At 41.1% G+C, this 288,358-nt stretch overlaps 1 protein-coding gene across 1 annotated transcript; it reads right to left on the bottom strand.

Moving 5' to 3' along the window:
* Positions 1–90,082: 90,082 nt before the first annotated feature.
* Positions 90,083–286,408, bottom strand: PRIM2 (DNA primase subunit 2). The gene is made up of 14 exons (XM_063441129.1): positions 286,159–286,408; positions 271,472–271,621; positions 269,325–269,428; positions 249,425–249,516; positions 246,484–246,604; positions 217,121–217,216; positions 214,710–214,847; positions 144,366–144,433; positions 136,895–136,967; positions 134,631–134,816; positions 101,645–101,771; positions 100,175–100,257; positions 94,539–94,607; positions 90,083–90,977 (listed from the first exon to the last, which is right to left on the bottom strand). The coding sequence occupies exons 2-14, from the start codon at positions 271,611–271,613 to the stop codon at positions 90,777–90,779; spliced, it is 1,500 nt and encodes a 499-aa protein (XP_063297199.1). The 5' UTR covers positions 271,614–271,621; positions 286,159–286,408; the 3' UTR covers positions 90,083–90,776.
* Positions 286,409–288,358: the final 1,950 nt, after the last annotated feature.

The raw sequence follows: 288,358 nt of genomic DNA, 5'->3' as shown, positions 1-288,358 counted from the left end.
GACCTCCGCTCAGACTTTCACAAACTGGCAGCAGACATAAGAGCTGACATACAAGTGCTGGGGGACAGGACTGCACATTTGGAGGAGCAGGCAGAAGGATTGCAAGAAGCCCACAATGCCCTTGCAGAAGCCCATACTGCACTAGAGAATAATGTATCCTATTTAGAAGGGAAAATAGCTGACAATGAAGACCGGGATAGAAGAAATAATATCAGAATCCGCGGCATTTCTGAAAACATCAAACCGCAAGAACTTGCGCAGTATGTGCAAACGCTATTCCAAACTATAATCCCTACACTAACGAAGGAGGACCTTTGCCTTGATAGGATGCACAGGCTCCCTAAACCAAAGTACTTACCTGCAACTACACCACGTGATGTCATCACCAGAGTTCATTACTTTACATTAAAGGACCAGATAATGCAATCATCCAGACTCAACGCGGAACTGCCGGGCGACTATGCAGGCATCAAGCTCTTCATCGACCTCTCAGCGACCACCATGTCCAAACGACGGTCATTTGCTCCCATAACAGCAGCACTACGCAACGCCAATATCCTGTATAAATGGGGTTTTCCTACCAAGCTCGTTGTAAGAAGAAACGGAGTGGACCGGACCATCATGTCGCTGGAAGAAGGCCTAAAGCTCCTAGGGGACTGGAATATCTCAACTCCGGTGTTAGATAATCGCAGGCAAGACCTACCACCGCCACGCAAAATGGCGAGAGACTGGCAACAGGTTCCATGGAACAGAACGCCACCACCGGACCGCAGAGACCCTGCTATTTAAATCCTCACAGACTGTGCGCCCAGACACGTAATTCACACAACGTGTTCATTATTGTATTGCAAAAATTGCAGTTGTTTATGGTTGAATGTTTTATTCCTGTGTATCATGTTTTAACGTGCTTCAGTATAAAATGGCGGCCAATAGTTAAAGGCCTATGGCCGGCGCTGAGTCACTGCTCACTGCTGTGCTGCGACTCACATTTAAAAGTGTACCTACACAGCTTACCTATAATTTGACTTTACTTGCGTTATCATAGACGAATGAGGTACGCATTGGTTATTGGTTATTGTATCCAACACTTCTCTACCACCCACCCCCACACTAGGCTTATAGAGTAGGCCAACATATATCCGTCTGCATAACCTTGCAACAGGCCCTACAGGCTAACGGATTTCTGTACATAGTTTTCTTCCTCCCACATCCCCCACTGACCTGCCCAACCGGGAACGACCTTCCATAACACCGAAAATACCCACACCCACTAGGACTCCCCCACCCGAGCCTAAATTTGAGTGGTTGCCATTTACTATATCGCAGTTTTTTCATCCGACATGGCCGTCAAATTCCTATCACTCAATACGAAAGGTTTAAATTCACCCAACAAGCGCAGGTTGGCACTTCAGGAGGCCAAGAGACAGGGTGCCCATGTAGCTTTCTTCCAGGAAACCCACTTCAAATGGGGTGCGAAACCCAGATTCGACTCTCCCTGGTTCCCAATATCCTATCATGCGTGCTTCCACAAAAAAAAAAGAGGTGTCTCGATACTGATTAGTAAAAATTTTGTCTTTGAATTACTACGTAAGATAGGTGATAGAAAAGGGAGATATCTGCTATTACAATGTTGCATCAATAATCAACCGTTTACACTAATGAATGTGTATGGTCCTAATGCAAATCAACCAGTGTTTATAGCTAATGTGTTCTCTCTTCTATCGTTGCATAGCTTTGGGGAGGTAATTCTTGGAGGCGACACAAACTTCCTTCTCGATATCAACATGGACTCCTCCGCCACAAAAACGGTAACCACGACAACAACGAAACAAAGACACACACAAACAGCCAACATCTGTCGCACACTGCAGACACATAACTTTGTAGACCCCTGGAGAATAAACCACCCAGCGGAAATAGATTACACATGCTATACCGCTGCACATAACAGTTATTCTAGAATTGACAGATTCCTACTTAAAAGTACGTCCCTAGAGAAAGTAATTGACACAGAGATAGGCGTCATTTCCTGGTCAGACCACGCTCCTATCACGATGTCTATATCTGAGCGATTCTCCAGGGAAGATAGAATTCCTTGGCGATTAAACGAATCGTTACTTAACGACCCTATCATAGTATCCCACATCACAACGGACCTCCAAAATTACATTACTGACAATTTACACCCGTATACGTCCCCAGACTACCTATGGCTTGCACATAAAGCAGTAATAAGGGGCAGCTTCATAAAGCACGCCAGTGAAGCCAAAAAGGCACGCCAAGCCACGTACACAGAACTAATTTCAGAAATTACTTCCCTAACTCATAGAAACAAAAGATCACCGTCACCGACCACGCAGACCGCTCTACTGAAAGCCCATACCAAATTACGAAATTTTGAATGAGCTAAAACCACATATCTACTACAAAAACACAAACATAATTACTTTGCCTCTGGAAACAGAGCGGGAGCTAAATTGGCTTCCCAGCTCAAACAAAGATCACCCGCCTCCAGGATTGCCTTCTTAAACAAACCGAACGGTCAGAAAATCATTGATCCGAAGCAAATTGTAAATGCATTCTCGGACTATTACCACAACCTATATAATCTCAAAGACGACAATGAGACAAAGGTCCCCACATTCTCAGATATTGACAATTTCTTAGATCATATACACCTTCCGACTCTATCGCCCGATGACATACACCAACTATCCCAACCACTATCCGGAGAGGAAATATCTAAAGCCATAGCTGACTTGCCATTGCACAAATCCCCAGGGCCAGATGGTCTTCCCAATAAGTATTACAAAGTCTTCTCATGAGTATTGACCCCTCACCTACTAAATTTATACCAACACAGTGTTCAAACGGGTACGCTCCCCTCGGAACTACTACTAGCACATATTTCCACACTGCCCAAGCCAGGCAAACCTCCCACCGCCTGCAAAAACTTCAGACCTATTTCCCTCTTAAACGGAGATGCCAAGCTCTACGCTAAAATATTAAGTAACAGACTCACACCCGTGATAGGTAACTTAATCCACAATGACCAAACGGGATTCGTCAAGGGTCGTCAAGGCTCGGACAATACCCGTAAGGTCCTCAACATCTTGGCGACATTAGAGAAAGGATCGGGCGGGGGCCTCCTCATGGCACTAGATGCAGAGAAGGCCTTTGACCGACTCAATTGGGCATACATGCTACGGGTGCTGAAAAAATTCGGCTTCCCTGACGACCTCACCAAAGGCATTATGGCATTATACACGACCCCAGCGGCTAAAGTGGCCCACGGAGGCTACATCTCTGACCCCTTCCAAATTTCCAACGGTACGAGACAGGGTTGTCCCTTATCGCCCTTACTCTACATCCTTTCTCTCGAACCCCTTGCACAAAAAATAAGGAACGATCACAACATACAAGGCATGACTATCTTAGGACGCGAATATAAATTAGCATTGTTCGCAGATGACATCCTATTGACTCTAGGGGACCCGCAATCTTCACTACCACACCTGATGGAGGCCCTACAGGAGTTTGGAGAGGTATCACACTACCGCCTAAACCAAGACAAAACTCAGGCATTGCCCATAAAACTCCCTCCTCACATTACGACCTCCCTGAAGGAGCGATATGTGTTCGATTGGAGGTCATCTGCACTAACTTACCTTGGTGTAAAGATTGCACCTTCCATAGCCGAAATGCAGAAACTAAATTACCTCACCCTGCCACAACAGTGTAAAAAGGACACACACAAGTGGTCGCAGACACATATCTCTTGGCTGGGCAAAGTAAATGCATTCAAAATGATGATACTACCCAAATTACTTTACATTTTCAGAATGCTCCCCATTTGCATCCCACAAACACTTCTAAAAACGCTCCAGGCTATATGTAATGCCTTCATCTGGGGTAACAAAAAACCACGCATAGCCAGATCGACTCTGTATAGACATACGAAACAAGGGGGCGTAGGGTTGCCCAATATAGGCCTCTATTACAAAGCCTCTGCGTTGGCCACAGGGATACTAATGCACACCAAGGAGGGCACCACACAGTGGGTGGACATGGAAAAAGACCAATTCAAGGACAATCAGGCACTAGCATACCTCTGGACACCAAACACCTTTAGGACAGCGCAGCCGCACCTACTAGCCACTACAAAACTCACTATCCAGTTCTGGACAGCATACTTGGAGACTATAGGGAAAAAACAATCATTCCAGGATAGGGCCCCTCCACTAACCCTTAGATCCATCTCACCTGACATACGCCTCAAGAGCTGGGAGCAGGTAGGAATAACGCACATATACCAGTTACTCCAACCCCAAGGGGTGATACCATTTCCGGAACTACAACAGAAGTGGAGCCTACCCAGCAACGCTATCTTCACATACTTACAACTCAAAGGGATCATCTCAGCACATGTGCATAACAAACACACAAACCCCAACAGCATTACACTACCAGCAAAGGCAATACTTGACCGATGTTGGAAACACCCAACAAAACCAAAAGCTATTTCCTTGTGCTATGCGGCATGGGGGCACACGACACCCAATAACACACCACACTGTAAAACACTTTGGGAAAAAGATTGTGCCATTGCTCTCACAGATGAGGAATGGATACAAGCACTGAATGATCTGTCTAAATGGATAAAATGTTACTCGCACATAGAAGCACACAAAAAGCTTCTATATAGGTGGTATCTAACCCCACACAAACTCCACAAAATTTACCCGACCACCCCCTCGCTCTGTTGGAGATGTTGCGAAGCTGTTGGTACCTTACTTCACGTCTGGTGGACGTGCCCTAAAATCAAACCCTATGGAATGAAGTGCGCAATACACTACAAGCCCTCAAACTCCCGGGCGCGCAAAGCACTCCTGAAATGTACCTGATGCTGAGATTTCCACAGGCATACACGTACTCGCACAAACAACTAAGTGCCATCATAATACTGGCTGCCCGCAATCTTATAGCCTTAAACTGGAAGTCAACAAGATGCCCTACCAAAACCCAGTTGTGGGACAAAATACAGCAATTCTACATCCCCGAAAAAATGTCTACACCTAATACCAATTCTGCACAATTGCTCCACACCACCTGGTCCCCATGGGTAAAAATGTACGACCAGCAGATAGCTGGATAGGAACGTAATCAGTATTTAACAAATCGAACCCCCAGACCTAGTTCTAGATATCTAAGACTAACGTTAAGTTAGCTCTATATACGTAAACCTTCTTGAAAAAATTGTTCATTAATTCATGGTACCTCGGTAACCCGAATCCCCCCTGTACCCTAACCCTAATGTTTCACATGATTACCCAAATGATGTTTTGTCACAATCCATGTATTGTTCTTGAAATGTATCATAATCTGTTTATGTACTTATGCTTCAAAATCAAATAAAAAGTATATTGTAAATAAAAACAAAAAAACTATTTCAAAAAAGTAGACGCTAATAGCTATGTCCTGTATAACAGTGGTCACTATACTCACTGGTTAAATAACATTCCAAAGGGGCAATTACAGAGGATAAGAAGGAATTGTACCGACAAAAAAATATTTGAAAAACAAGCTCAAACAGTGATAGAGAAATTTTCACAAAAGCAATACCCTAATAACATACCAGATAAGATATATGAAGAAATAGAAAAATTAGATCAGAATGAATTAGTTTTTAAACAGAATAATGTAAATAATCAATAGGACAAGTTTAATCAGTTACCTTTAGTTCTAAATTTTAATAGGGATTCCAAAAAAGTTAAGTCAATTACCAATAAACACTGGCAACTTCTAAAAAAAAGATAGGGAACTATTATGCCAGACAAATATTTTATTACATTTAGGGGCGCGCCTAGTTTAAAACAAATTTTAACTTTTAACCATCCCAAAAGAGACATTCCAAATACTTTTCTTAATACAAATAAAAAAGGTTTTTATTCATATGGGAAATGTGCCGGCTGCAAGTGCAGTAAAAATAGGACATTAAAGGGTATCAGCAAATTCAAAACTAAGTACAAAGCAGAAGAATTTATTATTAAAGATTGTATCACTTGCTTTACTAAGAATATCATTTATCTTTTAATATGCCTGTGTGGGTTCCAATATGTTGGTAGGACCATTCACCCTTTACATAAAAGGATATATGAGCACATTAATAATACCTGAAAAGGTTTTGATCAACATAGCTTCTATGCACACTTTAAGAAGTACCATAATAAAGATTCTAGTGGCTTACCTTTTTTAGGGATACAAATAGTTAAAAATAATCCTGGCAAAGAGGAAATTATATTCAACAGATAGGGAAAGAAGAGATGAAGTGAGTACATAAATTAGAGACTTTTGAACCTAAAGGACTTAACATAGAATTGGATATATATAATTTTTTTATGAAACTAATATTTATTGTATTTTATATCATTGTCTACATTTTTAAACACATAGGATATTATACCATTAGGTATATACTGTTTGAGATTTTTTTTTCTCCTGTTTAGTAGGTTTCTTAGTGTTTATAGTTTTTTATTTACATATTTTATTATGTGCTTATATTAGTTCTTTTATATTTTGTCTTTCTCTATATATATATATATATTGTGTATTTTCATGTAACTTCTGGGACACTTCATTGTTTCATGATTTTCGTCAGATACAATGTTTAGGTGATATGCCAGAAAGTTGTTGACTTTTTATATTTGCATTAAAACATGCAGTCACTCGGACTTTAGGTTTTTAATAAGAACCAATGATGAAGTGACTATTACAAACCACGCCTATTATGGCGGTTTTAAAAAGAACAGGACGGCTGGATTGTGACGTGATCTGAGGAAGCCACCCAGGTGAAACGCGGCATCACGTCTTTGTGCGTACAACGTCATCACGCCATCATGCCATCATGTGGTCGTAAGAAGCTCTGGTTCCCGGAAGAAATCCCTACAGTGCTGACACCTTTGAAAAACTGCTTTGCCAGACTGTACAAGTGAGGGGTATGAACTTCAATAAGAGATAAAGAGCTGTATCACTTACATGTGAACTTTTAACTCAAGTGGAAATAAAGCATACTTTTGTATTCAGCTGCCGTCCTGGTTACCTGCCAATATCCAGTCCTGTACCTAGGACCAAAGCCAGAAAAGTTAGAGCAAACTTTTACTGCTCTCTCCTTGTGAGTCTTATTGCATCTATTTATTTACTATTTTATTCTATACAGTATTATACTATATTTTCTAGACATGTGCAATTCGTTTCGGTCCGAATAGGAATTCGGACGAATTTTGGACAATTCGGACATTCGGGTATTTCCGAATGTCCGAAGTGTCGAAGTGCCGAATTGCTGAAGTGGCGAATTGCCGATGTCCCGAAGTTCTGAAATTACCGAAGTGCCGAAGTGCCGAAGTGCCGAAGTGTCGAAGTGCCGAAGTGCCAAAGTTCCGAAGTTGCCGAAGTGTCAAAGTGCCGAAGTGCCGAAGTTCCGAAGCACAGTATTGCCTAAGTACTAATATACTTATCCAGTGAAAGAAGAAGAATGTTACATTGTATACAATTTTAAATAAAAAGTATAGCCAGGATTCCCCTGTAAGCATTTGCAACACTTACAACAATCAAGTAACATACATTCATATAAAATGTAAGTTACTTGGCCAGTCAGTTTAATGACAGGAATGAATAAGTAGTATTAGGGAGCTATCTACTACACGGTATTAGGGAGCTATCTACTAAAAGGCTGAAAGACCTAAATTGGTCTTTCAGCCAAATTTACTAATACTAAGTAAAGATTACTTAGTATTAGTAAATTATGCCCCTACTCGCTATAGCGCGAGTAGGGGCATGTCTATTAAACAGTGAGTAGCCTTTGGCTGCTCACTGTAACCAAAAAAAAATAGGCCCCCCGGCCCCCACCCCTGAGCGGTGGGTGGGGGCCCTAAACTATAATAAGGGGGGGAACCTAATGTCCTCCCTTCGGGCCCCCACCCCTGAGCGGTGGGTGGGGGCCCTAAATCAGAATAAGGGGGGGACCTAATGTCCTACCCCCTGGACCCCACCCCTGAGCAGTGGGTGGGGGCCCTAAATTATAATAAGGGGGGGACCTAATGTCCTCCCTTCGGGCCCCCACCCCTGAGCGGTGGGTGGGGGCCCTAAATCAGAATAAGGGGGGGACCTAATGTCCTACCCCCTGGACCCCACCCCTGAGTAGTGGGTGGGGGGCCTAAATTATAATAAGGGGGGACCTAATGTCCTCCTCCTGGCCCCCACCCCTGAGCGGTGGGTGGGGGCCCTAAACTAGAATAAGGGGGGACAGAATGTCTTCCCCCTCGCCCCCACCACTGAGCGGTGGATGGGGGCCCTAAACAAGAATAGGGGGGGACCTAATGTCCTCCCCCCTGGCCCCCACCCCTAAACGGCGGGTGGGGGCCCTAAATTGGAATAAGGGGGGACCTAATGTCCTCCCCCTGGCCCCCACCCCTGAGTGGTGGGTGGGGGCCCTACAGTAAAATAAGGGGGGGACCTAGTGTCCTCCCCCCTGGCCCCCACCCCTCAGCGGCGGGTGGGGGCCCTAAATACTAATAAGGAGGGGGACCTAAGGTCCTCCCCCATGGCCCCCACCCTTGAGCGGCGGGTGGGGGCCCTAAAAAATGTCCACTCCCCCCCTGGTGACTAGGGTTCCCCAAACCCCTAGTCACCCCTCCAATAAAAATTATCCCCCTACCTACCCCCTACCCTAAAAAGTTAATTCTGTAAAGAACCTGTAAAAAAAAAAAAAACTTACCATGCGATGTTTTCTTTCTTCTAAAATCTTCTTTTTTCAACCCCAAAAAAGGCCAAATAAAAATACATAATAACCGACGCAATTCTAAAAAAAAAAAAAAAACGAGCGAAATAAATAAATCCATCTTCACCCATGCAGGGCTCCGCGCAGACTGAGCTCTGCAGGGCAGGGGAAGGCTTATAAAGCCTTGCCCCGCCCTGCAATTAGGCTCAGAGCACTCTAGGTCCCCCGCCCTTATTACAATTTAGGGCCCCCACCCATCGCTCAGGGGTGGGGGCCAAGGGGGAGGACATTAGGTCATCCCCCTTATTAGTATTTAGGGCCCCCACCCGCCGCTGAGGGGTGGGGGCCAGGGTGGAGGACTCTAGGTCCCCCTTTATTCTTGTTTATGGCCCCCACCCACCGCTCAGGGGTGGGGGCCAGGGGGGAGGACACTAGGTTCCCCCCCTTATTCTAGTTTAGGGCCCCCACCCATTGCTCAGGGGTGGGGGCCAGGGTGGAGGACATTAGGTCCCCCTTATTAGTTTTTAGGGCCCCCACCCGCCACTCAGGGGTGGGGGCCAGGGGGGAGGACATTAGGTCCCCCCTTATTAGTATTTAGGGCCCCCACCCGCCGCTCAGGGGTGGGGGCCGGGGCGTGGCACTATTTTTATTTATTTATTTTAAACAGTGAGCAGTCACAGGCTGCTCACTGTTTACTAGACATGCTACTCGCGGTATAGCGAGTAGGGGCAAAATTTACTAATACTAAGTAATTTTTACTTAGTATTAGTAAATTTGTCTGAAAGACCAATTTAGGTCTTTCAGCCTTTTGGTAGATAACTCCCTGATACCGTGGGAACTAGGGAGTTATCTACCAAGCTGCTGCAAGAGAAGTCCTGAGGTGCTGAAGTCCCGAAATTCCGAAATGCCGAAGTTCCGAAGTGCCAAAGTTGCCGAAGTTCCAAAGTGTCGAAGTTCCGAAGTGCCGAAGTTCCGAAGTGTCGAAGTGCCGAAGTTCCGAAGTGCTGAAGTCCCGAAGTTCCGAAGTTGCCGAAGTTCCAAAGTCTCGAAGTGCCGAATTGCCGAAGTCCCTAATTGTGAATATCCCGAATTTCGGAATGCCGAACCGAACCGAATTTTTTTCCCATGCACATGCCTAATATTTTCCCTTTTTTCTCTTTTACGTATTATGTTCCTACATATCCCTGGAAAGAATATTGTGATACTCCAATTTTAGGAGATTATTAGTAAGTTTCTCTAGTAGACTTATCACTTAATGCACTTGTGAATTTGCACACTTATTTAATTTGTTGATTTTGTATTGCTTGTACTTCATTTTGCATTGCACTGACACTTTTCACTGTGTTGCACTTTTCAGGTGCACATTATATAGTATTTTAAAGGTATAGCGCACTTTTTTTTTATCTTTTATTGATTATATACCAAAATAGAGAAAAAACACAATTTTATTCCAATATTTAGCAGAGATTGGCGATGAAATGGCTACGTAAAAAGTGTCAAACTAACATTAGGTAAATAGACAGTGATGTCTACTGTTATATATATACTTTTGTGTGGCAATTTTGTTTTCTGTGATGGTGTTACGTATCCTTCATATCCATATGGCAAAAACTGAGATAATTATCTCCCGAAGATCGAGGGGAGTGCAGTTCGGCGGTCTTCTGCCATGATGCCTAGCTTGTGCGGCATGTCAGTGCACGCTGACTGCTGCGGACCCACACAATTAGATAGCCCCACGTCTGTCCACAGTAAAGATGACGTTGAGGTGCGGGTGATGTCACACAAAAGATGCGCATGCACGTTTTGGGGTCAAAGGCTAGGTACAGCCAATCGGATCTGCAAGGGCGTTATTTAAACTCACTTATTCCTTAGCTCATTGCCCTGTCATGGTTTCCCTTAGATGGTTATATGAGAGTGTGTTCCTGATTGTGTTTTTCTGGTTTTTGATTTTGTCTTCATTTGACTTTCCTGATTTCTGGCCCTTGACTCTTGGCTTTTCCTTATCGCTGTATCTCGTTCTGTGTCCCTGACCTCGGCTAATTTTCTGACTATTCTCGGGTATTAAAGCCCTGTTTGTGGTGTATAATATGTGTTGGTGCAATAAATGACAGAGATGCAAATTGCATTTGAACACAAACAGCAAAAAATGCAAAAATGGCTTGTGTTCTTCAGGGTAAGACAAGCTTTTGAAGCTGTGTCCTTAAGGGGTTAAACACAGACAAAGCCATCATTGTTGATAGGTTGAATGACAAATAATGTGTTATTCAAAACATTAAAGGAAAAGAAATATGTTGCAAAGAAGGAACAAACAGATGCTATTTGGGAAACCTGTCTAAAAAAAAAAAAAAACATTTAGATAAGGAAAAACAGTAGGCAAACCAAACCTAGGAGAAGACTCTGAAAGAAAAAATTACCTTAACAACATAAACAAAAAAAACAACATATGAGACAAAATTGTACATATAAATATATATATATTAAAAAAACAATGTTAATAAATATATTAAATACATATAAAGTGACAATGACCTCAGTCCCAAATCCATTAATCTAATCCAAGGGGAAAAAAAATAAAGATGAAGTCAGAAACAAGCACAATATCAAATAATACAATTTAGTAGAACAAAGCAACAGGAAAAAAACACATATTAGAAAATAACATGTACTAGGACAATTTAAGGGAAAGAAAAAAACACATTATAAAAATAATTTGTATAGGTTATAGAGCAATTCAGTAGTAGATAGCGCACCAAATAATTGAGAAAGGTCAATCGACCAAATACAACTAGCTGGGGGTGAGCTATGAAGATAAAACAGATGCTAATCTGCTCTGCTTTTAAGTATACCCTTAAAGGACCACTCTAGTGCCAGGAAAACATACTCGTTTTCCTGGCACTAGAGTGCCCTGAGGGTGCCCCCACTCTCAGGGACCCCCTCCCACCGGGCTCTGGAAAGGGGAAAGTGTTTAAAACTTACCTTTTTCCAGCGGTGGGCGGAGAGCTCTCCTCCTCCGATCCTCCTCTTCTCCTCCCCGTCGGCTGAATGCGCACGCGCGGCACGAGCTGCGCGCGCATTCAGCCGGTCACATAGGAAAGCATTCAGAATGCTTTCCTATGGACGCTTGCGTGCTCTCACTGTGAAAATCACAGTGAGAATCACGCAAGCGCCTCTAGCGGCTGTCAATGAGACAGCCACTAGAGGAAATAGGGGAAGGCTTAACCCATTCACAAACATAGCAGTTTCTCTGAAACTGCTATGTTTATGAAAAAATGGGTTAACCCTAGAAGGACCTGGCACCCAGACCACTGCATTAAGCTGAAGTGGTCTGGGTGCCTAGAGTGGTCCTTTAACTTACAATATCGGCCCAGACTTCGATAGCTATCTGTCTGCCCTGACCCACCTGATGACTTTTTCTTTCAATTTCCATTCTAGTTTCACTTCCTAGCTGCCATGGTTACATCTCCCAATGCCTGGATTTACACTCTGCTCTTTGGTCTGGTTTCCTGTCAGCCTACTAAAAGAGACCTTGGTATTTTATTCTCTCCTATTGTGTTGAGTTCACTGTACCTGATGTTGGTGAACCTTTCTGTGCAGTCTACAATTATTATTATCTATCTCACTAGGGTTCTTAGTTTGACATTTATATAGTTTATGCCAGCTTGTATTGTTCTCTAGTTCAGTTATCATGTAATAACCAACTCATTGTTTGTTTGTATTTGATTGCCTGCCATTTTGCCTGTTCTTGATAATGATACAACACCATCTATCTAGCTTTGATCCTTCATTATCTGATTCTATGTCTATCTGTTGTACGAAGTGATTTGTTTATGTATCGGACCACCTGCAGACTTGCATTACTTTGCATTATGGACACATCTTTATTTGGGTTTGCATGTCTTGATTTGCCTGCGTGTTTTTTCTCCAGCCTCTATGGAGGTCCACTAGAGGATCATCACATTGATTCCTTAAAACCAGATGGAGAATGAGTGGTTTTAGAAGCATCAACGATGAAAATGAAACAAATTTAAAATATAGTAAGTTTTGACCAACACTTATAGGGTCATTCCTAAAAGTGAGAATTCAAAGAGAATGTTGAATGTAAGGCAAAAGTGCCAAAATGGAAGCATAGCAGAGTTAGGTATGTTTCCAGATATTTTGCCATTCAATTTTAAATTCACTTTGAATTGTCACTTTAGTGCATAACCAGGTTCCAATGTCAATTTACCAAATGTAACACCCGTGGCAAGCTGAGAAGTTGTGCTGCATGAAGAAAATACAAACTATTTTGTTTGTACACATTTATCATATTTGTTAAAAATCGCTGGTAATTTTTCTTGTTTGTTTTGTGCTTCTGAATTTTGTCCTTGCTTCTGCCCACTAGCAAGGACAGTGTTATTTAGATCTAGACAAAACCTTTATTTCTGTCTCACAAAACAGAATGCTAAGCAAGTTATATTGCTCTATGAATAAAAAGCAGGTTTGTTAAATATACAAGAAACAAGTCGAATAATAGAAGGTTGACTGGCTAAATTAAGAAGTTTAAAAGATAGCAGGCAAGAATCTTGTAAAAATGTGTAGTAAAGGCAAATGTTAAATGTTTTCAATAATGAAAAGAATAGCAATTTGTATATAACTTTCCTGATAATTGTAGATACAAATATCCATGTTGCTATCGATCCTAGCTGTTCATATAAGGGTTAATTTGAACCAAGAATAAATTTGGCATTTTATCTCCTATTCTCGGAAATAGGATTTATATAAAATCCTAGTTACAGGAAAAGTACTGATTTCGAAATAACTTGTTAATTGTCCAAGATATCGGTATTTGTAAATATCTGGTTTTAATCAAATGTGTAATGCGTTATGTAACGAAAGATTATAACTAGAAACAGCTGTTTATAACTTGTGAAAAACAAATTACGTAATTAATGCTCATGACCCCCACCGACATGAAAATGGGGTATAAATGCTACTGACGTATAATTAAAATTTGAATTGGTTATTGAACAAGTCTCTGCTATTAATTTCCAATTTCCAGAGCTCTGAATGAGTTGGCAAATATCCATCATCCACAAAGGGTCCGGGCTGATTTAATCCCCAACAATAATGAATTATGACAGTAAAATAATCTGCACTATATAAATTGCCAGGATTAACAAACATTATGGCTTTTGTTAATATACATGCAGTGCAGTGTATTTATCTGTGAGGACATTGATAATATAGAGCTTCAAATAAGTGGATAAATAAACTGAATTCTTAAATGTAGATAATATGTTTACCTGATCCATCTAAAAAATAATTTGCCAACACAGTTTACAGACAACATGACATAGGCATCTTCTAGTTAAAAAAAAATAAAAAAAAAAATAAAAAAAAATAAAGCAGGTGCTGTATTAGAGCCTATGTATCTATTCATTAGACAGTTTTAGATCATGGCTTAAAATTTCAAGTCCCACACTATTAGCCATGCCTTAAACATTACTTGCCACTGCAAGCCTGGATTTTCTACTTTCCAGGGCTGAATAGACCACCTATCATGGTAAAACACATTGTTCAGAAAATGAAGATAATACAAATGCATCTGCATATCTAGCAGAAATGATAAGGTGCCTCCCCAGCCTGTTACCAATTGTTGAATGACAAGGAAGAAGTGACACAGGAGAGGTACTCCTGCTCTCCATCACAGCAACTACTACAGCTGTGCTGTAGGTGCCAGAATTAGTCCTTTATGTTGCTCTTGTTTGAGGGGTACACAAATAGTGACATCTCTCATGCTAATGCAGAGGCAAAGTAAGCATGTTGACTTGATTGCCATTTATGGTAAAATGTTTCCAAGCAGGGTAAATCAAATAGGAGGGGGTTGGAGGGTTCAAAGGAATAGGATCTCTCTATGGTGGCTGGGCTGACGTGTTGGTGTTTGCAGATGACTAGGTAAGATAACACAGTCTGAACATTACTTAATTTCTCTACAATGGGATTTTGACAAATTGTGGGACTGGGCATGCAGGTGGCAGTTTAGATTCAATGCAGACAAATGCAAAGTCATGCATTTTTCAATAAGGATTGCATTAGAGATAACATTAAATTAAAAAGACTAAGGAACAATTATAGATAAACTCGCAAATAGTGTGTGCACACATCACCATGGCAATAAGATATAAGTAAACAGACAAGATTAAGACCAAAAAATTAAGTAAGGCACCAATTGCCAAATGGGCAGCAATTGCCTAGAAAAACTTAATACTGGCCAATAATATAGATAAATGTAAAAACATATAGTGCATTGCTGTTTTATGTGCATGTTGCAGACCGTTCATAGTGCCCAAGATGATCCCTGTCTACTGCCAAAAGTGCCTTTAATGGGAATGTGAGCATTAGAACTGGTCAATGAAACAATGGAAGAAGGTTGCCTGGTCTGATGAATTTCATTTTTTTTTACATCAGTTTGATGGCCGGATGAGTGTGCATCACTTACCTTGGGATAAAAAATGGCAACAGGATGCACTTTGAGACGAAGGCAGGTTGGCATAGGTAGTGTTATACTCTGGGCAATGTTTTGCTGGGGAACTTTGAGTCCTGGCATTCATACTGATGTTACTTTGATATGAACCACCTACGATTATTGATTATAATTATTAATCATTATGATTATTGCAGACCACGTACAACCTTTCATGGTGTTCCCACACAACAAAAATTGTTCAGGAATGGTTTGAGGAACATGACAAAGAGTTCAGAGTGTTGCCTTGACCTCCAAATTCCCCAGATTTCAATCCGATTGTGTTGGAATAATAAATCCGATCCATTGAGGCCCCACCTCGCAACTTGCAGGACTTAAATGATTTGCTCCTAATATCTTGGTGCCAGATACTATAGGACACATTCAGAGGTCTTGTGGGGTCCACACCTCCATGCATCAGAACTGTTTTGGCACTACACTATATTAGTTAGATGATAATAATGTTGGGGTTGATTAGTGTATGTTGCCATTTACTTTGGATTTAACCCCTTAACGACACATGACATGTGTGACATGTTATAATTCCCTTTTATTCCAGAAGTTTGGTCCTTAAGGGGTTAATATGCTCAATAAATCTTATTATTTAATGACAAATGTTTGTTGTTTGCTATTCTATACATCCCCATGCATGCTGTGTTACTGCCATTATTTATTTTTCCCATTCTTATTCTCTAAAACATACTGCATGTTTTGTTTTTAGTAGGCTCCAGTTTTCCAAGTAAAAGCTAACATTTATTACATTACAGAACTAGAATTGTTCTGTCAGATCTAGAGTTATATCATGCTTATGGTTTTATGTGTCTTACATTAAAGCAGGAAGAACCATCCATATTGCATTTACTATGCATAAAATAATTTTGTAAACTAAAGGTCAAATGTTGTAGCAACTAACATAATCACCTTCACTGACGACATAAGGGCAGTTTGGTTCAAGTACATAGTTTAAATTAATACAATCTCAATCTCATAAAACAGTTTTGATTAAAAAAGAAGAAAAAAGCATTTGAAATTCATTTCAATCAACCTAATAAACAAACTGTTCATTTCTAAACTAGATTTAAAAATGTAGCCAAATTACTTTATAATTGCCTTTCTAATGATTATTTTATACCTTATCAGACAAATTATATCTATTATTCATAAAGAATATCAGAACCTACAAATGTAGTTATATTTGCCCCCAAAAAGACGAGAGAAACAATTTCCTGCCAAACTATAAAATTATACAGTACCTGTTAATCAGTACATACGATCTAACCATTGCTCCTATTTGCCACACCTTTTTGTTAACTGTGCCCCAATGTTTTAGTCAGACTGGTTCTAGTTTGATGGACTGTGAGGTAAAAATTTAAGGGGAAATGAGCACCAAGATGAAAAAGCAGGAGACTATTGGGATAGATTTAGGAAGGGTTGGTAGAAAAGAAGGTAAGGGACAGTGCACGTTCAAGAGAATGTGTCCATTTCCAGGTGTGTACTAACCTTGTTGAAAAGCTTTGTGTTTGAAAAGTGTGTCCTCTTTTTTATTTTACAAAAAGTGCAGTTTTCAATAGAAATTGGCACTTATTTGAATTAACCTTGTTACACCCCATGGCTGTCGCTCAACCGGTCCTGTTACTTTCTGGTTTGGTTAGCTTAGTGAAGCTAAACTCAAGAGGCAGCAATTGCCCAGAACACCTGCCCTGCAAAGACTTCACATTGTGCTGCATTGCGAATTCTGTGATTTGATTGACAGCCACAGAAGGTTTGGGGCGTGGATTGTAGACGATGATTAGTAAAGGCTTCAGACAAGAGATCCTCAAATTTTGCAAGATGTTTTTAGGTACCTTTAATGAAAGAAAATTGCATAATTAACCCCTTAAGGACAGACGACGGATATATTCCATCATGATTCCCTTTTATTCCAGAAGTTGTGTCTTTAAGGGGTTAAATACATGTATGTTTTCATTGGGAGTATTACTAAACAGTGATTTGTATTTATTTTTTATAGATTTTGTCAAGTAGTTTAGAGAATGAAGCTATTTCAAGTTAAAAGAATAAACAACCCTCAAAGTTTTAAGTAAAGATAAAAATAATTGGACAACAAGAGCAGTGGTAGTTCTAACCTATGTGGATTATCACAAAGAGGCCATGCACCACCAGTAATAGAGACTGGATAAGGACCCTACTAGTACTTTTCATTTAAAACTATTAGCCAGTTTGGATGTAGCATTGGAAGTAAAGTTATGAGAATGCAGGAAAGTCAAGTAATGTCAGATGAAGAAAAAACCCTGTAAATAGCCAATCAGAGTTTACACAGACAGGGTTAAGCAGAATATGACCTAAAAACAAACAAAACAGCTAATAAATTATATACGAGAAATGCAGAACAAAATAAGAATTTACAAAGGAGTAGATTTACCGTAAGTACCCCTACTGAAGGAACAGCAAAGAGGAAGATGGTGGATGGTCAAGGACATTTATAGCCTCTGATCTACTGTGATTAGTTGATGTGACACACTGCTTGCACTTACAGAGACCTGGCTGTCCCCCTCTGATAGCGCTACTCCTGCCTCTTTATGTTTTGGTGGGCTACAGTTCTCTCACACTCCCAGACTCAACTGTAAAGGAGGCGGCGTAGGCATCCTTCTCTCCCCTCAATGTACCTTTCAACCAATCATAACTCCCCCTGCCCTATCCTTTTCTTCTTTTGAAGTTCACACTGTCCGCATATTTAAACCCACTCCTTTAAGAATTGCTATCATCTACCCCCCCCCCCCCCCCTCCCCCCAGTTATCCTAGACTATTCATTGAGCACTTTTCTTCCTGGCTTCCCCCACTTCCTCTCATCTAGCACTCCTTCCCTTATACTTGGGGATTTCAATATCCCAATCAATAACCCCAATTGCACTGATGCCTCTCGTCTGCTCTCTGTAACCTCCTCCTTTGGCCTTATGCAATGGTCCAATTTAGCAACCCATACAGCAGGAAACACTCTTGATCTTGCCTTCACCAACCTCTGTACTGCCTCTAATCTCTCCAATATTCCTTTTCCTCTATCTGACCACCATCTGCTGAATTTTGACATTGGCATACCAAAGACCCAATTGACACCACCGTCTGAACATCACTCTCACAGAAACCTCCAATGTCTTGACCTAGAGCATTTCTCCACTAATCTCCAAACTCTCCTTTTACCTATCTCAAACCTCACCTGTCCTAGTTCTGCAACCTCCTTCTACAATTCCACCCTCTCCTCTCAACTAGACATCATGGCACCTTGTACATTTAAACGCCGCAGGCCCCCCCAACAACAACCCTGGCACACCAAGCTCACTCGATACCTCCAAAAATGCTCCAGAACTGCTGAACGCTGTTTGAGAAAGTCTCACTGTGCATCTGACTTTCTCCACTATAAATGTATGCTGAGCTCATACAGCTTGGCTCTTTCCTCTGCAAAAGTTAATTACTTCAACACCCTCATAACCACACTCTCCCGCGAACCCAAACAACTATTTCACACATTTAACTCTCTTCTTCGCCCTGCTGTTCCTCCTGCACCTACTAACTTGACCGCCTCAGACTTTGCAACTCACTTCACTGACAAGATCTCTACAATCAGAGAAGAGATCTCTCATCTTTCTTCTTCCCCTTACAATATTTCCCCTAACTTCACTCCCTCTGCTGTTCTATGTTCATTCACACCCGCTACATTGGAAGAGGTTTCTGCTCTGCTCCAGTCCTCCTGCCCCACCACCTGGTCCCTAGATCCAATTCCTGTCAGGATATTTATATCGGCAGACATTTTGTGCTAAGATAGAAATGAAAAGTGTATATTTTCAGGATAACAAAGACACATCATTTCCTTGCTTTCAGTAGCCACTAAGCCTGAGCTAAGGAATGCATTATATAAACAAGTCAAGTGATAAGCAATGAAGCAGGGGGATGGAATGTTCTGTCTAAATGTTAATGGAAAATAAATAATTCTAAACACAGACATTAGTGACAGAGAAGACTTAGTAATTAATTTTACTTTCTAAATCTTACAAGGTCCCATTGTAATTAAGGGGTGAAATTGAGTTTACAACTGTCAGTTTTAGAAATTACAACAGGAATTGTCGATGCACTGTCTGGAGAAAATCTAAACGCTTTGAACTGACAGTAAATGTAAGTTATGGTTGTCATTTTAGATAAGCCAAATGACGTCAAAATCGTCATCAGGAAAAGTTAACTCTTTCCTGTATAGGAAGGTTTAGTGAGGCGAGACTGCCCTCTATAGACCAAATACCTAAATTGCAATCTGAAGGTTGACCACACCTTCAGTTTCCTATTGGCCTTATCAAGTAATGACGTACAGAGAGTCTGGCCCTTTAAAAGTTAGGACAAAGGTTAGAGCTGAAGTTAGTAGTTGGAGTTGGAGTTTGGGATTTCAGATTCGGACATGCAGAGAGATCCATGACAGATATTCACTCTGGGACTAACACTCAAACTCTCTTGGACCAACTCAAGAAACACTCCTGGACACTTAGAATTTTACTCTTACTTTCTAAGTAACACTATTGTTTTTACTATTACTTACATACCTCCATACAACCAATCATACACGCATTTAAGTTCCTGGGACTGCCTACTCATCTGATGAGAATATCTACTTAACTGGTAATTATGCTGGTTTTATTTAATTCATCTAAATTAATTAAAATCTAATAGCATGATATATGACTGGATAAATCACGGTCAGATTTCAATATTTAGAAATCTTAGTTAACTAAAGAATATATAGTTATAAACATTCCATTCTGCAGGTGGAATTAAGAATAATTATATATTAGTGTGATATGATCACGTGTTAGCATACCGATGTTTTTATCCAGGTGTATTGATTTGCTCTAAATAAGATAAGATATCTTTTTAGGCAAATTAAAATTCGGCTTATAGAATCTGGTAGATTATTCTTATTGGATGGTTCCAGGAAATTATTAATGAGCTGGTTTGAATGTTATTTTATTTGAAAATTACATGAGAATAGGATATTATATGCCTAGGAGGATCTAGCCAGCATTGAAAGGATTACTCAGTTAACTGTTAGCCAAGGTTTTATGGCTTTTCGCTGGACTGTGTGAAGTTTTACTTTCTGTCTGTGAAATACCCTCATAAATCTAAAGTCTTGACAGTTGATGCTGTTAGCCATTGGAACATGTTTTAACATTGCCATTGTACTGCATATTTATGTTATACTAAATATTCACTGATCATTATCATGCATGCTGCCTAATATTATTATTATTTTATTTGTAAAAATAAATTATATCTATTTTTATAACAAATTGTGATTTTATTTGTATGGAATACATTTCACTTACATGATAACGATCTCTAAGATCTAAGAGAATTGAAATAGTGGGCAATTCTCGACTGTTTAATATTATCAGCCCCTAAATATCCCCACAATCCGTACTCTGTCTTCTTCTTTTTCTCCACCTCTAACTAAAATTCTCAATCTCTCTCTCTCCTCTGGAATATTTCCATTGCCCTTCAAACATGCAGCTGTAACCCCAATTCTAAAGAAGCCTAACTCCCCATCCAACTATTGTCCTATCTCGCTACTGCCTTTTGCATCCAAGATCCTTGAAAGAATTGTGTATGCGAGATTGACAGACTTCCTCGAGTCCAACTCTCTGCTACACCCGCTTCAGTCTGGTTTCCGCGCTAGACACTCTGTGGAAACGGCACTGACCAAAGTATCCAATTATCTACTCGCTGCAAAATCTCGTGGTCACTACTCTATCCTAATTCTCCTTGACCTGTCTGCGGCTTTTGACACTGTTGATCATCAACAGCTTCTTCTCATCCTCCGCAATATCGGTTTACAAGATATTGCTCTCTCCTGGTGCTCCTCCTACCTCTCCCAGCGCTCTTTCAGTGTTTCTTTCTCTGGATCTGCTTCTTCTCCCCAACTCCTCTCTGTTGGTGTCCCCCAAGGTTCAGTCCTTGGTCCCCTACTGTTCTCCATCTATACTGCCTCCCTTGGTAAACTCATCAGCTCCTTTGGCTTCCAATATAATTTCTATGCAGATGACACGCAAATCTACCTGTCCTCTCCTAATCTCTCCCCGTCCCTCTTGACTAGTGTCTCTGACTGCCTCTCTGCTGTTTCTAACTGGATGGCTGCCCACTTCCTTAAACTAAACTTGACCAAAACTGAAATTCTGTTTTTTCCTCCCTCGAGTGTTGTTACTCCTGTGTCTGTCTCCCTCCAAGTCAATGGTGCTACCATCAGCTCCACCACGCAGGCTCGCTGCCTAGGTGTTCTCTTTGACTCCGACCTCTCCTTCAAGCATCATGTTCAATCTATCGCCAAATCCTGTCATTTCCATCTCAAAAACATTGCACGCATCCACCCCTACTTAACGCCAGATGCGACTAAGGTGTTGGTCCATTCCACTGTCCTTTCTCGCCTTGACTACTGTAATCCACTTCTCAGTGGTCTTACGTGCTTCCAACTTGCGCCGTTACAGTCCATAATGAATGCGGCAGCGAGGCTCATCTTCCTGTCTGCCCGCACCTCCCATGCCTCACCCTTCTGTCAGTCCCTACATTGGCTTGCTATAAAATATAGAGCTCAATTTAAAATTCTGGTTCTTGCTTTCAAATCTCGACATAATGCTGCTCCCACCTATATATCCTCCCTTATACACAAGTATGTCCCATCTTGGCCCTTACGATCTGCTGAAGACTTACGTCTATCTTCTGTCCGTACTCCCACCTCTGATGCTCGCCTTCAAGATTTCTCGAGGGCTGCACCATTCCTGTGGAACTCTCTTCCCTTCTCCGTTAGATGCTCACCCAGTCTCCACTCCTTCAAAAAATCGTTAAAACCCCACTTCTTCATAAAAGCGTATCAATTAAACTGTTAATAGCTCCCAACTGATTCCTCTTCTGCAACTGTCACTAGTCTAATACTATCCTTACCTTTTGTGTCATTTTACCCCACTCCCTCTAGCATGTAAGCTCATTGAGCAGGGCCCTCAACCCCTCTGTTCCTGTGTGCCCAACTTGTCTGGTTACAACTACCTGTCTGTTCGTCCACCCATTGTAAAGCGCTGCGGAATTTGACGGCGCTCTATAAATATCATAATAATAATAATGTGTTGCCCTGTTATAATGTTATATGATGGCTCTTTATTTTTCCCTTTCATGGTTTTTGTGCTTATACTTTGCCTCTGAGAGAAATAAAGAAAGAGTGCAGCATAATATGAGCTTCTGTATTTTCTAAAAAAAAATTAGAGTTTAGGTAATAATCGCCCATTAGACTGTCATGTCAATATAGTATTTTTTTTTTTTTAAACGACAGAGATACGTAATATTTATTAGACTTCTGTCACAATACATATACCTTAAAAATGGTTAGCTGTGCCATTAAAAATTATATTTCAAAGAAATCTATTTTTTATTTCAGGTTTTAACACCACTCAAATGTAGAAACATCTAAGGGGAAGAATATGTAACTGTATGTAAAGCAGAGGACGTGAGATGGGTGTTATGGACCATACACCGTGGGTAAATGAAAATCATAACATTACGACTTGGTGCGCATGGAGTGGCTGACAGTGAACACGAGCTGGATGCCAGTAGCTGTGGAGAAAGTGCATGATGTATTTGGTATAATTTCTGCGCCTAAGAAGGGCAGAGGTAAAAAAAAAATATGAACTGATTTATGCTTTTTCTTTACCGAGCAAGTGTCACTTACATAGCGATAGGAAGCTTGTCCAGAGAGTCTGAGGTTAACACGCTGTGAGTGCTATGTCTGCTGACACCAGATACAGTAATTACACAAAACAGATATTGAGAGTCAGAAAGAGCTGGTTGGTTGACAGATCAGGATGATGGCCCTATGCACAGAAAACACATGTGTTTCCACTACAAAAAAAATAAAAAAAATAAGAGACAAAGACTAAAGAGACAGGACCATTGCACAATAATGATTTCACTAAGATGAATTGGCTTTGTTGCTTAGAGTATCCCTTTAAGGGAATGTGTTTGATAATGGAAGAAGCATGGGATAAAACCTGTAGCTACGTGGAGCCTATGGCAAGGACATCTGGTGGACACCAAGGGAGAGGTTAAAAATGAGAAAGTGTCAGAGATAGGGATCTTACTTCACTAATCTATAATAAACAATAAAATGCTATTATGCAGATACCATGTATGGTACAACTGGTTAATACTATTAGGTGGCAACAATTATTGTTTCACTGTGAATCTGCTATTCATGCTGCGTAGTTGGATCTGGTTTTATAAAATCAACTAAGCAAAAGCACAAACACTAGAAATAAAATAAATGGTTGTGTTTTGGTGCATGACACTTATTGAATAGCCTGTAGCTATGGCAGTATATTTGTATGACTTTTCATCATGTGTCAGATAATTCTATTTTTATTTGACATTTTCAAATGTGACAAAATCTAAACAGATTTCTCTGTGATGGTTTCAGGGTTAATGGTTAAACAGGGCGAGTAAAGAAGTCTTTTGAAGGCATGTTCTTGGTGTAACCTTTTTAAATACAGCAATTACACAAATGTAAATTTGTAAAAGAGGCATTGAGTTGATGAGACAAGCCAATTTTAACTTTTGATTACATTTTTATCAACAATGCAACAGATGTTAAGCCTCTGAAAAAGAACTCATAGATGTTTGATCTGCATGTTTTACAAACCTATGAACATAAGTACAACTGATAAAACTACTTATAGGCAAAAGATAGGAAATCAAGCTCGTTCTCCCATGTGAACCAGTGATAGCTATCGAGAGATGGTGAGAACTATGGCAGTTGTCGTCTAATTAGATGAATAACAGCTAAAGCATTTATTAAAAATGTTTATTTGCATCTAAATATTTATACAGTGAAAAATAAAACTGTGTATAAATATTATAAACACTGATGTTGACAGTAAATAGTTGGTAAGCAAGGACAAAAAAGTGAAGGGTGACATGATTTTAGGTAAAGGAGCACTCCAAGCACCATCGCCACATCATCTCAATGACATGTTTAAGGGGTCACCCATCTTCTACTTACCTTGTAGTATTAAACAGTTTTCAGATGGTTTAACAGAGATTAAATGTCCTCAGGTGCTGATCTGCTGCCTCTCCAAAAACATAAGCTTGAACAGCAGTGATGTGTTGAGAGCATAAGCTTGCAACGGCAATACAGTCCAGGCGTCTCTGGCCCTAAACGTGGACCAGTTCAGGCCAAGTATCGTCGATGGGATTCTTTGCCCTTAGCCTATACGTTTACCGCCAGTAAATGCAGCGTCTCTCCTCCCTGACAATTCAATCAAAGCAATACGGCCCTGGGTTCTCTGTTATCGAAGGCATAACAATTTAGACTTTGTATCACTTGAAGGAACTTCCGCTAGCTCACCTGGCAAACTTCTACCCTGAGCACTAGGACCCTGGTACTTGAGTTGCTAATCCCCCAGCAAATCAGGATACACTGCAGAGTATTACAGGATATTCTATCTAAATAAAAACTGCTGAGCTAGTTACAACACAGACAGAGACAAGGAAGCTTCTTCTTGAAGTAAAAGCAAAGTTTAATGGAGATAAGAACTTATAAATTAAATGCACTATGCAATAAGAAAAGCTAAGAAGAAATGTAATTGTTTTTAGTGTGTAGGGAGGGTATGCAAGTCAGACACACTCAGCTCCCAATTACAGCTCTCCACACATACACAACACTCAGCCACTACACACACTCTCATACACACAAAACACAGTCTCCCAGTCCACCACACACCCAACCCTCACAGAGAAAAGCACAGGGCTCTAGAAAGAATGTGGAAACTGGAATGTGTCCCAGTGTTGTCCTGACAGAAGTCCCCCTCTTAATCCTTACACTATACTAGCTCTAATCATTAAAGGACCACTCTAGGCACCCAGACCACTTCAGCTTAATGAAGTGGTATGGGTGCCAGGTCCAGCTAGGGTTAACTAATTTTTTTATAAACATAGCAGTTTCAGAGAAACTGCTATGTTTATCAATTAGTTAAGCCTTCCCCTTTTTCCTCTAGTGGCTGTCTCACTGACAGCCGCTAGAGGCGCTTGCGTGATTCTCACTGTGAAAATCACAGTGAGAGCACGCAAGCGTCCATAGGAAAGCATTATGAATGCTTTCCTATGCGACCGGCTGAATGCGCGCGCAGCTCTTGCCGCGCGTGCGCATTCAGCCGACGGGGAGGAGAAGAGGAGGATCGGAGGAGGAGAGCTCCCCGCCCAGCGCTGGAAAAAGGTAAGTTTTAACCCTTTTCCCCTTTCTAGAGCCGGGCGGGAGGGGGTCCCTGAGGGTGGGGGCACCCTCAGGGCACTCTAGTGCCAGGAAAACGAGTATGCTTTCCTGGCACTAGAGTGGTCCTTTAAACCCTACAACACCCTAACATTAATCATTAAATTAGATCTGGGGTATTTGCATATTTTGCAAATATCCCAGATGGAGACTGGTCCACTCACATTTCAGCAGTCACGTAATGCAGAGGAAGGTCATTTTTACTTACCTGAACTTGTCCCTCACGAGCACTGCCATCTTCTGCTGTGAGGTCCTTTTCAGCTTCTGGCACTTTGTCTACCAGGCCTTAGGGCGCATTGGCCCTGGGTGCGCAACATCAGGCTGACCGGAAGGAGGGAAGCGCACTGTGCTCCCCTCCAGCCGGTTACTAGTTGTAGCATGGCCGAGCGCAGCCCAGATCTTTCCGCCCGCGGAGTCTAGCCTCTGCCCGCCCACCTCCTACCCTGGTGTCTGCTGCAGGCTGTGTGGAGGGGGCAGGGATATGAATGACATCATATTCCTGCTCCCTGTGTACGACGCAGCGTGGCTGGCGGCCGGTGATGGGGTTAGGCTGCCGGACAGGACTCCACAGAGCCGGACAACATGCACCCCAGGGACCAGATTGAACTGATGTAAGTATGTAATTGTGAATTTCTTTGTATGTATGTCTCTGTATGTATGTATGTATGTATGTATATCTCTGCATGAATGTATGTCTCTGTATGTATGTATGTCTCTGTATCCATGTTTGTATGTCTCTGACTGTATGTGTCTGTATGTCTCTGTATGAATATTTCTGTGTTTGTGTGACAGTGTACCTGTATGACTTTGACTGTGTGACTGAAAAATGATGCCTGTGTGCCTGTGAGTTGGGAGGAAAGACACACATGTGAAGATGCATTTCTTTTTTTTATCCTAGTATTGGCCCTGCATGAGAGTACAACACTGATGTCTATGGAGGATCCTTCTAGACTAAGGGATCCTACAAGACCCTTTTTCTAGTTCGTCATCACAGCTGACAAAAGGTAGCTAAAAACACAATGTGACCGGTATAATTCATAATAGCAAACCTGCATTAGAGGAAAATAATGACATCACTGGTTCTAGAGACATTTATGAACCCCTCGAACTTTGGTCTTGTGATTTAAAATGATTTGATGTAGCCTCTGAATGTATTATATATGTATTCTCTATAATTATTATAAATATTAAAAAGTATTTAAAAGATATTACAAATATTCTTATTTTATCTATTCTCATCTATAATTTCTGTTAGAATTGAGCCATGTACAATATCACTAGGATAGATTCTTAAAACAATCCTCCATTTATATTGTTGTACTGTTTCCACTGCCTTTAATGCTTAGAGAATCCTCTGTGCATTTGTGAATTGTGTTTGCTTCCCTACCTAGTTATGGAATGCGTGTGTCTACAAACCAAAATACAATATGCATGAAAATTGGTCTCAGAGAGCTAATGAAAGCCTAAGTCATTGAGAATCAGACGAGTGAAAGAAATGCTTCCATCAGCAGTTATGCTACAGTGAAATTCACACTACATAAAATATATTATGCTTCATGCTGAGAAGAGCTGTTTGGCAACCTTTAACTTATTTTTTCATAAACACATATCATTAGAAGATTCAGACAATAATAGGGTATTTGCTAGGAAACTGTGTATGATCTCAATATTAGGCTAGTACGTGTCCAGTGTATCCATTGTCAGAATGCTGGTGTTTCACTTACTGTTATGAAGCATTTAATCGCTAAAGAAAGCACAGAGCTGGTTTGGTAATGGTGTTATAATATCCCATAGGTGCAATGTGAGCCATGAGGAGTACAATAACACGATCAGACCGTTCAATTTTGCATTTGTGGTCAGGATTGTCTTACATTTTGTAGTTGGTTTTTACATGTAAAATATCAATATAATTTGAATGGCACACAATTACTACTTCTATGCAACATATTACTATTTTTTAAAAATGTAACGATACATGCATTAAAAATAAATAATAGCACACACACATATATAGTGTTAGAGTGGAGAATGTAGCCATCTTAGTCCAGTGATGCAGGTTTAAATTAACATATGAAAGTAGTATCTTTAGTAGTAGCAGTATGTAATACCTTTTTTATTGGACTTACATAATTCTGGGATGGCAAGCTTTCTAAAGCATTTATTTTTATTTCATTACAAAATTATGTCAGTCCAATAAAAAGGTTTTTAATATATATAATTGATATATAATTTGCCCCAGCCACTGATCATTACTTTTTACTGCCTATATAGATATTACCAACAACTAACAACACTGACTCCTGGATTTATTGAGAAACTAAAATAGAAACATGGTCCTTCTAATACATATTTAATCATAGGATAAAGTGCATACCTCTAAGATACTTGTTATTGACACTAAATATAACATATTATGTTCTCTCTCATTTGTTTTTTGTACATAAAGTTATTCGGAAATGTAATCCAGTCTGAATACATCTGCAGTGAATGGGTTATATAATGTTCTAGTAATCTAGAACATCTGGTGCTTCAGCACGATCAAAGTATGACAAAGGCAGATAACATAATGCATCAGCAATATATATCAATAGCTGGTCTTTAACGCCATGGGCACACAAAATATTATTAACGGACTGTCATTCCTAAACATCTTGTGCATTGTGTCAAAAGTATTCCCCAGAAACTCATTTATCAAACATATGAAGCAGATACTTACAGATCGTTGTAAGAAAAGTGATGAAGAAATTAACATCATTATCATCGATTTTCTCCCCTCCACATTGTGTACAAGTAAACCAGAAGATCTTAAATCAGTTTTGTACCTGTATCTAAATTGCATATGCAGCATGAGTATATGGACTGGGAAATCATATTTGTCTTGGAATATCATGAAACAGTGATATTTATGCTTTTTAAAATAAAAATTAAAAAAAGCCATTATTACTAGTATACACAAAAAGAAATACACAAATAAGTCGTCGCAAATTAACCAGACAATATTTGACACAAAAAGATATGGAAGGGCTGCGCCAAATAAGGGTAGATAGTCCAGTAAAGGATTTATAGGGTACCAATAGATGGTCTAGGATACTTGATAGAGTTCCTCTGTGGATGCGTGTGCCACGCTCCGAGTTGAGCAACAATCGACCTATTTCCACCTTGCCTTTTTTGGCCAAGATCATCGAGAGAGCGGCGGTATGGCAGATTCAGCCTCACCTGGAATCTAATCACATTCTGGATGACTTCCAATCTGGTTTTCGACCTGGTAGAGGGACAGAGACTGCCCTGGTAAAAGTCCACGACGATCTCCTGTGGGCCTTGGACAGAGGGGAGGAAATTGCCCTGGTACTCCTGGATTTATCGGCGGCCTTCGATACCATCGATCATGATAGATTGATAGAGAGGCTACTTACTGTGGCTGGTGTGGATGACAGGGCGCTGGCTTGGGTGACCTCGTTTCTCCACGACAGGGTTCAAAGGGTAAAATTGGGAACATTTTACTCCTCTAACATCGCCCTGACGTGTGGAGTCCCCCAGGGTTCGGCTTTATCTCCAATCCTGTTTAACATCTATATGAGGCCACTGACCCATATCATCCGCCGCCACATGCTTCCCTATCATATCTATGCCGACGATACCCAGTTGTACTTTCGCCTGGCCAAGAAAAAGGAGGATCAAATCAATCTTTCTTCCTGCCTACAGGATATCCAGTCGTGGATGGGAGCCAATTATTTAAAACTCAATGGCTCCAAAACTGAATGCATCATCTTCAGTAACCAGGAGGTGAACAGTATCTTTCCCTCATGGCCGGACTCGTTTTCTCCATCTCCGAGTCCTGCCACCAAGGTCAGAGATCTGGGAGTCATTTTCGACTCTAGGTTGACACTGAAGCCCCAGATCAATCAGGTGGTAAGCTCTTGCCACTACCACCTGAAGCTTCTGAGGTCTATTTTTAGATTTATTGCCCCCTCCGATCAAATCTCGGTGGTCAACGCCATCATCGGTAGCCGATTGGACTACTGCAATGTCCTGTACCTTGGACTGCCTCAGAACATCATACACAAGCTACAGTTGATACAGAACGCAGCTGCAAGGCTACTTACGGGTGTGGCCCGCAATGACCATATCACTCCATCTTTAAAAGCCCTGCACTGGCTGCCCGTTCGTGAACGGGTTCTGTTTAAAAATGGTTGTTTGGTATATAAGGCAATCCACGGTATGGGACCAGACTATCTGAAGGATAAATTCACACGCTATGCTCCCAGTCGATCCTTGAGATCGGCTGATTTAGCCTTATTGAAGATTCCAAATTTTAAAAAGAAAAAGTGCGGAGGGAGGACGAGTGATGTTCAGGGAGCGCAATTTTGGAACTCCTTGCCTCTGACATTAAGACTTGAGAATGATCTATTGAAGTTCCGCCGGAGCTTAAAAACAGTTTTATTTGCTCAGGCATACGGGATGACATGAAATTTTTAACCTGGTTCAAATGCATGTGATTATAATGCTGTTGTGTGCTGGATATTGTTTTGCTTGTTTTTGATTTCTGGTATGCGCATCGAGACCCTATGGGTAATAAGACTGCGTTTCTTAAGAATTTTTAATAAATAAATAAATAAATAGTGTAGATATTTGACAGGCAGCAACCCTAAAAAAGGGAATCCCTCTAAACCCTTTAAAAGAATCAACGGGGGGGGGGGGGGGGCGGGGCCTGACTCTCAAGATGGCCGGACGCATTTGCTAGCAGTTCCGGCCACTGAAATCTTAAAACCGTCTTAAAATGGTCTAAACAGACTAAGCAGCAACGGAACTCAATCCAGAACACGAAACACTACCGGAGGGGACGTTTATAACCCTCAAAAATCCTAATCTGGAGCAGCAATCCATCGTCTGGCCTAAAGAGACTGTGAACCCATCAGTGAGGAGAGACGGCCGCTCTCCCACCTGGGGCCGTGTATCTCACAGCGACTCACTTCCCCCCCCCCCTCTGGACCGGTGGGGGATATCCCGGTCCCTGCTGGGGAACTCACCTCACAGCTGAGCCGAAAGAAGCTGATCCTGAGACAGCGTGGGGAGCTTAAGATGGCTGCCGACCTGCAACCCCCATCACAACAATCCATCCAGAGCACCAGAACTGGGCAGCTATGTTCGAGGCAAAGTTCGAGCAGCTATGCCAGGAATTTTGGCTCCGAATAAGCCAGCGCCCGCAAACACACACAGTGCCCAAACCACTCCTACGAGATCCACCCGGTACTGCAGCGACCATGAGTACTGGGAAGCCCCTGCCACACTCACCTAAGACGGCGGGAGGTCTCCTCCGGGGATGGCCGACCTCACATGGCAGAATGCCCCACACGAAGAAACGACAACTGCGGGGAGACCGAAGCGGGACCAGCGCCGTCGGAAGCCCAGCTGCCCTACCACACACCCAAAACACAATCTGCTTGTGGTCCCTATCCCCTCCATGGCCCACTCACCGGCAACACATGGCATGTGCAAGAAGCTGATAATCGACAAAAACGGATGGAGCTGCAAGTCAAATGACATGGTCTGGGGCAGGAGGGATGCCTTGCTGGGGACTCTGGAACTCTCACCTAACCTCTATCGGGTTGGTTTGGGCTGAAACTGACTGGCTATGGGACATTTGTATCTCGGCTTGTGTATTTGAGCTGTTGAAAGTTTCATGTTGTTTGGGGGACCCCAGCGGTTTCTATTCTTTCCACCCTTACTTTACCCTAACTTTCCCCTGCTACACTACTCTGTTAGAACTCTCCCTTTTATTTGGTTCTTGATATTCTGTGTAGTCTTAACATGTGTCTCCAATCAAAAACCTCAGTGTAACTTGCCTACTGGCAAGAATGACAGGTTTTCACGCATATATGACAGTCCCACTTAAATGGCACCCACCCTGCTCAGCGAGTTAAGCCTGATTAATATGTCCTCTAGTCAGCCTATACGTGACATACACCTGATGGCATGGTAGGATCACCAATCTATGCGCACTGAGGATCATATATCTTTGATAATAGTTGTATTACACAGGTCCTTAATCTACTCTCACAGTCCAGTTGGTAAACAAAATTGAGAATTTACTGCAATATAGCAATCTGGACGTATGCTAGCTAGCCTGTAGCAATCATCTTATTAACAAAAATGTGCTTACTTATCAAGACCATGAATCTGTTATGCATGTCTTCTCGTATGCTTGCTAATGCTATTGTGGCCTTGCAAAGCCATTTGTATTACTCTGCACACAAAAATAAAGAATTAAAAAAAAAAAATCAACAAGAACAACACAAAAAGTAGAAGAAGTGCTGCGCCAAACCAGACAAATTGATCAATTTGCAAAATAGTATAGGAAATAATTATAGACCCAATAAATAGTAGAGGTAAGTGCAATTTGAGTTATTTAATAGAGGGTAGATTTATTAAGTCTGGCGTAGATTTATTAAATCTCACGTTTGTATCTCAGAAGTCCATATATATATATATAAATATACAAAAAGACAAGAATATGAGAATCCAATAGTGCAATATGCCTAATATAGTAGATATAATAAAATAACGATATTTCACTCACATTTATTATAGCTATGACCTGATCTAGCGTGTAGTGCGTGCAGTGGTACAATCCCCACTTGTAGCATATGATGTGAGTGTCCTCAATGGTCGGGGTGCCAGGAGCTCAAGAAAAATATGAAAAGGAAACAATAGTGCTCTCAATAAAATAAATAAAATCATAAGGTATAATAAAATATACTCACAAAGATAGAGCAGGCTCACTGTTCTGTGATATTATCACACGACCCGACCGGGGAGGCCACATGCCCACGCCCGGCCAGCGCAACCGCATACCTGCGCCTGGCCAGTGTGATTGCATGTCTGTGCCTGAACACTGTGGACACATAGATAGTAAACTTACCTCTTGCAGGGTCTCCCTTTGCTCTCCACTCTACATAGCCGGACGTCGCATTGGCGTTTCCATGGACGCCAGACGCTTCCACAAGCCGCGATTTAAAGTAACAGACATCAATTGCGACACTGGTGACTCGAACGTGCGTGCAGCATCACGTCATCGACATGCACACGCGTTTTGGCGTCACCAGGTTCCAGCAACCAATGGGATCCATTTTTAGGCTATTTAAACTCACTTTAACAATTGTTTGATCCCCTGTCGTAGTTTCCATTTTGTGGTTAATCCGAGAGCGCGTTTATTTCTTGTATTTTCTGGCATTTTGACCTTGGCTTATCTTTGACTATTCTCCCTTCTGATTATCCTTGACCTTTGGCTTTTCCTTACGTTTATTCTGTATTCTGTATCCCTGACCGCGGTTTGTCTTGTACTATTCTTGGTGCATTTAATCCAGCCATTCTAAGGTCCAGTAATAGGCTTGTGGTTCTTTTAGTATTTGCTTTCCTTATATTTGCCTGTTGGATCAAGTCTGTCCATGACAGATATCAGTGTTGATGGTATGATCCCCACCTTAGATTTTTTGGAGTAGAGGATAAGTGGTAATATAATGCCAGGTAGTATGTTTAAAATTAGAATGAAAAATAACTTAAAAGTTATTTGGCACAGTACGCGAGTGCAGTGATCAAAAATCACGGTTAATCAATGGTTAAAATACAAGTACATAACATTCATTACGCGTTTTGCCAATGTGGCTTTTTCAAAATATGATGACATTGTTTACATGAGCTCCATTTGCCATCTCACAAATTTAGCCTCTTTCGATTGCATTGTTCATTAGTTCATGTTTGAGGCTCTAGCACTCAAATTTCTGCATGGATATTCTACATGAGCTGCTAAAGTGTAAGCGGTGTTCACCCGCTCTGTCAGATATTCCCTCAGGAAGTAATTGGGAGCTGAAAGGTTGGGCAAACATGGCAGACAATGAATATGAAAAGTTGTTGAAATTATTCACTTGCTGAACAGTTTTAAAAATAAAATTCTACTATTTTTACTCATTGTTCCTTTGTGAAATTACGATTCTCCCAAGACTCAGTTATAATATGTACCTGTAAAAAAAAAATTTAACTACTAACAAAAAAGTAATTTATATGCCAGACTTTCAGCATATATATATATATTTCTCCACTATAAATTTATGCTGCGATCCTACAGCTTGGTTCTTTCCTCTGCAAAAGAAAATTACTTCAATACCTTCATAACCACATTTTCCCACAAACCAAAATGTATATTTCACACTTTTAACTCTCTTTTTCACCCTGTTGTATCTCACTCTCCTACCAACGACCACCACATACTTTACAACTCCCTTTACTGAGAAGATTTCTACAATTAGGGAAGAGATCTCTAATCTCTCTCCTTTCCCTACCAATCCTTCCCCCAACCTGCTCTCTCTCCTCTTTGCTTGTTCTGCCTCTCACTAACATTTTCAATCTCCCCACTCCTCTTGCATATTTCCATCACCCTTCAAACATGCTACTGTAACCCTGATTCTAAAAAATCCCAAACCTTGAGAGAGTTATGTATGCAAGGTTGACAGACTTCCTCGAATCCAACTCTCTGCTAGACCCGCTTCAGTCTGGTTTCCACGCTGTAAACAGCTCTAACCAAAGTATCCAATGATCGAATCACTGCAAAATCCTATTGTCACTATTTTATTCTAAGTCTCCTTGACCTTTCTGCTGCTATTGACACCGTTGATCATCAACAGCTTTCTTCTCATTCTCCATAATTTTAGTTTACAAAATATGGCACTCTCCTGGTGCTTCTCCTACCTCTCCTAACACTCTTTCAGTGTTTCTTTCTCTGGCTCTGCCTCTTCCTCTCAACCTCTCTCTGTTGGTGTTCCCCTTGGTAAACTCATCAGCTCCTTTGGCTTTCAATATCATTTCTATGTAGACACACTAATCTATCTGTCCTCTCCTAATCTCTCCCTGCCCCTCTTGACTTGTGTCTCTGACTGAATCTCTACTATTTCTAACTGAATGGCTGGCCACTTCCTTAAACTCAACATGTCCAAAACAGAACTTCTGATCCTTCCTACGTCACGTGTTGCTACTCCCGTTTCAGTCTCCCTCTATGTTAACTGCGTCTCCATCAACTCCACCTCACAGGCTTACTACCGGGGTATTCTCTTTGACTCTGACCTCTCCTTCACCCCTCATGTCCAGTCGATTGCCAAATCCTGCCACTTCCATCTCAAAAACATCCACCCTTTATTTAACTCAGGATGCTTTTAAGGTGCTGGCCCATGACCCTATCCTGTCTCGCCTTGAATACTGTAATCTACTTCTCAGTGATCTTATGTGCTCCGAACATGCCCCATTAAGTCTTTAATGAATGCTCCAACCTACCTACCTTCTTTAATGCACAAGTATGGCCCCATCTAGGCCCCTACGCTCTTCCGGAAACCTAAGTCTTTTCTCTGTTTGTAATCCCAAGACTTCAAGACTTCTCTAGGGCTGCACCTTTCCTGTGGAACTCCCTTAGATGTTCACCCAGTCTCCACTCTGTCAAAAAATCATTGAATCCCAGTGCACAAAGCTCCAGGCCCAGGTCACTACTCCAAGGCTCTGACACTATCAGAAAAATTTTGAATATCTTAACCCACATGCATTCCTCACGTGGCAAGAGCCTTAGACACGCTTAACTGTAACTATGTACTCCCCTTTTTGAATAAAAAAAAATCACACAACCTGATTCGTATTTTGTCATTAAAAAAATAAATACACTGTTCTTTCGTGTATACTATTTTACCAAACTACTTTTCTACCTTTACCTTTTGTGTCACTATACCTCACTTCCTCTAGCATGTAAGCTCACTGAGCAGGGCCCTCAAACCCTCTGTTCTTGTGCGTCTAAGTTGTCTGCTTACAATTATGTGTTTGTTTGTCCACCCATTGTACAGTGCTGCATAATCTATATAAATAATAATAATAATAATAATAATAATAATAATAATAATATGCCAAACATTGCATTGCAGCCAGTATCTTGATATAAGCCTACTAGTGGATACATGTATCAAATTAATCTGTGTTAGGTGGCCAGTAAGAACAGCATCACAGATCTGGAATGATCTCTGGTATAGATAGTGGGCTTCCTGCAGCCTATATCAGTGTCATAGGAAATAGAGGGTAGACATTTAGAAGATGAATGAGTGGTTTGTATAGAAGCTTCAAAGATAGAGATAAGTCAGAGAGCCGTCCAAATAGGAGTGTATGTACTAACCAACAGAACACAAAAAAAGTTCTGTCTAATTTTCTATATATGTACTTTAACCATCAAAAACCAAGATAGCAAATGAAAATTGACTTGCAGCATCATTCTCCAATAAAGATAAGCAATATTGTTTTTGTGTGTGTGTGTGTCTGTGTGTGTGTGTGTGTTCCTTTTTAATAGTCTGGAATAAAAGTCATTTTTTTTTTATTTAGTCAAAAAATTGACTTGTGGTCAACCAACTAGGTAAATTAGTACTGATTTGTGAATACACTTCACAAGTGTAAAATACACTGAGTGAATACAGTGTAAAAACAACTGAAAATTCTATATTTTAGTAAAAAATTTATTACTAGTGCTGCTTATTCATTAGTACATGGCTTTTTTGTAGTCCTAAGAAAGAGGCATTGGGAGGGTTAAGGATGACCAAGTGGTAATATTTTTCTTGGGCACTTATGTGTGCATATTATTATTATTATTATTATTATTATTATTTTCCATTATTTTACAGAGAGCAAGGAGTGTAGAAAATCTCTATATTGATTAGATTAATGATGGAAAAGTACAAGTGTTTTACCTGCAAGAAACCTTTGAATGGATTTTTTTCTGTCTTATATGTTTCTATGGTTGGAATATTTAATGGTGTTTTAGTGGTTTTACCATGCACTAAGTCCATTGGTTAACTGCATGACAGTTCTCGATGTATCATTTTAAATTGTATGCTCAGTACTAAAAGCCAACATGCAACGCCAGTTCATTCACTGACAAATATGAGATGCAGGGGTTTTTCTTGAGGGAGAAGGGGGTTGCTGCAGATTAGTTCACTTTGAATATTTAAAAAGGACAATGGTTTGTGTAGGTGCTTCTGAAGGTAAAGTGCAGTAATACTACAATGTAAATACAATAGGTGTAAAAAGGTGTACTCCCTTATCACCTTACATAAAGATCAAGAAATATATAACAATATACACCCGATGTGAGTACACACTAATAATACTTATGTGTGTTGGGGCAGCACAGGTTCAATATATCTGAAAATACAGACAAAAATCAAAACGTAGTGCTTTCTGTATAATAACATAAAATATGAAAACAGAATGAATGGAATCAAACTCACAAGAATAGAGCCGTGCCAGGCTCTATGTAATCTGCATATAGGGTGCCCATATAGGCTAAAACAAATTAATGCCAGAACAGGATACCGGATCAAATAAAAAAAATGACTTTTATTCCAGACTATTAAAAAGGAACACACACACACACAGACACACACAAAACAATATTGTTTATCTTTATTGGAGAATGATGCTGCAAGTCAATTTTCAGATATCTTTTTTTCATCTCCTCTTCTCTACATGCTCAAATTAAACTGGGCCGTGCGTCTATCTAGAAAAATAATGCTTCTGTTTTATACTCCGAGTTGAGAGTTGGGAGCTTGAGGCTGCAGGAAAGCTAGTTAATTGAGAGGGAGTAAAGGGATGACAGATTGTGTCTTGCTGTATAAGATGGCAATATTCATTAGCTTTGAGGCCAAAATGGAGACCAACAGGTGTTTCAGACCACGCACTGTCTTTGAGTTCATTCTGAAGAAATCTGAAAAGTCATAAGATATGTGATTCTCCTATCTACAAAGAGCGTACATTTATTTTCAGATAAGATTACTTCTTTAAGTCCTGTAAAAATCTATAGTACAATAAATTATTCAGGAGACTGCTCAGCAAGGGCGGAGGGAATGAGAATTCTCCTTCAAAAAGAGGTGGAAAGAAAGTTGTAAATAAAGACAGATTCTTATTCCTTACACACATCTTCCCATAGCTGTAAAAAGACTTGCTATGGTTTCCTCTTTCTGATCCATAGTTTGATTGGAATGTTATAAGGCTTTCTTTCATTCCAAGAACCAATGGATTAATCAATCGTTTATTGGGTTGTGTATTATGCAGTAGGTAAAACATGCTAACTAAGCACACACTGCTTGAACAGGCAATCAGCATTTGTCATTAACTCTTACACACAATTAGTGTATCTTACATTGCATTTTCAGAATGTTGCTGTTTTTGTTAAATAACTATCAGTGTATAGTTAAAGGAACATTTACATTTTTTAATTGCTGAAAACAAAAGATTACATGTAATATAGCCACATTTTGCATTATTTTGTAATGAAAATATATGAGCTAAAGCAGGGGTTCTCAGTCCAGGATTTTTGGATTACCCTGTTGTGTCTAAAGTGTTTGTACCCCCCTCCCACCCTAAAAACACATTAGACACTGCAGGGAATTTCCAAATCCTGGACAGTTCGGGGGTCCTTGAGGACTGGGGTGCGAACCCCTGAGCTAAAGGGACACTATAGTCACCAGAACAACTATAGCTCATTGTAGTTGTTCGGTAAGTATAGTCAGACCCTGCAGGCATTTTCATAAAAACACAGTCTTTTCAAAGAAACATAGGGACACCTCCAGGTGCCACTCCTCAGATGGGAAACCATTAGATTGGCCAAGTTTATCAATTCTTATGATGTCAGCCAAAGATGTGGATCCGGGCCAGCGCCGGGAGACCTGCGCGGTCCTGGGAAAAGGTATATTTTAACCCTTCTAAGGGGGCTTACCCTTGCTCTGTGGAGTTGAAAATGTTTAGTCCCCTATGGCCAGAAGACCCACTAATGTCTAAGAACATCTAATTAGTGATGTCCCGAACTGTTCGCCAGGAACCGTTCGCCGGCGAACATAGCTTGTTCATGGCGAACATGGCGGACGAACATATGCGATGGTCCATCCGCCCCCTATTCGTCATCATTGAGTAAACTTTGACCCTGTACCTCACAGTCAGCAGACACATTCCAGCCAATCAGCAGCAGACCCTCCCTCCCAGACCCTCCCACCTCCATGACGAATAGGGGGCGGACCGACCATCGCATATGTTCGTCCGCCGCGTTCGCTGCGAACAAGCTATGTTCGCCGGTGAACGGTTCCCGGCGAGCAGTTCGGGACATCACTACATCTAATGCATTTGTGAGATTGAATGTGATACCATTATTGCTCAACACACAGTAGTTTTAGATTACATGCAGCATTAAATTTTGTATTTTTTTCTGTGTGCAATAAGTGGTTTGTAACATGGCTCAAATAACCACTCACTACTAACCATCGATTAGTGAAATTTCAGCCTTCTTGAGTAGGACTTAAGTCCTGCTGAGTGCGCCATGTTCTCTCCAGACTTGCAGTGGCAAGTAACAAACTGGACCTCTTTGTATTGAATGTGAAGTTTCAAAATTGAAAGTAGGAAATTGAAACACCAAGTTAAAATCTTCTTAACCCCTTAAGACCGGAGGGCATACGATTACGTCCTTTTAAAAGCGTCTCTAAACGCCGCAGGGCGTAATAGTACGCCCTCCGGTTTTTAGTAACTTACCCGGTCGCCAGCGGTCCCACGCCGGCGATCGCGGTTGGGGGGACTCCCAGGGAGCCCCCCCGCGGCACATCTTCCTCCTCCGGTCCCTCCCGGTCATGTGAGAGTGAGGTCCTTGCGAGGACCTCACAATCACATGGCCGGTATAGCTGGCTTCTGTATTGCCAGCAGGGGGACCAACTGTAATGACAGTTGGTCCCCCTGCTGGCTGAAAATCAAATAAAAATAATGTTAAAAGTGTAAAAAAAAAAAATTTATACTTAGATCATATATATATATATTATATATATATGATCTAAGTATATATATACACATATACATACACACACATACACCGTCTAGGTGTATTTTAATATTAATATATATATAATTATATATATATATATATTAATATCAAATTACACGTAGACTGATACTGATTAAATATATATATAATTATTGTTATATATATATTTATAAATAATATTAAAAAAATATGTAAATACGTAAAAAAATAAAATAAAAAAATAATTAAAAATAAAATATTAAAAAATATATAGATGTGTTTTATTTCGTTCTAACTGTATTGTGATATTAATATATATATATTTATATCAAAATACACGTAGAACGAAATAATATATATATCTATATACATAAATATCACTATATATATACCTATATATAAATAAAAATATTAAAAAAAAAATATATATATATATATATATATACGTATATATACACATATGTATATATATACATATATTAATTCTACACATATATTTATGTAATAATTTTACATAATTAGGTATCCTAATTAATTACAATTAGCGGGACCTGCCTGACCACCCATGCCGAAAGTATAGGGAATTTAATTTGCTAGCATTATATTTAACCCTATAACTTTCCAAGACACCATAAAACCTGTACATGGGGGGTACTGTTTTACTCGGGAGACTTCGCTGAACACAAATATTAGTGTTTCAAAACAGTAAAATGTATTACAACCATGATATCGCCAGTAAAAGTGACGTTTTTTGCATTTTTCACGCACAAACAGCACTTACAGGGACGATATTATTGCTGCAATACTTTTTACTGTTTTGAAACACAAATATTTGTGTTCAGCGAAGTCTCCTGAGTACAACAGTACCCTCCATGTACAGGTTTTATGGTGTTTTCAAAAATTACAGCGTCAAATATAAGGCTTGTGTTTAATTGTTTTCACATTAAAATTCGCCAGATTGCTTACGTTGCCTTTATGACCCTATGGTAGCCCAAGAATGAAAATTACCCCTATGATGGCATACCATTTGCAATAGTAGACAACCAAAGGTATTGCAAATGGGGTATGTCCAGTCTTTTTTAGTAGCCACTTAGTCACAAACACTGGCCAAAATTGGCGTTTTTTGCATTTTTCACACACAAACAAATACGAACGCTAACTTTGGCCAGTGTTTGTGACCAAATGGCTACTAAAAAAGACTGGACATCACTTATTTGCAATACCTTGGGTCGTCTACTATTGCAAATGGTATGCCATTATGGGTGTAAATTTATTTCCTGGGCTACTATACAGTCTCAAAGGCAACGTAACCAATCTGGTGAATTTAAATTTCAAATGTAACACGCTATATTTGACCCTGTAACTTCCCAAAACACCATAAAACCTGTACATAGGGGGTACTGTTTTACACGTGAGACTTTGCTGAATACAAATATGTGTATTTTATTGCAGTAAAAGCAAACAGTATTATGACATTGACAGTTAAAATGTCATGTAGAACGAAAAAAATAAAAAAAATCTTATTTTCTCCCATTTTTTTCATATTAAATTATGTTTCATAGCTAAATATTTGATATTAAATGAAAGCCCTGTTTCCCCTGAATAAAATGATATATAATAAGGGGGGTGCATTTAATATGAAAGAGGTGAATTACGGTTGGACAGACATATAGCGCATATGCCAGGTTTTGTTTACGTTTTGTTTCGTTCACAACTTGTACATTTGGCTGCGGTGTTAAGGGGTTAAACCGCTTGCAGGAGAAAAAAAAACATACTCAGAATTTTCAGAGAAATAAAAGGAAAAAATGCGTATGGACCAAAAAAGTGAAAACTTAATAAATTGAAAAAATCTGCAGTGCTAAAATAATGAGAAAAAAAAATCTGGTGTCACCCACAAAAAAATATATAAATCTTTATAAACTAGAGCAAATGTTTGTGCATATATTCTATTTTTGTAACAATATTGTCCCACTATTACCCCACATTATTGAAAAGCATTTACTGTTAATTTCAGTCGCACAAAGTATACATTCTATTGTGAAAAAAAACTTCAAATTGTAGCAAATTTGAATCCGAGTGGCAAAACTGAGCCCAAAATACCAAAATTCTCATAAAGGTGAAATTTTAGATTTTTACCAAATCTTTGATTGATATTTAATTTTTTTTATCTGGATTTTAATTTACTACATTTCACAATTTAGTAAATAGATCTGCTATTTTAGCATTACAGATAGTTTTTTTTTTTTTTTAAATATTTAGTTTAGTTATTTACAAAAAAGAGGGTCACTCACTCAAAATGTAAAATTCACTTTGAATTCTTTATCGTTTACAGTGCTTGACTTCTTAATCTTTTCTGATGTACCAAAATGCAATTCAAATAAAACACATGGAGAAGATTTAAACTTTTCTTTGTGACTCATACTTCAGGTATTACTTGTGTAAGACACTTTAATTAGATTATATGCAGTATAAGACGGTTCTCCATTTTACTTTGAAAGGAGGAGCTGCTACACTAACCCATTTATTGTAGGTAGTTTATTGGAATCTTATCATTATGATGTGTGGGTTCTAGATATTTGGATCCCATTCTTCTCCTCAAAGCTAGCCTTGCCTTATTGGCTGAGATAATCAAGGTTAATGATCTCAGCCAATCTAATACTCTCCCATAGGAAAGCATTTGGGAGGCTTGTGCACATGCGCTTCAAAATTATGAGACCATCTTATTGAAAAAAAAATTTAACTCAGATTTTTCTGCAGAAGCGCCTCTGGTGGATGTCAGTATGATAGCATTTAAACTCTGCAATGTAAAATATTGACATTGGAGCAGAATGTCAATGTTATGCATTGCAGGGATAAACCAAGATAGATATTGCACTCTGGACACTTCATTGAAATGGTTTGGTTGCCTACAGTGTCCCTTTAAGCATGATTTAAATACCACTTCTTTAGTAAAGAACCCTGTGAACGATATTCTTATTAGTGTGGATAAGCAATTATAGTGAAATATATACCTAGCAAAATATGGTCAACGCATTTTATTTGCTTATATTTGTTGAGCCCTCCAATATGTCAGCCATAAAAAAGGAAGACATAAAAATAAACACATACCCTATAAAAATTGCTTTCACGCTATTTTTCCTCGGTATATCAAACCATTTTTAAAACTAATTATATGCATTGCTCTGCTTTGAAAATCCAATGCTGTTTTGTTTGTAGATTCAGAAAGGTAAAAAAAAAAAAAGAAAATATATTTTCTGGGAAGAAGGTGTATTGTAATTTTATATATTTTTTTCCATAAGCTGATCTGCCTCAGAGGCTTGTGTCAGAAAGTAGAGCGGAAATTCATATGAGATGCTGATACATTATTTCTGTTTGAGGTTTAGTTTGAATTATGGCAGATTGTTCCCGTGTATCTAACACATTCAGCTCATCTGCAAGTCTCTGTGTGCCCTGTCATGGCAGCTTCTCTTCTGGAACTAGTATATCAAATGACATTGAAAGGTTACTGCCATTTGAAAACATGAACAGAAATAAAACTACAAGAAGATACTATTTGTATAATCCTTCTGTAATATCTGACAACACTGAAAGCTTATAGACAGGTATTCGGAGACACTAGCCCTTTGACCGCAAAGCATGCAAATTATTCAACCATTAAAGGGGATGTGTGTGACTGTGTGTCACGCTATGCGATGCAGGATTTTCAAATTATGATCTGCCATAGATCATGCAGAGTATATACATTTCAAACGGAAGATCATGTTTTCAAATCTTGTAAAGCACACTGGGTGACATCACGCTTTGCTCTAAAAACTGGTGGAACTATTCTTGTTTCCAGAAGAATTGCAATTCAGACAAAAATCACCTCATACCTCCTCCATTCATCCGAATTCTGAATCTCAAATAACGACACAATGGAAAAATGAACTAATGAGCTAATTGTGTGATGAACAAAAAATGTTTCCGTTCACGATTTATTCATTAGTTCAATCTTGTAAACCTTTATGTGGGATTACCATATTTTGGGTACCAAATAAGGTTGCTATTGTGATTAATAGAACGTTCCCTTATTCGGTATTCTTAAAGGTACACTATAGTCACCTGAACAACTTTAGCTTAACCCCTTAAGGACTGGACTTTTTTTGCGATGTTGTACATTTGCGACCAGGCATCTTTTTACACTTTTGTGGTGTTTGTGTTTAGCTGTAATTTTCCGCTCTCTCATTTACTGTTCCTATACAAATTATATATTGTTTTTTTCAGGACAAAAGGGGCTTTCTTTACATACCATTATTTATATAATCTCATGTAATTTAATTTTAAAAAAATGAAAAAATATGATGAAAAATTGAAAAAAATACATGTTTTTTGACTTTTATGTGAAAAATCTTTTATTCATCTACAAAAGCGAATGAAAAAAACTGCTAAATAGATTCAAAATTTTGTCCTGAGTTTAAAAATACCCAGTGTTTACATGCTTTTTGCTATTTTTTTGCATGTTATAGGGCTATAAGTACAAGTAGGATATTGCAGTTTCAAAACATACATTTTTAAAATGTATCAATAGTGACATTGTAACACTATTATCTGTCATAAATCGCTGAATAACACCCCACATGTACATATTTTTTTTAAAGTAGACAACCCAGGGTATTCAATATGGGGTATGTCCAGACTTTTTTAGTAGCCACTTAGTCGCAAACACTGGCCAAAGTTAGCGTTCATATTTGTTTTTTGCATTTTGTTACACAACAACTGCACTTTTACTGGTGATTTCATCGTCGTGATAAGTTTTACTGATTTATAACACTCCTATTTGTGTTCAGCAAAGTCTACCGAGTATAACAAAACCCCCAATGTGTTTTTGAAAGTGCTTCCAGTGCTCATTTTGGCTGCGGATGTACAGGGTACGTCAACAGTCGTCAACTAACGTTTTTTTGGCTAATGTACCTTGTACGTCCGTGGTCACTAAGGAGTTAATTTTAATAAATTAATATAATCATGATTCGGTACTATTATTATTATTATTATTATTATTATTGGTATTTATATAGCACCAACTAATTCCACAGTGCTTTACAATATTATGAAGGTGGGAGGGGGGGGATTTACAATACATGAGTCAATTACAAAGTGACACAGGAACAATAGGTAGATGAGGACCATGTTCAATCGAGCTTACAATTTAGGGGAGGTGGGGTACAAATACACAACAGGGCAGCAGGGGTGACAGCCACTAAACAAGGTGGAAAAGTAGCAGAGCTGGAAGTGAGGGTGGTGTATGGCTCTTTAGGAGAGCAAGAGACAGATATGTAATGCTTATAAAACTGATTTAGTGTATAATATGCCTGAGGACCAAATACAGGTTATTATAGATGAGACTGTCAATAAGACTATAAAAAGGCAATTTTTTCTGCAATGTTTAGCACGCAAGACAGTTTAACTTTCTTTAAAACTTTCCAAATGGCTTTAAATCAATCTAAAATTGGTGAATTTAGTTACAAGAGTCATTATTCTACTGATTCATTCTGGTCATGTGCACATTTTGAAAGAGATGATGCAGAAAACAAAATCCAAAAAGCCACTGAAAAGCGTAAACATATTGATCACGGTCCTATGAATTCTAATAAAAATAAGAGTTTACCAGAACAAGAAAAAAATGAAGGAATCAAAACCTAATAAAGTTACAAAAGAAGTGTGTGGAAAAAAGTAAAAAACTAAATTGAACGCTAATTTTGGCCAGTGTTTGTGACCAAGTGGTTACTAAAAAAGACTGGACATACCCCATTTGCAATACCTTGGGTTGTCTTCTTTCGCAAATGGTATGCCATCATGGGGGTAATTCTCATTCCTGGGCTACCATACGCTCTCAAAGGCAACGTAACCAACCTGGCCATTTTCAATGTAAAAATATTTGACCCATATATTTGACCCTGTAACTTTCAAAAACGCTATAAAACCTGTACATGGGGGGTACTGTTATACTCAAGAGACTTTGCTGAACACAAATATTAGTGTTTCAAAACTGGAAAATGTATCACAACAATGATATCATCAGTAAACGTGCTGTTTATGTGTGAAAAATGCAAAAAAAGTCACTTTCACTGACAATATCATCGCTGTGATATGTTTTACTGTTTTGAATCACTAATATTTGTGTTCAGCAAAGTCTCCCGAGTAAAACAGTACCCCCCATGTACAGGTTTTAGGGTGTCGTAGAACGTTACAGGGTAAAATACAGTGCTAGCAAATTAAATTCTCTAGACTTTCGGCCTGGGTTGGCAGGCAGGTCCCTTAAATTGCAATCAATAAAATAACTTCATTATGTAAAAATATTACATAAATACGCACGTAGAATTTAAATATATATGCATATTTATATATTTGAAGTCTACGTGTATATTTATATAATTATTTATGTCATTTTGTATATGGACATATGAATAGTTCGTATTCTTTTTATTTATTTATATATACATAGATATATATACAATTTCATTCTAAGTGTATTTTGATATAAATATATATATATTAATATCAAAATACAGTTAGAATAACATTTCGTATAGATATATAATTTTTTTTAATTTTTATTATTATTTTAAATTTTTTTAATTTAATTTAAATTATTTATTATTCGTATTTTATAATAAAATATATATATATACAATATATATATAGTTATTATATATATTATATATATACGTGTGTAAATTAATTATAAGTGTATTTTTATATTAATATATGTACATATTAATATAAAAATACACTTAGCATGACATTAAAAAAATGATATATAGACATATATTATATAGGTATAATATATGTCTATATATCATATATATATATATACACATATATAATAATATTTTTTTTTAATTAACTTTCACTTTAAATTTTTTTATGATTTTACAGTTGCAGGGAGACTGCCTGTCAGCACAGACAGTCCCCCTGCAGGCAGAGACTAGGACACCTATTGTGACCATGTGGTCGCCCTGTTGGGCGATCACATGGCCCCAGGGGTCCTAATCCGCCATGGGGAGACTGTCTGGGCTGCAGGCAGTCTCCCCACAACGGGAGCAACGCCGATCGCCGCCGGGGGAACGACGGCGATCGGGTAAGTACATTTTAAATTTAGGACGGTTCAGGACCGTCGTCGGTCGGCAAGGGAAAAATGCCGATGACGGTCCTGAACCGTCTTGCGTCCTTAAGGGGTTAATGAAGCAGTTTTGGTGTATAGAACATGCCCCTGCAGCCTCACTGCTCAATCCTCTGCCATTTAGGAGTTAAATCCCTTTGTTTATGAACCCTAGTCACACCTCCCTGCATGTGACTTGCACAGCCTTCCATAAACACTTCCTGTAAAGAGAGCCCTATTTAGGCTTCCTTTATTGCAAGTTCGGTTTAATTAAGATTTTCTTATCCCCTGATCTGTTAATAGCTTGCTAGACCCTGCAAGAGCCTCCAGTATGTGATTAAAGTTCAATTTAGAGATTGAGATACAATTATTTAAGGTAAATTACATCTGTTTGAAAGTGAAACTAGTTATTTTTTTCATGCAGGCTCTGTCAATCATAGCTGGGGGGGAGGTGTGGCTAGGGCTGCATAAACAGAAACAAAGTGATTTAACTCCTAAATGACAGTGAATTGAGCAGTGCAATTGCAGGGGAATGATCTATTCACTAAAACTGCTTTATTTAGCTAAAGTAATTTAGGTGACTATAGTGTTCCTTTAAATATAGCTATCCCACATAAGGGTACCACATTAAGAAGCTATCTACCTAAACAGCTCCCCAATTTGGCGCACTTAAATATGTCAATCCCACATAAGCATACCAATTTTATTTAGGGAGTTATGTACTAAACAGCTGAAAGATCAAGATTAGGAAAAGCCTTTTTCATAATTTTGGACTTTCAGGCATTTAGTAGATAGCTCCCTAATTTGGAATCTTAAATATGGCAATGTTACATAAAGGTACCAAATTAGGGAGCTATCTACTGAACAATTTAAAGGCTAAAGGTAAGAAAGGGGCTTTCGTTAATGTTACTCTTTCAGCAGTTTAGTAGATAACACATAAGTTGGATCCTTATGTGATGGGATTGCAATTTTAAGGATTCCAAAGAGGAGCTATAACTTCTTAATCTGGTGTCCTTGTGTGATGGGATTGCCATATTTGAGGATACCAAAATAGGAAGCTATTTACTAAACAAGCTCCCTTCCTAATTTGGGAGCCTTAAAATGGCAAATATGCACACCAAATTAGAGAATTATCTCATTAATTCATTATTATCTAATTATTTAATTACTCATGATCTCCTACTAAAAAATTCACTGGTTATCGCAGCATTTGATTCATCTGAATAGAAATCCCAAAAATGTTCTATATTTTTGTTCTAGTATTTTGAGGTTCGTTACAGGTGGAGAACCCAGATACCTGCACCAAACTACAGTTTGAGTGCCAACATATACTTATTGTTTTGTTATACTGCATTTATTTTGTCCGAAACAAATTAACTAGGGGATTAAATTAATTTCAGGTAAAACAGACTTTATTTTCGCTCAAATTCATTTGGACAATACGCCAGTTTCCGCCTTACACAAGTCTAATTCTTAATGCAGTTCTTAGAGATTAGTGGGAGTTACTCTTTCTGGCAGGAGTTACTGTTTTCATTTGCCAATGTTAATTTAGTCACTCTCCTAATCGTAAAAGCTCTGAGGACTGTGATTTTGTCTCCCCAATGTTAATCCTGGCATAGGGGTTTAAATTGTGCATTGCCGTTACCAGGGCCGGCCTTAGGCATTTAGACGCCCTGTGCGAAAAATCTTCACAGCGCCCCCCCCCCGTCATCCATGTATGCTGTTATGTTTGTGTTGTCTGTGTATGTAATAGTACGTGTGATGACTGTGTGTGATATGTATGCTATGTGTGATATTTGTAATGGGTATATTAACAGTGTGTGATATGCGTGTATTGGTTGTATGTGACACACACACACACACACACAGAGTCAGACGGCCATACACACACAGGAAGACATCCACACACACACAAGCAGACAGTCATACACACACACACAGGCAGACAGTCATACACACACACACAGGCAGACAGTCATACACACACACACAGACACACAAAGGCAGACAGTCATACACACAGACACACACAGGCAGACAGGCAGTCATACACACAGACACACACAGACAGTAATACACACAGACACACACAGAGGCAGACAGTAATACACACAGACACACACACAGTCATACACACAGAGGCAGACAGTCATACACACAGAGGCAGACAGTCATACACACACACACACACACACAGGCAGACAGTCATGCACACAGACACACAGAGGCAGACAGTCATACACACAGAGGCAGACAGTCATACACACAGAGGCAGACAGTCATACACACAGACACACAGAGGCAGACAGTCATACACACAGAGGCAGACAGTCATACACACAGAGGCAGACAGTCATACACACAGAGGCAGTCATACACAGTCACACACACAGAGGCAGACAGTAATACACACAGACAAACACACAGAGGCAGACAGTAATACACACAGACACACAGTAATACACACAGACACACAGTGGCAGACAGTCATATACACACACACACACACACACACACACGCAGACAGTCATACACACACACACACAGGCAGATAGTCATACACACAGAGGCAGACAGTCATACACACACACACACACACAGACAGTAACACACACACACACACAGAGGCAGACAGTCATACACACACACACACACACACAGACAGTAACACACACACACACAGAGGCAGACAGTCATACACATAGGCAGAGAGTCACACTCACCTGGCAATCACACAGTTACCTGTGGAGTTCATTGTGGAGGCAGTGCAGCTCCTGGTGACTGTTTGGTGGGGAAGCAGGGACTCCTTCCTGCTTCCCCTGCAGCAGTTTTCCGGCGCTTTTAGCTCCGCCCCCGCCGCACGGTAAGCTCCGCCCCCGCTGCAAATTTAAAAAAAAAAAAAAATTTTTTTTTTTTTTATTTTTTTTAAAACGGCTGTGCGGCCGCACGGCGCCCCCTGCTCCATGGCGCCCTGTGCGGCCGCACAGCTCGCACACCCCTAAGGCCGGCCCTGGCCGTTACAAATAGCAGCTGCTGTCTGAGAGTATAAAAATGTGTGAAAGAAAGCAAAACTAGATTATTAGACATATAGAAAAACATTGAAAACACAATAAATTCAATAAAAACCTGCTACAGCATTACACAAATTCAATCTCCAAACTGTCCTAAAAACTTATGTTAAATGTATTTTGCTAGAGAGCAATACAATGCATACAGATACTTTAGAAAATATCTCCACAGTAAATAACACATAGTAGTACGCTAGTCTTTGTGTGACTTTCACAGTGTGTATCTGTGCTCTCGAATGTATGCCTTCCAGGTAATGGCTTTTATGCATGTTGACAGCCTGTGGTCCTATGTGAAGAGTGATGCCACCCAGGGACGTACATGGTAATTTGATTGACAGAGATTGTGGCTGGGAGACATAATAAGGGAAAAAGAAAATATTTTCTTTTTATATATTACTATAATTGATTAGACAAAGAATTGCAGCATTCAATGTTTTGTTTAATAAAATGGAAATTGTGGTTCGCTGAGAAGGGAATTGCAAATTATATGGAGGGCAGGAGGTAAATATTATGCAGTCTTTCTCAAGTAGCAACAGGGTTCATAACAAATATAGACAGAAGAAGAAAAAACAGTGTAAAACCAAACATGCTCATAGGTAACAGGAACAGCCAATCAGCATAAAGTATAGACTATAAAACAGGTGATCCTTTTTTCTTTGCTGCTCTCTTGGACAATTAGACATAACATTTGTATGTACTAGTACTCTCAATATTTCTTGCTGGTAATTTTATCATTCACATTATAGATTATTCTATAGCATATTGATTATTAGACAGTCTGAAACCACCTTTTTGCCCTTTCACTTAGCTCTTTTTTTAATTTGCCATCATCTCACCCACGCTCGCCTGGCTCCCTTTGTTTACTCAGGCAGTTTCCTTTATTGTCCTCCTTCCCCTTCCGTGATTCTCAGTGAGAAAATCACATTGAACGCACGCAGCGTGAGTTCAGATCCCCATAGGAAAGCATTGAGTAATGCTTTCCTATGGGCGGTTTGAATGCGCATACGCGTATATGCATTCGTCTCCACTCGGGAGCTGACGTTGGCAGGGGAGGAGAGATCACCAGTGCCGATCGAGCCCGGCGCTGGATTAATGTAAGTGGCTGAAGGGGTTTCTACCCCTTCAGCCCTGCGGGAGGGGGGCCACAAGGGAGAAGGGGACCTAATAACGCTATAGGGCCAGGAAAATGGGTTTGTTTTCCTGGCACTATAGTGCTCCTTTAACTCAGTTTCCCTATTCTGAACCAGGGAAATTATTTTTTAAAATAAATTAGTAGATACATGAGCAATTTTTCTTGTTTAGACAAACATCCCTCAAAAAGGTTATTTTTAATCTAAGGTTTTTGGTAGGGCTGGGAAACTAAAGGGACACTTTCCAAATCTTACTTCTCCATCAAGACAATATTCTGGAAGCCCTTTCCAATCAGAGAGACAAGGGTATAATGCAGAGTTCTACCAGAGCCTTCCCTTTTTAGCATCACAAAGTCACCCGTTGAAGACCTGAAGACAATGTAGTTATCCCTGATCTAGACATTCAACAAGTAAACATCTCCTTTCTACCCAAATAGAACTAGGGGGAATACTTTAAAATTTCTTTGCACATTCAGGCTCTTATTACCTTGGATAACTGGGGTCTAAATACTATAGCTGGTTATTGAATATAATTTATTTATCCATTAATTTAAAAGACTCTTCATAATGCCATGAAAACTTTTCATAGCAGATCAAGAACTTTTTTTATACAGAAATGTCAGAGCTGAAGTGGTCTGTGTGCCTATAGTGTCCCTTTAACTCCTTAAGGACACATGACATGTGTGACATGTCATGATTCCCTTTTATTCCAGAAGTTTGGTCCTTAAGGGGTTAAGCACACACTCTGACAGTCACACACACACACACACTCAATGACAAACACACAGACGCGACTGACAGACAGACTCATTGATTTGGTACACACACATTCCCCAACAGACACACTGGCAGATACGCACTGACAGTCACACACACACTCAATGACAAACACAGAGACGACACTGATAGACACAGACTCACAGATCTGACACACACTCATTGACAGACAGACACACACACACTGACAGACACACACTTACAGTAAAAAATTAAAATCCAGCACACTCCCTATCTACTTAACAGCTACTTTGGTGCTGACCGATTTTGTAAGTTTTATTAAAAACACCTAATCTAGGCAAAAAACAATGGGGGTTTAGTTACGTTATATGATCATACATTGCATAAGCCTGCCACAACATCAATGTACCACAACTTTGGCAGGTCCTACTCTAACAGCCAACTGTCTGCTAAATGAGCTACTAAATCCTTCCACCTCGAGTCACACACACACACACACACACACACACACACTCAATAACAAACAAACAGACGCCACTGACAGACAGACTCACTGATTTGATACACACACATTGACAGACACACACACACACACACACTGACAGATGCGCACACTGACAGACACTCATTGACAGACACAAACTGATAGTCACACACAGACTCAATGACAAACACTCTCACTGATTTGACAGACACTCACAAACACACACACACACTGACAGACACACAGATACACTCATACACTCACATGCACACACAGACACATACATACACTCACAGACACACACATTCACTCACTAGTTATTAATATTATTAAAATACTTTACAAATTTACACCCAGCCTCCTTATCTGGAGAACTGGTGTGGATCTGTCCCTGGGGTCCAGTGGGGCTGCTGGGAGGCGTGCGGCTGTATTGGAATCCAAAGTGGCGAGGGAGCTGTGTTCTCCCTGCTCTGCTCCTTCGCGCCTTGCGGGCCGTCTCCTGATGCTGGGAGCCAGGATATGATGTCATATTTCGGCTCCCGCAGCAATCAGCAAACAACATGTGAGGGAGCCAAGCAGGGCGATCAGAGCTCCCTCGCCGCCTCGGATGTCAATACAGCTGCACGCTGGTGGGTCCATGTGGTAGCCAGCAGGCCAGATCTTGGACCCCCTCATTACAGGGGGGTTCAAAGGGGACTCCCAAGTGAGTGTTTGGCCGGGGCGTTTTTTGCTGCCCCCTGGTTAGTGCCTCCCTTACGCAAATGCCTAGTTTGCCTTGGGCTAAATACACTACTGCCTATCTTACACTCTATCCATCTTTTTTACCAACCTTTCCTGTAGTTTATATGGATGGTTCAATCATGGCAATTCACCTAACTCCATTTGGCCTTTCCTCATCAGTATTGTCATCTATTTTTCTATAAATTGAGCTATGTGGTATACTGGTATCCACTAATATGATCGTGGGTGTTTAATCCCTTTAGGATCAAAAAGTGGATTACCTTGCTCACCAATTAAATCTGTTGAGTCAGATAAATCCTTGTCATCAAAAAACATTTGAGATTTTCTCGAAATAGTCAACATTGCCCTCACTATCTAAAGTACAATATGAGTCTGGTTTGACTCTTTAAAATTATTTTTTTCATTGTCAATATCTTCTGTATAAAAGAGATCATATGGTATTTCACCTCTCTTTTGTAACTTTATTAGGTTTTGATTCCTTCATTTTTTTCTTGTTCTGGTAAACTCTTATTTTTATTAGAATTCATAGGACCGTGATCAATATGTTTACGCTTTTCAGTGGCTTTTTGGATTTTGTTTTCTGCATCATCTCTTTCAAAATGTGCACATGACCAGAATGAATCAGTAGAATAATGACTCTTGTAACTAAATTCACCAATTTTAGATTGATTTAAAGCCATTTGGAAAGTTTTAAAGAAAGTTAAACTGTCTTGCGTGCTAAACATTGCAGAAAAAATTGCCTTTTTATAGTCTTATTGACAGTCTCATCTATAATAACCTGTATTTGGTCCTCAGGCATATTATACACTAAATCAGTTTTATAAGCATTACATATCTGTCTCTTGCTCTCCTAAAGAGCCATACACCACCCTCACTTCCAGCTCTGCTACTTTTCCACCTTGTTTAGTGGCTGTCACCCCTGCTGCCCTGTTGTGTATTTGTACCCCACCTCCCCTAAATTGTAAGCTCGATTGAACATGGTCCTCATCTACCTATTGTTCCTGTGTCACTTTGTAATTGTCTCATGTATTGTAAATCCCCCCCCTCCCCCCTTCATAATATTGTAAAGCACTGTGGAATTAGTTGGTGCTATATAAATACCAATAATAATAATAATAATAATAGTACCGAATCATGATTATATTAATTTATTAAAATTAACTCCTTAGTGACCACGGACGTACAAGGTACATTAGCCAAAAAAACGTTAGTTGACGACTGTTGACGTACCCTGTACATCCGCAGCCAAAATGAGCACTGGAAGCACTTTCAAAAACACATTGGGGGTTTTGTTATACTCGGTAGACTTTGCTGAACACAAATAGGAGTGTTATAAATCAGTAAAACTTATCACGACGATGAAATCACCAGTAAAAGTGCAGTTGTTGTGTAACAAAATGCAAAAAACAAATAGAAATGCTAGCTTTGGCCAGCGTTTGTGACTAAGTGGCTACTACAAAAGACTGGACATACCCCATTTTAAATACCCTGGGTTGTCTACATTTGAAAATGGTATGCCATGATAGGGTTATTTCAGATTCCTGGGCTACCGTATGGTCTCAAAAGGCAACACAAACCCAGCAAACCAATCTGGCAAACTGAATTGGGCAAGCCCTATATCGACCCTGCAACTTTCCAAAACACCATAAAATCTGTACATGGGGGTATTATTATACTTGGGAGAGACTTCACTGAACACAAAAATGAGTGTTTAAAACAGTAAAACTTATCACAATGATGAGATCACCAGTAAAAGTGCAGTTTTTGTGTAACAAAAAATGCAAAAAACTAATAAAAACGCTAACTTTGGCCAGCGTTTGTGGCTAAGTGGCTACTAAAAAAGACTGGACATACCCCATTTTGAATACCCTGGGTTGTCTACTTTTACAAATGGTATGCCACGATGGGGTTAGTTTTTATTTCTGGGCTGCTATACAGTCTCAAAGGCAACATAGGCCCAGCAAACCAATCTGGCAAATTTCAATGTGCAAACATTGGAAACGGGGAAGTCCACATTTGACCCCTGTAAGTTTGCAAAAACCCATAAAACCTGTACATTGTGGGCACTGTTGTACTCGGGAGATGTTGCTGAACACATATTGTGGTGTTTTTTGTCAGCAACACTTAACAGGAACTGAGAATCCATGCCTCAAGTAGAATATGAGAGAAACACAAAAAAATGACTACCCAAAAGTTTGACAAAGACTGGTGGTAGAAGTAGTGCATGGAAAGTGTTTAAATCCCACCATTTGAAATACCCTAGGTGTCTATATTTCAAAAATATATGGTTTGATGGGGGTAAATTACATTAGCTGGCTTAAAAAATTTCCCAAATAGGACGTGGGTGCATGATGACCAGCTGTGAAACTTCCAAGTTGGAAAACTGGAATGCGCACCCTCCAAATAAGGTCTTTTAGCCCCCAAAGAACCCAACACACCTATACATGGGGGATATCACTGTACTCAGGATATGTTGCTGAACACATATTGGGGTGTTCCTTGGCAGTAACCCTTAAAGTTCTCCATACATGTATTCTTAAATTGTTATGTGTGTCAAAAAAATCAATTATTATTTTATTTTTTTAATTTGGCATAGATTGGTGGTAAAATGGTTGCATGAAAAGAGTCAAAACACCCCAAGTTTAATACCTTAGGTTGTCTTCTTTTAAAAAATATATACATGTGAAGGGCATTAGTGTCACAATGTAACTTGCGTTAATTTTGAAAAAAAAAAAGAAATAGTTTGGAAATAGCAAAGTGCTACTTGTACTTATGGTCCTATACCTTTCCAAAAAAAGCTAAGAACATGTTGACATTGAGTATTTCTAAACTCAAAATTTAGAAACTATTTAGCATGGGTGTTTTTTGGCGGTTGTAGATGCGTAACAGATTTTGGGGGTCAAAGTTAAAAAAGAAGTGGGTTTTTTTTTTACATTTTTTCATCATATTTTATATTTCTTTATAGTAAATTATATGATATGATGAAAATAATGATTAAGATGAAAATTACAGCTAAACACAAACACTGCAAAAATGTAAAAACAGCCCTGGTCCCAAACGGTAAGAAAATTGAAAAGTGGTCTGGTCACTAAGGGGTTAAACTAATAACCAAATATATGTGAATTCTAAATATCTTTATGAGGTAAATTTCAACATAGAATAAAATAAAAATGGATTTTCATAAATTTGCATAAATACTAAATTAAAAATATTAATATATGTATTAACTATCAAAGACAATAAACTACACTCAGCATTGCTGTTTATGTAAAATATATACCACTGTATAAAGTTTTAGTCTGATTATATCAGGCTTTTAAAGGCAGTTGAGAAGATGCACCCATGAGAGAAATTTCTCTAAAACAGGAGCTCTAACAGCTGTTTGCTCAAGCTCTTTACTGTTCTTATGCAAGAATTGTTAAAGCGCACATGCATGCTTAGCTAGTGCTTGGTGATTGGCTCCAACAAAATGGCCGCTCTGAAAACATTTGTGCCATAGGTAAGCAAGAAAAATATTAACTTTAACTGAATTCATAACACTAGGGCTCCCACTGCTAAAAAATAACGCCAAAGACTGAAAGTGAAATAAAAGCAAACCAAGCAATATTAGGAATAAAGAACATCCCAACAAACTAAATATACGTTACCACTCACAATCTGAGAAAAACTGAAAACACAGCAAAATCAATCTGTATCAAAAACATCAATTCCTCACACATCAAAAGAAACATGCAAAATAAGATCAAAGAAAAATAAATTTATTTAATATGTTTCCCAGTATATACAAATTATATGTATATTGAATTTGCAGGTACAAATGTAATAAATTAGGAAAACACATTTTTCCAAATTTAGTAATGTAATATAACTCCACCGAAATATTAGCATATATCTTTAACTGTCCGGAGGAGCAGCAAAGAAAGAGGAATAGAATGAGGATGCAGACATCATTATAGACTATGGTTGAATGTGATTGGTTGATGTTAATATTCCATATCAAGTTTGGTTGAGTTAATGTTGCTGCTCTTGAAGTTTAAAGGAAGATAAAGCATAATATGAGCTTGCTGTCTGAAATAAATTAAGAAAATCATTTGTGAATCCCATACGGTGTAGAACCTGCATTTTTTAACACCACATTTTCACCAGATTCACTTTATTGTGTTCTAGTAAAATCAGAATTCACAAACGAAATTCACCAGCTCTTTGCAGGCAAACATGCAGAATCTGCAATATTTACCCACTGACCACTCAAGTGATCTGCTATTAATATATGGCCTTTAGTTATATTTGCTGCAAGTGATGGCTGTTACCAATTCTTATTAATAAATTATGTTTTTCTTTCTTATAGCAGCCCTTTTTCCTGACTTTACATTGTTGTTGGGAGGACTCATAAAGGTTGCAGTAACATGGGAAAGTGTCGTCTATTTTTTAATTGGTATGTGGTACAGAAGTATTTTACAATTTATATATATATATTATTTTTCATCAGACTAAAGAAACTGTAATGTTAAATATTTAAAGAGTTGAGTGACTTTAACAAACCTGATTTACTTTTGATATTATATCTAACAACACTCTTGATGAATTTCCCACAGCTATGAATATTAGCAAGGTAATTATTCAATACAGAATTGCTGCCAAGTACCATTTTAAATGTTTCTCTTGTGACCAAGAATTCAGCTTACTTAGATGATCCACGAGAGGTCCATTCACCTTGATAGTTGACTTGCCAGATTATCAAAGTCTTAACAATAGGAAGAAGCAGCTTTCCATGTAGAACCAAATCATTTCATGCATTAATAACTACCCATCCCACTTCAATCGATGTGCACAGAAAAAGTTAGTTCTGCAGAATAGCATCAAGAAAATAATTAATTATATCCCTTTAACAGTGGCGGCTCTAGACTTTGTGAGGCCTTAGGCCTTAGGCAAAACTCAAACATGAGGCCCCTCCTCAACACTCAAAAAATATATAGGGGTTGCAGTTTGTGTGTATAAGGAGCTGTAGTTATATTGAAGGGCATTGTTCAGAGGCTTGCATTGTAGCGGCTCCCTGTGCCGCTCTGATCGTAAGCTCTCTGACTGTAGTTATGGCATAATTTGCTAACTAAATTAATTTGCAGTAATGCTGATCGTTTATACATGATTGCCGTAAATGGTTGCATAGTCTGGCAGTCATGTACACAGAATATAGAGGATGGTGACAGTGTGGGGGGGCACGGTGAGTGACAGTGTGGGGGTCAAGGTATGTTGGGGTCAGTTTGGGGTGCAGAGTGTGTGTCAGTGTGGGGGCAGAGTGTGTGGGAGACAGTTTGGGGGACAGAGTGTGTGGGAGCAGGGTGTGTGACAGTGTGCTGGGGCAGGGTATGTGGGGTCAGTGTGGGTCAGTGCCAGAGTATGACAGTGTGGGGGCTGGGTATGCGGTGGTCAGGGTGTGTGTCAGTGTGGGGGGGGCAGAGTGTGTGGGGGACAGTGTGGGGGCAGGGTGTGTGTCAATGTGGGGGGCAGGGTATGTGGGGGGCTGTGTGTGAGTCAGGGTGTGTGTCAGTGTGGGGGCAGGGTGTGTGTCAGAGTGTGGGGGGCAGAGTGTGTGGGAGACAGTGTGGGGGGCAGTGTGTGTGACAGTGTGGGGGAACAGGGTGTGTGTCACTGTGGGGGGGCAGTGTGTGTGACAGTGTGGGGTACAGGGTGTGTGTCATTGTGGGGGCAGTGTGTGTGAGACAGTTAATGGAGGGGACAGGGTGGGTGGGAAGCTGTGACAAGCCTCCACACACTGAAATAAAATGTTTTGAATGTAAGTCCCCGGTGGACCAGTGGTTGCATTCCCTGGTGGTCCAATGGTCACATTCCCTGGTGGTCCAATGGGATAACTAGCCTGTCTGCAGCTCTACCATGCGCAGAGCTGTAGACCCTGTTCTCACGAGTTCCACTCAGAGCTGCAGATCAGAGGCTTGGCTCTCTCTATGGGTAGACCGTGTGGAGGGGCCTGCACCCGGCGGCATACTGAGCAAGCTGTCAGACAATCAATTTAGGTGGCCGTGAGGCCCCAGTCAGCGCAAGGCCTTAGGCCTCCGCCTAAATCACCTAATTACAGTGCAACCTCTGTTCCATATTACTTTGGACTTACTATGCATAACATCAATCCTTAATGACAGCTAATGAAAAGAATGAGCCACCCAGCAACTCAGGTAGTTTATCTACTTGTAGCTCTCATTATCATCTTGTAGGATGACAATTCCAAGAGTGCCCTACAACATAATCCTTGGCATGTTGCACACTGCACTCGATTCACAATTTGGAGTTGAGCACATTGAGCATGTTGCTTGACATGCATCTTCGTAAAGTTTCTAACTTTTTAATGTTCCTAAGTTATTTTCCCTTGTACAGGTGGATGTCATCCACTACTATTATCATTTATAAAATGTCTAGCAAGTACAGTAAAGGACACTACAGGTAACAAACAGAACCATAAAGTACAATTTATTTTAATTTTCCAAAAACAAGTTCTTATACATAAAAACAAAACCATAAAAACAATACCTAATTGTTACTTTCAGTATATGTCAGTTAATATTTTCCTCACTCCAGTATAGTATATTGTACCATTTACTACTAGGGTGTGAAGTGAAGAAGTGATACACTGCAATCATTGGAATTATGTGTGATGACCAATTGGCAGCTCTAACATTATTATTCAGGAGTGGGGACCAATTGGGGCTCTCATTTTTCTTAAACATTAGGGAGGGTGGATATTCTATTATATAAAAATGAATGACCTTACCTACTCACCCTGATAATAGTGTTGTGGGGGGGCAATAAAACTAATACCTGTAAAAAAAATAATAATACTTAATATCAGACGTCTTTCCTCTAATTGTTCTTTTCTTCAGTCCGAAAGGCCAAATAAAAAGTAAAAAAATCCATAAATCCCGATGCAACTAATAAAAATAAAAAACAAAAAGGGTCAGCGCTAAGTAACCAAACCAGGATGGTAGTAGATAAGGCAGCAACACAGGGTAAGGGGTCCTTCAAAAACCCTTAGGGGTAGTCACAAAAGCTGGGTAGCACAAGCGTACAGAAGAACTGCGCAACAAACTATGAGTGAATAGTGGATATATATGTATATATATATATATATATATTTGTGTAAGGGGCAAATAGCCGTATATGGAGTAAGGATCCAGCATAAGCGTAGGATAGTATAAAGGGAGCAAGTCGGTTGTGGTGTGCCGCGACCGACGATACGGTAGGCCTGTAAATAAAGAGGGCCCACCAAGGAGTAAGAAAGTAAAGTAAATGGAAAGAAAAGAGAAAGTGTTGAAATGAGGAGTGGGTGGGAGGGTCATTCTGATGCTGACCTCAAGCGATATGAGTCAGGTAAGGGGTGTCCCTTATATAGGGGAGTGAATTAATTTAAGCCCCTCCCACAAATACAGGCCAAACGGCCTTAATACTTGTGTAAGGGGCAAATAGCCGTATATGGAGTAAGGATCCAGCATAAGCGTAGGATAGTATAAAGGGAGCAAGTCGGTTGTGGTGTGCCGAGACCGACGATACGGTAGGCCTGTAAATAAAGAGGGCAAAAATGAATAATCAAAGATTTAATACAGTCAACAAATATATACAAATTAACCAGACATTTCCTTAAATGCATTACAGTATTTAATTCCTGGAAGAATTTTGAAGGTAGGAATCTAGGACCGAAAGTGAACACCATTTGTTGTGGGTAGGATAGTATGTTATCTCTACTGTTGGTCCGTGTTGACTCATTTCGGAATGTGGTAGAGCCAATAGGTAATGAAATATGTGTTTACGTACGTGGGATCGTTGAAGACAATGATCTGTCTGAGTGGTGGTGATGGTAGTGAATTCTCTGGCCTGAGAGGCATAAAAGGCAATGTGCATGGCTGGTAATGGCCGACTTGGTAGTATAATTGAATGGTTGTAGATCTAATAGGTCCGATAAGGATGAAAAGTTGGATGGCTATTGGTAATCTCTGAGAGGAACGTGGGAGAATGGATTCCTGAAAACCTCTGAGTATATTCTTGTCTGGTATGATAGCATGAAGTTATGGTAGTTTTGGCCATAGGTTATCCTGTGTTGTTGAATGCCTGTAAACTATATAATTAATGGTGTGTGAGATAGTTTAAGGTGGCAAAAAGAAGCAAAACCTAGGAGAAATGTTATGACACAGGTTGAGCTATGTCGTGTTCCAATGAGATTCTTTAAGCCAGGTGAAAAGCTGTGTTATGTGTTCTACAAGTATGGGACGAAAGTGCTAGGTGGGATAGTGCATGCTATGCTGCATTAGTATGTCTAATCCATGATTTTGTCTCTGGAACGAAAGCGTGGCCGTGACTGTATGGGCAGCTGTAGGAAGCGTATGATGAACATGCCTGGAATATAAATGAGACAATTATCGGCAGGGATGTATACCCCGTCTGGTACATGAAAGTGAAATGTGATAAGTGGCCAACCAAGTGAGTTCCCCAGAAATATCATGACCTTATGGATGAGTAGTGGTGATTGTTGATGATATGACATGTGCCTAGTTGTCAGAGTAATAACGGATTGATGACCCTGACCATGATTTACCCCATGCCACAGCAGCTGCTACAATGGGGTAGATCTCCCAAAGGGGCTGAGGTGGTGGAAAAATTTCCAAACCTGGATGCCATGGCCAACAGCTCCAAAGCAATCGTTCCCGGTAGATCGCTGCCAAACCCGTGGTAGACGCCGCGTCTGACCATCTGGTTGGAGAAGTGTCAGACAATCCTGGAAGGAACATGCTTTTACCATGCCAAGTGGTTAAGAAATTCCCCCCCATTTGCAGGTCTGCTGTTGCTGAGGTGTCTAGGGACATCCTCTGATCATCATGTTGGAAGTGTGGAAAAAAGGGGAAAGTACTCTGGATGTGAAAGCGTGGTCTTGTGGTATGATTGGCATGGCAAAATTAAGGAACCTGGTAGGGATTGTAGTTCCTTGCAGTTGTAAGTACTAAGCAGGAGGTAGTGATTGATGTAGATGAGAATGTTCCCTATTTGTCTTGTGGTAACTTGCGTGTATGGATGCCGACTCAAGTCATATGCCCAGTAATGTGATGATAGTGTCTGGGCCTTCTGTTTCTTATGGGGTACTGGGACGCCCAAGTGGTCAACCAGACTAAGCTGCCGTGAGGCTTCTAGTGAAAAATATGTTATCTTTGATCAACAAGAGGTCTTCTAGATAGTGTATGACTGTAAGACCTCTGGATATGTTATCATAACCAGCACAGAGTATCTGCGAATATCGATAGTAGGCTAATCTGTAGCTCGAAAGTTGAGCGGGGAAAGGATTGCCCAATTTATGCCATGTAAGTGCCAGTGTGTAGGGTAGATGGTAGCCGTTTACTGCGTTGATGATATTGGTCTTACTTAACCAAGCTTCAACCCATGCTTGAGTGATAGCTGTAAAGGTAGATGAATGGTGTTGTATAGTAAGAAAACTCCTCGGAGGGTATGAGGGAGTTGAGACTTGGGGTAGCGGAGGTGTGTGGTGCCAATAAGTCTATGGTTAGTCTTTGTTTAAGGGAAGATTCCTTGTGACAATACCAATGTGTTTGTGTTTGGTGCCCTGCTGTAAATGGTGGAGATTGGAAGACCCCTCTGCAAATCTTGGCTATGAGTGTGTTTACAGCCAATGGTTTTGTTGTGCTGACTGTAAGTGAGGGCATGCTATATTCCTTGAAGGTGTGTTTATGATACCTGTATGGGAGCCCTTTGAAGCTCCAGAGCTTTAGTAAATCTACTACAAGTCTGGAAGGGTGATGAGTCAGTAGTGTTGAAAATGCATTGGTGTGTACAGATGGTGAGTACGTTATTTGTAAGTTGTATTGGGACACATGGTTTGTCATGTGCCCTGAACCATTTGAACATATATGCAACAGTCTATATGCAATGCCACTACTCATATCAATGGTCTCTGGTAGTTCAGAGGTGCTGGTACCTGGAGCCTGAGAGCGCTCGTCCATTTGTTTGGGACAAAATCCCTTCTGTATGGGTACCTGCAAAAATAAACATCTCTACATATTCCAATTGCCAACCCAACCAAGGGATGGTCAGTTCCCGATTTACCTGGAATCCCTGGATCTGACCACCACAGATACATCATCATACATATATATGCCTTGCTTCCCCAATGTGCTGACATCATACGTGCAGGGTTAACGTCTTGTGTGTCATAAGAATTGATTGTACCAGGTAACCGAGTTTTGGTTGGTGCTGGTTGTACAGTAGCGTGAGGCCCAGCCTTGTGAGGGCTGTGGTGACCAACTCGAGATTGCCAGTCTGTCATAATTTTTTTGGCTCATGAGTTTATGAGTGAGGCTAGTATAGCCTGGGTGTCACCTGAGTTGATGTAGCTGGGCCTTCCCCTGCCTCCGTGTTGTCCGTTGATGTATGGAGGAGTTTGAATAACTCTGCTTTCCTTGCTGTAGCAGGGTAGGGGATTTGTCACCTCCTTAGGTCGGTGGTAATGTGTGGGATCGTCCAGGATCTGATTGCTGCTGGACTAGCAACATCTCCTCTGCTTGAAGGTGTATCAATTCTAGCCGGGGTGCTATGAAGAGGTGATTCTTCACCATCTTTTTGAGAAATACTTAAATAACAATAAAGACTGCAATTATTATTTGTACCCAGGGTTCTTGTACTGGCTTGCTAGCTAAGCCGTAAGGTGAAACGATTAGGCTTGGTGTTTTTTGGTGACTGGTGAGGCCCTGCTAGTTGCCAAGTGGCTTGAGAGGCTCTATCTATGCTTGGCGCGAGGGGATTTTGAGTGGCCACCGAACGTTGTGGCAGGATGTTGGCCTCTCGGTGACAGTAACCAGAAAATAGGAAGGGGAGTGACAGGTGAGGCCCTCTCTATGATACAATGCGAGGCGGCTAGCTCACGAGTGGCCCGAGGGGTGTATGCCTCAGAGTGTGAGGCGGGGTGTTGGCCTCGCGGGACCACTAACCGAAGCATAATGCAGAGAAAAAAGGGGGTAATACCTATTGGGCCCTAGAACCCTAATTGCCAGTATACTATTACTATTCCAGGGAAGCTACGTGAGCAGGTGTATGTACTTGGTAGTATGGTATTGAACCTGACAATCCCTATAGGTTTTTTAGTAGTAACTGTAACCTGAATGGATAAAACTGTATGGCATAAGGAAATATGGCATAGACCAAGCTTATCTTAATACGTACAGTATATGTGAAAAGTAAAGTGCCGTGATGTGTAAATATTAAACATCGTAGCCATACTGGTTAAATATGTATCAATCTTAACCCATTAAGTGCCGTATGTACAAGTGAAAATGTGGTCTGTCTCCACCTTGTATGTTGTATGTCCCCTTGCTAGGGGAAAGTCTGTTGCGTGAGCAGCGTGCTGTGAAAAATGTATGTGAACTATATTACCAGTTACGTATATACAGATGCGTCTGCTATTGTGTAATAATATATGTATTTATACCAGATGTTGATATAGTGCTTCCTATGTGAATTGCTGGATGTCTTATTGAATGGTAGGGGTCAGTGAACATGGTGTTGCAAAATGCAAGTGCACTGGAGATCTGCCGAGTGCCCTATAGGTGGCAGTGTAGTTGGATACTGATTGGTATGTGAAATGTTGTTTGTCTGTTGACCTATAGGTGTCAGTGTTTTGGTGTTTGTAAAACCCCATGAAAATTGTCAATGTACTTGACAGACCTGTAGGTGGCAGTGTTGATAGAACCACTGTTGGTCTTGATGTGAAATGTAAATTATTGTGAATTAAACCTGAAGTTGAACCCGTGCTGGAGTTTAATTTATGGTTTATGGTTATGTTTAAAACAATCTTATGTGTAATTTATATTGGCTGGTAAATTGTATATGACATGTGAAGACTGTTTTGCTGTTGACCAGTAGTAGTCAGAAATGCTGATTGTATGTTAAAATACCCTTTAACCCCTTAAGGACCAAACTTCTTGAATAAAAGGGGATCATTACATGTCACACATATCATGTGTCCTGAAGGGGTTAATCCTACCGTTTGACAGATAGGAGTCAGTATAAAAGCGAAAATGCTGTAGTTAGTTTGTTTGCTTATGAAGTGAAATAAAGTCTGAGAAGCCTATAGTATACCGATTGACCGGTAGGGGTCAGCATGTAGGCGAAAATGCTGTGGTTAGTTGGTTTGTACATGAAGTGCAATAATGTCTGAGAAGCCTGTAGTACACTGAATGACCGGTAGGGGTCAGTGTGTAGGCGCAAATGCAGTGGTTCGTTGGTTTGTACATGAAATGCAATAATGTCTGAGAAGCCTGTAGTACACTGAATGACTGGTAGGGGTCAGTGTGTAGGTGAAAATGCAGTGGTTTATTGTTTTGTACATGAAAAGCAAAAACGTCTAAGAAGCCTGTAGTACACCGAATGACTGATAGGGGTCAGTGTGTAGGTGAAAAACGCAGTGTTTTGTTGGTTTGTACATGAAATGCAATAATGTCTGAGAAGCCTGTAGTACACCAAAAGACCAGTAGGGGTCAGTGTGTAGGCGAAAAAAGAGTTGTTCGTTGATTTGTACATGAAATGCAATAATATCTAAGAAGCCTGTAGTACACCAAAAACCGGTAGGGGTCAGTGTGTAGGTGAAAATGCAGTGGTTTATTGGTTTGTATATGAAAATGCAAAAAACGTCTAAGACGCCTGTAGTACATCGAAATGACCGATAGGGGTCAGTGTGTAGGTGAAAAATGCGGTGGTTGGTTGGTTTTTACATGAAATGCAATAATGTCTGAGAAGCCTGTAGTACACTGAATGACCGGTAGGGGTCAGTGTGCAGACGAAAATGCAGTGGTTTGATGGTTTGTACATGAAATGCAATAATGTCTGAGAAGCCTGTAGTACACCGAATGGCCGATAGGGGTCAGTGTGTAGGCGAAAATGCAGTGGTTCGTTGGTTTGTACATGAAATGCGATAATGTCTAAGAAGCCTGTAGTACACTGAATGACCGATAGGGGTCAGTGTGTGGGTGAAAAATGCGGTTGTTGGTTGGTTTTTACATGAAATGCAATAATGTCTGAGAAGCCTGTAGTACACTGAATGACCGGTAGGGGTCAGTGTGCAGACGAAAATGCAGTGGTTTGATGGTTTGTACATGAAATGCAATAATGTCTGAGAAGCCTGTAGTACACCGAATGGCCAGTAGGGGTCAGTGTGTAGGCGAAAATGCAGTGGTTTGTTGGTTTGTACATGAAATGCGATAATGTCTAAGAAGCCTGTAGTACACTGAATGACCGGTAGGGGTCAGTGTGTAGGCGAAAATGCGGTGGTTTGTTGGTTTGTACATGAAATGTGATTATGTCTAAGAAGCCTGTAGTACACCCAAAGACTGGTAGGGAGTTTAAACAAATGATATGCATGAACATGCAATAGTTTTAGAACAGACTTAGACAAAATGCAGCCGTAAAGTGAGGACCTGACCCGTGAATGGTGCCGTGGGACTGATGCCTGGCGTAACGGGTAGGTCGACTTACAGTTTGTGAGTCACTTGGGCACCATCCACGGCGATGGATTGAAGAAAGAAGGTGGTAGGCCAGAAAAGCCTGTGGCTGGATTCCTGACACAGCTCTGCTTAGAAAACCTCATGGAGTAATCAGGTAAAATGGTGTCTGGATGACCCGGAAGTGGAAATCATTCTGATGCTGACCTCAAGCGATATGAGTCAGGTAAGGGGTGTCCCTTATATAGGGGAGTGAATTAATTTAAGCCCCTCCCACAAATACAGGCCAAACGGCCTTAATACATATATATATATATATTTAAAAAGTCTGTTTAGGTCGAGTGTGTTTGGGTCGAGTGTGTTCTTTTGAGATTAGGAGGGTGCAGATGTTCACTTCTCAGCTGGCCGTAGTATACAGAAAGGGGCGACAAGAAGTGAAGAGGCTGGTAGTGCGTTAAATCTCACTGAGTATAGATATAGCATTAAAATAGTAGGGTTGCACTCACATGTGGTGGAGCTTAGGCCAGCTCTGGTGTGTATAGCATACAGTGATATGATCCCCACTGATGGATATAATGTGGGTGTTCTGGGACTTGAGGGATGTCGAGACCCAAAATGACAAAAAAGGCAGCAATAGTGCTCTCAATAATAAATAAGTAAGCAGTCACAGTGCTTATAGGGTAACACTCACATTTGTTAGAGCTTAAGCCAGCTCTGGTGTGTATAGCGTACAGCAGTATAATCCCCAATTGAAGGATTTGGTGTAAGTTTTCTTAAAGAACCCAAAAAGAAGTAAAAGGCAGCGATAGTGTTCTCAATAGGATAAATATGGTCAATAGGATAAAATGAGAATATATTCACAGATATAGAGCAGGCTAACTGCTCTATGGTGACAGCATTGGTGGATTGATCCCCACCTAGGATTCTTTGGAGAACAGGAAAAAAGTAATAGTTGCCAGGTAGAATAAAAATAAGGTATAAAATGATAAATGTGCATTTTTGTCAATTCAAAAAAAAACTGACAGCACTAAGTGATCTGAACTACAAAGCAAACTGCATTAGAAGGAGTGGACACCAGCAGAGACATATAGTAATTATATCACTACCTATTTGTAGTTTCTCTGACTGTCTGCAGCTATCTTGTGAATAACAAGTAGCTCACTCAGTGCTGTTGGTGTTGAGACTGTGTTAATATATTTGTAAAGGAAGTATTTCTGGCACGAGGGGTATGGCTAAGGAGGCAGGCTTGTGGTGCAGCATTGGTGCAAGGATTGTCCCTTTAAATGGAAACTATAGAGCTAGGAATACAAATCCCCGCCCCCTGCCTTGCACATCCCTCCCGGCTCCCTTGTAATACTTACCCGATTCCAGTGCTGATGTCCCTTGGCCCTGGTTCGGTGCTCCGCCTCCTCTGATGTAATCCGATGGGGGGGAGGGCTCTGGCACAAGCGTGACTCAATAATTTCCAATGGGGATTTAACTGACGCTGGTGTCCTCATGCAATTAAATCCTGGAAGCACCACTAGAGGTGGTCTTAGTACTGCAATGCAAACATTGTAGTTTCTGAAAAACTGCAATGTTTCACAGGGACACTATATCCAGACTATTTCAATCTGCTGAAGGGGTCTGGGTGACTATAGTGTTCCTTTAAGTTCCCTCTGCAACCAAGCCCAAATGTTGCAACAATTTCTGCGATCAAGTAAGGTATACTTCAATCAAGATTGAAATTCATGGCATTTTGTATATTTGTAGCTAATTAAACTACAATATCTCTTGTACTTATGTCCTACATTTGTATATGTATATTAATATTATATAAAAATAATAATGATAATAACTGTGTATGAACTGCAAGAAGGGCACATGGAATGTCCTTTATATTGTATTAACTCTCAGGAAAACACAGGAGGTGACATCCCTGTGGCTGTTTGGGTATAAGCTCTGTGTCAACGTTTATGATAGCTTAAATGAGACATTACCCTAGAGGATAGATGCACAAATGGAATGCAAGTCATTAATTTTTCAGTGAATGTAAAAATGCATCCTTGTCAATACTTGATACTTCAGCACATTCATTATTAATGAAATCAATAAAGTAACCTCATCAGGAAAAGTTACTAGACATTTGTGGCACCTGTTTATCTACATTGACATGATCTGATACAATCCTACTATTGAGTAACTCAGATCAGGGCAAAAATGTTTTGGATCCTGGAGGACGATCTTCCAAGAGATCATGATGTAGATGTAATATTTGCATTACAGTATAAAGTGGTGCATAAAAAACATCTACATAAAAAAAAAAGTGCAGGCAAGACGTTACACCTTTTGTTTATTGATATGTGTTTGAATCATGCAACTGTGTCCTTTCATGTCTTTGCTCTACCATATGCACGACGAAAATAAAGAATAAAAAAAAAAAAAAAAACATAGTAAACCATGGTGTAAACAAGTAAACTATATGCTTTCTAAAACTGGGCAGTGTTCCAAATGTAATATGCACTCTCTGTAAAGTAATGTTATCAATTACGGTGGCTCCTTTGGAATGATGGTCATCCATTTTACAAAGTAAACAAACAAATATGACTGTTGTCTGTGAGATAGGACATAAAAATAGTTAATTATATTGTGGGGCATACTTTTATACATTGCTCAGTAGCTTGTAGAATTCATATGTATGCTACAAAATCATGGCTATCTAGCAACCATAAATCCCAGGTTATTCCTAGCACCACACCTCGTCCATCAAGTGTATTTCAGCGACTTGCAAAATTGTATTCTCCATATCTTACCTGAAGCCTCAGAGTATCCAACTTCCCCATTATATTTTGTGATGGAAGTGGTGTTTCCAGTGCAAGAGATGGCACCAAAACATATACAGAAATGAGAAGGTAGTCCAAACATAAAGCAACAATGGAGGAATGAAATACCAAATTACTGGATCAGATTAACCTCTAGTTACAGAAACAAAAAAAGTGTGTAACCAAACATGATGGTATGTAACATAACACAACCAATCAGTATGAGGCATAGGTAATAAAATAAACATAAATGATGGATTACAATACAATCATGGAAACATGAGGTTCTGGTCTATTTAAAATGTTTTGAAAGTGAACTCTGAGGATCAGGCAGCAGCTTTAAGGATATCATAGAGAGTACCGCCTGCCTGAGATACTTAAGTGGACATAGCTCTTCTAGTGTAATTTCCAACACATTGAGAGCTGTCAATACCTGCCATTGACATTGTTTGCCTGACCCACTTTGCAAGAGTAGCAGATGATACAGCTAAGGTGGGTTTACAAAATGAAATAAGTAGTTTAGAGCAGGAATGATTTCTAAGATTTAAAGTATTTTGTTTGTTGGATTCTAAACAATGAACTATACAGAGATTACCATTACTTATGAAAGCAAGTTAATAAATTGATTTAAAGGGACACTATAGTCACCAGAACAACTATAGCATAATGTATTTGTTCTGGTGCGTATAATCATTCCCTTTAGGCTATTTGCAGTAAACACAGGTTTTTTTTTCAGACAGTGTGTACATTACAGTGTCTCCACCCTCTTCATGGAGACACTGAGCTTTCCTCATAGAAATTCAATGCATCTCTATGAGGAGATGCTGATTGACCAGGGCTGTGTTTGGATTGTGCCCATGATCTGTCTCCATGGCAGTCTCATCCACTTCTATAAGAAAGCATTGTGATTGGCTGAGTGAATCACTTTTGATGATGTCAGCCAAGCAGGCAGATCAGGGGCAGAGCCAGCAGCAGCTCAGGCGTCAGAGAGAATATTTCTTGAGAATGTAGGTCATAGTAGGGTGACCCAAGATCAACCATGCTACCAGGGAAAGTTACTCCTATTGTATTAGTGGTTGAGGATTGACAGCTGTATCTCGAAGGATGGATAGTGAAGGAGGTAGAATTCTCTGGAGCTCTGCGTAATCAACTGAGGGAACCATGATTAAGTTGGCCACCATGGGGTAATGAGTACTAAAGTTGGTATCTGGGTATACATCTGCAGTAAAACTCAAGATATCATCGCAAAGGGAGGGAAATGTATAAAGAGTCCCTGATGGCCAAATTTGGAGAAAAGCATCCATACCTAAGGCACTAGATCTGGATAACAACTGAAAAAATTTGAAAAGTTGTCGATTGAGACGTGATGCAAAAAGTTCTAACCAAGGAGGATCCCACAAAAATGTACACCTGACAAAAAATAATTGGATCCAGTTTCTAGTCGCTAAAATCGATTGAAATCGCAATTGTGTTCGAGAGACATGGAAGGTGTTCTGCTTTTAGCAAATTGTCTCTGCCGAGACAAAAATGCCAGACATCTTTTGCAATTTGGCCAGAATCTTGGATTTCATGCCACCTAATCAGTTGACATATTTAACTGTGGAGATATTGTACATCCACAGAAGGACACAACAATGACTTTGGTCTTTTGCTTAAATTTTCAGAGCAAATGAATCTGCTAATCTGCTAATAACTCTAAACAATTTACATGCAGGATGGATTCGTCTGTAGACCATTACCCTCCTGTGGATAGTAATCCTCATCTTGTGCCCCAACCGAGGTGACTGGCATCAGACTTGATTACAATATTGGCAAATTAACTGAAAATAGCTTTCCTGTTCGAACTCAGGATGTGTTGTAACTACGATAGGAGTTCCTCCCTATTTTTCAGAGTGAGAAAAAATTTGTTTGAATAACCCAAACATTCTCTCAATGGTTAAGCTTTAGACATTGAAGTGCATGATAGAGCAGCATGGCTGGAAAAATTGCTTGGATAGAGAAGACCTACAATTCGGTTTGTTGAACGTAATGATATTATGCTTTTGTTCAAAACCAACCGTATTTACTTACAAATTGGATTTAATTTTCTGCATAGTAGACTGAGAGTAGCATTCAGAGTTTTTATTAGAAAACCTATGAATTCTACTTCATGAGAAGGGGTTAACACAGTTGTTTATGTGATTGTTTATAAATCCTAAACTGGTCAGTAGTGACATTGTCCACTGCATATGAGCAGTGGTAGTTGGTGAAGTTTTAAGATGGTGGGGCACCAGACTCCTTCCCCAAAATGTTACTCCTCTCTATTCAGTACAGAGATACTCATACAATACAGGGATCTTTGCAAAATAGAGAAATGCCCATACAATAAAACAAACTGGGCACAGCATAAATATATCAATACAATACATAAGCTGAGTACAATATGTTACAAATCGCTATTTGTAACTGGCCCTTTAAATGGAAAATTGCCCTGCTTCCCTGGATTGTGGAGAAGCCTATTTGCCAGCCTCCTTCCTCATGACTATGGCCCCTGGAAGATTGTGCCCCTGAAAACTCATTAACTTTTATTGGGTGTGTATGGCCCTTTAAGAACCGTCTGGGGACATATTGTGACTTTGCTGAACAATGTCCCTTTAAGACTATGTCCCCAGACCTGTAAAATAACTTGCCCCTGGCTTTCTCCCACTTGGTTCAGTAAATAGGGCTTACTGAACCAAGTACCACACAGGCGGACCACCCAGAAGTTAAAGTGTGCAGGCAATTTACCTCCCAGGCTGTGAGGTTACTGCAGGTTAATTGCACATGGCGGCGGCCATCTTTGTTCAGTCGAACGCGGTCAGCGGTGTATGCTAAAGATTCAGTGGAACTGAAATCGGCTACACATTTTACCGAACACCGCTGACCCTTACCTTCTCCCATACTGAACTTGCAGCTCCAGAGACTAAGTCCCGTTCGTTTTTCGGCATGAAATTGACCGACCGCACAGCCCAAATCTATGGAACTGTTTTGGGCAGGAAATTGTGCTTGCGGTCGGTCATAAAGGGACCTCCAGCTAACTTTTGATCCGCTGGAGGGATTTGGCTGATTTTTGGAAGTGTTTATGTTTGATGTATGCTGAGTTCAAATATGGAGATTGAATGTATAGTTTTAAAGTTACAGTGTATGTGTGAAAACTGTATTTTTACTGTATGCTATAATTATGTTATGTGTTTATCTGAGGGGAGGAGACGTGGGGGTGGTACCATGTATGTGATTGGTTAATTTCAAACTCCCCCTGGGAGTGTCCTGTGTGTACCTGTTTGTAATAAAAAGCAGGCTGTGTGTCCCAGTCCTCAGTTCTTCTTGACCCTTCAAAACGTAGCCTTGTCTCGTTATTGGAGGGAATTGCTGTATTACACTGGGGATTGCTATGCTCTGCATATTCCCCTGAGCTTAATCACTTAGCTCTTTTAAGAGCTTGTTCCGGATACGCTCTCCTGGAGGAGAGGTCTTCCCCACACGGTCCTGGAGGACAGAAGCCGATCCAGGGTGGAAGGAAGACGGCGCGGCTCCAGTTAAGCTACGGCGGTTGTGGAGCCTGCGGTGGTTGTGGTGTCCAGTGCGGTGCTTGGGGTCCTCGGCGCAAGCTAGGAAGCGTCCATCAACGGAGGGTACTCGGTCGGAGTACACGGAGCTCCGTTACACAATACAATAAAGATATCCATACAATACATAAACTGAGTCCATACATCTACAAAATACATAAGCTGAGTACAATACAGTGATAGTCATACCACAAACTGAGCTGAGAAAAAAAAACCTATACAATACACAGAGCTGGACAGAATACAGACATACCCATATAATAGGTAGAGCTGAGTAAAATATGGATAAATAACAGTATAACACACAGTGCTGTGCACATTAAGGAGATAACATGCCTATCCCACACAGTGCTGTGCACATTAAGGAGATAACATGCCTATCCCACACAGAGCTACAATAGAGAAAATACCCACACAGTACGTGTCTCTGCAAAATAATTTAGCGCGCTCTCTCTTCCTAGCCCTGTCTTAGCTTTCCTTTACATGATCTACTACTTAAAGAATCACTTTAAGAAGACTGAAAACATGAAAATACCCCTGGTGTCCCTTAATAAATCTATAATGTAACCAATGACTTGAACTTTTTAAAAGAAAAACCAAAAGGGTTCTACAAATGTGGAAACTGCAGTACATGTAAATTGCAAACACAGAAAACAACAGTTTTTAAGAATTTTGTAATGAATGAAACTTAAAAAATTAAACATTTTATTAACTGTCAAAGTCAGAATGTAATTTATTCATCACAATGTAAATGCTGCATCCAATATGTGGGCAGGACCATTAGAAAGTTACATGTCATGATTTTACAAAATTTTAATGGTATTAATAGAAAGAATGGGAAACATAGTGTACCAAAGCATTGCAATGAATGTAAGGATATTTTTTATTTTTTATTATGCATGCATAAGAATTGATATAGTAATTCCACATTGGAAAAGAACCTCGCTAAGAAAGAAACATAATGAATTTACAATTTAAAAGCTTTGGTACCCTATGTCTTAATGTGGATCTTGATATCCTAGTTTTTATGGATTAGAGTTGGATTATTATATTGTTGTTTTCTAATATTGCAATACTAACACGTTTCTTTTCTTATATTTTTTAGGTTTCTTTGTTTTGACACAGTGTTATATTTTTTACATTTAATTGTTTACATCTATTTTTTACAAGGTCAATTTAATACATTTTATTTGTCTTAATGTTTTTTTTGTTTGTTTGTTTGCTTGTTTTTTTATTTTTATTTTTTTGTTGTGCAGGTGAGTACAGAGCAACATTAAATGCCACAACAGCCTACACGGATATATAAAGGCTAAACAGTGGCATAGGAAATTGCACCTTTTTTGTTTTATATTTGATAAACAGGCTCAACGTAATTGACATGTCTCAGTAGTGGCTAGATTAGTATTCAGGATTAGGGAGACAAGCATACGGTTATGTATAAGCTTGGTACAAATATTATTTCTATAAAGGAACAGTGATCAGGCAGAGAGGTCTGGTGATGCAGATTCCCCTACTCTGAAACTGATACACCAGAAAGACACTCCAGTGGTGTCTTGGGCCCTAACCCCTAATTGTTAACAAAAATAATAACTATGAAAAAGGTGAAAGGTGTTAACTGGAGAATAACACAGAATAAAATTAATGTATATTCTTCAATGATATGCTGCACACCACACTACACACCACGTGTGGAAATGGTCAGTGGGAGAGGGGAGGTGCCAAATATAGGATCCGCCCTAGGTGCCAAATGCTCCAGGTACGCCCCTGCTGATTAGACAGCATGATTATTGCAAAGGTGTGCCTTAGGCTGGCCACAATAAAAGGCCACTCTAAAATGTGCAGTTTTATCACACAGCACAATGCCACAGACAGTCCTTAGAAAGCATTGAGCGAGCGCATCATTAGACGCATTTATGCCAAGCTCAGGGTGCTGTCTGCATAGTATGCCTTTAGTTGGCCAGCCTGCATGATTGGCAGGCAGAATTACATGCATTCATGCAAGGCTGGTCTTACAATTCTTTTACCAAACATGCCCCCTTTTGGGGCATATTTGCCCCTTTTGGCAGGTTAGGCAGGTTACGTGATTTGCATCAGTGGCACACTCTTTTACCGCACCCATTGACTTCCTGCTTCACTGGACACTGCTGTTAGGGGTTATGGATTTACTTGAAAGATGAAAACATAAATTAAAGAGAGATTAGCATAGGGTATGTGTTTTCTTTCCCTCCAGCACCATCTCCATCAGATACATGACGCTTGGGAGTGTTTTAGTGTTTTTGGTCGATAAGATTCTGTAATTAGGCCCATCATCATTGTCAGCACCAGGCCCACTTTGCTCTTAATCTGTCTCGGGCCACAGATGTCGCAAGTTTTGAGGGAGCGTGCAATTGACATGCTGACTGCAGGAATGTCCACCAGAGCTGTTGCCTGTGAATTGAATGTTCATTTCTCTACTGTGACGAACTGAACCTCATCACGGGTGCTTGGAGGGGCCTACTGGCCAGCCTCTTCATCTGCGACTCAAAAGGAATTGTTCCTCTGTGGAAGACTTCATAGAAAAGGCTGCATCACTAAAAGCTAGATTCAAAGCCAAAGGCTACCCGAACAGATGCCTGAAACAGGCATATCAGAGAGCACTTCTAAGTGACCGCGAGGTCTTGCTTGATAACAGTCCTAAACCTTCCCCCCCTAAAATAATCCGCTGTGTGGCAAACTTTGACGCAGGCTGGGATGTATCCAAAAAAATCCTGGCTAGATTCTGGCCATTACTCACACAAGACTGACATCTCAAAGATGTGATCCCATCGCGTGTCTCCATAACAGCAAAAAGGGGCAAAAACCTCAAGGACATGTTGGTACCAAGCCATCTTTCAAAACACAATGAGCATAAGAAAAATTGGCTCAACGTTTATGGCACCTACCAGTGTGGACGCTGTGTAGCCTGTTGCTACATAGATAGAGATTCCAAGTCCATAACTGATTCCTCCGGTGTACATAAAACTCCAATCAAACAATTCTTCAACTGTAATTCAACGGGACTGGTTTATCTCCTCACATGTAAATGTGGTAAAAAATATGTAGGGAAAACAATACGTCCCTTTAAAAGGCGCATGATGGAACATGTCCACTCGGTTTCATCCGACAGAGATACTCCTGTAGCTAGACATGCTAGAACACACCATAGCGATACATCCAGATGCTTTAAATTTGCAGGGGTGGAAAAGGTTAATGTGGGCAAAAGAGGGGGAGACCTCGATCTAATCCTCAAGAGGAGAGAATGCTTTTGGATTCAGACATTAAACACCATGTCCCCAAATGGCCTCAATGAAGGCTTCACCTTCACCCCCTTCATTCTATAATGACAATCCATTTCACTATTACAAATCCTTCCTATGGGTTTATACTTGTTGTTTGTTAATGTACATAGTAACTGTATATATCATAACTTCATTATGTCACTATCATGAACCATTGTATTAGCGGCCAAACTAAACTACAACCATTCAGCAACCACTGCAACCTTGCTTGAAACACTATAGAATCCTTAACCTTCGTAGTCTGCTCTTTTATTAGGAGATTATGTATCATATATTATAGTAAGGCTTCTATATTATGTATGGGAATACCTTTTTAAAAATGTGTGCCTGTTTATTTCCAAGTCCGTCCTAAAAGGATATGCACAGGACTCTAGGAACTTGTTAAACATTGCAATATCTGATTATGTATTTCCCCTGTGTTTCAGTAAATCTTTACTCGGCAATTACGTACGAAAGGCATTGGAGCTGGTGCCCCTGTTAGCGCAGTACACATGCGTTTCAGAGTCTGCACCCAGCCCCGCCTTCTACCCGCTCCGATTGGTCTGAGCCCATATGATTGATGGCTCACGCACGTATCATGAACGGTGGGCGCACACAAATGAAGCGCCGCCCACGTTCATTGCTGATTGGCTCAATTTCGGCCGTGATGCATACTTAAACAAGAATACACGGGCATTTGCTCGTTGACAGCCTTTGAGAAAGGCGCTCTTTATAGCGCCGAAACGCGTTAGGCAGGCAGATAATGATTTTATAATCACGCCACGTTATTATTTTTTTTACACTGTTTGGGGTGTTTCACTAGGGAAAGAGGAGCTGGGGCCTGTATGGAGAAATCTTTAGGGAATGAGGGAGCCTTTCTAGGACTACGTTTAGCTGATGATTGACTGCTAGAAAAGACAGTGTGATACATGCTGCCACATTAGACTTATCTTGGTCAGTCAGTGTAGCCAACGCTGGGGCTGGATGGGATTAGTTGGACTCTTGCCATTGAGGATTTCTTTGGATTACTAGTCAGTATATATCCACTTGCTATACTGTTCTAGGAAGTAACCTCTTATACAGCCATTACTGGGGCACTAATACCTCCTTATTAGCTAATAGCAACTCTGCATTGAGGATCCCTCTGCACATTCTAATCAGTGAGTACTTTCTGTACCTTTCACTGTGAATTACATAAGTGGTTCGAGGGGTTCTCTAGCAGTTACTATGTCTTTGAGTTCCCTATAGCAAGAGAGCAATTATTAGGAGTCACCATGCAACACTGATTCAAGCAGTATCCTCTGGTAGAACTAATAGTGGGGCTTGAATGTCTCTTAATTCATAATTGGCATTTCTAAACCTGATGATTTTTCTGCACTACTAGTCAGTGTCTGAGTGTCTCTTTAGCACCAACTTTATATTACCATTGATGTCCGCCCTCTGTTGGGAGTCTGTTCAATTGGCACTTACTAATCAATAGGAGTTACTATGTAACACTGTTTGATGCAGTACCCTCCAGTGTAGCCATTCCTTGAGGCTTGAATGTCTCTACATTTATTATTGGCAACACTGTATTGAGGCTGTTTTTCTGCATACATTAGCCAGTGTGAGATACAAGTATACTCTACTTTAACCCTGATTAAGGTTTAAGTGTCTATTTATACACCAGCTGCTATCACAAGCAGATACTGGTCTCTCCCATTTATATTTTCAGTTGGCGAGGTACACATCTATACAGCCATATACTCATGCTAATACTCTTCCCGTAGCTCCCTGAGCTCCTTATATCTCCTCTCTCTCTTACTGAGTGGGTTATTTATTTATGTATTTGTAAATATTTTCTTTTTTCATTATCTTACTCTTCTGTTCATGATTTTGTATACCTAATAAATGATAATTAATTTTAACAGACAACTGAGATCTGTATCTCACCAGTGTTTCCTGGACGTTTGGTCCTTGGTTTACACTACCATTTCTTCTTTTTTTGTGGCCAGCCTCTTGCCAAAAGACTACAGGCCAAGTCAACGACTGTAACAATCCATATTTTATTCCCCCTGGTTCGGCACTTTCCATAGAACCGAAAGCTAGCTCCCTGGCGGCCATTTTCATGGACCAAAACCGCGAATAGACTTCAGGGGGACTTAGCCGCGAATGCTCTGGAACTATTTTCTTCATGAAGACTTTGCGATTCCTGGTCAGTCACCAGCGGCACTTAGCTGCGATTCTATGGAATCGTTTTGGGCATGGGACCATGCGTTCAGTCAGTAAAAACTATGACTTCCAGGAAATTCCTGAACCCCTGAACTGATCTGGGTTATTTTTTGGATATGTTGGTCCCCCAGATCAGGTCTATCAGGGGATGTAACTGCAGGGATTTTATGTGTTTTAAGGTATTTTGGGGGTTTTGTAAAAATGTGTGTTTTTTGTGTTTGGAGATAATTGAGTTTAGTATAGTGCTTGACTCAATTATCTCCTAAGTAAAGGGTAAGGCTTATTGTATTGTATATGTGAGTGTCATGCATTGTAACACTGTTAGTACTGGTCTGTGACTTTGTAACGGAGTTCCCCTCAAGGTCCATGTGGGAGTGCCCCTTGCATGGGGATTGTCATAAAAGGCCAAGTGTGGCACCATTAAAATCAGTTTCTCTTCACTCTCAACATAGAGCCTCGTCTCATGTGTGGAGGGGACAGCTATATTCACTCTGGGGATTGCTACACTCCTTATACTCCCCTGGGTTCTAATCACTAGCTCTTATAAGAGCTGTTCCTGCTATACTCTCTGGAGTATGAGAGGTTTACCCACTGGAAACTGGATCCTGGTCTTGGGTCCAGGGTGGGTGGAGGACGGCGAGACCCCAGCCAAGCTGCAGCGGCTAAGGGGCTACAGTGCTGATGGTGTCTGTTTCCCCCCCCCCCTCCTTTCTTACCTTTGGCTGGGAGGGGGTATAGTATTTCCAATCCCTGGTTGTCCGGTGGAATCCCTGGCAGTTCTAGTGGGGAGTGAACTCTAGCCTGCAGCTCCTGAGGCTAGAGTTCACTCTTGCGAGACTGGAGCATTGCCGTGGTAACCGCGGCAACGCTCCATGCTCGTGAGAGGAGACCCAGCGGAGCTGTAGGCTAGAGCTCCCGGGTCTCCTCTCTCCGTGCCAGCTGCCCAGCAATGTGCCTGGGGACCGGTGAGGGAGATCTTGGATAGCATCGGCTCTCTGGGGGGGACAATTGCCCCGTTGCCCCCCCCTGGATCCGCCACTGGGTAACATGCTCTCCAATTTGGCAGTGATGAAATAGTATTTCAGCTTTCATGTTGTAGATGTCATCCTCTCTTAGTTAGCATTACAAATGTTCAATTGCCAACATGGTCCTTTTACTTCTTTTGCCACTTTCACCTACATTTTGTTTATTGCACCATCTATATTTTCTCACTTCAGCTGGGCAAGCATAGCCTTGGTCCCCGAACACAAAATATATATAAATTATATGGACAAAAGTATGGGGGCACCTGACCATTACACCAACAGGGACATTTATGACATCACATTCTAAATACATGGACATTATTACATAGACATTAATACGTAGTGACTCCACACTCAACTATAAAAGCTTCCACTCTTACAGGACGGCTTTCTACATTTTCGAGTGTTTCTGTGATAACTGTTGTCCATTCATCAAGTAGAGCATTTGTGAGGTCAGGCACTGACTTTGGATGAGAAAGCCTGGCTCGCAATCTCTGTTCCAGTTCATCCCAAAGGTGTTACATGGGGTTGAGTTCAGGGCTCTGTGCATGCCCATCAAGTTCTTCCACAACAAACTCATCCAACCATGTCTTTATGGACCTTACTTTGTGCACTGGGGCACAGTCATAATGGAAAAGAAAAAGGTCTTCCCTGAACCATTTCCACAATGTTGAAAGCATAGCATTGTCTAAAATGTCTTGGTATGCTGAAGCATTAAGATTTCCATTAACTGTAAGTCAAGGGCCTGAATAACAACCCCCTACCATTATCTCTTCACCACCAAACTTTACAGTCTGCACAATGCAATCAGGCAGGCAACATTCTCCTGGCATCTGCCAAACCCAGACTCACCCATTAAACTGAGAAGTGGCATTCATCACTCCATAGAACATAATTCAATAATTAAGAAGCGTGTCCCAATGTTTTTCTTCAAATAGTGTATATATTCTCTATGTTTTTGACACAAAACCCATTACATGACTTCATAGAATCTTTATAATACCATATCCCACCCATTATCTCAATCCAACCGATAGGTCATCTGCAAGCTCAGTAAGCTTGATTATCCACTAAACCATCAACTTTAGCACATTAAAGGGACACTGGAGGCACCCAAACCACTTCATCTCAATGAAATGGTCTGGGTGCCATGACCCTCTAGTTTTGTTCCTGCAGTGTTAAACATTGCCATTATGCAGAATGACTCTAGTCACTCAGACAGCTTCCGACCATCTAATTGGCGCAGCAAAGCAATTTTCCACACATACGCATTAGTCTTTCAAATCTTTTCCATGGGAAAGTATTGAATAGGCTGAGACCATCGATCTCTATGATCTCAGCTAAGGAGGAGGGGTCATTCACAGACAGAGCAGGTGTGGGAGAAAAGGTAAGTTAACTTCATTTTAGCTCCTAACAAAGGAGGGGCAGAGACATAATCATTTAACAGGGCACTAAATCATTAGCAATACACATTTGTATTCCTAATGCTAGTAGTAGTGTTCCTTTAAATACGTATTGTCAATTTAAGGTAAAAAAAATAACTGCAATGGAACAATTACTCCGTTTTTGACTCAGTTTGTGCCATTTGGTTTTAATTTGCCAAAATTCTACGTTAAATGAATAATTCTGAAAACAACCCTCATCATAAGACTCTCAGGAAGGATAACACTGTGATACTAATTAGATATAGCACATAATAATAGCAGGCTTTAATCTGTAAACAGGTTGACAGCTAGAGACATAGAAATGGAACACAGCTGAGTAGTGAATGAACTGACCAGCAGCAAAAATGCTGAGGGATCTCAGACAGTTTCTCAGACAAGTCTGAACAATGCAGTCAGACAGGCAATGTTCTCCTGGCATCTGCCAAACCCAGACTAGAAAAGTTTGGTACAGTGGGGAGGATGGGGAAAGAGAGAGGATAATGTGGTAGAGGAGGGATAATTGAGAGAGACGAGAGGATGGGGAAAGCAAGAGGGTTGTTTGGAAGTAATAGACATTTGGGTGGTGGAGATAGAAGAAGAATAAAAGGGGAAAAGGAAAGAGAGGGAGGCATTAAGACAAATATTGTGGCCTACCTCTTCTGCCTGGAAAAGAGACAGAAGATGTGGTCTATTTCTACTACCAGCCTGGTTCTCTTCTAGTGAGTGGGGCCAGATTTGGGAAACAGTATACAGTGTCATATCCCCTTGCCCATTACATCAACAAGGTGACAGGGTGACTCCCAAATTCGATCCAGTGTATATGTTGTTATATTTTTCAGCCAAATAAAGTTATTTTGATTTGCAAATTATGTATAAATCGGATCGATAAACTGATGATTTATCAATAAAGGGAATAAAGAACATATTGAAAATGTACTCAGCTTGAAAAATCCACCAATGTTTAAAATGCAATATTATCACCACTTTATCCTGCTCCTATATTTTGGACTTTAAAAAGCCTAGCGATTAAAAAAAAAAAGCATTTTGCATCTGCAGGACACAGAACCATGTGATGCTAAAGAGATTAGACTATCTCATGATATCTTATCCAACCCTCTGTCTACTGAGATCAAATTTGCTGGCTTCAAGCTGACAGATGAATGAGACCTGCAGGGTCTGAAAAACCAGTCACTGTGATCAGAGAGCAGGTTAGTATAAACAGACCAGCTCTCTGATCACAGCATGATTACAATTCGGTGACAGGTCCACTTGGGCTGCCTCAGAGGTGGATAGAGGAGTCAAGTGAAATATAATAAGAGAAATATTGTATTTTTTTTTACTTTCTTGTTTTGTTTAAAAAAAAAAAAAAAAAAAAAAAAAAAAATATATATATATATATATATTTTTTTTTTTTTTTAAAGCCAGTGCAGAACACTTATTTTATTTAGTCTTTTATTTCCATATGTATATTGATTGGAAGTAAAACTAATAATGGTCTTTCTATTGCATGGCAAAAATTCATTAAAATACCTTTATTTTCAGAGATTTTAAAATTGTGTTAGAATTTCAAAATGTAATAAATTATCCTTAGGGTTTTTAAAATCAAGAACTTTTACATACAGTTTTAAAGGAAACCAATTTTTTTTTTTAATGTGTAAAGAAAATACAGGTCTTACTTAGGACCTACTTCAATCAATTGTGATAATATTTAAAGTAATTTAAAGCGGCACTGTCATTGTCCCCACTCTTTTCCTCTTCTCTCCCTCAGGATCTGTTCTTCTTTTCTTCCTATCTGCTATAGTTTTCGTTAAAACTTAAGAAAAAGTAGGGACTATTTCTCTTCTGGAGGTTTCCTACGCAGTGACTAGCGGAGGAGCAAAGTGTGCTTCGTTTCCGGTGGTCACAGCAATTTTCCAATGATCCTTAGCGCGGTGGGGGCTATAAATCACAATGGGGGGGACCTATTGTCCACCCCCCGCCTCCACCCCTGCACGATGGGTGGGGGCCCTAAATAAGGATTAGGGGGGGACCTACTGTCCTCCCCCCAGCCCCCACCCCTAAGCGGTGGGTGAGGGCCCTATATAAGAATGGTGGGGAGGGGACCTACTGTCCTCCCCACCCCCTGTCTCCCCCCCCTGAGCGGTGGGTGATGGCCCTAAAAAACAATAAGGGGGGGACCTACTGTCCTCCCCCTCTGGCCCCCACCCCTGAGCAGTGGGTGGGGGCCCTAAAAAACAATAAGGGGGGACACCTTCTGTCCTCCCCCCGGCCCCCACCCCTGAGCAGTGGGTGGTAGCCCTATATAAGAATGGTGGGGGGGACCTACTGTCCTCCCACCCTGGCCCCCACCCCTGAGCGGTGGGTGGGGCCCCCAAAAAACAATAAGGAGGGACCTACTGTCCTCCCCCCCTGGCCCCCACCCCTGAGCGGTGGGTGGGGGCCCTAAATAAAAATCCCCCCAATCAAGGTGACTAGGGGTCCCAAGCCCCTAGTCACTTCTCCCACCCACCCAAATAAAACTATCCCCTACCTACCCCCCTCACCCTAAAAATAGTAAGGGGGGAATAAAATAACTAACCTGTAAAGAAAAATTCAACTTACCATGTGACGTCTTCTTTTTTCTAAAATCTTCATTTTTCAGCCCCCAAAAAGGCCAAATAAAAAACCATCATACCCGTCGAACTTAAAATAAAATAGAAAACCCGAGCACAAAAAAAAAATCCTGACGATATGAAAAAACCCGTCGCTAAAAAAATTAATCCATCTTCACCCATGGAGGGCTACGCGCAGACTGAGCTCTGCAGAGCGGGGGAAGGCTTATAAAGCCTTGCCCCCGCCCAGCAATTAGGCTAAGAACACTCTGATTGGCTGGTTTAAGCCAATCAGAGTGCTCTTTGTCATTTTACACAGTGTGGGAAAATTCCAAAGAACTTTCCCACGCTGTGTAAAATGACACAGAGCACTCTGATTGGGTGGCTTGAACTGCATCCAATCACAGTGCTCTGTGTCATTTTACACAGCGTGGGAAAATCCCAAAGAACTTTCCCACGCTGTGTAAAATGACACAGAGCACTGTGATTGGTTAGATTCCAAGCCCACCAATCAGAGTGCTCTTTGTCATTTTACACAGCGTGGGAAAATTCCAAAGAACTTTCCCACGCTGTGTAAAATTACACAGAGCACTGTCATTGGATGGATTTCAAGCCACCCAATCAGAGTGCTCTTTGTCATTTTACACAGCGTCGGGAAAATTCCAAAGAACTTTCCCATGCTGTGTGGGGGCCGGGGGGAAGAACAGTAGGTCCCCCCCCTCATTATTTATATGGCCCCCACCCAACGCTCAAGGGTGGGGGCTGGGGGGGAGGACAGTAGGTTCCCTCCCATTGTGATTTATGGCCCCCACCCACCGCGCACGGGTGGGAGCCGGGGGGAGGACAGTAGGTTCACCCCCTCATTATTTTTCTGGCCCCCACCAAACGCTCACGGGTGGGGGCGGGGGGAGGACAGTAGGTCCCCCCATTGTGAGTTTTGGCCCCCACCCACTGTGCAGGGGTGGGGGCTGGGGGGGAGGACAGTAGGTCCCCCCCTCATTACTTTTATGGCCCCTACCCAACGCTCATGGGTGGGGGCAGGGGGGAGGACAGTAAGTCCCCCCATTGTGATTTATAGCCCCCACCCACCGTGCGGTGGGTGGGGGCCGGGGAGAGGACAGTAGGTCCTCCCCTCTCATCTTTAGGGCCCCCACCCACCGCTCAAGGGTTGGGGCGGGGGGGAAGAAAGGTGGTCCCCCCCTCCCCATTGTAATTTATGGCCCCCACCCACCGCGCAGGGGTGGGGGCCGGGAGGGGAGGACAGTAGGTCCTCCCCCCTTATTATCTTTATGGCCCCGACCCACCGCGCAGGGGTGGGGGCCAGATAGTAGTTTTTTTTTTTTTTTACAGTGAGCAGCCACAGCAACAGTAGGGGCATTGGGGAGATTCTAATCTCCCTTATGCTATTATGGGGGTCATATTGACACCCATAGAGTGAGGGGGGAGGACATGGGTGGCTTAGGAAGTGGCGGGGAGCACTGCTCCCTGCCGCTTCTATCTTTACATATTACAAGGAGGGAGCTGTGCGCAGGTAGCTCCCTCCTTGTAATAAACTGAACGAACAAACGAACACTGATACTCAGTGTTAGTTTGTTCGTCTGATTTTTTCTATTCATTCATTCGGCTTTCTGATGAATGAATGAATAGATGAAATTCCCGTTTGCATGTCCAGGTGTTTCACTGGGCATGTGGGGGAATCTCACAGCGCTATCTAGTGTGGGCAGATGACGTGTCCCACAGGGACTTCCTCTACCCACACAAAGATGGCGGCGCCCTGAATAGAGATCGGGGTAGAAAATAAAGATTAAAAAATAGGTAATATGGGGGCTTAGAGGCATTTGGGGGTGACTAGGGGGTCAATTAGATGTAGTGGAGGCAGGAGGGGGGTTAAAAAAAAAAACGGGATTCGGCCATGACAGTGCCGCTTTAATAGTAGCCTTTCTGAAAAACTGAAAAGTTGTGTATCGTCTTTATCCTAATGATTCACTTTCTTACTGATGGAGAAGGGTTAGTCATCTTCTCTTCTTGATAACTATGATCTAGGTTTGTGTGTGTGAGAGAGAGAGAGAACAAGATCATAATTATTTAACATATGGCCATTGTAATGGATCACCTGGCACCCTGACTGGGTACCTCCGTTGAAGGATGCTCCTTGCGCTTCCTGAGGGCTCCAAGCACTCCAGCCGACACCATAACCACCGTAGACTCCTTCCGAGAGAAAGACAGGAACAAGCTCTTAAAAGAGCTTAGAAGGGATTATCCAAGGGAGCATGCAGAGCATAGCAATCCCTTGTAGTAATATAGCAATTCCCCCAATAAGAGATAGGACTCTAGATTGAGGGTGAAGAAGAACTGAAGCTTTTAATCAAACTCTGCTTTCATGCCCATTTTGCAAACATAGTAGTGCCCACAGGGTTTTTCAGAACAACCAATCAATACGTACAATACACTCAGACACTCCCAGCAATTAAACACAAAATCCTCCCCTCTGCCTGTGATACAATTATCTCAACACAATAGACTAACTTAATTATCACAGGCAGAAAATATACAGTTTTTACCAAATATTAATAACTTCCAAAATATACAAGCGATTCACATAAAACATACATTTTCAGAATCAGCATACTTTAAACATAAACATACAAATCCCTCCAGTATTTAAAAAGTTAGCTGGTAGTCCTTTATGACTGACCGCAAGCACATTTTCATGCCCAAAACAGTTCCATGGATTTGGGCTGTGCGGTCGGTCTATCTTACACTGAGAAAATCTTCGAATGGGACTTAGTTTCCAGCCACAGTGTCGAAGTGGAGGAGAAGGTACGGGTCAGCGGTGTTCGTGCAATTGGGTAGCCGAAAACAGTTCCATAGATTTGGCTGCACACACCGCTGACCGCGTTCGAATGAGTTAAAATGGCCACGTGTTCATTTGTCGAATGGCGGCTACTTCGACTGTATCTGAAGTGCCAATTTAAAGTTGCAACACTGCTCCAACGTAATTAAAGGGCCAAATCAGTTCCTTAACCCCTTAAGGACCAAACTTCTGGAATAAAATGGAATCATGACATGTCACACATGTCATGTGTCCTTAAGGGGTTAAAGGGCAATACATCCCATGGCTATAGTCGCAGGGCAGGAGGCTGGCAAACAGGCCCCTCCAAAAACCAGTGGCGAGGTCACCTTTGCCACAGCCTTCTTTTCCTGGTAACACTAATTTCCTGCTATTTTCTTAGTCTACTGTTAAACACTATTGCATGCAATGAATTTATATTTTAGGTAAGTTCCTTTATCACATTATTGGCCTCCTTTAGGCACACAAACAAAACCCTTTAAAATAAAAGGAAAGGGACTATGGCTTAAACTAATAGAGAAAAAACATTTAGGATATTTTTACTATTTCCAGGATAAATGATTAATTAGCTAGGTACCTTCAATAGATAAGAGAGAAAGAAGCTTCTTGGAAATAAAAAAGAAAGGTCCCCCTCAGAGTATAAAAACGAAAGGATCACTGCATCCCTCAAATTACTGGATGCCCCGAGAGCCTTGTAAGAAACAAAATACAAAAAGGTATATATACAATGTTAAAAAATTTAGAAAGCACATTGCATCTGTAGGTGCATACAGCACTCCTTTGTTCCTTGATTTTACTCTGTCGGTACACCATATTCTCATGCCCAATTCTACTCCTGTTGCGATGTTCTCCCATACTGTGTTTAGTAACTTGCCTCCTTTTTCCAAGTTTACAGATTCCTATCTTTATTTGCTTCTGGTTCCTAACATATAATCATGTACCAGCCATCCAAAGCCAAGAGTTTAACCCAGGGGAGGGAACATTTGCCCTGTGTTACTCTCAGCATTCCAAATCAGCTGCAGTAAAGTTAACTGTGGATATACAATAAATGTTCATCCCTTTAATTATCCTTTGTTTATTAGACAATGGTGCACTCTAAAAGCTTGATTGGTTTCTTCTTCGACACAAGTTGGAGAAGCTCATTGATAGTGTGTGTCACAGGTAATGCCCCTGGGAGCACTGAGTAAGGAAATGAGGCAACTAAAGAATAGAGAGAAGAAACAAAAGGGTGAACCATTAAGTAGGTTCACCCTTTTGTTTCTTCTCTCTATTCTTTAGTTCATTGATCCTGGGGGTTATCCCCCCCTACCTCAGAGAAACATGACACCTTCTCCCTGATTTCTCTATCTCTATATTTCAGGAAATGAGGCAATGTTTGGAACCTTTAGTGCCTTGCCCTTGATGTAGTCACTTAAAGCTTCTTGCCCAGGCCTGCTCTGGCCTTATAAAATGATCATGGACTCCTGTAATTATTTCAGCCAGCACATTTATGATTCTCTGCATACAGATGAGCTACATGTTGAGGGAACCAAGTAATACTACCAGAAAGGTATTGTATTATTGCCTTTGGAAGAAAGTAGACTGTTTTGCCAACTTAATTGCTAATATGGTGACATCAGTAGGTGGACATGAGCAAATTTCACTTCAGGAACTCAATTCAAATAAATATTTCACCTGTGAGCATAGTGCCATTACCAAAAACTCCTTATGTTGGTCCATTCCATACCAATCAAAATGACAATTTGTGAATAGTAGAAGCATGACATTTAATGCAACAAATAGTAGAAGATTAATTTGGCTATTAATAAATATAATACATTATGAAACTATTAATGTCCATTCTATATAAATCTACTATACAAAACTATAAGCTGTGAAACTTGCAGTAAGACTACATGTAAATTCTAAACTTAGCATTTTTTATCACAAACTCACATATTGTAAACATATTTCATGTAGGATTTGATTGCCGAGCTGCCACTTAAGACTCCTTTGAATAGTTCTTTTGCTTTAGCACTGTAGGGGATATTAAAATTCTATGCTTGAGTTCCTAAAACTAATTTAATTCAGTCCTCACTATAGAACCTTAAAAGATACGAACAAAGCAGTCTGTTCTTCACATTAAACAAAATTAATTGAGAAAAAAGCATGTCGCCCTTGGGTGAAGAACAACCAGTGTTTATTATATGGAAATGGCGCCATAGCACTAGTTTAGGATATTGCTGAAACCATTTCATGATGAAGTTGCATTTAAATTACCAAATGAAATTAAGAATGCTATCTGCTAGCTTTATTTTATCATTACCATGTTACCTACAGGAAAATTGTCTAACAAGTTACAAAAAAAGTCATATGGAAATGTCTGCAACATGTTTACCTTAAAGCTATAATGTTTTAATGGATCAGATATAAACGTATGTATATTTTTAAGGACAATGAATAAACTCTAGATTCTAGCACATTGACAACAATTGCCAGTATTAATAGAATTACAGGATTCCCATAGACTAATTAACCCATAATCTGACTTTCTGTAACTTTCTGTAAATGTATCCAACTTTCTGTAAATGTATCTAACAATGTTAAAAACGTAAACAGTTATATATGAAACCTAAAAGTTAAAAAGAAACATCACTTCAGGGTTTAAATGTCTACAATGAGTACATCACTCACTATTTCAGCATTCACCACTTATCTTGTGTTTCATTGGGACAGTGACCCAATTCAATTGTAATGCTTAGTTGGAAAACCAAGTAAAAACTGTGTTCTTCAAAATTAATTTACTCCCATATATGCAAATTAAATCAGATAATCTATAATAAAATGGTAGCAATGCCCTAAGGAGGCAGGATGTACTGGTACATAGGACTTGCTATTGATGTTAAAGGGGACACTGTAGGCCAGTGGTTTCCAAACCAGTCCTTAAGGCATGTCTGCCAATCCAGGATTTAAGGATTACACAGTTGTGTCTACGATTCTTAGAAAGAAAGAAAGAAAGAAAGAAAGAAAGGAAGAAAAAAAAAAAACACTTTGACACAACTTTGAGTATTGGTTTGGAAAGCACTGCTGTAGGTATTGTAACTGCTTTATCTCATTGAAGTGGTTATATTATCTGGAATCCCCCCGGCACTGCCATCCATTCAGCAGTAAACCATTTTTAATGTTTTAATTGTAATCGAGAGTCCTCAGCATCCCATCTATGCTGCTTAATGAGGAAACTTTCGCCTGAGCAGCTATAAAGGGTTGTTTTCTCATTAAACTTTATAAAGTTAAAAACCTTATAAACATGCATAAAGTAGAAATAAAAAGATAAATGTACGTACATTTATTTATTTTTTTTTAAAACACCCTTCTTTCTAAAAAAAATTCTGCACTTGTGCGAAAACTGGTGAGTAGTAAGGAAATGTTTCAATCAAGAAAGATGCATTAGTGGGCGGTAGGTAGAAAAAGGTTGACTACCACTGGTCTAGATGAAAGAGTGTAATCTCCACCTGAGCCATACCTCCAGTGTAGGCCAGACTGAAGGTAGCCAGGGACCCTTATTTAGTGTTAAATTGTTTAATATGATTATAATACTCAGTGTCCCTTAAAATACAGAAACTAAATGATCCAGGTACCAGATTTTTAATGCTTACACTTTATTTAATATGTCCACATTAACAAGTATCTGCTTGTTGTTTGTTTTGTTTGTCTGTTTTTTTAGGTTGTACCATTTCTCTCCGTCCAACCTAAAAGCAAATTCCCTTGTTTCCAAAAAAAAAAATATTTATGTATAAAGGCAACAGAGAAACTGCATCATGTGTATTGTATGTTTGTGTATTGCCCTGCATTAGCATGTTGCAAGCATGTGATGTCATACTACATTTATTACAATTAACTACCGAACATAAAACCCCAGGCTGTGAAGCAGTTAAAAAATTTTTTTTTAAAAATCACAAATATTACAACAATAAAGTACAAAAAAGACAATTTACAAAATGACAGATTTTTCTTTATTGTTTAAATATTTTGGAAAAAGTCTTTATAACAAACTTGAACTTTCTATCTTAAAAAAACTGTAGCAACTAACGGTTTCTATTTTTTCTGCTTCTTTGCTGCTGCCTCATGATATTCTTTTTTCAGTAGAAACGGAATGTTCTGCACCCAGTAATTATAAGGGGATAAGTCATCACAGCCCTTTAATTGGACAGCACAGTAAAGTGAGTGAGAAAGATTGTAGTCATAAAAATATTAAATGATCCTTTAAAATGGTATCCATCAGACTGAATTTTAGCTATAGATGTCGAATTCTAAGGAGTAGGTAGAGTGACTTGTCGTTTCTGCTCTCCTGGTTTTCTTCCATATCAAAATCTAAAACTGAATCCTGAAGAAGTTAGAAGGGTTGAGGCCTACATAAAGAGTGCTGAGGATTAAGCAAGCAACAATCTGTATTGACAAAGAAAATGATGTTGATACAATCGACAAAGGGCTATTATGTCTGATGAAAAGTCTTGTTTACAGTCACCACTCTGCAAACCGTAATGTTGTGCTATTTGTCCATATGTGGTCTTCACGATGCAAAGATACATATCAAAGTAAATGAGCATATATACGAAGCAAAGAAACAGAATACACCCATTACATTCATATATAGATATCATTACAGCATGAGTTTCTTCTTATAGGATGAGGTACAGAGCATTCCATTAATAGAAAGAGCTTAACATTTAGTCTTCATCTAAGATTAGTACTCGCTGAAGAGCTGATCCAGATCCTTCATTTCTTCTGATGTCTGAGTGTTAGTGAGTGACGCGGTAGCAGATATCTGGCTAGTACTTTCAACAGAAGTTGGTTCTTTTTTGACATCACGAGTCCCAGTAAGTAATTGCTGGCTTTCAACAAAGTACTGATTCGGGTGACTTAGAGAAAACCCACAATCATCAATCTGAGAAATAAGCATAAGAGTTCATTAGAACAAAGGGTAGACTGTGAGGACACAACTGAAATACGGTACATTAGGCTGGCTATTTTATTATACTCTAATATATAAATTGGCTTGGTCACTTCTGAGTATTCCATAAAGATAAAATCTCAAGTAAGAGTAAAGTAAATTTAAATGCAGTCAACAGATATCCTAAGAAAAAAATAGGTACTGTATTACATAGACAGTGTCAGATGGTGATGTTTAAAGATGAAGGGAACTCCAGCTCCAGATTTTGACACTGCCCATTGAATTGTTGGACTTTGCCCATGTAACACCATAAACTGAACCATTAACCCAATGAAAGGTCATGCACTTTTTTAGAGGTCCGACTTCACTTCTTGATGTTATTGCCCAAGGACGCTACTAAAAGATTTGGCAATGCTTAGGGGACTAGGATCTGAAGACTTAATGCAAAGTCAGTAGGTAAATGCATGAGTGATTTATCACTGAGAACATGAGGGGGTACTCAAGACAACACAGCACACATTTAAAGGTAAAATACAGTGATCATGCAAATTAACATCTAAATACATTTCACACAAACATGTTATATGCATTAGTATAAACATTAGATTTAATATAGGTACATTTAAGGGTCTGTAAATAAAATATTTTAATAAGAAGAAGAAGAACAAAGCTAGCATATTTATACAGCACAAAAACGGTCAATGATGCAATCTCACATCTCCGCTTTGGATCCGGAATATATTCCGTACTGTGACCTTCACACAAACAGCGGATTCACATTTCAGGCTGAGCAACTGTGGTTTTAGAGCAATTGATGTGATACTGCAACACTTAAGATATTTCTTTTGGGTTTAATTAGGTGGTTTTGTGAAGGCAACAGATAATGAAGCAGTTCATGTTACAAACTACAACTCTCCCAAATGGAACAATCTACAATTCTTTGTGGTTTGTGGTATCAATGACCTGTAGATGATACCCTTTCACAATTTTAGAGGGCAGCAGGGCACAGCAAAGAACACAATCTTGCAAAGTTAATATATTGGCATACACCTTACATAATGTGTGCACAGCATAAAAAAAAGTTCAAATTAATGTACTTAAACAAGCAGTAAGGAAATGCAAAATGCATCAATTAGATGAATTAATGGACCGAGTCATCAGAAAACATGTACACACAGAGGACACGGACTCACACAGAGGACACTGACACTCACTGCTTTAACAAACACAGACACTTACTGACACACATTCACTAACAGACACACTTACTGATTTGAGACCCACTGACAGATGCACACATTCTCTCTTCCAAAATATTATTATTGTATTTTTATATAACTCCACCCACCTCTCAACCTTTTGGTAGGCTGGAGTAGATCCTTTCCCTGTTACCTAGTAGGATCAATCGGCCACCTTCATGGTCGCCTTGCTCTGCTCTCTCACGCACTGCTTAGTGATGCCGGGGCCAAAGTGAGGTCATAACCCTGCTCCCAGCAGCACCGAAAAAAGTGAGAAGGAGCAGTGCTGGAAAAGAACAGATATTGGCGCTTCCTCTAAGCCAGTCTACATTTTGTCCTCCGGACACAGCACATTTGGGCAGAGTAAGCAACTGCCGTCCAGGTAAGCAGGTGCCTACTGATTTAGTGCAAATGTGGAGCAAAGGTGGTCAAGCCAGCCAGCTTTTGGCGTACCCCCTGATTGTGATGCATGTAGCCCCTGCGATACGCATACCACAGGATGAGAACCTGTGCTCTAGACTACTAAAATCCAAACAAATAATAATCCATTGTGTTTAATTGCTCCCTCGTGAGCTGTTTATTGATGCAGAAGCCAGAATATGATGTCACTCTGCTCTCTCGTGAATGGTTTATTGATGCGGAAGTCTGAATATGATGTCACTCTGGGCCCAGCATCACTAAACAACGCGCAAGGGAGCAGAGCAAGAAGAGCTCGAGTATTACAGCAGCCACATTGGAGCCCGGGTAAAGTACCCACTCCAGCTCTCCAAAGGGAGGGCTGTGTGGACTTAAATTAAAAGAAAAACAACAATAATTTGTGAGTGTATGAAAAAGTGTGTGCGCGTCAGTGAACGTGTCTGTTTAGGTTACCGCCCCCCTCTGATCGCATGGGAAAGGGGTTTTTACTTACCTTTTTTTCTGCGCCATGCCGGTCTCGCCTCCCTTGGTAAGCATAGGGAGGCAATTGAATAAATGCATCTCTATGCAGAACTTTCAGAGCCTTCATGCAGAGTGTGGAGACGCTGAACGTAGGTGCTGCACACTGTGCCGCTTTAGTCTAGGAATCACATCTAGTGGCCGACTGAGTGACAGTCACTATTGGTGTAACTAGGCAGCAATGTAAACATTGAAAAACCTACAGAAACAGGATATAGACACCAGAACCACTACACTACGCTGTTGTGGTTCTGGTGATTATAGTGTTTTTCCCATTGAAAATTAAGCTGGCTACTAAAGTTTTTTTTTTTAGCTGGCTCCTAGATTTTAAGCAAATTTGTCAAGCCATGTATATGTATGTGTGTTTATATGTGTGTATAAAACTAAGCAATAGTTTAAAAAATAAAACTATATAACATAGATGCTGCTGCGTGTATAACACAAAACAAATTTTTTTTTGAATAATTATACGGTATATTAAACATGAATTATAGTACAGTATGTGAAAATACATAACTGCAACAGCATCACACAGTATAAAATTACACGAGTCATGGATACCATATGTGTTTATCTTGTGTCTTTCAGACTGAGGTGATCATGGTTTACATGGGCCTGATCTCTTTCAATTTGTATATTCATTGGGTGAGAGTTGGAGCTGCCAGAGGCCCAGGATAAGCACTCTTGAAGCGTTGACCAGGTGTCTAGTCAAGCTTTTGTTGCATTTCAATAAGGGGATTCTGGATTCCCTTTATTAAGCTATAAGTACTTAACAGAACTAACCAGTAGAAAACCTTCACTGTTGTAAATACTATTCCTGCAAATTAAGAGGCTATTAACATCTAATTCAGTAGTGAGAAGACATCCTCTCTGCAGCTCCACGCAGTCCTGAGAGCTTATCACTAGTCAAGAGCTCCTGGCCAATCCAATGCTTTTCACCAAAGAGTATTGGGCGTTGGGACGCATGCACAGCAATTGCAGCTCTGCACCAACAATGCTCATAGCAAAGCACTGAAATCAATCCTTCTCTATGAGGAAGGACACCCTCTTGGCTGTATGATGGGTGGAACCCAGGAGCTTTAAAAACATGACAATTTCTTGTTCAATCTACACAGGAAATCTGTTAACCCATTCAGCATTACATCAAGCTGAGGTGCTTTAGGGGTTTGGAGTCTTCTTCCAAACATTTTGGAATTTACCCTGAATACTTTGTTTTCTATATTTATTGCTTTTAGAATGAGTATTAGTCATAAGGAGAATTTTAAAAAAAAATGAACAATGTCACATATACACGTACAAATGCTACTAATAGACTAGGACTCTTTAAACATCTGTATTGAAAACACATTATTTACAAATTAAAAATTAAAGACAAACTTACATTGTGTGTCAGCTCAAAGTACTTCTGACAAGCCAGCTGATAATGCATACCTTTCACCAAGTCCAGTATCTGTAACAACACAGGTCTCACATGAGCAATTAATCAAAATACATGTAGACAACAAATAAGCATTGTAGACATTAAAACAAACATGTACTTTGCAAAGAAGAAAAGACAATTTCAGAGAGAAAATACATTATGAGGTTAAAAAAACAAACAACAACAAAAAAACAAAAACAAACAACAAACAATAAAAAAGGCCTTCACAGAAATACACAGGTGCATACAAACATGCACACTCTACTGGTGCGATGCAACCCATGACAGTTATTGTGTAAGCATTAGTACGTTTGATCTAGAATTAAACCTTTATACCACACAGTTTCAAGTGGAGGGGATGCATTAGATTATGTTTTTAATAATGGCATAATGCAAAATGAACAGTCTGTGCAGATACACGTGAAAGCAATGCATTTCCAACACAAGGTCTGACAGACAAATATTTATTGCCAGGCTTAGAAACAAAAGGATTAAAGTATGCAATTATAGACATTGATGTTTTAAGCATAGCTTTTCTGAATAGAAAAGTGAAAGTTCAAATTTAAGCATCTATTAAGATCACGGTCAACATATAAAACAGGAAAAATACGATTTGCTTCTTAATTTTATTTTATGTAATTTGTTCAACACTGACTGCTATCCAACCCTTATCAACAAAAGGCAATGCAGGTTGACCTTTATAGTAGATAGACAACAACCATTCCTAAACCTCCTACAACAATCAAAGTAAGTCCGTTGCCAGCTTATCAAAGCCAGGAAATTGCTGCTGTGAAGAGATAACCTCCACAAGTGTACACCATTGAAGTGATGTGACATTTTACCCCTCCTTTCAGGAGCCACGCTTTTCCATGTCAGACATAGCAATTGAGTTTGCTTTAAATCCCTGCTGTCCGTATTATTAGACACTGTTATAGCTACTGAAGGTAAAATAAATAAATTACATTTTACCGAATGGGATAAAATTGTGAGATGCCAAAAAGAGCTAACTTTCACAAGATATTTGGGGGGTTTGTGCTATAACAGAAATCAGAAACCTCCTGACATGAGCTTTCAGCTTGTTAAAGTGAAAACAAATTCCTTCACTATTTTGGCTGTATCAGTAAATTATATTTGGGGAACATACAGAAGTAGCATAGTTTTTAGGACTATACCTACATTTTGACAAACAGTCAACCGGTATATCTGCTATTGATTTTCTTTATGTAGATGCAACAAGCATTAAGCTGTTACTTTCAAATTAATCATTAAAGTAAACAGTGCACTGAATATAAAATATGGACACTCAATCCAATGACAGCATGAAGGATATGTTTAAACTGGTGCATGGAGTTCAACATGGTGGTACTTCCACTGCCAGAAATCTACATTTTGGAAAAGCCAGCATTATAATAGACTATGCCGCAATCGTTCTAGCTGAAAAGAGCATGATGGAGTGTTAAAGCACAAATACAGCCAAGTTACCTGAATACGCACTGGCTAAAAGTTTATCCCCTTTCAAACTTGCATTCATTAGAAGCTAAATAAAAAAATTCTACAAGAATAAAAAAGGGTATATACTAAAGAATTAAGAAAAGAGAATGAAAAGACAATTTAGGATGTACAGAACAGCAATAAAGGAGAAGAGGACACTGAGAGAAAAGAGGATGATGATGATTTATCACTTAAAGGACCACTATAGTGCCAGGAGAACCAACTCGTTTTCCTGGCACTATGTAGTCCGTAGGTCCTCCCCCCCCACCCTCATGACCCCCCTCCAGCCACTTACCTTTCTCCAGCGCCAGGCTCCCTCGGCGCTGTGGAACTCTCCTCCTCCTGCCGAATGCTCTGAAATTGCTATGTTTTCAGCTCCAGGGTTAAAACTAAAGGGGACCTGGCACCCAGACCACTTCAGTAAGCTGAAGTGGTCTGGGTGACTATAGTGGTCCTTGCTGTAATGGGGTGCAGGACTTTGAAACCCAGTGACGACACAAGACTGTCATGTGTAAAAAGTATGCTAAATCCCTGCTTATACCAGGGAGCTACAGGTCTCTTTCACAATTAATGGCCCCAGTCTGCCAGATGAACCATGTATACTAGAGTGCCACTAGAGGCAGGTTACCCCTGCAATGAATACATGCAGAACAGAAAAGTTTTCAGCTGCAGGGTTAAAACGGGGAGCATATGGCACCCAGACCACTTAATTGAAATTGTCATCTGGATGCCTATAGTGTTATTTAATTTTGCACATTTATTGCTATTTTTTGTATGTTAATAAGATTTTAAATGCAAGAACTTTACATTTTTGCTTGGGAGCAGCAGAGAGGTGGAGGGCTGCGGAAAACAAATCCAAATTTTTTCTATGGTTTGACATTGAATGAAAAAGAAAGGAGAGTACTATAAATCTAGGAGAACATGCTTCTTTCGAAACCATGCTTTAAACTAACAAATGATAAGATATTTTTCAGAAGGTTATGTTAGCTGTGAACAGGCTTCATTTGTCATTTGACAAGCCGAGTGGTCTTACTAAGCGATGCGCTCCAATGATTTTTTCTATGTTGAATCTCAACAGAAATCAGTTGCTCAAGTCATGAAAGAAATTAATTGCCTAAGCATCAAACAAAGTTTATTCTGTGTCACTGACTCATTCATTAAAGTTTTATCAGTACAATCCATGAGAATAGACATTGTATTTCCATAGTATTGTTAAAGTGGAATAATCTTCAGCCAGTTTGCCATTGAAATGCTTTAATTCAGAGTATGCTGATTTAGTTTTTTATTGTCAGGTGTGGTGACTGAGTCGAGGAAATGATGGTTGACATTAGTCGGTAACAATCAGAGCTTAATGTCAAATAGCAAGAGCCTAACCAGATCCGTACTTCCCTTGTTTCAGACATAAAATCATTTAAAGTTAAATGTGTAATGGGAAAGTACAAGTATAAGAGCACTGAGAGTAAATGAAAATGTGAAGAATAAAGATTCAGGGTTAGCCAAGCGTGAAAAACCACAGATCTGTTTATAAATCAGACACGGAATGACCACTCCGGGTGGGCTAGACTCCTGTCATTCACTGTCAAAGTCTGTGTTGATAGGAATTACAGGGCACAAGAGTGCATTTTAAACAGTAAATTAAACCAGGTGCTACAAATAGTAAACACTAGCAGATGTCATATTTGAAGTCTTGCTTGAAGGATGACAGAAGTAGTCCATACTTTTCCTCGTGTATAATTTTCAAAAGACTGGATGAAGATTATAAATACATTTTAAAAAGTAACATACATTTTAAAGTGTCAATGCTATGGCTCCCCTAATGCCTTAAAGTAACTGCTTTATACAGAAACTGGGATTTCTTTAGAACTGCATGTGGTAGATCATACGTCTTACTCCCTATACCCAAACCCCTGTTAGGGAACATCATATAACTCTAGTCCAAGGAAATGTGTAAAGGGTTTACTGTAGAAGCACGTTCTTCTCTGTAACATTGTAGACCCCTGCCACATTTATTTATTTATAAAATATTTTACCAGGAAAGATACATTGAGATTTATCTCGTTTTCAAGTATGTCCTGGGTCCACAAATCATTGCATTGTTACATTAGGGTACAATAAAATACAAAAACAATATTAATACAAAATCTATACAAAATTTAACATAGAACAGGTAGGAAATATATAATCAACCATGACTGGTGCATTCTGTTTTGAGGGGGATCTCTTAAAGGACTCGGCTTAGGGAAGATTTTAAATTGTGCGGGAGGTTGTTCCACAACTGCTGTGCTCTGTAGGAGAAGGGGCATCGTGCTGCTTTCTTTTTGTATTGAGGTAGACTAAATAAAGTGCTGGTACTGGATCGGAGGTTATAGGAGGTGGGAACAGCCGAGGACAGCATTCTGCTCAGGTAGGGTGGGAGCTCTTAAACACAAGGCTGGAAAGATGAAGGGTGCATCTGAATTCCAGCGACAGCAAGTTTAGTTCTTTTAGCATGTCACAGTGGTGGGTGCTGTAATTACATTGTAGCACAAATCGGCAGAATGAGTTATACAATGTATTGAGTTTAATAATGTGGGATTGCGATGCAGATGCATATACTACATCCCCATAATCGATAATTGGCATCAGCATTTGCTGTACAATCTTTTCCTTTACTGTAGGGCTTAGGCAGGATTTGTTTCTGTACAGGGCACCTAGTTTTGGATAAAGTTTAGATGCAAGTTTTTCTATGTGGAAGACAAAAGATAGATTGGGGTCTAACATCATACCCAAGTATTTGAAAGAGTGGACTGCGGTCAGTGTCCCATTTGAATTTGTTTTGATGGATAGGTGGGAATTGTGTAATTTGTGTAATTTAGGTACTGTTCCAAAGATCATTGTGACAGTTTTGTCAGTGTTTAGGAAGAGTTTGTTTTTTTGCTATCCACTTTTCTACCTCTGTAAACTGGTCTTGGAGCACAGCCTCAAGCTGCGGTAGATTGGATTTGCTCACATAGATTACTGTTTCATCTGCGTACTTGTGTACATTTGCAGACATTAGACAGATCATTAATAAATAATGTAAATAGTAGGGGGCCGAGAATGGAACCTTGGGGAACACCAAACGTGACTGGGAGAGGGAGGTAGTCACTGTCAGAAATGGACACATATTGCGAGCGATCCGATACATACGATCAAAACCAGGTTAGCGAACAATCACCAATACCTGAGTTTTTGAGTTTGTGCAGTAGAATGTTGTGGTCTACTGTGTCAAAGGCCTTTGAAAAATCAAGGAAAATAGCTCCAGTTAGGTATTCATGTTCCATGCCAGTTTGGATTTCATTGCAAACTTTTAAGAGGGCAGTTGTAGTGGAGTGATTCTGGCGAAATCCCGATTGATCAGGGGTCAGATAGTTTGATTGTTGGTAGTACTCACATAGTTGCGTATGGACACATTTTTCTAATATTTTTGACAATACCGGGAGCAATGATATTGGGCGATATTTAGAAACCAAAGTAGTGTCACCACTTTTATGGATAGGCACTACTCTCGCAGTCTTCCAAATTTTAGGTATGTATCCAGACACCAAGGATTCATTAATTAGTGTTGCGACGAGTTTAGCAATTGCCGGCGCACTGAGCTTTAACAGCATTGCTGGGATTTGATCAGGCCCAGACTGGTTTTTCATTTTTAGATTATTTAGGTTTTTTTTTTTAATGACACCAATAGGTACATGTCTAAAAATGAACTTGTCAATATTGGGCCTTTGCAAATTTAGTGGTGCCTGATACACATTTGTAGTTTCAGGATGAGTGTCATTTATTAGCTTGGCAATCAGGGCAGTAGAGCATCCAACAAAATTATTGTTAACGCCATTTGCTACATCTAAGGGAAGTAGATATTTAGGATATTGCTTTCTCCACCCAAACATTTTACACTTCTTGCTGTCATTCTGGGCATTGAACATTCTGACATTAAAATAAACCAACAAATAAAACTGGTAAATAATGGAATGTCCATGAACTCAAATGTCAATATGATGTAAATATCACACAAAAGAAACAAAACACACACATTGTACTTGTGATACCATTAATCTGAAACATTTAGCATAATAGTTGTGTGATACCTGATTTATTCCTGAGGTAGGGACCTTATATGACTGTAGCTTCTGTCTAAGCAGCTCGGGATCACTGTGTTTAAAAGGACAACCTAAGCGTGGGGGAGATAATAAAACAACATAAATATAAGTTTGTTTACTCAAGAATGAAAACAAAACGCTCCTAAACAGGCTAAATTGCTGCTAATTACCTAAAAGCCTAATAATGATAAAGCAAACTTAATTGTTCAGGCTTGCAACTGTGGTATTGTTTTCCCAAAATTTGTCTCTTCTGCTTATTAGAGCATTGCAGATTACAGATTTCCAGGGAGCATTATAAAAGGAGCATGTCAACATTTGCTTCCTATGAACAAAATGAGTTACTTAATTAAAAAACAAAGCCATGTGAAGCAGGCACAGTTCTATTTAACAACTGGGAAACAAATCGGGTGCTCTTGATTTTGGGTTAGATCTTTAATTTGCATTGCCTCCTTATAAGTCACAGACAAGGATAATTATAGGTACACACTGAAAGACCATGACTTATTCTAAAGCCACACTTTCACCTTATACCAGTTTGATTAACAATGGCTTGAAAGATCACTTATTTTAATTGGCGGAAATTATGATTATGAGGCATAATTTCGTCATTAAATGAGGAAAGAATTGCACCATCCAATAGAAATGCACCATTTTAACACTGTATATAAAAATAAATTAGTAATTTTTATGGTGCTTTGTAATTAACTCAGATGACGTATACATATTAATATTTTGGACACCTCCTACCTGTATAATGTAAACACTACCTGAGGAAAAAAAATCCGTTAACATCCCTTAATTCTAAACAAAATTATTTCAACTACAGTACATACATTTTATTTGCGTCTTATCACAGTCTGCTACTAAAAACTCATTAAAAACCTTATTTTGCTTATTTTTCGTAAAACCTAATTTCTTCAGCTGAAACACAGCTGCCACACCTGGACTGAAGATCATCTGCACAGAAGCAGCTAAAAATACATACTGGTACTTAAAATTACGAGTACTCCCAGTAATGCCATTCTAATGCAACTGTATGCTGCTTTACCTCACACAGTACATTTAATGGCATGCTGGTTTAGGCACAGCGTTTGGATCAATATAAATCTAGGAGTCTTTTGATGGCCGACAGGATGTAGCATTTTGTGTTGCACAGGTAAAGAGTGGGTTTCTGGTTCTGGTAATAAGAACCTAAAATCTGTAAAGTATTTCATTTGGTTTTCTCGTTTACAAGTAGTAGCATAGATATCAGCAGTATCACAACCAGCCCTTTCAATATTTCTTACACACGGAGCATGACATTTTTTGTTACAAATATAAGAATTCACTCTTTCATGAAGAAAATATCACCATAGCATGCATACAAAGGCATAAAACGCACTCTGAAAAGAGCTCTAAGACTTGGTAATCTCAAAAGAAAAAAAGAAAGAAAAGTCCGACAGGTACTTAATAACTTACCATGAGAGTCTTCGTGCCCTGGAGGGTTGGACATAATAATCTTCATACAACTGTATGGCGTATAATCTGTCCTCTTGCCTTCTTTACCGTAATTATGGCGGATAGAATAAGCATACACCTTGTCAAACTGGGAAAGGAAAGTACATTTTACTAACAGCAAAGACCTGTCTTTATTTTCAGAGGTCAACACACATGAATAATAGCAAAACTATTATATACTATAAAGACAAACACAAAAATAAAAACATTCAAAGCCACATCAATGAGAATGTTGGTTGCAGTGCTAGGATTTATGTGTACTTGCTTGATTTGGATACAACACTGGAATTTATATTAGCATTGGAAAGTGAATTGCAAATATTAGGCCAAAACAGTTGATCTGAAAAAAGCTTATTTGAGGATTTATTTTCCCAATTTCCCTATTTTGGCCTGAAATCGACAATTCCTTTATCTCTTTACACTTCCCGGTTTAGAAAGTAAATCCATTTGCATCCAGTTAGACGTGAAAGGAATATAATCAATCATAGGCAATATTTACATTTTTGCAGATTCAAGCAAGATGACTGGCAAAGGCACTGCTCCAAAGCTTGCTGAATAATAATTCAGAATGTATTAAATAAACACTCTCTAAGCACCATGCTCTCTACAATTCATTGTAGTGTCTAAGGAGCAAAGAGTGTTGTTGCCTGTTTTGTCAAACACTTTGCACAGGGCTATCTTGACACCTAAAATGCTGTATTTTGCCTCTAACCTTGAACTAGAAGGATAAGCTGCAAGCTTTGGGCTTAGATTATACCGACATTCAGACCAGAACTGTAAAAACACGCATGTTTCAGAAGCTACTTTTTGTGCTTTTGTTACCAAACAGGATCTGTTTTCTCACGCAACAAACATCTTATATTCCATATGTGAGCTATAAAAGAGCTGTGTGATAGATAAACATTAAAATCCATGCCATTTACCAGATTGTACTATAGCCATGCTACAACACAAAGCATTTAATTTCACACAGTCTTGATATGACCACATAAATGGCCAAATAATAACATTACTACTACTACTAATAATAATAATAATAAAACAACTGGATGTATATTATATTGCACACTGCAGTTTACGGTTACTGGAAAACCGGGTTAAGCAATAAGGGAATTCTGAAAGAAAAGAAAAAAAAGTGCTGTGAAATATAAAGTCTTTGTGAGCCATGGCACCATCTGCAAATAGATGGATACTGATCAAAAACTTTAATCCTGCATTATTTCTTCCTAAATGGAAAGGAATACATTTGAGCGCAAACGGAGCTTGTGACAGCTGCTAAAAATATCATATTTTTGTGATTTTCAAAAAAAAAAAAAAAAAATATATATATATATATATATACACACATATTTATATATATGTATTCTTTTTTTTTTTATCGATTTCCAACCATTCGTCATACTGCTTCATCCTATTACTGAATTGTGATGGCGTCTTTTGTTTATGCTTTTCTAGCTATCATCTCTGAGAGAAGTGAAATTGATAATACCTTAATGCTGCTTTAAATCATAAATGTACAACAGACTGCTTCTTAAAGCCTGACATAAAAGCATTATTATTCCTGCTCGATCGCTCAATATATTGTACTTTAAATTACCATAAGCCTTTGTATTTGCATGTTAAGCGTAGCAGTGAAGGCAACTTTGCAGCATTTTAGATTTAAGGAAAATTAATCTCCATATTAAGTGAGTGGCTAGTCGACTCGTGATCCTAGAAAGTGAAGTTGTCACCCATAAAATGTCTAACTTTGCCTTTGAGCAGTCAACCTTTACCGCAGATCTTCGTTGTTTCTGCCGTGCAGTGAAATTATTCAGTAATCTAATGAGATGTGCTGTACAAATAATTATCCCCAGAACAGAACAGCCGTACTATGCAGAAACAGATGGGATACTACCATGCTTATGAATATATAATTTACAGCCAGCAAAGGCATTGAATAAACAGCAGGAGGATAAACTCATCCTTTACAAGATGCTGGTGTAGTGAGAAAATGCAGTCACACATCACAGCATAGCATGCCTCAAAACCGAATACACTCCATCATGTAACACCTTTCATGCAGGTATATGAAAATTTACTTACACAGCCGAGAAATTAAATAACTAGATGTGAAAGATGAGAATGAAAATGAGAATTCCAGCAAAATTATTATTATTTTTTTTTTTCAATCACCGGCACAGGGAAATGAGCAAACAGAAACAATGCAGTAGCCTTTCCACAATTATCCTAGCATGACTTCCCCCTTTTTTTTCTTTTAAAACAAAAACAATATTAGTGAATGCTTGAGACAAATCCAGAGGGTATTTATTTAATGTACCTCACTGTCTAATTCAGGCTTACCCAAACTCTGGGCCTCCAGATGTTGCTGAACTACAACTCCCATGATTCTATGAATTAAATATATAGGCTGAGAGTCATGGGAGTTGTAGTTCAGTAACATCTGGAGGGCCGGAGTTTGGGGAAGCCTGGTCTAGTTTTAAAACAAGCTTAAAGGTGCACTATAGTCACAAAGTGACAATTTTAGCTGAATGAAGCCGTTTTTGTAAATATATCATGCCTCTGAAGTTTCACTGCCATTTAGGAATTAAACTACTTGTACTTCTGTTAAACAAGACCTAGCCACACCTACCCTGGCTGTGACTGATGAAAACAAAATGGCTTACATTTAATACAGATGTAACTTGCTTTAAATGTTTTTATCTCCTGCTCAGTAAGTAAACTTTAATTACATACAGGACGCTCCTGAAGGGTCTAGCAAGTTATTAACAGAGCAGGAGATAAGAAATACTAAATTAAACAAAATTTGCAATACAGGAAGTGTAAACATTAGATGACTCTTTACAGGAAGTGTTTAGGAAGGCTGTGTAAGTCACATGCAATATAAGCAACATGCTCTTCTTCAACTCCTGGTGCTACAGGTGCCAACATCATGTGCAAGAGTACAGCATTAATGTCTATGGAAAATCCAGGAAGATCCTCCTTAGAAAGAGCTTAATTTCCCTACAGCCGTAACTAGTGATAATTTGGGGGAAATTACAAGCTTGATGGTGGTAGCTTAACCTAGTGTAAAGCTTTGTCAGGCATAGGAAAAATACTGAGACATGGTAGTATGTTTTTAATGGTTGTAATTTTGGTGAAATTCCAACAAAGTCATTATGGGTATTTATAAAGAGCCTATATGGAGGTGTGGGTGTGACAGAACCGCTTCAACGGCCAATCAGTATGACAGCTATTGGGAATTATCCCCATATGAATATTAAAACACTAACAACAGCCACTAGAGGCATTTTAACCCTGCCATGTAAACATTGCTGTTCCAGCAAAACACTGCAGGAACATGGCACCCAGACCACTTAATTGAGATGTGTCCATTTAAACTATTCAGTTACATCATCACTAAAGTCTCTTCAAAAACAATCTGAGACTTTTTCTACAGAGAATACTGTGGAATTTGCATTTCCCTCTAGTTTTATTACCTTAATTACCAAATCAGATTACAAATCGAATCTACATAATGAGGACACAGAAATTTTTAAAGTAACCACACAACAAAGCACCATAATAATTGGAAATATATATAATCTCATTTATTGTACTGTGTTCACTAGAAAGTATTTTAAAAGCTTTGGGTAAAATACAAACATAGTGCCAATTCTCAAATGTCTTACTTAACCTTGGGGTATGCAACGTAAACTAGCAATTTAGGGTATCTGAAAAATAAATATTTGACAGGGAAATACACAAAGGCATGGTTACGTTTAATCTGCATTCATATTAACTACAAGAATAATTAAAACTACATCACTCTTTCAAAATCTACATAACCATGTCCTGAAGATATCCTCATTAGTTATACTTTATCTGCAGATATACTGAATGGGAACTCTTTACACAAGGTCAAACAATCAATTAACCAAGCAGAACATTGTAATTGCTGTCAAAAATTAGTTATTACTAGGCTAGTTAGAAACGTCAGAAATGTGTAGTGATATGGGAGGCTCTCGCCCCACTGCATGATGTTGAAGGCCTAGCAGCTTCAGTATGCATGCCCTGATCAGTATTCTCAGAGAATGTATACACAGCAAGCAGAATATGTTGTGATGAATGTCACAGCATTGCCAGATTTACAAAAAAAACAAACTTACTTGAAGCAATTTTGCAGAGTAGTCTCACTTGTGACAGCATTATCAGACATACTAAACAGGTTACATTTGTACTCTGTATATTTTTTATGTATTTAGTTTTAATCTTATAGCGAGGACCAGCCCACAACACTGTGCTGCCCCCAGCCCCAGTTGCAAAATTTCACCTCTTTAAGTCACACACATCTAACAGCCTGCTCCCCACTAAAATATCTCTTCACAGCCTCGTAACTCCCTATAATATTCCCCCTACTATATCCTTTTCAAGTATATCTGCCCTCTTCATTTAGCTACTAGGGCCATGTCCCCCATCGACATGACCTTACAATTCCTGCCTCCATTCTACTTATTTACATATACATTCATGCAACTTAAATACAGCAACTCTGGATAGTAAACTCATTTGAGCAGGCTCGTAATCAACCAATTCCCCATAATAATATTGTGCCAATTGTAATAAATTAAAACACATTTATATAGACAGCACACTCACACAAAAGCTCAGCCACATGCACTCACAAACACACACACAGTTTTGCAAACAAAATGTCCTTCAAATTTGCCATTTGCCACTTGTGAGGAGAGGAACCCATCCCACCACAGAGTTCTGGGACCCAGTCTCTGTTGAAGGAGCAAGTAGACAGACCGGCGTCCACAATCTCACCAAGGACCCACTAGTACCCCTGTAGGGCTGATTCTACTATGGCTTTGGTCATTGACTGCATATATATTTAAACATACAAAAATGCCTACTGCTGGCATGTATATGCATCAGTATTCTCCCATAACATTTACCGTATTGTTACCGGAGAAACTGACGGAAGCCAAGCACAGAGAGATGGACACAGGTTTCTTCAGGAAGGAAGAGATTCTTTATTCGATTCACCGACCGGGGCTCAGAGGGACTAATGTCACCAAAATACAGCAAGATCTGAGCCCAGAACTGACTGTGTAAATGCATGATATAGACATATAGCTCCTCCTATAGTTAACTCAACCCACATATACTCTTTACACAATCAGCTGAACAAAGCCTAACTTCCCTTACCTGTTAGACCACATGGCTCACCCAGAACAATGGAGGAGGGGAAGTGTTTTCAGTTTCTGCATTCCTGCATTTGCTCAATACAGTGTTGATTGTATCTTAGCTACGTGTAACTAACTAACTGATACAACATTTACACATATGCCACATGGCAATCTTGTCCTAGTAAATTTATTTTTACTGAGATTCCACCACAGTATGTGCAGCATTACTTCAAAACTGGGGTGCTGCATTTAGTATAGTGGAAGTAGACAAATATGCACACCTTCACTTTAGCACTGATGTTCAGAAAGGCAAAATGCAAGCCTTGTGTAAAATTAACTTACACTTGACTTGAACAATATAATTTGACATAGGTTGTACAACTTTTCTGTGAGGAGCACTGTATTGTCCATCGGCTTGAGAGCTAGGTGGTGGAGTAGCCGACTCAGCCTCCTCCCTGCAGTAAACTGGGGAAACACCCCCCAAAAATTGTAAATCGAGTACTATAGCATCGGAATACAAGTTCCTAATGCTACAGTTTTCCTTCAATAAAATCAAAAAGGTAACTGACGCACTTAAATTGGGTTATTGATTAAAGTAAGAATATCCAGGCATTCAAAAAGTATTCCAAATTTAAATGACTACTTTAAATGACTACAAATTTAAATGTCACCCAGGCCACATCATCTAAATGAATTTGCCAATTTTTGTCAATTTAACCATTCAAGGTAAATCATTGCAGTTTAGCAGAAATTTTCTGATAGGGTTCAACACATCTGTTACACTGATAGCCCACGAAGGCACTTCCACTGCACTGAAAGTAAAACGGTCACGTGGTGCGGATGCTCCTGTAGGAAAGCACTAATTTAGTGCTTTCTAATGGCGAAGCTTGGATACGCATGTGGTACTCACAGCCGTGGCGCACCAGCTCCTCAATTAGGAGCACTGAATTGGACCACACTAGGGGAGGCCATGCTTTCTCCATGACATTGGGGGATATTGATCACAAAATGTCTTACAGGAAGGAGGATATGTAAGCACATTAAGACGTTAGGGACAGATACAGTTTTTATTCTTAACGCTTTAAAGGAACACTATTGTGTTAGTAATACAAATATGTAATCATAATGATACAATGCGCTCGTAACCATTTAAGAGACCTGCCCCTGCTGCCAGCGTTAAAAAGGTGAGTTTACTCACGTCTTGCCTTCTCACAGCGCTAATATGTGGCGTTACACTCCGTCTCTTTGGCTGAGATCACGGATATCGATGATCTAAGCAAATCCAATTAATTCCCTTGGGAAAGAATTGGCAGGAAAGGTACAGCAAAAGGCTGCACCAATCAGATGATCTCTCTGAGGTCACCTGATTGAAACAGTGGAGTTTTACTGCACTACTTCGGTAGAAGCAGAACTAGTCAGAGGCGTAACTAGAAACCACGAAGCCCCGGTGCGAAAACTGCCCAACTCTGACTCCCTCTCCTTCCTCCCGCGCGACTCCCAGTGGTTGCGGAGAGGAAGTCACTTCCTCCCAGCCTCTGACATCATCTGGAATGACAAAGCATTGCGTGGCCTTAACAGCACGGGTCACCCGATGCTGCCCCAGTGGTTACACCACGTGGGCCAGGACCGCATTAATCAGCTGGCGGGACCCTCGGTCACAGGAGTCCGCAGGGTGGCCAGACCTCCTGAAGTGACGGGCCCGATCGCAGCTGGGACCCCTGCAGTTCCGCCAGTGGTTCTAGTGACGTTCAGTCTGACATCTACTAGAAGCAGATTAACCCTGCAATGTTTTCATGGGGAACATAGAATTTAGACCACTTATTTGAGATTAAGTGGCCTGGATGCATATAGAGTCTCTTTAAAGGGACACTATAGTCACCCAAACCACTTCAGCTCAATGAAGTGGTCTGGGTGCCAGGTCCCTCAGGATTTAACCCTGCAGATGCAAACATAGCAGTTTCAGAGAATCTGCTATGTTTACATTGCAGGGTTAAGCCAGCCCCTAGTGGCTGTCTTCAGGACAGCCACTAGAGGCGCATCTGCGACGTTGGAGGTATTTTATGCCTCCATCACGCACAGCGTCCATAGGAAAGCATTGAAAAATGCTTTCCTATTGACAGCTTGAATGCGCGCGGCACTTGCCGCGCATGTGCATTCGGCTACACTGACGTCGGCGGGGGAGGAGAGGTCACGCTGCGAGCCCGGCGCTGGAATAAGGTAAGCACCCTCAGGGCACTATAGTGTCAGGAAAACCACTTTGTTTTCCTGACACTATAGTGATCCTTTAAAGGACCACTATAGGCACCCAGACCACTTCAGCTCAATGAAGTGGTCTGGGTGCCAGGTCCACCTAGGGTTAACCCTGCCTGCTGTAAACATAGCAGTTTCAGAGAAACTGCTATGTTTATATATGGGTTAACCCAGCCTCTAGTGGCTGTCTAATTGACAGCCGCTAGAGGTGCTTCCGCGCTTCTCACAGTGAGAAGACGCCAGAGAAGAATGCTTTCCTATAGACTGGCTGAATGCGCGCGCGGCTCTTGCTGTGCATGCGCATTATGCAGGTGACGTCAGAAGAGGGAGGAGAGTCCCCAGCGCTGGAGAAAGCTAAGTGTTTAACCCCCTTCAGCCCGGCGGGAGTGGGGTCACCCTCAGGGCACTATAGTGCCGCGAAAACAAGTTTGTTTTCCTGGCACTATAGTGGTCCTTTAAGGCCAAACTAGAAACAGAACTGACGAAGAATTTTTCAAAATTGTTGGCCCAAATTGGAATTCACTCTCACATTAGCAAATACCCTTGTAAGAACAGATACATTTTCAATGCATGCAGAATTCCCATATGTTTTAATCACCTGAACACAAAAAACAACAAACTCTGGACTCTCCTTTGGCAACTTGGACAAGCACTGTGACTAAAAGAACACACACAGAAGATGTCACTATGTACTACACAGCTAGATTTCATTTTCAAAATCTTATATGAATATACATTATAATACAATGACAACTTTTGTCTAGCTAGGTATAAAACATATTTTATACACATACCAGACAGACACATCTTAAGTAAAATGACCACTGCAGAGAATTGCAGACATTAAATAATCAAAGATATAATAGAGAGAAAAAAACAACAACAAAGAAATGTGTAGAAATTCATGCATACTGCCGGATCAATATCACGCTAATGAAATTATGGACTTCCAATATACCAAACAAAAACTGGCTATTGAATTTCCATTTAGAACCAATTCTAAGAGTAAACTACTTTCATACTGCAGAACAAAAAAATACTGATAAATTCTGTGCAACACTCACAAGCTCAATATCCAATTTTAATTCTATTGCCAGAATGTACTATTTAACAGTACATAAGATGTTCTGCTATTGTATCACACCAACTTAATTCACTGTCTTGTTAAATATATTTGCCTACACTGCCATATTTTTTTTTATCATCAATAAGCCTGAAAAGGGAAAGTCACCAGTAGGCAGACAGTTTATATATTTTACATAAAACTCCTGTTATTAGTTTAAAAAAAAATCAAAAAAAAAAATCTCAAATATATTGACATTTATGGTCCAATATAAATAAACCGGATGTCCATATTTTATGACACGTTAAAATTATATTTAGACATATTAACACCAGATTACTTTCACATAGTGGCAGGTATAAGGTGTAATAATTAATATTTTTCACTCGAGATAAGTGGTTTTTATAGGCCTTAGAAGGAGTAAAATTAAACAGGACATGCTTAACGCATTGCTTTTTGTGTAAAGAGACTGTCCCTGAAGTGTCTCAGGAGTAAGTACTACCTTTTCTATTAACCATTTGAAGGAGCACTATAGTGTCAGGAATATAAATATGTATATATATATATATATATGTAAAAAGTTAAAACTGAAAAATAATTTTGACACTAAAGAAGTCATTGTAAGTTGCATTTTCAGTTGAATTTGGTGAAACTACATGAAGCATTTGTTGTGTTGAGCTATTTAAATTTATTTTATTGGATTTGTTCATTGCAAACAACTGAATGTCTGTACATTTTGACAATAAATCTCATTTTCTATCGGGATTGAATAATTTTCATTACAACTGTATATAGTTTCATTATAAGTGTATTTTGATATATATATATATATAAATATAAATATTAAAATACTGTTAGAATAAAATTACACATATAAACATGTATATACACACACACACACACACACACACACCAGCCAGGGGAGCAGGAATCCACAGGGTGTATTATGCCGCCATGCGGCATTAAAGCCCACATTTTACAATACGGCTTAGTACGCCCGCTGACGTTAGGAGGTTGTGATTTAAAATGTACAAATGCCATAACATTAAAGGAACATTGTAGTATCAGGAATACAAACGTGCATTCTTAACACTACAGTGTTAAAAACCCACTTAGGTGGCCAGCCCCCTTGACACCATTAAATAAGTAAAAAGATCACCTTTTTTTCCTGCGCCACGCAGGTCCGCTGCCCCTACTCTTGACACCATTAAATATGTAAAAAGCTCACCTTTATTCCTGTGCCACGCAGGTCCGCTGGCCCCACTCTGCCTCATTGGCTGAGATCATCAATTTTGAAGATCCATAGAAAAGCATTGGGAGGCTTTTGCACATGAATAGCAAAACCCTGCGCTAATGAGCATCTCCTCATAGAGAGGCATTGGATGAATGCATCTCTATGAGGAATGTTCAGTGCCTCCAAGCAGAGCATAGAGACGCTGAATGTTAGTGCTGCACATTGTGTAGCACTGCCCCAGGAAGCACCTCTAGTGTCTGTCTGAGTGACTGCCATTAGAGGTGTGGAGACATTAGTCTCTAATATCTGCTATACATGAAAACAGTAGATTAATGATTTATGTTACGTAAACTATTATTAATTTTTATAAAGCGCCAACGAATACTGCAGCATTGTACAATGGGTGCATGTCTGTATATATTGTAATGCATGATATAGTTTCTAAATAACATTATTAACAATTTCTTAATCCCTTACAGTCCACCCCATTATCCCTACTCCTAACTTTTATATTCCAAATCAATGCTATATACTTTGTTCCCCCCACAAAAACATTATACACCACTGTATCTCATCTCCTCACACTCTTGGCCTACTCTCCCATCTCTAAGTCCACTTATCTGAGCAATGCTCTGTCTTCACTTCCTCTTCTTTTCCCTTTCTCAAAATCACTCCTTACCACCACTTCTTTCAACCTTCCAACAACTTTCACATTCCCCCTTTCTCTCATCTCATACCCTGCACTAATGTCTCAATTCTTTCTTTCCTACTTCCAAACAATCTCATCCTAGGTCTTATCCATAAAAAAAAAAAACCAAAAAAAAAAAACCACCTCCCATTGTCTCTCCTTCTGCTTCTAGCAGCTGGTGATGTCTCTCCAAACACAGGGCCCTTTACCTCGTCTGCTCACACTAAGCCAACCAGAAACTACATGCACCTCATAGTACCCTGAAATTTCTCCTAATCTACCAATGTTGAATGTGTGCTGTGTAATACCCATTCTGTCTGCAGCAATCTGAAATCAACAGCAATACACAACCTCGTAATTTCAAAATCTCTCTCCCTAATAGCACTCACCGAGACCTTGCTGACCCTCTCTGATAGTGCTTCTTCTGCGGCTTTATGTTACGGTGGTCTACAATTCTTCCACACTCCCAGACTTAACAACTGTAAAGGAGGCGTTGTAGGCATCCTTCTCTCCCTCAGCCCAATGTACCTTTCACCCTATATTCCTTGCCTATGCTTTATCTTTTACTTGCTTTGAATTTCACACGGTACACTTGCTCTTTTAAGAATTGCTATTAATCGCACCTCAGGTAATCCTAGTATATTAATAGGACACTTTTTTTTGTCCTGTCTACCCCACTTCCTCTTGTCTAGCACTCCTGCTCTTATCCATGGAGACTTTAATATCCAAATCAACAACCGCAACAGCTCTGATGTCTCTTGACTGCTCTCTGTAACCTCCTTTTTAGGCCTCAAACAATGGTCTGGCTCAGCAACTCGTACAACGGGAGACACTCTTGGACTTATTATGTTATTACTCATAAATAACAAATTATTTAGCAATAACAAATTCTGCAGCGCTTTACAATGGGTGGACAAACAAACATGTAGTTGTAACCAGACAAGTTGGACACACAGGAACAGAGTGGTTGAGGGCCCTGCTCAATGAGCTTACATGCTAGAGGGAGTGTGGTAAAGTGACACAAATGGTAAGGATAGTATTAGACTAATGACAGTTGCAAGAGAGGAATCAGTCAGGAGCTATTGAAAGTTTAATTGATACAAATAAACAACACTAATTAGAATGACGCAAATATATAAATATCAATTGCTTTCACCTTACAGGACCACTATAGTGCCAGGAAAACAAACTCGTTTTCCAGGCACTATAGGGTCTTTAGGTCCCCCCCACCCTCAGGGTCCCACTCCAGCTGGGCTGAAGGGGTTAAAACACTTACCTTTCTCCAGTGCCGTCTGCCTCGGCGCTAGGGAACTCTCTCCTCCCTCTGCCGACGTCCGCTCCGAATTACCCAATGCTTTCCTATGGACGTCAGCGTCTTCTCACTGTGATTTTCCTAGTGAGAAGCGCGGAAGCGCCTCTAGCATCTGTCAGGGAGACAGCCACTAGGGGCTGGATTAACCCTAGTGTAAACATAGCAGTTTCTCATATAAAAACACACTGTGAACCAAAACAGAAATTTACATAGAGTGTATAAATAGAAGATATACTTGTACTCCTTAGTAGATAAGACCATATGATCTAAAATCCAAAATAAACACAAACTAGTGCAATACAGCCAGTAAAAAAACAAATAAAATAAATGTTCTTAAATATTCCACTCACAATTTTGTAATGGTTATAGTACCACTCCGGACTTTCAGGCACAGGGAGGATCAGACTCTTGGGATCGTTGGATCCAAGAAGTAGAGATTAATCCAACGTAGAGATTAATCTCTACTTCTTGGATCCAACAATCCCAAGGGTCTGATCCACCCTGTGCCTGAAAGTCCGGATTCTTAAGAACATTTATTTTATTTGTTGTTTTTTTTTTACTGGCTGTATTGCACTAGTTTGTGTTTATTTTGGATTTTAGATCATTTGGTCTTATCTACTAAGGAGTACAAGTATATCTTCTATTTGTGCAAAGTTGTTATTTACACACTCTGTACAATATCTATGGGAGAGTTTTATTTTAGTTTAATTGATATGCTTTTATGAAGAAGTGGGTTTTTAATGATTTTTTTGAATGAGTGGGGACTGGGTGAGCATCTAACAGAGGAGGGAAGTGAATTCCACAGGAATGGTGCAGCCCTGGAGAAGTCTTGAAGGCGAGCATCAGAAGTGGGAGTACGGACAGAAGATAGACGTAATTCTTCAGAAGAGCATAAGGGCCTAGATGGGACATACTTGTGTATTAGGTAGGATAGATAGGTGGGAGCAGCATTATGTAGAGATTTGAAAGCAAGAACCAGAATTTTAAATTGAGCCCTATATCTTACAGGAAGCCAATGTAGGGACTGACAGAAGGGTGAGGCATGGGAGGACAGGAAGATGAGCCTCGCCGCCGCATTCATTATGGACTGTAACAGCGCAAGTTGGGAGCATGTAAGATCACTGAGAAGTGGATTACATAGTTAAAGCGAGAAAGGACAGAAGAATGGACTAGCATCTTAGTCGGATCTGGCGTTAAGAAGGGTCGGATGCGCACAATATTTTTCAGATGGAAGCGAAAGGATTTGTCGATAGACTGAACATGAGGCGTGAAGGAGAGGTCGTTGTCAAAGAGAAGACCTAGGCAACGAGCCTGCATGGTGGAGCTGATGGTAGCACCGTTGACTTGGAGGGAGACAGACACAGGAGTAGAAACATAGAGGAAAGACCAGAATTTCAGTTTTGGTCAAGTTGAGTTTAAGGAAGTGGGCAGCCATCCAGTTAGAAATACCAGAGAGGCAGTCAGAGATACTAGTCAAAAGGAATGGGGAGAGATCAGGAGAGGACAGATAGATTTGCGTGTCATCCGCATAGAAATGATATTGGAAGCCAAAGGAGCTAATGAGTTTACTAAGGGAGGCAGTATAGATAGAGAACCTTGGGGGACACCAACAGAGAGGAGGTGGGGAAAAGAAGCAGAGCCAGAGAAAGAAACACTGAAAGAGTGACGGGAGAGGTAGGAGGAGCACCAGGAGAGAGCAATTTCTTGTAGACCAATATTGCGGAGGATTAGAAGAAACTTATTTTCTGTTCACCAATCTCTGTACCGCTTCTAATTTCTCTTCACCTGTTGCTGTTCCTCGTCCTACTTTCTTGACCACTATGAACTTCACAACGCACTTCACAGAGAAGATTTCCGTGATCGGGGAGAGATCTCTAAACCCTCCTACCCCTGACAATACTACTGTTTTATGCTCCCTTGAACTGAATACACCAGCAGAGGTTTCTGCTCTGCTTCAGTCCTCCAGCCCCACCACTTGTTCCCTTGGTCCTATTTTATCCCTTCTCATGGTCTGTCTCTTGCTCTGCCCCTTGTTGTAATATTCAATCTGTCCCTCTCTCTTAGCATATTTCACTAAACCTGCAAGCACACAACCCTCGCCCTGATTCTAAAAAATCCCAACCTTGACCCCCAACTCCCCATCCAACTACTGCCTTTTCTCGTTACTACCATTTGCCTCCAAGATCCTCTAGAGAGTTGTGTACGCTAGATTGACCAGCTTCCTTGAATCCAACCCTTTTCTCAACCCTTTTCAGTCTGTATTCTATGCTCGCCACTCTATTGAAACTGCCCTGTCTAAAGTATCCAATGATTTAATTGCATCTAAATCCAATGGTCACTACCCTCCAATTCTCCTTTCTGCTGCTTTCAACCCAGTTGATCATCAACAACTTCTTCTGATCCTCCGTAACCTCAGTCTATGAGATTCTACACTTTCCTGGTTGTCCTCTTACCTTTTCCAAGCTCTTTCAGTGTTTCTTTTTCTGTCTCTTCCTCTCCTGCTGAACCCCTCTCTGTCACTGTTCACTATTCTTGATTTATACTGCCTCCCTTGGCAATTCATTAGCTCTTTTGGCTTCCACTATAATTTCTATGCAGATGAGACACAAATCTATCTGTCCTCTCCTGACTCATGTCTTGGACTGGCTCCTCTCAATTTTCAACAGGATGGCTGCTAACTTTTTTAAACTTAATCTGTCCAAAACAGAGTTTTTTGTCTTTCCTCTCAAGTGTTGCTACTCCTGTGTCTTCTCCCTCCAAGTCAATGGCATTACCATCAGCTCTACCTCGCAGGCTCGATGCATAGGTGTTCTCTTGGACTCAAACCTCTCCTTCACCCCATGTTCAGTCAATCACCAAATCCTGTTGTTCCCATCTCAAAAATATAGCTTGCATCCGCCCCTATCTAATGCTGGATGCGACCACGAGGCTGGTCCATACCGCTATCATCTCTCACCTTGACTACTGCAATCCGCTTCTGAGTGATCTTACGCGTTGCCAGCTGGCTCTGCTATAATGAATATAGCGCAGGGAGGCTCATCTTTTTGTCTGCCCCCACCTCCCATGGCTTCTCTGTCAGTCCTTACACTGGCTTCCCATAAGATATAGGGCTCAATATAAAATATTCGAGTGCTTGCTTACAAATCTCTACATAACTTTGCTAGTACCTACCTATCACAATTATGTGTCGTCCAGGCTCCTATGTTCTGCCGAAGATCTGCGTCTATTCTCTGTTTGCACTCACATCTCTGATATTTGCCTTCCAGACTTCTCTAGGGATGCGCCATTACTCTGAAACTCCCTTCTCTGCTCCGTTGGACTCTCAACCAGTCTCAGTTCCTTCAAAAGATCATTAAAACTCACTTCTTTAGGAGAGCAAATAATTTAAACGGTTACAAATTTTCCCTTCATGCACCCTGGTAATTCACTCTGCATCCAAACTGTAAAGTAACCCTTCATTGTAAACTATTCTAGTAAACTACTTTTTTTCCTTCATAAATCAAATGCATTCTGCCCTTACACCTCTTGTGCCACTTACCCCACTCACTCTTGAATGTAAGCTCCTTTGAGCTTTCTGTGCGCCAGCTCGTCTTGTTGCAAATACATGTCTGTTAGTCCACCTATTGAACAGAGCTAAAGAATTTGTTGGCACTTTATAAATAATAAAATTAATAATAATCATAACACTCCTTGTATGAGTTGGTATGGCTAGTGGCCAGAAAGAAGTGTGTAATATTTGCCTTAACCACACCTCTAGTGGCTGGCCTGAGACTTTATTTTGTGTGAAACAACTTGAAAGTGGTTTAACACTAAACACAGGGGCTCCAGGCACTGTAACCAATTCAATGGGATGAAACAGTAATATTTGCTACAGTGCTCCTTTAACATTTCTTTAATTTTAGCAGGTACATGGATGTAGTCATTTTTTATTTTCTTTTTTACACAATGAGCTTTTGTTGTTGACATATTTGTTGATATTTTGATTCAGTGTGTATAATAATAAATCGAAATATGTAATACAAAATACTCCCCGTGGTTCAACCTCGATCGTTTATGCAAAAATCGGAGAGGTCAGAAAACTCAAGTATACAAGCTCTAATCTTCATGTAGAACTTTCAACAAGCAGACAAACTGCTGACTTAAAATGTAATTATGTTGAAGACTGTCAAAAATAGAAAATAAAGAAAAAACAGCTTGACAAGCTAAGTACCAGGGAAGAAAGTATTGGATTTGCAGAAATGCTAAATGTAAAAACGCTAATATTGGCAAATATAATTCTATTCTACGCAAAGAACAAACAAGTAAAATCAATAACATTATGATATTTCATCCAAACACTATAAAAGTTTTTTTTGGTTTTTTTTGAGTATAGAACATTTTTTGGAAAAGCAAGCTTTAGTTTTTGTATTTTATATAAATAAACATAACATTGATAAACAGAGATTTCATTATAGGATGCACTGCATATGACTGTAAGGAGGACCATCTCATAGCTCAATAGAAACTAAAATGGTCAGAAAGGGTGGGTGTGGGTGTGTGTGTGTTTTTTTTATAACTGGCCAATGGAAACAAGGAAACATCATTGCCAACCATGTGTGGATAAGGGTCCCAACCTGGTACTGTTTCACAAGATATGAAAACATTGGGAGGTATGAGAACATAAAAATGTAACTAGAGAGGGAGGCAAGCAACTGAAGTCTTTCAGTGGAGACTTGTTAACCCCTTAAGGACACAACTTCTGGAATAAAATGGGATCGTGACGGAATATTTCCGTCATGTGTCATTAAGGGGTTAAGGGCCCATGGAAAAAAAGAGACTCGAGCCACAAAAACAAGAGCTTTTGGAGTGAGCACTTACCACCACCCCCAGATAACATGATAGGGCACAAAATTAGAAAGCATCAACGTCCAGAAGCTCCCAGTTCACAAGATATTAGGCTTTCTTTCGAGAGGCCTGCGTCGCAACTACCTCTAAAGATGGCAACCGAAGACATGTTTCTTTTGGCTATTTGTTTAGTGCCTGTCCCCATGCTCATTATTTTGACGATCTACCTTTTTTATCATTTATATATACTGCAAACGATGTATACAATATTAAGAAACTCAAATAAAATACAAATTTGAAAAAAATTTAAAAATCCAACTATAGCTTGTGTAATGCCTTTTTTTAGTGAAATGTCCTATTTTCTTTTAAATGTATATTAACCCCTTCCCGACCGTTGACGGAAAATTTCCGTCATTTACTAAAGTTAACCCCAGATCGCCGCGATCACGGGGTTAACGGTGCTCCAGTCTGCCTCTGTATTAGAGGCAGACCGGGAGCACCCGATCGGGCTGCCCCAGCAACGGTGCTCGCTCTGACAGCATGTCAGAGCGAGCACATGTGCTCAAATGTACTTACCTTCCGCCTGCCTGCACTTCCGGGTTCTGTGTGAAGTGCAGGGAGACGGATCAGTGCTCCTGATCTTCTCCCTGTGTAAAAAAAAAAAAAATTAAGTTAAATCCCACCCCCCCTTTCCCCTGTTTTAATAAAATTAACCCCTTCCCTGCCAATTGATCACTGACTACAGTGATCAATTGGCAGGTTATACATTTTAATGTCATCTGATTTATTTTTTTAACCCCTGAGGGTTAATTATTATTTTTTTTAACCCTCAGGGGTTAAATTTATTTTATTAATTAATTTAAATATTTCAAAATTATATATTAAGCTAGCTGGGATGGGTGGAAGTTACAATAAACGTGTGTGTCGGTGCAATAAACGAGAGAGATTCAAATTGCAGTTGAACGCATACAGCAAGAAAATGCAAAAATTGCTTGTGTCATTAAGCGTAAGACAAGCTTCTGTGTCCTTAAGGGGTTAAAGATTTAGCAAATTACATCTTAATCCAGTTCATTCAAGCAAAACGCAGGGCAAACACTGTAAATGAGGATTTATAGAAACAAGTTTAATTTCCCCTTCTCTATGCCAAGCCCCAGGGAGCTAAGATGAGACACCTCTGTATATTTATACAGGTCATTTAACACCTTACACCAAGCATGTCAAACTCAAGGACTAGCAAGGGCCAAATAAACAAGGTTTAAGTTTATGTGGGCCGCAAAAAAAAAATATACATTTTAAAAAAAAACTTTTATTTTGAAAAGTACAGTATAAAAAAAAAACAACAAAAAAAACCTCTACTAAACCACAGCCCCCCCTCGTCTACCAAATCTTAGTACCCCCCTTGTCTACTAAATCCCTGCCCCTGTTCTCACTCACACTCAGACATACAGACACACAGAATCACTCCAACACACACATGCACTCACAGACACACAGGCTCCCTCACAGCCATATACACACACAGCCATACACATACACACACACACACACACACACACACACACAGCCAGCAATACACGAGACATTTTTTCCTAAATGTCCTGAATCAACCCAGTTCAGGGACTGCATTCTTGGGCACCCAAGATGTTTGAGGACTAAATGTCCCATGACGCTTAGCCAGCCTGAGAAATGCAATTCACAAAACACGGACTGCCAGCTCTAGCAATTATAGCCCTACATATAAGGCTGTTAGCAGCTTAGAAAACTGTTTTACAACAACAACAAAAATAGCAGAGCACACAGATTTACGTCACCCATCAAACTGAAATTTAAATGACAGAAATATCTACTTCAGCAAAAGCTATAGCAGATCAGAGAAATAATAATACATTATAAATACCAGAAGGTACAATAACAAAAAAGTCAATGATGTTGTCTTTTCATTCTCTTCATAGAACTATAGGCAGCCATGGATCATCAAATAGTTAGTTGTACAAACTTACACAGCATTCCATCTGTCAGAAAGAAAAATAATACGCCATGCCCTATTTATAAGCTCATGTCTCATTTCTAGAGAGATTTTTCTTTCTGCAGTTTTCTTTTCTTGCATTCCTAGCCATAAATTCAATTTCCCTTCCAGTTAAATGGAGCCATCGCTTTAGTCTCATTTAAAATTTGTAATACTTGGTAAACCAGACACTTTAGAAATCACAGGTTTTGCTTTGGTACTTATGTCCTAAGCATCACAGCAAGCTTTGCAAGCACAGAGCACTTCAGACTTTTTATTCAATTGGTTATGCGGCTCTTGTGAAAAAAAAAAAAAATTACGCAAATTCCTCGCTGTTATGACCTTCAATTTTATCCAGTCCTGCAGTTACACAATTTTTTTGATCTGTACCCAAAGCACTGAAAAGTTTCACTAGCCCTTTGCATGGAAATACTTTGAAAAGGGGTTTTCGATGTTGGTGCTGGAAGCCAGAACTGCCAGAAAAAGTCATTGTGGTGCATTTGAAAATGCCAAAAAGCATGATAAAGGTAGGAACAGCAAGTTCATAATGCCATATCAATTATTGGCAATGTAGCTGTGCCAATATAGTCCTCTCATAGCAAATATTTCTGAGGTTTTCATTCAAACACAAGAAAAAAAAATAAAGATTTTTTTTTCTTCTGCACACGGAGCAACTTTAACAATTTGAAGGCCAGGAAGTCAACAATGCCTAGTACCTCTAACCAGCACACTTTGTATATAAATCCCTTAAAGGACCACTATAGGCACCCAGACCACTTCAGCACAATGAAGTAGTCTGGGTGCCAGGTCCATCTAGGGTTAACCCTGCAGCTGTAAACATAGCAGGTTTACACTAGGGTTAATCCAGCCTCTACGCTACTCACTGTGAAAGACGCGGACGTCCATAGGAAAGCATTGAGAAATGCTTTCCTATGGACTGATTCAATGCGCGCGCTGCACTTGCCGTTCATGCGCATTCAGCACTGACGTCGGAAGAGGGAGGAGATTTCCCGGCGCTGGAGAAAAGTAAGTGTTTAACCCCTTAGCTCCTCTTGAGCCCGGCGGGAGGGAGACCCAAAGACCCTATAGTGCAAGGAAAACAAGTTTGTTTTCCTGGTACTATAGTGGTCCTTTAAGGACAGAGGCAATTGAACACATTCTAATCTAAACAAAATGTTAACAAAACCTTTGTTCAGGAGAAACAGGGCTTTCAATTTACATTACATTTTTACATATGAAACATAATAAAATTATACAAATAATTATAGAAATAAAAATGGAAAAAATGTGAGTTAAGAATTTTGGTTTTTTACTTCTGCGTAGCATTTTAACAGTGGATGTCATAATACTGTTTGCTTTTACTGCAAGGAAATATACATATTGTGTTCAGCAATGTTTCACGAGTACAAAAGTACTCCCCATGTACAGGTTTTATGGGGTTTTGAAAATTTACAGGGTCATATATAGGGCTTTTCCAGTAATTACACATTGAAATTTGTCAGATTGTTTATTTTGCCTTTGAGCCAGCATGGCTGCCCAGGAATGAAAATTATTTCCATCATGGCATACAATTTGAAAAATAGTCCTGTCTTTTTAGTAGCCACTTATTCACAAACACTGGCCAAAGTTAGCGTTCATATTTGTTTTGTTTTTTTGCATAATTCACAAATAAACTGCCCATTCATCTATGATATGATCAGCATTATATGTTTTATTGCTCTAAAACTCTCATATTTGTGTTCCACTAAAACAATTTCTTCAGAATTTATTAATTTCCTATAAGCCAAGGGGATTCTTTGTAACTTGTTTGTGGCTATTCTGTGGTGATTTCCTGAAGTATAGATAAGAAACCTTTTAAGAGAACAATGAAAATCTCCGGCGCAGTTTGAGACCGGACCATAACAAAGATGGCGCCTATACCGACCTCAAATAGATGATGAAAGGACGCATAAACATAATAATGCTATGCGTCTCTGACATTAGTTTGAAGCGACAGACTGAGCATCATTACTATTGGTTTTAAAAGTCGATGAAGAGGCAGACCCGGAAGAAAAGCGTGCGCTATTCACGAACTTTGGGAAAGACCCACGAGGGGTTGAAACACATTAGTGCCATTCCCTAATATTCTTATTTTTAGTTTGATATTGTGATTTTAAACTTTGTTTAACCCCTATAGGACCAAACTTCTGGAATAAAAGGGAATCATGACATGTCACACATGTCATGTGTCCTTAAGGGGTTAAACCCTTAAGGACCGGACTGTTTGTTGTACGTTAAGGACCAGGGCTGTTTTAACACTTTTGTGGTGTTTGTGTTTAGCTGTAATTTTCTTCTCTCTCATTTACTGTTCCCATACAAATTATATATTGGGTTTTTTTTCAGGACAAGAAGGGCTTTCTTTATATACCATTATTTGTATCATGTCATATAATTTACTTTAAAAAAATAATAAAATATAGTAAAAAAACAAAACAAAAAAACATGTTTGACTTTTGCTTGAAAAATCTTTTACTTATCGACAAAAGCTAATGAAAAACTGCTAAATAGATTAAAAATTTTAACAATATCATCAGTGAAAGTCCCGTTTGTGTGTGAAAAATGCAAAAAATTTCACTTTCACTGACAATATCATCGCTGTGATGTTTTACGGTTTTGAAACACTAATATTTGTGTTCAGCATAGTCTCCCAAGTAAAACAGTACCCCCCTGTACAGGTTTTGGGTGTCATGTAAAGTAACAAGTAAATACAAAGCAAATTCAATTCTCTGGACTTTCTGTCTGGGTTGTCAGGCATGTCCCTCAAATTGCAAACAATAAAATGACTTAATTATGTAAAAATATTACATAAATATGCGCATAGAATTTAAATATATACACATATTTATATATTTGAAGTCTACATGTATATTTATGAAATTATATATGTAATTTTGTATATGGATATTTTGATATAAATATATATGTATATATTTATATCAAAATACAGTTAGAATAGAATTACATATATATAATTTTTAAATTGTTTTATTATTTAAAAAATATATATTTTTATTTACTTATTTATATTTAATATAATATATATACACAAAATATAATATATATATATATACACACACACACGTGTGTAATTTAATTATAAGTGTATTTTTATATTAATATATGTATATATAAATATAAAAATACACTTAATTTGATATTATATTGATATAAGATATACATACACACACATATATATATGAGACACCTGTATATATAAAGTATATATGCCTGTATATAAAAAGAGAGAAAAAGAGAAAAATCCTTGCACACAGACTATAGTATATATAAATGCCGGGTGCCAGCCAGGGCTGAACTTATCCAAGAAAAAGGAAGGGAAAGCTGCACTCACGGTCTTCCATTAAAATAAAGTTTATTTGGTATACATTAAAAAGATCGACATTTCAGTCCTATGGTGAGTTGATTTTATTCTGTTTATTCGGTTTTGTACCTTATGTGTCATTCAATTATGACATCATTTTGGCGCCAAAATGTGAATAATTAATTTTATGTAATGTTTATATAAACCACTATGTACCAGGTTATTGTTTTTATTGCCATTTGAAGAAGCCCTGTGTTGGCAAAACACGTTTGGCTGTTTATTACTGTTTTTACTCTTTTTGATATATTTTTAAAGGAATATTGGCCCCTTATATTTTGCCTGTGCCATAGACCTTTTTACATATTATTTTATTCATTTTTTAATCTGGTCATCAAGTACTCTGGAATATCCACTCACCCAAGAATCCTAGGTGGGGATTATACCACCCACGCTATTATAGTGAACAGTATATCCTGCTCACTTACATGTGAGTATTATACCATTAAAATAACTATTACTGTATATAGAGAGCACTGTTTTAGTTTTAGTTTTTTCTCCGCATACCAAGGACCTTCACTACCTACCATCACCTATATCCTACCAGTGGGGGATCAACGCCACTGAACGCTGTCTACAGCTGAGCATGTTCTAGCTCTTTAAAAGGTGAGTAGGAGGAATATTATCGTTATTATACTCCTTTCTTCACAATCGATAACAGTTTTACACTATTGGAATCTCTCTCTTATTTACATGCCTCCATGTTATCTGGACATCTGACTTTTTTAGAGCCGAACTCTTCAACCGACTTGGACTATTTTATCCATTGCCTTATAATTAGGACTATATATATTTAAGAATTTTATGTAAGTACATATTAGTTATATATTATATTATATAATTTTGTGGCGCGACCTATAACTTCTGTTTTTACATTTGTATATTTTTCTGATGGTCTGTGAGGGAACATCATACCCTTAGGTTGCGGCCTACTCTCCACTTATCTTAGCTATCTACTGGTCACTAAGCGCTGATCCAACAACTGTTCAATCTATGGTAAGGACTTGTTTGATCCTGAAGAAAGTCCTTACCATAGGACTGAAACGTCGATCTTTTTAATGTATACCAAAGAAACTGGATTTTAATGGAAGACCGTGAGTGCAGCTTTCCCTTCCTTTTACACACACACACACACACACACACACACATATATATATATATATATATATATATATATATATATATATATATATATATATATATATTTATTTTTTTTTACTGTGACTGCGTTATTATAACTTTTTTAAAACTTTTTCCACCAGCAGGGGGACTGCCCGTCAGTTCAGGCAGTCCCTCTGCAGGCAGATTCACAGACGCCTATTGCGGCCACGTGAATGCTATGTTAGAGCGATCACATGGCTGCGGGAGGGCCTAATTCGCCGAGGGGGGACTGCCTGGGCTGTCAGGCAGTCCCTTCAGACCGGGAGCAACACCGATCGCCGGCGGGGGAACAACAGCGATCGGGTGAGTAAATATTTCCGTTTTGATGGTTCTGGACAGTCATCTGTCCTCAAAGGTATTTTTCCGATGACTGGTCCTGAACCGTCATCGGTCGTGAAGGGATTAATAAAGCCTGGAAGATTTTCCAAAATAAACTTGGGGACCTCGACTTTTTTCAATATTGAAGTACAGAAGGTCAATTTCCGACAAAGGAATATTTAGCACAAGCACAATAGTCTGAGTCAGCTGTAAAGTGATTAAGCAGTATGTGAGTGTTTTATCCATAGCATATAAATTGGTTTTATGTCTTGATTTACTACACTATGTATTTTTAATTTATATTTTACAGATGCAGTGGTATGTGGTGTAAGCATTCCTTGTGTTTCTGCATGTTTTATTATTACCATTACACCCACATTGTTTTTTATTATACACTGTATGTCAATTGGTGATTAGGACTGACACCTTAGTCAGTGTAAGTTACTGTACTGCATTAGCACTTTCCACTGTTGCACCTTTGTGTTTATTTATTCAAATATAAGACTTGCCCGTTTCCATTTTTGCACTGCAATAATTACCTGCTCAGATCCCTTAACCCTGATTTTTAAGAAACTGCAATAATTACCTGCTAGGGTTAACTCCACATCTTTTTTGTATTTAATTCAGTGAGAGTATTTTTGTTATAGTTATAGTTTTTTTTTTTTTTTTTTTTTTCACACACAAATTTCTAGAACTATCTAGTCGGGATTTAAAAACATTCATTCATAATAAATTTGATCAGATTTTTCAGCCGTTTGGGAGACTGCCTGACAGGCACGGCATGGTGAGTTATTGCAGCCATGTGATCGCTCTGCAAGACTGATCACATGGCCTGCGGGGGCCTGAGGTGCTGCATGAACGGTCAGGTAGTCCCTCCAACCATAATTGTGGCGGCAGGCAAGGACGGCATAAAATGCCTTGCAGCGTTAAGGGGTAAAAGGAACACTATAGGCACCAAAACAACTTTAGTTTAATGAAGCAGTTTTGAAGGTTGGAAGGTGCCAAGCTCACTGCTCAATTCTATGTTATTTAGGAATTAAACCACTTTGCTTAAACACCTCGCTGCATGTAACTTGCACAGCCTTCCTACACACTACCTTTAAAGAAAGATCTAATGTTTACACTTCCTTTATTGCAGGCTATTTAATTAATTTAGAAGCCTGCAAGAGCCTCCTGTGTGTGATTAAAGTTTAACAGCGCGACCAGGCCCCTTCTAAACTGCTTGGAGGAAGTAAGTGAGAGCCAGTGAGTTCCTGCCAGTTCAAACACACTCTGCCTAGTGTGAGGTGGAACCGCAAGCTGCTAGTGCCTACCCCCAATGTCTCAACACCACTCCTTTGCCAGCATTACTCTGCCCCGCCCACTACACCTATACCCTGCCTCTATTACACAAATAGCCCTAGCTCTGTCTGCCTCCTCTTCCAAAATATGTCAGTGTGTGTATCTATGTATCTGTGCTTTTGTCAATTTTTGTATCTGAATGTGTGTCAGTGTTTCCATCTGTGTTTGTATCTATGTATCTGCACATGTGTCAGCCTATCTGCATGTGTAAGAGTTTGTATCTGTATAGTGTGTTTGAATCTGTATGTGTGTGTCATTGTATCTATGTGTCTATACATCTGTATGTGTGTCAGTGCAACTTTATGCGTAACAGTCGGTGTAATGTGTGTGTGTGTGTGTGTGTATGTGTATATCTGCATGTGTGCCAGTGTCTGTGTTTGTGTATCAGCATGTTTGTCAGTGTGCGTATCTGCACTGTATATTTTCATTTATATATGCATGGTACAGAGTAGGAGCAGGGAGAGCCTATGGCAGAGAAAAAGGGAAGATGGGGCAGCAGCTATATTCCTTTCAAACATTTTGCTAATATGAGGTGTACAATTTATGGAAATAGGCTGCCAAGGGATACACAAGTGAAAAAAGATTGGGAACCACTGATCTATACGCTAAAACGGTTTCATTAAGCCAAAGTTGTTTTGATGTCTGTACTGTCCCTTTAAATTCTGATGCAAATTTTATATTAAATATTTGAGTTACAAAGTGAAATGCAACCGAACTGCTGGCAAAAGAGTATTAATTGAGTAAATGCTTCTGCAGCAAATCAGCACTTATTCGCCAGATACAGGGATATTGACATTGGACAATTAGTGAGGATCAACCTCATCTAGAGATTATCTTCCAGAAAGCATAGCTAACATTACACCCAGATTACTATAAGAAGTTAATATATTTTCCCTCCTGTTTGCTGAAGTAATTCTATGATTATTGCAGCCGATTGTGTATTTGATCTGTATCAAATGTGTCATGTTTCCTTGGTGTTCTCTAGCTAGAGTTAGCTGATACGTAATAGGACACACCAAATTCTGAACATTGCTTTTTTAGGAGCTAGAATAATCCTATATTCCTGAACAAAAGTTCTAGAATTAATAAACAACAATTTAAATTTCAGGTTCTCATACGTCCCTGGAATCAGCTGCTCAGAACTCTTTATTTGATAACTAGGATTTACGGATTAATCGCTTTAAAAAATATATATATATAAAAACATTGGTGCAATTCCAGGAATGCTCCCACCATACACTAAAAAGCTGGTGAATGTTCAAGAGGTAATTACAGCTAAATTTACTGTAGCCTGTTAGATGAAAATGATATCAGGAGACAGAGCCATATTAATGAATTTAATTGGCAATTTATACTGTATTATTTGCAGAGATACGTCATATCATGCAGCTCTGTACAACTGAATGCTTGTAAGCAAAAAACTGTGTGTGAGAAATATGTACTTTATATACCTTAACAGAAACACAGCACTGCACAATGAGGTTTGCGATTCAAGCAATTTCTCTTCTAACTGTGCATTTCAATTTAACAACTATCAGTAAAAGGTTGCTTTAATAAGGAGTAATGACCTGCAATTTGATATTCTGAAATCTTTTGCCATCTGTATGCAACAATGTTCTCTACCGTAGGATATGTTATTTTGTTTTCTAAGCAAACCAAAACAGAAGTAACAACACTCATCTCAAAACACAAGTAAAAACAGTAAGATACTTCATACAACTACAGTGCACAATAATGTAAATGCAATCAAGTATTCCCATACTCTGTTAAAAAAAAAAATGGCCGATATGCTGTCATTCGTATTTTAATACATTTTTCAAGGTAAGCAGGTATTCTTTTTCCTCCCATTTTGATGAATGTTGAAATCAGAAACCTCTTACATCAGCAAGCCGCCTCCCCTCTACCTGAACTAGTTAATCCAGTCAGTTATCATCTGACCTCTTACATCTACCTGCCTGTAATTAAGCTTCATGAATCCATGTGGAATCACATTTCCTTTGTTAACAAAAAGCACAAACAAGATCTATACTTGGCTATAATAACTCAAGTTAGTGTGAGAAAAGTATAAAAATTAACCAGCATCAAGGGAATACTGAGTAAATGTTCTGTCTTTATAAGTTCACGGGTGAAAACTAAACAAAGAAAAAACAAAGAAAAAGACTGGAGCCTGAAACTACCAAAATTAAAAACAAAGTATTATTGATCTGTTTCAGTCTGCACCTACCTTGTGAGTGTTTGCTGCAAAATATGTATTGATAGCACTGCTTGAGAATTTGTGCAGAATTTTTTTTTTCCCAAAAAAATTCAACATACTAGTTCATTGGTTTGCAAAATGCAGGCTTACAAGCCAAGGTTTGGGATACAGAATGAGGCAATACGAATAAACTAGCCAAGGGTCAGGATACCAGAAGTAGGGAAAGTCAAAAACTAGCCAAAGTAAAAAAAAAAAAACAGAAAATATAACCAAGAACACGCTCTCTAACAACCAACAAGTGGAAACCATGACAGGGCACTGAGAAAATGCATAACAGTGCTGTGACTGGTTATTACACAGCCTTTGACCCCAAAACGTGCGTGTGTGTTGATAACGTGAGGTCATCTTTAATGTGGGCAGTGCGCCCTTTAAATTTAAGAACGGGACCGCTGTGTCTGGCGTCCCTTAGAATGCCACATCAGCCGGTACCCGTCTTTTTGAAGGATCGGGAGGCATTCCGCCGCAATCCAAGTTATAATTCCATTTTTCGGCGCGACCACCTTGCTCATGTGTGGCCACACCGATCAGGGTCTTACTTATCTCTGAAGTATCAGCACGACCGCATCGATACAGACCCTCTGCGCCGTGGCAGCACCCCCCACTCGAAGACCGCCCACTCTGCGGGCCGGACCAGGTTTGAGAGGAAACTTGGCACGGAAAGCTCGGAGCAGACGACCAGCATGAACCTCGGTCACAGGAACCCAAGACCATTCCTCGGGACCATAACCGCTCCAGTCAACCAAATATTGAAGAGAACCACGGGACAACCTAGGATCAAAAACAGAACTGACTTCGTACTCCTTTTGACCGCCGAGGAGGAGGAGGAGGAACCAAAGGAGAAGTGTACTTATTACAAAATAAAGGTTTAAGCAAGGAGAAATGGAAGGTATTTAGAATATGAAGAGTAGTAGGAAGGGCAAGAGAGTAAGAAACATGATTGATCTTGCGAAGGACACGAAAAGGACATCTGTATCTGGGTGCAAACTTCATAGAGGGTACCTTCAACCTGATATGTCGTGAAGAAAGCCAAACCTTGTCACCAACTTGGAACACAGGCGTGGTACCACGCCGCTTGAGCGCCTGACGTATAAAACGAGCAGCAGCAACATTCAAAGCATCATGAACCTGAATCCACGTGTCACGTATGAGATTCAAATGAATATCCAAAGAAGGAATGGCAGTATTGGAAATTGCAGTAGGCAAGACAGTAGGATGCCATCCATTAGTAACAAAGAATGGACTTAGACCGGAGGAATCATGAGTGGTATTGTTCCTAGCAAACTCAGCCCATGGCAACAAATCAGAACAGTTATCTTGCGTGCTATTAATGAAACAACGCAAGTATTGTTCCAGGGACTTGTTAGCTCTTTCAGCTGCACAGTTAGTCTGTGGATGATAGGAAGAGGAGAACGATAACTCTATAGCCATTTGTTTTCTGAAAGATCTCCATAACCTAGATACAAAATGAGAACCCCTGTCAGACACAATATTCAGGGGAATATCATGTAACCTGAATATCTCCTTCACGAATATACGTACAAGTTCTTGGGTGGTAGGCAGCTTCTTAAGTGGAATGAAATGCGCCATCTTAGAGAACCGGACAATGACCATTAATATGGTGTTAAAACCTTTAGAGACTGGAAGTTCAACAATAAAGTCCATAGCTAGATGGGACCATGGAACGTGAGGTATAGGAAGTGGTTGTAGCAAACCACATTGCTGTCTATGTGGAACTTTGGAAACAGCACAAACAGTGCATGCTGAAACATACTCTATCCTTTTTAAGAGAAGGCCACCAAAACGTTCTGGTGATGGCAGATATCGTTTTGCTGAAACCGGGATGTCCTGCTGTAACATTGTCATAAAATACCTTCAATATTTATTTTCACTCCTTAAGTGGTATGTACAATTTACCCTGAGGTTTGTCGCTGGGAGCCAGTGCCTGAGCTGTCATAATGGTACTAAGGAGAGGTGAGGACAATGTAACAGTAGAGGCAATAATGCAGTCAGAAGGTATAATAGGAGAAATCTCTTGCTCCTGTTCTTCCTCGGAATCATATTGCCTAGATAGGGCGTCAGCTTTGACATTTCTTGTGCCTGGTCTGTATGCAATCACGAAATTAAAACATGACAAGAACAGAGACAATCTGGCTTGTCTGGAAGCTTACCTATGTAAGCTAGATTCTTGTGATCAGTGATGATCAAAAGTGGATCTTTAGAACCCTCCAAAAGATGTCAACATTCTTTTAAGGCTAGGATAATGGCTAACCGTTCTCTGTTGCCTATATCATAGTTTAGTTCTGCTGGCGACAGTTTTCTGGAGAAAAACCCACAAGGGTGTAAAGGGGTGTCCTGTCTTTCCCCCTGAGATAGAAAAGCCCCTACTCCTGTTTCTGATGCATCTACCTCTAGTATAAAATGTGTACTGGTATCAGAGTGCACTAGTATGGCAGCAGAAGCAAACAGGGTTTTGAGATTTTCAAATGCTTCTTTAGCTTCCTGTAACCATATGTGACAGTTACGAGTAAGGTTAATAATGGGGGCTATAACAGTAGAGAACCTCTTTATGAACCTACGTGGTTAGTAGAGAGATCAGAGGAATATATGAGTATATCGTCGAGATACACCAATACAAATTACTAAATGAATCCTCTAAGTACATCGTTTATAAGATCCTGAAATACGGCTGGCACATTACATAAGCCAAAAGGCATGACTAAATACTCGTAATACCCATTCCTAGTATTGAAAGCAGTTTTCCCACTCATGCCTCTCCCTTATCCTCACCAAATTATACGCACTCCTAAGGTCAAGTTTGGTAAAAACTTTGGCACCTTGGATTCTGTCAAATAATTTGGAAATGAGCGGTATAGGATAGGCATTTTTATAGTGATCTTCTTTAATGCCCTATAGTCGATACATGGACGTAGATCTCCCTCTTTTTTAGATACAAAGAAGAAACCAGCACTGGCTGGAGAAGAAGATCTACGTATGTGACCTTTAGACAAGGACTTGTTTATGTATTCCTCCATGATTTTGCTTTCTTGAGGGAATAAGGTATATACTGTGGGGGTATAGTACCAGGAAGCAAATCAATGGAGCAATCATAAGACCTGTGTGGAGGTAAAACATCAGTGTGTTTTACGGATTGAATACACTTAAGTCTACATTCACCACTCCATTCTAGAATCTCACCCAATCAATATGCAGATTGTGCTTAAAAAGCAATGGAAAACCAAGTATTATGGGACAAGAAGGAGATGAAATAACTTGGAAGGTGCTAATTCTTCTGCTGCCATTTGCTGACATCACATCTCAAATCACCTCTTGGCAGGGATTTGGGCTATGCAAGGCTAAGGGCTCCTGCAATTCCGGTTGAGAACTCAATCTCTGAGGTTGCATAGGTGTTTGTTTCTTAAACCAAACAGACCTCCGTTCTGGCCCTGTGGTGTTGCACAGGTTGCCTGACTTGCATTCACAGGCCCTGCTGCATTCCTGCTAAAGAATCACAGAGAACCCCTGATCAAGAGAAGAATGTCCTGCCACTTGCCAGTTGAAACAGGAACAGGGTGGCTGGTCGCAGACTTTGGTTCCAAACGTGAACGTACCACTGCATCTGTCCCTTCTCTGTGCCCAAAGGGATTTCCAGGGGCCACAGCAGCAACCTGGTACCTTATGGTTACTCGACTAGCAGCAGAGCTTCTTCAGTGATACTGCCCAACCATCAATCAGATAATAAAGTGACAAATAGCTCTTCCCACATTGCACCCAAACACAAGACAAGACTGAGTGCAGGGGCAAGACAATTATGGTTAAGTGAGCAACATATATTGTATTTATACAGTACAAGGTGTTACATAACGTTGGGACAACCATGTAAACAGTGTTAGGACCTAGTGGGTGACTGCAATGAGACAGTGGAAACCATTTAGAATGCTGGGCGCATACCAACCGGCCCCTGGTGCCAGTATGTCTGGGCAAGACTAAGCAAGTGGCTAAAGGGAAAAGGAGAAAGTCCATTTGTGTATACTTGGGAGCAACCAAAAAAAGGGAGAGTTCTCTGTTTAGGAGCTCCCTCAATCTAAGAACACACCTCAGGATACATTATTCCCTCAGTCACCTATTTTGTAAAGGACAAGAATTCTGGTCATCCGCGGTCCGAGCAAAAAACACAAGAACACTAGCGCTATTTGCTACAATACTGGCCAGGTTTGGCGTTTCGTGGCTGTGTAGTGCTTTCTGCAGGTTATTGGTAAAGCATTGGGAAGTTGATATGTGCCAGGAGACTTTGGAGGTAAACTTGCAGTTGGCCATGCTGACCAGGGTTACTCAGAGAATCATAAGATGGAGAATTGCAATTTAAAGACAAGCACACAATTAAGTCTTAGTCATGTCACATCAAACACTCTTCTCTCCTTTGGAAACGGTCTTCTTCTCACACAGTGCCAACTTTTTGTTGTCCACATTGGTTTGTAATCCACAAAGTTAACCCTTCAGTCCCAATGTCCAGTTGGTGGTTTGTACTGTGTCCTTGGTGATTAACCTGATAAACACAGATGTTTGTTCAAGTTGGAACTCCTATCTTTGGTCACAATTGCATTTACTATCACAATATAGGACTGGGCACTTGATTGACATTAGCACAGCCAAAGGGATTGCCTAATGCTAAAGTTCATCTTAACTGGAATGCGGGTGATTGGAAAGTGGAAGTAAGTCTTATTGAGAGTCTACCATCAGAAGTCATCATGGGCAATGATTTGAGATAACTTGCATTGCATACCTTGCATTTGCCCTGCCAAGCATATCTGACTCAGGACCCTCACGACTCAAGCGTCACTGGCATGGTTCCCCCAAAGGATTTCAAGCAGGAAATTCTAGGGGACTCCAAGCTGGTATGGTTTATTTTTTTGTGCAGACACCAGGCTCAGTGACTCTGGACTAGGAAGATAGAATAGGAGCTATAAGCTTTGTTAAAGGGACACTATAGTCACCAAAACAACTTTAGCTTAAGGAAGCATTTTTTTTGTATAGATCATGCCTCTGAAGTCTCTCTGTCAATACTCTGCTCTTTAAGAGTTAAACCAATTTTGTTTCTGTTTATGCAGCCCTAGCCACACCTCCCCTGGCTGTGACGGACACAGCTTGCATGGAAACAAAATATTTTTAATGAGATGTTGAACTTCATTTAAATGTTTTTTTATCTCCTGTTCTGCAAATTGAACTTTACTTACATACAGGAGGCCCCTGCAGGGTCTAGCAAACTATTAACAAAGCAGGAGATAATAAATTAAACAGAATTTGCATTAAAGCAAGTGTAAAAATTAGATGACTCTTTACATGAAGTTTTTAGGAAGGCTGTGCAAGTTAAATGCAGGGAGGTGTGACTAGGGCTGAATAATAAAGTAAGTTACCTCCTTAATGGCTGAGAATTGAGCAGTGAGACTGCAGGGAAATGGTCTATACACTAAAACTTGTGCATTAAGCTAAAGTGTCCCTTTAATGTGATGAGAATGTTGCACAAAATTTAAGATGGAAAAGGGCTTGAAAACTTTCATACACTCCTCCTCACATATACAATATTCACATTATGTCACATTTATTTATTAATATTCTTCACTACCATAAATCAGGCTTTTTCTCCAATGTGGCATTAACTAAATATCAGTTTCTACATGTTTCATTTGGAATTATAACCTGCATGGGTACTTATCTGTAAAAGGTTGAGAAACACTAGATATTCAAAATGTGGAATGTTGGAGAGTAAAAATTTTATAATGTTATCAAATCTTTACATTCAAAAACAAACTCCAAAGAAGTGAAATTTCTACACATCAGATAGGTGATTCAAGTAATATGTTCCCATACGCTGCTTACAATAAATGTAATAATAATAATAAAGAGAGGAATGTACCTTTTCTGAGTCTACTTTTCCCTTGATGAATTCCATCTTCCAGAATTGTAACGCCTGTTCCAATGTTAAACCAATTGCCTTCAAATAAAGACCATACTGCATGCGACCACCATGACGCAAGTGGTGATTATCCCGCAAAGCTTTGTGAAGCTGACGCATGCATAGAGGAAATGACTTTACTGCCAGCTGTAAGATGTCGAAAAAAACATTGCATAATCAAAATCAAAAACATTGTCCAAATTATAAAATAATTTACCAGGATGGATACATTGAGATTTCTCTTGTTTTCAAGTATGTCCTGGGTCCACAAAACATTGCATTCTAATAATAGGATACAATATTACAAAAATACAATATACAAACAATATATTATATATATATATATATATATATATATATACACACACATATACACACACACATATATAAATTTAATACACAACAGGTAATAAATATATTCAACCAAGACAGGTGCATTCTGTGCTGAGGTATGTTGCCATAGATCTCTTAAAAGATTTTAGATTGAATTAAGAGGTTATTAAGCAGTTATTCTATAATTGAGGTGCTCTATAGGCAAATGAGGATCGTGACACTTTATTTTTATATTGCGGTATGCTAAATATTGTGCTAGTACTGGATCGGAGGTTATACGAGGTGGGAACAGATGGGAAGAGCATTCAACCCAGGTAGGGTGGGACAAAGCTGGAAAGATGAAGAGTGCGTCGGGATTCCAGCGAAAGCAAGTTTAGCGCTTATAACATGTCACAGTGGAGAGTAAAGTAATTACATTCTAGTACAAAGTGGCAGAATGAATTATTTAACATATTAAGTTTATTAAGGTGGGTTTGAGGTGCAGGTGCATACACTACATCCCCATAATCAATGACCGGCATTAGCATTTGTTGCATCTGTTTTCTTATTGTAGGGCTTAGGCAGGATTTGTTTCTGTACAGGGCACCTAATTTTATGTAAAGTTTTAAAGAGATCTTTTCAATGTTAAGGCCAAATGATAGATTGGGGTCTAGCAACATACCTAGATACTTAAAAGAGCAGACTGCTGACAGTGTGCTATTTGAATTTGTTCTGATACACAGTTGTTGATTTTGTAGTTTACGTAATTTAGGTACAGTTCCAAAGATCATTGTAACAGTTTTGTCAGTGTTTAAGAAGAGTTTATTATCCGCTATCCACTTTTCTGCCTCTGTGAATTGGTTATGGAGCACAGCCGCAAGCTGTGGTAGATTGGGTTTACTACTGTAGATTACAATGTCGTCTGCATACATGTGTACAGTTGAGGATTTGCCGACGTTAGGCAGATCATTTATAAATAATGTGAATAGCAGGGGGCCGAGTATGGAGCCTTGGGGAACACCATACGTGACTGGAAGAGGGAGGCGCTATCAGAAATGGCCACACATTGCAATCGGTCTGAACTATATGATCGAAACCAGGTTAGCGGACGATCCCCAATGCCTGTTTTTACATTTTTGCAAAAAATGCCAGTGTCAAAGGCCTTGGCAAAATCAAGGAAAAATAGCTCCAGTTAAGTCTCCTTGTTCCATGCCAATTTAGATGTCATTGCAAACTTTTTAAGATGGCAGTCGAAGCTGAGTGAATTGGACGAAAACCTGATTGATCAGGGGTCAGATAATTTGATAATATTCACATGCGTGTGGACGCATTTTTCCAAGATTTTTGACAATAATAATTTTTGAATATGCTGTGGTGTACTACATTACAAAGAAATAGTTACATTACAGGTGCAACTAAGCTTTAAAAAAAATAAAAAATAAGAATACAAAGGAGGGTTAAGAAGGAAAGAACAGACAATATGGGATGACAAATTAGCAACATGCAATTTCAGCGGTTGTTGACTGTAACTGGTTCTTGCTTAGACATGAAAAGATCCGTTGGGGTTATCTTCAAATCTGTACAATATTGTATATTGAAAAAGATGGAGACATACTGATAAAGACAAAACAGGTGCTATTCTGGAGCAAGTACTGTTTCAGGACTTTCTATTTTCAGGTTTCCGTAATTATTACTACCCATTTTCTGTGCTTTCATAAATGCAGAACGTAAGTGCAGTCTGCAGCACCACTTTAAGACAGTTATCGGACTTTTCTATTGATGCCACTTTTATAAAACACTTCAGATGAATTGTTTATTGATTTTCATGGAAACGGAACCACTTTACAAATGATGTATGAGAAATTAACTCTGTAACACGTACACTCTAACTTCATTCTTCATGCAATACTTACCGAATCAATTTGTTCAAGTGAAATTTTTCCTGTATTCTTCTGCAAACTAAAGTCTTGCCCAACATATGAATGGCTGAAATAAATTTAAAACAAAATAATTTGCTTGTACATATGTCAGTAGTGCCACCCATTAGAAAGTTAGTCACAAAAATTTGACATGGTAAAAATTGCATCTGATGCCCAATTAAAGAGGTAAAATTAGGGATTATTCTAGCCTCGGTTAGGGAATAATCTATATTTTATTAAAGACAGGAGGCGAATATTTGCTTTACCTTCTTTACTGAAAACTTCCAGCAGCAAAGAAATAGTTAACAAAACTTTTTCAAGCAACCAGTCAGAACAAAATAACAGCAGTATGAAATCCCTCAGTCAGACCCTCCCACTTCCTCTGTCTTTGATGAGGTTGAGTAGGAGAGCAAGGAAAACCAACTAATCCAACTTGTAACAGGTACATCTAGAGAAGAAATCACTAAAACCAGAGGGAAACCAGATTACACTGCAAGGAAAAAGAAACATTGTGAAAGTAAACTGTCAATGCAAGATGTCATATCCATACAATATTACTTCCGCAGTATAATAAATGAGGAATAAATGCACATGGACAACCAAAACCGTATATTAGAAAATAATCTTTTGTTATACATTGTAAAACATAATATCCCTAAGTAACTGTATATGTCTAGGCATTAAAATTGCAAATATTTGCCTCCTGTCTTCGATTATTCCCTCACCGAGGCTAGAATAATCCCTAATTTTATGTCAAGACAGGAGGCATCATATTTGCAATTTTAACGCCTAGACAAACAAACAGAAGAAACATGAGATCGTGGACGGAAATAAAAAGTACGAAAAGCTTCAGCGCCCTGTACTGAATGTACCCCAAAGGAACTCGCCATGCCAGCCGATGAGAGAAACCACTGAATCAAACGAGCGATCGTAGGTGCAGAAACATTCCTATATGGTCGTAAGTAGGAAATCAACAGCTGCCCATGAGCAGAAGCGCGAAAGGACGAAGTCCTGGATATATACGTCCGTAAGCAACATGCCACACAGAGACGTAGCCTATCTGGAGAGTAGGGATACGACCCAGAAGATAAATGAGATCTCGTCCTGCGTGAAATAGAAACAGACACACCATCTGCTGAGAAGGAGAAAGCGTCTACATCAGAAGCACGAACATCAGAAATGTGACGAAAAGATACAAGACATAACAAGAGAGCCAGCTAAGTGGAAAGCTGGCGCAAAGACAAATCCCCGTTATCAGGCCACTCCTCAAGGGATTGCAAAACAAGCAATACAACCCAAAATGACGAATAGCGAGAGGTAGGGCTCTCGAAAGGCATACACCTTGGAGTAGTCTGCAGACCGAGTAGTCCTATCAATCCCAGAATCTAGAGAAGGCACATAAGCCGTCCAACTAGCTAACCGAAAGACGTTAATGGTCCTATACAACTTAACCTGAAAAAAACAATTCACCCAGGAAGTTCAGGACTGTCATGATAGGGGCTGTAAAGGGATCCAAATATCTCTCCAGCTACCAGCCATGCCAGGATTGCCAGGCATGCAGGTATGATCTTCTGGTGCCAGACTGGAGGATGGAGGTCACTGGAGGATGTGGCACCAGAGATGTCAGTCCAGTACTCATCCAGGACGTCCTCTTGATCGGTGGGAGCGCCCTTCCAAGGTCCCCTACGTGCGGAGCTCATATCCACAGAGCAGAGGGAATCGCCCAAGTCGGACCCCCGAGCACCTGAGGTGCCGGGTGCAGGGTGGTCGGTGAAGCATCACCATAAAAGGCAGCAAGGGCTTCAGGCACTGAGGCCACTATGGTGGTACAAAGACTTTCTGGGAACGGAAATCTGCTCCGTCAACCGTGACTGTATCACTGCAATAGAGGTAGTGTGGTACCTGGTGAGGTCAGCTGGGGTTCACCCAGCGTGAAGAGGGGGTCACCCAACAAGCACAAGCATACCATGCAGAATAGGCCAGCAGGCCACCCTCAGTATGATTATAACCGGACACTTAGGTCCAGCACTGGTGTCAGCGGGAGGGGGTCACCCTCAGTATGATTATAACAAGACACTGTAGGTCCAGCGGTGCGGTCAGCGGTAGGGGGTCACCCTCAGTATGAATATAATAGGAATCTGAAGGTCCAGCGGTGCTGTCAGAGGGAGGGGGTCACCCAACCCAAAAAAATGTCACTGACACCCCAGCAGGGCCCACTGCGGGGGCATTAATCTCAGACAGAGTAGTATCCTGTAATATAGTAGCTGTAAGGGGGGTCACTCCACACATAACAGGGCCCGGGTGGCCTAAAACCTGCAAGGAAATTAAAATGGTGTATGAGGGGGCCGGCAGCACAGCCAGCACATAGAGGGAGCGGGAAGGCAAAGAACCAGAGGTCCAGGCCACCCGGAACGCGTTGGAGCGCACGCGACACCAAAAAAATTTGCAGCCGCGGCTCAAAAAAAATGGCCACCGCAGTCGCGGGTAACAGGAGCCTAAAACTCAGGCAGGAGGGGGAGCAATCGCGGGCAGCGCGAGGGTTGGCAGGGGGGATCCTTAGGGAAACCCAAAGGCCAGGCAGCACCCCAGGATTCCAGATCCCCACATAAATCGATGGGGTACACACAAAACAAGCAGCCCCAATAATAAACACAAAATATGCAGTAACAATGCAAATAAATCCTCAAAAGAACCCAGAGCAGACACACTCTCTGAGTTGGACAGTGCTCATCTGGAGGCAACAACAAAGAAAAAGGAAGTGGGAGGGAGTTGCTGAGGGATTTCATACTGATCTTATTTTGTTCTGATTGGTTGTTTGGAAAAGCTCTGTTAACTATTTCTTTGCTGCTGGAGGTTTTCAGTAAAGAAGGTAAAGCAAATATAAAGCCTCCTGTCTTGACATAAAATTAAAACAAATATAAAACATAATACTGCCATTTTAGGAATACACTTCGTTAGTGACACACGTCTGTTCTTGAACTATCATTGTAGTAGCTCAACATGGGTAAGGTTATAAGTTAGTATACACAGATACAGAGTTGTAACATGCATTGCCCAAATCCAGATACCTACATCTAGAATTTTAGTTGCAGATTTTGAAAATCACAAAAGGGAATTTGTCTGATATGACTTGTTTACTATGATTCAGTGCTGCTGCTTTGGAATTTTAAAAATAGTATTTTTAACACTGTGGGGTCAGGAATACATGTTTGTGTTCCTAACCCTAAAGTGTTCCTTTAATGAAAAATAAACAAATAAATAATGTTCAGTTTATTCTGACATATACTTACTGACCTATTTTAAAGCAACACTATAGTCACCAAAATAACTTTTGCTTATTGAAGCAGTTTTGCTGTATAGATCATGACCCTGCAGTCGCAAAGCTCAATTCTCTGCCATTTAGGAGTTAAATCACTTGTTTTTATTTAAACCTTTTAGATGTACAAGTACATAAAATACAAAAACATAGACAAAGACAAGTAAGTAGATAGGACGTAGGGAATATTTAGCTTATTTCTAGCATTGATTATCTGCCATTCCTTTTTCTCTTATAGATAGATATAGAGGGCTCAAGGCAGGGGGAGCATATATACTCCAGAGTCTGGTTGCGATAGATAAGATTTCATACCTTTATAGCAGCAAAAAATAATTTTGAGCCATTTATCCCAAAGAGTGTATTGGGAGCCACCTGGGCAGGAATATCTCGTAATGGCAAGTTCCATTGTGCATTGAGACACAATTCGTGAATGTGCCAGCCACTTACTAAAGAAGATTTCAAATTCTTAGCTACTGAAGTTTTAATGGCCATTAAGGTATGGAGAGCAACAGGTCTGAGATACTTATTCATTATCGTCATATCCATAATGTAATAATGTCATACTGGGAGTCAATTCAAATTCCTTCCCGAGAGGTAAAGATTTGCTATTTTCCAGAGTTGCATGATCATTGCACACTCCCACCATATAGGCTCGAAATCTGCCATTGGCTCAGAGCATCTCCAGCAGGAGTGATGGTCTGTGGGGAACATTTTTCCCATTTTGCCTGGTGTGAGATAGCACCTATACCTAATTTTATAATGGAGTTATATTTAGACAGTGGGAGATTTTGTATAAGTGAACTATTCGATTCTTTTATGTTGAAATCTTTCTCTAATTCAGAATTCCACTTTTTAATTGCCGGTGGAATAGGTTTTTAATCCCTTAAGGACTTTGCCAAATGTACACGTGATCAAAATAAAACGTTAACAAAAACTTGAATTTGCGCTATATGTCTGTTCGGGCGTAATTCGTCTCTTTCATATTATGTGCACCCACACTTATTATATATCATTTTATTCAGGGGAAACAGGGCTTTCATGTAACATCAAATATTTAGGTATGAAACATAATTTAATATGAATAAAATATTTTTTAAAATGGGAGAAAATAATAATATACTCAGGAGACTATGCTGAACACAAATATCAGTGTTTCAAAACAGTAAAACATATCACAACAATTATATCGTCCATGTGCCATTTATGTGTGAAAAATGCAAAAGATTTCACTTTCACTAACAATATCATCGTTGTAATACATTTTACAGTTTTGAAACACTATATAATATTTGTGTTCAGCGAAGCCTTTCAAGTAAAACAGCACCCCCCACGTACAGATTGTATGGTGTCTTGTAAAGTTACAGGGTTAAATATAGTGCTAGCAAATTCAATTCCCTGGACTTTCAGCCTGGGTTATCAGGCAGGTCCCGCAAATTGGAATTAATAAAATGACCTAATTATGTAAAATTATTACATAAATATATACGTAGAATTATTTATATCTTGAAAAAGTCCCTAGTGGACTGAAACGTTGACACTATGTAATCAACTTTTGAAGCTTGAATAAATGGCACATTTTTGGCAACAGTATCGAGTCCTGAGAGTGCACATCCAACAAGGTATTATAAATATATATTATTTTGTTCTATGTGTATTTTGATATCAATATATTGATTTTAAAATACAGTTAGAACGAAATTACACATATACTTTTTTTACGTATTTGATATTTATTATAGTGATAATTCTACGTGTATTGTGATATTTATATAATTATATATATATATATATATATATATAATATATATATTAATATTAAAATACACTTAGTGTATTTATGTATGTGTGTATATATAAATATTTAGATCATATATATAATAAATATATATATATATGATCTAAGTATATATAATTGTACTTTACACTGTTTTAAACTTTAATTTTTTATTTTTTTTTACAGGCAGCAGGGGGAGTACCAGTCATTACAGGCACTCCCCCTGCTGGCATTGCTATGGACGGGTTAATAATATATAGGGTTGTGTGTAGGAAATGCCCCTTTATGTCTCATTGGAGATCTTTGCCAGAAGCTCAGGGGAGCAAGGTGAATGGTTAGAGTTAGGACCCACCTGGGGGGGGTCTGCCTTGACGTTGGCAGGTGGGCTTATCCTCTCATGGCCATTGGTAACTAAAAAAACCTCCATTTGTTTAAAAATACATAGGGATTAAGGAGAGAGTGCAGGTAACTTGTTTGTCTTGGTATGGTGAATGGCTGGGACATGAAGCCTGTGTAAACCACTTTGGTCGTAAGCCTATTGTATAGTGCCTTGACCGCAGCTATGAATTGGACCGAGAACTGGTATTTCATCAGCACTGCTTCCAGAAAGCTCCAGCTCAGTCGGTCAAAGTCTTTCTCTGCATCCAGAGAAAGCAGCAGACCCCCCCCCACACACTTTCGCCTCATAGACTGCAAGATGTCTAGCACTCGTCTAGTGTTATCGGTCCCTTGCCTACCTTTAACAAAACCTGATTGGTCTGGGTGTATCAGCGATTCTAAGGGCCCCGCCATCCTATTGGCAATGATTTTTGCAAAGAGTTTAGCGTCTGAATTGAGAAGGGAAATGGGCCTAAAGTTCATACAGTGGGTCGGAAGTTTACCCGGCTTAGGTAGTGTGATTACCGTAGCGGTGAGCATTTCTTGGGGTAGCATGGAGAAGTGAATAGCGTAGTTGAAAAGTCTTAGTAACTGGGGAGTCAGTGTTTTGCAAAATGTTTTATAATAGATATTTGAGAGACCATCTGGGCCTGGCGTCTTGTTAGCTGGTAGGTGTTTTATGGCTGTTGCTATCTCCTCTGCATCTATGGGATGTATGAGAGCCGCCAGCGGTGCAGGGGATAGGACAGTCTTGTGGATGCTATATAGGTATTCCTTTGCTTCTGTCACTGTGGCGTGGTGTAGTGTGTCGTTGTCTTCCTGAAGATTGTATAGTGCCCCTTAAAATTTAGCACATTCATTGCTTATATCAACTGGTGAAATTAGTCTATCTTTTGCTTCCATGGTGATAGAGTAGCAATATTTTAATATTGTTTTTGGTATCCTTCTAAATAATGCATTGAAAATAGATGTGTGAAGTTGGAACCCCTTGTTTTTAAATATACCATTCATTCGTGCTGGTTTAAATTTGGAGATTACAGTATAGGTTATGTGACCTCAAGCCCTGCCTACTTTGCATTGCATGTAATAAAATTTTAAAAACAAATACACCATTCCTTCGTGCTATGTGTTGCAAAACAAAATACCTTTTTGGTTTTAGATAACGTTTTGTTTTAAAGATATTGCTCATTATACAGCCCACCCACTTTCCACCTCCTCATTTTGATAACTGTTTAAACATGTTCATACATACGTTTTCAGAAAACCATCAAAAGCATTGGTATAGTGTAACTTATGAGCCAGGGCATTGGTACTAAATAAAAATCGATGTGTGTGAATTACAGCTCACCATTTCTCCTTCACACAAAATACACTTCCCAAAACCAAGAGGCTACAACAAAATGAGAGTGCTATGTGAACAAAGCACAGCTTTTTCTACGCCCGAATAAAGTTGTGGGGAATTCCCAATTGTAGTTTATACCTATGTGTTTGCTGGTTAAAATATATAGGGCGTATTGGACATAGATAAAATTGGGGTTTTGTTAATTGACTGTTGAATGGAAACAGGGGAGAAAGAGCAGTGAAAGTTACACACACTGATTTGGCTATCCAGAGCACTTTGTTTTTAAATTGTAATAGCCATGTGTATAATAACGAGAATATTTTGTGGCATGAATCAGCACAACTATAATGATCAAATATAATGCACAATATCAACAAAGCAAGATCGGCTTCAACGTTTGTCTCCTTTAAAAACACAATATCAAAATAATATGTCACTATTGAAAAAAATAAAGAAAATAAAGAAATCTTGTACCCACGCACATTCCCAATGTAAGTAATTAAACCATTTTATAACTGTTTGACTTCTTATATTGGGTCCATTGGGTGCAAAGCTGACGTGGTCATGGTGTTTAGAGTGTACCTTTAAAGCCTGATACAGACATCCTTACTTAAAGAGGCAGAAACATTTAATTTACTCTTAGCTGTGTGCTTACCTTAGATGATTAAGTAAAGGCTGCAGCCTCTCATCTGACTGCACAACAGGGAGGGACCGAGCAGATAACTGAAAGAAAAAGCCTATATTACAAAAAGATTGCACATTTTTACAAATAATACATATATGTTTGCATATTACGCTTTGTAATTATTACCACAGAATTGAATATTGCTATCATTAATGTTTTTACACCATTCAGCAACGATTTGCATGTTTAAAAATACCATTTATCAAGGCACAAAGAATATCTTTAAGAAAAATTATAGATATTTCAAGGAAATTAACATATAAAAGTTGCTTTCAAAAATAATAAATCAGATATGTAATTGTTTATACTTAAAACATGTCAAAGGCGTGATAGGTGAAATGAGAATCACTAGTGGCTTATATTTAAACTATGAGTACATAGAGATATATTAAAGGTAAACAATAGTCACCAAAACAACTTTAGCTTAACCCCTTAAGACCGCAGCCAAATGTACAAGTTGTGAACGAAACAAAATTTAAACAAAACCTGGCATTTGTGCTGTATGTCTGTCCAACCGTAATTCACCTCTTTCATATTAAATGCATCCCCCCTTATTATATATCGTTTTATTCAGGGGAAACAGGGCTTTCATTTAATATCAAATATTTAGCTATGAAACATAATTTTATATGAAAAAAAATGGGAGAAAATAAGATTTGTTTTTATTTTTTTAGTTCTACATGACATTTTAACTGTCAATGTCATAATACTATTTGCTTTTACTGCAATAAAATACACATATTTGTATTCAGCAAAGTCTCACGTGTAAAACAGTACCCCCTATGTACAGGTTTTATGGTGTTTTGGGAAGTTACAGGGTCAAATATAGCGTGTTACATTTGAAATTGAAATTCGCCAGATTGGTTACGTTGCCTTTGAGACTGTATAGTAGCCCAGGAAATAAATTTACACCCATAATGGCATACCATTTGCAATAGTAGACGACCCAAGGTATTGCAAATGGGGTATGTCCAGTCTTTTTTAGTAGCCAATTGGTCACAAACACTGGCCAAAGTTAGCGTTAGTATTTGTTTGTGTGTGAAAAATTCAAAAAACGCCAATTTTGGCCAGTGTTTGTGATTAAGTGGCTACTAAAAAAGACTGGACATACCCCATTTGCAATACCTTGGGTTGTCTATTATTGCAAATAGTATGCCATTATAGGGGTAATTTTCATTCTTGGGCTACCATAGGGTCATAAAGGCAACGTAAGCAATCTGGCGAATTTTAATGTGAAAAAAATGAAACACAAGCCTTATATTTGACGCTGTAAATTTTGAAAACACCATAAAACCTGTACATGAGGGGTACTGTTGTACTCGGAAGACTTCGCTGAACACAAATATTTGTGTTTCAAAACAGTAAAAAGTATTGCAGCAATAATATCGTCCGTGTAAGTGCTGTTTGTGCGTGAAAAATAAAAAAAAACGTCACTTTTACTGGCGATATCATCGTTGTAATACATTTTACTGTTTTGAAACACTAATATTTGTGTTCAGCGAAGTCTCCCGAGTAAAACAGTACCCCCATGTCCAGGTTTTATGGTGTCTTGAAAAGTTATAGGGTTAGATATAGTGCTAGCAAATTAAATTCCCTATACTTTCGGCATGGGTTGTCAGGCAGGTCCCGCTAATTGTAATTAATTAGGATACCTAATTATGTAAATTTATTACATAAATATATGTGTAGAATTAATATACCATATTTATCGGCGTATAACACGCACCTCATTTTTAGAAAGAAATTCCAGGAAATTTCCCCCCCTCCCATAGTATTCCCCCCTCATCCCATAGTGTTCCCCCCTTTCCATAGTATTCCCCCCTCCCATAGTATTCTCCCCCCCTCCCCTCCCATAGTATTCTCCCCCCCTCCCCTCCCATAGTATTCTCCCCCCCTCCTCTCCCATAGTATTCTCCCCCCCTCCTCTCCCATAGTATTCTCCCCCCCTCCTCTCCCATAGTATTCTCCCCCCCTCCTCTCCCATAGTATTCTCCCCCCCTCCTCTCCCATAGTATTCTCCCCCTCCCCTCCCATAGTATTCTCCCCCCTCCCCTCCCATAGTACTCTCCCCCCTCCCCTCCCATAGTACTCTCCCCCCTCCCCTCCCATAGTACTCTCCCCCCTCCCCTCCCATAGTATTCTCCCCCCCTCCCCTCCCATAGTATTCTCCCCCCTCCCCTCCCATAGTATTCTCCCCCCCTCCCCTCCCATAGTATTCTCCCCCCCTCCCCTCCCATAGTATTCTCCCCCCCTCCCCTCCCATAGTATTCTCCCCCTCCCCTCCCATAGTATTCTCCCCCTCCCCTCCCATAGTATTCTCCCCCTCCCCTCCCATAGTATTCTCCCCCTCCCCTCCCATAGTATTCTCCCCCTCCCCTCCCATAGTATTCTCCCCCTCCCCTCCCATAGTATTCTCCCCCCCCTCCCCTCCCATAGTGTACTTCCCCCTCCCCTCCCCTCCCCTCCCATAGTGTACTTCCCCCTCCCCTCCCCTCCCATAGTGTACTTCCCCCTCCCCTCCCATAGTGTACTTCCCCTCCCCTCCCATAATTACTTACCTGTCCTGAAGCGTGGGCCGGCTTCACAGCTTGCACCGCGGTACAGGAACTTTAATTTCATGTTCCGGTTTCCGGCGGGACTGAAAGGAAGTGTGCACAATAGTGTGCACACTTCCTTTCAGTCCCGCCGGAAACCGGAACATGAAATTAAAGTTCCTGTACCGCGGTGCAAGCTGTGAAGCCGGCCCACGCTTCAGGACAGGTAAGTAATTATGGGATATCGGCGTATAACACGCACCCACGATTTTTCCCCTATTTTTAGGGGAAAAAAGTGCGTGTTATACGCCGATAAATACGGTATGTATATATATATATACATATGTGTATATATACGTATATATATATATATCATTTTTTTAAAATATTTTTATTTATATATACGTATATATTTATGTATATAGATATATATATTATTTTGTTCTACGTGTATTTTGATATAAATATATATATTAATATCACAATACAGTTAGAACGAAATAAAACACATCTATATATTTTTTAATATTTTATTTTTAATTATTTATTTTGTTTTTATACGTATTTACATTTTTTTATATTATATATATATATATATATATAATCAGTATCAGTCTACGTGTAATTTGATATTAATATATATATATAATTATATATATATTAATATTAAAATACACCTAGACAGTGTATGTGTGTGTATATGTGTATATATATATATATATATACTTAGATCATATATATAATATATATATATATATGATCTAAGTATATATATATATTTTTTTTACACTTATTTTAATTATTTTAATTTGATTTTCAGCCAGCAGGGGGACTGTCATTACAGTTAGTCCCCCTGCTGGCAATGCACCAGGCAGCTATCCCGGCCATGTGATTGTGAGGTCCTCGCAAGGTCCTCACTCTCACATGGCCCGGGGGGGCTGAAGAGGACGGAGGTGCCGCGGAGGGCTCCCTGGGAGTCCACCCAACCGCGATCGCCGGCGTGGGATCGCCAGCGACCGGGTAAGTAAAAAAAAAAAAGGAGGGCGTACTATTACGTCCTGCGGCGTTTAGAGCCGCTTTAAAAAGGACGTAATAGTACACCCTGCGGTATTAAGGGGTTAATGAAGCAGTTATGGTGTAAAGATCCCTGCAGTCTCACTGCTCAATTCTCTGCAATTTAGGAGTTAAATCACTTTGTTTATGAACCCTAGTCACACCTCCCTGCATGTGACTTGCACAGCTTTCCATAAACACTTCCTGTAAAGAGAACCCTATTTAGGCTTTCTTTATTGCAAGTTCTGTTTAATTAAGATTTTCTTATCCCCTGCTATGTTAATAGCTTGCTAGACCCTGCAAGAGCCTCCTGTATGTGCTTAAAGTTCAATTTAAAGATTGAGATACAATTATTTAAGGTAAATTACATCTGTTTGAAAGTGAAACCATTTTTTTTTTTCATGCAGGCTCTGTCAATCATAGCCAGGGGAGGTGTGGCTAGGGCTGCATAAACAGAAACAAAGTGATTTAACCCCTTCAGGACGGAGTCAATAGTGCACGTTCTGATCAAAACAAAACGTAAACAAAAACTGGAATTTGCGCTATATGTCTGTTCACCCGTAGTTCCCCTCTTTCATATTATATGCACCCACACTTATTATATATCATTTTGTTCAGGAGAAACAGGGCTTTAATTTATCATTAACTATTCATATATGGAACATAATTCATTATGAATAAAATTTAAAAAAAATGTGAGAAAATAAGATATATTTTTTTTAATTTGTATTTCTGTCTGACATTTTAGCTGTGAATGTCATAATACTGTTAGGTTTTACTGCACAAAAATGCAAATATTTGTAATCAGCGATGTCTCACGAGTACAACAGTATCCCCCATTAACAGGTTTTATGGTGTTTTGGAAAGTTACAGGGTCAAATATAGAACGTTCCATTTTCAAATAGAAATTTGCCAGATTGGTAATGTTACCTTTGAGACGGTGTGGTAGCCCAGCAATGAGAATTACCCCCATAATGGCATACCATTTGAAAAAGTAGACAACCACAGGTATTGAAAGTGGGGTATGTTTAGTCTTTTTTAGTAGCCACTTAGTCACAAACACTGGCCAAAGTTAGCGTTCATATTTGTTTTTGTGTTAAAAAAGCAAAAAAAGAATATTTGGCCAGTGTTTGTGACTAAGTGGCTACTAAGAAAGACTGGACATACCCCACTTGCAATACCTTGGGTTGTCTACTTTTGCAAATGGTATGCCATCATGGGGGTAATTCTCATTCCTGGGCTACCATACGCTCTCAAAGGCAACATAACCAATCTGGCAAATTTCAATGTCAAAAAAATGAAATGCAAGCCTTATATGTGACTCTCTAACTTTCCAAAACACCATGAAACCTGTACATGGGGGGTACTGTTATTCTCGGGAGACTTCACTAAACACAAATATTAGTGTTTTAAAACAGTAAAACATATTACAACAATAATATAGTCCATAAAAGTGCAGTTCGTTTGTAAAAAAATTCAAAAAACGTCACTTTTACTTAAAATATCATCGTTGTAATACAATTTACCAATTTGAAACACTAATATTTGAGTTCAGCGAAGTCTCCCGAGTAAAACAGTACCCCCTATGTACAGGTTTTATGTTGTCTTGGAGAGTTACAGGGTCAAATATAGTGCTTGCGAATTAAATTCTCTGCACTTTCTCCCTGTGTTGTCAGGTATGTCAATCACATTTTCAAATCAAATCACCTAATTATGTTAAAAGATTACTTAAATATACACGTAGAATTTTAATATATATGCATTTATAGGTATTTAAATTCTACGTGTATACTAATGTAATCTTTTATGTAATTATATGTATTTATCTATATATGTATATATATATTTGCGGTTATTTGCATTTTATATATAGATAGATATATATAGAATGTCATTCTAAGTGTATTTTGTTACCAATATATATATATATATAAATAACAAAATACAGTTAGAATGAAATTACATATGCATATATAATTTATATTACATTTTGTTTCAATATTTTATTTATTTTATTTATTTATTATTGTAATTATACGTATTTATATATATATATGTGTATATATCTATTATATACATAATATATGTATATTATATATATGTAACGTCATTCTAAGTGTATTTTAATACTAATATATGTACTTATATTAGTATTAAAATACACTATGTATGACGCTAAATATATATAATATATATATATATAAATAAATATATTTATATTATTTTTAAACATGTTTAATATTTTTTTTTTTTACAGATCCCACTAGCAGGGGGACTGTGATATTTTAGACAGTCCCCCTGCTTGCAGATCCACAGCCAGCTATAGGGGGCCATGTGATCGCTCTTTGAGAGCGATCACATGGCCCCACGGGGCTTCTTTGGCCGTGGGGGGGCTGCCTGGGCTGTGAGGCAGTCCTCTCGAAGCGGAGCGCCGGGTAGGTAAGTATACCGGGCGCTCCAGGGCTCAATGCCGTTACGGCGTTCTATGCCGTCGCAACGGCTTTAAAGCCCACTTAAAGCTTGACGGCATAGAACGTCGTAACGGCGTTAAGGGGTTAAAGGAACACTATAGTCACCTAAATTACTTTAGCTAAATAAAGCAGTTTTAGTGTATAGATCATTCCCTTGAAATTTCACTGCTCAATTCACTGTCATTTAGGAGTTAAAACCAGCATAATTACCAGTTATGTAGATGTTCTCATCAGATGAGTAGGTAGTCCCAGAAATGAATGGAAGTATGGTTATGTGTAGGATTGTATGTAATAGAAAAGTGATGTTGGTTACAAAGCAAAAGTAAAATTCTAAGTGTCAAGGAGTGTTTAAGTGTTGAGTGTTAGACCCAGAGTGTCCTGAATCTCTCTCCTCAATGTCCGAATCTAAAGGTGAATGTGAATCTGAATGTCTCTCTTCCCTTTGTTCCTAACTGTTTGAAGGGCCAGACTATGTACGTCATTAGTTGATAAGGCCAATAGGACATTGAAGGTGTGGGTCAACTCACAGACCACAATTTAGATTTTGGTCAGTCGATGGTGCTCTTTCCTCATCAAAATTTTGTGTCCTCGAAAGAGTTGACTTATTTTGATGACGATTCTGACGTAATTTGGCTTATCTAAAATGACTGCCATAACTTAAATTTGCTGTCAGTTCAAAGCGTTTCTTTCAGACAGTGCGTCATCAACTTTGTCGTAATTTCTAAAATTGACAGTTCTAACCTGAATTTCACCCTATTTTTACAATGGGACCTTACAAGATTTGGAAAGTAAATGAATTACTTAGTCTTCTCTGTCACTAGTGTCTGTGTTTAAAATTATTTCTATTCCATTAACATTTAAACAGAGCATTCCATCCCCCTGCTTGTGTGAGACTTCATTTCTTATCACCTGGCTTGTTTACATAACGCATTCCTTAGCTCAGGCTTGATGGCTAGAGTTACTGAAAGCAAGAAGAAATTGTGTCTTTGTTAGCCTGAAGATCCCAAATGGAGTCAGTTTGGTTTTAAGTGTGACTGGTAGTAGACACTTTTAATTTCTATCTTAGCACAAAATGTCTGCCGATATAAATATCCTGACAAGCTGTCCTGCGATGCCAACTCCCATCCTTAACTACGAAGGTATTCGCCCCTCGGACCATAGTTTCTGCCTCGCATCTCCGCCCTCTTGGTAAAAGCAGTTACGGCCTCACCTGTCATTGCCAACTTATTTTAAAATCTCTTTAATCCTCACCGAGAGGCCAACACCCCGCCACAACACTCAGTGGCAAACATACCCAACAGCTCTTCCTCTGGGCTGAGACGGTCTGGTTCACCCCACCCACCATTCCCTTTATCAAGCCATTTAAATTGGTGGGACCTCTTTTTACGGTCCTACCCGAATGTCTGCCTGTTTCGGCACATCACAACCGACTTGTGCACCACTAACATAACTCTGCTTACTGTTCCCGACCACAAATATATATTAAAAATATAGCATTAACACAGATTAAGTGACTTTCCATTTCCAACTCTGTGCTTAAGGGTTACTTCAACTCTTTTGAGGGGGCAGCTTTCCTGTGTAAAGTTCCCTAATGGATAGTATGGAGAAGGCCTGCCTCCCCTCCATTTGCAGTATAACTCAACTTGAATCCAGGTGAAGCTCCTGCAGCGGAGTTAAATGGTCCCTCCCACGGTCTTGCCACAGGCTTCTCTATAACTGGACCATTTCACCATCTCAGAAAGCATGCACACCCTGTGTGCCGGTGAGGGAGAGCGAGTGGAATGAGGGAGAGTTTAAAAAAAAACATGTACATTGGTGGGAGCTCACAGGGGGTGGAAGGAGATAGTAATTTTTATGTCTGGTGGCAGCATTTAGTGCACACTGATGACTGACTTTTTATGCACAATATAGACATTAGAAGCCCAAAACAGAGTTCATACATACTCCTACCACAGTGACCACTTCAAATGAATGGTGGTCATAATGGTTGGAGTAACCCTTTAAGAAAAGAAAAGGTAAGCTGAGCTGCTGACTTGCCTCCACCACAAAGCCAATAACTTTCCACTTCTTATCTGTAGCATATCAATGCTATGCAAATGGGAATAGGGACATAGTATACGGTTATAATGTTTGGCTACAACATGTCATGAACGTTGAATAAGGAAGTTGCATTGTGAAAACTTTGTTTCTTCTCCTTCGTTATATTTCTTCTGTTCGTGCCTTGGTGCAGGGTCCTTTTCCACAGTTATCCCGGACCGAGTGAATTAGCTCATACAACCCATAGACCTAGTGAATTTCAAAATATCTTGACGTAAATTAGAATCCCAAAAATGTCTACGCATATTGGAATCCCATCATAAATCAGCCCCTTCGGATGCTACACTGCAGATTCTCAGAGCCATACACATACAAATCAAAAAGCTCCTTCTGGACGATGTGGCCTGTCAAATGCAATCTTGTCAGAGGTACTTTTGAGAGGGTGAATAGGATAGAGATATACCCTTGGCTAGGTGCCTGAGACCATGCGTGCAGTCCAAACCGATGGCAGCTGTGCAGAATTCGTCTGGCTCCATAATTTCTTCTTCCGGGGAAATCTATGAAGCTTTCTGTGAATACTTTTTGCAGCTTTGTAACCATACTCCAGATGCAGGATGTAGTAGATAGAGGGAGGATCTCCGGAACATTTTGGGATCTTTACACTTGCCAACTAGGTCTGGGGTCGGATGGCTTTGGCGAGGGATATTATAAAACCTTTAGTGACAAAAATATATTTTTTAAATGCTGCATAGCATGCAAACCTGCTAAAAACAAAAACAAAAAAGGCTAGGGTGGCACTCTCACCCTCAGTACACCAAGTACTACTAAGATATTATGGTCGTAAATAAAAAGTAAATGTTATACATATATCAAAAGAAAAACATATCATAGAACAACTTTTTATATTACTTTATTTTAGAGGATCATCTTGCAGTGATTTCAAATGGCATATAATCCATAAATGATTGCAACATTTATGGTAGTGTGCATATGTCTTTTATAATATTTATGGATGCAAATCTCTAAACTAGGTATTAGTTTAGAAATAAATGATATTTTAACTATTTCAGAACATTTCAAAGGTTTTTGTTTTGGATTTGGGTCTATTTATTTCTTGCTACAGTGGCAAAACACTCAATATATTTTTTTTTACCCCACCCTGTCATGTTGAGTACAGATGTGAAAATCTTCCATACTCTCATTCAATCTGTCGGCTCTGAAGGGCCAAAGATCTCAACTGGGAAATTTACTGCATGGCTGCTCTTCCATTTTAGGACAGAGTGAAGAAAATTCAACCTTTTTACACAGTACAAAGAAGGCTGTCAAGTACTTTCTGTAATAAACTGGAAAACAATTTGCTCTCCAAAAGAAATTAACAAAAAACAAAAGAAAAAAAAGAAAAGAAAATCCACATAAAAAAAAAAAGTTATGAGATTGTTATAGTTTATGACTAACTGGTAAGTGCATGCAACACACTGTTTACACATACAAAAGTTACATATAGCTGGAAAAACATAACTGCACAAGAAATCAGTGGGACACTCTAAACCTCTAAAGAACTGCAGCTTTCTGTGCGAAGTGTCTCTTTTTTAATTTCAAAAACAAAAAACAAAAAACTGCCGATTTCAATAGAAAACTGCGCACGTTTATAAATTAACTTTGTTAAACCTACTTGGCTTGGAATCTGGCAGCCCTGCAAAATCTTTCCACAGAAAATCTGGGACAGGTAGAAAAGGTTTCACAAAGGCTTCAGTCAAGAGATTTGCATCTTTTGCAAGCTGTTTTTAGGTATACACCCAATTAGAGAGTTAATAAATTAAATGCATGCATGTTTTTAAAGGGGAAATATCTACTAAAAAGTTTTTTTTATTTCTTGAGGGGGGGGGGGGAGAGGGGGCACAGTGGAGTTTCCCTTTAAAGATAAATTATTATTTTTCTTAATTTTTAGATTTTTTTTCAGTAGTACACCTTTAAGTTATTTGGTACACATATGTATATAAAATTATGCCCACATAAAACAGAGAGGGGCCGTGCTTCCATGGCTATGTGTGCCTTCATTAGTCAAATTCACATTACTGAATGCATTTAAAGGGACACTCCAGGCACCCAGACCACTTCTGCCCATTGGAGTGGTCTGGGTGCCAACTCCCACTACTCTTAACCATGCAAGTGTAATTATTGCAGTTTTTTTATAAACTGCAATAATTACCTTGCATGGTTAACTCCACCTCTAGTGGCTGTCTACCAGACAGCCACTAGAGGGAATTTCCTGACTCATAGCACATATTATCTGTGCTCGAGCGTCGCTGGACGTCCTCACGCTGTGTGAGGACCTCCAGCGTCGCTCAATTCCCCCATAGGAAAGCATTGAAAATCTTTTTCAATACTTTTCTATGGGGAGACCTAATGCGCATGCACAGCATTGCCGCGCATGCGCATTAGGACTCCTCGGCCAGTGGGAAGGAGGAGCGGCCCGGAGGAGGAGGCAGCTACAAGGGACATCGTCGCTGCCTCAGGTAAGTGACTGAAAGGGTTTTCACCCCTTCAGCAACTGGTGATTGGGGGGTGGGAGGGAGAGGGAACCTGCAGTGCTGGGAAAACGGATTGTTTTCCTGGCACTGGAGTTTTACTTTAAGTAAGGTCTTGCGAAGTCAAAATGGTGCTCACTGTGCTTAGAATAGTATTGGTTACACCTTGCTAACAAGGGCCAAAGAAGGCCGAAATGATCATCCAGGGTTGCTGTATCTCTCGAGCAGAGGGAACTTGGTGGCAATTTTTATATTCTGATCTGCAAATAGTAGAGTTTCTATCTGTAATGGCACAAGTGAATAAAAATTTGAGACCAGAGTGGGGACTAACTGAAGGGCAAGCTTTGGAGGTTTATCTTGACAATTGCCCTTTCTCAGATTCCCTGTTCTTGCTGCAGAGTCAATATAATTCCAAAGCAGCATGCTTGCAATGATAGGATAGGCCTACCTTCAGCTTGCAGGGAGAGTGACAGAATATTATTAACTTTTTAACCCCTTCAGGGCGGCTGACGGACAAGGTCCGTCATCCTGGGGATACCCTTAACGACGGATGACGGACCTCGTCCGTCACGCGGTAAAATTAACCCCAGATCGCCGCGATCGCGGGGTTAATGGTGCTCCGGTCTGCCTCTGTATTAGAGGCAGAACGGGAGCATCGGATTGGGCTGTTCCAGCACATGTACCCGCTTTGACAGCATGTCAGAGCGGGCACATGTGCTGTGTAAACTCACCTTCCGCCTCTCTGCACTTCCGGGTTCAGTGTGAAGTGCAGGGAGACGGATCAGTGTTGATCCTGCCCACTGTGTAAAAAAAAAAAAAAGTTTTAATAAAATCACACCCCCCTTTACCCATTTTAATAAAAAATTAACCCCTTCCCTGCCAATTGATCACTGACTACAGTGATCAATTGGCAGGGATTACATTTTACTGTCATCTGATTTTATTTTTTAACCCCTGCGGGTTAATTATTATTTTTTTGAACCCTCGGGGGTTAAATTTATTTTATTAATTAATTTAAATATTTTAAAATTATATATTTAGCTAACTGGGGTGGGTGGAAGTTAGTGGGGAATTTGGGGATTTTGAGTTAGGCTAACTAGGGGTTAACGTTAAAAAAAGTTTTAAAATAAGCTTTAAAAAGTTAAAAATTACTTTTTAAAAAAAGTTTTAATAACGTTTACCGTAAGTAAAAAATAAAAAAAAGACACCCGCCTTTACCCAGTCCAAATAAAAATTAACCCCTTCCCTGCCAGTCGATCACTGCCTACAGTGATCAAAATACAGATCACAGTATTATACTGTGATCTAATTTGTTTTAACCCCTGAGGATTAACTTTTATTTATTTATTAACTCTCAGGGGTTCAATTTATTTAATTAATTAATTTAAATATTTTATAATTATATATTTTGCTAGCTGGGGTGGGTGGGAGTTATGGGCAAATGGGGAATTTACGGTTAGTGCTGCTTACTGCTAGGTAGGGGTTAACGGTAAAAAAAAGCTTAGAAAAATGTTAAATCTGTAAAAAAAACTAAGTTTTAAGAAAGTTTAGAAAGTTTTTAAAAAATAATAAGCAAAACAAAAGTTTAAAAACTAGTTTTAAAAAGTTTAAAAAAGTAAAAAAATATATTAAAAAATACTCATAACCACTACACCTGGAACAAACTAGAGAAAAAATTATCCCACGCTAAGGTTCAAAATATGCCTTTTGAATTACCCCAGGGTGTATTCTTTAATAAATAGTATGTGTTTGGGGGGGGAAGTTTCAATAACCAACCATCTAAACTACTCCAAAATGGAACATGGACACATCGTAAAACTTCAAAGTTAGAAAAAAACTGAATGGCTGCGTCTCAAATGTGCCCCTTCAACATTCACATATACCTGGCAAAGGTACATACGGTGGTATTGCTGTACTCAGCCAATATAGCTGAGCAACATATGAAGTATTTTACAGTCGTAACACACATAAGGTTTGCAAAATTTACTGTGCAAACTCACTTTGTGTGTCAAAAAGGCAGAAAAAACGCTTATTACCACTACACTTGGTACAAGCTAGCAGAAAAATGATCCCAGGCTAAGGTTTAAAATATGCCTTTTGAAATACCCTGGGATGTGTTCTTTAAGAAATGGTATGCCTTTATGGTGTAGTTGTAATATGTAGCCTGCTCAAGTGCTCCAAAGTGGAACACGGACACATCAAAACCCTCCATCAAAATTCACACTTAAAAACGTAAACTTGTCACGTCTCTTTTACAGCACTGTAACTTCACAAAATATTGCCAAAGACATACAATGGGGGTGTCATTTTACTCAGAAGACTTAGCTGAGCATAATTTGGGAGGTTTGAACTTAGTGGCACATATGAAATATACAAAAGGCCCAGCAAAAATGTAATCCGTATGTAAAAAATGCCCAAAATAATTTTTTACCACATAATTTGGCATATATTGGTGAAAAAATGGGGGCATGTTAAGGCACAATATGCACCATATGAGATACCCTGGAGTGTCTACTTTTACAAATGGTAGGCCTTTGTGGTTTTTTTTTTTTGAACAGTCAAACTTTTATAATACCCCAAATGGAAGCATTGGCTCATTAAATCCGTCTCTCAAAAATCTACTGTGAATACTGAAAAGGACAGGTCTCATATATGGCACTGTAGCTTCACGAAATAGTGCCAAAGACATACAAAGGGGGTGTCATTTTACTCAGCAGGTGTAACTGAACACAAAATAAAACTTTGTAAAGGAATAGCACACACCAACTTTACAAAATACACATGAGAAGTTCTTTGTTATAAGTTTGTGTGCCAAAAACCCCAAAAAACTAATTTTTTCTCCAATATTTAGCAGAGGTTGGCGGTGAAATGACTACGTAGAAAGTGTCAAAACAACCTTAGGTAAATAGCCTGTGATGTCTACTTTATATAAATATATACTTTTGTGTGGCAATTTTGTTTTCTTTTTATGGCTATTAAGCTTACAAGACAAACATACCAAATTCTAAAATTGATCAACATTAAAAGTTTATTTTACTCCTTGTGCTTTGTGACCTGTAACTACCAAAAAAAAACTTAAAATAACAGACACATTATATATTCTGTAAATCAGAACAACTAAATTAATTTATTTTTAATTGCTTTCTTTAACCTGCACTAATTATGTTACATCAAATTAAAGCCCTTTCTGTCCTTTAAAAAACAGTATATAATATGTGTCGGTGCAATAAACGAGAGAGATGCATATTGCAGTTGAACGCAAAGAGCCAGAAAATGCAAAAATTGCTTGTGTCATTAAGCGTAAGACAAGCTTCTGAAGCTGTGTCCTTAAGGGGTTAAGGAGGGGAGAAAAGAAGCTGATTGAGTTTTACAAAGCGTGAAGACATTCATTTGGAGCTGGAAGAGAGGCAGTTACCTACCATGACATCGAATACACACATCAGTTTATTTATCTATCATATTAGACCAGTGGTTCCCAACCTTTTTTCACTCGAGTACCCCTTGGAAGCCCATTTCCATAAATTGTACCCCACATATTAGCGAAATGTTTGTAATGAACATAGTTGCTGTTATTTAAAATATATTTGTTTTTCTCTGCCATAGGCTCTCCCCTCTTCCATAGGCTCTCCCCTCTGCCCCAGGCTCTCCCTGCTCTCCCCCCCCACTCTGCCCCAAGCTCTCATGCTCTCCCCCCTCTGCCCCAGAAGCTCACACATCCATACATACAGATTGAGATGCTCACACATACATACATACATACATACATATTGAGATGCTCACACATCCATACATACAGATTGAGATGCTCACACATACATACATACATACATACATACATATTGAGATGCTCACACATACATACATACAGATTGAGATGCTCACACATACATACAGATTGAGATGCTCACACAGACATACATACATACATACAGATTGAGATGCTCACACAGACATCCATACATATTGAGATGCTCACACATCCATACATACAGATTGAGATGCTCACACATACATACATACAGATTGAGATGCTCACACATACATACATACATACATACATATTGAGATGCTCACACATACATACATACATACATACATATTGAGATGCTCACACATACATACATACAGATTGAGATGCTCACACATACATACATACAGATTGAGATGCTCACACATACATACAGATTGAGATGCTCACACAGACATACATACATACATACAGATTGAGATGCTCACACAGACATACATACATACATACAGATTGAGATGCTCACACAGACATACATACATACAGATTGAGATGCTCACACACATACATACATACATACATACATACATACAGATTGAGATGCTCACACACATACATACATACATACATACAGATTGAGATGCTCACACAGACATACATACATACAGATTGAGATGCTCACACAGACATACATACATACAGATTGAGATGCTCACACAGACATACATACATACAGATTGAGATGCTCACACAGACATACATACATACATACAGATTGAGATGCTCACAGACATACATACATACATACAGATTGAGATGCTCACACAGACATACATACATACAGATTGAGATGCTCACACAGACATACATACATACAGATTGAGATGCTCACACAGACATACATACATACAGATTGAGATGCTCACACAGACATACATACATACATACAGATTGAGATGCTCACACAGACATACATACATACAGATTGAGATGCTCACACACATACATACATACATACAGATTGAGATGCTCACACAGACATACATACATACAGATTGAGATGCTCACACAGACATACATACATACAGATTGAGATGCTCACACAGACATACATACATACATACAGATTGAGATGCTCACACAGACATACATACATACAGATTGAGATGCTCACACAGACATACATACATACAGATTGAGATGCTCACACAGACATACATACATACAGATAGAGATGCTCACACAGACATACATACATACAGATTGAGACGCTCACTCATACATACATACAGATTGAGACGCTCACTCATACATACATACCACAGATTGAGACGCTCACTCATACATACATACAGATTCAGACGCTCACTCATACATACATATATACAGATTCAGACACTCACTCACTCATACATATATACAGATTCAGACGCTGACACACACACAGATTCAGACGCTGACACATCCATACAGATTCAGACGCTGACACATCCATACATACAGAATGAGATGCTCACACATACATACAGATTCAGACGCTCACTTATACATACGTACAGATTCAGACACTCACTCATACATACATACATACAGATTCAGACACTCACTCATACATACATACAGATTCAGACACTCACTCATACATACATACAGATTCAGACACTCACTCATACATACATACAGATTCAGACACTCACTCATACATACATACAGATTCAGACACTCACTCATACATACATACAGATTCAGACACTCACTCATACATACATATATATACATACAGATTCAGACACTCACTCATACATACATACATACATACATATATACAGATTCAGACACTCACTCACTCATACATACATATATACAGATTCAGACACTCACTCACTCATACATACATATATACAGATTCAGACACTCACTCATACATACGTACAGATTCAGACACTCACTCATACATACATACATACAGATTCAGACACTCACTCATACATACATACAGATTCAGACACTCACTCATACATACATATATATAGATTCAGGCACTCACTCATACATATATACAGATTCGGACGCTGACACATACATACAGATTCAGACGCTCACAAATCCATACATACAGATTGAGATGCTCACACAGACATACATACATACAGATTGAGATGCTCACACAGACATACATACATACAGATTGAGATGCTCACACAGACATACATACATACAGATTGAGATGCTCACACAGACATACATACATACATACAGATTGAGATGCTCACACAGACATACATACATACAGATAGAGATGCTCACACAGACATACCGTATATACTCGAGTATAAGCCGAGTTTTTCAGCACATTTTTTGTGCTGAAAAACCCCAACTCGGCTTATACTCGAGTCAGAGTCTGTATTATGGCAATTTGCATTGCCATAATACAGACAGGGGAAGAGGGGGGCTGGCAGAGCTGTACTTACCTTTCCTGCAGCTCCTGTCAGCTCTCTCCTCCTCCGCGCCGTCCGTTCAGCACCTCGGTCAGCTCCCAGTGTAAGTCTCGCGAGAGCCGCGGCTCTCGCGAGACTTACACTGGGAGCTGACAGAGGGAGCTGCACAGACCGCGCGGAGGAGGAGAGAGCTGACAGGAGCTGCAGGAAAGGCAAGTACAGCTCTGCCAGCCCCCCCTCTCCCCCCACTGAACTACCAATGACACTGGACCACCAGGGAAGGAGCCCCCCTCCCTGCTATGTATCAAGCAGGGAGGGGGGACGAAAAAAAATAATAATAAAAAAAAAAATTTATAATAATTCCATTAAATAATAAATAATAATAATAAAAAAATATATAATAATATTAAAAAATAAAAAATAAAATAATGAATAATATATCAAAATGCCCACCCCCACCAACACATACACAAACACACACTGCATCACACACACTGCACTCACACACACTCTGCACTCATACACACACACTGCACTCATACACACACACACTGCATTCATTATATACACACACTGGAAATAAATATTCAATTAATATATACACACACACACTGTACTCACACTGCACTCATATACACACACTGCATTCATACACGCACTGCATTCATACACGCACTGCACTCATTATATACACACACTGTAAATAAATATTCAATTAATATAATTTTTTTAGGATCTAATTTTATTTAGAAATTTACCAGTAGCTGCTGCATTTCCCACCCTAGTCTTATACTCGAGTCAATAAGTTTTCCCAGTTTCTTGGGGTAAAATTAGGGGCCTCGGCTTATATTCGGGTCGGCTTATACTCGAGTATATACGGTACATACATACATACAGATAGAGATGCTCACTCATACATACATACATACAGATTGAGACGCTCACTCATACATACATACATACAGATTCAGACGCTCACTCATACATACATATATACAGATTCAGACACTCACTCACACATATATACAGATTCAGACGCTCACTCATACATACGTACAGATTCAGACACTCACTCATACATACATACATACATACATACAGATTCAGACACTCACTCATACATACATACAGATTCAGACACTCACTCATACATACATACAGATTCAGACACTCACTCATACATACATACAGATTCAGACACTCACTCATACATACATATATATATACATACAGATTCAGACACTCACTCATACATACATACATACATACATATATACAGATTCAGACACTCACTCACTCATACATACATATATACAGATTCAGACACTCACTCACTCATACATACATATATACAGATTCAGACACTCACTCATACATACATATATACAGATTCAGACACTCACTCATACATACATATATACAGATTCAGACACTCACTCATACATACATATATACAGATTCAGACACTCACTCATACATATATATATATATATATATATATATATATATATATATATATACACACAGATTCAGACACTCACTCATACATACATATATACAGATTCAGGCACTCACTCACTCACACATACATATATACAGATTCAGGCACTCACTCACTCACTCACACATACATACAGATTCAGACACTCACTCACACATACATACAGATTCAGACACTCACACATACATACAGATTCAGACACTCACACATACATACAGATTCAGACACTCACACATACATACAGATTCAGACACTCACACATACATACATACAGATTCAGACTCTCACACATACACACAGATTCAGACACTCACACATACACACAGATTCAGACACTCACACATACACACAGATTCAGACACTCACACATACACACAGATTCAGACACTCACACATACACACAGATTCAGACACTCACACATACACACAGATTCAGACACTCACACATACACACAGATTCAGACACTCACACATACACACAGATTCAGACACTCACACATACATACAGATTCAGATACTCACACATACATATATATATTCAGACAAAATCTTTAATCTAAGTCAACTGGCAATTTTGGCATGAAGGCTAAATAGCAATGAGTGTACATCAGTATTCTGAACAAGTAAAAGCGGTAATATGCATATCTTAAATTTTTATTTCAATGATTCATGCAGGGCCAGTGCTTCCATTAGGCCAATTAGGCAGTGGCTTAGGGCGCTCTGTAAGAGTGGGGCACCAGCAGGGGCTGTAATGTTCGTCCGAAAACTCCATGAGCACATGCTGCTGTGTGCCTCCTCCCACTGTGATAGCTGCTGGCAGCTCCCTCCCCTCACTGCTTCTACCCTCCTCCTGACAAGTAGGCTCTTTACAATGCTTTTAAGAGACCTCTATTATGCTAGTAATCCCGCCCCATACCCGCCAAACAAATGATTAAACCCACCCCCCCAACAACTAATCTTGCCTTTCCTCACCCTAAACATGTAACCCCACCCCCAGTCTGCCTCTGCCCCCTCCTCCTAAGACCCTACCTACAGTCACCTTAGGTCCTTAGAAGAAAGGGCAGCACAAGGGCAGAACCTACATGTCCTGCTCTGCCTGTCCTGGTCCTGGACTGCATGATGAAGTGGAGGGTCTATTAACTGACTGCAGCCATTGCCCCCAGATTCCACTCCTGAGCATGTGAGAGAGGGCTTGGTGTGCGTGTGTGTGTGTGTGTGTGTGTATTAGGCAGTGTCTGTGTCTATTAGACAGTTTGATTGTGTATCTTTTAGGCAGTGTCTGTGTCTATTAGACAGTGTGTGTGTGTGTATGCAGTAAACAATAAAAAATAAAAATAGGTTGCGCCACAGTAAACTGTAAAGTGATATGAAATACAATAATGTACTTACATATCAAACAGAGCAAAATATACAATAGTCCTGATATTAAATGGGCAGGTAGGAAACCAGGTTGACTTGCAGGAGCTTGAGTTTGATATAGGTCTGTTTGTTTTGCAGATCTTGAAGTAATCAGGTTAAAATATGTGAATAAAAAAAGAAAGACTCCAATAGTGTACACTGTATCAGACAGTAGAACAGAAAGGAAAACTTCACAGCAGGGTGGTATTTCCACTCACCTATTTGAGAGCTGTTCCAAGCTCAGGTGTGGATAGCGTTCAGTGGCGTCAATCCCCCACTGGTAGGATGTAGGTGGTGGTAGATGATATGTAGCTTGAGGTGAAGAAGGTCTCGATGTGAGGAGAGAAACAGCAGAAAATAGTGCTACCATTTTTTATCAATTTAACTGTTATTTACAGAGAGCACTATTTTCTGTTGTTTCTCTCAAATAGGTGAGTGGAAATACCACCTTGCTGTGAAGTTTTCCTATTGGAGTCTTTCTTTTTTATTCATATATTTTAACCTGAACTAAGAGAACCTAATTACTTCAAGATCTGCAACACAAACAGACCTTTAGCAAACTCAAGCTCCTGCAAGTCAACCTGGTTTCCTACCTGCCCATTTAATATCAGGACCATTGTATATTTTGCTCTGTTTAATATATGTAAGTACATTATTGTATTTCATACCACTTTACAGTTTACTGTGGCGCGACCTATTTGCTCTCTGCCATTTTGAATTATCTTGGATCAGAATTACCAGATTTTACTAATTACATGACGTAAAGTCATGATTTTATAAAGGACACGGAGGCGAATATTATGCTTATCTCTTTCTTTATTATACCTCAGCAGCAAAGAGAAGGTATAAGATATTCATAGAAAAAAACTTCAATAAGAACAGGATCTCAAAGGGTTAACATAACATTCCACCCTTAACCAATAGGAACAGTCCTCTTGTCCATAACCACCCATGTGACCTTTCCTCTCCCTCTTTCTTTGGTCATGCCGAAGCTGGATCATCATAACTTGAGAAGAACAATTTGGAAACTTTATCCCTTGTAACGAACACTTCTATGCAACTGGACTGTAGAAGTTATCCGTTCGAACTGTGCTGACAACTGGTCATCTGAAGGTTTCGATATTAGATCTTCAAGCTGAAATGGGATAGAGAAAAGAGGTGGTAAAATATGGTCTCGCAACTGTTTGCCACATTGGTATTGTTTAACTCTATGTATTCGTTATCTGTACAGATTAACTTGCCCGTAGTATGTGCTATGGTATGTAATAAACTTATGGTACATAATCGACTCGTATTTAGACAAACTCAACCTTACCTGCAATGTCAGGATATATCGGGTGGGCATACAATTCTGTCTTACAATTGTTGAAATGACATACTTACCGGGTGGGCGAATATTCGCCTCCGTGTCCTTTATAAAATCATGACTTTACGTCATGTAATTAGTAAAATCTGGTAATTTTATTAAAGGACACGGAGGCTCATATTATGCTAGTTCAAAGCTGTGCAATGACTGTCGATGATATGTGGTCTGTAGGGTGAAAATAGTAATCCTTAAAGGTGGACTCACGGGACCAATCCGCTGTCCGCAATAGGTCTTCCAACCTGCATCCCAAAGTGAATGCTTTGGACGCCATAGCTCCCCTGGTGGAGTGTGCGCCATATATGGACGTGTCTATATTAGCGGTGGTCATTATCCACTTCACCCATCGGGCTATTGTGACTGAGGATACTGGTTGGTGTGGCGTGTTGATGGCCAAAAACAGTTCGTGGTGTCTCGGATTTCTAAATGCCTGTGTCCGTTTTTCGTATTCCTTCAGGCAGGCTATTGGACATAGGTTTACGTTATGAGGGAATGCAGGGTATGATATTGATGAAATCGTTGTTTTGGTACGTCTGGATATGTTGAATGTTACTCCCGTTGGGGTGAACGAGCGTGCATCAACGTCTAGTGCCCGAACATCCGAAACTCGTTTGCATGAGATCAGGCAGAAGAGCATGGCCAGTTTTGCTGATAGTTGTTTCAGTGTGAGAGAAGAGTTCTGTGGCCATCTTTCTAATAAGTTTAAGACTAGGTTCACGTCCCACACTGATGTGTATCGGGGTTGTGGGGGTCTGGAAAATCGAACCCCACGTAGGAGTCTGCACACCAGTAGGTGTTTGCCCGCTGGGGATCCTTCCCAGCCTTTGTGTCCAGCGGAGATCGCTGATCTGTAAACGTTGATCGTCCGATACGCCAGGCCTTGGTCGTATAGGAGTGTGAGGAAACGTAACATATAATTCACAGAGGCACATACGGGATCCACTTGTTGTTCCATGCACCAACCACTCCAGGCGTTCCAGGCCGTACTGTAGGATCTCCGTGTTCCTGGAGCCCAGGCTCCCGCCAGTAGTTCGAGAGTCGTCTGTGGAACATCTGGTATGACCCAGGGTCCCCTGAGAGGAGCCACGCTAGCAATTTGAGTTGACCCTGCATCACCAGTGGATGTGGATTCCCTTCGGGATCTGAAAGGAGGTGTAAATGCTCTGGTAGCAATCTGGGAACGTCTATGGACATCTCCATGAGTGAAGGGAACCAAGGCTGTGTTGTCCAGAATGGTGTTATGAGGACCATGGACGACCGCGAGCGGTCGAGGTGTACCAATGTTCGTGCCAGTAGAGCGAATGGGGGAAAAGCGTATAGTCTTCTGACCGGCCATGGATGTAGGAATGCATCCGTAGCTACTGCTTCTGGGTCCGGTCTCCAACTGAAGAATTTCGGAAGTTGAGTATTCAATCTCGACGCGAACAGGTCCATGTACATCGGGCCCCATAATGTCTGAAGTTTTAAGAACGTTGCGCGGTTCAGGTGCCAATCGCTGGCATCCCGTAGGTATCTGGAGTTCCAGTCTGCTACGGTGTTTGAAAGTCCCGGAATGTATTCGGCTTGAACCGAAATGTTGCGTTCCAAGCAAAATTGGCAGAAGTCTGTGGCTAAGTCTGCCAGGATTTTGGATCTGGTGCCGCCGAGGCGGTTGATGTATTGGACTGCCGATATGTTGTCCATCCGCAGAATGATGGAGCAGTGCGTTTTGGGGCCCAGGAGGCTCTTCAGCGCGAAAGAGCCTGCCATAAGTTCCAGGCTGTTGATGTGTAGTGCCTTTTCCGGTTGGGACCATCTTCCTCCTGTGGAGATAGGACCACAACGCGCTCCCCATCCCCGCGTGCTGGCATCGGATTCTATTATGCAATCTGGGGTGGTGCCAAAGATAGCTCTGCCATTCCATGCTTCCATGTGCTGGAGCCACCACCTGAGCTCCTCTTTGGCTGTGCGATCGAGTGGCACGGAGTCTGAATAGGAGTGACCCGAGTGTAGTTGTGCTGTTTTCAGTCTGTAATGTAGGGGGCCCGGGAAGATTGCCTGTATGGAGGCTGAAAGGAGTCCGATTATTCTGGCTAGTTGTCTCACGGTGAGCGTTGGACGAGCCAGTGTTCTGCGAATCTCCTTCTTGATAGTCTTGATCTTTGAAGGTGGTAGGCTTAGGGTCCCTTGGACTGCCTCTATAGTGAATCCTAGGAATTCCATGGACTGGGAGGGGATTAAAACTGATTTCTCCCAGTTGATTAGGAATCCCAGGTTGTGAAGGAAGGATAGTGCCCAGGATAGATGTTGTTGAAGTATCAGGGCATCCTGCGCCATGATCAGCATATCGTCCAGATATATGATCATGCGCACCCCTCTGCTGCGCAGCAGTGCCACTACCGGTTTTAGCAGTTTTGTAAAGCACCATGGTGCTGACGAGAGGCCAAATGGTAGGCAGCGGAACCTCCATGTCTGGTGGTTCCATATAAACTGGAGGAGGTGGTGACACTCCTCTGCGATGGGGATGGTGAGGTAGGCATCTTGGAGGTCTAGTTTGACCATCCAATCCCCCAGCCGGAGAAGGTCTCGTAGGCAATGGATCCCTTCCATTTTGAAATGGTGGTATCGTACGAATGTATTGAGAGGGCGTAGGTTGATCACCGGCCTCACGCCGCCGCCCTTTTTGGGAACCAAGAACAGGTTGCTCAGGAAGCCTGGGGAGTGAGGCGCGACCTGGTAGATCGCGCCCTTCTCCGTCAGTGTTTCGATTTCCTTCGACACTAGTTCCCTGTCTTGGGGGGCAAACACCATCCGCCTTGGTATGGTGTATTGTATCGGGTTTTGCACAAACTCTATGTGGTACCCTAGCACTGTGTTGAGGATCCAGGCATCGGACGTGAGTCTTTGCCATGCCCCGAAAAATTGGGATAATCTGCCTCCCACATGTGTTATACCAGAATAAGGTAGGGGAAGGGTACTTACCATAAGGCCGTCGGCCGTATGTGGCACCTCTGTGTCCTCTGGACTGCCATGATCTGCCCCTGACAGGAAAGAAGGGTGTAGGATTCCTGACTTCTGTCTGTGGGAACCTGGATGTAGTGGAGCCTCGGTAGCCCCGGTAGGAGCCCCGTGAAGAGCGGCTGGACAGACGGCCCCGATGTCTGCCAGCCCCCCCAAAAACCTTTGGGGAGAACACTCGTTTGAGATTTGTTTGCGCCTTGTCCAGGGCTGTAAATGTGCTCACATAGGTACCCAACTCTTTCACAAAATTGTCTCCAAAAAGGAGGCCTTTTGCCTGTGTGCCAGGCTCAGTTATGGCCATGTTGACCAGTTTCGGGTCGATCTTCATGAGGATCGCCTTTCGTCTCTCTGTGCTTAGTGCAGCGTTGGAATTGCCGATGAGGCAAATAGAGCGCTGTGCCCATTCTCGAATAGCCAGGAGGTCTACAGGTGTGTCACCTGAAAGTGCCGCTTCGACCATGTCGAAGATTTTTGCGCTGGGGCCCAAGGAGTCAAGCACCTTGTCCTGGCAGTGGCGCAGCGAATAATCTAAACCCTTTTTGGCCTTCCAGCCAGTTTTGCCCAGGAATTGGGCGATTTTTGGGTCCACTTCTGGTGTGGCACAGGCCATATCAGGGACCGTCGGGCGTGGGCATTCTGCCCTTAGTTTGTTCCTGGTATGTTTATCCAGGGGTTTCCTAATCCTGGCCGCAATATACTGGGCCACATGGTCAGCCGGAAACCATTCGGTAGACCTAGGGTGTTGTAGGTCGTCCGGGTTAAAGAGGGGCTCGCCCTGAGGGTCCAGGATGATGGAGTCATCCTTAGCCGCCTTGCCCGTGTTAGTAGGGTTTGCTGCCAGGCTGCGCTCCGGAGAGGAGTTCTCCGATTCAAAAGAGTCTATTTCTTCAGACTCGTTCAGTACCTCCTCCAGTTCCGAATCAGAGTCGGATGTCTCAGTTTGGGCCTTAGCCCGTTTCCATTTCCTCACCGTTTTTGCCCGGTGGGAGGCTCGTTTACGTGGGGGCCCCACGTCCTCATTAGTGACAGGGCGCAACCTGTCCGTCATATGTGTTTTGGAGGTTTGTCTGCCCACGTGGTGGGTCTTTTCAGTTGCCTTGCGACCGGTGAGGGAAGCAGGCTTGTCATCTTGGGCCTTGGGGTGGAGGCCGCTAGGGTTGGTATTAGACGCCATGATGGCGTTACTAATGGATTGTGTCAGGTTGTCTGACATTGCTCCTATAGCCGTGTATATGGCCTGTGTGACCGACTTGGTCATGGTCGCGTCCAGGAGCGTATGGAACTCCTCCGAGTTCAGCTGCTCCATGGAGGCCGCGTCCTCTCTCTGTGGAGAGAGTGGGCGCGTGGCAGGGGACACCTGGAGCTTGGTGTTCTTGCTAGCAGTAGTAGGAGTGCCAGTCTCCTGGACTCTGGGGTTCAGCATGCTAGATAAATAGGCTGAAGGGAGTGAGAGAAAAATTGTGTAATATTCAGTTTGCACAGGCAACTGAATAACTACAGAGTGTATGTGTAACTATTGTGAATGTACACTGATAAAGTGGTTGGCTGGGAGTGCTAGGACAAGGCACAAGCAAAAGACTGTTAGCTTACCGAGTGTTCCCTCCGGAATGGCCGCAAGGGAGCACTGGTAAGCTGCAAGTCCCAGCCAGCAGCCAATCCGCGTATTCCCGTCCGCCCCTAGGTCACAGGGGGGTGTCGGGAAAAAAGGCGGGAAAATCCTGTCAGCCGTTAGTGGAAATGGCTGTCACTCTGTGCGGCTGCCAGTGCGCGTGCGCAAGCGTTTACCGGCCGCGAAACGCTCGCGCCGGAGAAAACGGTCGCGGGGAGCGTTCAGGGGGGAAGGATGGGATATGGAACGGGTAATAAACTACCCGGAGCAGGGAGGGAGGGGGTGGGTTTACCGCCGGAGGCGGTAAACCGTTGAGTGAAGGAAAACCCCAAAGCGTGTGGACACGCTGGTATAAAGGGGTATACCTAATGAGGGAAACTGTGGAAAAAATACATAAACAGTACATAAATTCAAGCAAATAATCAATAAAATTCCTCTGACTAGAGAGAAGAAAATTAGGTGTTACTTAGCTGAGGCAGCAGCAAAGAAAGAGGAAGAGGAAAGGTCACATGGGTGGTTATGGACAAGAGGACTGTTCCTATTGGTTAAGGGTGGAATGTTATGTTAACCCTTTGAGATCCTGTTCTTATTGAAGTTTTTTTCTATGAATATCTTATACCTTCTCTTTGCTGCTGAGGTATAATAAAGAAAGAGATAAGCATAATATGAGCCTCCGTGTCCTTTAATAAAATCAGCAGTTATCCAACCCAAAACCATTCTCACCTGCCCAGTTGCTGGACATTAAGTGCACAGACAAAGCTTTACAGCAGCCTTCACTTCTCAATAAAGCTGAGTGACCATAGTTTCCACAGTCTCAGCAGAGAGGATGATTTTTTTTTTCAGCCACTCAAAACCTTCAGTTTTGGGGGGCAGACTCCTCTAGGCAAAGTATCTGAATTTTATGGCAAGACAGGAGGCTTCATATTTGCTTATCTTTCTTTACTGAAACTCCCAGCAGCAAAGAAACAGTTAACAATCAGTTTAAAAAATTTAACCAATCAGCATGCATCACAGTAATATAAACTGCCATCAGGCTCCTCCCAATTCCTCTTTCTTTGCTGCTTAGCCTCCCAGGTGAGTCTATTCTAATTATATCCCTATTAGTGCTCAATTTACTGACCTTTATCACTTTAATAACACTTAAATATATTTTTACACATATAATTTTCTGTTCCTTTAACATTTATGCAATATATGCTCCTCTTCTTAACAACTGTTTAGTGGACTGACTTTTAGTCAGCCCACAACTTCAAATTACCTCATAATTCTCTTATTTATTTATTAATTTAACAAACTTTAGTTTTGTGCTGTCAGTTTAATTACAAACTGCGAACTCACACTTTCGTTGCGGCGCCCGGCATTTTGCCGGTCCGTTTAGCTGCTCAGTTTCTCTGTGCACAATCTGTTACCATAGCGTTTCCATAGAAACGCGTCCTGCCCTCCCTCCTATGCCGCGGTCTTTTTCTCTTACCTTTTCCCGGGCTTTTGGCTCAGCGCCATCTTGTGGAAGGATTCTGTGCGGCAGTTTCGTTTCGTTTCGGCTCTTCACTGCAATCGCGACCCAGCTGCTCGGTAAGTACATTTTAATTTCTTAAAGCTCCAGTCCGTCAGATTAATACTTAAAGGTATATACCCCATACTCAAAATATCTGTTTTTTCTGTTTACAGATTCCCAATTTCAACAAAGTGTTTCAAAATCCTTGCTTGATTTTGAGGGTGACCCCCTCTAGCCTATTTTCTGAGGGTGACCCCCTCTAGCCTCTATACAGGGTAACCCCCTATATATATTACACAGGTACATACCTGTTATTGATTTGGACATTATATTGTTCCTTCCTCTCTGGGTGAACCCCACTGATAAACTGTGGATGAACCCCACTTTTTGCAAGGTAATTGTTTACCAAAGTTGTTTACTGTCTAAGTCCACCGCCTCATTGTACATAGTTTGTCTGCATAAATAAAAAAATAAAAAAATAATAAAAAAATAAAAAATAAAAAACATACAAAAAAGTTAAATACTATAGTGGTGACCCCACTGTTACTGACATTATGTCGGATTTGCCAGAACCAGCAGTCTCTGCTGAACTTAAGGCTTGGCTATTCAATGCCATAACCGAATCCATACCCAAAGCTCTAGCAGCTTTCAGAGAAAAGACAGTCCCAGCCCCTACAGCGACTATTACCCAGCTGTCAGACTCCGAGGATTCTCACGGTTCAGAACGTGATGAAGCTCCTCGCAAACGCCCTTGGAAAGGTGATAGCGCTACCGCCGGTAAAGGCAAAGCGCCTGCCAAACACCCTAGGGTATCCTATTCCAAACCCAGGGAGGTTGTCTCCCAACATAATTTGGACCCGCTTGAGGGTTCAACCTCCAATTATGATCTTCAGGTGGTAGATGAATATTATGCAGATCATTCGGACAATGATGCTCCACCTAATAAGACATCCCGAGACCTTTACCCGTCTGAATTTGCAAATAATGACTACCTCATACCTCAAGAGGAATTCCATTTGGAATCTGACTTAACATCCGAAAACCCTAACTTAAAAAAGGATGATACCTTATTTGACACCTCTGGCCGCCCTTTATTTGACCCCAGATGCATCAAGCACCCTAGATCTGCCGAATGGACACCCACGGACCACATTGCCAAATACTGCAGAATGTGGCTCCGTCGGCCTCTAGAAAAAGAGGTGAGAGCCAAATTGAGGGCAGAATGCCCACGTCCCATTATCCTGGACAAGGTGGCCAGTACACCTGAATTCGACCCCTTCCTTGTTACCTTTCTGACCAAGTCAGGGAAAGACCCCCGTAAGGGTATAGAACAGGGTCTGAAAGCCACTCAAGATAAGTTGATGGATGTGGCGGGCCCGCTTATACAAATTTTCATTTTAGTAGACGAGGCTTTATCAGGTGGCACGTTTGACGCACATATGGTGCGAGAGTGGGCACAAAGGGCCTTATGCCTTTTAGGCAATGCCAATGTGGCAATCTCGACAGAACGGCAGAAGGCCGTCCTTTATAAAATTGATGCCAAGCTTGCCGAATTGGGCACTAAAGAACTTGGTCCAGAGGCTCAAGGCATGTTATTCGGAGACAAGTTCATAAAAGAACTTAGTAAACATGTCTCTGTATTTACTACGCTGACAAAAGCGCAATCCTCAATTCGCAAGGTGTTTCGCACACAGCGTTTTTCTGGGAGAGCTGGTCGCTACAGAGGCCGTGCGACTGGCAGAGCCGCCTTCACGGGCTACAGGCCTCGACCTTCGGACACCTGGAACTCGGGCAATACCCGATTCCACCACAGACAATTTTTCCCCTCACGCGGAACTATCAGAGGACGTGGATCCGCTTCACTCCGCGGTCGCACTGCTACAGGTAATAGACCTTCCTTATTCTCATATTCCTATTGCAGGCCGGTTAACCCTTTTTTCCCAACAGTGGTCTCAACTCACTCAGGATCCTTCAGACTGTGTCCGGGTTCCACCTAGACTTTTCAGACGAACCGATACAAAAATCTCCTCCTATCCCGATCAAAATGTCACTGTTAGACGAGTCGACTCTACAGAGCGAACTCAACAAGCTATTAACCAAAGGTGCGATCGAGAGAGTTGTTGGCCCTCAGGTCTTCATAAGCAACATGTTTCTAGTCAAGAAAAAGTCAGGAGACCTGCGACCTGTTATCAACCTGAGAGATCTGAACAAGTTCATCACATACCGTCATTTCAAAATGGAGGGAATCCATTTATTGAGAGACCTACTCTGCGAGGGAGATTGGTTCTCCCGCTTCGATCTAAAGGATGCATACCTCACGGTGCCGGTAACACCAACCCACCGCTGCCTCCTTCAGTTTCGTTGGGAACAGGAAATATGGCAATTTACCTGCCTCCCCTTCGGCCTATCTTCCGCACCCTGGTGCTTTACCAAACTAATGAAACCAGTAATGGCATTACTGCGTTCCCAGGGAATCCGGTCCATCATTTATCTGGACGATATCCTCCTCATGGCGCAGGATCAAGAGACACTTCACCTTCATACAGCCATGACCACAGCTTTATTACAGAACCTTGGCTTCGTGATCAATCGCCAAAAGTCATCTCTCACACCGTCCCAGACGGTACAATTTCTGGGATTCCAGATAGACTCTGTTCAGGCAATCCTTCAACTTCCGGCAACCAAAATCAAATCCATAAAAAAGGACATTCGAAGGTTGCTGATATCACCATACCTCTGCCTGCGAGATCTAGCTCGCATCATCGGCTTGCTCTCCGCCTCAATACAGGCCATATTCCCTGCCCCATTACACTACCGAGCATTGCAACGCCTGAAGACGCAATATTTACAGCAGTCAACATCCTACGAACAACAGATCACACTCACAGACGAAGTTCGGTTAGAACTCCATTGGTGGCTGAACCATATGGACGCTTGGAATGGAAGAGCCATTTTCGGATCCCAACCCGATTTCATTCTAGAATCGGATGCAAGCCTGCTCGGATGGGGCGCAACTTGCTCGAAAAATTCTACAGGAGGCCTCTGGTCCCATTCGGAACGAGCACTTCATATCAATTGCCTCGAACTAATTGCAGGCTCCTTCGCTATCCGCAGTTTCGCCAAGGACGTCTACAATTGTTCCGTAGTGCTGAAGATGGACAATGTGTCAGCAGTTCGCTACGTGAATCGTCTAGGAGGTTCCAAATCAAAGATGCTTTCGGACCTGACCAAAGAATTGTATCAGTTCTGCCTAGACAGGAATATCTCCCTGCGAGCAGAATATCTACCGGGATCAGACAACCTCGTTGCAGACTGGTTCTCCCGTCATTGGAGGGATTCCAGCGATTGGCAACTGAATCCACAGATATTCCACCGTCTCCAGATTCGGCGGGGACCATTCCACCTGGACCTCTTTGCGTCTCGCCTCAACAGTCAGACGGACGCATTTTTCAGCTGGTTGCCAGATCCAGCGTGCCTTGCAGTCGATGCCTTCTTACAGACGTGGCCGATGTCCGGTGAATATGCGTTCCCTCCATTCTCCATGATTCCACGCACACTACAACACCTCAAAACTCAAGGTGTCAAGATAACACTGGTGACCCCCCTATGGCGGGCCCAACCATGGTACCCTTACCTCCTGGAACTGTCAGTGGACTTTCCCCTGCTTCTACCCACCTCCTGCGACCTCCTCAGGGACCCGGCAGGCAACTTTCACCCGTTGGCAATCCAGGATCATCTCCGACTAGTGGCTTGGACCGTTTCAGGGGATCTTGGAATGTCTCAGGCCTTTCGACAACTGCTCAGGGACTCCTTTGGGATTCATGGGCCCCAGGAACCAGACGCTCTTACATCTCCGCTTGGCGTCTCTGGAGTTGCTGGTGTTTGTAAAGGAACTTTGATCCCTTTTCAACATCTATAATTAATATTATCAATTTCCTCTCGTCTCTGTTCGACCAAGGTAAATCCTACCGAACTATTAACGTGTTTCGATCTGCTATCTCCGCAGCACACGTTCCTATCGAAAGTTCTTCAGTAGGCAAACACCCTTCTGTGTGTAGACTCTTTTGAATCTCTTATAATACACAAAAAAATATATATAAGTACTGCTGTCTATTTAAAAGTATTTAAACACAAATTGAAACAAATTCTACAAGTTTGATTCAATAAAGAAAAAGAATGGTTCAATATAAATGGGTGGCAGCTTTCCTTAAATGGGCACTATAACCGAGGATATTTTTGTTGGTTTAATATCACAATACTTATTTTTAATTTAGTACTATGGAGTCTGCAAAATGTATTTTGTCATTCTTTCCAAAAAAATCAATGAAGCAACATGTCAGGCACTTTGCACTGTTATTGGAAATATACTTCACCTTCTCATCTACCAGGAACTTCCTCTGTGAGAGTGGGAATGATTGAATGCTAAACGCAGTGTCCTTGACAATCCAACACTATAGGATTTATCTGTCTTTGTAAAATGTGTGCAGGATCCGCAAGAAGTGATGCTACTCTTTCTGACAGGAAAAAAAAAGGACATGCACAGCTATCTTGATTTAGTCTCAATAGGGCAAGGTGCTGACCACGCATTCCCTGCAATGTGTAAATGTATTTATCCGCTCAGGCAGGGTGAAAAAAATTCTAAAATCTGTGCACTGCAAAGTAAATTAATCATACGGCTATTCTCTATCTCACTTCCAAACATAGTAAAATATTAAACATAAATCTCTTCTATCCCACCCGTGTGTGCCATGCTGACTATTAGCTCTTAGTTCAACACTCACACAGACATGCTCTCCACCACTTCTAGTATAACAGAATGATTTAAAGGTTGGCTAACTCAAAAGGTAATTCTGCATTTTATTTTATTTAATTTTCATTATTATTTTGCATATTTGTATAATTTCTGCATAATTGTTCAGGGGATGTTTATAATCATTTAACACATTTAATCAGCTATTTGCGGACATATTAAAAGTATAATGTGTTTTTGTGTCAGAGGATACCTGCATTATAGGGCTTGTAGGCCAACAACTGGATGGTTACAAGCAATCCAACCATGCAATAAACAGTAGCTAAATATTAAAACCCCAAAAACTATGCTATCATTAGAACATATATAGCTCAGACAGGAAATTAATTTACAAAGTGGCATTTTTCATTTCAAGTACTAAATTAACTGAGAATATTTTCACTACCGCAGTGATACATATATACTCTTTTTAATTAACCTAATGGTCTATTCATCCCTGTTTTATTGTATTAAATTGCTGTTTTCTCCATGCTAGTGACCAGTGATAGAATGGTAGGACTACATCTGGGATTTCTGCTGCCTAGCATGGTTCATTTAAAAAAAAAAAAAATGTTCAAAAGGTCAGTACTGCTGCTTTAGCATTTAAAAATGACATCAGAATCCAGCCAGGATGTGAAATGTAATAAACTTCCTGAGACAGATAGTTCAATGAAGTCTTAGGAGACTGTGCTGGCAAAGTTTTCCCATTTAAAAGGGTTAATATGTTCATAACACACGTGTGTGTGTGTGTGTAGATAACTATATCTACGTCAAATATAAAATGGGTAAAAATGTTTCCCCCAATACCCATGTCTATGTATCTTTTATTATATGATTTTTGTTTTGTAAATTAGGTTTCCTTCAAATTTGTCAAAACTGGGATAAACACAACCCATGCCAGGTGTGCTTTAGGTTGGTGAGAGTGACACTGCCTGACAGCATTTGCCATTTTGCAGCCACTGTCTTTAAGACACACTGTAGGCAATGGCATCATAACCACTACAACAATGTGACGTTGTTATGGTGCCTAGAGGCCATGGACATAGGCACCTGCATCCCAGATAACATGTTTACTCTATGTTTAACAGATGTGCTAAGCCCCAGCAGCCTGGCCTCCAATTACGTTATGACGAAGGCAGAATAAGGCTCTTCATCACTAGGGATCACTAGCAGAGAAAGGCTGAGTGTGGCCAGCTGAACCTCTTAGTCGATCACTACTTGCTACCCCTTTTGTTTAGGGGATGGGCTGCAGAGGACCGATCTTCTCTGCTAAATAGTAATTAAAACGTGCTGTGATACCTGACTAACGTCCAAGGACTCCACGCACCATATACCCTTTGTCACCTTATATGCCTTGGGCATAACATCCTCTTACATATCCCCTGCCACAATGTACAAAAAAATTTAAATAAAATTGCACCTGCAGCCTTGAAACCTAACTAATAATTTCCGCTGAGGAAAAACAAATTGAAATACAAGAATTCAAGTACAATTATGGATAAGCAATAAAAAAATAAATTATAAGGATGGACATTTATAGTATTTTACTTTCTCATAACCCTGACACATGATAGACATTTCTTTCCATGGTCTGGTTTTCTGGCTAAGACCTAAGTATAGCCTGTGAATATTAGATCGGGTCACCGGATGTAATTAAGTGTAATCACCTGGGATATATGGACACAATCAGAGAAAACTGATAATATCATCGTTACATAAAATGTTAATTTGTATTATTGGACTTGTGCAATCTACACACTTCAAGGTTTTTCAATATCATTTACATTTCAAAAGCATATTTTTTAGAGTTCGGTATTTTTTGTCAGTTATTTTTTTTTAAACTAATATAGGTTATCTATGAGGGGTCTCATCACCACTCTTACATACAGGGGTGAGGAAGTAAGCATACAATACCAATAGTTAAAAAGACCACATGGACATGCCATGCCTGGCAGCACAGACCTGGACACACAAACACAGACAGTGAAGGAGGGAATAGAGACATGCATATAAACATATGCATAAAAGTGATTAGTATTTTCTTTGATATACACACAAGCGTATGTTGTACACATACATTTTAAAGCAATGTCTACCTTGCAGATTCACTGCATTCCACTGTTTATGTATTCTTAGTCAGAGCATTCTGCTGATTTGCCAATAGATGGCAATAGTACATATCTCTCCAATCAGCGGTATTTACATACGAATGATACTAAACCGCAAGCAGTAATGTCATCCACAAATTCTCCTGAAATTTGTGTATATAGAGTAAATAATTGCTCCTAAGCATACTCAATCAAGTGATAACAGTGATGGTAAGTACTCAAGAAATTATATTTCTTTACAAATAAAGTTTTGAGAGAGTGGTGTGAGAAGAGGGGAAACTGTGTATATCAATAAAGGATTAGGTCAAGGACCAATTTTTGTTTAACCCCTTAAGGACTGAGCCAAATGTACATGTTGTGAACAGAACAAAACCTGGCATTTGCGCTATATGTCTGTCCAATTGTAATTCACCTCTTTCATATTAAATGCACCCACCCTTATTATATATCATTTTATTCAGGGGAAACAGGGCTTTCATTTAATATCAAATATTTAGCTATGAAACAATTTAATATGAAATAAATGGGAGAAAATAAGAAATGTTATTTTTTTAGTTCTACATGACATTTTAACGGTCAATGTCATAATACTTTATGCTTTTACTGCAATAAAATACACATATTTGTATTCAGCAAAGTCTCACGTGTAAAACAGTACCCCTTGTGTGCAGGTTTTATGGTGTTTTGGGAAGTTACAGGGTCAAATATAGCACGTTACATTTGAAATTGAAATTCGCCAGATTGGTTACGTTGCCTTTGGGACTGTATAGTAGCCCAGGAATAAAATTTACACCCATAATGGCATACCATTGCAATAGTAGACGACCCAAGGTATTGCAAATGGGGTATGTCCAGTCTTTTTTAGTATCCATTTGGACACAAACACTGGCTAAAGTTAACGTTAGTATTTGTTTGTGTGTGAAAAATGCAAAAAAACGCCAATTTTGGCCAGTGTTTGTGACTAAGTGGCTACTAAAAAAGACTGGACACACCCTGTTTGCAATACCTTGGGTTGTCTACTATTGCAAATGGTATTCCATCATAGGGGTAATTTTCATTCTTGGGCTACCATAGAGTCTCAAAGGCAACGTAACCAATCTGGCGAATTTTAATGTGAAAAAAATGAAACACAGGCCTTATATTTGACGCTGTAACTTTTGAAAACACCATAAAACCTGTACATGAGGGGTACTGTTGTACTCGGGAGACTTCGCTGAACACAAATATTTGTGTTTCAAAACAGTAAAAAGTATCACAGCAATAATATCGTCCGTGTAAGTGCTGTTTGTGCATGAAAAATGCAAAAAACGTCACTTTTACTGGCGATATCATCGTTGTAATACATTTTACTGTTTTGAAACACTAATATTTGTGATCAGCGAAGTCTCCCGAGTAAAACAGTACCCCCCATGTACAGGTTGTATGGTTTCTTGGAAAGTTATAGGGTTAAATATAGTGCTACCAAATTAAATTCCCTATACTTTCGGCATGGGTTGTCAGGCAGGTCCCGCTAATTGTAATTAATTAGGATACCTAATTATGTTAAAATATTACATAAATATATGTGTAGAATTTATATATGTATATATATATATACATATGTGTATATATATATGTATATATAAAAATAATTTTTTTTAAATATTTTTATTTATATATAGGTATATATATATAGTGATAGATACGTATATATTTATGTATATAGATATATATTATTTCGTTCTACGTGTATTTTGATATATATATATTAATATCAAAATACAGTTAGAACGAAATAACATATCGATATATTTTTTAATAATTTATTTTTAATTATTTTTTAATTTTATTTTTTTACGTATTTAATTTTTTTATATTATATATAAATATATATATATATATATATATATATAGCAATAATTATATATATATTTAATCAGTATCAGTCTACGTGTAATTTGATATTAATATATATATATAATTATATATATTAATAGTAAAATACACCTAGACAGTGTGTGTGTATGTATATGTGTATATATATATACTTAGATCAGTATATATTTATTTTTTACACTTATTTAATTTTATTTTATTTCTAGCCAGCAGGGGGACTACCTGTCATTACAGGCAGTCCCCCTGCTGGCAATGCAGCAGGCAGCTAACCCGGCCATGGGATTGTGAGGTCCTCGTAAGGACCTCACTCTCACATGGCCGGGGGGCTCCAAGGAGGAAGGACGTGCCGCGGGGGCTCCCTGGGAGTCCCCCCAACCGCGATTGCCGACAACCGGGTAAGTAAGAAAACAATTACGCCCGGCGGCGTTTAGAGCCGCTTAAAATAGGGCGTAATTGTACGCCCTACGGTCTTAAAGGGTTAAGCTATGTATCAACAACTTTATTCAGCATATTAGTCGGGCCCTAGTTTTGGGAGTTCTGTAGACCATAATTTGTAATATAATTATACACTTCATGTTACATAAACAGTTGTGTTTTCTTTTTTCAGTTTATATTGCAATAACTATATATATATATCCAAAATACCATATTATTGCAGTATGCAATTATACCTTTTTTATTGGACTAACATAATATTTTAAAGACAAGCTTTCAAGAGTTGTCCTCTCTTCCTCATGTCATTGCTTCAGACCTGAGGAAGAGAGGAAAACTCTTGAAAGCTTGTCTTTGAAATATTATGTTAGTCCAATAAAAAAGGCACCACTGCATACTGCAATACTCTTGTATGAGAGAGAGAGAGAGAGAGAAAGAGAGTGAGTGTGAATGTGTTAATGTTAATACAATCTTAAACAAAAATCTGCACACCAGTCAAGCCATAAGACTTGCTTTTCCCACAGAAATCACAAATTTGCAGTGATGTTACTACCGCAAAGGATTCTGGGTGGGCATATGCAAATAAGTTTAACAAAGAATCACATTTTTGCCTCATTCCATTTTAAACATGGATTCCTTTGAGTCTGTGTTTGCTGTATACAACATATGTATACTGTATATAAAAATAAATATATAATATAAGGAGTTGGAGAGTACCATAAATTGAGAAGTCTTAGATGGAATCAGAGTCAAAGGAGGGTTCTTAATATAAACTTAATTCTTCACAGTAAGTAAAATGCAGTCTTGTGCCAATTAATATTACATTCATGAAAAAGTTGGATGGAGCATATTTCAATAAATATTTTATTTTACAGTTTGAGAGGATACATTACACAGAAAGGTCTCTGCATCTTAATTGAAATTCTACTTCCATAAAAGGGGACTGATTTTGGTCTACTTATAATCGAGTTCAACCAAATGTATAATAGTCAAAGGAAAAAGTTGTGTTAATCATGTTTTATATTGCCCTGCCAAAGTTATTACCTTGCTAACCTTGTGTATGCATGTTATTATAAAAATCATCCATCTATGTTACAATGAATTACTCTGGTTTAACAGTGAAGAGATAATACCTGAAATGAATATCAAGTGACAAGTCCCTCATTAATCACAATTTTTAGACACTACAATCTAAAACTAGAGGCTGTTGATATATTATAGAGCATACGGCCTTCTTTTAGTGGCAACTAAACAATATGTTTTTTTGTTTTTGTTTTGATTTCTTAAGTCAAGCATATAAACTATAAGAATGAATACAAGTTAACGCAGTGGAAATCAATTGTTGTGTAAATCAGTCACAGTACCTGATCTTTTCATCATTGCTCCCTCTTCTATCAATTATAAACAGCAAGGAATAACATATTTACAATTATATTCTAAGTATTTAGTGAGCTGATTAATAATAGTTCTTTGAATGTAACTTGTGATTAATTCCAATATAGATTTATTTTAATGTAACTAGTGTTTAAAGTTTTTCATTAGTCAAGAGAAATGATATGGACGTTTGCACCCCACTATGAAATCCAGATTAAATATTTGCTGAGGGAAACCATGTATTCTGGCAAGTGTATACTCAGTATGGATTATACACAGGGCATAATAAAAGCAATAGCATGTCTCAATGGTGGTGACATTCTAGTCAATTCACTAAATTCCGAATTTGCAATAGTTCCTTTCTCTTCAATACAGCTGAAATCCGGTTAAATCCCTCTGAAGTAAACTTTATTCACTACGAACAGAATTAAAACCTCATCAAGCTGAACGGATCCTTGCTATTTTCAAATGCTTTTTATTGAAGCACTGAGATTAGGAAAATAAGCTGTAGTGGTTATAGTGCTTAGAGTCCTCTATAAAATAGTCAGTGGTCAGGTTTCACAAAAAGACTCAAGAATTGAGTTCATATTAATGTTACAAGCAATTTTGCTCAGAATCAAAATATTGCAGGGTTTAGATCAAGCAGAAGTTTCATGATCCCTTCAGTGCATCTACCAGTGCTGCGAGTGGTTTCTCTGAAACTGCTATGTTTACAGCAGAAAGGGTTAATCCTAGGTGGACCTGGCACCCAGACAACTTCATTAAGCTGAAGTGGTCTGGGTGCCTATAGTGGTCCTTTAAGGTAAACTGCATTACTATAAAAGCTACTCCTAATGTACATTTGCAAGTTCTAAAAGCAATGTAGCAATGTCACGTTTCAAACTAACTCAAAATGATTAATTAAGCAGTATTACTTTTTAAAAGAGCAATGTTTTGCAGCTTGTCTTTAATTGTTTAGGAACCTATTAACTAAAATATGTTAGTGTGCAGTCTTATTGCCCTTCTTTTCAACACTTAAATATGCTTTACAATAAGGTTTAATAGTTTAATAAAAACTAAAAGTGTATATTTTGACACAATATTCCCAATTCAAAAAAGCAAACTGAGGTTTAATAATCAGATAAACAAAAAATCCAAAGTTATCACAGTGTGGTGCAATGTGCACAAAATGTATCAAGTTTTGAAGAACAAAAGCATATACAACGTTTCGGCCTCAAACCCTAATCATGTATGAAGGATACAACAGAAACAAAACATTAAAGGAACACTATAAGGTCAGGAACACAAACATGTATTATTGACACTATAGTGCAAAACCCACAATTTAAGTGGCCTGCTCCCTCTCTGAAAAGGCAGTGTTTGCAAAAAAAAAAATGCTTGCATATAATGATTATACTCACCTGAACAACTACATTAAGCTGTAGTTGTTCTGGTTACTATAGTGTCCCTTTAAACACCTGTGGTTTTAGAATGTTGCTGCCCAAACGTCTGGAAACATGACGTCATAAAATGAAAAAGCACAGTAATACACCTAACGTAGAGGAGGGCGTAAAACTTGATGTGTCTGCTTTTCACAAAAAACAGATGAAAATGTGTGTAATGTGCATAATAAAGGTGGAGCAGAGATATGAGAGACCATATAGCAGAGGCGTTAAAACAGAAAAAAAGGGCAATATTAAAGATTTGTGCAAAAAGACACTATAATTCAGACCCTATAATATTAAAACCACCATTTAGGTGGCTTGCCCCCTTAAACGATTTTTTTACATTTACTAATTTCCAGCATCTTGCAGCACTGCATCGCGTGGGACTACCAGCAGTGGCCCAGCCCCAGATCCTTTTCCTTGGCTGACATAATCCGGAAAAGCATTGGATTGGCTAAAATCATCGAGTAAGTGGGGCGAGGCCAAACACCGGCTTAGCCAATCAGCATCTCCTCACAGATATGCACTGAATAAATGCATCTCTGTGCAGACACTGTGCAGCACTAACCCAGGAAGCCTTCCCAGGGACCATCTGAGGTGTGACCACTGGAGGTGTCCCTTGTGAACAATGTAAAAACTGCCTTTTCTTTGAAAAGGCAGTTTTTACAGCAAAACGGCCACCATCCGGATGACCTAATGGACTGCGCATGCGCATTAGCGCTCCCCATAGGAAAGCATTGAAAATGCATTTCAATGCTTTCCTATGGGGAAATGAGCGACGCTGGAGGTCCTCACACAGCGTGAGGACGTCCAGCGACGCTCTAGCACAGGTTTCCTGTGCTAGGAACAAGGAAGTGCCCTCTAGTGGCTGTCTAGTAGACAGCCACTAGAGGTGGAGTTAACCCTGCAAGGTAATTATTGCAGTTTATAAAAAAAACTCCAATGGGCAGAAGTGGTCTGGGTGCCTGGAGTGTCCCTTTAAGCTCCAGCACTTCTGGTGACTATAGTGTCCCTTTAAAATAAAATGGGCTTTCATAGTAAATAAATGCGTCACAACCTGTGTGTAAAAAAAGTATTGGTGCTAAAGGATTGGAATCGACTATCGGAGCATCGATACAATGCCCTCCTGTAGAGAGTTAACGATAGAAAGATCACATAAGAAAAAAAATAAACAACCAAGTTAACAGGAAATAAAAATGCATGTAGATATGTAAACTACCCAGTACAATCAGGGAATACACAGGTAATTTATTTTGTGTAAATACATACTGGCAGGTCTTATTATGTTTCTGCATCTGGTGCACATATTTCAGGACACATGCTCAGAGAGTATACTATTCGAGTTGCAGAAATAAATTCTATCACAACTTCCCAGAAAAGGTGACAGTCCTCTGCCATAAACGCTCTGCATTATAGACTATGTAACCAGCTGCATCGCCAAGCTTCTACATGACAGATTGTGGGAGTTGTTTCGATGAAATGTGACACATCCCAAACAGCTGTCACTGTAACAGTGTGACATGGCTAAAAACAAGGAAATGATGAGAATGCAGAACAATTTAAGATCAGTGGAATCCAAAACACAATCATTCAAAGAACACTGACAATTTCATTTGGATCTAATAACAGGTACTTCAACAGTCAATGAGATGTCATTAATACAACAGGCAGTGACACTGTATCATTGTCAGCACAAACCTAATAAATATATATATATATATATATATATATATATATATATTATTTTTTATTTTCCATCCCAGTAGGATTCTCCTCCTACATGTAATTCCAAATTGTTTACCACATAGTTTGATCTGCCATTCAATTACAGAGAAACTTCAATGACAGCATTGATCAAACACAGTATTTTCACTATGTAAAACTGTGTCAAACCCCAGTGAAAAAAAACAAAAATGTTTGCAAAATTTCTACAAAATATATTTACATCTATGAACCCTAGTCACACCTCCCTGCATGTGACTTGCACAGCCTTCCATAAACACTTCCTGTAAAGAGAGCCCTATTTAGGCTTTCTTTATTGCAAGTTCTGTTTAATTAAGATTTTCTTATCCCATGCTATGTTAATAGCTTGCTAGACCCTGCAAGAGCCTCCTGTATGTGATTAAAGTTCAATTTAGAAATTGAGATACAATTATTTAAGGTAAATTACATCTGTTTGAACGTGAAACCAGTTTTTTTTTTCATGCAGGCTCTGTCAATCATAGCCAGGGGAGGTGTGGCTAGGGCTGCATAAACAGAAACAAAGTGATTTGACTCCTAAATGACAGTGAATTGAGCAGTGAAATTACAGGGGAATGATCTATACACTAAAACTGCTTTATTTAGCTAAAGTAATTTAGTTGACTATAGTGTTCCTTTAACAATCTATAGTAAAATGTAACCTTACAGTTTAAAAATCCTACTGTTTGTCAGTGTGAGAGATGATATCTTGGAAGAGCAGCACAATTTCCTTCACTCTGTGTTCATTAAAAAAAACGGGAAAAAAACTGCCTGCACAGCTAGCAGAGACAACATAAAAGACACACATATTCTATAAGACACACATATTCCCTGCTTTGATAGCATTGATGTGAATCAGCATAGAAACATAGAATGTGACGGCAGATAAGAACCATTCGCCAATCTAGTCTGCCCAGTTTTCTAAATACTTTCATTAGTCCCTGGACTTATCTTAGTTAGGATAGTCTTATGCCTATCCCACGCATGCTTAATTAAACTCCTTTACTGTGTTAACCTCTACCACTTCAGCTGGAAGGCTATTCCATGCATCCACCACCCTCTCGGTAAAGTAATACTTCATGAAGTTTAAAGGGTAATCCAGGCATGGATCCCTTGCTCACGGTGCCTAGAGAGATATCAGCTATGCCTCACTGATGATGCCTAACAAGGCTGAAACGATCGTCTGGGGTTGCTGTGTGTCTCGTGCAGCGGGAACTTGCTGGCATTTCGGATCTGGACTGCCCGTATGGGTGGGACCAGTCTGATATGTTTTAGAGATGTTCTCTTTGTATGGCACAAGATGAGCTAAAACGAGCTTGAGATCTGAACAGGGACCCACCGAAGGGCAGGCTATTTCAGCTGCTGCCCGTTCTCAGTATTCTCTTGCGCCCCGTTTTTTGCTCGCCAATACTTCCTGATATTTTTATACCTTTGCCCCTCTAATTTAAGACTATGTCCTCTTGTTGTGGTATTTTTTCTTCTTTTAAATATAGTCTCCTCCTTTACTGTGTTGATTCTCTTTATGTATTTAAATGTTTCTATCAAATCCCCCCTGTCTCGTCTTTTCTCCAAGCTATACATGTTAAGATCCTTTAACCTTTCCTTATAAGTTTTATCCTGCAATCCTTGAACCAGTTTAGTAGCCCTTTTCTGAACTCTCTAATGAATATACTTCTGGAGATACGGTCTCCAGTACTGCGTACAATACTCCAAGTGAGGTCTCACCAGTGTTCTGTACAATGGCATGAGCACTTCCCTCTTTCTACTGCTAATACCTCTCCCTATATAACCAAGCATTTTGCTAGCATTTCCTGCTGCTCTATTACATTGTCTGCCTACCTTGAAATCATTTGAAATAATTAAAATCCCTTTCCTCAGATGTTGAGGTTAGGACTATCAAATATTCTGTACTTTGCCCTTGGGCTTTTATGTCCAAGATGCATTATCTTCCACTTATCCACATTAAATATCAGTTGCCATCAGTTACCTAAATCATTTGCCATTTGTCTTATCCCTCCTGAAACATCAACCCTGTTACATATCTTAGTATCATCAGCAAAAACACATACCTTACCATCAAGACCTCCTGCAATATCACAAATAAATATATTAAAGAGAATGGGTCCAAGTACTGTTCCCTGATGACAATCCCATGCTTCAAATTTACTCCATTGACTACAACCCTCTGTTGCCTGTCACTCAGCCACTGCCTTACCCATTCAACAATATTGGAATCCAAACAAAGAGTGCAGTTCATTGATGAGCCTTCTATGTGCAACAGTGTCAAAAGCCTTACTGAAATCTAGGTAAGCAATGTCTACTGCACCACCCTGATCTATTATTTTAGTTACCCAATCAAAATAATCTATAAGATTAGTTTGGCATGATCTCCCTGAAGTAAACAAACCCATGTTGTCTCTGATCTTGAAATCCATGTGATTTTAGATGTTCAAACATCCTATCCTTTAACCCCTTAAGGACCAAACTTCTGGAATAAAAGGGAATCATGACGTGTCACACATGTCATGTGTCCTTAAGGGGTTAACATGGTTTCCATCAATTTCCCCCACTACTGAAGTAAGGCTATAGTTGCCCGACTCCTCCCTACTACCTTTCTTGTGAATGGGCACAACATTCACTAACTTCCAATCTTCTGGGAAAACTCCTGTTAACGACGATTGGTTAAATAAATCTGTTAATGATTTTGCTAGTACACCACTAAGCTCTTTTAATAACTTTGGGTGTATTCCATCAGGTCCCATTGACTTATTTGTCTTTACTTTTGACAGTTGAAATAGAACATCTTCCTCTGTAAACTCACATGTAACAAATTACTCATTTGTCCTTTTCCCTAACTGAGGCCCCTTTCCTTCATTTTCATCTGTAAATTCTGAACAAAAATATTCATTGAGGCAGTCAGCTAGACCTTTAATCCTCTTCTACATACCTTCCTTCTTTTGTTTTTAATCCAACTAATCCTTGTTTTACTTTCTTTTCTTATTTATGCATCTAAAAATTGTTTTGTCCCCCCCCCCCCTTTTTTTTTTTTTTAACAGACTGTGCAATTTTCTCTTCTGTATGTAATTTGGAAGCTCTTATAACTTTAGCCTCTTTCTGCCTAATTTTATAGATCTGTCTTATCTTCCTCACTCTGTTTTTTTTTATCATTACTAAATGCTTTTAGTTTTTTACTATTTTGGCCACATCTGCAGAGTACCACAGTGGTTTCTTGAATTGTTTGCTTTTACTGACAAGCCTAATGCAATTTTCTGTGCCTTCAGCGGTGCATCTTTTAAATAATCCCATTCCTCTTGGACTCCATTTAAACTGCTCCAGTCTGATAAGGACTCCTTTACACATATTCTAATTTTAGAAAAGTCTGTTTTTCTAAAGTCTAAAACTTTTGTTTTCTTATATTAAACCACACTGACTGATGATCACTGGATCGCAAACTTTCACCTGCAGTAATATCTGATACTAAATCTCCATTTTGTTAACACTAAATCTAGTATGGCCTCTTTACGAGTTGGCTCCTCAACGATTTGTTTTAGAGACAATCCCAGTAGGGAGTTTAGAATATGTGTGCTCCTGGCACAAGCAGCTATTTTGGTTTTCCAGTTCACATCAGGTAGATTAAAGTCACCCATGATGATAACCTCTCCCTTCATTGTCATTTTAGATATTTGCTCAACTAGTAGATCATCTAACTCTTCTATTTGTCCTGGGGGCCTATAAATCACACCTACACGAATTACTGTGTGATTACCAAATTCTAACGTAAGAAAACGGACTCTATATTCGCCTCACTCACTTTTATTTAACTAGATTTTATGCTATCCTTCACATACAGGGCCACCCCTCCCCCTTTCTTGCCTTCCCTGTGTTTTCTATATAAAGAGTACCCTGGTATTGCTATGTCCCAGTCATTATTGCCACAAGTTCATGGTTCTTATTCCCTAAACTGCGAGCATTTGTAGACATGACTCTAAACTTATTTATTTTTATTTTTTTAAAGGAACCTTCTGTCCTTGTTTTGGGGGGGTGGGGGGGGGCAAATGGATTGATATTTTATCACTCCTTTGCCCCCCTCCCCCCTCTTAGTTTAAATACAGCAGAGCCTAATATGGATCCCCAAATACCAGAAGAATCAAGCCCATTGACCATGCGATGCAAATCTATACATTCAAAGTTGCAAAAAGACTATACATTCAAACTTATACAGAAAACCTCAAAATGATGCTCCTGTAACAAACCTCAAATGCCATACAATCTACAAGAACGGGCTTATAAAAACTCCAGTCACAGTAGTTTAACCACATCCTGAATTGGTGCTAATTATATTTTCACAGACATGTTCAGCCGAGACAACTCAAGACCATGAGGGCAGTGCAGCAAAACAGTTTATATCCCTGGTGAAGCACATTATGATGATTTTGTCCCCGTCCAATTCATTCATTTTGAATTCTAACAATGACCAGTTTTGCTTCTGTTGAAATCACTTGTCAAATGAGTCAAATGGCTGTCAAAGGAAAATAATCGCAATGACTGTGTGTGAACAAGCATTGGCAAAGTGCAGGAGTGCACAACCAACAATCTTCATATACCAATGAATTCAGCTCTAAGATGTTTGTAAGTAAGGCCCATTAGGTTTTAAATGAGCTGGTGTATGACAATATCAGGGCAAATAATACCCTGCCATTTTCTTCTAAAAAAAATAAAAATAATAATAATAATAATAATAATTAAAATTGTGTAGCTGCAGACAGACATGTTGTAATTCTTGTCTTTACTGCAGCTTTCTTAAAAATTGCTTTGACAGGTTGGTTATAATAAAGTCTTTCCTTTGTTCATTTTGCACAAGAGAATCTCTGAATTTCAATCACCCCCAATGACCTGCATTTTACAGAACAGATTAGAATTTATCAAATGAACCAGAAGACCTGCAAAAGAAAATCACAAAGAAATAAAAGACAACAATTCCTATCAGGTCTGTGCACTTTTAACCTTCCAGGGTATGCGAGATGTATTTGAGTTAATGGTTTGTGTGACCAGAGATACTTTGCTAACCGTTTCATTCACCTGTAATATCAACCCATTGAACTCCAATGTTCTCTTTCTCACAAACACATAAATAGTAATAACAGAGAAGCTGGTGGGAGAAGGAGGAAGAATGGATGTAGCAGAATTGTCGTGGTTGCTTATTTACTGTAAATAAATGGCACACAATTAAATCATCATGTCACTCCTGATAAATAATAAAGCACTTAAAGTCGAAACCTAAAGTTACTCCTTCCATGATATTCATCTTTTCCTAAAATCTTAAACTAAAATAAATGAAATTAGTAAACGAGCTGTGTTGAAACAAGCACATATTCTCCTTTTGACTGGCAGTTAAAAGTATAGTCTTAAGGATTTTTAAAAGGTATAATAAATGGTAAAATACTCAAGTTTCCGGAGATTGGAATTTGAATATTTAATAAATCAGATATATTGAGAACTTTCGTCTGTTTATTTAGGGATAAAAAAAAAAAAGACTTTAAAAAGGCATGATTCTGATGTGTCTTCTCTCAGTCACTGGCAATTAATGGCCTGCCAAAGCTTTCCATGTGATCATAACATCACAAAACGTCATTCTCAATTTCTCATTGGGATTACTATATAGCTGAACATTTATACAAATTCCAAAAAAAGCAATTCATTTTTATTTATTTTTTATGTTTTAACTAGTGAAATTTGTTACCAAGCTTTATTGTCTAGAATAAAACATTAGCATTTTATTTTTTTCATTTAAAGAATAAAGTGTCCTTTTCAGGTGATTAGTGCAGGTTATGAAAAAGAAAAAACAAATAATGTAAAAAACATATGTATTTTGTTTAAATAAATCTAGAGCTTGATAAGTAAGGGAAAAAATGGCAGTTGGAAGCATTCTAAAAACTGTTCAATTAATAATTAACTCTGTGTTAACTGTTGGCATTTCCCTCTAATCACTCAAGGAGATTGGTAAGTCACTGGTGTTTTTTTCCTTTAAAAACTGCATTTGTATATTAGGGACAGGGTATAGACAAGAGCACCACTTCTTTAAGCTGCAGTGGCACTGGGGACTATAGTGTCCCTTTAATATGAGGTAAATTAGAGATTAGTGCCACTAATAATATACTAGATTGCCCACTTACAACCAGATGATGATGATGATGGGCTCTGGCTGCAGTTTGGCTCCACTGGTCTGGTGTAGAACAGCTGTTTGTAACTGTAGTCACAAAATTGACGGTGAGTATGCCCATAATGCCCACCCATGAGTTTGCTCACAAGGAGTGGAGTGTGTATGGGATGTGTTACGTGTTATTGCAGAGGATCTAATATGTGTGCTTATGGAATGTAGTGTATAGGGGATGCAGTGTGTTTGTGTGTAGTGGAAGCAGAGTGTTTTTGTGTAAGGGATATCAAGCAGTTTGTGTTTGTGTATAAGGGATGTATTGTGTGTTTCTGGTTGTGTGTAAGGGATGCATTGTGTGAATCTTTGTATGCATAAGGGATGCAAGGTGTGTTTCTGTGTATGTAAGGGATGCAGTGTGTGTGTCTGTAAGACGTGCATTGCGTGTGTGTAAGATGCATTGTGTTTCTGTGTGTATGTAAGAGAAGCAGTGTGTTTGCATGTGTGTAAGGGATGCATTGTGTGTTTCTGTGTATGTGTGCAAATGATGCATTGTCTTTATGTGTAAAGGTTGCATTGTGTGTTTCTCTGTGTGTAAGGGAAGCATGTTGTGTTTCTCTGTGTGTAAGGGAAGCATGTTGTGTTTCTCTGTGTGTAAGGGAAGCATGTTGTGTTTCTCTGTGTGTAAGGGAAGCATGTTGTGTTTCTCTGTGTGTAAGGGAAGCATGTTGTGTTTCTCTGTGTGTAAGGGAAGCATGTTGTGTTTCTCTGTGTGTAAGGGAAGCATGTTGTGTTTCTCTGTGTGTAAGGGAAGCATCTTGTGTTTCTCTGTGTGTAAGGGAAGCATCTTGTGTTTCTCTGTGTGTAAGGGAAGCATCTTGTGTTTCTCTGTGTGTAAGGGAAGCATCTTGTGTTTCTCTGTGTGTAAGGGAAGCATCTTGTGTTTCTCTGTGTGTAAGGGAAGCATCTTGTGTTTCTCTGTGTGTAAGGGAAGCATCTTGTGTTTCTCTGTGTGTAAGGGAAGCATCTTGTGTTTCTCTGTGTGTAAGGGAAGCATCTTGTGTTTCTCTGTGTGTAAGGGAAGCATCTTGTGTTTCTCTGTGTGTAAGGGAAGCATCTTGTGTTTCTCTGTGTGTAAGGGAAGCATCTTGTGTTTCTCTGTATGTAAGGGAAGCACGTTGTGTTTCTGTGTATGTATAGGGATACATTGTGTGTGTGCGCGTGCGTGCACAGTGTGAAAGAGCTCACCCCCCCCACTCCCCCTGCTTTCTCCTCAATACCCCCCCACCCTTCTCCTCAATACCCCCCACCCCCGCCTTCTCCTCAATACCCCCTCCACCCCCGCCTTCTCCTCAATACCCCCTCCACCCCCGCCTTCTCCTCAATACCCCCCACCCCGCCTTCTCCTCAATACCCCTCCCACCCCCGCCTTCTCCTCAACCCCCCCGTTCTCCTCAACCCCCCCCCACCCTCCCCGCGTTCTCCTCAACCCCCCCACCACCCTCCCCGCGTTCTCCTCAACCCCCCCCCACCACCCTCCCCGCGTTCTCCTCAACCCCCCCCCACCACCCTCCCCGCGTTCTCCTCAACCCCCCCCACCACCCTCCCCGCGTTCTCCTCAACCCCCCCCACCACCCTCCCCGCGTTCTCCTCAACCCCCCCCACCACCCTCCCCGCGTTCTCCTCAACCCCCCCCACCACCCTCACCGCGTTCTCCTCAACCCCCCCCACCACCCTCACCGCGTTCTCCTCAACCCCCCCACCACCCTCCCCGCGTTCTCCTCAACCCCCCCACCACCCTCCCCGCGTTCTCCTCAACCCCCCCCACCACCCTCCCCGCGTTCTCCTCAACCCCCCCCACCACCCTCCCCGCGTTCTCCTCAACCCCCCCCACCACCCTCCCCGCGTTCTCCTCAACCCCCCCCACCACCCTCCCCGCGTTCTCCTCAACCCCCCCCACCACCCTACCCGCGTTCTCCTCAACCCCCCCACCACCCTACCCGCGTTCTCCTCAACCCCCCCACCACCCTCCCCGCGTTCTCCTCAACCCCCCCACCACCCTCCCCGCGTTCTCCTCAACCCCCCCCACCACCCTCCCCGCGTTCTCCTCAACCCCCTCCACCACCCTCCCCGCGTTCTCCTCAACCCCCTCCACCACCCTCTCCGCGTTCTCCTCAACCCCCTCCACCACACTCTCCGCGTTCTCCTCAACCCCCTCCACCACACTCTCCGCGTTCTCCTCAACCCCCTCCACCACCCTCTCCGCGTTCTCCTCAACCCCCTCCACCACCCTCCCCGCGTTCTCCTCAACCCCCCCCACCACCCTCCCCGCGTTCTCCTCAACCCCCCCCACCACCCTCCCCGCGTTCTCCTCAAACCCCCCCACCCTCCCCGCGTTCTCCTCAAACCCCCCCACCCTCCCCGCGTTCTCCTCAACCCCCCCCACCCTCCCCGCGTTCTCCTCAACCCCCCCCACCCTCCACGCGTTCTCCTCAACCCCCCCCCCACCCTCCACGCGTTCTCCTCAACCCCCCCCCCACCCTCCCCGCGTTCTCCTCAACCCCCCCCCCACCCTCCCCGCGTTCTCCTCAACCCCCCCCACCCTCCCCGCGTTCTCCTCAACCCCCCCCACCCTCCCCGCGTTCTCCTCAACCCCCCCCACCCTCCCCGCGTTCTCCTAAACCCCCCCCCACCCTCCCCGCGTTCTCCTCAACCCCCCCCACCCTCCCCGCGTTCTCCTCAACCCCCCCCCCCACCCTCCCCGCGTTCTCCTCAACCCCCCCCCCACCCTCCCCGCGTTCTCCTCAACCCCCCCCCCACCCTCCCCGCGTTCTCATCAACCCCCCCACCCTCCCCGCGTTCTCATCAACCCCCCCCACCCTCCCCGCGTTCTCCTCAACCCCCCCACCCTCCCCGCGTTCTCCTCAACCCCCCCCACCCTCCCCGCGTTCCCCTCAACCCCCCCCACCCTCCCCGCGTTCTCCTCACCCCCGCCACGTTCTCCTCACCCCCGCCTATATTTCCTTATAGCAAAGCCGTCCCAGGTTGGGGTGTAACAAGGTTAATTTATAAAACTGTCCATTTATATGGAAATCTGCACTTTTTGTAAAAAAGCTTTAGGGGTCTGGAGTGTCATTCTAAATACTGACTATTTCTGTAGTACATTTTAAATTATCACTACAACTCTAATCAATGCCATGTAGATTAATTCAGAGAAATTATGCAAACAGAAAATTATCAGTTTCAATATCTAATGGGAAGGACGGAACTGCTATAGACCGTTACAATGTTTTGAGGGGTGAACCGGGTTAACCTATTTTTTATTATAATCAGCATATGTTTAATCATGACATGCAAACACCATCAACCAAAAAAATCACCATGCAAAATTGAGCATGGTAGATTATGAAATAATACACAACCTTAATCATATCAGGAAGTTGAGCAATGAAAACCATATAAGTAGAGAAACATGAATCCTTGGTCTGCATTACATTTCATCAAGCAGTGTGTGGGGATGGGGGGGTTGGCTAATGTATTTTTATTTTTTTATATTTTTTTTAAGGTGAAAATATCTAAAGCTGCTCAGTTACAGAAAAAAAAAATCCAATAATCAGCTGATGCCAAGACATAAAATTATGACATAAAACACCACTTCTTGCAACCTACTGCCTGATATGCAGTTCCCAATGAGATAGTCAATCTAAAAGACTATCACTTTACCTATGACTGTCAACCACACCAATAAAATGTCAAAACCACATGACCCAGAAACCATTGCATCTCTCAGACTGGTAACGCAAGATTTGCTGCCCTCGGCCATAAAACTGAAAGAACAGCTAGTGATCAGAAATCCCTGCACACACCATACAAATAGAAAGAGGCACTGTATTGAAATGTCAAACTGCATTGAAGTCAGTTCATTTAATCAGCTTTTATTTTTCTTAGGTACATATTCTTCAGAGCTTTACCTCTTAATTTTATTTTATTTATTTTTAATGAGAATCTGAGCAGGTGATGCCGAATACTTCTCTGCAGTAATCGAAGATATTTTTGCTCTATAAAAGTATAACTGTCAAAGAACAGAATTTACAAGTACAAAAAAGCTATTTCAGTTTTCTCTAGTCTCCTAGCAACAAGAATCTGCTGATGTTTTCTTGGTACTAGTGGGTAATATGGATGAAATTTGTTGTGTTTAAGTGCAGCCAAGTGTCAAGAGGAGTGGATGTGAGAAGATGCAGTAACATATAAACTCAAGACGATACTGAAAGAATTAAGCTCATGGAAAAAAATAAAAATGACTTAAAACTGTACAGAATGAGCTAGAGGGTAAGGATTAGCAGCAATGATTTTAAGTCACTGGAGAACTTCATCTCCATTTGTCATTTCCCTATTGTATATTTCTTGAGCAATCCTAATTTATATCCATATGACGCCCTTGATACCAAGTCTAGAAAAAGACTAAAACAAGAAAGGATTTAGCTTTATTTATTTTCTTTACAAGAACCTTATGTTCCTGCAGGCTCGTTAAACGCAAATAATCATACAGAAGATTTTTGAATATATACCGTATGTGAATAACATACATATCCATAGCTTTTTTTTTTTTTGTGCTGGTTTTGTGTGAATACTTGCAGATACACAAAACTGTATCTAATCCTAGGTCTTATTGGTTTCAGAATGAAACATGGCACCCGCGGAGGCCCATATGTCAGCTTCCACGGATGAGGACTGCCTCCCGGTTGAACTCTCTACATTTACCCAGATACAGAAAGCTTCTTAGTGGGCCTCTACATCTTTATACACGGCCCCTTCCACCGAAGCAGGCATTAAACCATTACTGCATGAGATTAGGGCAATGAATCAGGCAGATATGGCAGTGGTGCGGGAGGAGATGGTCACCCTTGCTGGCAGTGGGGTAATGTTCATGAAGCATGAGGGTGGCATAGACAGCCACAGATACGGCCCTTAACTCCATTCAGGAGCACAGCTGATTTGTCTAACCGAATAGCTAATTTAAAAGAAAGGTCTCAGAGACCATCACAACTGAAGAGCTGCATCACTTTATCTCACGGCTCCTCTCTACCCTGCTGCCACCTAAACAGGCAAAAAGTAATTCTAGATTAGTGCTTTCATCTGCCCAAGGCACCTTCAAAGGCACTGAAAATTGCCCTTAATAAACTTGTGCGAGACTCTGATATTGGAGTCTTTATGGAAGCATTGAGGGATTACCCCAACAGTGGCTTTGAGGGCTGTCAGATTACCTTCTAGCGGGACATGTCTCACAATACTATTTTATGAACAGTCACTCCGGCTGATTAGCCAGCTGCTCAGGAAACATAAGTTCACTTACAAGTGGTGCCTGCACCGGCTGCTGGTGGACAAAGGTGTAACTGATCGCCTGGCACCCCGACTGGGTACCTCCGTTGAAGGATGCTCCAAGCGCTTACAGAGGGCTCCAAGCACTCCGCCAGACACCACAACCACCGCAGACCCCACGAACCGCCACAGCTTGTTTGGGGTCTCGCCGTCTCCTACCCACCCTGGACCTACGACAATGCTCCAGTGCGTGAAGCTCTCCTCCAAGTGAGTGAAGCAGGAACAAGCTCTTAAAAGAGCTTAGAAGTGATTATCCCTTGTAGTGATATAGCGATTCCCCCAATAAGAGACAGGACTCTAGATTGAGGGCGAAGTAGAACTGATGTTTAATGGCAGGTACTCTGCTTTTACGCAGTGCTCCCCTGCAAGGGAGACGCCCACAGGCAATTAGACATTAACCAGTCAGATAACGGTTACATCCCACAGATTCCCTCCCCTCTGTTTGGGAGATAATTGAGTTTCTTACTGTATCTACTCAATTATCTCCAAGCTGAAAAATCATACTTTTTATAAAGTTTTATAACTTTAAAACTATACATTCAATCTTCATAAATATTCGAACTCAGCACACTTTACTTACAAACATATCCAAAATTCAGCCAATTCCATCCAGGGGTTAAAGAGTTAGCTGGAAGTCCTGTATGACCGACCGCAAGCACATTTTCCTGCCCAAAACAGTTCCATAGATTTGGGCTGTGCGGTCGGTCAATTTCACACTGAAAAAATGACGGGACTTAGTCTCTGTGGCTGAAAACTTGGTGCAGGAGAAGGTAAGGGTCAGCGGTGTTCGTTGAAATGTGTAGCCGATTTCAGTTCCATGGATTTGGCTACATATACCGCTGACCTTGTTCGAATGAACAAAGATGGCCATCGCCACGTGTTCGTTTGTCGAATGGCGGCCACTTCGACTACTTCGGCTGTATCCGAAGTGCCAATTTAAAGTTGCAACACTGCTCCAAAGTAATTAAAGAGCCAGGAACAGCATTATCAAAATCCATTATGCCCAAATACAGTTCTTAAAGGTTCAGTAACAGTATAATCCATAGTCCATAAGCCCCAACTCAGTTCCTTAAAGGGCAATAAATCCCAGGGCCATAGTCGCAGGGCAGGAGGCTGGCAAACAGGCCCCTCCAAAAACCAGTGGCGAGGTTACTTTCGCCACAAAAGGCAGCAAGATATACCTGATCACTTGCCTCTCAAGAGCACCTTCTCTTCTTAAGGAGATGGGGCTACCAAAAGGCTTGATTCCAGCAGTGATGCGTCCTTCATGGTTGACCGGAGCTGCTACAAAGGTATGTAACAGCTTGCTGCCGGCTCCCCCCCCTGCACAGCCCATGCCACTGGACCACCAGGGATTAAGATAGCCCCCCTCCCTGACCAGGTAACAAGCAGGGAGGGGGGACAAAAATAAATATTAAATAATAAAATTAAAAAATAATTTTAAAATTAAAAAAAATTACAAATAATAAAAATGCCCCCCCCACCCAGTTCACACACACTACACAAACATACACACACACTCTGCATTACACACAGTGTGTGTGTGTGTGTGTGTGTGTGTGTGTGTGTGTATATATATATATATATATATAATGCACACACTCTGCATTATATACAAACACACACTCATACAAAAATAAATATTAAATAATAAAATTAAAAAAAAAATGTAAAATTAAAAAAATTACAAATAATAAAAATGCCCTCCCCTCACCCCGTTCACACACACACTACACAAACATACACACACACTCTGCATTACACACAGAGTGTGTGTGTGTGTGTGTGTATATATATAATGCACACACTCTGCATTATATATACACACACTCTGCATTATATACAGGCACACACACACACACTCTGCTTTATATACAGACACACACACACACTCTGCATTATATACAGACACACACACACACTCTGCATTATATACAGACACACACACACTGCATTATATACAGACACACACACTCTGCATTATATACAGACACACTCTGCATTATTATACAGACACACTCTGCATTATATACAGACACACTCTGCATTATATACACACACACACACACTCTGCATTATATACACACACTCTGCATTATATACACACACTCTGCATTATATACACACACACACACTCTGCATTATATACACACACACACACTCTGCATTATATACACACACACACACTCTGCATTATATACACACACACACACTCTGCATTATATACACACACTCTGCATTATATAATCACACACACACTCTGCATTATATACACACACACACACACTCTGCATTATATACAAGATTATGTTCCAGGATGTTACCTAGGTAAAATCTGACAACATTATAAAAATCACAGAATTTCATAGCCCCGAGATTTACCCTCGACTATACATAGCATATTTTACAATTGTTGGCCACAAAACTGCACTCGACTTATACACAAGATCGACTTATACACGAGTACTCAGCCTGTGCAGCATGTTATTTGTATGTATAACCATGTTTGATTGTTTTTCTCTCTTATGGGACCCTTTTTCCCATATGATGTACTATTCTATGATAATACAAAGATTTATTGATTGTAACCTGGCACAACAAAAATACAAATTTCAATTGGATATATTTGTTAAACTAACTATGCTGAATCTAAAGATACAGTTTTGTTTTAGTAAACATCTAACAAAAATAAACTAAAAAAAAATTATTAAAACTAAACATATTAATAAAATGCAAGACAAATAACTGCATGTAACAGTTTTACAATTAGGATTAGTTCTCCTAAACACTAACAAAGGATTACATCATTTTAACTCTACTAGACGTAAGCATTTGAAAAATACATGGCATGGACAAAATATGTAATCCGTTATTGCTATACATTTTACCATGTTACACATTTGGTGGTCATGCTCCAAAATTCAGCCTCCTGGAGGGAGGTAGCTGGTCTACTTGATTACCTGTCTGTTCAAAACCTGCCCTTTGAGCCCTCTAGCTATTTGTTGTTTGCAAAATCCTCTAAACATCATGCCGCAGTCTTGACTGTGCATATATTGCTGGCAGCACGTCATCTCAAAGCCTTACTTTAGAAGCCAACTTTCCCCCTTCTTTTACAAGATTGACAAAAAGGATAAAACTCAATTATGTGTATGAACATGTGTGCCTTGAAACGGTTTCCCATTGACAAAGCTGGCTTTCCTATGCATCAAGTCTAGGAACAGACTCTGTAACATAACATAATTGATGTCCAATCCAGGGTCTATGTTATTACTATATTTAAGGGGGCCAGGAGGGATAAATAGTGTTTTTAACACTAAAAGGTCAGGAATACGCATTTGTGTTCCTGACCTTATAGTGTTCATTTACCATTCTAACAACAATATGTATTGTCAAGATTCGATACCAGTAGCTGTATGTAGCTTCCTGCATTAATCTAATTGATACTTTTTATGCTATGAGCACACGTGAAACATTATATTGCAATAAATGTATGTAAATAAAAAAATAAAATAAAAAAAACATTGATCTATAATTGTATAATACAATAAAGGTATACATCTATCTCACCTTAGAGAGTTTCAAGTTTACTACAAGAAAGCAATCAGAGCAGTCTTTTTACAAAAAATCTAATAATACCTGTAACATCTACTCGAGTTTGTTATGTGTGGTTAAAAATGAAACCTTAACGTTTGTGCTTCCTAGGAGAGTGGAACTGTCAAGTCTCTAGAAATTAGACCACCGAACAAAACACTAAAAACCACCTACAATGTTAATCTTTATTCATGTGATGGTCAGTTTTCTTTTATATATATATATATATAACACAATGCTCAATGGTAGGATACAGTAACATTTATAACAAAATGCCCCCAATTTCACAATAGATGTGCAACTTTCTAAATTAAATTTTCAAGCCTCACAAAAAAAAAAAACATTTGATAAAGGGGATGAGTAAACATACTATTATAAAATCATGGGAAGAGACGTTCACCCTTTAATTCAAAAGTGTTAAATCTTAAATAGATTCCTCCTGGTAAAATCTTTACAAATAACTTTTTTCACTACCAAGTTATAAAGTCCACAGTTACAAGTCCACTGGTTTTTAACCCATCTCTAAAAAAACAATAGATTACAGAGATTTGGAATCTTGTGGCAAAGGCTCGGAAGGGTTTAAGTACTCCATAGGACAAATAACAATAACGAAAGAGAATGAGTTCACTTAAAACTTTACTTTTATTATTTACTTAAAACCATACATTTATTGAATTTTAATCATAGTAAATTCCCGGGTGGGAAAATCATTGTGAACCCATAGTGCAGAACAGTACCAACAGGAATAGTTGGGGAAAGTACAAAAACATTTAACTGCCTCTAGATAGCATTAATGCTTTCTTATAAATTTTCACCACTAGGTGGTGGAATGATAGTTATGTAACACTCTGAGACCAGACTGATTGCATACATGCTCCCTGTGGTCTGGTTTCATTCTGAGGCAGTGATCTGCAATGTATTTATTACTGGCATTTATAAAGCACCAATATATTCTGCAATGCTGTACAATTGGGGAACATAAACCGTACAAAATATACAATCAAATTCAAAAGGTAAAGTGGGTCCTGCCTGTGAGCTAAGATCTAGCCATTGAAGCTCTTTTTTTTACAAAACGCCTAGTTAGATGCGCATGATCTTACAATTTTAAAGGATTGTATCTTGAATCTATAAAGGGGATTTGAAACTAGAAGAAGCAGGGGCAATTACATCTACACCCAGCTGTTTGGCAACCACTCCGTTGATGCCACCATTGAAATTGCAGGGTTAGACAGATATATTTAACCTCTTTGTTTTGGACTTGGTGGGGCTCCACTTACTAGGAATGTATGTCACAATGTCATAACCAATACATACATTCCCATCAGTACTAACACACACCGCCGCACTATGTTATCCATGAACCAGAGATGGCCCACTGTGACTCCAATTCCCAATTCTCTTGATAAGCGCTAGGTTTTAGCTTGTATTTTAAGTTTGCTTTGCATTTGTGACCAAAATTATAATTTTGCCATGCTTTCATTCTACCACAATTTCACCCTGTATAAGTGCACCCATACCATACATATCATGTATCATATTCTTGTAGTTGTAAATTCTCAGTTTTACATTTTAAGGGACACTCGTCTGTCCAAATTTAAAAAAAAAATGTTAAAAAAATCACTATTCAGTAGATATACCTTCAATGAATGCATGATTGCATTTAATTTAGTCATGCATTTTTTCATTGGGTTATAAAACTGAAGATCTCTTTTGTAATCTAGAGTGTCCCCTTAATAATTTCCATTAAAAAGTGCAACTAAAACAATTTAACGCAAAATACATTGAACGAAATTATAAACGCAACGCTTTTATTTTTGCCCCCATTTTTTATGAGCTGAACTCAAAGATCTCACACTTTTTCTATGCACACAAAAGTGTTATCTTAAATATTGTTCACAAATCTGTCTAAATCTGTGTTAGTGAGCACTTCTCCTTTGCAGAGATAATCCATCCACTTCACAGGTGTGGCATATCAAAATGCTGATTAGACAGCATGATTATTGCCAGGTGTGCCTTAGGCTGGCCACAATAAAAGGCCACTCTAAAATGTGCAGTTTTATCACACAGCACAATGCCACAAATGTCGCAAGTTTTGAGGGAGCGTGCAATTGGCATGCTGACTGCAGGAGTGTCCACCAGAGCTGTTGCCCGTGAATTGAATGTTCATTTCTCTACCATAAGCCGTCTCCAAAGGCGTTTCAGAGAATTTGGCAGTACATCCAACTGGTCTCACGACCTCAGACCACGTGTAACCACACCAGCCCAGGACCTCCACATAAAGCATCTTCACCCCCAAGATCGTCTGAGACCAGCCACCCGGACAGCTGCTGCAACAATCGGTTTGCATAACCAAAGAATTTCTGCGCAAACGGTCAGAAACCATCTCCGGAAAGCTAATTTGCATGCTCGTCGTCCTCATCGGGGTCTCGACCTGACTGCAGTTCGTCATCATAACCAACTTGAGTGGGCAAGTGCTCACATTCGATGGAGTCTGGCACTTTGGAGAGGTGTTCTCTTCACGGATGAATCCCGGTTTTCACTGTACAGGGCAGATGGCAGACAGCGTGTATGGCGTTGTGTGGTTGAGCAGTTTGATCATGTCAGCATTATGGATTGAGTAGCCCATGGTGGCGGTGGGGTTATGGTATGGACAACGAACATGGGTGCATTTTATTGATGGCATTTTGAATGCACAGAAATATCGTGACGAGATCCCAAGGCCCATTGTTGTGCTATTCATCCACAACCATCACCTCATGTTGCAGCATGATAATGCACGGCCCCATGTTGCAAGGATCTGTACACGATTTCTGGAAGCTGAAAACATCCCAGTTATTGCATGGCCAGCATACACACCAGACATGTCACCCATTGAGCATGTTTGGGATGCTTCCAGGTTCTGCCAATATCCAGCAACTTTGCAGAGACATTGAAGAGGAGTGGACCAACATTCCACAGGCCACAATCAACAACCTGATCAACTCTATGCGAAGGAGATGTGTTTCACTGCTTGAGGCAAATGGTGGTCACACCAGATACTGACTGGTTCTCGTACACCCTCAGCCCCTTCTCTTTAACTTGCTGAGATTATAACTTTAACAGTAGTCATGTAATCCAAAACCGTTGGGTATTTAACCAAGAGGATTTTTACTCTTTTCATTTAACCACTTTATAACGAACCTATGTTAAATCTGCTGATATTTACTTTTGTGTTTTATTTTGAGGCGGTTCAAAGATGACATATTTGGTCCCACTATTTTAATCGCCTCATATTTGTATTCTGGTACTGTTCTCGCACAATGATGCTGCCCCACATGTTTACCTTTGCCTCTAATCCTACCATTAATTTCCCCCCTAATCCTAATTCAGTCCCTAATCCAAACCTCTACTCCTACTTTAGAGGGATTCCCTTTGCTGAACTCAAGATGGACATTAGCAGAGGGATTTTCCAGCTCAACCGATAGAGAGCGCTCTTTGAGAACTCCAACATGAGGATGATGATTATCTCCCTTTTATGTTAAAGCCTTTGCACACAGTGATTAGCAAGGAGTCCTGACTAATGTCTGTTTCAGACACTAAGGGTCTCTCCCATCCTGAAGGCTGACTCAAAACCAATTTGATCGCTCAGCAGCAGTGGTTTTGAAAGGATCAAAGAACTCTGTGACACTCCCTTTGAGCGCTGCACAAAGCTAATGTGGCTTCAACTGACAGAGGGGACAAACAGGTATCAAATTACACCCATGGATCACTGGTGTCAGCAGGGATTTAACCCTTCTGGTACTTTTAATGCATAGTGGTCTATCCTGTCAACATGCGTTTAAGCCCTGCACTCCATGATGGCATACAGCTTAAAGGATTACTATAGTGTCAAGAAAACAAAGCGGTTTTCCTGACACTATAGTGCTCTGGTCCCCCTCTCTTGGCGCTGAAGGGGTTAAACCCCCTTCAGCAGCTTACCTTATTCCAGGGCTCCCTCGACGCTGGTGACCTCTCCTCCCCGTCCGACGTCATTGGAGCCGAATGCGCATGCAAAGTGAAATTCTCCTCCATTGTCACAGATGCGCCACTAGTGGCTGTCCGGAAGACAGCCACTAGAGGCTGGATTAACTCCAAATGTAATCATAGCAGTTTCCCTGAAACGGCTATGTTTGCATCTGAAGGGTTAAAACCTGAGGGACCTGGCACCCAGACCACTTCATTGAGCTGAAGTGGCTTGGGTGACTATAGTGTACCTTTAAGTTGTTAAAAACCCACCTACTTGCTGTGTATGGTGCTCTCCTGAAAAAACAGCGTATCTACACAAGTGAAATGTGAGTCAAGGTCCTCATCTCCTATCCCTATTTTCCACATTGGTACAGCAAATATGTAGGTAACACAGGGTGTAACAGGGAACAGCTATATCTCCATACTAATTTCTCTATATTAGTGAGCCATCTAGTGGTGAAATTTTAGAAATACAGCTTTTATACAAGTAATAGGAAGCTGGATGTTATGACTTTTCATTACTATTAATGATAATATTAATATAACAAATTTTACAATCTATTGAAACAAGTACAATTTTGGAACTATGGTTCACAAAAAAAAAATACATTCAAAGATTTTACTATGTTTCACTTAGTCGATATATAAAAAATAATGGAATTTAAGATTATGCTAATTCACTTTCACTTTTTGTGTAATCTCTAAAGAATAGTCAAATATCTGAATGATTATCACCCACACAGACATCATAAATATGAATTGCAGGAAAATATACCACAAAGTGAGCTGTAGTGAGCACTTGATGGGCTTACAACTTAATGCAGAAAGCGCATTTCCCAACAGGCAAACAAAAATTACTTTCTTCTACATTAAAATTCTTACATTCCTTATAAAAAGGTTTAAACATCTACTGAATATGTTCTCATCTATATCAGTGGAAAACCCTATGCATTTGGTTGACTGATGCGCTGCCCTGTACTTATTTGGGAAGGTATTCAAACAAAATGAATTTTTCATGTGATAGGAACAGATGGTAGAAGGTTTTTTTTCCCACAGATGCTTCGAGGCAGTTCATTACTAGCAAGAAACTTAGAAACTTTGAACTCTGATAGACAAGGTCTACTCCTATTTGGCTGAGGCGAACACATAATGAGTTTAAAAATGTCAGTGAAACTCATCCAAAAGTTAAAGCCTTATGAAGTGTTCGCTAGATACACGGGCACTTAGCCCATTGAGCAAGATAATGCTCCGTGACTTACTACCAATATCACTAACTTTTCTTCATCCCAGAAATTCCTTCAAGTAAAATATGAAAATAAAGCAGACTTTACTGAGGTATAAGGCAGAATAACTAAAAGAGGAAATGGATAATTGCTATACTGTAATGTTCTTTTCAAACTCACAAATTTTGTAAAATAAAATTTCTAAAGATAAAGATGATATTTGTGCAGCACATCACACTAGAAAACTGTTCTGCTAATGGATAACATTCTGAATGGTATAAAAAAGAACTGTTAACATTTAAAAGGAAACTATAGTCACCAAAACCACTTTAGCTTAATGAAGCAGTTTTTGTGTATCAATCATCCCTCTGAAGTGTCACTGCTCAATTATCTGCCATTTAGGAGTTAAATCGCTTTTGTTCCTGTTTATACAACCCTAGCCACCACTCTCCGGGCTGTGATTGACATAGCCTGCATTAAAAACAAAAAGGTTTCGGGGCGGAGCTTGCCAGAGGGACAAGACGGACGCCATATCTATCTGCTCCCGACAATCGTGAAATCTATCACCACATACCGCAACAGGCGAGTACATCACACTGCAGAATACACCACCATCCCAACCAGGGTGAATTCCTGCATCGATTGATGCCTTTCCGGTATTGCGCCGGGCGACCCACGCCGAAACGCAAGGCTGCGGCCTACCCCAAGCCGCCACGCTTATCCCTGGAGTCACTCCTGGGCAGCTCCCTAACACATAGCAAACTCAGGAACACTCAACACTCACCCCCTCCATCCCCGGAGCGCATCATGGGCCGACTGTCTCAGAAGCCCGAAAGCAGGGACATAGGAGTCCTGCTCCAAAAACCCTTGCAAACAAAATCTATCCCGACAGGGGACCACCCAGAAACGGCCACAAGCACACAGCAGGCCGCGGAAGCTCAAGTACCTGGGCCCAATCAGACAGCCGAGGCAGCTCAACAGCCTCTCCAGGTGCTTACAGGGGGGTCAGCGACAGCAACAAAAGACGACCTCATGGCCTTGCTGACAGATCTTCACAGAATGATGGCAGCAGACCGAGCTCTCGCACAAAAAGAGATCCAGGCAGTGGCCACAAAAGGCACCGTAAGGGAGTTGCAAGCAGCGGTCACCAAGCTCAATGAATCGGTCCTCCAGCTTCAAAGTAACCAGTATGCGATGCTCACATAATTGACCACGCTGAAGGACCGTCACCGTCACACCCATGTAAAAATCCGAGGCATCCCCACAGAGATAATTGCGGATGAATTACCTCACTACACCCGGAGACTCCTGGCCACACCTCATATGCGGACCATAACCGCATCATGTCTACCCTGCGGGGAAAAAACCCTGTACAATTCGAGGGCTCACAACTCTCGTTTTATCAAGACCTATCCAAAGCTACCCTGCAGTGGCGGGACCATGACACCGTTAACAACCCAACTACGTATGGCGGAAATACCCTAACGATGGGGACCCCTAGGAGTCCTGCAAGTGACCTGGAATGGGACAGTCCATATACTTCGACCCAAAGAAGAAATCCCTGCAATGCTGACCACTATGGGCCTCACACCAAAGGCACCAGCACAACCTGCTGAAGCCGGTTCAGCATCCTGGGACCCAGCTACTGTCGAACCTTTTACCCCAAGAGCGGGCACCTTGAACTCTCCTGTGAACTGAAACACCAAAAGCTGACATCGGCTTTACCACACCTGGGGACTGTCACCTCACCAAGTTTTGTATTACGATATAGTGACTGCTCTCTGTTCATTATTTTTAATATTTTCTCTTTTTCTCTCAACCTTTGAATGCTGTTTACAAAATGTACTCCGCAACACTTACACATCCACAAGACCGTTCTAAAAAACGACCACATCCCGGTCTGGGGAACACCTAGCTCACACACTCATACAGCTACAATAAGCAAGTTGGTGGCACGCAATCAACTCACGCACACCCCCTCCCCCCCATAGCCCCCTTGGTTAGGGGCATTTCCCACAGATGCATAATGCGTGAAACTTCTACGCTGAATGGGTCCCAAAGTGCCAATTGACACTTCCACAAGCATGATATTACAACAATGACAGCAAGGGCCACAGACCCCATTCTATGCACCCACTACATGCATACGAATACCCAAATGAAACCTCTTGACACACTCAGGCCACACAGGCCTCCCAACCTCATGTCCTACAAGCAACGCAACACACGCTTCATGCCCGGTACATCATACTTACTGACACATTCACATAAACACACTACCGACATGTTACAGTCCGTTAGGACTTTACTTTAAAAAAAAAAAAAAAAAAAGTGTGACTTACTCCTGTACAAAGTACTTTAACCCACTGTTTTAAAATTATTTATATCCTTATAATCTCTTGGTCACATTGACACTATTGTTATTGCTTGCACTGAAAAATAAAGAATAAAAAAAAATAAAAAGATTTATTTTCAATCAGATATAACTTACATTAAAAGTGTTTAATCTGCTGATCTGTATATTGAACTTCAATTACATACAGGAGCTTCCTGCAGGGTCTACCAAGCTATAAACAGAGTAGGAGATACATTCCAAATTAAAGAAAATTTCCAATAAAGGAAGTGTAAACATTAGATTACTTTTTATACAAAGTGTTTAGGAAGGCTCTGTAAGTCACATGCAGGGAGTTGCATAAACAAAGTGATTTAACTCCTAAATGGCAGAGAATTGAGCAGTGAGACTGCTTAATTAAGCTAAACTTGTTTTTGGTGACTTTATTGTCCCTTTAATGCAAATGTACCTTAATGCCCCTTCCTTACTGTAATACAAACTATGGCAATATGTTATCCCTTTAGATAATCATTAAAGTATATTAACAAGTTACATATATTATTGATGGTGTATGTGAGTAGTGTAGTATAATATGGGTGAGTACACATGCATGACAATGAAATAGAAACTTCTCAGAACCCCATACATTTGCACAGGGTTTCTTCCAACACAAGCATCATCATTCTGAACATTAGACACTCTTTTTCTTCATTTTAGAAGACTAGTTTTTTACAATATGGAGTGGTTTCAAAAGCTATACGACTTTATGGGCATCTCAGTACACACTCTTCATTTGTATCATTAGCTACAACATGCAGACACTAATATGAACTTATCTCTGCTGTAGGAGAAGACATCAGAAAAGTTAAACAATGACCAACAATGCAAGTACAAGACCACTGACTACATAAGAGATTTGTGTTTTTAACCAGATAGTGAGCACAAACTTAAAGAGACTTGGTACTTAAAGAGATGCTTGGTACTATAACCATTTCATGTTCCATCACTCCATTCAGTGGTAAAAAAAAATGTGAGCAATTTAACATGGAATGCAAGTTTCTGGCCACACAAAGGCAGAGCACAAGATATGGCTAAGGCAGAGATTGTACCTATCCTAGCCATACCAACAATAGGTGGCTGTGATGGTCTAAAAGCTGTCTGCTGACACTAACCACAATGAGTGCAGGTTATTTAAAGTACTTAGAGTATCCCTTTAAGCTTACCACCTCACCATAGACAATTTACTCAACTGGATACATGCTGCAGAGTGAATTTGTCAAGTTCAGTTGCCGAGATCAGATCAGTTATTGGCAATTATCCTTGAAATGAAACGTATTACTTGTTTGTTCACTAAATAAATTATGACAACTGTACCACTATGCAATTTGGCCTTTTTTTGAACCTTAGGTGGAAAAAACAGCTTATGCTTTGAAAGAATATATAGATAATTAATGAAAAATAATGCAACACATTTAAAAAAAAAATGAAAGGGACATTATGCTCCAAAACCACTGCATCTTAATCTTAATGCAGTGGTTTTGGTGCATAGATCCGATCCATGCAGTCTAACATAGGAAAGCATTGCCATTTCTGAGAAAGGGCAATGTTTTTTTATTTGTAAGACAGTATGTCTCTAGTGGCTGTCAGACGTGTGCTGCATGGCCCTAGATCACCATTACTCAATCTTACAGCAGATGAGGCAGCTGTAGCACAAAGATTGGGAAGGTAATGGATTAAATCAGACTTTCTCCAATTTATAAGACTTGCAAAGGGTGGAGGGGACTCAATAACCTAACCTAAAATATTTAAAGTTCCATGCAATGACTATGCCAGCAAGTACTCAAAATGCTGCCAAACTGCCTTTCTTAAAATATTCTAAAGTTCATCAGCTTAAACATCCAGTTACATTTTTAGAGGAGCAATCTAAAGATAAAATTAGATATACTTATTTTTAACCTTCATGTTTTCTATTGGTTAATTAAATTCAGGGCCTGCCATTCATGAGATCATTCTGATGGATGGTGATCTTCGTCATATCCAATGCTTCGCAGAGAAGCAATTTGGACAGAGGGTAAATGTGTCATATTTGCTTCGCTCTACCATCTGTATGGGTCTCACAGAGAAGCAGTGAATCCAATTCACAGCGTCATTCTATATGAATTGTGAGTGCAACATAATAAATATTTAATAAGGCATTGAATAATATCAGATATCCTGCACTATAAAGCACTTTTATTATTTTTCAGATTTATAAGATCACTATTTACACAACAGATCTTGGTCATTTTATAGGGAAGTATAAATACTTTTTGTATTTTTGCACATTTTATGCACAGCACTTTTTGTGTTTTTTTGTCGGAAATAGTCTCAACCAACTTGCACCAAGTTTTTAAAAACAAATTTTACATTGCTTTTGAGATGCTATTGTGCTCTCCAGCTCTTACATATCGTACAGGGTGTTTCAGAACGGTGCCAACAGTGTGGTTGGGACAGTAGAATCTTTATACAAAAATGGTGGAGGGGGTTCTATTACAGAGTTATTTTAGGAGCTATCCACGCCACGTTGCAGAGGTCCCCAAGCTGTTCAGAAGACTCACAATTTCCTCATACAACAAATCTTTAATCAAGCATGAACTAAATGCTGCAAAATCATTGATCTAGGCACTGGGGAAGAGTGCCAGACCACCTAGAATTGCACAGTGAGATAGTGCGCATGAAACATAAAAGACAAATTAAAGAAACAATGCCTCACTTTATCATAGATATAATAAATATTGTGCAACCTAAAAGTCTTGGCTAAATTTCACCGCTAAGTGCTCCAGATGTGCTGCGTCTCAACTACTAGGCCTGCATTGGATCAATGTCTAGCTCTCAATCACACATTATCTCCCCTTTCTTTCCTTATTCTTTTCCCATACATATTTCCTTCCCTTTTTTTTTTTTTTTTTTTGTAAATACGCTTTTATTAAGTTGTGCAAACGTTTAGTTCGCCAAAGAGTTATAAGTATGCGGTAATTGGGACGCGCAGGTCCCGTCAGAATGAAACCATAACAATTACAGTAGCAAGTGCTGTTCAATCAGTCAAATATCGGTGACACGCAGGTCACAACAGAGCATGTATTATCTTGCAAATAGTAGATTGAAGGGCAGTTCATACAGTATCAGGTAACAATGCGTGGACTTGTGGTGAGACTAGTAGGTCTCAGTCTACAACTTTAACTATGAGGACATGCGTCCAGCTTGCGTCTCGCATTAGTTTTTGCCCCAAGGCTACAGCCGTAGGGACTGCAATCTACAGCCTTGTCGGGCACATAAGTCTTATGTGCTTTCTCCTATTGGACGTCTGATAGGGGGGCTAGTCCCGAGTTAGGGTCGGCTAGCGTGGGGTGGATATAGTGCGAGTCAGTCTTACATGGCGCTGTAGTCAAGAATCAGGTCTTGGTCTCCCCCATCTGTCCGCCTTATCTCTATCGTCTCCCACTCTGTGTGGTTACCTAGGTCTAACACGGGATGTCTGCTGTCCAGAACTGGGACCTCTTCTGGGTTCCATATGCGAGGCGGTGTCAGCACGGGGGATGTTTCGCGGTGCAGTAAGTCCTTGCCACTGTCCAGCATCCTATCTGGCTGTGTTTGGTGCAGTCGTCTAGGCCTCAGCAACTGTGGGTATCCGTACTGTGTCACGCGAATGCACCCCGTGTTGGGCGAGTGTGTTAAGTCGTCACTTCAATTGGGTGTGCTTACTGTCATATGTCGTCCTGGTGTCCCTCCTCCGTGTAAGGGACGTCCCTGTATGAGGTCTGCCCTACTGCAGTGTGTAACGTTATGTGGTTACATTGTCTCCATTCAGTTTCGTTTGCCCCGTGGGGCCTCGTACTAGTGGGTCTGAGCAACGCCGGGCGGCTCCCCGATCCGTCCGAAGGCGGAGAGGGAAGTAAGGGAAAAAAGGGGAGGGGGATGGGGGGGGGGGTTACTGCATGGGGTAAGTATGTTGTGTTGTTATTAAGTGTTAGCGCTTCTCCCAAGATGATCAGATGGGATTAGGCGGAGAGTGGTGTGCGCATGAGTATGTGTGGCGGTGTTGTCTTCCAGTGTCCCAGCCGCGGACTTCATCTATCCTGCTCTTGATGTGTACAGGTGCCAGGGCATCCACAGTTCTAGGTGTTTTTCTTTCCTCCCGAGTATGTCGGCATATCTCGCTTCAGCAGTATGAATCTCTTCTATTCTTTGGAGCCATTCCACTTTAGTGGGTGGTTGAGCTTGCTTCCATTTTGCTGGGATCAGCGCTTTAGCTGCATTCAGCAGATGCCGTAATATTGATCTTTTATACAGTGCCAGCGGGCCTGCAGAGAAGTGTAAGAGCGCAGCCTCTATAGTGAGGTCAAGAGGGTCCCTCAGAATGACAGTGATTTCACGTTTCACTTCCTCCCAAAACGGCACGATCCTGGGGCAATCCCACCAGATGTGGCGGAGCGTGCCCGATTGTGTTTCGCACCTCCAGCATGTGTCCGGGACCTCCGGGAAGATTCTATGCAACCTCGCTGGCGTCCTGTACCAGTGGGAGAGCAGCTTGTAGTTCACCTCCTGGTACCTGGTGCTTATCGAGCTTTTATGCTGCAGAATAAGTATTTGTGCCCATTGAGCATCTGTAGAGGTTCTGCCTGTCAGTTCCTCCCATTGTCCCTGGAAAGTGTTGTTTCTAGTGAGGTCCCCTATAAGCAGTCGTTGGTAGATGATCGACACTCTTCCGTCCGCTTCGGGGGAGATCTCGCAAAGGCGCTCGAACCAGGTCTGATCTCTGTGTATCGCTTCTCTGCGAGGTAAGTTGTAGTAGAAGTGTCGCAGCTGTGCGTAGTGGAAGCGGTGCATTACCGTCAGGCTGTCCGTGGTAGCCCAGTCCTGGAGGCTGCGGAGACCGGCGTTGGTCAGAGCCGAGCTCAGGGGTATATAGTCTCTTTCGTTGAGTGTTGGCCACGCATCCACTCGCAGTCCCCCACCTAAAGCCGCATTATGTGATAGCGGGATTAATGGGCTCGGTTGCGGAGAGATGTAAGCGTTCTTTCTCAGGACGGACCAGGTCTTCAGCGTCTGCGTGACGGGGCAGTCTGCATCAAGAGTGTATGCGACTCCTGTCGAGCGGTGCCATATGTACGCATGGAGTGCTTTGTTTGTGCCTTCTCTATCTAAGCCCACCCACAGCTTAGCGGCGGGTGCCGTGTGCCATTCCCGAATCCTCTGGAGCACTGTTGCTTGGAAGTACTTCCAGAAGTCCGGTAAAGCGAGGCCCCCCCATGGTTTGGGCAGGCATAGCCTGTCATGTCGGAGTCGCGGTCTCCCCTCTCTCCAGACGTATTTCGTTACTGCCGTTTTGAGTTTGGTGAAGAAGTCCGGGGGCAGGTGCCATGGGATGGTGCTGAAGCAATAGAGAAGGCGGGGCAGGATGTTCATTTTTACGACCGCAATGCGGCCCTGCCAGGAGATGTAGTCGAAAGACCATTTCTTCAGGTCTCTCAGTATATTACTGAGGAGAGGCAAGTGGTTCCTGGTGTAAGTTTCGCCCGGAACACGTGCGATCCATATTCCCAGGTAGCGCATCTGTTCCCTGCACCAGTGGAAAGGGTAATCATGTTGTATTCTCATCTGCGTGTCCTCAGTGGTATGTACAGCCAGTATTTCACATTTAGCTAAGTTTAGTTTAAGCCCTGATACATGTCCGTATCGCTCAAACTCGCCTAGGACGGCTGGTAGCGTGTTTGTAGGTTCTGCAACGAAAAAGAGCATGTCATCTGCATAGGCGGCCACCTTATGCATCTGATCTCTCTGTTTGAACCCCTGTATTTCAGGCGTCTGTCTTACCCTGTCCAGGAATGGCTCCAGCGTGAGGGCGAAAAGGAGGGGAGACAGCGGGCAACCCTGCCTGGTGCCATTGTGGATCTCAAAGCTGTCTGTAAGCGCCCCATTCACACGTACTCTGGCCGTTGGTTCAGTGTAGAGCGCTTTGATCCAGGAGAGTATACCCTCCCCCAAACCCATCATCTTCCTTCCCTTTTTTACCCCTTTCTTCTCATTCCATATCGGACTACATGATTAAAATCTTGAGTAACTTAAGAGAGTTTTAGTGTCATTTTCGACAATCAACATAAAATGCATTTGTGTTGGTCGATTTTTTCTTAGTAGTTATGTAGTGGTCAGTTTTTGTGCTTGCAGATACTTATATTTTGCAAATAAATATCTTTATCTGAATCCTCTTTGTCACAATACACTTTAAACAGTGAGAATGTACTATTTTCTTTACAAATCTGTGAACAGCTTTCCCTTCCCGCAACTGTCATCAAACCAAAACACTAAGCCCTCAATGAATACTATCCTAGCAACCTACTTTTCTACCCTACCCTTACCTTTTGTGTCACTATACCCCACTCCCTCTAGCATGTAAGCTCATTGAGCAGGGCCCTCAATCCCTCTGTTCCTGCGTGTCCAACTCGTCTGGTTACAAATACGTGTGTTAGTCCACCTATAGAACAGCGACACAGAATTTGTTGGCGCTTTATAAAGATTAATAATAATCATAATTAGCTATTTCTAGCCTTATGTTTTGCGTTTTATGTTTAACCCCTTAAGGTCCAAACTTCTGGAATAAAAGGGAATCGTGACATGTCACACATGTCATGTGTCCTTAAGGGGTTAAATAATAGATTGTCAAAGGAAATTTAAGGACAGACAATAACAGATTCACTTACTGCTAAAGCTCTAGACAACCTTGTTCTGAAGTCATTCAAGATGATGATAACAATATCTTTATGGGGAATATATGCATAACCTTGTGAAAGGAACACTTTTCTTGGGCGTACCAGATCCAGAGCAGCTTGGAAAGGAACCTTCATGGGTGGGAAAAAAATAGCAATGCACCTTTAATCATGAAGGTAAGTTAGTGATACAATGTTTTTATTAATCTATCCATGGCACCCCCATTAATAATTATATACACTGCTCAAAAAAATAAAGGGAACACAAAAATAACACATCCTAGATCTGAATAAATTATTCTTCTGAAATACTTTGTTCTTTACATAGTTGAATATGCTGACAACAAAATCCCACAAAAATAAAAAAAATGGAAATCAAATTTTTCAACCCATGGAGGTCTGGATTTGGCTTTCATCTGTGAAGAGCACAGGGCGCTAGTGGCAAATTTGACAATCGTGATGTTCTCTGGCAAATGCCAAACGTCCTGCACGGTGTTGGGCTGTAAGCACAACCCCCACCTGTGGACGTCGAGCCCTCATACCACCCTCATGGAGTCTGTTTCTGACCGTTTGAGCAGACACACGCACATTTGTGGCCTGCTGGAGGTCATTTTGCAGGGCTCAGGCAATGCTCCTCCTGTTCCACAAAGGCGGAGGTAGCAGTCCTTTATTGGGGGTGTCTTGCTAATTGCCTATAATTTCCACCTGTTGTCTATCCCATTTGCACAACAGCATGTGACATTGATTGTCACTCAGTGTTGCTTCCTAAGTAGACAGTTTGATTTCACAGAAGTGTGATTGACTTGGAGTTACATTGTGTTGTTTAAGTGTTCCCTTTATTTTTTTGAGCAGTGTATATTATATTAAATACATTTTAATTATATATATATTAAATACAATTTAAATACTATCTGCTATCCTTATTAAAACAAAAAGTAAATATAAAACTAGTAAGTGCATATTACACTTAATAAAATCATTTTCTAGGACACTCCACCATGCATTGTCCAAAATCTTGGATCCTTAATTTTAGTCATTGTTTTGTGGAAAAACCCTGGTTTACAAAAATACAGAGTCTGCAATTGTGCTCCATGTTATTACTATATAGCAGCACCACTGCCTCGTCCACAAGTGTGACGCTCACCGGGGACATTATTTTCTCATACACTTAAAGTCTAATGAATCTCCTGTTGCTTCATTTAAGTCACACTTGCTGTCCTCTATAGTATGTGGAGCTGCATTTGTCCTTTTATCCACTGCAGTACAAGAGACTTAAATTGTACAGTACATTACAATTACTGTAATATTATCATCTCCACCATACCAATAAGTTTCAAGGCTCCCACCTTGTATGGAAACACGCAAGTTGCCCCACTACTTATATACATTGTGGATTACACTCCTGTCTTTCAGGATACCACTTTCCACCTTGCTTGTGTTTTAATTCTTTTATTCACTCCTATAATAAAAACCTCTCCATACAAATGGATCCATGCTATACAGGAGAGCAAATGGGACTATGGCAAAGAGGAGATTGATTATACTTTGAGTGCATAGAGCAGTATATAAATGGCAATAATAATAATAATAATAATAATAATACGTAATGATTCCATAAAAAGCTAAAGTTACAACTTGGCAATGTGGTGGAGGTTGCAGTGTCATTGAGTAATTATATACTGCACATTTGGAGGATTTATGTATGTTTGTAGGCAAGCATTTTCCAGACAGATAACTCAAGTTAATTTAAATATTGTGTAATCATATAAAGGGTTTTGGACTGAGCTTGGTGAAGTGCCGTGAAAATTATGCAAAAGGAATTTATAATAGAGTTAAGTTTTATAACATCTTAATGTTAATATATGCTGCTTAAAATTAACAAATCCAAGTTGAAATCACAATTTGGTGTTTCTTCTCACATTATCAAGCTTTTTGTAAGTAGAGTAAGCCCCTGCAAACTTCTTAGCCAAGGCTAAATTGTATAGGCAACAAAATGCTTTGCACCAAATGCTACATTCAGAAGCACATACCTCTTAAGTCTAATAATGTGAATGCATTAACACCTTTCATAAGTTAAAAACGGAAACAAATCCACATTAAATATGAGTTACTGAACAAAGTGTTTAACTTACTGTTCATCACCAAAACGACTAACAGAAAAAAGGAAGAAAAAAAAACAAAACACCACAAATGAACACCAATATAAAAGAAACACTACAGGAGACTCTGTAAAGCTACTAAGCTAAAACAAAAATTAAATTGCAAGAATTTAAGTAATTAATTTTTAATCTACCACCAGCATAATAAATGATATTAGAGGTTTATTTTTTATTTATTTTTTCAATGCAAAAGTCTAGTAATTTTTAATATATTTTGAGATATATTCATTGAGACAATGACGCTACCTTGTAGAATTCCTGTTCCTCCAACTTAGTTAAACTCAATCCATAGCTTCCGTTAATCAGATCCTCTTGGTGCAATTTCTTCTCTTCTTCACTGATCTGCAGAAAGGGAAATAAAATCCACAATATATAAACCAGCATAAATAAAACAAAAAAGTTAACACTATGTTCCAAAACTGTAGATGCTACTATTCCACAGAAAACACAATTTCTAAATATTATAAAACAAGTAATCAGAAACAAAGGTTGTTAACCATGTATATGTGCGATAAACTGCAATGTCCTGCATGTACATAACATTACCGTAACAAAAAAAAGGAAAAAAAATACGCACAAATTAGGTAACTTTAACTGTGTTATCATTACATTGGATAGGCACTTTATTTCCCATTGGTTAGGTAACTATGGAAAAGGAATACATTTGAAAGTACATTGCTGTGACATATTCTAAATGTGCATCAATTACAGAAATGAATGACACTCCAGGTGGCCCGGCCATCCCTGCAACACGGCCACGGCCTGCGCAGTTAGGGCCACCCGATGGCTGTGCTGACCAAACCCCTTTGATGATGTCAGAGGCTGGGAGGAAGTGACTGCCCCGGTCACTCCTCCCAGCTTACACAGAGCCCGTGCGGGAGGAGGGAGTCAGAGTGGGAATACTGACTCCCATCAGCCTGAACCACTGGACCCCAGAGAAAGTCACCCTCCTGCACCTAAAAAGTAGGAAACAGGAGGGTGACTAAAACATTGTGTGTGTGTGTGTGTGTGTGTGTGTGTGTTTGCATGTGTCTATGTGTGTCTGTGTGTTTGTATGGATGTGTGTGCATGTGTGTCTGTATCCATCTCTATGTGTGTGTGTGCGTGTCTCTGTGTCTGTATGTATGTGTTTATGTGTGTGTGTGTGTCTGCGTGTGTATGTGTATCTGTTTGTCTACATGTGTGGGGGGGAGGGAACGGGGGGAGATTGTGGAGGTGGACGTATGTGGGGGGCCCAGGGCAGTTTACGCACCAGGGCCCCGTGGTTTCTAGTTACACCTCTGTATAGCATTTATGATTTTTTGATAAGCATTGCAGTTTCCTTGGAAAAGTAAATGGCAAATTCTAAATTAGTAATTCAGTGTAATGACAAAAATGCATAAAAATGTTCTTTTCCTAGATGTTAAAAGCAGCATTACCATAGCATTAGCTTCAATATAAAAATAAAAAAAAATAATTTACAAAATTTAAAAAAAAGACAGAAGCCAATTTAGCATGGATATATCAGTGAGAAGAAAATTGTAGTATGGAAACATTTTTCTTATTCTCAGCTAATCCAACCAAATACTGCAAACCCCCTCTCCTCCCCCCCAAAAAAAATATTAGTAAGTAACTGGACAAAGTACACTTCTCCCACAAAATGTTCGATTTCACAAAACGGTTGTCTAGTATGCAATATCTCACAAATATATTGATTGAGTGGCTGCATATTCTTTCAACAGGAAAATTATCTGCTTCCAAGATAAAGAAAGTGCTCTGATTTGATGGGCTTGTAATCCTAGGGAATTCCATCCGTTGCGCATCATGTACACCTTGACAATGGTCTATACTAATCACTAAATCAAATAAGTCACAGATGCTGCTTGTTCTCTACAATCTCTTATAGGAATGAAAAATTATGGTGTGGATTTCCTCCATTGTGCAGTTTAGGTATGGTGAAATACCTCTTGAAAAATCCAGATTATGCCACTGTTTTTTCTCAGGACTTGAAGGATCCTAAAATAAATATGGCAATGAATTATCTGGGTTGACATGGAAGGATGGACCAAGTATAGGTCTAGTCAGGCCTAGTTCAAAGCACTACTTTATCTAGATAAAAGACTGTATGAGGTTTTCCTGCACATAAGGCCTGGATTTTAGATCTCACAGAGAGCTAAAGGAGACACTCTAGGGTGGTTGCCATATCAGACGTTCCTTCAAAAGAAACGTTTGTGCCATCATTGCTCTTTAAGTACGTTTAGTGTATTTGCATTCACAAATGGCTCTTAGACATTGTAGTAAAATTGGACTTCTCTTCAGCACACACACATAATGACATAACACAAGAGAGACTAACACAACAGAACAAGTGCATAACTTCACTATGCTGCCATCTAATGGAAGGTGGACTGCATAACACAAATACCTAACAGTACAAAAGATAGGTCACAAGGGAAGATAAGGACTCTATACGAATCTCTTTATCATGGTGTCCAAAGTCCAACAAATCCCTGAAAGGGCAGATCATGGAGAGTCCTTGACTCAAGCAGAACTCCAAATTAGCATTGTATCCATACCTGTGTGAAGAATCTCAGGATACTAGCCCCCACTGATGATTCTAAGTAAATTTATTTAGCCTAGCAAACTCAAAGAAGACGACACATATGTGGTTCATTTCTTCTCATTTGCATAGATCACATCTGAAAATTCTTTTAAAGATAATGATTTGTTTGAAAGAACTGATGGGAATTCCAAGAATGGTATTTTAACTTAGTTTCCTGTATCAAACAGTAAAAGATTTACTAGGGCATGTGCACAGTAACAGCATGTAGTTAGATATTTGTTTGCATCTCAACATGGACATCAACACGTTTTAAATGCATGTGAGACACGAGTCAAAAATAGCAACTTAAGTTATTTAAAATATTAAATATATTAGTCATCCAGAAAAAGGAGAGTTGGTTATATCTTTGTTTGTGAAACAATTATAAGAAACAATTTTTGTAACATTGGATTAATTTCAGAATTGTTATCAAGAACTATAAGCCATTATACATTCAGTACCACGAAAAAATTGTTTCAGAGGTCATTACTGACTGCAGATTTTAAGACAAGTACAAGTTTGACATGCATAACCGATGACAATAACAAGGAGTGATAAATTGTGCTGTCAAGTTTTGCTAGCAGATTCAAAATAAGCCATTTTTAAATTTACATTCCTATAGGTTGCCAACTTGATGTACTGATAGAGTTCCCATGAGAAGATGTAAACAGAAAAATCTCAATATTGGATAAACAGCTGCATCATTTGTAGGTTGTTTTCCCTTCAGTATATTTACAAATATAATTAAAAAATAGAAATTAAACCCCTTAAAAGTACTGGATTAATGAGGAATTAAATAACATACATATATGTATGTCCACGTTCTGCCAGAGATTAAAGCCCTTAAATGGTGATTGGTAATCTGCGCATTATTAATCCCTTCATTACAGGTGATAACTGCATGCATATTATCTGTGCAGTACAGTGTTTGAAAACACGATAAGCCCACTGAAATAACTGGCGGCTAGTGTAATTATTCGACGTGAGCACAAATAGCTTTTCAGCAGCAGCAAGCGAATCGTACACCTGCCAATCTATGAATTAACTAATTGATTATTTCAGATTTGCTTTCATGAGTAGGCATTTGATTTGCTCAGCTCACCTAAAAGGGATTCTTGCACAAGTCTAGTAATCATTATGTGGTGGAATCTCGGTAAAAATAAATTTAGTAGGCCGAGATTTCCACGTGGCATATGTGTATGTTGGTGTATCAGTTAGTCAGTTACACGTAGCTAAGATACAATCAACAGTGTACTGAGCAAGTTTAGGAATACAGGATATACGAGTATTTCCCCTCCTCCATTGTGCTGGGCAAGCCATGTGGTCAAACAGGAATTTAGTCTCTATTCGGTTGATGGATAAGAGTATGTGTAGGTTGAACTGATTATGGGAGGAGCTACATGCCTATATAAGGGACCTACACTGTATGATCAGGGCTCAGACTTTGGTGACATTAGTCCCTCTGAGTCCCGGTCGGTGAATCAAATAAAGAATCTCTTCCTTCCTGAAGAAACCTGTGTCCATCTCTCTGTGCTTGGCTTCCGTCAGTTTCTCCGGTATCAATTATAAAAAGCATACACAATTATTATGGGAGGTTACAATACAGACTGTTTTGCTTTCTCCCCCTCCCCTCCCCCCGCTTAGCCTGGTGACATCAAAATTGCCCATTTTTAGCCAATCCAATGCATCTCTATGAGGAAAATTCAGCGTCTCCATGCAGAACGTAGGGACACTGAACATCATGGATGCTTACTGTGCAGCCCTGAGCCAGTAAGCAGCTCCAGTGACCATCTAAGGAGTGGCCACTTGGAGATGTCCCCAGGAGCAATGTAAACACTGCCTTTTCTATGAAAAGGCAGTGTTCACAGGAAAATGACTGAAGGGAGCTATTATACTCGCCATAACAACTGTATTAAGCTGTAGTTGTTCTGGTGACTATAGTGTCCCTTTAAGTAACTTGACTACTAACAGTCCCCAGAAGCTTGCTATTAACATGAAACATAGAATAAATACATTCACAATCCCTGAACACCTGCAGTTAGAGGGGATTTGCTTATCACAAGGATAGTAAAATGCATTATCTTTAGGAGGGACACAGCAGTACATTATGAGCCTGTCTCCTCCAGACATACAATTATGAATATTTTACTGGTGTTATGTGTTGATTAAGCAAAGAAATCCATACGGTGTGACACAAGGCAATTATCCAGCAGCCACCATGTGTTAAAATAAGTAGAAGTAAAAAGTTAACAAAAGGGGAAAGGAAATAAAATATGTCTTATGGGTGAATTTAACATCATGTCAAAACCTGAGAAAATGTTTCATTACCAGGGGAGCACAGAGTCTAAAAGCACATTCTAGAAATTGAGAGAAAGTTTATAACACAAACCTGATATAATTAGATTTCAAAAAGACAATAATTCAAGTAATGGACTACTGATGTAATTAGCCCCCAAGACACACTGGCCTGAATATAATATTTTTTGGATAAAAAAAATTTTTGTTCAATATATTAAAATATCAAAAAAGATATCTTTATATCAAAAATATATCAAATATAATAATTTTTTTTTTTAAATATTTTACAAACTATTAAATTATGCCAAAATGGTATATCAAAGCCAATATCATTTATAATGTAAAATTTACTACACTGACCTATTACAGTCTGGGAATACAAACATGTCTACAAAGTGAAACTTTATACACCGATTACAACTGCATGAATATTTATTTATACTGACACAGATGAAGTCTAAGGCCCTGTTTATACAAGTGAACAGGCTAAGAAAGTTCTCAAATGCCACACCGACAAATAAAGCCAACAATATTTTAACAAACCGTATGGACTATACTGGCCATAGATGGATGAAAACCAGCATACACGTTTATAATTCTGCCTATACAAATGAATCCAGTGCAAAATGTGTTTCTTGTTCAATAGCTGAAAATAATAGTTGTTTTCCCAAAAGTATAGTATTTCAATACAGTATAACAGAATTTTAAAGATACGCCATAGCGTTAGGAATACAACCATATATTTCTATATCAGTATCACTTATAGAAATAAGATGAAAGGGTTCCAGGATAAAAATTCTTAAGTGATTCCAAACTGAGTCCACGTATAAAATCAAATTAGTGGAGAGTAATATAAGTCCAATAATCCACAAAATGTAGTATAAAGGTAATCACACTGAACTGTGTATAAAGATAATACACAGTTGTGGGACCCTTATGCCAGTACAATATAATTCACAGACAATCGGTGAATATAAAAATAAGAAGAAGAATAAAAAATAAATAATAAATGAAAGTGACAAACCAAACTGATAATGAAAAAAAAGCAACACAGTACTTAATACAACCGCTTTCTAGAAAACATAAGACTAAATAGAAGAGAAAAGGAAAATGCTTTTTAAAAATCCATAAGTCTTTAATGAAAATTCAAAATTTTAACAAAGTTTAACTATCTATTTTTAGTGTCCCCCCTCTCCCTACCCCCATTCCAGTCCTCGTCATGCCTGCCTTTGCCCTGACACACTGTCTCTTTGGCAGAGATCATCAATGTAGTTAAAACAAGCTCATATGACTGGCTTAGAATGAGCTTCTCAATGCTTCCCTATGGAAAAGCAAAGGATTGGCTGACATCATGGAGACTGATGATCTCAGCCAGTGAGGCAGTGCAACAGCCACAGGATAGAAGGTAATGTTTGTATTCCTAATGCTGTTACTTTAACCCCTTGAGGACACTAGACGGTTCAGGACCGTCATCGGCATTTTTCCCTTGCCGACCGACGACGGTCCTGAACCGTCCTAAATTTAAAATGTACTTACCCGATCGCCGTCGTTCCCTCGGCGGCGATCGGCGGTGCTCCCGGTGTGGGGAGACTGCCTGCAGCCCAGACAGTCTCCCCATGGCGGTTTAGGACCCCTGTGGCCATGTGATCGCCCAACAGGGCGACCATATGGTCACAATAGGTGTCCTAGTCTCTGCCTGCAGGGGGACTGTCTGTGCCCTATATAATATATGTCTATATATCATATATATAATGTCATGCTAAGTGTATTTTTATATTAATATGTACATATATTAATATAAAAATACACTTATAATTAATTTACACACGTATATATATAATATATATAATAACTATATATATTGTATATATATATTATTATAAAATACGAATAATAAATAATTTAAATTAAATTAAAAATAATAAAAATTAAAAAAAATTATATATCTATACGAAATTTTATTCTAACTGTATTTTAATATATATATTTATATCAAAATACACTTAGAATGAAATTGTATATATATCTATGTATATATAAATAAATAAAAAGAATGCGAACTATTCATATGTCCATATACAAAATTACATAAATAATTATATAAATATACACGTAGACTTCAAATATATAAATATGCATATATATTTAAATTCTACGTGCGTATTTATGTAATATTTTTACATAATTAAGTTATTTTATTGATTGCAATTTAAGGGACCTGCCTGCCAACCCAGGCCGAAGTCCAGAGAATTTAATTTGCTATCACTGTATTTTACCCTGTAACGTTCTACGACACCCTAAAACCTGTACATGGGGGGTACTGTTTTACTCGGGAGACTTCGCTGAACACAAATATTAGTGATTCAAAACAGTAAAACATATCACAGCGATGATATTGTCAGTGAAAGTGACTTTTTTTTGCATTTTTCACACACAAACAGCACTTTTACTGATGATATAATTGTTGTGATACATTTTCCAGTTTTGAAACACTAATATTTGTGTTCAGCAAAGTCTCCTGAGTAGAACAGGACCCCCCATGTACAGGTTTTATAGCGTTTTTGAAAGTTACAGGGTCAAATATATGGGTCAAATATTTTTACATTGAAAATGGCCAGGTTGGTTACGTTGCCTTTGAGAGCGTGTGGTAGCCCAGGAATGAGAATTACCCCCATGATGGCATACCATTTGCAAAAGAAGACACCCCATTTGCAATACCTTGGGTGTCTGCTCAGCTCCCTCGCGCGCCGCAGAGTGAGGCTGGGAGCCGGAATATGACGTCATATTCCGGCTCCCAGTCTCACTCTGAGGCGCGCGAGGGAGCTGAGCAGACAGCACAGAGGAAGTGCTCCCTCGCAAGCCGCCCGCCAGTCAGTGCCGCCCGACTGCCCAGCAGCCAGAGGAAGAGACACCCCGACCGCCGAGCAGCCAGGGGAAGAGACCCCCCGACCGCCCAGCAGCCAGGGGAAGAGACCCCCCGACCGCCCAGCAGCCAGGGGAAGAGACCCCCCGACCGGCCAGCAGCCAGGGGAAGAGACACCCCCCCCGAGCAGCCAGGGGAAGAGACCCCCCCCCCCAGCAGCCAGGGGAAGAGACCCCCCCCCCCAGCAGCCAGGGGAAGAGACCCCCCCCCCCAGCATTCCCAAAGGTAAGGAGGCTGGGGGGGTTTAAATAAATAAAAAAAAAACGTGTTAATGTGGGTGAGTGTGTGTCTGTTAGTTTGTGTGTGTGTGTGTGTGTGTGTTTGCCTGTCTGTTAGTGTGTGTGTGTGTGTGTGTTTGCCTGTCTGTTAGTGAGTGTGTGTGTGTCTGTTAGTGAGTGTGTGTGTGTGTGTGTGTCTGTTAGTGTGTGTGTGTGTGTCTGTTAGTGTGTGTGTGTGTGTCTGTTAGTGTGTCTGTCTGTTAGTGTGTGTGTCTGTTAGTGTGTCTGTCTGTTAGTGTGTCTGTCTGTTAGTGTGTCTGTCTGTTAGTGTGTCTATCTGTTAGTGTGTCTGTCTGTTAGTGTGTCTGTCTGTTAGTGTGTCTGTCTGTTAGTGTGTCTGTCTGTTAGTGTGTCTGTTAGTGTGTCTGTTAGTGTGTCTGTTCGTGTGTGTGTGTCTGCCTGTGATTGTGTGTCTGCTAGTTTGTGTCTGCAAGTGAGTGAGTGTGTGTCTGTTAGTGAGTGTGTTTGTCTGTTACTGAGTGTGAGTGTGTCTGTTAGTGTGTGTGTGTGTGTGTGTTTCTGTTAGCTTGTGTATGCGTATCTGTCAGTGAATGTGTGTGTGTATTTAGAATGCGGGGCGGGGGGAAAGGTTGGGTGGGGGTTGCGCGGGAGGGGAGGGAGGGGCGCCTGAGTTTTGTCCTGCCTAGGGCAGCACAAAACCAGTATACACCACTGCCCAGTAGCTCACCATCCGCCCTGGTACCGCTGTGAGAAGACCGCACACTGCCGCCGCGCAACCTTCTAACCGGAAGTGCCAGACGTGCCGTGAGAGCAGTGGGGCAGCCTGCTGTAAAACTACCTACCACATCGCCTGCGGTAATTAATTATATTTAATACAATTAATTACAGAGATTCACTAAGAATCCCCAAATCCTGTGGGAAGCCATCCACTTACACAGAAAGTATTTTCTCTTTTTTTTTTTCTATTGCTATTCGCTATTAAGTGATGATTGCCCTGCTGTACAGGAGGCTAATTGTGTCTTAGCCTCCAGGAAGATAAAGTGTATTGCTATAACAATTTTCGCGCCCATCCGACATTTTGCCGTTTCTGAAAATAGTGCCATGAGTCTGACTAGTCCTTGCACTCAGACTCAAATGTAAATAAATATAATTAATAAAATATTATAATTTAATTTTTTTTTTCTTTAAATAACATACCAAGGCACTAATACCTGGCTAATACCTAATGCACTTATCATATTTTAAAGGTCTTTTACCCCATCAATTTAGTATTTTTTTTAAACTAACAGCTTTGGGTGGCATTGTGTGTATAATATCTATGTATCTGTTTATATATTTTAAGTCACTTTCCTTTTTTTTTTTTTAATCTATAGCTGAGGCATAGTCCTCTTTCAGTGACTTTACAATGTCAGCGGTTTGGAAATATTTCAAAGTTTCTGATAAAGACACCAAATTTGCTTGTAGTTTTTCATATCATGAAAAAGAATTATATTAATAAAATCATAGAAAAAAAAAAGTATTTTAAAAGTATTTGGGCAAAAAGGCAGTTTCGGTTTCGGTTTCGGTTTCGGTTTTCGGTCAAGGGCATCCTGAATTTTCGGTTTCGGTTTCGGCCCTGAATTTTCATTTCGGTGCACCCCTAGTATTTTTGAACTCAGGACAACATTTTGAATCTATTTAGCAGTTTTTTTCATTCACTTTTGTAGATGAGTAAAAGATTTTTCACATAAAATTCAAAAAACGTGTATTTTTTTCAATTTTTCATCATATTTTTTAATTTTTTTTAAAATTTAATTACATGAGATTATATAAATAATGGTATGTAAAGAAAGCCCCTTTTGTCCTAAAAAAAAACAATATATAATTTATATGGGAACAGTAAATGAGAGAGCGGAAAATTACAGCTAAACACAAACACCACAAAAGTGTCAGAAAGATGCCTGGTCGCAAATGTACAACATTGCAAAAAAAGTCCGGTCCTTAAGGGGTTAAAGAGGAATTGTCACTTTTCTGGAATTAACAACACTTAATAAGAAATGGAAATTACCTATAACTTGTGTTAACCTTATTTCATGAAATGCTTCATTTTCCTTTTAAATGTATTTTAAAGGTTTAGCAAATTACATCAAAATCCACTTTAGTCAAAGTTAGGTATCATTGCAAACAAAGAGGAGAAACAGAAACGTCACTTAATTTCTCCTCGGTATGCTTTCTCTGACTGACTGCCAGGTGCAAAGGACAGAACTTATAACAATGATTGACAAGTAGCCATGGAGGAGTCCTGTTGCAGGAAAAAGTGAAGTGAGGATTTCTATATTTTGGTTTATTTTTTACAACTCACAAATAAGTATTTGTAATTGAGTGAACAGAATATCTTTACTAACTCACAACACTTAACATCTGAGCCAGACGGAGAGGAAAAGGAAGGTAAATTCTGGTAAAAAAAAAGTTAATGTAAAGATCTATACATGTATAGAGTTTATGTAAATATGTGATTTAAAACATAGGAAATGCATTTCTTTAGAGACAAATGTTCTGATTAACAGTTTTTACCACACTTTACAACATCATCAGTCTACAGAGAGGAGAAAAAAAACAAAACATATTACACATAGAAATAAAATAAATGGCAGAATGTGGGGTTGAGGAATAAATTAAAAATCCAAAAGTTGGTTACTGCTGTTAAAGCATCCATTGCAAATATTTCCATACATAAGAAAACTTCACATTTATTAAACAGGGCAACAGCTCCACCTAGTGCCAATAGCTAAAATCTATTAACATTCTCTTTAAAAAAAAAATCTGTTTTATATTGTAGCATAAAGCTAATATCAGGAGAGATCCCTAACTTAATAATGAAACACACGTAACACCTTCATGCTTAAAGGAACACCATAGGGTCAGGAACACAAATGTATTCCTGACCCTATAGTGTTAAAACCACCATAAAGTAATCTTTATGATTTCAGCTAAGCCAAGGTATTGCGCATGATCTCTATGGGTAACATTCAGCGCCCCCCTGCAGAGCATGGAGACAGTGAACATAGGTGTTACACACTGTACAGCACTGACACGGGACTTTCTAGTGGCTGTCTGAGTGACTGTCACTAGACGTCTAACTAAGCAGCAATGTAAACACTGCCTTTTGTCTGAAAATGCAGCGTTTCCATTGAAAAAGCTACAGGAACACGCTATACAGAATTATGTTAAAATATTACTTAAGCATACACGTAGAATTTTTATATATGTATTTAAATTCTACATGGATACTTATGTAGTTATTTATGTAATTATATATATTTATCTATATATGTATATATAAATATTTGCAGTTATTTGTATTTTATAGATAGATATATACAGAATGTCATTCTAAGTGTATTTTACCAATACATATGTATTAATAACAAAATACAGTTAGAATGAGATTACATATGTATATATAATTTAAAAAATATTTAATTTATTTATTTTATTTACTATTGTAATTATATATATATATATATATATATATATATATATATAAATAAATAAACATAAAATATATATATATACCGTATATACTCTAGTATAAGACGAGTTTTTCAGCACATTTTTTGTGCTGAAAAACCCCCACTCGTCTTATACTCGAGTGAGTGTCTGTATTATGGCAACTTACATTGCCATAATACAGACACGGGGCTGTTGGGGGCTGGCAGAGAGCTCTTACTTACCTTTCCTGCAGCTCCTGTCAGCTCCCTCTGCAAGTCTCGCGAGAGCCGCGGGGTCAGAGCTCCGCGCGGCACTCACACCGCGAGACTTGCAGAGGGAGCTGACCGGAACGCAGGAGAGAGAAGGGAGCTGACAGGAGCTGCAGGAAAGGTAAGTAAGAGCTCTCTGCCAGCCCCCCTCCTACACAGGCATCTACTGGACCACCAGGGAGTGAGAGACCCCTCTCCCTGCCCTGTATCAAGCAGGGAGGGGGGACGAAAATAAATAATATTCAAATATATAAAAAAAAAAAAATTAAAATAATCATAATAATATAAAAAAAATATAATAATAATATTAAAAAAAATAATAATAAAAATGCCCACCCCCCACCAAGGCTCTGCATCACATACACACACTGCACTCATTACACACACACTGTAAATAAATATTCAATTAATATAATTTTTTGTGGATCTAATTTTATTTAGAAATTTACCAGTAGCTGCTGCATTTCCCACCCTAGTATTATACTTGAGTCAATACGTTTTCCCAGTTTTTGGGGGTAAAATTAGGGGTCTCGACTTATATTCGGGTCGACTTATACTCGAGTATATACGGTATGTATCATAAATACAATATATATATCATATATATGTAACATCATTCTAAGTGTATTTTAAGATTAATATATGTGTTTATATTAAGATTAAAATACATTACGTATCACGTTACATATATAGGATGTATATATATTAGATATATATATATATATATATATATATAAATACTTTTATTTTATTTTAACATGTTTAATTAAAAAAATGTTACACCTCCTACCAGCAGTGGGACTGACACTCCAGACAGTCCCCCTGCTGGCAGATCCACAGCCAGATATAGGGGGACATGTGATCGCTCTTTGAGAGCGATCACATGGCCCCCGGGGGCCTGATTTGGCATGGGAGGGCTGCCTGGGCTGTCAGGCAGTCCTCCCGAAGCGGAGCGCCGGGAAGGTAAGTATCCCAGCGGCTCCAGGGCTCAAAGACGTTACGGCGTTCTATGCCACCGCAACGGCTTTAAAGCCCATTTAATGCGGGACGGCATAGAACGCCGTAACAGCGTTAAGGGGTTAAACAGAAACATGAATCTGACCCAAAACATGGGAATCCAGAAAGTTAATTTAAACTGGACAGGATTTAACCAAAAAAATGGGCCATCTAAAAATGAGATGGATATTCAAGTTGGCCTCAACAGTGATTTCGAAATTTGCCATTTTTTAAAGTGTTCTTTATTATGTTTTTTACACACACAATTTGGAACCAAAACTGTGTCTTACACAGGAGGAAATCATGATCAACAATTATGAAAATTTCATTATTTTAGTTATATTACTTTTTAACATCTTTTTATTCAATTGCCCTTAAAAAAAAATGGAGCATCATACCACCCCCCTCTCCCCCCCCCCCCCCCCTAATCGTTAATGCCCCTAAGAAGCGCCGTCTCATGTTTAAGGAATTAAAGAGCATGAACTGGGAAATAGCTTATGTACAGGAGACCCACCTACCTAAACAGGCTAACTTTAGACTGAGAGACCACACCTACACCGGTTCATTTAAAGCCAGATCACATCGTAAACGTAATGGAGTGGCCATCATTATTAGACGTAGCTGACCCTTCCAGATGACATCCCAGGATGCAGACCCTTGGGGGGGACGATACATCTTCATTTCGGGCACCTTACATTCACACACCATTCACCTGATAAATATCTACGCCCCAAATCAACCAGACGCTTCAGCACTGCCACACGGCATGATCTTCATGTGAGGAGATTTTAATGCGGCCCCGTGCCCGGCAGTAGACAGGAGCTCGAGAGACGGAGGCCAGAGATCACAGGGGAGAGGAGGCCAAGACCGAATGCTCAAAGAATTCATAGCAGACACAAGGATGGTCGACGTATGGCGGGCCCAACACCCAGGAGATCGAGATTATACATTTTACTCAGCCCCTCACAGAACGTACTCTAGGATAGACTTATTCTTAGTCAACGCAACGGGCATGTCTCAAATAGTGGGGTCGTGGTTGGAAATATTTCTTGGTCAGACCACGCAGACGTTGCTATCTTACTGGGCAACCCATGCGTGGCAAATCCATGGACCTGGAGACTGAACACATCATTGTTACGGGACACGACAATACTTGAGCAAATTCAAAAAGACATAACAGAATACTTTAACACAAACAATACCCCAGACGTGAGCATCAGCACAGTATGGGCGGCACATAAGGCAGTGATAAGGGGGACCCTGATCAAATTGGCCACAAGGAAGAAGAGAATGAAACACCAACAGCTTGACAATCTACTGAGACAACTAAGGAACCTCGAGCAGAAACATCAATCTGCCCCGGACAACGGGACATACGGGCTACTAGAAGCAGTTAGAAGGAACATTCGTACTCTTCTTTTGGACGACACAGCTAGGTCCATGGCATGGTCGAAACGGACGTATTTTGACAAGGCCAATAAAATGGACACGCTCCTGGCCAGGACGCTGCGGCCTAGGCAAGACCGGTCTCACATCACGGCCATCAAACATCCGGACGGCACAACAAAAACAAAACCAATAGACATTGCGACGGTCTTTGAGGAATTCTACGAACGACTATACAACCACACACCGGGTGGGAACTCCCGAGATGGACAAGAGGAGGACAATATTTTAAATTATTTAGACGGCTTAGGTATGACCAAACTGACTGGAGAGGCAGCGAATAACCTAGCGGCAGAAATCAGTGAAGACGAAGTTGACAGAGCTATATAGAGTTTGAAGGGTAACAAAGCACCAGGGCAGGATGGATTCAATGGGACGTACTACAAGACCTTCAGAGAAGAGCTCACACCCCAACTGGCGACACTCTTCAACCACCTGAGGCAAGGAGGACACCTAGGCCCTGAGATGCCCCTTGCCACTATCGTATTACTACCCAAACCAGAAAAGGACCCGCTCCAACCAGAAAACTATAGGCCCATATCATTAATTAACCATGACTTAAAGATTTTAGCGAGAATACAAGCGGATAGATTGAACCCACTACTGAACTCGCTCATTCACGCGGATCAAGTCGGGTTCATACAAGGTAGGCAATAATTCGAGAACACCAGGAGGAACATCGATCTCATCTGGAAACAAGTGGCCACCGGATCACCTTCTCTAGTGATCTCCATCGACGCAGAGAAGCCCTTCGATAGGCCCAGGTACAGATAACGGGGGCCCCACTGAAGCCATTTAGGCTATACAATGGAACCAGACAGGGGTGCCCTCTCTCCCCCCTCCTATTCGGGATGGCAATGGAGCCCTTGCTACAGGCGATACGTCAACATCCAAATATCAGAGGAGTTAGGGTAGGCATTGAAGAGTTCACAGTCTCAGCCTATGCAGACGACGTCCTCCTGTCCATCACGAACCCGATTGAGTCGATGTCAGCACTATAGGATGTAATAAAAGAATGCGGGGAACTGTCCGGATACAAAGCAAATATCCAGAAATCCAGCGCTATGCCAATTCGACTTAACGGCGGCCGATGCAGCCCTGATAAGGGAAACCTATCAAATTCGGATGGTAACGGACTCCTTAAAATATTTAGGCGTTCATCTAACAGCAGACCCAGGACGCCTATACTCTGGCAACTACGACCCCATGTTAAGGGCTCTGATAGGAGATTTAGAAAAGTGGACGGACAAACCTCTCTCTTGGATAGGGCGAATCAACTCTGTAAAAATGAACATCCTCCCCCGCATTCTATTTTTATTTCAGGCATTACCTATCCGCGTCACAAAATCACAACTGGTACCGCTACAAAGAGCAGAATAAGAGACATAGAATAGCCAGACAAGTCCTGTATAGACGTAAAGACAGAGGGGGTCTAGGACCTATACTACTACTACCTTGCGGCCCAACTGACTCAGGTGGCCATGTGGCACTCCCCATTGGGGGAACGGAGGTGGGTGGAAATTGAATCCATGATGGTGGGACTTGACGTCCCCCAGTTCACGATGTGGGTCCCAAGGGAATATAGACCTATGATAAGGGCGACATGCCCGGCCATTCTCAATTCACTCAGATTATGGGATGCAAATAATGTCAAATATGGGCTTGCATCGTCCCCCTCCCCTCTGGCTCCAATACTCAGAAACAGAGAGTTCCAACCTGGAATGGCCCCTAGAAACTTCAGAAACATAGAAAGAACCGGGCTACAACGTATACACCAACAATATAGAAACGGGGAAGTCATACAATGCGATGAACTCCAACAAAGTAACCATTTAACCCCCAGCAGATTTTTTTAGATATGTCCAGATACAAGACTTCGCTAGAAGACCCCATATTAGAACAGCAGCCCAAGGAAAGCTATCTTTTTATGAGAGATTATGTATGGATGGAGCCGCCCCCAAAGGCATGATCACGCTTCTATATGCCCAGCTTAGCACTGAAAATAAAGAATGGGGTAGATTGACATACACTGATCAATGGGAGGCGGACCTATGGGAGGAACTGGAAGGAATTGAGTGGCAGGAGATATGGAAAGCAAACAAAAACACTTCCATATGTGTCACGTTACAGGAGCAGGCATGGAAAACCATGCTCAGATGGTATACTACTCCCGTGAAATTACACAAAATGCATACTATAGACACAGACGATTGCTGGAGAGGCTGCGGATTACGAGGCACGTACATCCATATGTGGTGGGAATGCCCGAAGAAACACAGCTTTTGGAAGTCTGTAGAGGACTTGTTGAAACAGACGTTCAGCAAACCCTTGGTTATGGACCCATGGATCTACCTGTTAAACAGATCAATTGAGGGATGGACCAAAACAGAGTAGAAACTGGTACACAAGATAACTAAGCGTGCGCAGAGCAATGGCATGGCTCTCACCTGGGGGTTCGAAATTTCAAGGGGTGATATCCAGGATAAGAGAATGCAGAATCATGGACGACCTGACGGCAAGGATAAAGGGGATGACCGTAACTTTCCAGAGAATTATAGTGGGCTCCAGTGGAGACTGAAAGGGATCAGAAAGTGGTAAAGTTGGGGACTAGCAACAAAGAACCTTCAAGGCAAACTAGATTCTAAAGGCCTCGCTCATTCCCCGCCCTACCCCCTCATCTTTTTTCTCATTTTCCCTCTCTTTCTTCTCCATTCCTGCAACATTTCTCCTTTTCTCTTCTCTTTTCATACCTCATCGTACCCCTTTGTTTTTTTATGTTTCACTCCGTGGTTTACATGGGTTTTGTTTTTTCTTTCTTCATTTTTTTTTTTTTCCCCCTCACCCAGGCATGATTACACAGTCGGAGAAACGAGGATGCCTAAAGACGAATCTGGCCTGTGTAAAGCTAGGGCTCCTTATTTAACTAAATTGCCTGGATTAAAAATAAAATCCTCGGTAGGAGGCAAGGCACAATGGGATTAAAAAGAGGCTTGTCATGTAAGCTCATATTACATATTGTATTTCCAAGAATGTTTTCTCAAATATTGGCTTCTGCGCAAGCCCGAAAGTTGAATGTACCTATCGAATGAAAAAAAAAGGAATAAAAAGGGGGGGGGAGGCAACGGCACAAGGACGTGACGTGAGCAGATATGTTCCGTCACTCAGGATATGTAATTAGACCATTATAGGCAGCAGGGAGGATTTTGACACGCCCCCAATCCGATTGGACAGAGTAACAGACGGGTCTCCAATGAAGAATGAGGAGGGTTTTTAAACCAGGAAGAGGAAGCAACACAGTACCGATTGAAAAAGCCCGGAGGATGGGTGAAACGCGTCTCAGGAGAGGGAAAACCAGAGGATCTTAAAGCACTTTTGAACATTTTGCTGATTTTACAATATTTGTTGTTTTAGTTATGTTTTTAGTGTTTAATAATTTTTTTCAAAGGATCCTCAAGCCTCCCATCTGACTGTTTCCAAAGATGGGTTGTGCCACCTTAGTAGGCACACAGGCGAATACACTTAGAGCCAGGTTCTTTGGGCTCTAGTAAAGGTGAGCAGTTATTTATGGTATATGCCAGTCACCTATAAGTTAAAGGACCACTCTAGTGCCAGGAAAACATACTCGTTTTCCTGGCACTAGAGTGCCCTGAGGGTGCCCCCACCCTCAGGGACCCCCTCCCGCCCGGCTCTGGAAAGGGGAAAGGGGTAAAAACTTACCTTTTTCCAGCGGTGGGCGGAGAGCTCTCCTCCTCCGATCCTCCTCTTCTCCTCCCCGTCGGCTGAATGCGCACGCGCGGCAAGAGCTGCGCGCGCATTCAGCCGGTCACATAGGAAAGCATTCATAATGCTTTCCTATGGACGCTTGCGTGCTCTCACTGTGATTTTCACAGTGAGAATCACGCAAGCGCCTCTAGCGGCTGTCAGTGAGACAGCCACTAGAGGAAATAGGGGAAGGCTTAACCCAGTCACAAACATAGCAGTTTCTCTGAAACTGCTATGTTTATGAAAAAATGGGTTAACCCTAGAAGGACCTGGAAACCAGACCACTTCATTAAGCTGAAGTGGTCTGGGTGCCTAGAGTGGTCCTTTAACTATATCACACTAGGAGTATTGTCTCCTATTTCTTTTAGTCTCCTGGAGAGTATATACTACAGAATCTGGGAAGGGGATAGTGTCACTACTGCAAGAACGATCTGAGCCTGTCATATCTGGCTCAGAACCATGTGAGTTTAACCATAACTACTGCACATAACTACTGCACATAGGGGTCTTTTAAGTCTAAATGATCTGCACAATAGAGTTCTTTTTTTTAGGACACCCAATAATATATGCTGTTGAAGTGGCTACTAAAAAAGACTGGACATACCCCATATTGAATAACCTGGGTTGTCTACTTTTCAAAAATATATGGTTTGATGGGGGTAAATTATTTTCTAGAAATACTTTTATATTGATTTTATATAGTAATAAATTCCCTTATTTTATACAATCCACTGCATCCAGCACAAGTGATTCCAGGGAAGGGGCAGTGTCACCCCACAAATTGACACTAGGCCTATTTACTTAGAGCCAGTTACCAAAAGGCTCTAAACAAGGTGAGCACTTTAACCTATTTTTAAGTGTATGGAAATATTACAAAGGATGCTACACTTAGTTTGAAAATTCTGTGCCTTCTATATACGCTGTGGAGAGGAAAACACACACTTTACCTTGGAGAGAGGGGTCGTGTGATCTACCCTTAAAGACACAGACGTGTGGAAGTTTAGAGCCTAATTTACTTGAAAAGGCTCTATAAAATGTGAGTGTAGATATATCTGTTACTCACTTAATTCTTCACTATAGTATTTAACATACTGCACAATTATCTGTATATATTTCTGTTTTCTTTTGTATGTACCTTACATTGGAGAATATAAAGGATAATTGTCTTTGAATCACAGGTAATTTACTGTGCTCTCACATAATATACAGCGCTGCACTCTTAAAGACAGAAGACCTAAAGGGTGGCAACACCCATTAGACCTGAAGTCTTTTCTGTTTTTTGGTGATTATCACTGTTTGTATTGAGCTCACTAATTCAGCTACTATAACTAAGCGAAATGAACAAGCTATGTATATACCTCAAAAACTTTAATTTTGCCTATCAATCTTGTTGCCATGCTAACACATACTAAGTGAGGTCATTATCGTTACTTGTTTTATGCCAGCATCTATGTTAACTCCTATGACTTCTTTGTAGACAAACACGACTAGTCTGTGTATTAATGTACCGTATTTTTCGCTCCATAAGACGCACTTTTTTTCCCCTCAAAAGTGAGGGGAAATGTCTGTGCGTCTTATGGAGCGAATATGATGCTTTACTTACCTGTCTTGCAGCGTTGGCCGGCAGCACAGGGCGCACCGCGGTAGTGGAACTTGAATTTCATGTTCCGGTTTCCGGCGGGACTGAAAGGAAGTGCGCACAAGCTGAGTGCGCACTTCCTTTCAGTCCCGCCGGAAACCGGAACATGAAATTCAAGTTCCACTACCGCGGTGCGCCCTGTGCTGCCGGCCAACGCTGCAAGACAGGTAAGTAATTATAGGACAAGGGGAGGGGGACAGTATGGGAGGGGGATGAAGTCTATGGGGAGGGAGGGGGATGAAGTCTATGGGGAGGGAGGGGGATGAAGTCTATGGGGAGGGAGGGGGATGAAGTCTATGGGGAGGGAGGGGGATGAAGTCTATGGGGAGGGAGGGGGATGAAGTCTATGGGGAGGGGGGGGATGGAAGTCTATGGGGAGGGGGGGATGGAAGTCTATGGGGAGGGGGGGGATGAAGTCTATGGGGAGGGGGGGGATGAAGTCTATGGGGAGGGGGGGGATGAAGTCTATGGGGAGGGGGGGGATGAAGTCTATGGGGAAGGGGGGATTGAAGTCTATGGGGAAGGGGGGATTGAAGTCTATGGGGAGGGGGGGATGAAGTCTATGGGGAGGGGGTGGGTGAAGTCTATGGGGAGGGGGTGGGTGAAGTCTATGGGGAGGGGGTGGGTGAAGTCTATGGGGAGGGGGTGGGTGAAGTCTATGGGGAGGGGGTGGGTGAAGTCTATGGGGAGGGGGTGGGTGAAGTCTATGGGGAGGGGGTGGGTGAAGTCTATGGGGAGGGAGTGGATGAAGTCTATGGGGAGGGGGTGGGTGAAGACTATGGGGAGGGGGTGAGTGAAGACTATGGGAGAGAGGAGAAGACTATGGAAGGGGGGGACACTATGGGACAGGGGAGAAAAAAAATATTCTGTACAAACTGTCCCATAGTAAGAAACACTATGGGACAGTTTGTTCAGAATATTTTTTTTCTGGGTTTCTTCCTCTAAAAACTAGGTGCGTCTTATGGTGAGGTGCGTCTTATGGAGCGAAAAATACGGTACTTTAAAAGCAGTATGAGCACCCGGACTGATAAGCGAGACTAGCCTGAAAAAGCCTGTATGTTATTCACTGTTTATATTGAGCTCACTCACTCAGCTAACATAACTAAACAAAATTAACATGCTATGTCTATGCCTTAATAATTTAAATTTTGCCTATTAATCTTGTTTCCATGCTAACACATACCAAGCGAGGTCTTTATCGTTACTTGTCTTATGCCTACATCTATTTTAACTACGGTGACGACTAATTAGACAGACAAACACGACTAGCCTGTGTATTAATATACTAAAAAAAACAAAAAAAAATGTGCCATTTTTTCATGCCATGTATATGCTCCACATTGTTATCATTGTTTGCTTACGCTGTTGTGGCATCGTGAACCTCTGTATTATCTTGTGCACAGACAAAAGTAAAGAATTTAAAATATATATATATATATATATTTACAAAAAAATTAAACATTTAATTGTCTTCTCATCTAAAAGGAATATATGAAATAATATTTATTTTTTAAATTGTACTATACCACCAAGAATAGTGAGATATCGATTTGAATTTTATACAAAGAACTACATCAGAGTTATTAAATTAAAGATCAATAAAAATAAAAAATAAAAAAGACTCCATTTCCTTCTGATGTCAAGATTTTCAAGCAGTGCCTCAAAGTTTTAGGTATTGATTTTTATTCTGTGCAGAGAGTTTTGATGTGAAAAGAAACACCTGAGCGTCTTTGTAACTGTGCTCATTAAAACAGCACACAGCTCTCAACAAAAGTCACATCTTCGAGCCCTAGTTCTGCAATAGTTAGTCATGGGTGAGCACTACAAATATAGATTTTTATAAGTTTGTAGGTTTCCTAGTTGCTGCCTTTACTGTCAACACAGCACAACGTTAGGAATATTTAAAACATTGCAGAAATACGCAGACTTATCTTTTATTTTTTTCATACATCAGTAACCAAGTTCACCTTAATGGTATTAGATGGGTACACTACATACTACCATATTCATCACAATTGTTATGCATTTTACTCCGTGATGTACGGTGCACTGCCACCCACAGGCACTAAAATTCATAACATTTTTTTCTCTTAAACACATTCAGCTAGTACCAAAATAAGACTAAGCCAAAAAAAAGAGCTGTATAAAATCAAAAAGAAAGAAGAGGTACAGTCATATATTGCATTATTGAAATAGAAAATGTTCAAACATAGCAATTTCTAGAGGCTTCATCTATAAGCTATACTTGAAAAGTTTTACATAAAAACAGAATGTTACAGCAGATAAGAGCCGCTTGGCCCATCTGGTCTGGCCAATTTTCTAAATACTTTCACTAGTCCCTGGCCTTATCTTAAAAGGACAGTATAGTCACCAAAACAACTTTAGCTTAATGAAGCAGTTTTGGTGTATAGATCATGTCCCTGCAGTCTCACTGCTCAATTCTCTGGCATTTAGGAGTAAAATCCCTTTGTTTATGAACCCTAGTCACACCTCCCTGCATGTGACTTGCAGAGCATTCCTAAACACTTCCTGTAAAGAGTCATCTAAAGTTTATCCTTCCTTTATTGCAAGTTTTATTTAATTTAGATTTTCTTATCCACTGCTATATTAATAGCTTGCCTGACCCTGGTGGGCAGTGTAAAAAAATAATAATGCAGTTTAAAATAAATTTAATGTGTGTGTATATTATATATATATATATATATATATATATATATACACACACACACACATCATATATGTAACATCATACGTAGTGTATTTTAATGTTATTATAATAACATATTAGTATTAAAATACACTTAGAATGAAGTTACATATATAAGATATATATTATATAATACATATATTTTTTATATTAATATATACGTATAATTACAATAAGAAATAAATAATAAAATAAATAAAATATATATTTTTAATTAAAATAAATTATATATACATCTGAAATTTCATTCTAACTGTATGTTATTTATATATATGTATTTATTTGCGGTTAATTGTATTATATATATATATATATTTATTGTCATTCTAAGTGTATTGTGTTACATATATATATATACACACACACACACACAAATAACCGCAAATATATATATATATATATATATATATATATATATATATATATATATATATATATAATTAGATAAATGATTACATAAGTATACACATAGAATTTAAATACATATATGTATATATATTAAAATTCCATATGTATATTTAAGTATTTTTTTAACATAATGTGATTTAAATAATAAAAATTTGATTGACGTGCCTGACAACTCAGGCAGAAAGTGCAGAGAATTTAATTTGCAAGCACTATATTTAACCCAAAAACATTCGGCCTCCCAACACGCTTCATAGACGCACACTCATAGAGAACACTCTACTCTTCTCCCACCGCCAACCTTCTTTTTCCGCTTACCCACCCACTTTTACAATTTGGAAAGGCACAAGGCAGGGATGCCCTCTCTCCCCAATTCTGTTCACCCTCTCCTTAGAACTGCGTGTACAAGCTCTTCGAAGTAACGCACACATTGCAGTTCTCAACATAAGGGGGGGAAGAATACAAAACTGCAGCATATGAGGACAACTAGCTTGTGACCACAACAAACCCTCACCGCTCCCTACCCCCCCTGCTCTCGGCACTAGTGGAATATGCAGGGGTCTCAGGCTACAAACTCAATATTGATAAAACAGAAGCCCTACCGATACACTCACATACACTACTTAGGAGTCTACTTGCCGGCCGACCTATCCCGCTGCTACGCCCTGAACTATACTCCCATCCTACATAAAATTACTCAAGATATACACTGATGGCAAGACATGCCCATATCGTGACTAGGACAGCTGGCCTCCAATAAAATGAACGGCCTGACAAGGGTCCTGTAACTCTTCCGGGCCCTCCCAATACCAATCTTAGAACCAGACTTCAAAAGACTGCAGACTAGTATAGACAAGCTCATCTGTGCGAATAAACACGCCAGAATCAAACGACAACGCTGTATGTTCCAAACAGGGCAGGGGGCCTAGACCTACCACATTTAACGCATTATTTTCAAGCGGCACAATTGGCAGAGGCCCAAAACCTGCACGCCCCCTAAAGGGTTTAAAGTGGGTAGACTTGAAACATGATATTTTCGGCAGAGACTTCCCTTCCCTCTATATCTGTCTGCCAAAACAAGTCAAACCACCAATGCCCGAACAACACCTGCACTAGTCAACACCATCAAAGTATGGAACAAAATGTCGAGCAAAAGCAGACTGATCTCAAACCCATCACCACTTACATCACTACTCCGCAACACACTATTCACCCCAGGTATGAATCCCAAGGACTTTGTGCTCTTTGAAGACAATAACCTCACCTGCCTGCACCATGTTTATGCGAACCAACAAATAATACCTTTCTCAGAATTCCCACAAACAACCCCCTTCAGAACTTTTGATTTCTTTCGCCATATGCAGATCAAGAGCTTCCTAGAAACACAGACTAAGAAACACCCTAACACTCTTTGAAAAAGCAGCTATCTGCACTATATACACATCTCATCCAAAACCATAAGGACGGATCTCTCACATACGTGTCTGCTTGGGAGAGGGACCTGGGCCCGGCAGAGGATCCGGCAGACATATGGGAAACAACCGCCACAATCTCCATATGTGTTAACCACAAGGAACAAGCCTAAAAAACTTTAATAAGGCGCTACCTCACACTACTCAAACTGAAACAGATGGGCAGGTCTGACACGGACTTATGCTGGAAGGGATGCGGACACAAGGGAACTAACCTCCACTTGTGGTGGGAATGCACCCCAATTGCCCAACTGTGGCAACAGGTTGCAGACATGGTGTCACGGATCCTACACTCGAAAATACCACTAAACCTATGGATATGGCTTCTTTCCAAATCACACTCCAACACACCCAGAGCACAAAACTGATCGCCCGCATTGCACTAGCCACGGGACAAGCCATAGATGAAAAGTGGGGAAGCCTGGACACTCCCTCCATAGACAGTGCAACGCAAAATCAAAGACACCATAAAAATGGACGAATTGTCCGCACTAATACACGATGCAATAAGACACTTCCACAAAATCTGGGACCCAAGGTTTTACAAATTCCCTACACGTCAGGAAAAAAACTTTAGACACCACAGTACACAAACTCAAACACAGCTGACACATAGGACCTGATTCATAACACTTCACCTCCCCCCTATCCTGATCCTCCCATTCCCTCCCCCCCCCCCCCCATTTTTCCCCTCTCTCTTCTTCATTCTCTCTCCTCCTTGTTTTTGTTTCTGCACCCGCCAGCCCTAACCTGGTCCACTCTAACAAGCCTGACCACTTTCCCAATACCATGGCTTGGCTTGGTAGCACGGCCTGGACCTGAGCATTGTATGACTCACCGAGATCACACTACTACAGGCTCAAACAACCCACTTCTTGCTCACCACACTGACTACACAACGGCCCGAGCATAGAAACATAGAATGTGACAGCAGATAAGAACCATTTGGCCCATCTAGTCTGCCCAATTTTTTTAATACTCTCATTAGTCCCTGGCCTTATCTTATAGTTAGGATAGCCTTATGCATATCCCACGCATGCTTAACCATGCCAAAACCCTAATGGGCGATGTACAGGTCTCTATAACAGAATCCCTACGACAGACCAGAAACCCAATCACCCCGTTGAAACCCTACTTTGCCCCCCTCTTACAGAGCCTTTCAATGCCCCTCACAGAGCCTTTCAATGCCCCTGACACAGCCTTTAAATGTCCCTACCTAACGGAGTTTTCTATGTCCCTACCTACAGAGTTTTCTATGTCCCTACCTACAGAGTTTTCTATGTCCCTACCTACAGAGTTTTCTATGTCCCTACCTACAGAGTTTTCTATGTCCCTACCTACAGAGTTTTCTATGTCCCTACCTACAGAGTTTTCTATGTCCCTACCTACAGAGTTTTCTATGTCCCTACCTACAGAGTTTTCTATGTCCCTACCTACAGAGATTCCTATGTCCCTACCTACAGAGATTCCTATGTCCCTACCTACAGAGATTCCTATGTCCCTACCTACAGAGATTTCTATGTCCCTACCTAACAGACTTTTCTATGTCCCTACCTAACAGACTTTTCTATGTCCCTAACAAACAATTTCAATGACAGTAACAGAGCTTCAACTTTCAGGTCCACTCTCTATCACTCCTCTACCACGATTGATAGGAAATGGCTAACAGCAGGGAGGGCAGGCTGATGGCACCACGGGCTCTCTGACAGCAGGTACAGAAAAACAGAGAATGTGCAATAATACTGGCGCTGAGAAGGTGCCGCCAATCCCCACATGGGAATTAATTCCCCAATTCCCCAAATACAGAATAAAAACACAGAAAAACAGTGGGTGGCGCACTCTACCTGTAATCAAAGGTGCAAGTGCAGTAAAAAATAAATACCTAATCAGGTTTGTTCTTTGCAAATGGCTGATTATTTGTTGGTTAAGATTGATAGGTGTACAGGGCATCAGGTACTTAGCGTTAAAGCACCAATTCAATCAGGTCCAACGAGTTTAAGATGTCCCACAGACAGCGTGCTGATATGCAGTTATGGGAGTTTATTACAGACAGCAGGGATGTTGGAAAATTCAAAGTGTAGCCCACAACAGCATATAGGTCAGTATATAAATACACAGCCAATAATAAAAGGATTATTTTGTGTCCTTTTCTAGCCCTGTTAGATATACTCTGGATTATGGACATCTACCTTTTTATTATTATAGTTTTGAGATATGAGCTAAAGTTACTTTTGCCACAAGACAAAATCCATGAGTGCTCCACCACAGGCATTTCTAGCACCTAAACTATACAGTTTATGCTGCCTGCATATGACTCTTAACCATCCCAATTTGCTCTACATGATGTTTGTACATTCTCACGTTAGGTTTCATGCAGGTGCCATCCTATGTATTTGCTTGTAGTTATCACTGTGATATGTTTTGCTATACACGCTGTTCCAAATCATTATGCAAATTCTATTTAAGTGTAACAAAGATTAAATATTTTGTTTTTCAGTTTAACTCAAGGATGACATTGTGTCTCAGGGCTCTTTTGATCACTGAAAACAATCTCGGACACCTGTGATAATTAGATTGCCAGATGAGCCCACTTTAAGGAAAAAATACTAAAGGAGGGTGTTCCACATTTTTAAGCAGAGCACAATTTTCATGCCATATGGGGAAGAAAAAGGATCTCAGCTGCCGAAAAGAGTGAAATAGTTCAATGCCTTGGATGAAAACAAAAGGCACATTGAGGAGGATTTCTGCTAGATCCATGCATCAGATCAAGAGAGCAGCTGCTAAAATACCATTACATAGCAGCAAACAGATATTTGAAGCTGCTGGTGCCTCGGGAGTCCCACGGACATCAAGGTGCAGAGTCCTCCAGAGTCTTGCAACTGTGCATAAACCTTATATTCGGCCACCACTAACCAATGCTCACAAGCAGAAACGGCTGCATTGGGCAGGAAAATACATGAAGACTAATTTTCAAACAGTCCTGTTCACTGATGAGTGCCGTGCAACCCTGAATGGTCGAGATGGATGGAGTAGTGGATGGTTGGTGTCGGAGTCATATTTTGGGCCGGAATCATGGGAAGAGAGCTGGTCGGCCCCTTTAGGGTTCCCAAAGGTGTAAAGATGACCTCTGCAAAGTATGTGGAGTTTCTGACTAACCACTTTCTTCCCTGGTACAGAAGAAAGTTGTCAGCCAGAACTATGCTTTCCATAATAAAATCATCTTCATGCATGACAATGCACCATCTCATGCTGCAAAGAATACCACTGCATCAATGGCTGCTATGGGGATAAAAGGAGAGAAAGTCATGGTGTGGCCTCCATCCTATTGAGAACAGGGGAGCATCCTCAAGCAAAAGATCTATGAGGGTGGGAGGCAGTTTACATCCAAACAGCAGCTCTGGGAGGCTATTCTGACATCTTGCAAACAAATTCAAGCAGAAACTGTCCAAAAACTCACAAGTTCAATGGATGCAAGACTTGTGAAGCTGCTATCAAATAAGGGGTCCTGTGTTAAAATGTAACATGACCTGTTAAAATGTTTACAAAGTTAAAATGTTGTTATAAGTTTGATTAAAATAGCTTTTGATTTCAGTAAATATGCTGCAAACACAACAAATGACAATTTTCAGTTCTTTACAAACTATAAAGTGTTTTGAAACTTACTGTGCGTAATAATTTGGAACCGTGCATTGTAAGTTTATAATGTTTAAAAAAAATACTGTTATCATTAGGTGGTTTGTTCAATACAAAAAACCTGGAGCGGATAGGGTTACAACGCATCTGCCAATTATACCAAGAGGCGGAAGTCATCCCTTTCGACACGTTGAGACAAAGGGGACACCTCACCCGTTCTGACTTCTTTAGGTATATCCAAATTAAGGACTTTGCTAAACTATCACATATAAGAGAGGCGGCACGACAAAAGATGTCATTCTTCGAATGCATATGCCTTAAGGAAACTATACCTAGGGGCCTGATAATGCTCATATGCCCACCTCTGCTCAGAAACCAGGGACTGGGGCAAACTAACCTAGGCGGATCAGTGGGAGAGAGACCTGGGGGAGGTGTTAGAGGGTATAGAGTGGCAGGAAAATCATACCTCCTCCGTCTGTGTCACCCTCCAGGAACAATCAGTTAAAACAATGCTTAGTTGGTATACTACTCTGGTCAAACTATATCATATGAAAAAAAACGGATGTGTGTTGGAGGGGCTGTGGTTTGAGGGGGACGTATATTCACATGTGGTGGGAATGCCCACCGATAACTACATTTTGGAACCAGATACAGGCCCTGCTGACACAGGTTTTCTCAAGAGCCCCTGACTTAGATCCATGGCTATACTTATTAAGCAGGTCCATAGACGGATGGACCAGGTGCAAACAAAAGCTTATACACAAAATTACATTAGCAGCGAGAAGAGCCGTAGCCTCGGAATTGCTCAAGCAAGGCACTCTATCAATAGCAGGAGTGATAAATAGGATTAAAGAGGTACACTTAATGGATGATCTAACAGCTAGGATCAGAGGCACCTCGAAAAATTTCCAGAAGATCTGGGAACCATGGGAAAGTTAGGCACGAGCACGACCAGGCAGGCAAATTAATTAACCTACTCATTAAATGCCCCCCCCCCCCCACCCCATCCCCCATTCTTCCTGTTCCAGTCTTTCCTATCCATACTGTTCTTCCTTTCTTCCCCCCCCGAGTCCTTTCAGGGAAGAGCTAGCACATAAAGATTGAACCACAAGCCGGAACACTTATACGGCCTACCAGTTGCTCTCCACCAAAGGAGAGAGCGAATTTTGAGAACCCACCACAGGATATATAGAGGGCTCAAGGGCAGACTTATAAACAAAGAGATATTCAACTGGAAAACACACAGATATAGAGCCCAGAAGCAGCATCAGATAATATAGGACGCGGATCCAGTACTCAGTAGCCCCAGTAGGGACGTACAGGTCACTGTATAGCAACTGTGCTAGATACCACCATCCCCCTTGTTATCTTTTTCACGACTGAGATTTAACAAAAATAGTATTGATTGTCATAGAGCAACCATAGAGATGGATATGAGACGCACACATTAGGCATGTTAAAAATGGGTATGACTACTGCACACTCATGTACCATAAAATTGGGTTACACCCATCTAATGGTTATATCTGGCAGATGTTTGCAAACTGTTCAAGATGTATGTTGAAATCGGTTACCTGACAAATGCCTGTACATTCATGTCAATACAAAAATAAAGAATTTAAAAAAAAAAAAAAAAAAGAAAAGAAAAACACAGTCATTCCAACTCACAATTGATCAAACATTTACCCTGGAAAAAAAAAGCTGTCAATTGCCTCCAACATGTTTTATCAATATACTATTTTTTTATTATTATTATGAATTTACTTACAGGAACATATTGCAAATCATTCAACCTTAGAAATTCCTGGATCTTCTCTTTATTCAACTGATTGAAGCGAAATTTAAACAAGTCCATTTCCTGCTGTATAAACCAGCGCCTCAGATCCTCTCTGAAAAACAGAGGTTTAGATGGCAGTGAGCAAGTAATGCTAACACTAGTAATGTAGTAATGCTATAGGTATTATAGGTTTTTATGTGCAGGGAGTGTGTGACAGCATGCTTCACAGTTTTTTTGGACGCTTAAAGTGTCCCTTTAAGTATTACACATGAAGATTGACAGGATCGACAAAGTCCAACTTCAAGTCCGCTGTCTCACCTACAAATCTGCAAACTTTAAAATGATGAGGAGCAAGCTGATATTGAACCACCTTACATGCAGCGGTCAGCACAGTAGCAAACGGCAAGTATCTACAAATATATCATTTTTAATGCATTATATACAGTTATATCGGTAAATTAATCCACCAATACCAATTACCTGTAAAAAGCTGAAAATCAGACCCTAATAATCGATTCATCACACTCCACATCATAAAATATATTCCAATTACTTGTTAAGGGTTTAGCAAACAAAGAAGCAAAAGAAAGACAATGGAAATGACTTGTCCTTCTGAGGGACATAAGTTCGATAACGAAAATCAAGAGTTAACACAGCAAGCAAAATGTGATTGCTGTGATCCAGACTGCTGAAACCAGAGAGGACTGAAATAGATTAATAAAATACCAAAAATCACACACACACACACAAAAGGAAAACAATTGCAAAGGATTTTTTTCTCTACTGCTATGAGAAATGTTACACCGTTATCTAGGTAGCCAAAATTGCTAATTACATTGATCACACCAACACACAAGTTTTGATAATTCAAAAAGTACAGAACAAACCTCAGCATCCTCACTCAGTTCTCTGTTGTATCTAAATTTAAGATAAATATCGATTACGGTAATTTATTAAACTGCCTTTTTTTTTTTTTAAATGTACTGTATTCTTATAAGGAAACCTTTGAAGCAAAATGTGATCCGAATACTTCAAAGTGTACAATTAATTTTACATTATAAATGTTTCACTTTTTAATCTTTAGTAACAGGCAGGTACACATGAGCATTCATTGTTAAGTGTGCTTTTTTAATTCTCAGATTTTTTCTATTTTGTTTAGAGGCAAATAATGAGCAGAAAACACTTATATTTGGCTAAATAAAAACTTTAATCAACTATTAAAAAAAATGCCCCACTGGAAGAAGTACTGAAAATGATGTGGACTCACAGCTTTCTTGGTTTTGCAAAATGAAAGCAATTATGATGAACCTATACGTAAAAACCTCAATAAAAATTATACTTAAAGAAAAAAAATGAATATACTGCCACCCTTGATTTTTTTTTTTTTTTGAAACTTTACTAATGAGGGTTCCCAAAACTTACTTTATATATTTATATAGGTGCCAAGCACCATGACCACATCAGTGATTTGAAGTTGTCACAGTGCTTTATGTGCAGCATTTTACTATCAGGTTCACTTACTAGAGTGAGAATTTAAAGTGAATTTCAAATTTAAGGTCAGAATAGTCAAACTGGAAAAAAATCTCTAAGTCAGCTACGCCTTCAGTCCAGCTACTCTGGCCTTAAATTTCAAAGTCTCTTTGCATTCTTACTTTAGTAAATAACCCTGTAGGAAATGGTGCAAATATAGAGTTTAAGGACTTTGGTGCCAGAGGTGTAACTCCACCTTCAAGAGCTTCAATAGCCTGCCCAGAAGGAGAGCACTGGCTGGGTAATCTTATTTCTGTGGATAAAAGGCATCTGTCATAAGCACGCACAGAATGCTGGCAACAGTCAACCAATAAGGGCATGCACCCCCTCAGATTTTCCTTTCATCTGGCTTTCAGAATATCACGAAAGTTAGATTGACTGCAGGAAGGCCTCAGGATGGGATTACAGGTAAGCTTGTTTGTTCTCTACATGAGGACAAGGAAGAGCCTTTAAAGCGGCACTGTCATGGCCGAATCCCATTTCTTTTTAACCCCCGTCCCGACTCCACTACATCTAACTGACCCCCCCGTCATCCCAAATGCCCCTAAGCCCCCCAGATTACCTATTTTTGTAATCTTTATTTTCTACCCCGATCTATATTCAGGGTGCCGCCATCTTTGTGTGGGTAGAAAGTACCTGTGAGACACGTCATCTGCCCACACTAGACAGACTGTGAGATTCCCGCACATGCCCAGTGAAACACTTGGACATGCGAACGGGAATTTCATCTATTCATTCATTCGTCAGAAAGACGAATGAATGAATAGAAAAATCAGACGAACAAACACTGAATATCAGTTCAGAAGCAGCTCCTTCCTTGTTATATGTAAAGATAGAAGCGGCAGGGAGCTGTGCTCCCCACCACTTCCTAAGCCCCCCATGTCCCCCCTCACTCTATGGGGGGTCAATATGACCCCCATAATAGCATAAGGGAGATTAAAATCTCTCCAATGCCCCTACTCGCTAGTCACCTTTGATGGAGGGGGGGGAGATTTGTCTTCCGGGCCCCCATCCGCCACCCAGTAGGTCGACGTCTTCTCACCACCCCCCCCCCACCCTCCCCCGATTGTAATTTTTGGCCCCCACCCACCGCTCAAGGGGGTGGGGCCGGGGGGAGGACAGTAGGTGTTACTACTTAGTTCCAAAATAGAGTAGTAGAGATTTCTACATTTGACTTCGTTGTTTAGCCCACACAATCACATTTATTACACTTGGAAGAGAATTAAACATAATAAAAATCCTTTAAAGAGATGATTTCCCTTTAACAAATATAACGTCACAGTGTAATTTTCAGCACGGAGATGGATGTAATGCACATATTTCGAGCTAAATGCATTCAAAACAAATTCAATGATGCATATTACAAGTTCATTTCACTACAGAGTAAAATCAAAATACTTACGACTGGCAATAGGCAAGGCGCAGTATAAAGTGGGAGATGTGGTCTTTTCTCTGAAGTTCACACTTGTCATCTTTTTTCTCCTCTTGTATATACTTAACCAAAACAAAATGAAATAAGTACAGATAAGAATATAAATGAAACAAGTATCTGATAAAATCAAACATGCTATAAAATATAGAATTGAAACAAATCCTTTAACAGCAACTGCCAATTGTGAGAGAAGTGGCTTTTATGTGCATGGTTAAATAATGCTGCCAACGATATTCTATTTTACAACATGACAGGAGGCTTCATATTTTGCATCATCTCTCTTTACTAGCCCCACAGCAGCAAAGAAACACATAGAAAAAAAGAACCAATCACAAGAGAGTAGAATGTACGTGAGGTATAATGACCTAATCCCTTACTCTTTCTTTGCTGCTCCATCAAGCAGACAGGTAAGAGTATTACTCTTCTCCATTACTTTATGTTTCTACTGCCTTTTTTTGAGGTTGTTTCTGTATTATATTTTTGATATACTTTGCTGTTTGTTCTTGCTGTGCTTCTGTATTATGTGCAACTGTGGTTTTTCTATGTTATTTATTGTGTTTCTACCTTATTCTTGGTTTCTGCCCTCTCCCCTCCTTGCTCTCACTTCTCTGGGGTTTTAGGGTTGCATGTTAAATGACCACTATAGGCACCCAGACCACTTCAGCTCAATGAAGTGGTATGGGTACCAGGTCCATCCAGGGTTAACCCTGCAGCTGTAAACATAGCAGTTTCAGAGAAACTGCTATGTTTACATTAGGGTTAATCCAGCCTCTAGTGGCTGTCTCATTGACAGCCGATAGAGGCGCTTCCGCGCTTCTAGCTGTGATTTTCAAAGTGAGAAGACTGATTGAATGCCCGCGCGTGGGTCTTGCCGCACATGTGCATTCGGCGGATGACGTCGGAAGAGGGAGGAGAGTCCCCAGTGCCGAGAGAGCCCAGCGCTGGAGAAAGGTAAGAGTTTAACCCCTTAACCCCTCTTGAGCCCGGCAGGAGGGGGACCTATTAACACTATAGTGCCAGGAAAACAAGGACATACTGCTTAACCCCTTAAGGACCAAACTTCTGGAATAAAAGGGAATCATGACATGTCACATGTCATGTGTCCTTAAGGGGTTAAAGGAATATCTCCTATAACATTGAATTAACCGTTTGAGCACAGATTAGTGCTCTCCGTCAGAGCCATGGCCTGCACTTAAGGGTTCATACCCTGTGTACTTGGAGTGATGCCCCTACAATACTTATACTAACACTGTGCTACTGTATGGAAACATGCTGCTACAGCCTCTGTTAACAGTTAGACATGATTTCCAGGACATACTGCTTAAAGGAATATCTCCCATAACCGTTTGAGAACAGATTATTGTGGCCAGCACTTAAGGTTTTGTACACTGTGCACCTGGGGTGAGGCCCCTACTATATGTGTGCTGAGTGAAAGCATGCTGTTGCAGCCTCAGTTTACTGGATGAGCACCAGTCTTTTTATTTGGCCACTGTTAAGATTACAACCCTGCAGGGGTTTCTGTGAGAATTGCCTGCAACTATGGTAGTCTGGTCTGCTTGCCCTGTAATTGCTTATTAATTTGTGCCTTCTACAGGTGGGGATGAGGACGTGATGACGCGCGGTGCACGTCGCTGGGTTGAGCTGAGCTGGAGTCCCAGGAGGGAGAGAGGCAGCGGACGCCGGAGTCTTTAGAAGCATGTCTCCACGAGTGTGGTAACTAGCGAGTGTGCGGAAGGGACTGCTGTTCGGGCGGAATACTTAAGCCCAAAGAAATATCCTGTTTCACTACCTTTGAGCCACAGCATGTTCAGGCAGATGGAGTGCTTGCATAAAATTGAATTTTGAAAAGTGAGTGGAAAAAAAATCGGGTAGAGCGGAATTGTAATTTTGGAGCAGAGGTGAGAATTAGAGTTAATATGTGCAATCACATTTTAAGCTACAAGGAATTATAAAGATCCTCAGTGAACTGCATATTGTATTGCCGGACTACAAAGAACTCGAGTGTATAGCACACGGTTGAATTATTAGGAACTCGACTGAACTGCGCACTTAATATTTGGTCTTATAAGACTCAAAACTGAATCAGCAGGGGGCGGGGCCTGACTACCGAGCGAGCAGGACGCATGTTGAAAGAGCTCCTCGGGTAATAGAGGGAAATTGGCCAAAAAACGTGATAACTGCTATAAATACCGGCAGCACCCGATCCCTGAAGGCACGGGAGTGACCGGGCACCAATTTTTATCACCCAGCTGTGAGCTTTATGGGCTCCGACGAACTTTGCGGCCTGCTGACTACACTGAGGCGGAGGACGCGGCCTATCTCCCGCCTCACCTACACATCGACGACGGTCTTGGCTATGCTTCCCCCCCTATGGGCCGTGGGGGTTATCCCGGCCTCCACAAAGCGACAGACCACGAACAAGTGCAAAATAGCACCAAGCAACTGAACCCACAAACCGACATGCGGGCTGCAAAGATGGCCGCCGTACGTTACCCAGAGCCACGGGCCTTACACGAGGACAATATAACGAGGGCATTTGAACACTTTCGGGCGCAACTCTGGGAGAAAATCGCCGAACGGCCACAAAGACCGGTAATCGTAAACCCAATACATAAACTGGCGGCGACAAAAGCACCACAACCTGCACCACTTAGTGGTGCGAAGAGGCTGACCAGAATGAAGAGACGGAGGACGGCACGGAACACACCTAACAGTCCCACTACCAGAGCTCACTTGCCTGGAACCCGGTCCGCGCAGGTGAGACTGCACTCACACAGCTCTCAACCTCGGACAACGGGCACTCCACGGAGACACCGGCTGCCAGCTCACACTCTCAGCGATCAAGCCCAGACCACTCACAGCACCCATGTACGAGAGACACAGACAGCCCAGGTATACCACAGGAAGGGACAAAGCAATCCACAATGGTACCTACCAAGAGGCACAGGTACAGGTCCAGGGCAGAGCGGTGGACAGCACACCCACAGACTGGGAATTGGGTAAGCGGGTAAGAAGACCCGGACTGCCTGTTGGTCAGCTCCGGTGATGATCCCAGCACAGACAACCCCTGAATCCTGCTACACATGGTGGACTCATGTAAACAAACATACACCCTTGGACATAGACTTTTGCTTAATCACATTGGCCCTAGCAATAACTACAACCAAGCTCAGCCAGCCGTACATATACTACATGACCGCGGAACTCTGCGCACCATCAGGAGGACTCTGGTTCAACTGTACCCACTGCGATGACCCTATGGCCACGCACTATATCTAAGGGACTGGGCATGTAACTATACAGAAACGAACGCTAACCTGCCTCTACCCACATGCTATTTTATTGTTTATATGTTACAGTTGCATGCTTTTCTTTTGTCTGATTTCTGGAGAACCAGGTCGACTATTTAGCCAGATTGCTTAATGACTAACATTGTTCCTCTTATCGAACAGATCTAGAAGCCTCGATTTAATAATTGTAGGTTTGCTGACTTGACTCCCTGTAGATATTGTTTGCTAGATGTGAACTACACCGCCACCCATATGCGTACCAGGTTGCATATTACTTATTCATTTGAACCCATATCTCACAGTCACTCCTATTCCTAGGGTGTGCGAGAGGAAAGTCCTTGCCCTATAGGCAATACAAAAGTTGTGAATACAACCCTGTGTTCTGGATGACACCTAATCGCATGAAGCTTGTAGCCTACTATTTAAATTACGTATGTTACAGTATGTAACCTAGCTATGTCTTCCTATGCATATTGGATATAAAGTACAGCTTAACGCAAACGTGATTTCTATCTATCCTTACTGTCCCAGCGTACTGTAAACTTAACTTTTAAGCCTTGTTGAACGACGTACTAATTAATTAATACCCAAACGCTGATATCTCAACTCGTTATACCTTACTATTTTAAAAATTATATGCAAATCCAACAAGCCACAACGTTGTTATATTATGTGAATGAAACTCGAGCCTGCTGATGCCGTTGTGGCGATACAGGCACTGTTGTAACTACCTGCATATCAAAAATAAAGAATTAAAAAAAAAAAAAAGACTGAATCAGCAGTCACAGTTAAAAGAACCCCTAAAAAAAAAAAAAAGAGGGGGAGAAGGCAAATATTAAACAATAACAAAAATATTAAACAATAAATAAGAAAAGGATAAGAAAAAAACAAAAAAAACAAAAGGGAAAAGTTTCTGTATAATGATTTGATTTGATCTGTCAGAAGATTCAAATTTTTTTAACGCTCAAACAGAAAAAAGCACTCTGGAAACCTCTTTGACATCAACACCAAATAAAATGGTTTTAAGCAAGTACACAGGAGATTTAAATGAGACAGAATCACAGGAAAGCCCAGACGTACCAATGATTACCCAAGCATATTTAAAACAAAGCCTAGACCAACAATTGGAACAAATAAAATTAGAAATGCAGGTGAGTTTTGCAAAGTTAAAGCAAGAAATAATTTCAATTGGACAAAAAGTTATAATTAATGAACAGAAAACAGAAAATTTGGAATTTCTTCTACAGAAGCAAAATGAGATTATTGAGAAACAACAAATGGAAATTAACGATTTGGAGGAGAGAACAACAAGTATAGAAGATAGAGGAAGAAGAAATTATTTAAGAATAAGAAACATTCCTGAATCTATCTCACAAGAGAATCTGGCAAATTTTCTTTCAAAGCACTTAAAATTATTATTGATGATAAAATGGACTTCCTTGAAAGAGCGCATCGGCTATATAAACCAAGAACACTCCCAGACGACCTTCCAAGAGATATAATCATTGCTTGTCACTCTTATTCCTTTAGAGAAAAAATTTTAAAAGCAGCAAGACAAACAGAAAGAGAACAAGGCAAATTCAACGATATAAAAGTTTTTCCGGATTTGTCCTTCCAGACAAGAAGAGCGAGGAAACAATTCTTGCCAGCAACCCTGCGCTTGAGGGAAAAAAAATCTGAAATATCGATGGGGTTTCCCAACCAAACTTATAGTCACTAAGGATGGGACTATGCACATATTTGACTCACTGGATAAGGTCACAAACTGGTTGGATAATATGGTCCAACTAGGGTGTTAAATGCAAATAGTATGATGTAACCGTGAGCAAATTTAGATTGAATCATAACTAATTATTTGGGAACATTTTAAGAGTGTGATAATTGAATCACTTTGGTGTTATAGAATTGAATCACGATATAATTAGTATGTTGATGGTTATATTAGGTCACTATAAGATAAAAAAAAAAGAAGAAAAAAAAAACCTAGTGACATATAAGTTAATATAATTAAGGCGAGTAGCAGCTGTTTTCTAGTATAAAAATGTAAATTTATTAGGATTGTGAACCACTTTTATGTTGATGCACTTTAAAGGAAAAAAGAGGGGAAATATATAATAGGATAACAGTAATAATGACACCTATACAAATTGATTAAATTGATGAGGCCAGAAAAAGCACTAAGAGGGATATATAGTAATAGATTTGAAGTGACATATATAAATATGTCACATATATATATATATATAAGTGACATCTTGTTTAAATTCTGTTATATGGGTACTTAAGTGAGAACACAGACAGACATAATACTAGCACTAGACAACAAATTTGAAGCACATGTTAAAAAGATAGAAACATCCTTATAAATGGATTTAAGGTGGAAGTTTGGGAAAAGTAGGGAGGAAACCCTAAATTACGAGTTGAGGAGAGAGTTGGATAGAATCCCCCAAGCCAGGCGAGTTTAAATTTTTAAGTGTAAAAGCCCTGTAAACAAATGTTCAGAGTGGGAAGGCTAATGGAGATTGTTGAGGACAAGACTCCATTTAGGGGATTTTTCCCCTTTGGATCTACACCCAGAGGTTAACACTCAGGGTCATTGGAATGAATGCCTCTTGCATAGGAGAGGATGTTGTATAAATGGTGTGGTATGTGTAGTTGAGGCGGGGGCCCAACCTCAGAATAGTAAGAAATTTAGCATCAGGCTCAAAAAATATACAGATGATGGTTAACGGAGTTTGTAGAAAACCGATAGAGGTTAAAAAACTGCAATGGTTAAAATTATATCGATAAACTCCCAAGGCTTCTGTTTAAATATACACATAACGCTCTTCTGACGTCCAACTTTTGCCATCTGCGTTCTTGAAGGGACGAGGGCTCACTAAAAAGGAAGGTAATATAATTGGCTGATTCACATTTTTTGAAGATAAAACTTTAGGTATAAAAGATGGTCTTGGATAAAGAACCACCTTGTCTTCGTGAAAAATGGTGAATTCATCTGAGGAGGATAGGGCGTGAAGTTCTCCCACTCTTTTGGCTGACGTGATGGCTACCAAAAACAAAACTTTAAGAGATAAAAATTTTAAAGGATCTTCCTCCAAAGGTTCAAACGGGTGAGTACTAAGAGCCTGAAGGACTAGGGCTAAGTCCCATGTTGGAAACACCGATCGTTTTGGAGGTCTCTTGAGGCTGATGGACCTAAAAAATCCTCTGATGAAAACATTGGCTGCCAAATCCTTAAGAAGAAAAAAATTCAAAGCTGATATTTGAACTTTGAGAGTTGAGACTCCCAGGCCAGCTTCAAAGCCGTCTTGCAAAAACTGGAGAATGTTATCTATGGATGGGTGTAATATCGGGAACTGGTGATCCTTACACCAGTTAAGAAACTTGGACCAAATCCTAAAGTATATCCTAGAAGTTGATCTTCTAGTAGCGTGGAGTAAGACTGTTATTCTATCATCTTGCAAACCTTTGTTTCGAAAGGATCAGCCTTGCAGTAGCCAAGCCGTCAACCTGAAAATTTCTAGTACTTTCAAGGGTAGGTTCCTGTTCACAATGAGACGGTTTAACCTGGGAAGCTCCCAATAGTTGTTAGTCATCTTCTTTAGTGCCGCAAACCAGACTCTGTTTGGCCAATAAGGGATTATCGCCAATATCCTCGCCTTGTCTGTTCGTATCTTGAGGAGGACCTTTGGGATTAATGGCAGAGGTGGAAAGATGTAAGCCAGGCGAAAATCCCACTTTATTGATAGAGCGTCTATCCAACTGGGTTGATCTGTTCTGAATAGGGTGGCGAAGTGGTAAATCTTCTTTGTTTGATTTTCTTGCCATCAAATCTACTTCTGGTACTCCGAATTTTTCTGTCAAAATCCTGAATATGTCCGGATTTAAAGACCATTCCTTTTGGTCCCACTTCCCCCTGCTCAAATCGTCGGCTATTATATTGTCGCTGCCTCTTATGTAAACTGCAGCGATGTCTTCCAGATTTCTTTGTGCCCATTCCATAATTTCTGCACAGAGACTGTAAAGTTTTCTTGCTTTGGTTCCTCCCTGTCGATTGATATAAGAGACTACTGTGCGATTGTCTGACTGGATCTTGACCGCTCTTTGAAGTAGCCAAGGTCTGAGGTGATGAAAAGCATACAGAATTGCCAATAATTCTCTGAAATTTGTAGATTCCTCTGCTTCCCTGGATGACCATTTTCCTTGGAACATGGTGGAGCCTAAGTGGGCTCCCCAACCTGAGTTTGAAGCGTCTGTGGTGAATATCAGCCAGACCTTTGGCTGAAAAGATAAACCTCCTGAAAGGCACTCTGAGGTTTTCCACCAATCCAGTTGAATTTTCACCTGAGGGGATAACAAGAATCTTTTGTCTAGATCTTCCTCTTTTTTTTACCAGGAAGTCAGGATGTTCCACTGTAATGGTCTGACCTCCGATCTTGCCCATTTGACTGCCGGGAAGGTGGCTGTAAGAAGTCCCAAAACATTCATGGCCTCTCTGAAGGAACAACTTCTCATCCTTTGGAGGTTGGAAATCGTTTTTCGGATCTTTCTCCTTTTCCGTTTGGGAAGAAATATTGACATGCAGACTGAATTGATCTCGAAACCGAGAAACTCTATTACTCTTGTTGGAATGCAAACTTATTTTTTTAGATTCAAGATCCAGCCATGGTCCTGAAGAAACCTTATAGTGACCTGCAGATCCTCGTGCAGTTGTTTTTCTGTATGTGCCATTAGAAGCCAGTCGTCTAAATATGGGATAATTGAAATAACCTTTTCCCTCAAATGAGCTGTTAGAGGAGACAGGATCTTTGTAAATATCTTTGGAGCGGATGACAGACCGAACGGCAGAGCCCTGAACTGGAAATGAACGGTGGAACTTCCTCTTCTTATTGCAAATCTTAAATATTTCCTTGAAGTGGTGGCTATCGGAACATGTAGATACGCATCCTTTAAGTCTATTTTTACCATAACGTCGCCTCTTTGTAATAGAGGAAAAATCGATGTGATTGATTCCATACGGAATCTGTGATAGGGGATAAACTGATTTATCTTCTTTAAATCCAGAATGGGACGAAATGAGCGGTCCGGTTTTGGAACCAGAAACAGTCTTGAATAGACTCCCCGAAATTCTTGTTTTTGTGGAACTTTTTCTATAACCCTTTTGTGTAGAAGCAGCATGGTCTGATAATATAGAGCCCGAGATCTTTTTGCGGACTGGTATGTTGATAGTAGAAACCTTGCTCTTGGTTTCTTCAAAAAAATAATCTTGTGTCCCCTTTGGATAATCCTTAGAACCCAAGGATCTTTTGTGGTCTGTTCCCATACCGGAAAAAAATATTGGAGCCTTCCTCCCACACTTCTGGCGTCAAAAAAGTCTCCCTTTGTCTCTGAAGGTTCTTTTGACCTAATTTCTTTGTTCAAATTTCCGGCTTTTATCCTTCCTTTGAAAAAATTGTGGTCTCTCTTGAAAAGATCTCCTACTTTTGAATTGGTAATTTCTGTACCCTGGTCTCCAGGAGAACTTCTTATCTTGAGGAAGTGCCTTTTTGGTTTCTGACATTTGTCTTATGATTTCCTCTAAAGGAGCGCCGAATAATTTAGATTTTTCCAGTGGTAGTTCACAAAGGACTGATTTAGATGCTGTATCCGCCAACCAAGACCTTAACCATAAGGTACGTCTTGTCACAGAAGACAAACCCATGATCCTGGATGCCAATTTAACAACTTCTACTGACATATCCAAAAGGAATTCATTTGCCAAATGCATGTTCTGAAACATGTGACTAAGATCATTAACCTGGTCAGAAGATAAATTTTCCTGGACTGAGTTTAGCCAAACGCCATTTGCTCTGGCTACTGCTGCTCCTGCCAGTAAAGCTTTGCATTGGAAACCGTCCGTCTGATAAGCCCGCCTACACGAGGTTTCGGCTCTTATATCCATAGGATTCTTTAAGGCTGCAGTCTCCCCTATAGGGATAGTGGTTCTTTTAGCAATCTGTGCCACCTGAACATCAACTTTTGGGAGATCTTCCCACATAACTTCGCTATCCAGCCTGAAGATATCCTTGAAGTGTCTGGAAATAAAGGCATGCTTCTCCGGGTTTTTCCATTCCCTAAATATTATTTCAACCGGGCTTTGTTGCACAGAAAAACCTCTCTTGGGGTTTTCTGATCCCTGAGGTAGGATTGTAAGATTAACTTCTTTAATGAATTTTCGGATTGCCTCCGAAGGAAACCCCACTGGTTCACTTGATGAGGATCCTGATTCCTCCATAGAGGAAGAACATTCTCCCGAAGATGATTCAGATGTAGAAGTTCTTCTTTTATTGATCTTCTGTTGAATGGGGGCTTCTACCCTTTTAGATTCTTTAATAGTGTCCAAGGTCTGGGCCAAATTCTCTTGGAACCAGGATAGGAAAGATTGCATATCCTTTTGCTTATCTCTTTCCAAGGAGTTTGCAGTACACGGACAGCATATTTTCTTCCTAGATCCGACTGGAAGAGGAGTTGCACATTCGCTGCAAACTATATGTTTGGACTTTACCGTAGCCTTTCTAGGCGTGGGGGTAGTCAGTTTCTCCTTTTCCATGTCAGGATAGGCTGGACTAGACATATCTGTACAAAATATAAAACGGAGGCTTCTTTTCAGAATGATTATTTCTTCAGAAAGTATTTTAAAGTAAAGATTTTATTAATCTTACCTCAAAATACCTCTGAGCCGTGTGGGGGGGCAGGTGACACGGCGTACCTCTTCTGACCTGCATCCATGCAGTCAGTGGGTACCAGCACAGCCTTTTTCTATTCAAATTTTCGGTCTTTTTTTTTTATATCCCTTTAAGCTTCCGATTTGCGCATGCGTCTTTGCGCACCCGGAAGCTTAGGTGGAACGCAAACACCACCTGGGCGTGCGTTCCACCGCTGTGCGCTTGCTCAGAGCGAGCTCCGCCTCCCGGAAGCATTTTGCCGGAACCATTCTCGGCATAAAGACACAATCCTCTGCTTGCTCCGTAATGAAAATACAGGAGCATGGGTCACTCAGCTTACCACCCGGGCAGCTCTCGGACCGGATCCCCCAGACGAACAACCCGTGTGCCTCACCAGACAAAAAAAGTCCTGTCCTTCCCTATCGGGACAAGAAAGAAGACTGGGTAGGTTTTGCGGTCTCGGCCATTTATAGGTAAAGGGGGAGGATCCTTTTTAATAAATATGCTTGTTAAAAGTCTTGTCCACAGGGAGGAGCAAAACCCATAAGTGACTGCCACCATATGACAGAAAAAAATATCTACAAATTACAATCTCCGAGCAAGATATGATAAATGCGATAGTTAAAGTAAATAAATCGGTACATTGCTTGAATATAGTAGAACATTTTTACAAACTCCTAAACAGATGGTATATGGTCCCAGAAAAACTGGTCAAAATTTATGGAGATCAGAATCCTGTATGTTGGCGATGTGAAGAAGGGATAGGATGTTATCTCCATATCTGGTGGCACTGTAAAGTTTTAAACAACATATGGAAGATGGTATATAAGCAGATTCATAATATATGTCAGATATATATATATATATACCCTTTACACCACAAAGTTTCTTGTTACATTTGGGTTGGCCTTCTATGCCTACTGAGAAATGTATGCTGATAATTCATATTCTAATGGCAGTTAAGATAGTTTTAGCCAGGTACTGGAAAAGTAACAAAGTATTAGAGTGGAGTGAAATTAAAAAAACAAGCAATATACCAATGGAAAATGGAAACGGGAATAATCCTAGGTAATCCTAGGTTGGTCTGAAGAAATTTAGCAAATGGGAAATTATGGTTGATAACTTTATTGCTAAAAATGATAATTTATAATATGGAGTCTCTGGGTACCCCCGTAGTGTGTCTGATTCTGGAGGAACACTAGTGATACTGTTCCTATCTGTAAGAATAGGTATAACTAGATAGCATAGGACTGGTTTCTCCGGAAGATATGTGTGCGTGAATGTAATGTACTATGTTTTTATTATACTTTCAAACAAAAATTGTGCCTTCTACAGGGGTATCTCATATCATGAGAAGTCTACCTGTCTACTTTTTTAGGTGAGCCCCAATTCTGTGTCACACAATTTGCCACTATGGAAAATTCCCTGGCTAACCCTGTGGAATTTCAGGTCATAATACACAAAACAGTGGCTGCATTCGTAGAGAAAATACTCTCAAATTTACTGACAGGAGTGCCGGTCCCCTCAATGGTATCCGCCACTACAGGACGGACTCTGATACCTGGGAAGTCTCCGCTAAGGGGTCCCCTCATCATTGCAAGCACCACTGGAATGGTTTAGACACTAGACCTTGCTCCCGCAAAAAGGTTACACCCCTTCTCGGCTAAGGACTGCAACATTATCTGTCCATCATGGAACAAAGGCACGCGGAGGCATCGGGGTCTGACAACGACTGGGATTCGGAATCCACATATAGCTCTGCATTCGTGTACAGGTTTTTCTGGGTTAGCCCCAGGTAGCTGAGGGTGACGGTGCCTCTCACGCTACTGACCAAGAAGACCCGGAAGCGATTCCTGTATCCTACAGGTCAATGGCTGTGTAACCTACAACATCCTTCACCCACGTTCGAGAGACTGGTCCTCTCTCGAACACCTGGCCAACCTTATGCACCTGTGGCTTTATAAAAATGTCCGTAACCACTTGCGGTCGGATTGCCCATGCCCTTCCCTCCCAGACAGATTGGCACAGACGACTGTGTTTGGTCATTGGATGATGACCTTCATGGCTCTGGGTGGCTGTGACCCCGCAAGGAAGTCAGGAGAGGTTTCAGAGACACCAAAGACAAATTGTTGGACTTTATTGACCTCCCTCTCAAGAGTAAAATTCCTAATGATGCCAGCACCATCCGGGAACGGGCTCACGATATTGGTGAATGGGCTCAGAGATGTTTCTGTTACGTCAGAAACACCAATGTTTGCCTCTCCTATGAGAAGTGCAAAGCAGAACTCCTCCGTATTGATGGATAGTTGGCAGATCTGGGCGCCAAAACATTGGGACCCCATGCTTCCTGAGGGAGCTTAGTACACACATTTATGTTCCCGCTTCCCTAAATCCTCCATGAGGAAGGTGTTACGTGGTAACCTCCCTCGAGGTGTTCTACAGGACTGGTCAACAGCAGGGCAATGTCGCCAACCACTTCGGGCCATCTGACCCCTGTACCTCACTATCGCAAACTCTTTACCCAAAATGGTTGAGAGACAACCTTCTGGTACTGCAGATGATCGGACAGAGAACACGGAACGTGCAGATGCGCTAGATCCCATTTTCCACAGGTAAGTGTCCCTAGGGTAGCATCGACTGTACTTTCTACAACGCACACATGACATATCATCATTTCTAGATGGAAGGCAAACTTAATAAGGAACCTTCTTCACGTAGACAAATGGCCTGCGAAACTGGATATGAAGACAGATCCTGTTGGTTATTTTCCACCCTTCTTGACGACGTTCTCTATGTTTCCTGTGACGCGATCAACCTTGGCACTTCACCTGCCTCCTATGCTCGGATCCTTGAGGGCTTCATGAAACTACTGAAACCAGTGATAAATTACGTATGGGGAATGCGTTGCATTATTTACCTGGACGATAGGTTCAGTTCAGAGAATTCAAGACTGCGTTAACATTCGCGATTCTCCGTGGTACGGCTGAAATCGCTGTGTTTCGTAGTGGATGGTCCACTTCTTAGGATTCGTAATCGAATCCGCGTCTTGCACACTGAAGATTTCCCCTTCAAAGGTCTCCTCTATCCTCAAGGAAATTTACACGATCCTCCACTGCAACACCGTAACCCATCCACACACTCGCACGGATCATGGGCTACTGCCCTCCTCTATCCAGGGTATCTACTCAGACCGGTTATGTTACCGGGACATGCAGCGCTTCCAGGTAATGTTTCCTCAGACGAACCCCTATGACCAACCGGACTTCGTTCTGGAGTGGGGAGCTTGCAGGGCTGCGGTGACAACCTTCAAGAGCACACCCACGGAAAGCACAACTCAGGAATTCTCCCTTCACATTGAATACCTGGAATTCCATTTGATGCATCCTACTCCGGATGGACAGAGCGTCGACAGTCAGGTTAATCAATCGCCTGGACAGAGCCAGCTCCTGTTTCCTATCAGACATCATGAAAGGAATCTGCGATATCTGCCATCCTCACAGGATCTCCCCGAGGGCGGACTAACTCCCGGGGGAGACACATCTCAACACAGATTGGTTCACCAACCTTCAGGGGGACCGCCAGAATTCAGTGTTCTTTAATTGGCTGCCAGATTCAGAGTGCACAATGGTGGTCGCATTCCTGCCAGCTGGGCCTCCCCGGGGGTGTATGCTTTTGCCTCCTTCGCAATGATTGCGAGGATTCTCCATCACCTCTGTGTTCAGAGAGCAATACTGCCTTGGCCATCACGCTGTGATGGAGTCAACCTTGTTTCCTGGATCTTCGGGGACTGGCCGGTGAGGATCTCCTTCTCCTACATTCATACCCGACTCTTCTCACGGACCCAAAGGGGAACCCACATCTTCTATTCCTGGAAAGTAAGCTGACCCTGGTGGTCTGGACTTTCTAGGGTTTTTGCCATATCGGCGGACTATTGCAGGCTGCTGAGGACCTCTTAGGAGACTCTTGGGTCCCAGGGACGTGAAAATGGTGCTTCTCTATCTGAGCAATACCGGTCTGGTTGGTGTTTGGAACGGAACATCGATCCATTATGTGGTGAGTTCAGACAGTTCAACTACCCGTGCCCTGGTTTGGGGACACCCGATGGGCAAGGATCCTCTTGTGTACCAACTACCCAGAGACATCCACCTCTGGCTTATGGGATGTGGAGATTGTTCTCCATGTGTCTACAGGTCTGGGCATCTACTGATGGACTTTTAGGCTTGGTCTGGTGTTTTTCAGTCATGTTCGGGCGTTCGTTGGATGTTTTTCCTTAATTCCCAACGCACTATTCTGATTCTTCATTATTTTTCTATTCCTTTCTCAGTGTTAAAATTGCTAAATATGAAGCCTCCTGTCATGTTGTAAAATAGAAAATTATACTAATTTTAGTGTACCAATAATCTTAATTTTAGTAATGACAGGAGGCGAGTATTTTCCCACCCTGCTTTGCTATCCCACCCTTTCTGTATATGTATCACTGGTCTAAGATAGGTTGGGCTCTTAATGTTTTGTGTTTACATGGATGATTTTATTTCCATTGGCAAGGAATTGTCATTCGAGTTTTATATGATTGTTGTTTAGTTATCAGATTGTAGTTTACAAATTACTACTATGGAACGATATATACTGTGTGTTACTTGGATTTCCATGTTCATGACTATGTGTGAAACATTGTGGTTGTTTGTGTGGAATTCACAGAAAGTTTGCTCCTTCTGATGTTGGATTTAGGAGTTATTGTTATTGATTTTTATAGGTTTGCTTCTGCTTGATGTCGCTTTCTGAAAGAGGAAGCTTAGGTCATTATACCTCATGTGTATCCTACTCTCTTGTGATTGGTTCTTTTTTTTCCTGTGTGTTTCTTTGCTGCTGTGGAACTAGTAGAGAGAGATTATGCAAAAAAATTAAGCTTCCTGTCATTATTAAAATTAAGATGGGGGGGTGGGGCCTGACCGCCGAACAGATCAGACGTGTCTCGTCTGAGCTCCAGCGCCAGAGCTAAATTATCGGAGCCAGCTCCGTGCCAGTTACAGCCACTGACCCAAAAAGGTGCCCATAATACGCACGAGCACCGGGTGAACACGGCGATACCGCTACCGACCCAGCACGACATAGGAGCAACCAGTCTGAGGCCCGAGACCTAGCAAGCTTGAGCTGGAGAGAGACGGACGCTCTCCCAGTTCTCTGACCGGCGTCTGGCTGTCGTCCCCCCCCTTTGGACCGGCGGGGGTTATCCCGGTCCTCACGGGCAACCACAATTTGGCACCATCAGGCCCAAACATTAACAATGCCACAGAGAAACGGCCAGACGGCCCGACCCAAGATGGCGGCCATCCCACAGCCGTGTGTGCAGACACAGCGTGAGCAAAGACGGGAGGCAAACCAGCACAGTATACTGCAACAACCTGCAAACTGCGACAGCCTCTGGAACAAACCAGATGACTCCCCCTGACAGCTAAAAGCAACGACTATTCAACAGAGGAAGAGCGGACGGGAACCAGGTGGGTCCCCCCTGGGCACTCAATATGTCACCAACGCGCAACCTCACCGGACAGGCCCACCTGGCCGGCAGACCCTCAGGGGACTACACCCTGAGCATCACCCACCGGCTCAGAGGATCCGGCGTTACAAACGGCGACCCTCCATCAGGATCCACAGCAGCCCCCGACTAGGAGAGAACGCGGCCTCCTATGGGATTACCCGGGTTCGTGGTTCACAGATGCTGGTCTCCAAGACTGCCTGGGGCTTTGGGGTGAATCCGCTTGGACTGACTCCAGATCTCCTGATACCGCCAAACCTACCACCCAGCCAGGGCATTGGCTAACTCTGAACTCTTACTACAATGTGCTGGCCTAACCACCCGCAAACACAGCCACTCCAGCCAGCAAACATGATCACACACACACTATAGCCCAACACTGACCGAGCAATAGCACACTCTAGCCCTGACAGAGGCCCCCACAACTACCACACATGCATACAGACCCTGTTGGGGGAGCAAATGCAGACAGCCCCGTACAGTCATACACATGAAGAGCGGGTGCCCGTGGTAACCCAAGCATGTAACCAACTAAGAAGCCCACTAGACAAATTAACGATCTTACACTTACGCGTACAAAGCCTGTAAACACTTAACTCCACAATGTACACACTTCTGTGAAACATATATATCTTAAAAATGTGCCTGTCTCACTTAAGCTCCAATTGTCAAATATGAAAATGTGCTCGAAGAATGCTATTGGGGCACCAAGAGCCTGTATGTAATACCTAACATGCACGTGAAAAATATTAAATAAAAAAATTTAAAAAATTAAGATGATTAGTACACTAAAGCTAGTATAATCTTCAATTTTTCCTTATTATCTTGACTAATAAAACTATATGCCGATATCACTACTGCAGTCTTTAATTGCCACCTAAGGTTGGACAGATAAGGCAGACGTTCACTGCAACTTTGGTTGCTAAGTGAAAGGTCACAAACGCATTAGCCAAGTCACAGCAGGAATGCCATTCTTAAGGTGCCAGGATTGCCCCAGGTTATAGCAAACGTTCAAAAGCGGTTCGACACAAACCAGAGGAATGATACCAAATAATCTCTGCACCATAACCTATATAATTAGTGGATATGGTATATAAAGTGCCCATTTAAAAGGATTCGCGAAGCACCAAAACAACTTTAGCTTAATGAAGCAGTTTTGGTGCATAGCTCACACCTTTGCAGTGTCATTGCTCAGTTTTCAATTCCATTTAGGAGTTAAATCGCTTTGTTAAAGGGACTCTCCAGTGCCAGGAAAACAAAACGTTTTCCTGGCACTGCAGGTCCCCTCTCCCTCCCACCCCCCATCCCATGTTGCTGAAGGGGTTAAAACCCCTTCAGTGACTTACCTGTATCCAGCGCCGATGTCCCTCGGCGCTGGGTCAGGGTCCACCCATGCTCCGTCCCCGCTGATGTCATCCGGCCGGGGGGACCTATTGAGCATGCGCGGCCGGCGGCAATGCCGCGCACGCGCATAAGATCTCCCCATAGGAAAACATTGAATAATGCTTTCCTATGGGGATTTCAGCATTACATGAGGACGTCCAGCGACGTTGTAACACACTTTTTGTGTTCTATGAACACGGAAGTGTCCTCTAGTGGCTGTCTAGTAGACAGCCACTAAAGGAGGACTTAACCCTTCAAGGTAAATATTGCAGTTTATGAAAACTGTAATAATAACACTTGCAGGGTTAAGGGTAGTGGGAGTTGGCACCCAGACCACTCCAATGGGCAGAAGTTGTCTGGGTGCCTGGAGTGTCCCTTTAATGCAGCCCTAACCACATATTCCCTGACACACAAGGCACACAGCCTACATGAAAAAAAAAAAAAAAGTTTCATTTTCAAACCAATCTTTGTTAACGGGACACTATAGTCACCAGAAATACAACAGCTTGTTGTATTTGTCCTCGTGAGTAGAGTCCTTCCCTTCAGGCTTTTTGCTGTAAACACAGTTTTTTTCAGAGAAAGTGCAGTGTTTACATTACAGCCTAGTGAAAACTTCACTGGCCACTCCTCAGATGGCTACTAGAGGTGCTTCCTTCGGCAGTCCTGCCTAGTGTGCATCACAACATTCAGTATCTCCACCTTCTGCATGCAGACACTGGACTTTCCTCATAGAGATGCATTGATTCAATTACACCCTGTTCCAAATTATTATGCAAATTCTATTTAAGTGTCACAAAGATTAAATAGTTTGTTTTTCAGTTTAACTCATTGATGGCATTGTGTCTCAGTGCTCTTTTGATCACTGAAAACAATCTCGGACACCTGTGATAATTAGATTGCCAGGTGAGCCCAATTTAAGGAAAAACTACTAAAGGAGGGTGTTCCACATTATTAAGCAGAGCACCATTTTCATGCAATATGGGGAAGAAAAATGATCTCTCTGCTGACGAAAAGAGTGAATTAGTTCAATGCCTTGGACGAGGTATGAAAACATTAGATATTTCACAAAAATGTAAGCGTGATCATCGCACTATTAAGAGATTTGTGGCTGATTCAGAGCACAGACGGGTTCGTGCAGATAAAGGCACCTTGAGGAAGATTTCTGCCAGATCCATGAATCGGATCAAGAGAGCAGCTGCTAAAATACCATTACATAGCAGCAAACTGATAATTGAAGCTGCTGGTGCCTCTGGAGTCCCACGGACATCAAGGTGCAGAGTCCTCCAGAGTCTTGCAACTGTGCATAAACCTTCTATTCGGCCACCACTAACCAATGCTCACAAGCAGAAACGGCTGCATTGGGAAGAAAAATACATGAAGACTAATTTTCAAAGAGTCCTGTTCACTGATGAGTGCCATGCAACGCTGGATGGTCCAGATGGATGGAGTAGTGGATGGTTGGTGGACGGCCACCCTGTTCCAACAAGGCTGTGACGTCAGCAAGGCGTGGTGGAGTCATGTTTTGGGCCAGAATCGTGGGAAGAGAGGGGTCCTCTCTCTGCAAAGTATGTGGAGTTTCTGACTGACCACTTTCTTCCCTGGTACAGAAGGAAGAACTATGCTTTCTGAAATAAAATCATCTTCATGCATGACAATGCACCATCTCATGCTGCAAAGAATACCTCTGCATCAATGGGTGCTATGGGGATAAAAGGAAAGAACGTCATGGTGTGGCCTCCATCCTATTGAGAACAGGGGAGCATCCTCAAGCAAAAGATCTATGAGGGTGGGAGGCAGTTTACATCCAAACAGCAGCTCTGGGAGGCTATTCTGACATCTTGCAAACAAATTCAAGCAGAAACTGTCCAAAAACTCACAAGTTCAATGGATGCAAGACTTGTGAAGCTGCTATCAAATAAGGGGTCCTATGTTAAAATGTAACATGACCTGTTAAAATGTTTACAAAGTTAAAATGTTGTTATAAGTTTGATTAAAATAGCTTTTGATTTCAGTAAATATGCTGCAAACACAACAAATGACAATTTTCAGTTCTTTACAAACTATAAAGTGTTTTGAAACTTACTGTGTTTTGAAACGTACTTATGTTTAAAATCATTAGGAGGTTTGTTCAATAAAATTTGAATTGTACTCTTAATAGTTGATACATCAATTATTTAGGTAAATGAGAAAAATATAATTTGCATAATAATTTGGAACAGGGTGTAATCTCTGAGGAGTTGCTGATTGGCTAGGGCTGTATTTGACTCATGCTGGCTCTGCCCCTGATCTGCCTCCTTAACAGTCTCAACCAATCCTATGGGAAAGCATTGTGATTGGCTCAGACCACTACTTTTGATGAGGTCAGAGGCAGCAGCTCTAGACTGGAATACAAGAAAGATTTACTATATTTAGGGAGACAATGGGGGATCAGGGGGACTAGATGGTGGTTTTAACACTATAGGGTCAGAAATACATATTTGTGTTCCTGACCCTATAGAGAGTTCCTTTAATTGAAGTTTCATCACAAAATGATGCAGGCCTCTACTCCCCTCCTGCCTGTGTGTTGTGTGGCCAAGTGGTCTGACAGGAAGCGTACACTGAGAGCACTTATCAGGCGGGTACCACGACCGCGACAAACAGGTACGGTGGGGGAGAAATGGAGGGGCTGCAGGGAATCGGAGGGGAGGGAGAGAAATGGAGGTTCTGCAGGAGAGGGGTCGGAGGGGAGAGAGAAATAGAGGGGCTGCAGGACTGCATACATGCACATATACACACACACGTTTTGGAGTGCACTGAAAATAAACCATACAAGCAATGGCTTTTTATTTATTTCCTTCACAAGAAAAGTATAAATTGTTCAAACATTAAAACATTTGATGTTCAGAAGCAATCAATAATGCTGTCAGGAAGGAAATTAATGTATTTACACAATGTGTCTATTAAACAGTTGTACTTACCCTATATGGAAACTTGAGTTTTCTTAGCTCAGCCTCTAACTTACTCGCGTAGTCCATCGACGTCTTCATATAACTCACACCAAAATTCTCAATTGACTTGAGAACTAGATATAAGAGAGTGAGAAAAAAAACAACATGATCATATTGTAAAAAAATTAAGAGAATTAAGGGAAACTATAGTGCTATGAATACAAAGTTGTATTGGTAGCACTATAGCATCCTCTGCCAACCCCCTCCACCTCTCAGTACTGAAAGGGTTAAAACCCCCTTTTGTCACTTACCTGATTCCAGCACCGATGTCCCTTGGCGCTGTGTCAGGCTCCACCTCTGCCCCTCTTCTGCCAACATCAGGCAACAGGGGGAACCTAATGCGCATGCATGGGAAGCGCTGCGATCGCATTAGAATTTCCCCATAGGAAAGTACTGAATCAATGCTTTCCTATGGAGTTTTAGCTGAAGCTAGAGGTACTCATGCAAAGAGTGAGGACTTCCAGCGTCATTTAGCAGACCAAAAGTTTGCTACGGTCCTGGAAACTCCTCTAGTGACTGTCTGTTAGGTAGCCACTAGAGGTGGTGTTAACCCTGCAAGGTAATTATTGCAGTTTCTCAATAATTACAATCGCAGGATTCAGAGGACAAGAGCACTGCACCCAGATCACGTAAATGATATGAAGAGCTATGGGTCCCTTTAGTGTCCCTTTAAGTGTTGGCTACGTTTTAGTAGCATGTCTCCTTTCATTTGTAATCTGTGAGCTTGGTAAAAGAGCTAAAGGAATAGTAATATCAAAATGTTGGGAGTGTTGGGAGTGTTCCTTTAACATAGTCTTGACCATCTTTTTACTTATATACGCGATATATCTTTAATGTGTAATTACAGAGGAAACAATGCTTTCTACTCCTAAAGAAAGAGCAATGTTGTAGAAACTTTGCTGAGCTAGGTCAGGAGAGATTTGAGATGGGTTAAAGGAGAATTGCTAAAACTAAAAGAGGTAGAGATTCAGGTTGATGTAAATTGTGTGGCCTTAAGTTGAGTATATAAGGTAAATTTACATCACAGGTCGACAGATAATAGTCAGAAAAAGAAAAAGATGTGTTGGAGAATTTAAAGATAGTGCAGAGATAAGTCAAAATAAGATCAAGAGTCTTTCCATCTATGTGTGGTGACTAGTCTGGCAGCGTTGGCTATCGATTTGCCATAGCAACCACAGCACATGTGGTTGCTATGATTGAGATAACAGAAGGACCACCTGTAGGAGGTCTTTTCTGGTCTCCAGTGTCGGTCAAGTCGTCAGCATAGAGTCTCTGCCTAAGATTTGACAGTGAGGTGGGAAAGACCTATATAATAAACTATAATAATAGTTTTTTTCTTCCAATATATACATTTGTTTGCAAATTTTCTTAGAAAATGTATTAGTAAAATAATGTACAGCAAAGCTTTGAGGTAGATGTACTTTAGCAGTTAGTGCCGATAATATAGGATTGACAATTTAAACTCCTGCTGTCCATAAAGCTCAAATGTTTTATGGGATAAACTCAGCATGTCATTAGAAAGTTAAAGGGACAGTGTGCCCTCTTTTCTTTTTCATTTTACAAAAAGTGCAGATTTAAATAGAAATTGGCACTTATGAATTAACCTGGTTGCACCCCCTTGGCTTTCAAGCAGACAACAGATCATGTTACTTCCTGGTTTGGTTAGCTTAGTGGTGCTATGCCTTGCAGAGACTTCTCATTGAGCTTAATTGGTAATTCTTTGATTGGACAACCACAGAAAGACTGGGCGTGGTTAGAAGGGGATTGTTTGCAAAGGCTTTAGAGAAGAGAACTGCAGGTTTTGCAAACTGTTTTAGATATACCCCCAATGAAGAAAAGCGTAATTAAAATGGGAGTATATCTACTAAACACTGAATTTTTATTTATTTTGTATTTGGACAGTGGAGTGTCCCTTTAACCCCTTAAGTAAACTCGGACGTGCAGGGTACGTCTGACAAAAACGTTCCTTAAGGACCACAGACATACCCTGCACGTTCACGGCTAATTAGAGCGTTGGAAAACTTTTAGCATAGTATTCCTAAAAAAAATTTAAAAGTTTTACTTAAAAAAAAAATTCTCTGACAGAAAAGGGAAAAAAAAAAAAAAAAAAAACTTACGCTTCAGTCTCTCAATAGCAAAAGTTTCAAACTCAACGAGAGTGATATTTTCAGTTGGCGGATTTTGGTAGAACTGTAAGGTGAGAGGAAACTGTTCATTCTTCTTGTTAAGCCGCAAAAGACGAGACCTGGTGAACTGCATTATGAACGCTGAAAAAAAAAAAAAATTATATTTTCTACAACCAAACCTATGTATTTGAAACCAAGTTTACTAAAATTTCACAATCTACATATAACCTCAATAGTTATTATCGGGATACTCAAAACACCTTTAGTTAATTAAGCAGTTTTCGTGTATAGTACATGCCCCTGCCCTCTAACTGATCGGTTCTCTGCCATTTAGGAGTAACATCACTTTTGTTTCAGTTTATGCAGCCCTAGCCACACCTGCCCTGGCTGTGACTTACATAGTAACTGTGGCAAAACTAGCCACTTCAGAGCTATATGCAGTATGGGTTGTCCGTAGGCTGAATGTATGATGGGTTCCGTTAAATGTGTATGTATTGTGCTATGGCCGTTTGCACGCTGGCAGCCGTACGCTGCCAGCGTACCAGCATTCATACGACGAAACACGGCTATCCTGGCCGTTCGCCGTACGAATACGGGCTCCCCAGGTCGACCACACATCCCCAAGTCGTGTGGTACCAAGTAACCGATTGCAACGTTGTTGCAATCGGTAATTAAGGGCTCTCCTAGGTGGCCGTCGATCCACTACCGACCATGCGGCGGTCGGCCATCTTGGATCCTTTGTCTCTGCAGCGGTGTTCGGTCGTCGAGAGCCTGGACTTGAAAACGGCTACTCGATGATCCGAGCCCCGCTGGGCTTCCAGAGCGTTCGGGAGTTCCGCGTTCGGTACATTATATGTCCCGTACTTATTCGGTACTGTTAAACCAACTTTCATGTTTAAATGTATTATGTGCGGCGTTCGGTCAATTCAGCTGGGATCAGAGCGGTATTCTCACAAAGTGTGTGCTCCGACCCCAGCTACCTACCGAACGTTCGATTATTCCCAAGTACCGAATATTGTGTGAATTATGGATTTTAGAGTCAATTGTCGGTTTTGCTACACGAGGGGATAATCCACTTAATCGTCCATTTTAGTGGGAGTATCCCTCTCGTGCCGCAATGCCTGTTGGGAAAGTCACAATGCATGTTGGGAGAAATCCCCTGGATTATCTGTGTGGAAACCCCTTGCATGGGGAACTGTATAAATACGCTGCTTGTGAATAAACCGAGTTAGTTGACTCCCAAACTGTGTTTCGTCCGGTTATTGGGAGTATTGGGGATATTGCCTTGCTTTCTACTCTGACTGTGGATTTCCTGAGGATACCAACGGATGTCGTGGACGGTTATACCGTATTCCGTTACAATTGGTGGCAAGCGACGGGATCCGAACCTTACAGCCGAAAAGCAGCGTTCGTGTAAACTGGAACTACCGAACAAGGAAAGCAAGGGCAATTCGTATGGAGATTGACTACACCATACTGAAACGACAGACTTTAAAAGAGCTACTGGAAGCCAGGGGCAAGATAGCCAGCAACAAATCTAAGGCTGTGCTGATCGCTGAACTGATGGAGGGAGACAGAGCCCGCAGCGCTACACCTCCACCAGCCAAGGAAGAGACCCCATTCCAAAAAGAGCTACGAACCAGGTTGGAGTTTCTGCCGCAACCAGTATCGTTGGAAATGTTGACCGTGATGATATCGGATGTACAGGATTATCTGCTGGCAACCCCACCAGCAACCCCACCAGCAACCCCACCTAGGGCAGAGTCTGTTACTGCCTCCACCTATGGACAGATAAAGCCCAAAGTCCCACATCACGCATTTAAAGCGTTTTGTGAAGAAAAGGACGAAATCGATGGGTACTTACAGGATTTTGAGCGGCTGTGCGATTTGCACGATTTGGAACCCGCAGTATGGGTACCGCTGCTGGCCGGCAAATTATCGGGTAGGGCAGCTGAAGCCTACCGTGCTGTACCTCGAGAGGACAGCAAAGATTACCCTAAAGTAAAGAGGGCGATCTTAGAGAGGTATGCTATTACCCCAGAAGCATACCGGCGCAAGTTCAGGGGCTTGCGCAAACCGGAGAAAGATTCGCACGCAGAGTGGGCGCACATCTGGATCAAGCATCGCAAGGATGGATACAGGCCAGCAACGCCACTAATATGGAGGAGTTGCGACAGCTTATGCTACTGGAGCAGTTTTTTAATGGCTTGTCCCCAGACGCACAAGAATGGGTGAGAGACCGTAAACCACTCACCCTACCCGAAGCCGCTAGATTGGCGGATCAGCATTTTGATGCCCGGAGGCATCACGGATCACAGAATAAGGCCCTCCCTCGGATTACCGGGCCACCCCATAATTTTACTCCTACCGGCCCCACCGTACCCCTGCACAGGCCAGCACTGAATACTCCACCACCCCCCTCCCGATACAACGGCCGGGCTAACATTCAGTGTCACACCTGCAAGCAGTGGGGACACATTTCTCGGGAGTGCACCCAAAACCGGAGCCGGCAAGCTTGGAATCAGGTGCGACAAATTTGGCACCAAGGGCTGCTGCACACCATTACCAGGTAGCACCCGTCACCCAAGAATTGCTGAGCGCTCAAATTGAGGAGCCGCTAGGGGTGCTCCACGAAGTAATGTCGGTCCGAGCCACCGACAACCGACAACATCATCGGCAGCTAGTAACCCTAGAGGGGAAGGAGGTACAAGGGCTCCGGGATTCGGGAGCCACTTTAACTTTGGTTGCACCACATTTGGTACCGGGCGCAACTCACACTGGCGGTTCAGTGGCAGTACGGGTGGGCGGGGGAGCAGTATACCGGCTACCGACTGCCAAAGTACACTTGGATTGGGGTGTGGGAGAGGGGACTGTGGAAGTAGGGCTTATGCAAAATTTACCTGCAGATGTTGTGCTGGGGAATGACTTAGGCCAAATGACTTCCGCTTTTATTCCCCAGACTCCCTATCAGGAGGCACACCCCGTAACCACCCGGCAACAGGCTCGCACCACGGCTACACCGATACACTCTGAGGCTCAGGTAAGAGGCCATGCTCCCCAACCGACCCCCATGTCCTGGGATACCCCGACTACCTTTGCGACCGAAGTCCAGACCGATCCCACCCTCCAAGTATATAGGGACCGGGCACAAACAGACCAAGCCGGGCTAGAGGGGGAGCGGTACATCTGGGAGAAGGAGTTGTTATACCGTGTCACGACCAAAGACGTGGGGGGGTCTGTCACCCTGACTAACAAGCAGCTAGTGGTACCGCAAAAGTATAGACAGGAGCTGCTTAGAATTGCTCATGACATTCCCTTGTCAGGACACCTAGGGATGACCCGTACCCGGTACCGCTTAACGCATGCCTTCTTCTGGCCCGGGATCTCTCAGGATGTGCGCCAGTATTGCACCTCTTGCGACGTCTGCCAGCGAGTGGGTAAACGAGGGGATCGCCACAAGGCCAAGCTATGTCCCCTACCCATTATCGCAGAGCCCTTCAGCCGAGTAGCGGTGGATATCGTAGGGCCCCTGCCAAAACCCAGTCCCTCTGGCAAAAGATACATTCTAACTGTAGTGGATTACGCCACCAGGTACCCCGAAGCTGTGGCCCTCACTAATATCCATGCTGAGACCGTAGCGGAGGCATTAATGAAAGTGTTTTCCCGGGTAGGGTTTCCCCAAGAGATAATCTCGGACCGAGGTACCCAGTTTACGGCCGAAGTTACTCAACATATGTGGAAGGTATGTGGCATTAAGCCAATAGTTAATTCCGCCTACCACCCCCAGTCCAATGGGTTATGTGAGAGGTTCAACGGGACACTGAAGCAGATGCTTCGGACGTTCGGGGAGACCCACAAAGACTGGGAGAGGTTTCTGCCTCACCTACTCTTTGCTTATAGAGAGGTTCCCCAGGAGTCGACAGGATTCTCCCCGTTTGAATTGCTATTTGGGAGGAGGGTGCGGGGACCCTTGAACTTAATTAGGGAACATTGGGAGGGAGAGAGTACTACCAACGAAACCCCTATCATATCCTACGTTCTGGAATTCAGGGACCGTCTGGAGGCGCTCACTCAGGCGGTACACACCAACCTCCAGGCGGCCCAGCAACGACAGCGACGCTGGTACGATAGAGGAGCCCGAGACCGCAGCTTTCAGGTGGGACAGAAGGTTTTCATTTTAAAACCTGTCCGCACAGACAAGCTGCAGGCCATCTGGCAAGGCCCATACCAGGTAGTGGAGCAGCGATGCGACACTACCTATGTGATCGGCCCCTGCTCAGGGGTAGGGAAGAGACGCATGCTCCACGTGAACCTGCTCAAACCCTACCATGAGAGGATCGAGGATGTGACGGCCATCTGTGCCTCCTCCTTAGAGGATCAGGAGAACCTACCCTTACCTGACCTACTAGAACCCGAGGCACCGATAGAGCCCTCCCAGGGAGTTCAGCTGGGGGAGCGGCTAAGCGCCCATGAGCGTGCCCAGGTACAAGCGCTGATCGAAGCCAAAGGAGCTACCTTCTCCAATTTACCTGGTTACACTCCGCTAGCCACTCACCGAGTAGACACCCTGGGACAGCTACCTATGAGACAGGCTCCATATAGGGTTCCGGAATCCGTCCGTACCCATATGAAAGCCGAGCTAGATGAGATGTTACAGCTAGGGGTTATCGAACCCTCCGATAGCCCCTGGGCATCGCCGGTAGTCCTAGTACCGAAAAAGGATGGCACCACCCGGTTCTGTGTCGACTACCGGAGGCTAAATGACAAAACGGTGTCTGATGCCTACCCGATGCCCCGGATAGACGAGCTGTTAGATAAGATGGCACGGGGCCAGTATCTCACTACCATTGATTTGTGTAAGGGATACTGGCAAATTCCACTAGCCGATGACGCCATCCCCAAGTCGGCGTTTGTCACTCCGTTTGGCCTGTACCAGTTCAAGGTCATGCCCTTCGGAATGAAAAACGCTCCGGCTACCTTTCAGCGGATGGTAGATCGGCTACTGGACGGGTTCCAAGAGTATGCCTGTGCCTATCTAGATGATATAGCTATCTTTAGCCAGACCTGGGAGGACCACCTACACCATATAGGGGCGATCCTAGATCGTATTGGGGAGGCTGGGTTAACGTTAAAGCCTAGCAAGTGCCACATAGGTATGGCTGAGGTGCAGTATCTGGGACACCGAGTAGGGTGTGGGCAGCAGAGACCCGAGCCAGCCAAGATTGAGGCCGTAGCAAAGTGGCCTACCCCCAGGACTAAGACTCAGGTACTAGCGTTTTTAGGGACGGCCGGCTACTACCGGAAGTTTGTTCCAGACTATAGCACCCTGGCCAAACCCCTGACGGACTTGACTAAAAAGAACCTTCCCCGACAGGTTGTCTGGGCCCCAGAGTGTGAGCAGGCATTCCAGCAACTCAAAACGGCTCTAACTAATGCTCCTGTGTTAACTGCTCCTGATCCAACTAAAAGATTTCTTGTTCACACAGACGCTTCAATGTTTGGATTGGGGGCAGTACTGAGCCAAGTGGGAGCCGATGGCGGAGAACACCCCGTAGCCTACCTAAGCCGCAAGTTGCTGCCGCGTGAAGTGAGCTACGCTGCCATCGAGAAAGAATGCCTGGCCGTGGTGTGGGCCCTCAAAAAGTTACAGCCATATTTGTACGGACAACCTTTTTCCTTGCTCACAGATCACAACCCGTTAGTGTGGCTGAACCGTGTATCTGGGGACAATGCCAGGCTGCTGCGCTGGAGTTTGGCGCTGCAGCCCTTTGACTTTACCATTCACTATCGGCCCGGAAAAAAAAACGGTAACGCTGACGGGTTATCCAGACAGACTGAACTCGAGAAGTGATCTGTGAGTACTCTCCCGGACATCCCCAAGCCGATCCGTTGGGATCAGACTGTGTATGCCGGCTTGGTTCTGGGGGAGCATTGTGGCAAAACTAGCCACTTCAGAGCTATATGCAGTATGGGTTGTCCGTAGGCTGAATGTATGATGGGTTCCGTTAAATGTGTATGTATTGTGCTATGGCCGTTTGCACGCTGGCAGCCGTACGCTGCCAGCGTACCAGCATTCATACGACGAAACACGGCTATCCTGGCCGTTCGCCGTACGAATACGGGCTCCCCAGGTCGACCACACATCCCCAAGTCGTGTGGTACCAAGTAACCGATTGCAACGTTGTTGCAATCGGTAATTAAGGGCTCTCCTAGGTGGCCGTCGATCCACTACCGACCATGCGGCGGTCGGCCATCTTGGATCCTTTGTCTCTGCAGCGGTGTTCGGTCGTCGAGAGCCTGGACTTGAAAACGGCTACTCGATGATCCGAGCCCCGCTGGGCTTCCAGAGCGTTCGGGAGTTCCGCGTTCGGTACATTATATGTCCCGTACTTATTCGGTACTGTTAAACCAACTTTCATGTTTAAATGTATTATGTGCGGCGTTCGGTCAATTCAGCTGGGATCAGAGCGGTATTCTCACAAAGTGTGCGCTCCGACCCCAGCTACCTACCGAACGTTCGATTATTCCCAAGTACCGAATATTGTGTGAATTATGGATTTTAGAGTCAATTGTCGGTTTTGCTACACGAGGGGATAATCCACTTAATCGTCCATTTTAGTGGGAGTATCCCTCTCGTGCCGCAATGCCTGTTGGGAAAGTCACAATGCATGTTGGGAGAAATCCCCTGGATTATCTGTGTGGAAACCCCTTGCATGGGGAACTGTATAAATACGCTGCTTGTGAATAAACCGAGTTAGTTGACTCCCAAACTGTGTTTCGTCCGGTTATTGGGAGTATTGGGGATATTGCCTTGCTTTCTACTCTGACTGTGGATTTCCTGAGGATACCAACGGATGTCGTGGACGGTTATACCGTATTCCGTTACAGTAACCTTTAAAAAATGGTTTCATTTTCAATTAGATCTTATTGCAATGTGTGGGTAATTTTGAAGTTCTTATTGCATGCTGTGTTAATTCAGCCTCAATCACACAAGAAGAGGCTTTTGTAGGCTCTGGTAGGCAACCAGAGCAGGAGATAAGAACTTTTAAATTTCACACATTGTGCAATAATGGACAGTTACAGATAAACAGGTAATCGGAGGTACTAACAAGGTCTGGGTTACAGAACATCACAATAACGTATACACTAGGCCAAGCATGGCATGCAGCCCGGCGAGCCGCGAGTACATGCTCAGTGTTATAGCAGAGTAGGCACCTGCTTTCCCCATATTGCAGGTGCCTACTCTGCTAACACTTATCCAGCTGGGGAGGAGGGCCGCGATGGAGCTCAGTGTTCCTGCTCCTCACTGCTCCCTCGCGCGCCCCGACTGAAGTGAAGCCAGGCGCCGGAATATGACGTCATATTCCGGCACCGGGCATCACTAAACCACGCGAGGGTGCAGTGAGAAGCAGGAAGGACTCCAGGGAGATGCCCTACATCGGCTCCATAAAGGTAAGGAGCAATAATGAAAAGTATGTGTGTGTGAGTGTGTGTGTGTCTGTCAGCGAGTGTGTGTGTGTGTGCGCGTCTGTCAGCGAGTGTGTGTGTGTGCGCGTCTGTCAGTGAGTGAGTCAGCGAGTGTGTGTCTGTCAGCGAGTGTGTGTCTGTCAGCGAGTGTGTGTCTGTCAGCGAGTGTGTGTCTGTCAGCGAGTGTGTGTCTGTCAGAGTGTGTCTGTCAGAGTGTGTCTGTCAGAGTGTGTCAGAGTGTGTGTCAGCGCGCGTGCGTGTCAGAGTGTGAGTCAGCGCGCGTGCGTGTCAGAGTGTGAGTCAGCGCGCGTGCGTGTCAGAGTGTGAGTCAGCGCGCGTGCGTGTCAGAGTGTGAGTCAGCGCGCGTGCGTGTCAGAGTGTGAGTCAGCGCGCGTGCGTGTCAGAGTGTGAGTCAGCGCGCGTGCGTGTCAGAGTGTGAGTCAGCGCGCGTGCGTGTCAGAGTGTGAGTCAGCGCGCGTGCGTGTCAGAGTGTGAGTCAGCGCGCGTGCGCGTGTGTGTGTGTCTGTCAGCGCGCGTGCGCGTGTGTGTGTGTCTGTCAGCGCGCGTGCGCGTGTGTGTGTGTCTGTCAGCGCGCGTGCGCGTGTGTGTGTGTCTGTCAGCGCGCGTGCGCGTGTGTGTGTGTCTGTCAGCGCGCGTGCGCGTGTGTGTGTGTCTGTCAGCGCGCGTGCGCGTGTGTGTGTGTCTGTCAGCGCGTGCGCGTGTGTGTGTGTCTGTCAGCGCGCGCGCGCGCGAGCGGGTCTGTCAGCGCGCGCGCGCGGGTCTGTCAGCGCGCGCGCGAGCGGGTCTGTCAGCGCGCGCGCGAGCGGGTCTGTCAGCGCGCGCGCGAGCGGGTCTGTCAGCGCGCGCGCGAGCGGGTCTGTCAGCGCGCGCGCGAGCGGGTCTGTCAGCGCGCGCGCGAGCGGGTCTGTCAGCGCGCGCGCGAGCGGGTCTGTCAGCGCGCGCGCGAGCGGGTCTGTCAGCGCGCGCGCGAGCGGGTCTGTCAGCGCGCGCGCGAGCGGGTCTGTCAGCGCGCGCGCGAGCGGGTCTGTCAGCGCGCGCGCGAGCGGGTCTGTCAGCGCGCGCGCGAGCGGGTCTGTCAGCGCGCGCGCGAGCGGGTCTGTCAGCGCGCGCGCGAGCGGGTCTGTCAGCGCGCGCGCGAGCGGGTCTGTCAGCGCGCGCGCGAGCGGGTCTGTCAGCGCGCGCGCGAGCGGGTCTGTCAGCGCGCGCGCGAGCGGGTCTGTCAGCGCGCGCGCGAGCGGGTCTGTCAGCGCGCGCGCGAGCGGGTCTGTCAGCGCGCGCGCGAGCGGGTCTGTCAGCGCGCGCGCGAGCGGGTCTGTCAGCGCGCGCGCGAGCGGGTCTGTCAGCGCGCGCGCGAGCGGGTCTGTCAGCGCGCGCGCGAGCGGGTCTGTCAGCGCGCGCGCGAGCGGGTCTGTCAGCGCGCGCGCGAGCGGGTCTGTCAGCGCGCGCGCGAGCGGGTCTGTCAGCGCGCGCGCGAGCGGGTCTGTCAGCGCGCGCGCGAGCGGGTCTGTCAGAGCGCGCGCGCGAGCGGGTCTGTCAGCGCGCGCGCGCGGGTCTGTCAGCGCGCGCGCGCGCGCGAGCGGGTCTGTCAGCGCGAGCGGGTCTGTCAGCGCGCGCGCGCGCGAGCGGGTCTGTCAGCGCGCGCGCGAGCGGGTCTGTCAGCGCGCGCGCGAGCGGGTCTGTCAGCGCGCGCGCGAGCGGGTCTGTCAGCGCGCGCGCGCGCGGGTCTGTCAGCGCGCGCGCGCGCGGGTCTGTCAGCGCGCGCGCGAGCGGGTCTGTCAGCGCGCGCGCGCGGGTCTGTCAGAGCGCGCGCGCGCGCGAGCGGGTCTGTCAGCGCGCGCGGGTCTGTCAGCGCGCGCGCGCGCGCGCGAGCGGGTCTGTCAGCGCGAGCGCGCGAGCGGGTCTGTCAGCGCGCGCGCGCGCGCGCGCGAGCGGGTCTGTCAGCGCGCGCGCGCGCGAGCGGGTCTGTCAGCGCGCGCGCGCGCGCGGGTCTGTCAGCGCGCGCGCGCGCGCGAGCGGGTCTGTCAGCGCGCGCGCGCGCGAGCGGGTCTGTCAGCGCGCGCGCGAGCGGGTCTGTCAGCGCGCGCGCGAGCGGGTCTGTCAGCGCGCGCGCGCGAGCGGGTCTGTCAGCGCGCGCGCGCGAGCGGGTCTGTCAGCGCGCGCGCGCGAGCGGGTCTGTCAGCGCGCGCGCGCGCGCGAGCGGGTCTGTCAGCGCGCGCGCGCGCGCGAGCGGGTCTGTCAGCGCGCGCGCGCGCGCGAGCGGGTCTGTCAGCGCGCGCGCGCGCGCGCGAGCGGGTCTGTCAGCGCGCGCGCGCGCGAGCGGGTCTGTCAGCGCGCGCGCGCGAGCGGGTCTGTCAGCGCGCGCGCGCGAGCGGGTCTGTCAGCGCGCGCGCGCGAGCGGGTCTGTCAGCGCGCGCGCGCGAGCGGGTCTGTCAGCGCGCGCGCGCGAGCGGGTCTGTCAGCGCGCGCGCGCGAGCGGGTCTGTCAGCGCGCGCGCGCGAGCGGGTCTGTCAGCGCGCGCGCGCGAGCGGGTCTGTCAGCGCGCGCGCGCGAGCGGGTCTGTCAGCGCGCGCGCGCGAGCGGGTCTGTCAGCGCGCGCGCGCGCGAGCGGGTCTGTCAGCGCGCGCGCGCGCGAGCGGGTCTGTCAGCGCGCGCGCGCGCGCGCGCGAGCGGGTCTGCCATCTGTGCAGGAATGGCAGACACCAGCTTTATGAAATACACATTACAAAAACCTTGTTATATGTGTATATGCCAAAATAAAGAAAAAACACAATTTTACTCCAATATTTAGCAGAGAGTGGCGGTGAAATGGCTACGTAAAAAGTGTCAAACTAACCTTTGGTTAATAGCCTGTGATGTCTACGTTATAAAAATATATACTTTTGTGTGGCAATTATTTTTTCTGTTATGCTACTAAATCTAGAAGACAAACATACCAACTTCTAAAATTGTTGCAAATTGAAATTTTAATTTAGTCCTTGTATTTTGTGACCTGTAGCTCTCATAATAAGCTGAAATCCTATACATATGATGTCCTCTATAAATCAAGACACATAAATGAATTTATTTTTAATTACTTTTTCTAAGCTGGACATTATTATGCACAGGCTATTATTGCCAAAACTGTGGGGAAAAAAAACAATTCAATTCTTTTTTTTTTTTTTTTTTTTTTTTAAATAATTAATGAAAATGTATCTGTGTATATGTGACATCAAATTAAAGCCCTGTTTGACCTCTAAAAAACGATATATAATATGTGTTGGTGCAATAAATGACAGAGATGCATATTGAACACAAACAGCAAAAAATTCAAAAATGGCTTGTGTCCTTAAGGGGTTAAACCCACACTATTGCCAGGGGAAGTAAATATTTATTTAGCCGCTGGGCCTGACTGCAGAGCAGAGTGGAAGCAATACAGTGAACAAAGCAGACTTTCACTGCCCAAACGGCAAAAAAACATCTGTGCAGACAGACCACCAAACGAGAGGTGACATCAAGCTGAACGAGATGACACCACCCAAGCGACATTTGGTGCCATATTCACCCGACAAGAGTGTGAGGCCTACAAGCATGGCAGGCGCGGGAAAGACGGCTACTTTCCCGCTGCCCCAACAGACCGAGTATCAGCACATGGGCCCTCGTCGTCCATTTACCCCTCTGGACTGGTGGGGGTCATCCTGGTCTACCTCCACATAGAGAGCACTCACCACCAAATCACTCCAGGGCGCAAATCTGAAAGAAGATAGACGCGAGGTCTGACCAAGATGGCCGGTGGCCCCGCTACACACTCAGAGCGACTGACATCCATAGAATGGGCAGCAGCTTTCCAGAAAAGATTTGACAACATCTGCAGACAATTCTAGGAACTCCTGGAGAATAGGCGACAGCCACTCGCACCAGCACCGGCCAGTTACATGGTCAAAGCTCATCTCACTGAAAGGTGCAAGACCGAGATACAGCATACTATAATCCTGTTTCCGACCTGGGAAAAGAGCCACACAGGGTGCGACCCCCAACACACCTGTGGAGGAGAGTAAGACACCCGAGAAAGCAACAGAGTGCAGCCCTGCGCAACCCAACATGGGGGAAGGACTTGGCACCAGGGCGGCGGCCAGTCCGTGAGAAAATGGTACTGGCTCCTGGAAGGTCCCAGGGCAGGAGGAGCGCCTCATCCGGACTGCGCGACTGTTGTGGAAGCACGGGGTACCGAGGAGCAGCTGGTGAGGCTCAACGACGTCCATCCCAGTCATGTAACCAATACCTCCAGACTGGGCATCGGCTGAACTTGTGCGGACTGATGTGATACACTACTACCCCTAGTTTTCTACTGAGTACATACAGTGAGAACTCTCTCTTTCAATAACTGATGTTTCACCTGCTTGCTAGTTTAACGTATGTAGCAATATCAGTTTCCTTAATCCTATGATCAGTATGAACAGCCTGTTAAATGTTTAACATGGGATGACTCCCATTATCTTGATCAACCCTGCAGTCAGCTTGCATATCCCGCTTATTGCAGTTAACCGCTGACAATGTACCTCATGTTTGTATTATAAAAAATGTGCATGCCCTAGCCATTACCCCAACTGTACTACGAACCCCTTTGGGGTTTCTTTGAGCCTGTATGTATTACCTTTATGCAGTGCAAAAATACAAAGTAAAAATAAATATTTATTTAACCCTGCATCAAAAATGTTCAGTTGTGCTTTGCTTTCTATTCTTTATTTCATAACAGCAACAGAAAATATAAGTTTTTAGACAATCCTGGAAAAAAAAATTATACAGATACCCAGCAAACGACCACACTGATGCCTTCTAATACAACATATGAGAATGTTAGAACTAGATATAGCCGGAGCACTGTATAAGACATCACACATACACACCTGCAGAGTGTAAGTACACCCAGAGTGTGTGCATGGTGTCAGTGTACACCCAGAGTGTGTGCATGGTGTCAGTGTACACCCAGAGTGTGTGCATGGTGTCAGTGTACACCCAGAGTGTGTGCATGGTGTCAGTGTACACCCAGAGTGTGTGCATGGTGTCAGTGTACACCCAGAGTGTGTGCATGGTGTCAGTGTACACCCAGAGTGTGTGCATGGTGTCAGTGTACACCCAGAGTGTGTGCATGGTGTCAGTGTACACCCAGAGTGTGTGCATGGTATCAGTGTCAGTGTATACCCAGAGTGTGTGCATGGTATCAGTGTCAGTGTATACCCAGAGTGTGTGCATGGTATCAGTGTCAGTGTATACCCAGAGTGTACATGGTATCAGTGTCAGTGTATACCCAGAGTGTACATGGTATCAGTGTCAGTGTATACCCAGAGTGTACATGGTATCAGTGTCAGTGTATACCCAGAGTGTACATGGTATCAGTGTATACCCAGAGTGTACATGGTATCAGTGTCAGTGTATACCCAGAGTGTACATGGTATCAGTGTATACATAGTGTGTACATGGTATGAGTGTCAGTGTGTACATGGTGTCACTGTATACATAGCGTGTGCATGGTGTCAATGTATACCCAGAGTGTACATAGTGTCAGCGTATACATGGTATCAGTGTATACATAGTGTGTACATGGTATCAGTGTCAGTGTGTACATGGTGTCAGTGTATACATAGCGTGTGCATGGTATCAGTGTCAGTGTATACCCAGAGTGTACATAGTGTCAGTGTATACCCAGAGTGTACATAGTGTCAGTGTATACCCAGAGTGTGCATGGTATCAGTGTCAGTGTATACCCAGAGTGTACATAGTGTCAGTGTATACCCAGAGTGTGCATGGTATCAGTGTCAGTGTATACCCAGAGTGTGCATGGTATCAGTGTCAGTGTATACCCAGAGTGTGCATGGTATCAGTGTCAGTGTATACCCAGAGTGTACATGGTATCAGTGTATACATAGTGTGTACATGGTATCAGTGTCAGTGTATACATAGCGTGTGCATGGTGTCAGTGTATACCCAGAGTGTACATAGTGTCAGTGTATACCCAGAGTGTACATAGTGTCAGTGTATACCCAGAGTGTACATAGTGTCAGTGTATACCCAGAGTGTACATAGTGTCAGTGTATACCCAGAGTGTACATAGTGTCAGTGTATACCCAGAGTGTACATAGTGTCAGTGTATACCCAGAGTGTACATAGTGTCAGTGTATACCCAGAGTGTACATAGTGTCAGTGTATACCCAGAGTGTACATGGTATCAGTGTATACATAGTGTGTACATGGTATCAGTGTCAGTGTATACATAGCGTGTACATAGTGTCAGTGTATACCCAGAGTGTACATAGTGTCAGTGTATACCCAGAGTGTACATAGTGTCAGTGTATACCCAGAGTGTACATAGTGTCAGTGTATACCCAGAGTGTACATAGTGTCAGTGTATACCCAGAGTGTACATAGTGTCAGTGTATACCCAGAGTGTACATAGTGTCAGTGTATACCCAGAGTGTACATAGTGTCAGTGTATACCCAGAGTGTACATAGTGTCAGTGTATACCCAGAGTGTACATAGTGTCAGTGTATACCCAGAGTGTACATAGTGTCAGTGTATACCCAGAGTGTACATAGTGTCAGTGTATACCCAGAGTGTACATAGTGTCAGTGTATACCCAGAGTGTGCATGGTATCAGTGTCAGTGTATACCCAGAGTGTACATAGTGTCAGTGCATACCCAGAGTGTGCATGGTATCAGTGTCAGTGTATACCCAGAGTGTGCATGGTATCAGTGTCAGTGTATACCCAGAGTGTACATGGTATCAGTGTATACATAGTATCAGTGTCAGTGTATACATAGCGTGTGCATGGTGTCAGTGTATACCCAGAGTGTACATAGTGTCAGTGTATACCCAGAGTGTACATAGTGTCAGTGTATACCCAGAGTGTACATAGTGTCAGTGTATACCCAGAGTGTACATAGTGTCAGTGTATACCCAGAGTGTACATAGTGTCAGTGTATACCCAGAGTGTACATAGTGTCAGTGTATACCCAGAGTGTACATAGTGTCAGTGTATACCCAGAGTGTACATAGTGTCAGTGTATACCCAGAGTGTGCATGGTATCAGTGTCAGTGTATACCCAGAGTGCGCATGGTATCAGTGTCAGTGTATACCCAGAGTGTACATGGTATCAGTGCAGTGTTTATAATGATATCTGTCATAATAACACTAATACAGTGAGTGCAGGTTACCTTCTCCTCTAATACCACTCTCGCGCCGTCAGCTTGAACGCGGGAAAGTGTGAATAGTACGCCAGACCAAATGAACAGAAACGACGAACGCATCGATCAGCAATCTAAGCACTAACAGTTTGTTATCGGCTATGGAGTTTGAGGTCTAGATGGAAGGCTCACGCTAGGTATCAACGATCCCTCCCATTCCGAGTTCTAAACAATAAAGTCAACACTGATGATCATCGAGTGGCGACATGTTTGCTGCTCCTTGTGTTTACATGTAGCACAGCTGTATTTCTGTCCTGTGAAAAACATAGGGGGAAATAGCCTATTGGAAAAAATGATGCAACTCGGCCATAGTCACGGCTGGGATAAATCGGCCATAGTCACGGCTGGGATATTTTAGGAAATTCAGTTTAGTGAATGACACTGTTGGTGGTTGCATCAGTAGAGAACTTTGAAATCACAAACAGTGTTTTTATAAAACACTAGTTATGGTTAGAAAGCAACACTGTCATGCTGAACTTAGCTTTCTTTAATCAATTCCTCTGCTCTCACTCTCTCAGGATCAGTTCTTCATTCCTTCTGCTCTGCTCTAGTTTTCTTTAAAACATAAGACAAAGTATGGACTATTTGTCTTATGGAGGTTTCCTACACCTGATCAAATCTGACCAGCGGAGGAACACAGTGTGCTTCGTTTCCGGTGGTCAGAGAAATTTTCCCACAATTCTTAGCTTTCCTCCCTGTTCCCGCGATGCTTCCTGTCAGTATTCCCGAACTTAGACAGAACGCTGGCGAAACTTCCAAATTGCGGCCTAACAGAATGAAAACAGTTTGTTCATTCGTGTTAGGAAGCAATTCGGGACTTTGTTTGTATTGGAATTTCATTCGAATGAATAAAACTCCGATCTGATTCGTGCTGTGGCTGCATCTTGTAGCCGCTTAGTAGATAACTCCCTAATTCCCACGGTTTCAGGGAGTTATCTACCAAAAGGCTGAAAGACCTAGATTGGTCTTTCAGCCACATTTAGTAATACTAAGTAAAGATTACTTAGTATTAGTAAATTCTGCCTCTACTCGCTATACCGCGAGTAGGGGCATGTCTATTAAACAGTGAACAGCCTGTGGCTGCTCTCTGTAAAAAAAACAAAAACTAGTATTCCCCCGGCCCCCACCTTTGAGCGGTGGGTGGGGGCCATAAATAACAATGAGTGGGGGACCTATTGTCTTCCCCCCCAGCCCCCACCCATGAGTGGCGGGTGGGGGCCATAAATGACAATGAAGGGGGGGACCTATTATCCTCCCCCCGGCCCCATCCCCTGAGCGGTGGGTGGGGGCCATAAAGGAAAATGAGCGGGGGGGCCTATTGTCCTTCCCCCGGACCTCACCGCGAAGCGGCGGGTGGGGGCCCTAAATGAAAATTCCCCCCAAGGTGACTAGGGGTCCCCAAGCCCCTAGTCACCCCCCCCCCCAAATAAAAAATGATCTCCTACCTACCCCCCTCACCCTAAAAATAGTGAGGGGGGAATAAAAGAACTAACTATCTGTAAAAAAAAGAAACCTTACCATTTGATGTCTTCTTTTATCTAAAATCTTAATTTTTTTAGCCCCAAAAAGGCCAAATAAAAACCATCATACCCGTCGAACTTGTAAAAAATAAAATAAAAAAAACAGAGCGCAAAAATAATCAGACAAAAATGAAAAAAAACGCTAGAAATGAATCCATCTTCACCCGGCGAAGGCACGGCGCAGACTGATCTCCGCAGGGCGGGGAAAGGCTTATAAAGCCTTGCCCCACCCTGCAATTAGGCTCTGAGCGCTCTGATTGGTTTTTTTAAGCCATCCAATCAGAGTGCTCTGACAGGTAAATGATCACCCTTAACCCTAGAGTAGTAATAGTTGTAGTTTTTATAAACTGCAATAATTACATAGCAGGGTTAAGTCCTCCTCTAGTGGCTGTCTACAGACAGCCACTAGAGGGACTTTCGGGTTCTAAGACGACTTTTGGTCCAGTGTCGCCAGAATCCCCATAGGAAAGCATTCAATGCTGGACCTAGGTAAGTGACAGCGCCGCTAGAGGGGGCCTGTCACGTTCACAGTAAATGATGTGGAACACAACTGCAGATTTGTTAGGACTTTGATCTTTTATTAAGACACTTAGATGGAACTGAGACTTCAGTTCCAGAATTACAGTTACTGTTTCTTTAAATAATAAACG

The sequence above is a fragment of the Pelobates fuscus genome, chromosome 2, assembly GCF_036172605.1.
Source record: "Pelobates fuscus isolate aPelFus1 chromosome 2, aPelFus1.pri, whole genome shotgun sequence".
In the NCBI taxonomy this organism is placed as follows: Eukaryota; Metazoa; Chordata; class Amphibia; order Anura; family Pelobatidae; genus Pelobates; species Pelobates fuscus.
This window is presented reverse-complemented; position numbering and strand designations above follow the sequence as displayed.

Coding starts and splice junctions, on each gene's coding strand:
- PRIM2 (XM_063441129.1), bottom strand. CDS start 271,613: ATGCAGTTCACCAGGTCTCGTCTTTTGCGGCTTAACAAGAAGAATGAA. Junction 249,517..269,324: donor AACTCAAGTTTCCATATAGG/GTAAGTACAACT, acceptor GTTTTGGTTAAG/TATATACAAGAGGAGAAAAA. Junction 217,217..246,483: donor ATGATTTGCAATATGTTCCT/GTAAGTAAATTC, acceptor CCCTTTCTGCAG/ATCAGTGAAGAAGAGAAGAA.